We start from the raw sequence: 215,000 nt of genomic DNA on the forward strand, positions 1-215,000 counted from the left end.
GGTGCCCAACCTCTTGTGGACGGTCGGGGGATTGAACGCCGACCTGCATGAAGCGAGATTGTCGCTCTACCGTCCAGCCCAAGTGGTTGGACAGAGAGGTATACCTCGCTTCTCGTTGTATATATATTGAGAGTATACTCTAGTTCTGAAGTATGTTCATGGCTAAGGTATATTTGCTGGTTGGTTAGTGTAGGTTGTTGTGGTAGCCTTAGTAACCCTTCTAGAGAGTGGTAGAGATTAATGTCTGTCTGTCTCTCTCTCTCTCTCTCTCTCTCTCTCTCTCTCTCTCTCTCTCTCTCTCTCTCTCTCTCTCTCTCTCTCTCTCTCTCTCTCTCTCTCTCTCTCTCTCTCTCTCCCCCTCCCCGACCAGACGACAATCAGGCAGAGTTGCTGTGATACTTGGTCAGGCGAGCAACACTTCCATGATTTTTGGTCGTTAAATCACACTAAAATCACAGTGTCGACGTGAATGTTTTAATTATAGTGACTTGGTGTTGGTGGTGGTGGCTAAAGTGGTGGTTGTGATGGTGGTGGTGGTGATTATAGTGGTAATAGTGGTCGTGATGATAATGAGTGGAGACGGGAAGGGTGTGTGGGCGTGACATGGGTACCGGGTCGACCCGGGCATTGTTGGATAAGCCACCTAGTTGTGGCTAGGTGGCACCCTATGAACTGGGTGCCTACTGTACCCCAGTTTACCCTGGCTCACCTTCAAATTCTAGTCCCAAGCTCTCCAAGAATATCTCTAGGTCTTCTCCATTTCTCCAGCCCTCCAACTCTTCCCCCATCCTTCCCCAGATCTTCCCCAAGCCCTTCCCGAAGCCCTTCCTCAGCCCATATTCCAGCCCTTCACTGATCCCCCCTTTCCTCCATCAGATGCTTCACCCTAATTGTGTTCAAGTGGCCGCCCCTGCAACTTTTCTGTTAGGGAAAAGTTGCTTGTGTGGAGCGTGTTACATTGTGTGTGAGGGCGGGGGGCTGTAATTGGTGTGTGTGTGTGTGTGTGTGTGTGTGTGTGTGTGTGTGTGTGTGTGTGTGTGTGTGTGTGTGTGTGTGTGTGTGTGTGTGTGTGTTCTTCAACTGCACTAACTCCCCCTAGCGTTTATTTTCCTTTCCATTAATTCCATCTAACTCTCCATCCTCTCTCCCCCCCTACCAAAATCCCACCTACTTCCCTTAAAATAAATCCATCCCTATCTCCCTATCCCTCTCCCCTCTCCCTCCCTCCCTCCCTCCCTCCTATCCCCCAATAACTTCCCCCAACTCTCCCCCCTCAGAGGCCATCAAGCAACACGCCAAATATATCCTCTTAGGGGCGGAAAACTCCCGAGAAAACATTTATCTCTACAGAGCTTCTTTTCTTAGCCAGGACTGTCAGGTTGTTCGTCTGTTGCTTATTGCTCCTTCACACCCACCTGTTGAGTCGTCAGTCACACCCACCTGTTGAGTCGTCAGTCACACCCACCTGTTGAGTCGTCAGTCACACCCACCTGTTGAGTCGTCAGTCACACCCACCTGTTGAGTCGTCAGTCACACCCACCTGTTGAGTCGTCAGTCACACCCACCTGTTGAGTCGTCAGTCACACCCACCTGTTGAGTCGTCAGTCACACCCACCTGTTGAGTCGTCAGTCACACCCACCTGTTGAGTCGTCAGTCACACCCACCTGTTGCATCAGTCTTGCAAGGTGTATAATTATTGTCAACAAGACAGACTTCAGGACAGTGTTTGGCTTCTTCGTGAAGACCCAAAATGCAAATACAAAATATTTCTACTTTACACAATCATTATTTGAACAAAGAATTATTCAACTTATATATATATATATATATATATATATATATATATATATATATATATATATATATATATATATATATATATATATATATATATATATAAAGTTGGGTATTGAGGAGTTTTGTTTCTTCACCCACATTCTAAGAGTTAGAAAATTATTATTTTTGAAATACACACTTAAAAGATTAGATTTTGATAAGTACTTCTTTTTATTTGGATTGGCTAGGTCTTTTGTCACGTACTGGAACCGGTTACGTTAATTGATGCAATGGGTTTTTTCTAGAATACGATTTGTTATTCATGTATATTAACTTTTACGATGAATTATTAATTTTTGCGTGTTTATGTTTTCATTATATCCATATGTGTGTGTGTGTTTGTAAAGATGTGTTTGGTGTTAATGGGTGTATGCGTGCGTGTGTTTGTGTGTTGGAAAGAGTGTGTGGGTATACAGTGTTTGTTTGGAAGTCACGATGGTGAACACTCTACGGATATGTCTACCCACGTTTCACTATATATTTCGCCGTTGTTCTCATGATATGCTCCCGACGTACAAAATACAATCGTTACCAAACCAGAAACGAGCTAATGACCCCAAACTACCCACTTGGCCTAGCCAACTGACGCATAGAATCTGTGTATATCTGTGAGCCGCTGTTATTCATCGTACTTTGGACGTTGTGGACAATAATGCATTAAATGGGACCCATTACATGAATTTACCTTTGGGCCACTAACACACTAGTGGCCTCGATGGGGACAGGAAGCCGGCGATTGCTCAAAAGGTCCCTCCCATTTGTCCTGATGATTTTTTTCTCTATCTGTTTTTTTAAAATTCATCAAATTTTTGGCATTTACGGCTACAGCGGGTAGGCGGTTCCTTGGGTTTGTAACTGTGGGTGAAAAAGCCTTTTCTATTTTCTGTCCTACACTGTTGCTTGTTAAGCCTGAAGCCGTTGCTCCTTTTTTGTGTTACTTCTGACCTTTTGATGAAACTGTCTGCAATTCTTCAAATTGTTCGATATTTTGCAAAATTTCGATGAAATCCGAAATGTCTGATTTAGCAGTGTTGTTAGCTCTGAGGCCCTCGACCGCTCCTGGTACGAGAGGTGACAGTTCTGGGATGATTTTGGTTACCCGGTGTTGTCCTTTCTGCAAATTAGCTATGTCCTTCTGAAGTTGAAGTCTCTATGATTGGGTGGATATTCTGATCTTGGCCCCGTCAAGGCTGATGTTAGCTGTCTGAAGGGCGCCCAAGAGGATAGCGAGACCTTCAGAAACACAAGGGTGACTCAGGAGAGCAACGCCTCCGGTTGCTTCTGCTGTCTTAACCCAGCGTTTTCAGGTAGTCTTAATGTTTTCTCTCCTCTTATTAAGGCTAAGGAGTTATCAGGAGGGGACGCTGAGAGCTCCCGGTCTCTCCGTCCCTTCATCTTCATTCTATCCATTTGTTCAACTAGCCATTTCTTCGTCCGTCCTTCCGTCCGTTGGTGTCTCCCGTCCAACTATCCACTTCTACATCCGTCCGCTCTCTCTCTCTCTCTCTCTCTCTCTCTCTCTCTCTCTCTCTCTCTCTCTCTCTCTCTCTCTCTCTCTCTCTCTCTCTCTCTCTCTCTCTCTCTCTCTTCATTAAACATACGACAATGCTTCCTCCGAAAATTTAATTTTTAATTCAGCGTGTGTCCCTTTATGAAGGGCGACAAGAACAGAATGAGGGACGAGGGGAGGAATGAGTGAGAGAGAGGAGGAATGAGGGAGAGGGGGAGGTAGGAGGGCCAGACGAGAGGGAGAACGCAGATAACAGAGTTAGGAAAGGTGGGTATACGAATATAGTATGAGCAGAGGAAAGAGATGGGGTGAGGAAGAGGTTAGAGAATGATGGAATAGAAGAGATTTGAAGAGAAAACGGTAGGTAAAAGAGAAAAGAAAGATAGAAAGATAAAATTAATAATGAAGCTTTTGCTAGATTTATTCCATTGCTTTAATAATAATAATATATCGTGTATTCACCTAGTTGTATTCATCTAGTTATGTTTGCGGGGGTTGAGCTCTGCTCTTTCGGCCCGCCTCTCAACTGTCAATCAATCAACTGTTACTGTTATTGATGTGGTGGTTAGTGACCTCCAGTTGGCAGCTAGATCGAGGTCAAAGGGTTCTCAAACAAACGTTATGATCACCTATTTATGTGGTCACAACTATTATTGTGGAGGCTGAAGACCGTCGCTCTCACTCATAAGATGTATTATCCCACCTGTGCTCCAACTCATTAATGAGTACACAACAATTGAAGCAATACTTAGGTGTTGCACTCACACAGAGGTGAACTGGCAGCCACGTGATCGTGGAGTGATCACGCTGGCCACTCAGCTAACGACGCCACAAGCAGTTGTGATCTGAAGGTCAAGTAAGGGTTCAACCAGGGCGTGGAGAGACATCTCGGCTACTAACCATTGTTTACAAGACTTCAGGAGCTGTTAGGGCACGTCTTTAAGTGTTGGTTGTTGTGTGGTATCGCTGGCGAGCACATCTTCACCTCACAACCCTTGACCTCACAACCCTTGACCTCACAACCCTTGACCTCACAACCCTTGACCTCACAACCCTTGACCTCACAACCCTTGACCTCACAACCCTTGACCTCACAACCCTTGACCTCACAACCCTTGACCTCCACGGCCTTGACCTCACAACCCTTGACCTCACAACCATTGACCTCACAACCCTTGACCTCACGGCCTCCAGCGCACACGGGAGCTCCTTCCAACATTTATTTCACAATATTGTGCGGGTTCATTTATAATGTTGACATTTAGAGTTGACAAACTACGTCTGTTCTATAACAAAAGTAATCCCGGAAATTAGAAGAAAAATACAAATCCATAAAAAAAGGAAACAATCAGAAAACTTTTGAGTTTGTTGTTTTAGAGTAACTTTAGAGAGTAACTTTAGAGAGTAACTTTAGAGAGAGAGTAACTTTAGGTGAGTAACTACCATCTCTGAGCTTCAAGCAAGCGGAGGAGGAATCTGTGCTCAATCCCCCATTGTCCTTAGAGGATGAAGGAAATGTCGATAGGTTTTTCCTTCCAATGTCCAGCCACTTGGGCTGGACGGTAGAACAACGGTCTCGCTTCATGTAGGCCGACGTTCAATCCCCCGACCGTCCACCAAGTGATTGAGCACCATTCCTTTCCCCCCCGCCCCATCACAAATCCTTATCCTGACCCCTTTCCAAGTGCTATATATCCATAATGGCTTGGCACTTTCCCCCCTGATAGTCCCCCTTCCCCCTCCCCCCTCCCCCCGTGCTGTGAAGCCGTTTGCCCCTTTCGCAAGAGCCCCGGGCACACCTCGGCTCCTCCTTTGCATACCTATTCACTTTACTGATTTGCCAATCTAAAACTTTCCTCCTTCCCTCTCTCGGAGGTCCGTTTGTGGGACGGAAGTTCCCGCATGACCCGTCACCCAGTTGTAACTTTATAAGGCACTGGGGATGGGGCGCGGCCGACCGGTTAAACGGACGTGGCCGACCGGTTAAACGGACGGAGCCGACCGGTTAAACAGACGGGGCCGACCGGTTAAACGGACGGAGCCGACCGGTTAAACAGACGGGGCCGACCGGTTAAACGGACGGGGGCGACCGGTTAAACGGACGGTTCCGACCGGTTAAACGGACGGGGCCGGACGGACGGAATCAAACGGACGGGAACCGGACGGAGGGGAACCGGAATGACGGGCAGTACGTGAGAGATTAGAGGACGGGTCAGTGACTGGATGGAAAGGGTGTACGGTTAAGCGGACGGCCGGATGTATTCATAGAAATTCATATACATAATGAGGTATAATGACTATTCCAACGTTGAGTATGATCATTATAACGGCCAGTAGGAGTGTGGTTCTTGTACTTTTTTCATACATAACGACTAGACTTAGTTTACTTTGTTAAGGCCTCTTAAGGATCTTATATGTCGTGAGCATGTTTCCTCTTCTCCTTCACTTATTTCATTGTAGAGAGATGTAAACACCAATGTCTTAGATGGTTTTATATGCACTTTTATGTGGAGATTTTGCATTGAAGTTGCATATTGTATCAAGGTTTGCTATACATAGTTTCATGAACCTTTGCAATAGATTTAGATTTAGAACTGGGGGAAGCTAGGGGATCTGAAACCTTTGCAATAGGTGATTGGATGATGGGATACAAGAGCTGGAGCTTAACCAGCTTCAGCGTTGAGTGTACTTGGTCTTATGCACGCACTCACATACACAAGCCCGCGCACGCATTGACACACGCCCACGCACGCACTCACACTCACACACACACACACACACACACACACACACACACACACACACACACACACACACACACACACACACACACACACACACACACACACACACACACCCGCGCACGCATTGACACACGCCCACGCTCACACACACACACACACACCCGCGCACGCATTGACACACGCCCACGCACGCACTCACACACTCACACACTCACACACACGCACGCCCGCGCGCGTCAGATCACATCTGCCTGCGTGCGATAATATGGAAATACGTGATATATCTTGTATTGAAGATCCCCGCGCGCGCTGATCCACCATTTCCTCCTCTCAATAAAGAGATCATAGTCGCTAAAATATACTTCATAAATATTCTGTATGTAACATTTGGCTCCATGAGGATCGCTATACATAAACTAACGACCTCAAAAATATATATTTGTAATATTTGAATTTCTCGAATTTTGCCGGAAAAGTTTAGACCTAATATCTGCATGAATTTGCATAAATGTTTATCTAATATATTTCCGATAACTTTAAAATACTAAACTGAAAATCGTGCCATTTCTGTTTAGTATGTATATAGGTATATTTATATACCAGTATATTTGTCTGACCAGGGCCCGAGGGTAGCTTTACTTAACTTTTCAAGATGACACGTTGGTGGTATGGGACTGTCGTAGGGTTGTCGTGTATATATATATATATATATGTATATATATATATATATATATGTATATATATATATATATATATATATATATATATATATATATATATATATATATATATATATATATATATATATATATAGAGGGGGAGATCAGTGATTCTAGCGCGAATCTTCTCTCTTTTCCTGAAGTTTTTCTTCACTTGAGAAGGTAATTGAAAAATTAACTCTCCAAAGTTAATTTGTTCAGTTTTATTTGGTCTGACGCTAAGAGATGCGGTTCGTTAAGTCTTGTTAACATTGTCAAAGGCAGAGTTGAAATGATTACAGCATTTCTTGCTACATCATATGCAGCCGAGGATGAGGTGAAGGAGAGGCACATCAGTTGTTGATCTGTGTAAGATGTCGACACACCCACCGCCTGCCACAGCCACAGCCACATCCATAGCCACAGCCACATCCACAGCCACATCCACAGCCACAGCCACAGCCACATCCACAGCCACATCCACAGCCACAGCCACAGCCACATCCACAGCCACATCCACAGCCACATCCACAGCCACAGCCACAGCCACAGCCACAGCCACATCCATAGCCACAGCCACATCCACAGCCACAGCCACAGCCACAGCCACAGCCACAGCCACATCCATAGCCACAGCCACATCCACAGCCACATCCACAGCCACAGCCACAGCCACAGCCACATCCATAGCCACAGCCACATCCACAGCCACATCCACAGCCACAGCCACAGCCACATCCACAGCCACAGCCACAGCCACATCCACAGCCACATCCACAGCCACATCCACAGCCACAGCCACAGCCACAGCCACAGCCACAGCCACATCCACAGCCACATCCACAGCCACAGCCACAGCCACATCCACAGCCACATCCACAGCCACATCCACAGCCACAGCCACAGCCACAGCCACAGCCACAGCCACAGCCACATCCACAGCCACAGCCACAGCCACAGCCACATCCATAGCCACAGCCACATCCACAGCCACATCCACAGCCACAGCCACAGCCACATCCACAGCCACAGCCACAGCCACATCCACAGCCACATCCACAGCCACATCCACAGCCACAGCCACAGCCACAGCCACAGCCACAGCCACAGCCACATCCATAGCCACAGCCACATCCACAGCCACATCCACAGCCACAGCCACAGCCACATCCACAGCCACATCCACAGCCACATCCACAGCCACATCCACAGCCACATCCACAGCCACAGCCACAGCCACAGCCACAGCCACAGCCACAGCCACAGCCACAGCCACACCCATCTCCACCACCCACGGGGTCTCTCAACAACACGGTTCAGAAAATTAAGTTATACAACTGTTGGGAGCTGTAAATCTCTCCTCTCTCTCTCTCTCTCTCTCTCTCTCTCTCTCTCTCTCTCTCTCTCTCTCTCTCTCTCTCTCTCTCGACTAAATTAAGCTCAAGCATTCATTTCTTCTTCGTTTGTGAAAATATCCTCTCGTAAATCTTTCCTAATTGCACTTCAGATGAGAGATTACAGTGGCAATCCTTGACGGAATATTGATAAGGTCTCCTTTTTCCCTCTTTCCTAACTTCTTTTTCATTTTTTTATTCCTATTTTTTCATTCCTTCCTTCGCTTTTTTTTATTTGTTTGTTTTGTTGTTACATTCTCCTTTCATTCTTCCGTTCTGTTCCTTCCCTCTTTGCGAATTTAAGTTTTCCGTTAAAAAAGGGAATTTTTTCCCCTATTTTACTTCCTCAGTTCTCCTTTATTTCCTAGTTTCTCTTCCTTCACTTTCTTCCTCGTTAATGTGATGTGTTCCCTTGCCTCTCGTTCCCTCCCTTGCACTCTCTTTATGTGATACTCTCTCTCTCTTCCCTCTCTCTCTTCCCTCTTTTCTCCACATTACATCATTTATTAGTCTGACAGTTCCCTTCTCACCTCTTCCTTCTTCTTTTAATCTTTAATTTCCCCGCCACCCGCCCCAGTTTTCCCCGCCACCTCGTCCCAGTTTCCCCGCCACCTTCCTCAGTTTCCCCGCCACCTTCGTCCCAGTTTCCCGCCACCCGCCCCAGTTTTCCCGCCACCCGCCCCAGTTTCCCTGCCCTCTCCCTTAGTTTCCCCACCACCCGCCCCAGTTTCCACGCCACCCGCCCCAGTTTCCCCGTCACCCGCCCCAGTTTCCCCGCCACCCGCCCCAGTTTCCCCGCCACCCGCCTCAGTTTCCCCGCCACCCGCCCCAGTTTCCCCGCCATCTCCCTTAGTTTTCCTCACAACCAGTCCAATTCGTCCACCCTTCACCCCCTATATTTCCCTACATTTCTCTTCGTCTCTCTCCCTCCACCATTCATCAACTCTCCTGTCTCGCCCTTCTTCCCCTACATCGTATTTTTGCCACCTCTCCCAACGAAATTAAATTTCCCTGGAGTTTATCCAACCCGCGTGATACTTCCTCAGTAGCTTATCCAACCTCAGTAGTTTATCCAACTACTTCCTCAGTAGTTTATCCAACCCCGGTGGCACTTCCTCGGCAGTTTATCCAAGCCAAGAAGACTGATCCTCGGCCCAGTTCCCCCACAGCTAAGACAAGACTGTGTGAAACTTATCACACCACACATAAGTGTATTCTGGTGTACTTGGAGAAGTATTATAGTACTCCAACACATGTACTCTAAGAACCTGTACTGGAAGGTCTTTCCCCCTATATTATCTGATGATGATAATACTGCATTACTTGTTCTCAAGTCCACACTGGTCAGCATGCGGCCGGCTTCGTAGTCTCCCCTTGAGTTACCCATCCACTTTCTATCCATAAAACAGAAAATGGGTCAAAACATATAGGGACTCTACTCCACTGAAAATAACTCTTCCCAAATAAGAAAAAAAGTTGTATTCGTTCATAAGGGCCGAGAGCCCGTCGCTTTCATTCGGTATGCGCAAGTGCACCAGAGAAAATACAATTGAAAACCCGCCGCGTCTGGCTAATAAAAGTTTTAAGGCCGCGGGCCCCGCTCGAATATAAATCACGTTTTAATCACCCCGCTTAAAACTTTCATTTTCCTTTCCCAAATTCAGTGTAAAACCGGTTTAGTGCGAGCCGTGTTATGTGTCGGCAGGCTTGTTCAGGGGAGTAATTTGGGTCTTATATTGGGCGGCCGAGGCGGCGTCTTTGGGTATAAAAAGTGTGTATTTGGCGCGGTATTGGGCTCGGTCCACCAGATTACTTCACATCTGCATCGCGGGACCTCACTGACAGCTGATCGTTCCCGCAGCTGACGACTGTCTCGCTCTCCAGCTGTCATGTGCTGGTGGTTTAACTGTCAGGCGGTGCCTCGCGCTGCCTGTACGTGCCTAGTTGAACCCTTCCGGGTCTTGGCCTCCAGCTTCTGGGTCTCGCCTTTCAGATATCAGTCGACTGATATGCTTGTTTTAAGAATTCTCTCTCTCTCTCTCTCTCTCTCTCTCTCTCTCTCTCTCTCTCTCTCTCTCTCTCTCTCTCTCTCTCTCTCTCTCTCTCTCTCTCTCTCTCTCTCTCTCTCTCTCTCCTCTGGCACCCCTGAGGCTACGTTGGCACCCCTGGTGCCAGGTATTCAGGTATTCAGCCCTAAACCTAGGTTGGCAGCCCTGAGACTAAGTTGGCAATCCTGGTGCTAGATATTCGGCCCTGAGGCTAGGTTGGCAGCCCTGAGACTAAGTTGGCACCCCTGATGCTAGGCTTTCAGCCCTGAGGCTAGGTTGGCAGCCCTGACCAGAGGTGTCAACATGGCGTGCCCAGATAGAGTTGGTAGCCCTGTATAAGGTTGGTAAGCGTTACTTTAAAGTCAACCACCCTCAACCTATATTATACAAAGTGAAGGTAAGAATCCATAATTATACAACATTATTTAGTGTTGAATAAGGTCCCAATGGAATAATATTTTTATAAAGAGACTCTTAACACATTCATAATAAAAAACACCCATTAATCCAGCAGCTGAGGCTTCCTGGTGCACAATTGTATTACAATGATGCAACAGAAACATTGTGCAATATTATTTCATTCATAATAAGCACATTATCTTCGGTAATTACTTAACAAAGCATCAAAGCATTATTAACAAATGAATACATCGTATAATTGCAATCTATTGTCCATTGGTGACCCTGTGCAATTCAGGCTCCAACGACATGTTGCTAACAATCATTGAAAAGCATTAAAAAAACAAGACAGACGTTCTGTGTGGCAATGATATCTTGACAGTTAGAAATAGGGACAGGTTGCAAGCGGAAGCAATCACCCGGTCAATTGCAAGAAGGTCACGCTAGGATTGCTTATAGTCTCGAAATATCTGCCGAGTCCAGCTTGGAATATTCAGTCACGCATCCTGGAAGGATCTCTCTCTCTCCTAACACCATTCCAGACTGGGAATTGCACTGCAAGGCCGCCTTGTGTAAGTAGGAATTGTGGAAGTTGGAATGGAAGTTGAAATTATGGAAGAATGAATTCCTGAGGCGGTAGGAAGGCACCTCTGGATTACGAAAATATGTGTGTATGTGTGTGTGTGTGTGTGTGTGTGTGTGTGTGTGTGTGTGTGTGTGTGTGTGTGTGTGTGTGCGTGTATGTGTGTGTGTGTGTGTGTGGAGAGTATATCTGTTTAACTGTGGCATATTTTCCTGATTTGACATATACAAATATCAAAGTGTTTTCAGTGAGGATCCACAAGGTCTTCTCTGAGTACTCATTATTTTCTTCTCCGAGGCTATGGGTCCTTACACTTGCACCAGAGGTGGTACCCCCCTTTTAGGTAATATACCCCTATGTATAAATTGTTCAAGACCTTGGATCTAGCATATAATGAGATCCATATAGCAGCAGGTGTCTCATTGGTGTAAACTCTAATATATGAGTTATAGAAGACAATTCTAAATTTGATGGAAGAACTTGTTGTATTAAAAATTAAATCCCCGCTAAGAGAGAGTTCTAAACAGAGAGGAAGTCACTACTGAAGGCCACACAACATCAGAATCATAAATTAAATAAACTAGGAAAGTAATTTACACGATTTATACCAAAATAATGATTTCCAGAAACACTTAATTTATTTATTTAATTTATTAATTTATTAATTATTAAATTATTAATTTATTTAAATTTATTAAATATTTAAATTATAAATTATTAATTTATTTAATATTTATTTAATTTATGATCCAATAATTACCGTTGACCGGGAACTGGCTCGTTGAGGTCTTCCGGAGGTACATAGGAGGAAAGGTAGGTAACCTCAAACTACTGAAAAAAAGAGAGTAAGGATAAAGATAACATAACTGGTTATCTACTACCAGAGGCACGCATCAGCAGGATAACGAGGGCCGTATATACCATACTGGCAAACCTCTCGTTATCCTTCACCAACTTCTTGAGGTTATCTTGAGGTGATTTCGGGGCTTAGCGTCCCCGCGGCCCGGTCATCGACCAGGCCTCCTTTTTGTTACACACCCCCCCAAGAAGCAGCCCGTAGCAGCTGTCTAACTCCCAGGTACCTATTTACTGCTAGGATGAACAAAGCCATTAGAAACATTTTGCCCATTTGTCTCCGCCTCCATCGGGAATCGAACCCGGAACCTCAGGACTACGAATCCGAAGCGCTGTCCACTCAGCTGTCAGGCGCAACTTGGAGAAGGATCCCTTCCAAGCTCTCTATCCATCCTTTGTGAGACCTGTTGTTGAGTATGCTGCCCCGGCATGGAACCCCTGCCTAAACACCCACAAAGCAGGCGGGGCTTAAGAGCAGGCGCTCAACCCTGCAAGCTCAACTAGGTGAGTACACACGCACGTGCACCCGCACGCATGCACGCGCACCCGCGCGCACGCACGCATAATAACTCCCTGTCAGACGTGCTTGTGTAAGTCCAACGGGATCACTGGTCAGCACACACAGCCCCCGGCACCCGCTCCAGCGGTCACCAGGTGCTCCAGCGGTCACCAGGTGCTCCAGCGGTGACCTGGTGCTCCAGCGGTCACCTGGTGCTCCAGCGGTCACCAGGTGCTCCAGCGGTCACCAGTTGCTCCAGCGGTCACCAGGTGCTCCAGCGGTCACCAGGTGCTCCAGCGGTCACCTGGTGCTCCAGCGGTCACCTGGTGCTCCAGCGGTCACCTGGTGCTCCAGCGGTCACCTGGTGCTCCAGCGGTCACCAGGTGCTCCAGCGGTCACCAGGTGCTCCAGTGGTCACCTGGTGCTCCAGCGGTCACCAGGTGCTCCAGTGGTCACCAGGTGCTCCAGCGGTCACCAGGTGCTCCAGCGGTCACCAGGTGCTCCAGCGGTCACCTGGTGCTCCAGCGGTCACTAGGTGCTCCAGCGGTCACCTGGTGCTCCAGCGGTCACCAGGTGCTCCAGCGGTCACCAGGTGCTCCAGCGGTCACCAGGTGCTCCAGTGGTCACCTGGTGCTCCAGCGGTCACCTGGTGCTCCAGCGGCCACCTGGTGCTCCAGCGGTCACCAGGTGCTCCAGCGGTCACCAGGTGCTCCAGCGGTCACCTGGTGCTCCAGCGGTCACCTGGTGCTCCAGCGGTCACCTGGTGCTCCAGCGGTCACCTGGTGCTCCAGCGGTCACCTGGTGCTCCAGCGGTCACCAGGTGCTCCAGCGGTCACCAGGTGCTCCAGTGGTCACCTGGTGCTCCAGCGGTCACCAGGTGCTCCAGTGGTCACCAGGTGCTCCAGTGGTCACCAGGTGCTCCAGCGGTCACCTGGTGCTCCAGCGGTCACTAGGTGCTCCAGCGGTCACCTGGTGCTCCAGCGGTCACCAGGTGCTCCAGCGGTCACCAGGTGCTCCAGCGGTCACCTGGTGCTCCAGCGGTCACCAGGTGCTCCAGCGGTCACTAGGTGCTCCAGCGGTCACCAGGTGCTCCAGCGGTCACTAGGTGCTCCAGCGGTCACCAGGTGCTCCAGTGGTCACCAGGTGCTCCAGCGGTCACCAGGTGCTCCAGTGGTCACCTGGTGCTCCAGCGGTCACCTGGCGCTCCAGCGGTCACCAGGTGCTCCAGCGGTGACCATAAAACAACCATTAACCCGTACAGTTGCCGCCAACAAGAGCGGTTCCTCCCTCATTACAATTCAAGAGGTAATTTCCACAGTGTAATTGTCTAGGAAGTTCCCTACTGATTGCCGATAAGACCGCCAACAGAAACTGGAAAATATAGTTACACAGGAGAGGAGAGGTGAGAGTAAACGACGGAGGAGCTGAGAGAAGAGAGAATGGGTGAGAATAAGAGACAGAAGAGCTGAGAGAAGACAGAATGGGTGAGAATAAGAGACAGAAGAGCTGAGAGAAGACAGAATGGGTGAGAATAAGAGACAGAAAAGCCATGACAGGAGAGGACCACTCAATGCGTGATCTGAGACACATGGAAAAGGTAGTACAGAGAACATTCTCTCTCATTAGTTCTGAGACACAAACACACAGCGTCCTCAGCATAATGTGGAAGGGAGGACGGGCAGAGTGACAGCTTGACAGGGGGTGGTCATGTCAAGAGGAGGACAAAGGGCTCAACATGCAGGAGGCAAATTGCATTGTTTCAACACGCATGGGTTAGAGAGGGAGAAAAGCTACAAGACGAAGAAACTAGAGAAGAAACGTCAAAGAAAGAGAAGGAAGAGATGACTGCAAGAAACAGATACAAACACAAAGTACTTGTACTTAAGTACTTACAGAGTACTTAAGTGTGACAAGTAATTAGAGAGAAAACTTAGCTCAAGAAGTAGTATACAAGTTGACTCTCGCTTTAAGTAGTAGGACCTGAAGTACAAGCATCTGAAGTACTCACTGTAGTAGAACTCCAAAGTGTTTACAACAGTTTCTTCTAGCAAATATTATGAATGCAAATAAAAATATGAATAGGCTTCTTTCGCGGGGGAGAAGCCTCGCTGCCACCCGCACGATCACTGACCGTGTTGGGGTACCGTATGCGTGTGGGTGTGGCCAGGGTACAACAACACAGGTGTGTGTCGGGTACGATGCTGGCGGGCACGACGGAGCTCATTGGTTAACGCGGTAAAACACACACTATTGCGTCCTATGGCGGGAGAACTCCTTTCCTAATTATTATTGGCAACATGAACTTTAAAGGGAGATGCAACCCGTCCTCGACTCAAGTCCATTACATCCAGCGGTCAACCCCACAGACGCATTCATAAATTTTACAACCCATCCTCGACTCAAGTCCATTACATCCAGCGGTCGACCCCACAGACGCATTCATAAATTTTAACATGCTGTTCATTCAAAACGGGAATTTTCTCAAGTATAAATTAATATTATAACATATTAGCATATTGTGTATGTATAGGCATAGGATAGGTTAGGTTAGGTGTTTAGGTTCTGTTGGCGATTATTTGTATTTGTAGTACGTGGGTGAAGCATTTATAGCGTTGTGATTCGAACAAAATTCGTCAGTGAAGCACTTGTTCCGGATATGCTCGAACGTCAGCAGTTGTGAGGCGTGTGTAAACCGCTTTTCATTCATAAACAGGGGGTTTGGCGGGTGCGTGGAATCACTTTTGGATCTTTGTTTGGAGGACGGGCTGGGAGATGGTATTACCGTAATGTACGTGTGTGTGTGTGTGTGTGTGTAATTAGGCCTAGGGAAGGTTAGGTTAGGTTAGAGCGCTGTTTTCCTAACAGCTTATCCGAATCGTTACATTTCTGACTGAATTGAACAAGCGGGGAACAACAGCACTGCTAATCAGACTTACATTTTTAAACAAATTAAACAAAACTGAAGTTACAATTTAAGTGAGCCACCTACTATAGCAGTAATGATAAGAGCGGTAGTCAAAATATCAGCAATTGGGAGTGTTCCGGTAAAATTGGTAATTACTAGAATTTACATTACATAAATGAGACAATTAGGTTACGAATACGGGAAGAGAGGAATGCCAACTACTTCTGCTCGCATCACAGCCTAGTAAATGCTTCATAGCCTTGTGCTACAAATAAAAAAAAATCCCAATAGAGCCTAACTTAACCCTACGTCTAAATTATGCACAATATGCAGATATATACTAATTTATATGCGAGAAAATTATCATTTTGAAGGAACATGATGTTAAAATTAGTAATTGTGTGTGTGTGTGTGTGTGTGTGTGTGTGTGTGTGTGTGTGTGGGGTCGGCCGGCTGGATGGAATGGAGGCAGCTTAAGGACGGATTGTTCGAGGCCAAACTGCCCTCAAGCTCAAGCTGTACGGCAGTTACTGATTATGTAGACTTTATGTAGTAGCTACTGGGCTTGTGCTCACCTAGGTGTGCTTATGGGGGGGGTGGAGCTCTGGTTCTTTGGTCAGGCTCTTGTGAACCTGAGGCTGTGCAAGTTTTCACAACCTTCTCTCTCTTTCTTTCTCTTCTTTCAGAGCGCCGATACCAGCAAATTATTCACACTAAGTCCCTGGCCTGTCCACCCCCTGGGTCCCTGGCCAGGTCCCCCCTCTCCAAGTCCCCCCTCTCCAAGGGGGGGACTTGGAGGGGGTCTCCAAGGGGGTCCCCCCTCTCCAAGTCCACCGGACTGTTCGATAAATCTTTTTACGTGATATCGCGAATTCCCCGTTGGGCGGTCGTGATGCATTGCACGTTATTTGGTATCGCCTGGTTGCAAGAACAGGTGTGGGAAAGGTTGCAGGGCAAGATCGGGAGGGTTGCAAGATACGGGGGAGGGGTAGGGAGGGGTTGCAAGGGAAGATGTGATATTGAAATTGAAGTGAGTTTATTATGGTATAAATACACAGTAATGGATGAGGCAGGTCAAGCTATTCTTACTGTTTATATATACATATATATCACAAAGAAGCCACATATTACTGAACAGTCTGCTTGATCAACATATACATGTCTTCCTGCACACCTGCAGTATCATACCATACCTGCACACATGTACTTTGAGTACATAGCCATAAGTTGCAGTCCTATCACAGTTCTAGCATTCCCCCTCACAATTCTAACATCCCCCTCACAATTCTAACATCCCCCTCACAATTCTAACATTCCCCTCACTGCTCTAGTATTCCCTACACGGGTGTCCATCAGAGCCCGGGAGTGACAAGGGGTGCCAACCCAACCACAACTTCCCCACTCATAAAAAAACATATAATTCTGAAGAGAAAGATTGTTGACAAATTTACATTTTGTGGCATTCATGAACGGTGAGTGCCAGCTGACTGGCCCCTGACCTCTCCTATCCTTTTAGATTCACTGAATCAAGTGCCTGAACTACCCAACTATCCAGGGGAGACTATACGATGGGCCTCTGACTATCCTTGGTAATGTTTTGCAATGCCTCGATCCCCAAAAAAATGGAATATTTTCGTTTCTTGTAAAATACCGTTTTTGACAAATTGGAAAAATAAAAATACTTTGTGGGAGTCTGTTTCAGCTTTAGCCATCAAAGGTTGGCGGTAGAGGAAGGCTTCTCTCCTGGTATATATATATATATATTTTTGTTAAAAATTGAAATATTATAAAGAAAAGCTAATATAGCTATGCGCGAGCTCTCTAGCTTTATTGAAATATATTATTGTCCTATTCGGTAATTAGTAGAGTGGACTGTGTTAATTCGTATATATCACTGCAGTCACCACGACGCCCACTACGCCACGACACACGTGTCTGATATCCCTGATATCATAACATCTTAGATTACACACACTATGATAACATACAGTGATAACACGAGTCTCTCTGCCCTATCTCCTTCTCTCTCCTATCATTCTCTCTCCCTCCCTCCTCATTCTCTTGTTTAAATCCTCATTTTCTCAGTCAACATTTCTCCCTTTCTCTCCCAAATCAAAAGTTCGTCTAATCGCCTTAAATTGGAAATTAATTATTTCCAAAAATAAAATAACTCGTGTCAAATTATTGAAAAAAAACTAATGTTTATAAATCTGGTTCTCGTTTCAGGGGTAACGATTATATAATTACCGCGACGTCGCCTTCTGATGGATGGGCCGTGAGAGGAGAGTAATGTGGATAGCAGGTGTGGATAGCAGGTGCGGATAGCAGGTGTGGATAGCAGGTAGGCTTGTAGGAGAGAACACGGGATGTCCATGGACAGGTAGTAGAGGATGGAGGATAGTTGTGGACTTGAGAAGATAAGGAAAAGAGGGTGGATGATAGTGATGATAGTGTGGTGGTGGTGATAGTGTCATTACCACCACCACATCATCATCATCATCGTCATCATCACCACTATAATATGGCTTTCAAGGGAAGGGAAAATAAAGTTTGCAAATTAAGTAAGTTTCCAGTTGATAGGCTTGGCCAACTTTTGACTGGAACACTGTGATCCCTGTGGTGGACGGGCCTGCTCCTCTCTCTCTCTCTCTCTCTCTCTTTCTCTCTCTCTCTCTCTCTCTCTCTCTCTCTCTCTCTCTCTCTCTCTCTCTCTCTCTCTCTCTCTCTCTCTCTCTCTCTCTCTCTCTCTCTCTCTCTCTCTCTCCACCCATTAACATTTTGTTTTGAAAAAAAATGGTAGCTTTTTATAGAGAAAATGAGAGTAAATTAGTTATGCTAATTATTATTGACGACAAAATATTACTCATTATTTTATCATCAGCCGGCCTTAATTACCAGCTAAACAATCATTTACAGTAATATTACTAAACAAGCCAATTGTACGGACGGTTATTAATCATAAATGATTGTTTTGTGGTGAGATTGAATAGCCTTACGTTTTCTAATACACGAGAGAGAGAGAGACTACTAGTGGAAATGGAATGGAATTCTCGGCAAGTGATCAATTACACCAAATTGTGCTTCCTGTTGCTTAATTAGAGGTCGTAACCTCACATTATTGTTACTCTAGTCACGCACGCAATCACGGGGTCACGCACGCAAGCCTGAGGTCACGCACGCACGCACGGGGGTCACGCGAGCCAGGGGTCACGCGACGATAACTAGATTTTGACTTCAATGTCAAAATTTCAATGTTTTGTTGAAATTATAGGCCCACGATATTGACATTCTTGTGACTGATAACCAGTGAGTCTCGATAGCAGGGTACTGACGGGAGACTTGTGTTATCATACAATATCATACATTGTTATATGTTATCATACAATCTCATACAGTATTATACATTATCATACATCATACATTATCATACACTATCATACTGTATCATATATTATGCGTAATAGTATATGCGTAATAGTGGCTTTAGGCATTGTATGTACTAGCTCTATCTATATATCAATCCTTTAATGTAACATCACTTGAATGTATATACCTTACCTGAATAAACATCTGAATCTGAATCTGAATTATCATATATTATCATACAATATCATAAATTATCATACAGTATCATACATTTTCAAACAATATAATACAGTACCATACAGTATCATACATTATGAGAAGTATACATCGCTGTATGAAATATTTAGTAATACCTCTTCGTTTTTTTTTAACTCACAATAACTCATAAACCAGCCATTTTTATTTTTTTAACGGAATCCGTTACAAATACGGTGCTTTAACAAAAGACCTGAAACATCGTAATATGGACGTTTGCGATCCATCCTCCTCGGCAGGTTATGTCAAACAGTCGTCTTTTTAACGGAGTGGCGCGTCGAGGGGGGGGGGAGTGAGAGGTGAGTCTCAGCGAGTTACTCATCCTCAATCCTAACTCACGCCTCATGTTAACTCATTTGGCTACTCATGGTGCTGTGGCACGGTGGGTAGCGTCGTCGGCTCACAGCCCTGTGGTCATAGGTTCGATTCCCGTGGCCCGAATGAGGCGTTTTGAGTGGCTTTTGTTTTGCACCTGGTGGCGCTGTTCAGGCTATTGAAACTCTGGGGAGTTAAGCAACTGTTGTGGGAGGGGGGTTGCATACTGGGGGAGGAGTTAATCATTTGCCTGGGAGGACCTCGACAACCCCTAACAAACTCCTGGGTTAACAAGCTTACTTTAATTAGCAGTTATATTACAACTATTAACAACCCGACACGACTACAACCACCACAAACACAGCCCAACATAACTACCATATGTACCCTGACACATTGTGTGTCACACACACACACACATCAACTGAAGAGTTGATTGACGGTTGAGAGGCGGGACCAAAGAGCCAGAGCTCAACCCCCGCAAGCACAACTAGGTGAGTACATATCTCAAAGTGTTGCAAAATAACATTCAAGTTACCTCTCGGAGCTCTTCCTTCACAACCCGAACCACAATTCCGTCATAACAACTTCCTCCCTCGTAACAATTTTAAGAAAAATAGATTACATATATTAGCATGAAATGTGGTGCTTTCCTGACGTGCCCAGACAGTGCTAATTCTTGGGTTCAACAGCAGGCCAGCGCTGAGAGGGGGAGGAAAAATATCCTGAGGAACAATCTGACAAGCCGCCGGCTTCGTGTCTCTGTCGAGTGCCGCTAGAGACGGTGGGTGTCAGGTAATGTCACTCCCCAGGTCCCCCCAGTGCCTCCACAACACTCCCCCAGGTCTCTGCCAACACAATTCCTGATAGTCAAATGAGTATCACTGCGTCTATATCACAGTCTGTGAGCTCTTTCAGCTGCACATCTAGGCCACAGCGTCCTTATCCAATGAATATTCGATGCATATTCAATTTCACTCGATATATATATAGATATTCAAGATATAAGCTATATCTTTGATTCTGTAATTGGTGAGGAGTTCCCTATTCCAGAAATTGTTGATAGTAGTTTTGCATATATTAAGTAACAAAAATTCTTCGCTTGGAGCGTGTGCACAACCGCGCATGTACACACACACACACACACCTGACCAAAGAGCCAGAGCTCAACCCCCGCAAACACAACTAGGTGAGTACACACACACACACACACACACACACACACGCACACACACACACACACACACACACACGCACACACACACGCACACACACACACACACACACACACACACACACACACACACACACACACACACACACACACACACACACACACACACACACACACACACACACGCGCACACATGATCACAACCTACAAAATCCTCAGGGGAATCGACCAGGTAAACAAGGATAAACTATTCAACACTGGTGGGACGCGAACAAGGGGACACAGGTGGAAACTGAGTACCCACATGAGCCACAGGGACATTAGGAGGAACTTTTTCAGTGTCAGAGTAGTTAACGGATGGAATGCATTAGGCAGTGTTGTGGTGGAGGCTGACTCCATACACAGTTTCAAATGTAGATATGATAGAGCTCAGTAGGCTCAGGAATCTGTACACCAGTTGATTGACAGTTGAGAGGCGGGACCAAAGAGCCAAAGCTCAACCCCCCACAACCACAAATAGGTGAGTACACATCCGAGTGCCGGCGGGGAAGTGGTTCAAATAGCTTCGGCTATCACTTCCTTTTGTCCGGTCGTGATGGTCAAGCGGATCAAGGCGTCCTGTAGATACCAGTTGCGTTGCCCCTGGCAGTATGGGTTCGAGTCACTTCTGGGGTGTGAGTTTTCAGTCGCATATAGTCCTGGGGACCATTCAGGCTTGTTCGCATTTGTGTTCCTCACATGTGCCCCAAAGAATGAGGTGATTTGATAAAATGCTATGCCCAAGATTACCATCCGAGTGCCGGCGGGGAAGTGAAGTGTTAGACAGCTGCTACGGGCTGCTTCCTGGGGATGTGTTTACTAGTTGTGTTTACTAGTTGTGTTTTTGCGGGGGTTGAGCTTTGCTCTTTCGGCCCGCCTCTCAACTGTCAATCAACTGTTTACTAACTACTTTTTTTTTCCCCACACCACACACACACCCCAGGAAGCAGCCCGTGACAGCTGACTAACTCCCAGGTACCTATTTACTGCTAGGTAACAGGGGCACTTAGGGTGAAAGAAACTTTGCCCATTTGTTTCTCTGTGTGTGTGTGTTAGAGACCAATATATGTAGTAGATATAATAGAGAAAAAATAGATTGGTTAGAAAGGTGGGGTCCAAGAGCTAATAGCTTGATTCTGCAGACACAAATAGTAAATACTAGCTATAACAACTCGAATGTCGGGGCTGGCTATTAAAGACCATTGATATACACATTAAACATTAACTGTGTAACTATTTACCCGAGGATTACTAACACACTAGTGGCCTCGAGGAGGACAGGGAGACGGCGGCTTGTCCTAGGCCCTCTGTCCTGATGATTTTTTTCCCGAGTTTGATTTTAAAATTCAGGCGAGTTATGGCATTTATAGCTTTGGCGGGTAGGCGGTTCCATGGGCTTATAACCCTGTGGGTGAAAAATCATCTATTCCCTGTCCTTGTGTTCTATTTTTGTTTCAAGCTCAATCAGCCACAAGCTTGATTGAGCTCTTGATTGAGCTCTTGATTGAGCTTTATTGAACTTGAACCCGTTGCTCCTTGTCTGTCACATCTGACCTATTGAAGTTGTCTGGATCAATATCCTCCAAGTTGTTCAGTATTTTAAAAGTTTCGATGAGATCCGCCCTGTCATGTCTGGTTTGCAGGGTTGATAGCCCTGTGGCCCTCAACCGTTCCTCATATGAGAGCTGACTTAGTTTTGGAATTATTTTTGTTGACCGGTGTTGAACTTTCTCTAAAGCAGATATGTCTTTCTGAAGATGAAGTCAGTCTCCATTCTTGGGTACAATAATCCAAGTGAAAAGGATATTTATACAGCTGAATAACTACTTTCTTTTCCTTATAAAAGTCAAAAGTACGCGTAATTATTTTTAGGGTTTGGTTCGCTTTTTTTTTTTTACTGCAGATCCCACTCATGCAACTTTCAGTGAATAGTGGATTCTGAGTCCAAGGTGCTGATTTTCATTAATCTACTGTAAGGTAGTGTGGGTTAATTTGGTAGTTGACGTGGAGTGTTCTGCCCCACATGCAACGTCTTGAATTTTACGATAATATATTATTATATATTATGTATGAATTATTTATAATAATATATAATTGTATGAATTATATTAAAACGCATTTGCCATTCTTCTGATCAATTGTGGAGTCCATTAATTAAGGAACTAAATCAAAATCATTGTAATGCTGAACGTAGATTGCTCACTACATATACTGTATAACATAAAACTAATGCGAATCATTATCAGTTTATTGAAAAATATACATTGTGTTAGTGAAACAAAATTTAGGATCCACTATATATTTAGTTGCAACATATAGGGCTTATAGTACTTATAGTACTCTCATAAACCCAATGTACCTTCTTGTATATATAAATAAAAAATAGACCATAGTTGATGACAGGTACACGACCTAGACCTAGATTCAGGAAGCTCTGTGTATTTCTTCGTAAGTGGGTTTGCTACGAAGGTTCCTAAGTGCGCCCTAAGAAGATGCTTAGGTGCGATTCAATAAGGTATACTTAGGAAGAAAATTGTTGGTTCACCTGCGTGCCGATAGAGGTCACTACTGTGTTTCGTTTGGCCAATCAGAGAGCAGCAACATTCTTCATATTAAAGATTTAGCGCTGGCTTATCGGAGCTCTACTGCCTCCTATTTATGTCGAATTTTCTTATAAAATTAGTATATTTCGAAGTAAAACAATGTTTTTTCAACTTCTACAGCCAGCACCGACATTGTAGTAAACAAATGTTACATTTGTTGTTTACCTACGTAATTCTAAGAGATACTGTGTAGCTGTCCTTGTTGCTCGGAAGATGCGCTGACAATTATTGTATATATTTACTGAATTTACCCAAGGGCCACTAACTATCTAGTGACCTCGAAGAGGACAGAAAGCCGGCGGCTTGTTAAAGGGCCCGCCAATTGTCTTAATGATATTTTTTAGCTGGAATTTCACATTTACGGCTTCAGCGGGTAGGCGGTTCCATGGGTTTATAGTCCTCTTGGTGGAAAAAAAACATCTGTTTTCAGTCCTACTTGAGAGAACATACTCTCCAACACTATATCTGTGATTGTCCTGTTATCAGTGACTTCATACCAAATGGTATGAGGTATTTTGAGCTCTGTAATTACTTCATACACTCAGGAATATTGGAAGATATTCTTGTGCTGCACCCAGATTTTGCCAGTGGAGGCTAATAGATCAGCATTAAGTATTTTGTTCTCTCCTAATTCCATGTATGACTGGCCATCCTGTGAGGTGAGGATGTTGGGTGAGCTTGTAGCTGGTTTTTGATCTACACTGTGTGGTCCTTTATACAGAATAGGGAAGCAGCACATTGCTGTGTATACCTAATCTTCTTAATAAAAAAAATCAGTAATAAAGATTTTAAATTATAGTTTGTATTACAAATACAGTACTGTATTATCCTTATTAAATCATGTTGACCATGGATCATTAATTTCTCATGTTGATATGTAATACAAGTCATATTTCTTTTGAACTGCTAATCATTCATTAAATTGTGCATTATGTCTCAATTTTTCACTTCCTTGGATATACTGTACAGTACAAAAAGATAGGATAAAAATAAACCAGTAATATTTCTTTCATTATATTTTTCATTTAAATAACTGCATCAATATTTTTACAGCTGACAGGATTTGTTTTCCCATACAGGTGCATTGTTTGTTTAAAAAAATTTGGTTTATTGTTACACACAATGGTGCTACATAGCCTTCCCAGCTTGGTGCCTTCTTTTAATACTTACTGATTAAAAAATAAATAATAAATACATTTTATTCAGGAAAAGTACATACAGTTGATTTACAAACATAATGATGGATTTATAGGCAGAGCTAGTACATACAATACCTAAAGCCACTAATACTCATAGCATTTCGGGCAAGGTGTGGGGGAAAAAAAACACAGACTAAAACTTAATAGTAATCGGGATTAGGTATAAATTGTGTTGAAAGAAGGAATAAAAAATAAAAAAAGGGGGTTAACATAGCATAAATCAGCAATTGCACATGTTGGTGAACAGCGTTGTTTAAAAATAGCAAGACATGGGTTGACATTTAGGAGGTAAGTTAGGTTACATGGAGTTAATTTGGCAGTACTTGGTTTAACTCTTAAACTGGTTGAGAGGGGTACAGCCTTTGACATGGTTCGGGAGGTCATTCCACATTCTGGGTCCCTTGATTTGTAGAGCACTTCTAGTTTGGTTACACACAGCCAAATTGAGTAACAGGAAGAGGTCTTGGACACATTTGTTCCATGCTAAATGTAGAGGAATCAGCTGAGTATTCCTCAAATAAAATAAGTTGCCTCAGCTTATAAGGTAAATAAAATAAGCATTTCTCAAATAAGTAGCTGCCTCACCTCACTGCCTTACTGCTACATAGCCTTCCCGGCATGGTGCCTTCTTTTGATAATTACTTGTTCCACACCCAAATTGTAAAACTGGAAGAGGTCTTGGACCCCTACTTCCCTCTCTCTTTTTTAATAATCTATATAGTCATAATTATAGCTTTAAGTATTCAATGAATAAAGTTTTTGACATTTTTATCCTTTTCCTTACCTAACATCATTTGTGCAGCATATTTTTATTTTATGTCTCACCCAGATTTAATTTCAAAATAAAACCAAACTAAATAAATTAGAAATGGGTATGTATAGCTAAGGTACACCCTTACTACTAGGTGAACAGGCACATTTGGTGATAGTAAATGATCCCATCAGGCAGGGCTCATCACCTTCTCTCATATTTCATGTTCACCAGTGTTTATTTACTTAATAACTACTGGTATAATATCTTGCTATTATAAAACTAATTCTACTATCATCAAACACATATTTACTTCAAGTTTCAAGCAGAGAATGCATATATAACTAACACGAAGGATTCCTCTTCACTAGATTCACCAGCTATAATATTTTGGTCATGTTCCAATATCATAAATCGATCCCAGTGTTATGTAGTAGAGAAAAAATTACTTATATCCAGTTTACGTAAAGCTACGAGTGGTCGAAACCACACTTAAATCCAGGAATGAACTTACGAAGGTTTTTCCACTTAGGGTAGTTAATTGAATACGGACGTAGCCGCCACGAAGGCGCTAAGACGGAAAACGCTCTTAGCCAAGAGGAAAAACCTTCGTAAGTACCTTCCTGAATCCGGCCCCAGGTCGTGTAACTTTTTGCACATCCTAGTCCATGGGTTAAGGTGCACATCTGTGGTTATCCACAACATTGGTTCGATCGTGCTGTCCTGCTCTAAAGATTATATCATTGATTTATCACATTGTGTACAATATCTTTATACATTTAATATTTTTTATGTTCGACATACAATACTGTGATGTAAATACTTTCTAATGAAAGGATTCTAAATGGGAAATTGTAAACAACGCCACACCTTAGGGATGGCATGTGACTGAAAGCTTTATTGTACAGATTTTAATGGACAACAAGATCCACAGCATTCACCCTTTATTTGTGCACATGATAGGACATACATTTGTGCATAATTTGATGCAGAAATCCCATGGAAAAAGCACCGTTTGAATTTTTTAGTAATATTAATTTAAAATTATCAGTCTTGGAGGAATTCTGCATTATCTAGATGCCAAATTCATTGTACAGGTCACTGGCTAGATTAAAATCCCTATCTTGGACCAGGTTCCCATGTAGTACAAAATCCACTGAATTTATATTCAATATAGTATTGTATAGTGAATATTCTTTGCTTGAGCCAGTGAGCCCAACCACCTTACTGATACATCTCAGCGTAATACTGTAATGGGAAGGAGAGATACTGTATACAGTATAGTAACGGGAGGAACACGCAGTCAACAAGGTAGTACCAATAAAATCTTGATACATACCATATAATTCAACATGACAAATGCACTATTGAAAGGAGAAGATAATTATATATTATGGTAAAAGGTTTACTATGAAATACAAAAGTACATATTTAACAATAATACATATGGCCTGCATTAATATATATTTTATACACTAAGTATAGTACTGTATAAACTGTTATACATACTGTACTTACAACCTGTAACTATATTTTAGAAATTCTAAATTCTGATACAGTCAAAAAAAGAAATTAAGGAATGATATGTTTCCTTTGTAACCATAAAACAACAACTTTGCATAACTAAGCAAAATGGAAGAAGAGGCAGTCCTAAAAGAGGAATTAACAATTTACTGTAGAATCTGTCTTTATCCCCATGAACGCCCCTCTGATGGAGTAACCACAACTGAAACCTATTCAGGTAGCCCTATCTTAACATGCTCTTCTGATTTGTCCTCTTTCCTTTATGTCTAAGAATTATTAGCCAGCAGTAACTGGTTGGAGTTAACGTAATTTCATGATCAAAAAGATATTATGCAGTTGATGTCACCTCGAAGAAAACTATAAAATCAGTGCTAGTGACTGATAACTTTGCCTGTCATCCGATCAGGTGACAGCCTGGCTCTACTGAATGGACAGTACTGTACTGTATTCCAAAAGTCTCCCTTCCCCCATACTGACTGCCTACCATTCCACTCCCAATTCCCTTTCACTCTTCTATTTCTAACGTGGTGATCAAGTCTTCCTTTTATGTCTAATATGGAGGCTATCTACTGTACTAATGTGGTTGTCACTCGAGGATCAACTCGTATGGTACTTCATATTCCAGGATATTTCAAGCTTTGACCTTCATGCTATTGCCTTTTACACTGGCATGAATGACATGATAATGTTATGGGACAATACAAATTTGTCCATTTGTTAAAGAAAAAAAAAGACAAGCTGCTTACAAGAAACTTTTGGATGGGAAGTATAACACAAGAATTATATAGTGCAGGCTACACAAATTAAAAGATTAACAAACCAAGCCATTTTGTAACTCATGCACATCATCAAATGTTGGCACTGTTCCATATTGCACATCATAATACAAACCTGGCACCATTAGCTAGTTTATTAAAACTAAAATTGTCACTGTCATTCAGCAGTACAATTTTAATACAAGTATGGTGAGGCAATTATACATTTCCATTCAACCAAAAACAATCGATAATATAGAACTGTTTATATATTGGACCATGGAGGTGTCATTGGCTGTGGGTTTTGAAGGTAGGACATCACAACTGCAGAAATGGACAACCTGAAATGTTAATATAATTAGTAAATTATTTGTGACAAGCAAATAAAAGTATATTTGTTTAATTATGATAATTTACTTTGAAAATCAGAACTATTAGCCAGTAACAATGGGTTGGAATAATGTAATTTAAATTACATTCAATAACAAAAGACAATTATGCAAGTGTTGTCACCCTTAGGAAAATCATGAAGTCAATGCTATAGTGACTGACAAGTAAGCTCAGAAAACTACTGACAGGGCTCTCCCAAAAATAACAAATCAAAGCAAGAGAGATTGTTGAAACACAGGGAATACAGAGGACATACTCAGCACACAAACACAATAAAGTACATAAATTATTGGGACCATTTGAAGCTCCCAAAATGTACTCTGGAAAGGAGACAAGAGAGGTATCATGTACTGTATACATGGACTGAACTCCAGGTCCCAAATTTGCACAGTATTATAACATAGTGGAGCGAACAATATGGTAGGAAATGCAGAATAGCGCAAGTGAAGAAAAAATGTGCCACAGAAACAGTCATAGAACACTGTATGAATATCCAGGTCCAAAATTTGCACAATATTATAACAGATGCTATACCGATGATGATACTTTTCAAAACGCTTGTGCTCTCTAGAGTGGAGTACTGCTGCACAATGACAGCCCCTTTCAAAGCTGGAGAAATTGCTGACCTGGAGAGAGTGCAGAGATCCTTTACTGCTAGAATCCACTCAGTAAAACATCTAAACTATTGGGACCGACTAAAGAGCCTAAATCTGTACTCCCTTGAGCGCAGGCGGGAGAGATACATAATAATTTACACGTGGAAAATATTAGAGGGGCTGGTCCCAAACCTGCACACAGAAATAACATCACATGAGACCAGAAGACATGGAAGGATGTGCAGAATACCCCCGTTGAAAAGCGGAGGTGCAACAAGTACTCCGAGAGAGAACTATCAACAACAAGAGCAGTCTCTGTGGTGTAGTGGTAAGACACTCGCCTGGCGTTCCGCGAGCGCTATGTCATGGGTTCGTATCCTGGCCGGGGAGGATTTACTGGGCGCAATTCCTTAACTGTAGCCTCTGTTTAACGCAACAGTAAAATGTGTACTTGGATGAAAAAACGATTCTTCGCGGCAGGGGATCGTATTCCAGGGACCATAGGATTAAGGACTTGCCCGAAACGCTACACGTACTAGTGGCTGTACAAGAATGTAACAACTCTTGTATATCTCTCAAAAAACATCAGAGGCCCGAGACTGTTCAACACGCTTCCGCTACACATAAGGGGCATAACTGGCCGACCCCTCACAGTGTTCAAGAGAGAACTGGATAAGCACCTCCAAAGGATGCCTGATCAACCAGGCTGTGACTCATACGTCAGGCTGCGAGCAGCCGCGTCCAACAGCCTGGTTGATCAGTTCAGCAACCAAGAGGCCTGGTCGACGACCGGGCCGCGGGGACGCTAAGCCCCGGAAGCACCTCAAGGTAACCTCAAGGTAAGGTAAGGTAGTGGAGCGAACAATATGGTAGGAAATGCAGAATAGCGCAAGTGAAGAATAAAGGTGCCACAGGAACAATCATAGAACACTGTATGAATATCAAAGGACCACGGCTCCTTAATATCCTCACAGCAAATAAAATAAGTATGGCTGGAACAAAAGTATTTCTTCAAGAAAAAATTAGAGTTTCCTGCAAGAAGTGCTGGACTAACTAGATTGTAAGTGGGAATATGGCCCTGCAGGCCACTCCAAGCAACAGTCTACTGGACCAAGATCTTGCACGTCATGCCTGGCCCAGGCCAGGCTTGGAGAAAAGAAATCCCAGAACCCCCTTATCCAGGTACAAATCCAGATCCAGGTAATGAAATGCCCTTTTCAGGCATGTAGTCAATCGCTCACCTCCCAGTCCTGTTCTCTTCCTTATAGAATATTTGGGGGTTCCATTTGGCTCAACGAGCGGGGATGGCAGGCTAGCTGGGACTTTAGGTGACCTGACCCACCATATGATGGTGGTCAGGCACATCATGGTTCAACCTGTCCTCTTGAAAATAACGTCGCTTTTCGTTCGAATGCATGCTATATCCAAAAATGAACGTAATTTGAAATGAAATTGGCTCACGAAAGTGACACTGTCGCGTTTTCTCTAAGTCCTCTGGCTTACTTGGAAAGGTTAGGAGAGGAAACTTTCATTTAACGTTTTTCATAGCTTTTGAAACTTGAGGACAATTTCCTGCCCTCCTAACCTACGAGAGGACCCTTAACTTACTGTTTTGAAACAAAATCCAAAATTTATTTTAATTTTTTTATTTTTAAATTACGTCCATTTTCGGCCATATGGGCAAACGACCAAATTCAGACGTAATTTGTAAGAGGACAGGTTGCACAGTTAGGGTATTTACCCCGTCGCAATGTTTATTTGCCTTAGTACACCAGGTTTTGGCCTTGTGTAAAGTAAAGTATATGTTAAAATGTGACATGCTATGAGGACAGGTTGTACCTTTATGGGTTTAGTATTATACAAATTTCAGAAGAAAACAAGATAAACCTTACATGAAGCTGCTGAGCATTTGTTTCGTATCGTCATTGACTCTCGAGTTGGCAAAGCTGATGCAAGAGCAGTATAGCGCAACCCAAGCACACCACTTCAACTGCAAGTAAGAAATAATGAGTTCACTATAGAGTATCATTTATAACAACAATGTCTAAAATTTCTATAATCATAGTTTTAATAATACAGTATTTGGAGGATTAAAATTCATAAAGTGAGTAGAAATCACATTCCTCAATATAAGTATTATAAGATTAAAACCCTAAATAAGAAAATGATCCAAGATAAAGTCTGATATTATTTACTTAAAACATGTACTGTACTATATATGTGAAAATTAAGCATTGAATACTGTATAATTAAACATCTTTTTCTGGTAGGCCCTTGATTTACCCATCTTCCACCAGATGACAGCCCTGAGGTTACCTGAGGTTTCAATGAACTTGCCTAAAAGGTCAACACTTCAAAAACGAAGGGTGAACAGGAGCACTGTCCAGAGCGAACGATGCACTAGAACCCCTACCCCAGCCAGGAACCAGGAGATATGGATCTACACATGGCCCAAAGCTGGATCCGAAGAACTCAACTGAAGCAGACTGAGGCTAAAATACTGCACTGCCAGCTATCAAAGATTGATCTACCTTCCCTTCCCGCCCAACCACTTGGGCTAGACAGTAGAGCGAAGGCCCATTTTTTTGCAAGCCGGTTTTCAATCCCCGACTGTCCAAGTGGTTGGGCACAATTTCGTCCCCATGTCCCATCAAAAATCCTTATATTGATCCCTTCCAAATGCTATATAGTTATAATGATTTAGTGATTTCTCCTAATAATTCCCTTCCCTTCCCTTTCCCTCCAGAAAGTAGAAAGGGTGTAAAAAGAGAGGCAAACCACAAGGAATACAACTAAGAAGATTCCTGATGATCTAGAACTGCACGCTGGAAAGCACGACAGGCCGCATATAGTGTAAATATGCAACCACATCCCACAGCAGCAGCTCAAACAACTAGAGCAATGCTATCAAGGCAATCTTTGAAGACAACACAAATGGTGAAACCAGCTGGGAAGAACCCTGCTCTAAACATAATTACACCTGATCAACCAGGCTGTGACTCATACGTCAGGCTGCGAGCAGCCGCATCCAACAGCCTGGTTGATCAGTCCGGCAACCAGGAGGCCTGGTCGACGACCGGGCCGCGGGGACGCTAAGCCCCGGAAGCACCTCAAGGTAACACTGAGAAGAGCTCCAGAGTTGCACAAAAATGGAGACCCTATGCCAAATGGATCTAAAATTTGTGGTCCAACATGATCTATTACAGTATGTACTTATCATTTTGACAATGGCATATGATAGAGCAATCATTGGCAAACAATTCCATTTAAAAATCATAATTACAGTATATGACAATTATTGGTGGTCCCAACATAACATAATGACCAGGATTTACACAAACTCAACCATTCTTGACATAAATCCCAGTAAATTGAGGGTACGGGTAGTATAGTCGAGTTCGTTCTTGACTCGCAATCTAGAATTCTGGGTTCAAATCCCAGGTAAGATAGAAATAGCGGGTGTGTATCCTATCACCTAATGTACCTGTTCACCTAGCAGGAAATAGGTACCCAAAAGTCAGTCAGCTTATTGTGGGGTTGCATACTGGGGAGGGTCAGTAATTAGACCCTAGGGATAGGGGGGAAAGGGAGGGAAGAACCTGGATACAAACCTAACATGTACTGTATGTATAACCTGGCTGCCAGTCCTCCAACACAATGAATTATTATTATTAATAAATTATTTGCAAAAAATTCTTTTATGATGCGTCTTGATTATGGCATATGATACTGATCACGGATAATTTAGTATTAAAATTATAGATGTACACACACACACAACTTTATTGAAACCAAACATTCAAAAGGAGAGAACTTTTTCACCAAGCTTGAGAGAGGAAATGAGGAAGGGATAGTCTCACACCCTCCCTCCCTCTTCCCCCATGCCCAGCACTCAGCCGACTGCTGTTGCTTTGTCACACTTTTGGCTCACTTCACGCTCATGCCATAAATTTTCCAGTAAAGTGAAAATGTATTTTGACTTAATTACAATCTTCGGCACAATAATTACCGAATAATGGACATCCATGTTAGTCACAAGGGTTGAGTTGACTGTTCTCCAACCTCCTATCAATTAAAAAACTAGAAAGTTCAGACCTATGTGACAGGTATTGAAGTATTATTAGTGTGACTCCAACTGTACACACAGAAGATGATGCAAGGCACCAACATGGCACACGAGTCAGAATCAGACATAACACACACTAAAATACCCAGCAACAGGCCTGGCCACGTGGACCGAGTCCCAAGCAGTACTGATGTAATGGCAACTCAAAAGGAGAAGCCCTGACTAGGACAACACCCAGAATCTTGAAAAATATTACTGGTGGGAATGGGTAATACAAACTAGCTACAAGGCAGAGAGTTGAGAAACTAAATCAGAATGAATGAACAGCTAAGGGCACACAAGATGGGTGCCTTAAACTAACAAGTGAAGCATGAATATAAACAATACAAAAAGCATGGCTCCCACAGAAAATGTTCCCATGAATGCCAACATCACTTACATACAATATACAGTAGTTCATAAAATATGAGTTGAAAACAAAAAAACTGAGCAAGCTAGTGCCAGGATGAATAGGGATGATAGTGGTAGACAATAGGGATGATACCGTGGGCTTCAGAACAGACCCTATAATGCCAGAAACCCAAAACTTACTCTCATCATTAGACCACACATGCTGAAGATCATATCATGCCTATACATTCATGTAGTCAGTAGTTGGATCTTCACCAGGGGCCCCTGGAGTCCCTTGTGCTGATGGTTTGTACCTGTCAATGGTCAAATTACATTATATTGCAGTTGGTATGTATAAAAATGTAATATTAATGTATTATTATTATTACTGTATCAGTAAGGTGTTATTGATCAAATAAGTAACATTAAAGCATGAGTGAGAAGGCAAATAAAATGAATTCAATAAACACAGGTTTTATAATTCTCTTTGCAAGAAGTGATTAGTTATGGAAAATCAGGAGGGAAGATGAGAGAACATATTACAAATACAAATAACAATGAAGTTCAATAATTACTGTACACAAACCCTCACAAAAGTAACATTATTTGAAAAAAAAAAAAAAAAATACAGCACAATGTAATGAAACACCATTTTCTGGGTGAGCCCAGAGGCTCCCTGGAGCCTACAAGGCTCTCCACAGAAAAGATTTTGAAAAGTTTTTTTACTTGTATCGTACTTAAGTATGATTTCCCATTGGGACAAAGCCAGTTAGGTTTATCAAGGTCCCCTCTAGGCCAACTACTAGTCTTTCCCAAGATGCAACCAACAATAGTTGCCCAACTCCTAGGTACTTATTTACCGCTAGGTGAACACAGGCATCGGGCAAAAGCAAACGTGCCAAACGTCCCTGTCCTGCGGCAGAAATCAATCCCGAACGTTTCAATTGCGAGCTGACTGTGTTGACCACTACACTACAGTATTTTGAGGTTATCTTGAGACGATTTCGGGGCTTAGCGTCCCCGTGGCCCAATCCTCGACCAGGCCTCCTTTTTGTTACACCCCCCCAGGAAGCAGCCAGTAGCAGCTGTCTAACTCTCAGGTACTTATTTACTGCTAGGTAACAGGGGCATCAGGGTGAAAGAAACTCTGCCCATTTGTTTCCACCTCCACTGGGGATCAAACCCGGAACCTTAGGAATACAAATCCGGAGCGCTGTCCACTCAGCCGTTAGGCCCCCCTGACACTACAATATTATTCACTACAATGGGTTATTTGTACAAATGAATCGCCATTATCTGTACATTCTTGTAAAGCCACTAACATGCATAGCATTTTAGGCAAATCTTAAAGCTAATGCAAAATTTGCAGTGAATTTTAAATTATTGTACAAGGGAAACAGTTAATCTTAAGAGAACAAATCTACAAGGGGCCGTGACGAGGATTCGAACTTGCGTCCAAGAGCATCCCAGACGCTGCCTTAATCGACTGAGCTACGACATGGTATAAGAATTGCAACCAGAAATTCTTCTGAATTTACTTGGATCCTGCAGCCTCTCCAAGAGACAAACCAGGATTTTACACAACTCCCCCCATGCACTCGAGCTATGTCAATAGGCCGTTCTACCTCTTCGCCCTTACTTCATTATACACAGAAATCACAATAGCGTGACATCTAAGCTAAGCTAATTGTTAAGCGAGAGGTAAGGTAGTAATAAGGGTGATGAGAAATTATGTTGATGGAGTGCATTTGTAGATAGTACAGCACTAGATGAGTAATTAGCACAATGTGGGATACTAAAGTGAAGACATTGGGTTAGGAAATTCCACACATTTGGTCTCTCTATATAGAGACCTGCATAGAGAATCTTAGAGATATTTCAGCAGTGATGTTCATGCAGAACATCACAAACATTCTTATTTCATACAATTCGGAAGTTTAAAATCTGAGTTAGTATTAAGGAACAGAGCTTTGCAAGTGTTTATAATGTGAAGAGTACGGATTAAATGTTTAGTATGTCCAGGGGTTTGAGCAAAGAGGCTGTATGTTGTCTGAAAACAGAATTTATTATAGTTGAGGGTATCACAGTGTAATCAACTCTCATACCAGGAACAGTTGAGGGCCACAGCACTAACAACACTTCAAACCAGACATGACTTAGCAGACCTCATTGAAATTTTAAAATACTGAACAATTTGGAGGATGTTGATCCAGATAATGTCTTATAAAAGCTCAACAAACCACAACATAGGACTGAAAACAAGAGATGCCTTTTACCCCCATACAGTTATAAACCCATGGAACTGCCTACCTGCCAAACATAATTGCCCAAACTCTTACATTTTAAAATCCAACTGGAAAAAAATAATCAAGGCAAATGAGGGGACTTTGGACAAGCTTTTCTGTTCTCGTCGAGGCCACTAATACGTTAGTGGCCCTCAGGTAAAGTCAGGTAAAAATCGGTTGCCTTCCCCCTTGACTCCCAATTGGGGATCCTGGGTTCAATTCCCAGTCAGGACAGATATGGCTGGGCACATTTCCTTTCACCTAATTCTTCTGTTCACCTAGCAGTAAACAGGTACTCGGAAATTAAACAACTGTTGTGGGTAGGATGATATAAATACTGTACTTTGTAAAGAAAACCAGATACAGTACTGTAATAACAAAATATATTTAAATTAAGATTATAGTGCATTTTAAAATATGGTTATGTGGTCGCTGATGGAGAGTTTCCATAAATACGTAACTAACATGAAACTGGCCGCTAACAGTTTCATGTCAATGGCTGCTTCGGCCAGCTGCATTTAGTTCAATAAACATTTCTGTATACTGTATTACCTGTTGATGGTTTTAACAGTTCTTCACACACAGCCTGGCCTTTATACGGGTCATGAAAGGTCTACCAGAACCTAGTGAGTTACTTGAAACACCTAACATTTTTATGCAAACTTTGTACAAAATTATTAATTACTACTATACACTGATAACACAACTGTTTTCCAATAGTTGTGTTAGTCCTACATTGCTTTTTTATCACTAGTAAAACGGTCTGTAATAATGTGTCACCCTGTACACATGACTGTTCACAAATGGATTGGAAAATTTACCTAACCTTACCCAGGCTAACTCAAACCAACCAAGCCTAACACAGCCTAATCTTGGCTAATACATCCTAACGTATCAAACTTTATGGATGGTACTTTTTGGACATGAAATAATTCGACGATGCTCGTTTTCCCGTTTGTTAAAACCGTATACACTATACTGTTATGGTAGGATGTATTAGCTTAGGTTAAGCTGTACTGGACTCCATTGGTTTGGGTTAGGTTGATTCTTGGTTTGGTTAGTTTAGGTTGGGTTGAGCTAGGTTATCTTGAGATGATTTCGGGGCTTAGCGTCCCCGCGGCCCGGTCCTCGATTAGGCCTCCTTTTTTGTTACACCCCCACCAGGAAGCAGCCCGTAGCAACTGTAACTCCCAGGTACCTATTTACTGCTAGGTAACAGGGGCATCAGGATGAAAAACATTTTGCCCATTTGTCTCTGCCTTCACCGGGGATCGAACCCAGAAACCCTAGGTTAGATAGGTTTTAACATTTGTTTGCGAGTCATCGTGTATGTGGTATGACTTGTATCTGATTTAATATGGTCTTATCTGTCAAAACTAAAAATTAAGTTAAAATCTTATATACCTTCTTGTATATAAATAAATAAATGAGCTTTGTTTAACCCTCGCCATTTCTTTTCAAACTCCAAACAAAATGGGAGTAAAAAATCATTTCAACACGGCTAGTTTTCTGATAAAAATGTACTACTAAGTTAGACTTGGTTAAGTTATATGGATTAGATTGTTTTATCATTAATCATTATCGTTTTAAGTCTGCTAACTAAGCATCTTGTATACGTAATGACCTATACCCCCTACAGCAAAAATACCGAACTATAATACCCTAAATCCCACCCATATAGGTGTACAGACAAGTAATTCTTTAAACATCACACCAAAGCATTGTACAGAGACAAGAAAACCCATGCCTATATAAGAACGAATTGTCCATATGATGACCTACTAACTTCCTCCCCCACACACACAGATCCTCATCATTACACAATAACATCATCTTGCACTACAATATCCCCCCTACATTCACTTACCTAACAATCTTATCCACTCTCCGTGGGTCAGAGCTGTTGTTTGACGTCTGCATTTTGAGTGGGAATGTTGCTGGCCAGCTGCTCCTGTATGTCGTCTGCTGGTCCACAACAGTGCTGGTGAAGGCCGAGGGTTCCGTGCCACGGGGACCTCGGTTGCCAGATCCAAACTGCGGTAAGTACCGAATTTGTAATAAGAGTAACATATATATATTATATATAATGTATATATTGTTAAATATGACCGAAAAGGTAAGATTAATAATTCTACCACGAATTTTCTCAATATTTCTTATGTTTCTTTTTTACTGTGGATGGTAATTGAAAAATCAATTCTCCAAAATTCATTTTTATTTCTAGTCTGACGCGAGGCTTGAACGCGTTTCGTAATAACTTGTTACATTTTCAGAGACGTTAGTTTATACACACACAACTGTAACCTGAGAACACTAAACAGAGTTTTACTTATGCTAACATTAAACAGCTTGTCTTATATACTCGCATTTGAGTGAGGTGATGTGTTGCAACAGTTTTGGAAGAGGTGAACAAACTTTTGACCAACGCAGAACACGGAACAATGGGTATAAATTGGATAAATGAGAGGGAAGAATGGAAGTAACTGCAAAGGGCCTATATTGACCCATACTTCCTCTTGATGCTTCTATATTGGTACAGAGTCTTGAAGTGGGTAGAATATAGTTGTGCATCAATTGGCTGTTGATTGCTGGTGTTGACTTCTTGATGTGTAGTGCCTCACAGATGTCAAGCTGCCTGCTATCGCTGTATCTATCGATGATTTCTGTGTTGTTTGTTAAGACTTCTCTGGTGATGGCCTGGTTGTGGGAAGAGATATGTTTCTTAATGGAGCCCTGTTGCTTATGCATTGTTAATCGCCTGGAAAGAGATGTTGTTGTCTTGCCTATATACTGAGTTCTTTGAGGCTTACAGTCCCCAAGTGGGCATTCGAAGGTATAGATGACGTTAGTCTCCTTTAAGGCGTTCTGCTTTGTGTCAGGAGAGTTTTTCATGAGTAGGTTGGCTGTTTTTTTGGTTTTATAGTAAATTGTCAATTGTATCTTCTGATTTTTGTCTGTAGGGATAACGTTCCTATTAACAATATCTTTCAGGACCCTTTCCTCCGTTTTATGAGCTGTGGAAAAGAAGTTCCTGTAAAATAGTCTAATAGGGGGTACAGGTGTTGTGTTAGTTGACTCTTCAGAGGTTGCATGGTGTTTCACCTTCCTTTTTATGATGTCTTCAACGAAACCATTGGAGAAGCCGTTGTTGACTAGGACCTGCCTTACCCTACAGAGTTCTTCATCGACTTGCTTCCATCCTGAGCTGTGGCTTAGAGCACGGTCGACATAAGCGTAGACAACATTCCCCTTGTACTTGTCTGGGCAGCCAACCCTATGCCCTACCAAGAACCCACCCGAAGCCGGACAGACACCCATCTGGAGCCCGAACAGTCACCCACCCGGAGCCCGCCAGCTGAGTGAACCGGGGCCCGCCAGTTGAATGAACTGGAACCCATTAGTTGAGTACCTGGAGCCTGCCCTGAGCCTGCCCCGAGCCTGACCAAGAACCCACACAGAGCCCTACCGAGAACCCACCCCAAGCCCTACAGAGAACCCACCCTGAGCCCGACCAAGAACCTACCCCGAGCCCTACAGAGGTACCTCAAGCCCGAGAGCCCACCCCGAGCTTGACAACCGAGAGCCAACCCTAAGCCCTACCAAGAACCCACCCCCAAGCCCTACCAAGAACCCAGCCCCAAGACCAACCAAGAACCCAGCCCCAAGACCTACCAAGAACCCACCCCCAAGCCCTACCAAGAACCCACCCGAAGCCGGACACCCACCCACCTGGAGCCCGAACAGTCAAACACCCAGAGCCCGCCAGTTTAGTAAACCGGAGCCCGCCAGTTGAGTGAACCGGAGCCCGCCAGTTGAGTACCTGGAGCCCGCCCTGAGCCCTACCGAGAACCCATCCCGATCCCTACAGAGAACCCACCCCGAGCCCGACCAAGAACCTACCCCGAGCCCTACAAAGGTTCCCCAAGCCCGAGAGCCCATCCCAAACCCGAAAGAGCCCACCCCGAGCCTGACCGGGAGTCAACCCTAAGCACTACCAAGACCCCACCCCCAAGCCCTACCAAGACCCCACCCCAAGCCCACCCAAGACCCCACCCCAAGCCCACCCAAGACCCCACCCCCAAGCCCTACCAAGACCCCACCCCCAAGCCCTACCAAGAACCCACCCCCAAGCCCTACCAAGAACCCACTCCCAAGCCCTACCAAGACCCCACCCCCAAGCCCTACCAAGACCCCACCCCCAAGCCCTACCAAGACCCCACCCCCAAGCCCTACCAAGACCCCACCCCCAAGCCCTACCAAGAACCCACCCCCAAGCCCTACCAAGAACCCACCCCCAAGCCCTACCAAGAACCCACCCCCAAGCCCTACCAAGAACCCACCCCCAAGCCCTACCAAGAACCCACCCCCAAGCCCTACCAAGAACCCACCCCCAAGGCCTACCAAGAACCCACCCCCAAGGCCTACCAAGAACCCACCCCCAAGCCCTACCAAGAACCCACCCGAAGCCGGACAGACACCCATCTGGAGCCCGAACAGTCACCCACCCGGAGCCCGACCAGTCAAACACCCGGAGCCCGCCAGTTTAGTAAACCGGAGCCCGCCAGTTGAGTGAACCGGAGCCCGCCAGTTGAGTGAACTGGAACCCATCAGTTGAGTACCTGGAGCCCGCCCCGAGCCCTACCGAGAACCCACCCTGAGCCCGACCAAGAACCTACCCCGAGCCCTGCAGAGGTTCCCCAAGCCCGAGAGCCTATCCCGATCCCGAAAGAGCCCACCCCGAGCCCTACCGAGAACCCACCCTCCAAGCCCTACCAAGAACCCACCCCCAAGCCCTACCAAGAACCCAGCCCTAATACCTAACAAGAACCCACCCCAAGCCCTACCAATAACCCACCCGAAGCCGGACAGACGCCCACCTGGAGCCCGAACAGTCACCCACCCGGAGCCCGACCAGTCAGACACCCGGAGCCCGCCAGTTTAGTAAACCGGAGCCCGCCAGTTGAGTGAACCGGAGCCCGCCAGTTGAGTGAACTGGAACCCGTCAGTTGAGTACCTGGAGCCCGCCCCGAGCCCTACCGAGAACCCATCCCGATCCCTACAGAGAACCTGCCCTGAGCCCTACCAAGAACCCACCCCGAGCCCTACAGAGAACCCACCCTGAGCCCGACCAAGAACCTACCCCGAGCCGTACAGAGGTTCCCCAAGCCCGAGAGCCTATCCCGATCCCAAAAGAGCCCACCCCGAGCCTGACCGGGAGCCAACCCCAAACCCTACCAAGAACCCACCCCCAAGCCCTACCAAGAACCCACCCCCAAGCCCTACCAAGAACCCACCCCCAAGCCCTACCAAGAACCCACCCCCAAGCCCTACCAAGAACCCACCCCCAAGCCCTACCAAGAACCCAGCCCCAATACCTACCAAGAACCCACCCCAAGCCCTACCAAGAACCCACCCGAAGCCGGACAGACACCCACCTGGAGCCCGAACAGTCACCCACCCGGAGCCCGACCAGTCAAACACCCGGAGCCCGCCAGTTTAGTAAACCGGAGCCCGCCAGTTGAGTGAACCGGAGCCCGCCAGTTGTGTGAACTGGAACCCGTCAGTTGAGTACCTGGAGCCTGCCCCGAGCCCGACCGAGAACCCACCCAGAGCCCTAACGAGAACCTACCCTGATCCCTACAGAGAACCCACCCTGAGCCTGACCAAGAACCTACCCCGAGCCCTACAGAGGTAACCCAAGCCCGAGAGCCCATCCCGAACCCGAAAGAGCCCACCCCAAGCCTGACCGAGAGCCAACCCTAAGCCCTACCAAGAACCCACCCCCAAGCCCTACCAAGAACCCACCCCCAAGCCCTACCAAGAACCCACCCCCAAGCCCTACCAAGAACCCACCCGAAGCCGGACAGACACCCATCTGGAGCCCGAACAGTCACCCACCCGGAGCCCGACCAGTCAAACACCCGGAGCCCGCCAGTTTAGTAAACCGGAGCCCGCCAGTTGAGTGAACCGGAGCCCGCCAGTTGAGTGAACTGGAACCCATCAGTTGAGTACCTGGAGCCCGCCCCGAGCCCTACCGAGAACCCACCCTGAGCCCGACCAAGAACCTACCCCGAGCCCTGCAGAGGTTCCCCAAGCCCAAGAGCCTATCCCGATCCCGAAAGAGCCCACCCCGAGCCCTACCGAAAACCCACCCTCCAAGCCCTACCAAGAACCCACCCCGAGCCCTACCAATAACCCACCCGAAGCTGGCCAGACACCCACCTGGAGCCCGAACAGTCACCCACCCGGAGCCCGACCAGTCAAACACCCGGAGCCCGCCAGTTTAGTAAACCGGAGCCCGCCAGTTGAGTGAACCGGAGCCCGCCAGTTGAGTGAACTGGAACCCGTCAGTTGAGTACCTGGAGCCCGCCCCGAGCCCTACCGAGAACCCACCCTGAGCCCGACCAAGAACCTAACCCAAGCCCTACAGAGGTTCCTTAAGCCCTAGAGCCTATCCCGATCCCGAAAGAGCCCACCCCGACCCCTAACGAGAACCCACCCCCCAAGCCCTACCGAGAACCCACCCCCCCAAGCCCAACCGAGAACCCACCCCCCCAAGCCCTACCGAGAACCCACCCCCCCAAGCCCTACCGAGAACCCAGCCCCCCAAGCCCTACCGAGAACCCACCCCCCCAAGCCCTACCGAGAACCCACCCCCCAAGCCCTACCGAGAACCCACCCCCCCAAGCCCTACCGAGAACCCACCCCCCAAGCCCTACCGAGAACCCACCCCCCCAAGCCCTACCGAGAACCCAGCCCAAAGCCCTACCAAGAACCCAGCCCCAATACCTACCAAGAACCCACCCCAAGCCCTACCAAGAACCCACCCGAAGCCGGACAGACACCCACCTGGAGCCCGAACAGTCACTCACCCGGAGCCCGACCAGTCAAACACCCGGAGCCCGCCAGTTTAGTAAACCGGAGCCCGCCAGTTGAGTGAACCGGAGCCCGCCAGTTGAGTGAACTGGAACCCGTCAGTTGAGTACCTGGAGCCCGCCCCGAGCCCCACCGAGAACCCACCCTGAGCCCGACCAAGAACCTACCCCGAGCCCTGCAGAGGTTCCCCAAGCCCGAGAGCCTATCCCGATCCCAAAAGAGCCCGCCCCGAGCCTGACCGGGAGCCAACCCCAAACCCTACCAAGAACCCAGCCCTAATACCTACCAAGAACCCACCCCAAGCCCTACCAAGAACCCACCCGAAGCTGGACAGACACCCACCTGGAGCCCGAACAGTCACCCACCCGGAGCCCGACCAGTCAAACACCCGGAGCCCGCCAGTTTAGTAAACCGGAGCCCGCCAGTTGAGTGAACCGGAGCCCGCCAGTTGAGTGAACCGGAGCCCGTCAGTTGAGTACCTGGAGCCCGCCCCGAGCCCTACCGAGAACCCACCCTGAGCCCGACCAAGAAGCTACCCCGAGCCCTACAGAGGTTCCCCAAGCCTGAGAGCCTATCCCGATCCCGAAAGAGCCCACCCCGACCCCTACCGAGAACCCACCCCCCAAGCCCTACCGAGAACCCACCCCCCAAGCCCTACCGAGAACCCACCCCCCCAAGCCCTACCGAGAACCCACCCCCCCAAGCCCTACCGAGAACCCCCCCCCCCAAGCCCTACCGAGAACCCACCCCCCCAAGCCCTACCGAGAACCCACCCCCCCCAAGCCCTACCGAGAACCCACCCCCCCAAGTCCTACCGAGAACCCACCCCCCAAGCCCTACCAAGAACCCACTCCCCCAAGCCCTACCGAGAACCCACTTCCCCAAGCCCTACCGAGAACCCACCCCCCCAAACCCTACCGAGAACCCACCCCCCAAGCCCTACCGAGAACCCAGCCCAAAGCCCTACCGAGAACCCAGCCCAAAGCCCTACCGAGAACCCAGCCCCAATACCTACCAAGAACCCACCCCAAGCCCTACCAAGGACCCACCCGAAGCCGGACAGACACCCACCTGGAGCCCAAACAGTCACCCACCCGGAGCCCGACCAGTCAAACACCCGGAGCCCGCCAGTTTAGTAAACCGGAGCCCGCCAGTTGAGTGAACCGGAGCCCGCCAGTTGAGTGAACTGGAACCCGTCAGTTGAGTACCTGGAGCCCGCCCCGAGCCCTACCGAGAACCCACCCTGAGCCCGACCAAGAACCTACCCCGAGCCCTACAGAGGTTCCCCAAGCCCGAGAGCCTATCCCGATCCCGAAAGAGCCCACCCCGAGCCCTACCGAGAACCCACCCCCCAAGCCCTACCGAGAACCTACCCCCCAAGCCCTACCAAGAACCCACCCCCCAAGCCCTACCAAGAACCCACCCCCATGCCCTACCAAGAACCCAGCCCTAATACCTACTAAGAACCCACCCCAAGCCCTACCAAGAACCCACCCGAAGCTGGACAGACACCCACCTGGAGCCCGAACAGTCACCCACCCGGAGCCCGACCAGTCAAACACCCGGAGCCCGCCAGTTTAGTAAACCGGAGCCCGCCAGTTGAGTGAACCGGAGCCCGCCAGTTGAGTGAACTGGAACCCGTCAGTTGAGTACCTGGAGCCCGCCCCGAGCCCTACCGAGAACCCACCCTGAGCCCGACTAAGAACCTACCCCGAGCCCTACAGAGGTTCCCCAAGCCCGAGAGCCTATCCCGATCCCGAAAGAGCCCACCCCGAGCCCTACCGAGAACCCACCCCCCAAGCCCTACCGAGAACCCACCCCCAAGCCCTACCGAGAACCCACCCCCCAAGCCCTACCGAGAACCCACCCCCCAAGCCCTACCGAGAACCCACCCCCCAAGCCCTACCGAGAACCCACCCCCCCAAGCCCTACCGAGAACCCCCCCCCCCCAAGCCCTACCGAGAACCCATCCCCCCAAGCCCTACCGAGAACCCATCCCCCCAAGCCCTACCGAGAACCCACCCCCCCCCCCCAAGCCCTACCGAGAACCCACCCCCCAAGCCCTACCGAGAACCCACCCCACCAAACCCTACCGAGAACCCACCCCCCCAAGCCCTACCGAGAACCCACCCCCCCCAAGCCCTACCGAGAACCCACTCCCCCAAGCCCAACCGAGAACCCACCCCCCCAAGCCCTACCGAGAACCCACCCCCCCAAACCCTACCGAGAACCCACCCCCCAAGCCCTACCGAGAACCCAGCCCAAAGCCCTACCGAGAACCCAGCCCAAAGCCCTACCGAGAACTCAGCCCAAAGCCCTACCGAGAACCCAGCCCCAATACCTACCAAGAACCCACCCCAAGCCCTACCAAGGACCCACCCGAAGCCGGACAGACACCCACCCCAAGCCCTACCAAGGACCCACCCGAAGCCGGACAGACACCCACCTGGAGCCCGAACAGTCACCCACCCGGAGCCCGACCAGTCAAACACCCGGAGCCCGCCAGTTTAGTAAACCGGAGCCCGCCAGTTGAGTGAACCGGAGCCCGCCAGTTGAGTGAACTGGAACCCGTCAGTTGAGTACCTGGAGCCCGCCCCGAGCCCTACCGAGAACCCACCCCGAGCCCTACCAAGAACCCACCCCGAGCCCTACAGAGAACCCAACCCCCCCGAGCCCTACCAAGAACCCACCCAGAGCCCTACCGAGAACCCACCCTGATCCCTACAGAGAACCCACCCCTAGTCCTACCATGAAAACACCTTGAGCCCTACCGAGAACCCACCCTGAGCCCGACCAAGAACCTACCCCGAGCCCTACAGAGGTTCCCCAAGCCCGAGAGCCTATCCCGATCCCGAAAGAGCCCACCCCGAGCCCTACCGAGAACCCACCCCCCAAGCCCTACCGAGAACCCACCCCCCAAGCCCTACCAAAACCCACCCCCAAGCCCTACCAAGAACCCAGCCCTAATACCTACCAAGAACCCACCCCAAGCCCTACCAAGAACCCACCTGAAGCTGGACAGACACCCACCTGGAGCCCGAACAGTCACCCACCCGGAGCCCGACCAGTCAAACACCCGGAGCCCGCCAGTTTAGTAAACCGGAGCCCGCCAGTTGAGTGAACCGGAGCCCGCCAGTTGAGTGAACCGGAACCCGTCAGTTGAGTACCTGGAGCCCGCCCCGAGCCCTACCGAGAACCCACCCTGAGCCCGACCAAGAACCTACCCCGAGCCCTACAGAGGTTCCTCAAGCCCGAGAGCCTATCCCGATCCCAAAAGAGCCCACCCCGACCCCTACCGAGAACCCACCCCCCAAGCCCTACCGAGAACCCACCCCCCCAAGCCCTACCGAGAACCCACCCCCCCAAGCCCTACCGAGAACCCATCCCCCCAAGCCCTACCGAGAACCCACCCCCCCCAAGCCCTACCGAGAACCCACCCCCCCCAAGCCCTACCGAGAACCCACCCCCCCAAGCCCCACCGAGAACCCCCCCCCCCAAGCCCTACCGAGAACCCACTCCCCCAAGCCCTACCGAGAACCCACCCCCCCAAGCCCTACCGAGAACCCACCCCCAAACCCTACCGAGAACCCACCCCCCAAGCCCTACTGAGAACCCAGCCCAAAGCCCTACCGAGAACCCAGCCCAAAGCCCTACGAAGAACCCAGCCCCAATACCTACCAAGAACCCACCCCAAGCCCTACCAAGGACCCACCCGAAGCCGGACAGACACCCACCTGGAGCCCAAACAGTCACCCACCCGGAGCCCGACCAGTCAAACACCCGGAGCCCGCCAGTTTAGTAAACCGGAGCCCGCCAGATGAGTGAACCGGAGCCCGCCAGTTGAGTGAACTGGAACCCGTCAGTTGAGTACCTGGAGCCTGCCCCGAGCCCTACCGAGAACCCACCCTGAGCCCGACCAAGAACCTACCCCGAGCCCTACAGAGGTTCCCCAAGCCCAAGAGCCTATCCCGATCCGAAAGAGCCCACCCCGAGCCTGACCGGGAGCCAACCCCAAACCCTACCAAGAACCCACCCCCAAGCCCTACCAAGAACCCACCCCCAAGCCCTACCAAAAACCCACCCCCAAGCCCTACCAAGAACCCTGCCCTAATACCTACCAAGAACCCACCCCAAGCCCTACCAAGAACCCACCCGAAGCTGGACAGACACCCACCTGGAGCCCGAACAGTCACCCACCCGGAGCCCGACCAGTCAAACACCCGGAGCCCGCCAGTTTAGTAAACCGGAGCCCGCCAGTTGAGTGAACCGGAGCCCGCCAGTTGAGTGAACTGGAACCCGTCAGTTGAGTACCTGGAGCCAGCCCCGAGCCCTACCGAGAACCCACCCTGAGCCCGACCAAGAACCTACCCCGAGCCCTACAGAGGTTCCCCAAGCCCGAGAGCCTATCCCGATCCCGAAAGAGCCCACCCCGAGCCCTACCGAGAACCCACCCCCCAAGCCCTACCAAGAACCCACCCCCAAGCCCTACCGAGAACCCACCCCCCAAGCCCTACCGAGAACCCAGCCCCAAGCCCTACCGAGAACCCAGCCCCAAGCCCTACCGAGAACCCATGCAGCCCCAAGCCCTACCGAGAACTCAGCCCCAAACCCTACCGAGAACTCAGCCCCAAGCCCTACCGAGAACTCAGCCCCAAGCCCTACCGAGAACCCACCCCCAAGCCCTACCGAGAACCCACCCCAAGCCCTACCGAGAACCCACCCCCAAGCCCTACCGAGAACCCACCCGAAGCCGGACAGACACCCACCTGGAGCCCGAACAGTCACCCACCCGGAGCCCGACCAGTCAAACACCCGGAGCCCGCCAGTTTAGTAAACCGGAGCCCGCCAGTTGAGTGAACCGGAGCCCGCCAGTTGAGTGAACTGGAACCCGTCAGTTGAGTACCTGGAGCCCGCCCCGAGACCTACCGAGAACCCACCCCGAGCCCTACCAAGAACCCACCCCGAGCCCTACAGAGAACCCAACCCCCCCGAGCCCTACCAAGAACCCACCCAGAGCCCTACCAAGAACCCACCCCGAGCCCTACAGAGAACCCAACCCCCCCCCGAGCCCTACCAAGAACCCACACCCCCCCGAGCCCTACCAAGAACCCACACCCCCCCGAGCCCTACCAAGAACCCACACCCCCCCGAGCCCTACCAAGAACCCACACCCCCCCGAGCCCTACCAAGAACCCACACCCCCCGAGCCCTACCAAGAACCCACACCTCCCCGAGCCCTACCAAGGACCCACACCCCCCCCCCCCGAGCCCTACCAAGAACCCACACCCCCCCGAGCCCTACCAAGAACCCCCCCCCCCCCCCCGAGCCCTACCAAGAACCCACACCCCCCCAAGCCCTACCAAGAACCCACACTCCCCCAAGCCCTACCAAGAACCCACACCCCCCCCAAGCCCTACCAAGTACCCACACCCCCCCAAGCCCTACCAAGTACCCACACCCCCCCAAGCCCTACCAAATACCCACAGCCCCCCAAGCCCTACCAAGAACCCACAGCCCCCCAAGCCCTACCAAGAACCCACACCCCCCCAAGCCCTACCAAGAACCCCCCCCCCAAGTCCTACCAAGAACCCACACCCCCCCAAGCCCTACCAAGAACCCACACCCCCCCAAGCCCTACCAAGAACCCACACCCCCCAAGCCCTACCAAGAACCCACCCGAAGCCGGACAGACACCCACCTGGAGCCCGAACAGTCACCCACCCAGAGCCCGCCAGTTGAGTACCTAAAGCCTGCCCGGAGCCCCGTCCGACAACCCACCCCGGAGCCCCGACCGACAACCCACCCCGGAGCCCCGACCGACAACCCACCCCGGAGCCCCGACCGACAACCCACCCCGGAGCCCCGACCGACAACCCACCCCGGAGCCCCGACCGACAACCCACCCCGGAGCCCCGACCGACAACCCACCCCGGAGCCCCGACCGACAACCCACCCCGGAGCCCCGACCGACAACCCACCCCGGAGCCCCGACCGACAACCCACCCCGGAGCCCCGACCGACAACCCACCCCGGAGCCCCGACCGACAACCCACCCCGGAGCCCCGACCGACAACCCACCCCGGAGCCCCGACCGACAACCCACCCCAGAGCCCCGACCGACAACCCACCCCGGAGCCCCGACCGACAACCCACCCCGGAGCCCCGACCGACAACCCACCCCGGAGCCCCGACCGACAACCCACCCCGGAGCCCCGACCGACAACCCACCCCGGAGCCCCGACCGACAACCCACCCCGGAGCCCCGACCGACAACCCACCCCGGAGCCCCGACAGAGAACCCACTTGGGGCCCGACAGAGAACCCACTTGGGGCCCGACAGAGAACCCACTTGGGGCCCGACAGAGAACCCACTTGGGGCCCGACAGAGAACCCACTTGGGGCCCGACAGAGAACCCACTTGGGGCCCGACAGAGAACCCACTTGGGGCCCGACAGAGAACCCACTTGGGGCCCGACAGAGAACCCACTTGGGGCCCGACAGAGAACCCACTTGGGGCCCGACAGAGAACCCACTTGGGGCCCGACAGAGAACCCACTTGGGGCCCGACAGAGAACCCACTTGGGGCCCGACAGAGAACCCACTTGGGGCCCGACAGAGAACCCACTTGGGGCCCGACAGAGAACCCACTTGGGGCCCGACAGAGAACCCACTTGGGGCCCGACAGAGAACCCACTTGGGGCCCGACAGAGAACCCACTTGGAGCCCGACAGAGAACCCACTTGGAGCCCGACAGAGAACCCACTTGGAGCCCGACAGAGAACCCACTTGGAGCCCGACAGAGAACCCACTTGGAGCCCGACAGAGAACCCACTTGGAGCCCGACAGAGAACCCACCCCGCGCCCAACCTTTCATGCAGAAAATTGAACACCAGGCGACAAAAATAATTGCAGAATGAGGTCTAGTTTCATACCATGAACGGTTGAGGGTCACAGGGCTAACAACACTGCAAACTAGGCATGCCAGGATGGATCTCACCGAAACTATTAAAATATCGACTTGAATCGACTTGAGAATGGTCCAGGACGGACCGAAACTCGTCGTCCCTTCAACTTCTAGTGTGTGGTCTGGTCAACATACTTCAGCCACGTTATTGTGACTCATCGCCTGCCTATTAAAATATTGAACAGTTTCGAAGATATGGATCCAGAGAACAACTTCAAAAGGTCAGATGGAACACAAACAAGGAACAACGGTTTCAAGTCCAACAAGCCTAGTCCAACAACAAACCTAGTATAGGTTTCAAGTCCAACATAGAAGCACCTCAAGGTAGCCCACAAGATGGGTATGGGGTGCATAATAAACGAACTAAACTAACATTGATAGTCATTGTTCGAAGCAAACTCCATACGTGAAACCCCATTATATTATATAATTCTATATACTGTGTATATATAAGATATAAATATGTCAAAAAGAATTATCACTCTTACCTGGAGCAATGTTGCTGATGTCGCAAATCAGCGGTACATGTTGTCGCGTCGGCGGCACCGACGGTACTGACCAGCTGAACCTTCAACGACCAACCGCCGTTTGAACGCCATTTTGAAATTCCAGGCGTACTACCCGAAAAGTGCGTAAACTAGTATTTGCGTGCATTATAGGCCATTCCAAGAAACCTTATTGCTATGAATATCTTGTTATCTAACAAACGAATTATTTATGTTAATATTTTTAGCACATATGTTAAATTAGGTCATTTTTCATTTAGAGGGGGTATATATATATAGCTATTTACATTTTAAGTTTGAAAAATTACCGTACAAAATTGAATGCAAAGATAAGATAAGATTTATTTATACAACCCTGTTTGGAAATTAACTCCTTTTACAATCCTCCGTTTTCTTTAATAATAAGAAGAAGAGTGTAGACGGAGGGTAAGCGACCATTGGCTGGGAAACATGGCGGTAAAACTCGACTTGAAGGGAGAGGCCTTGAAGGAGACCCACAGCTCACACATCCAATATATTCCCTGTAACATTAGCTACGATGGAGACGCTCCAGTGGACAAGTTCTTCACGACCTATGTTACAGAACAAGTGGCAATTGACGAGAGTCAGAAGAAATGTAAGTTTTTTTTCCACTGGGTAATCCAGGACGGTCAACATACAGGCGTTACTACATTATAGTTTAATTATTTAAACTTTATATGTTATTAGGTTAGACTAGATGAACCTATGTTGGATTAGGTAGGTATTAAAATCTGTTGGTAAACCATCTTGTGTACGAAGTGACCTCTGTCCATTCCCAGTCAAATTAGTTTCGTTACAGTTATCAAGTTATCAGTTATCGTGAGCACAGTGACCCAGGGGCCTGTGTATTGGTCCCTGTATAGATCACTAGTGTGTGGTCACTCACTGAGTCAGGTTAAGCACTGTTTGGTGTAGCCAGTAACTGGCTGGGTGACCAGTCAACCATCCTCGCCCTTCCCTAGAGGGGCCAACGGCACGCTTCCTGGCACCAATAATGGTTTATATTACCATATATTGTAAAGATTTTCCTGGCAATATTAGACCTAAATTAATATATACATTTATATATATCTGTTGAATATTGCTTAAAGTATATTCCCTTTTTCCCAGATATTCCCTTCATAAAACATTTTACACATGTAACCTTGTATAATCTGGTTGAGTTATAGAGTACCACTACCAGAGTGGTAGGGTTATAAAGGCTTGGATCACTGATTGACCTCATTATAATGAACCTAACCTAATCTAATATTGTCATTGCCTGACCAATCTTATCCTCTTCTATTCTGTCCCAAACTAACCTAACCTAACCTAAGTTAACCTAAGAATACATGAATTCCAAAAATAAAAATGAAAGCTGTAAGGTTTAGAAATACACATAGTGGCCCTATTAAGTTTTTACATGACCAATGCAACTTTTAAAACTACAGTAAATAGTAGTGGTTCCAACTTTTTATTAACTTATTTCCAGTGGTTGCCGAGAAATGAGTTACTGACTATGGGTGTCTCTGAATTGTTCGTTTCCAAACGAAAGAGTACCGACACCCAGCCACCGTATCGTAAAACAGATCTTAACACTTGGTGATTCCAAACAATCTGTCAAATGTTGAAATATCTGGCATCCCAAATATCCATAACCAAAGCTGTTATTCTAGGAGTGTTTCCTGATACAGTACTGTAGTATGGAAATGAAGGGAGTTAAAATATAGACCGTAATATACAGTACATGGCTGGGCTTATTCTGATTAAATTCCCTTGCAAATAATTGATACTCTGTATATCTTAACACCTAAAGATTGGCACTAAGATGTCTGGAGACTTAGTTTTCCAGGATATTGGAAATGGGTGTTGTAGTTTTATCTTGCTGAACAGTGAGTGATGCTCAAGTACTTATAGACGATTTTTGGTGATCTTAGTACCAAACACTGTATAATATTTCATATTCTAAACAGTTAGGTTTAGAATAATGTTTTGTGTACTTTACTGTACTATGAAAGTGGGAGATATTAGTGATGCTGAGAGTGTGACTATGTGAGGGAGGACATTTTTGTTTATTTTTAATGTTCATAATATACAGTAGTACCTTTATTGATTGGAACAAAATAGAAAAGTACAGGTATATTTACTTTATTGGTAATGTAACTATAGGTGGTGGCAGTGTTGAGATCTAATGGTTATGTGATACTTTTCAGGATCTGGGTTAAGTACTTCATATACCATATGGTAGTTTTCACAGTCAAAGATTGTTCTGGTCTAAGGCTGTACCTCAGTGTCCATGACAACAAATGGATTAAAATGTAAACACTTTTGACAATACACATTTGTTTTGTATTAAAGGATATAACAAGTTTTGTACAGTGGGTGAATAACAACAATCATATTGGTTACAAAATAAAGTATACTGGTAAGCAAAGTAATTAGCTTTGAAGGAAGGTGTGGAAACTAAGAATTCAACGTGAATCAAAAACAAAAATAGTGTTTTTCCGCTAATGCTGTTGTAAGCATTCTATGGCATTTTTCAGGCTTAACAGGAACATTCCGAGGATATCCACTTCAAGGCTGTGTGATGGATGTCCCCGATGGATATACTGGAGTAGTACTGAAGGAAACAAGACCCAGTTTAAATTCTGATGATGACCGTACAATGAGAGCAATATGTCAGTTTGAAAAGTTCACCTTTTGGAACTGGGATCGAGAACCTTCTCGTGGGGATAGGTTCCAGCAGGCCATGGATTGGGTAGAAATTGCTAATGTGGTACGTACAGGAATTAATGTCCCAATTGTCATACTCCAAATATTTAAAAAACAAAAAATACACTAGTATAATCTTTTTTAATTAATAGTTAAATAAGAATAGGTATTATACAATATTAACTATACGTTTGCCCGAAATGCTATGCATATTAGAGGCTTTAGGTAATGTATGTACTAGCTCTATTGTTAAATCCAACATTGTTTGTAGCTCATCTTCAATATATGTACCTTTACCTGAATAAAATATCTAAATCAATCTATCTAAGAGTGAGTAGAAAGGAATTCTCAAGCAAGTTGAATAATGTGAAGGTTGTTGCTCAGGTGTTGGGCCCTGGTGTACAACACGAGGTGGATGGTGTAGTAACTTGGGTGCTTCTTGCACATGTGTTGGTGTCTGGTCTGTTTGTTATTTATGAGGTGGATGGTGTGGTGCCTTCTTGAGGTTATCTTGAGATGATTTCGGGGCTTTAGTGTCCCCGCGGCCCGGTCCTCGACCAGGCCTCCACCCCCAGGAAGCAGCCCGTGACAGCTGACTAACACCCAGGTGCCTATTTTACTGCTAGGTAACAGGGGCATAGGGTGAAAGAAACTCTGCCCATTGTTTCTCGCCGGCGCCTGGGATCGAACCCAGGACCACAGGATTACAAGTCCCGCGTGCTGTCCGCTCGGCCGACCGGCTGCCTTAGTGGTTGTTGCACCTGTACTTTCCTGTAAGTGCATATAGAGCAAGCTTCAGCTACTGGGGCCCCCCCTCATCATTAATTGCTTGTTGCCTATTACAGTGGCTCTTGCCCCCTCTTGCTGTGTATACCTAATCTTGTAACTATGTATGAAATTCACCTCCATTATTTCCCCTTTTAGCTCATTTCCCTTGAACATAAAAGTAAATTGAACTGAATAAAGTTTATTGGCCTATATAGGTACTTTCTTACATTCCCTGTTACTTCCCATGTCATCTCATCATATCATTTTTATGGAAAACTATTTTTTTATATACATAGATCAAAGCCTCTAAAATTGTTATATTATGATCATGTGGACTCGTTATACCCTTCTCTTTTTTTTCCATTGAGGTGAGGGCTAGTTTCCTTAGCCCTTAGCTAGTTTCCTTGTAGTTCATCCCTCTAAGTTCAGTGACTAGTCTCGTAGCAAACCTCTGGGTTGTCACTAATTGTGTTTTTATGCAGTTTAGGTGTGGATTCAACACTGGGGCTAAATTTAGCACTGATCTAGCATAAGTAGTATACAAATGTCCTGAAAGCTTATTTGTTCTTGAAAGTTGCATATCTGCTATGATAAACATAAGTTGTTTATCTGCATTATATATGGTTTACTAATATTGTCCTGTTAATATGTCCCCCAATAATAAACTTGAAGTTTTGTGTACTTTTAAGATCCATTTTCTTCTCCAACTCTAGTATTTGTTCTCCCATTATCTTGTGCTGACCCATGTCCTAAATCGCACCATCTTGCATTTGCTTCAGTTACAGTTGAACTGCTATTTCTTGGACTCTTTCTAAATTTCTCCAGGTCCACATGGAGCATTTTCCAATCCCTTTTTTCTGACTAGTCTCTTCAATTTTGCATCGTTAGCAAGCACTGGCACGGAAGCTCCATGTTCCAAAAATATGGTATTGACATTATCAGATACCATGCGAGTCCTAGTACCGATTTCATTGGTTCTCTGCTTCCCTCCATTCTGATCTGTCCAGTCTCGTTACTACCCTTTGCTTGCAGTTGGATCATTTATCGTGTCGCTAGGGCCAACTTGCTTGCAGTTACTCGAGCTTGTTATTCAAGTTTATGGAGGTGCCTCTTGTGTGTAAGTGTTGAAGGCTTTCTGCCAGTCAATACATGGCTTTGGACCTTAAGTGTGCAATTGAAAACAAAATCTGATTATTTTTGTGTTGAATGTATGTGTAAACAAAAACTGTACAAATCAAACTTAAAAGGTACAGTACATGGTAAAATTTAAGACAGGTTTTAGATACTGTATTTCTAAGAGTCCAAATTGTTTATAAATATTTAATGCTTCCACTACCAGTACTTTACAGCCACAAATTCAACAACTTCAGCACAAAATGACTTCCAGAGTGGTTGGGGTGTGCAGTGATACATTAATACCGTATAGCCTTTTTTTTAACAATACTGTAGTAATTCTGAAGTTTAATCTGGTCTCAATCTGCATATTTATGAAATATTCTATGTACAGTACTTTACCTTATAACATGCCCACACAAATCTTTGGCTGCCTGTGTTATTTTCTTGTAAATTTCAATACAATAACAATATTAAAGTAATTTCTAATGGAAAAAATACATTTGAGTTACTGCATACAGTAATTCTTTTAAATATTGCAAATTGACAGATGCCCATAAATACTTGAGTGCATGTGGTCAGCGGCAGCAAAATTTGAACACACCAGACCAATACTATTGTAGGAAGTGTTTTACAACTGAATGTAATGTATAGTGTCAGCATAGACCTAAGTGTTAAATACTATCTGTATTTTATCTGTGACTTTATCACCACATGACTAAAAATACTGGACTCCTGACAGTCTGCTCCTGTTAAATTCCTGTAACGTAAATCATTGACATCGCACACTTCAACTACTCTTGTATAGTCTCCAAGCTTTAGCCAGTTGTGTATAGTTTCTTTGATGGAAATGCTTTTTCAAATTTTCCTGAGAGCTGCTACCTATGACCTTGTTAACAGGTAATGTGCTCCCATATAGGGGCAGTTTGAGGTAGTGGACAGATAATCTAACTTGCATTTTAGCAAAGATGTTTTAACAATCCCTGTGAGTATTGTTTGCAGGAGTCTTGTAAGTCTGCATAGTGTAATTGAATGTACTTTCTACCTTCTAGTGGTTATTCTGAACTGGATGGAGTAATCTTGTGTCTTCCAATAGCCATCTGGTTGGGGTGCAGGCGATGAGTCACAATAACGTGGCTGAAGTATGTTGACCAGACCACACACTAGAAGTTGAAGGGACGACGACGTTTCGGTCCGTCCTGGACCATTCTCAAGTCGATTGTGACTTGAGAATGGTCCGGACTGACCGAAACATTTGAGAATGACCGGACTTTCGGTCCGTCCAATCGACTTGAGAATGGTCCAGGACGGACTGAAACGTCGTCGTCCCTTCAACTTCTAGTGTGTGGTCTGGTCAACATCTGGTTGGGGTATTTGTGAAGTTCCTCGCTGTGATAGTAAATATTTATACAGTACAGTATAGTTGCCTGGGAGTGTCTGATCCTATCTTTAGGCGGCCGAGATCTTTGCTTCAGTGAAGAACCGAGCGGCCACTTAAGAATATACTATTTCATTTCTCACTAACCTGGGTTTTCATTGGTGTAAAGTACTTGATTGTACTGTATTTCTGATTGGCATAGCTCAATAAGTTTTGGTCCAGTCACACATGACCTGGAAATTTCCTACATTTGCTGATTTAACAAACCTCGACCAGTTTTTGCTACTGAAAGTAGTTGATTCGACTGCATCCAGATTTTTTCATGAAACTGATTCCACTGGAGTTAGGCTCCACTGTATTCCATTTTTTTTTTTTGTTAAATAAATACTGAAAATATAGTATAGTATATACAGAATTTCTTACATTCTTGAACGACCAGTAGCATGCACAGCATTTTGGGCAAGTCCTTAATCCTAATTTTCACACGCGCACACACACACACACACACGTTGTGTGTTATGTTTTGTGTTATATGATAGAGTGCTGGGTAGACGGGACACCACGAGCGTAGCTCTCATCCTGTAACTACACTTAGGTAATTACACATGGAGGCCTGATAGCCAAGTAGACAGTGCTCTGGACTCGTAATCTTGGGGTCCAGATACAATCCCTGGTGATGGCAGAAACGAAATGGGCAGTTTCTTTTACCTAGCAGTAAATAGGTACCTGGGAGTTAGACAGCTGTTATGGGCTGCTTCCTGGGGGGGGGGGAGGAATTATTAGTAGTTAATAACAGTTGAGAGGCAGGTTGAAAGAGCAGAGCTCAACCCCCACAAGCACAACTAGATGAATACATCTACAGGAAGCAGCCTGTAGCAGCTGTCTAACTTCCAGGTACCTATTTACTGCTAGGTGAGCAGGGGCATCAGGGTGAAAGCAACTGCCTATTTGTTTCCGCCTCCACTGAGGATCAAACCCCAGACTCTTAGGATTACGAACCCCGAGCGCTGTCCACTCGGCTATCATCCCCCACCCCTCCAAAGATTTTTTTTTTTTTTTTTTACACCATCTATATACTGTACTTAAAAGCTATCCTAATGTCATATAAGATGATTTTATCACTATTGTACAGTATTTATATAATTTTCTGGTGATTGTCAAGTACAATCACTCGGATTCCTTTCTGTTTTTAGATTTTCTTAACAAAATTTCATAGTTTGCCTTTTTCATGTAGACTGTCTTTAGTCCCCTATTTTTATGTAGCTTTTTATCAGCAATAAATTTTACAATTCATTTGCTCACTTTGGTCAAGTCTTGAAAGTTTCATAGAATTTTTGTTTTTTTAATCCATAAATATTTTTAATATACTGCACTGTAGAATTGTTGCTTATACCTATTGGCATGTCGTTTATATAAATTTAGAACATTTTCAGGACTAGTACTGGTTCAGTGTGTGTTTTAAACACAAACTATACCATAAACTCATTGATTTGCTCCTTTTGTTGCAGATCCACAGTGGTGAAACATAGCACATACAAACGCACCGTAATTAAATTTGTAAGTTGTTCCTAATACATGCAAAATAAAAGTTGAAAGTTTGATGTGTATTACTTCAGCAAGTATGCAGTATTATTAAATTTGGTAGAGCTACACATCCTTCAGTGATAATGATGAAATTGCACGATGAAATCACAATAGCGATGTACCCGAGAAAATTACAATGCGTGGATTTGCACTTTTCTCTGGACTCCCCAGTCATGAGATTGCAAGACAATTTCTAGGTAATAAAGTTTCGGCCGTGTGAATCCTTTCTGGGGGGGAGGGGCGGGCCTCGTTGCTTCCTGAAGTCATCTCGATGAGATGGCTCCCAACTCTAGGTTGTATCAGCCGTGGAGTTCAGATTGGCCAGCCAGAACCTGGCCTTTTCCTCCACTTCACTCCTCATACTTTGGTTTTCCTTATTTACTGATAATTTTTTCTAGCTTCACTTTTACTGTATTTACTTTTTGACAGCCTTGCTAATAGCAAAACCTAAATCAACATCTGCCTCCCAGAACCCTTGGTCATGATGTTAACAGTGTAGAGGAATGGTGGCCATGTTTATCTTAGTTTAACTTGGAAATATATAAATTATCAGTACAGTGTACGCTCCCAAATCCATACACCACCTTAAATAACTGACCAAACTCACTAGTCTGAATTTCCTTAAAAAATTTGGATTTCTAAAAAAAAAAAAAAGTTAGGATTCCAGCAGGGAACACAATGAAATACAGATCAGTTGATTACAAAGTAATTTCCACAAATATTTTTCTTATTTGAAAGTTGAAGACATATGTTGCAATATGACAGCATATTGGTACATCAGATAAGGGTAAGAGGAACTTCCGCACAGTGGATGATTAGGCAGAATTATTAAACTTGGTCATGGGCGGGGAGGGAAGCCACTGGCAGAGTAGTACAGCACTAATATTAGTGCTGTTTCTGACAAAGAAAGCATATCGTATACAGTAGTTTGTGAATAAAATAAAGAGCGGAGGTTGAAAGAAGTGACAATAGATGCTACTACTGCTAACCATTCCTTACACAAATCAGCATGGAGGTTCATAAACACTTAAATTTGTATTCTTTTTGTGCTGGTGAGCAGGAGCTATTAAAATAACACAAAGTATTTTAATTTACTATTGACATTACACAAATAGCATTCTCATTAAGAAAATTATATATATAAAAAAAAGCTGTCAGAGACAGAAGATACCGCACTTTATTTGCATGCTGTACTGCAGCTCTGATACATGTACTCGGCATTAAGAAATTAAATACAGTTCATGTATCACCAACTGCTTCAAATATTTTATACTTTATTATACAGGCACAAAACCAGAAGTCTTACATAACATAGTATGTTGAACATCCTACATGCAGTATCTGACGTGGAGAAATGCAATTTCAATAATCTAATACTGTACAATGTAACTTTATGCTGTCTAATGACGGCATAACATTTGCCATGACTGGTTGTCATTTTGGACACGGCTTCTCAAAATATAATCTGAATATGGATAACTGATAAATTAATGTATATTAATATCAATGAAATTCTATCATTTTAAGCAGATCTATCACCAAAGCTCAATTACCTCTAAATACCATGCACAATTTAAGTACCGTACACCCTAAAGATGTAAAAACAAATACTGTCATTCATAAAAAAAATTACCTACATACCTACACTATTACTATAAAACCAAATAAGCATGTCTGAGATGACACAGAGAAACACACCAAATTTTCATAAAATAAAATATATATTCAAAGGTAAACAAAAATATCAAGATATCTACATTTTCTGTCAAACTCTAAAATCAAAAGACTAAAAATGTTTGTCAAACATCAAAACTAAATTCAGAATTTGCATGATTTTTATTTTAATTTGTTCTTAATTTTTGTACAAGCAGTCCACAGATCTACCAAGGTCGATTAGTAACTAATATGAACAGAGCTGTTAACCTAGAGAAACTGGAGAGACGAACACTTGTTACACCCTGGCCTCTCGGTATGGAGGCATACAAAACCATTTGTATCTTCATGTACATGCCTAACTGTCCATCCACATACAAATAGTGCCATCTGTGTTCTTTGTAGACACACAATTTTCTTTATTTTCCCTTCAAATCATCTTGCACAATTCACTCAACCAAGCTATAATAAATTAGTTTCTTATTGGTACCATCAGTGTCACTAAATTTCAAATCTTTGGTGGATAACAATCATAATTACAAATCTGGGTTTCATTCAAATTTGTCTGCCAAGAGAGAGCATGTTTTTCTTCAATACTGTACTATTAAAGATTGAATCACGTTATTCTATCTTCCTTTGGCTAAGCAAACCACATGGAAACTAAAATTCATTATCTTATCTTCCCACTAATTATTGGTTTACGGTAGAAAACATTGATTTTTTCTTAATAATAAAAATTAGATTTCTTTAACTTGTTTGCCTAATCAACTCCAAAAACACAAGATACTATTAACAGTGTTTTCCTAGCCATAATATAAAGTTCAACAATGGAATACAGACTTAGGGACTGACAATTTGTAACCCTATCTTTTTGTTTCTTCAAATTTCTTTGCATTACATTATTTACATTCGGCACAATTCAGTATAACCCCCCTAGGAACTGATACCACATAATAGATACTGCAGCAAACTCAATATGCACTCAATTAATAGAGCCAGTGTCAAGGAAGTTTTTTTTTTTTTAACTGAACTAGTTAGTGCTGCTCGATGCACAAAAAAATATTTGCCAGGAATACACCGCTAATATAATTATGTATACATATTGCAATTAATTGGCATTGCCTATATTAGAACTCCATGTCCCATAAATATAGCTGTAAATGTTGCAACTAGTTTCTAATGCCAAAAGCTGCATTATGGTAAACTCATGTCACAAAACTAAAATTAATTAAGTTATTTACACATCAGATTCTGCCAAGTCACTAATGTCACAGAATTTTAGTAGTGATTCTGAGCCAAATGGACTGGAAAAACTTAATAGACTAATGACAAATAGAACTGAAAAATTTGTGTGTGAAAACATACTATCATATGATGGGCATGTTAAACACATTTAACTTTTGCAATTAACACTTCAGTATCCACATGACAGATAGGCTATGATATTACAGTTCACAAAATTCGAGAAAGTATTGTCTTACTATAAAAATATATTAAATGAAATCAAAGACCACAGACCTATTCACATTAAAAAAATGCTGCCAACTCAAGAAAATACACCACAAAACTCAAATATTAAATATGCAATTTTATTAAAAATCAGAGAATATAGGGTAATTTTGCAGGGTCAGAGAGAGCACAGCCTAATACATAGAGAAAGCCTAGATAGGCATTGAGTTTAGCAGTCCTCTTTGGTATTGGCCCTTTGCCTACTGTTCTAAAATGCCTTTCTAGTCTGAATGCTTCAGGGATTGTAATTAGTGGAAGAAAAAGCATTGCTGAATACTTCATACCCCAAACAGCAAACATTGTATAAGGAGCAAAGAGAAAAACGGCATACAAAACTTCGGAAGCTGTCGAGCCGATAATAATAGCTAATGTGACAATCCCAGCTCGCCTGTCGGATTCTAAATCGCGAGTATTATTTGAATGAAGGATTGCTTCAGTATTTAAGGCAAGAGGTACAGCATACAAAATGGTTGCCCACTGAACATGCCCTGCTTGGACCATGTATGAAAAAAGTACAGTCATCGGACCAAAGAAGATAAGAATCATAACATCCCCCAAGGCAATGTACTTGAAGCCTATTCCACCAGTGTATAAAAATGAACTAGATAGCCCTCCAAAATACACCAGGGCCAAATGTTCCAAACGGGCACGTGTTACCATAGTCAAAATAACAAATCCGGCACACCCAATAGAATACAAAATGACACCAAGTGTTACAATTTCATCTTTGGAAAGGTGTTGGTCCACTAAGGTCCGATCATCACTCTTTTTACTGTCAATTCCTTTCACATAATCAAAATAAGTGTTCACAACATTACCAGCAGCATGTACTGACAAAGCTGTAAGTGCTGTTGTGACAAGTGCAACAATATTAAATTCTCCGGTAGCCTTATGGGCTAAAATACACCCCAACAATACTGGCATTAAGGAAGCACTGAAGGACCATGGTCGTAGAGCAAGCACATATGCCGATAACTTCATTAGAGGAGAACCGCGGCGCTTCTCCACTGGTGTCGAACTGTTACCATTCATCTTTGTCAAGTTTTACGAGCCTGTAAGTGAAATTAATGGTTTATAGGCATGGTTAAAAGACAAATTTTCATGGTACAAATTGCTCTCCATATTTTGTATTATTCTAGGTGGTAAAATATAGTGATTAAAACCATATTTGATTATCTACACTATAAACACAATACTGTGTGTTTAATACAATCACTGAAGGACTTCCATTCTGTACATTCATCTTTCCTAACTGTAAAATAACTGTGCAAGTGCTTGGTAAGGTCAGTATTGGATGCCAGCTGACCAGGGTTCGCTGAAGGTCTTCAGCTTTCTCATCTTACTAAATAAGAACACATTTTGACTTCCCTTCTTTTTCTCTTGGTATCTTATATAACCAGTACTTCAAGCCTTGCCCGACATACACGATCATGACATTAGTGGGTGCATAGCGATCATGGCTTAGCGTTTTCTCTTCAATCTTATTTGTTACAATAAAAAATTACTTCTGCATTTTTTATCCATCCATTAATTTCTGCTTTCTCATAGACCTGTGGTGTTTTCCTCATTCTATTTCTACGGCATAAAGATATTGCTTCATCATATTTATTATTAACCCTAATAAGACTCAAAAGGTGAATGAGTGAACAAGAAAAAACATTTGTAACACTTTTCAAACTTGTAAACTGCCTCCACTATGCATAAATAAAAATAAAAGTCTACATTTATACCTTTACAGTATCTTTTATATCTTGAACACAATATGCTACAATGTACAGCATAACATACTCCCTATATGCTTGCTGCTTCCTCCTGCTCACAGATGCTGCAAGAGGCGCTACAAGTTTCTTCAGCACGCTAAGGAAATTCCTGTGTGAAAGCCAACACTCAGAGCTTGACAAAAATAACAAAGAACTATATATATATAAACTTCACTTAATGAACGAATACTTCACAGGTCACGACCTCTCCGTAGAGTACAGTCACACCTCCACAGATGTCCAGTATCAGCTCTTGATACTGGTAATGGCTCCAAAGGGCCACTACTTACAGGCTATTCATGCCCGTGCCACCTTTTAGGTGGCTTAATCTTCATCAATCAATCAATGAGCGACTACTTCCCGTGTGCGTGCTGCCAAGCAAGCACAGGTCTACGGTAATGGTGTGGGGGGGGGGCAGCTTGCCACTGGATAATTCAGCCCACAGCTGTTGTCATTGTACTATACCATACACAGACCTTCTGTGCAGGTTTGTGCTTTTATGAGCCACATATGACTGGAGCCATGTGTCCCCGAGACACGTGGGGACAGGAAGACAGCACCTGTGGGACAAGGATAGGTATTTCCTGCATCACACTAGCGGGTCAACTCCGCCCACATTATACTCTCCCTCTCTCTCTCTCTCTCTCTCTCTCCCTCCCTCCCCTTCTCACCCCTTTCACAGCCTCCACTCTCACAGTATCCCTCTCACCGGCACTCTGCTCTCACCCCTCTCACCTCTAGTCATGATAGCAGCAGCTCAGACACAACTTGGTGTGATTTATGTCAGAAAATAGCAGGCGTCGTCTCCCCGGAGGCTGCCATGTAAACACAGGTTGCTGAGTGGGCTACGTTCTCTACAACCAACAAAATAAAACTCGAATCACATCTAAATATCTTTGATGGCTCTAAAATAAAATGTATATATGTATATAAATTCCTAACGGTTTGCTGGAAATTGAGCATAGGGCTAAATACGTTGTTATGCAATCATTGGAACAAAAATATAAGCCGTACCTTCAATGTCAAAATTGAATATTATATATATAAAATAAGATAAAAATGGCCTTGTTGCGGCATAATCATATTTATTAAAACATTTTGTTTTGTGGTACTTGTATGAACTCTACAGAATTGTATTATTTTTTGTATTATTTTTTATGTTATTTCCGTGCGCAGTGAACGTCATCTGGGCTCAGGTGTTGGGACTGGGATACTCTGGTCAGGGACACACCTGTGGTGGGATACCCGGGGGACAGGAAGACTGCTACAGTCAGTTGAGGCCGTCCCTTAGCCAAACCCTCCGCGCTGTGTCACCCATCCAGTGACTGGGGGGAGACCTGACCACACAGGCTTTTGTCACGTCCTCTCATTATGAATTATCTGTCTGATGTATCATATTTAATTCATTGTGCCGCGGGACAGGCAGCCAGTTTATACATACATTATGAATTATCTGTCTGATGTATCATATTTAATTCATTGTGCCGCGGGACAGGCAGCCAGTTTATACATACATTATGAATTATCTGTCTGATGTATCATATTTAATTCATTGTGCCGCGGGACAGGCAGCCAGTTTATACATACATTATGAATTATCTGTCTGATGTATCATATTTAATTCATTGTGCCGCGGGACAGGCAGCCAGTTTATACATACATTATGAATTATCTGTATGTATCATTTAATTCATTGTGCCGCGGGACAGGCAGCCAGTTTATACATACATTATGAATTATCTGTATGTATCATTTAATTCATTGTGCCGCGGGACAGGCAGCCAGTTTATACATACATTATGAATTATGTCTGATGTATCATATTTAATTCATTGTGCCGCGGGACAGGCAGCCAGTTTATACAAACATTATGAATTATCTGTATGTATCATTTAATTCATTGTGTCGCGGGACAGGCAGCCAGTTTATACATATAATGTTAGGCTTGTATTGAGGTCTACCCCCCTTCCCTCCAGGGTCGAATAATGATTATATAATTACCTTTATTATTAAATGTTACAAATGTTGACTGAAATAAAATTTATGTATGTAGCTAGAGTTTTTCTCGGTTATTTGAATCTTGTCGTTTCAGAAATTTTGAATGTAAAGACTTGTGAAAACAACATAGTATTGGGAAAATGAAGTCTTTCTTGAGCCTTGGAATTGGAAAACCAACATCTGTCCTCGAAGCTCCTAAACCAGCAAGTGGCATTCTACCCCATCAAGAGGAAGAGAGTCTGGCAAACCTCTGGGTTGAAATAACAAAGTAAGTTTCAACTATGGCACAGGCATGGGGACCCTTGGACCCTTTTGTGCATGACCTGTTTTGAATATGATCTGTGCGGTGGTGTTTTGTTTAGTACTGTACTCTATATTACACTATTACACATGCAGATGAAGGGTCACAATAACGTGGCTGATATATGTTGACTAAACCACACACTAGAAAGTGAAGGGACAACGACTTTTCGGTCCGTCCTGGACCATTCTCAAGTCGATTGTGAGAATCGAGACAATCGACTTGAGAATGGTCCAGGACAGACCAAAACGTCGTCTCTTCACTCTATATTACATATGTCATGCAGACTATAATACAGAAATATTCCAATAAACATCACACAATTTAGTTCCTAAGAACTAATATACAGTAAATTTCTTAATCCTTATAAATTGTAGAAATGCTTATTTACAAGCTAAGGGATCTGAATATATCACTATTGCTCTTCATGACTGCATAAATGTATCACTAACTTTGACTTTAGATTGCATCCTGTGAGTTATAGCTGATGCAAGAAGTTTGGTCAGTAAAGAAACAGAGTAGCTGCAATATAATGAAAAACAAGTACAGTACGTTGTGTACAGTTATCTAGAAAACAAACATTTTATTTTGATCATTTCATGATGCATTATATACTACATTTTCATATTTTTGCTTGTTCAGTGGCAATCTAGGATTTCTTTTGGGAGGTTCTAACACTAAAGGATTTAATGACATAAGAATATAACAAACTACAGGAAACATATTGGCTATTGATGCAGCTCTTACCGATATTCTACCAGACTCACTCATGTATACAACTACAGGGGTACACGGGGTTGCCCGGGTGTCTGTCTGTCTGTCTCCCATCTGTCCCATCTAGCCATCCATCAATATCTACCTATCCATCAATCCTTTCATATTCATCTATTTATCCATCTCTTTTCATCTGTCTATACATCCATCTATCTATCCTTTCATATATCCATCAAAGTATCCATCAGTCTTATCTATGTATCTATCCATCCATCTATTTTTCTGTCTGTCCATGTATCGGCTTATCTTCTCATCTATCTATCATCTATCCATCTATCTATCTGCTGTCTGTCTGTCTCTGTCTCTTTCAATGACTTACTTTGTCTCTCTTTCCCTGTCTCTCGTGTAAAAGTATTATTGCCTAATGTGTGGGTGGTCTGCAATGAGAGGAGTTTAGCAGTATGAAATAGAATGGTAACCCTGTACTCCAAGAAAGGGCGTTGCTTGAGGAACTTTGAAGGAGTTGGAGGGTTGTTAGTTTTATGCGAGTATGGGCAAATATTGACAGCAGGAAATTTCTGTTATTTTCCTCAATCAGTGAATAATGGTGTATATTACTATAAGAATTGATTTTTTTTTTAGTTTCCAAAATATTTAGCTGTTTAGTCAGTGAACAATGTTAAAAGTTGTGTGTGTGTGTGTTTGGGAGGGTCTGAATGTGACCTTGGCACGCTGTTCCTTTTTTAATTCTCGCAACCCCAACCAGTTTATGTTCATCATGTACCCTAGACCATATGCTAAGGAAGCTTTTCCTACGCCCTTGACTAGGCATAACTGGCTGACCTCTCACGGTGTTCAAGAGAGAACTTGATAAGCATCTCTAAAGGATACCTGATTAACAAGGCTGTGATTCGTATACGAGGCTGTGAGCAGCTGCGTCCAACAGCCTGCCTGGTTGACCACACGCACCAACCAGGAGGCCTGGTCAGAGCCTGAGCCATGGGAACATTGATCACTAGACCAACAAAGAGTAAAAAGGCAGGCTATTAAGAGATCCCTAGGGCTGATATGATTTACATGTGTAAGGCTATCTCAGTGCAGCTAACTACAGAGAACCAACATTTAGCCCCTCCAGAAATGTTGTGTGACAAGTTAAATAATGAGACTGAATACAAATATTTAATGTGGTTTTGCCTTTTTGTAGATCTGAAGCTGGTTGTTGCAAGATATTGAGTGAAGTCCGAAATTACAGAGAGGCTCTTAAAGACATTCAAGAAGCAGAAGAAAAACTTTTGAAAGATTTGGGATCTTCTGGCCTGACAGCAATTTCCCCACAGATGCAGCAGGCGACAGATGAATACCTATCTGTGGTTATGGAGGTTGGTAAACCTGGTCTATATTTTTTAAGAGCTACTTCCATAAATTGTGTATAAAGTGGTCAACATAATTTTTAATAAGAAATAAGTTGCTGAGAGTTTTTGAATCTGCACTAATTGTGGATTATTTATAATTTGTGAACTGGGGAATATTATTCATTCGGTATCATTACCTGAATATCCACTTGTCTTTGTGTGTGCTAAGTGATAGCCGTCATCTCCCACAAAATGTACAGTACTTAGAAATTGAAACCGACCTGGTCAATGCAGTCAGGTCACAACTGAAATGACCCGCGTTTGATTCCCACTACAAGACACAAACTTTGTTGTGTTTCCTTTTACCTTGTGCATCTGATCACTCGGTAGTAAATAGGTCCCCAGGAGTTAGGCAACTGTAGTGGTTGCAACTTGGATAGGTTAGTAGTTAGCCTAGGGAGATCTCAATAAGCCTAACAGGTTTCCTGTCCCCCAACACTGGGAAACCAAATCATGCTGTGTTCAACCAGGTTGTCTGACCTTCAGATTAGGCCCAAGGTCAAGGTAGGCCCTGAATCTTTCAAATTCTGTCAGCAGTTGGCAGTTGAGTCAAATGTCACCCCATGTGATACTGTATAAAATGAACAATTATGCTTCCATCAACCTTGCACACATACATGTGTGCATATGTATTTCTTCTATTTTTGTCTACATAATTGAGAGATTGTTGTTATAGATTCAGCTACTCGGAACAAGTACCAAGTAGCATGGGCTATGGTGAGCCCGTAATTTACCTGACACAGGAGCGGGGCAAGTAGCATGGGCTATGGTGAGCCTGTAGTGGACTTGCCTGGCACAGGAGCGGTGCTGTGTGTGTGTTCCAATTGAGAGATGATCTGGGAGCCAACATGCCCATTTTCTAGAGCTACCAAACTAATTTTCTGGGATGATCGTGGGTTGCTGGGGGACTTTTCCTGTTCTTTTGGTGAGTCTGCCCTCCCTTATTGGCCTAAGTTGCTCAAGTCATTGGTTCCACAAACTCTTCCTTATCTTTTGGGGCTTTCTCTTCTGGAAAGGTGTCTGTTGGGAGTTTGCTCTGGAGCACTTGCTCAGAAATAGGGTGTTGAGGCTGTGCAACATTCCTTTATGAGCAGCATATCGATTTCTTCTCATTCCACTCTACAAGTGGAATGTAATATCTGCCATAGCTACTATATCTGTGAGTGTTGAGAGTTAGCCTCCACTGACCTTGTAGTGGTAGTGATACTACTATTTGGTAATACCTGGAGTAGTTAGTAATTATTAAACATAAAAGAGATTTAACTGCAATTCCTTGTGTTTCTGATTGTTTCTTGGAGGTGTTAAATTATTGTTTCTGCTCTTTGGAGTCAGTGAGTGATCATTTTAGTGATAAGATTGAATTTTATTTTCATGTCTTCCCTCCCAAATAAAATGCCAAGGCCATTTGAAATGTTACTTGACATAGTGAGACTACAGATCGTAGAAAGCCTGAAGGGAATGTTAAGTCCAGTTCCGGGCTAGTGGAGAAACCAAGGGGATATTCAAAATAGTGTTTCATAAATTCACTAATTTTTTTTTCTGTTAAAGATGAAACCCAAAAGTGATGAGACAAGCTTAGCTGTACAACAAGTTATGGGTGAGCCAATAAAGCAGTACCAAGCACTGTATGAACATCTAGATGCATTACGTAGGCGGCGAGATGCTCAGCTTGTTGTGGTGCAAAAGTGTCAAGATAAACTGGATCGATTAAAATTAAAGGTAAGTACAAGTTATCATTATTAATATCTGCAGTAATAAGGGAACTGTTCATTATTTTTTTGTAATATGAGAGCTGCTATAATTAACAAAACTGCCACATCCAATCAGGAACTACCTCATTGTGCGTTAATATAGACTTTTAGTTAATATGGACTTTTTTAGTTTATTACATGTAATATTAAAATGATTTGAAAAGAAATACCTGCACTACCACACGGGGTCTGGTAGCTGAGTGGACAGCGCGCAGGACTCGTAATTCCGTAGCCCGGGTTTGATTCCCGGACCAGGCAGAAACAAATGGGCAAAGTTTCTTTCACTCTGAATGCCCCTGTTATCTAGCAGTAAATAGGTACCTGGGAGTTAGACAGCTGTTATGGAGCTGCTTCCTACGGGGGGGTGTAATTACCTAAGTGTAGTTACAGGATGAGAGCTACACTCATGGTGTCCCGTCTACCCAGCACTCTTTGTCATAGAGCGCTTTGAAACTACCAACGGTTTTGGCCTCCACCACCTTCTCACTTAACTTGTTCCAACCGTCTACCACTCTGTTTGCGAAAGTGAATTTTCTTATATTTCTTTGGCATCTTTGTTTAGTTAGTTTAAAAATATGACCTCTTGTTCTTGAAGTTCCAGGTCTCAGGAAATCTTCCCAACCAATTTTATCAATTCTTGTTACTATTTTGTACGTAGTGATCATATTACCTCTTTTTCTTCTGTCTTCTATTTTTGGCATATTGAATGCCTCGAACCTCTCCTTGTAACTCTTGCCCTTCAGTTCTGGGAGGCACTTAGTAGCATGTCTTTGCACCTTTTCCAGTTGATGTGCTTCTTAAGATATGGGCACCACACAACCACAGCGTATTCTAGCTTTGGCTTGACAAAAGTTGTGAACAATTTCTTTAGTATTTCACCATCCATGTATTTAAAAGCAATTCTGAAGTTAGAAAGCATAGCATAGGCTCCTCACACAACGTTCTTTATGTGGTCCTCAGATGATAGTTTTCTATCTAGAACCACCCCTAGATCTTTCTTTATCAAAATTCTTTAAAGATTTCTCACATAATTTATAGGTTGTGTGGGGTCTATGTTCTCCTATTCCACATTCCATAACATGGTATTTATTCACATTAAATTCCATTTACCAAGTGGTGCTCCATATACTTATTTTGTCATGGTCTTCTTGAAGGGCATGACAATCATCTAAGTTTCATGTCCTTCCTATTATCTTAGCATCATCAGCAAACATGTTCATATAATTCTGTATTCCATCTGGTAGATCATTTATGTAGACAATGAACATCACCGGTGCAAGAACTGAACCCTGTGGTACTCCACTTGTGACATTTCTCAATGTATCAGTCTGATACATTGCCTCTGATTACTGCCCTCATTTTTCTATCAGTCAGAAAAATTTTCATCCATCTTTTCATCTATCTGAAAAAAAATTTTGTGTGAAAAAAAAAATTAGTTAGTAGTTAGTAACAGTTGATTGACAGTTGAGAAGCGGGCTGAAAGAGCAAAGCTCAACCCCAGCAAGCATAACTAAGTGAATACTAGAACTTTGTTTTTAATTCTTAAATGTGTGAATGGGTAGAGGAAATAAAATTCTTTATCATATGAACATTTTTCAAATAACCTAATTACTGTACTGTCATGCATCCCACCATGTGCAAATATTATGCAAATATATTTTGCAAAAATGCATTATGTTACACTTAATTAGAATTTACTCCTTAGGGCAAGCGCACAACGGATGTGATGGTGGAGCGAGACAGTGCACAGCGTCAGCTGAAGGAAATCAACGGGCAGCTGCTTACCGAGGCCAAGAAATTTCATTCTATGCGACAGCCTTTGCTGCAACCATGCATCCAAGCATATGTGCAAACTCTGGTAATAATTTTAGATTGTTTTAAATTTAATATTAAATTAATTTAAATTAATATTGAGCATACTTTTATTTGTAAAGATTGTTATTTCCTTGAAGTAGAAGATGGAAAATTCCAATGAAAATGTTAATTACTAGGTGTGGTGAACATGTACACCATTAGCATATATGAATAAAATATTCAAGTTATTTTACACTGATAGACAGGTTAGAAAAAGGAGGAAGAGAAGAAAAATTATATGTCAAAGAAAGTTTGAAATGTAGTCTGAAATAGGGAATCACAATTGTCACACACACACGAAACCTATTTGAAGCAACTTTATGTACTCAGTCTATTTTGTTATTTATGCATGGTCTTCTCCCATGTATTTTTAACTTCATTTTGGATACAAAATATTTGCCAAATAATTTAATTGCTAACATCTTCATGCTGAAAATATCACAACATTCCAAACATATGACTGCCTATCTGATAATTGCTCTGTTTGAAATTTCTTTCACATGTGGCTTGAATTTGTGAGTTGAATAATAATTTGTTTTATTTGTCTCTCAGGTGGATTACTATGGAACAGCAAACTCCCACTTTAGTAACTTTATTCAGACCAGTCGCGGAGCTCACCAGATCAAAGACACCGAGTATGAAGCAATGATGGGGGAACATTTAAAGAATATTAAGTCTCTAAAAATTGTAGCCACATAGTTTTAAGGTAAAATAAATAGGATATTATTAATAATTAGCTACCCTTGAAGGTGTGCTTCATGTTTTCATCATGTATAACCCATTTTTTTTTTTCATTTCTTTCTGAATAATTTTTCTTCCTGTAGGTCTCTCTTCAACATCTTAAGAATGCCTTATTATAATGACCTAAAACTATTATTGAATTTAAGGAATATAGTCCAAATGGAACATTGCTCTTAATGAGAAAATCAATAGGAGCCATGAGAAGGATTCAAAACTGCGTACTGCATCCCAAACATACTGAATATCTCTTTGATACATCACGTTAATGGAATTTCTTTGTGCATTGTTTTTAATCTTCATTCTGCGATATATTTTTATTTCTCATGACATTGATTTACTTTTAAATCTTGAACACTTGTGTAGGATCATATAATTGAGATGCATATTGATTTTGGTCAGTGGAGCCTTTTCTAGGTAACCATTTTTATATAAAACAATATACCAAACTTTACCCTTTGGTTTCACTTGGAGCCAAAGGGAAAATTATTTTGCTAAGCTGAAAGAGGTGTTTATCCACTATCATGGAATTGCCTTCCTGTATACGGGAAAGGTAGATAACCCAAAACAGTGTTCCTCTCTTGCCACTGCTTCTTGGCAGCATATTTTACTAGAATTATTGTATAATATTTTGTCTACACAAGTTCATATGGTGTCCTAAAAGCATCATAACATGCTATTTAAATCTGATATAAACAAAATTATGCATATTTTTGTCAGGCTTTTGGAGACAGTGTAGTGAACATACTTATTTTTTTAAACTGTAATAATACATATTGTTATATAAATATAAAGTGAATAACTGATTTTTAGTCAACTTTTTTGCCTATCTTGCTAAACCCACCACCTATAATAGAGCACTGAGCATATTGAAATGCCTATTTCTGGACTGCTCTTCACTATCTTCAGTAGTGGTTCAATTTTCCTATCCTATTTTCCTTCCTTTCGTGTGGTGTTCTGCTCTTTCTAGGAGGGCCCACAATAGCTTCCAATCTGAAGCACGAAGTCTTCGAGACCAACCCTTACATACCAGGAGCCACGACCAATACATGGCACCCTCTCCAAGGTCAAGGAAGTTCGAAGGTCAGAAATTGATGCAATACTGTACCAAGGAAACCAAACAGAAAGGTTAGGAGCAACTAAACAAACCACTTGTCTGTAGTTTAACCGGAGTTGGTTTTGAGTTATACAAATCCAGGATAGGCCTGGGGCCAGCCTAATTTTATGATAACTTGGTTTGAAATACTGTTCCATAGAGAGGTCCTCAGACCCACATATTCATTATGACCTACTTATCTGCCACTTCCTGTAGGAACTACTCCAATTGTCTCTTGAAAACATCTACTTATGTTTTGGCAGTATTTCATATATTTGGCGAGAGGAAGTTGAAGAGCTGTGAATCTCTAATGTTCACACAATGTTTTCCGATTGTGCCTATGGAACCTCTTCTTTTCAGTGGATCAATTCTGAATTTCCTGCCATGACTTTCACTTTATTGTGTATATTTGGGACTTGGCCTTCTGGTATCTTTCATGCATGTATTGTGATCTCTTTTTCTCTCCTTTCCAGAAAGTATATTGTGAGTGCTCTGAGATTATCTTTGTAATTTAAATTATGTACTATGTTTATGCATGCCATATATGTTCTTTGAATTTATTATATTTCATAATTCTGTCCTACTCTGAAGGGGACAGAGTAACAAGCAGTCCTCAAGGTGGGAAAGCATAAGTATATTAGCTTGTACAGGATTCCCATTTAAAGCTTTTAATTTTTACAGTATCTGGAATTTATCGCCGTTAAAAATCATGTTATGTTCTGTTGCTCAATGAACATTTTTTTGTTTCTTTTAGAAAATTAGTATCTGAGATCACTAACTTTCCTTCCCTACCTCACTCTATTTTCAACTTAGTACACGTTCTTTTTATCCGTCACTTGGCCCAGGAATTTAAACTGATCAACCACTTCCAAAAATTTTCTATTCACATTCCTTCTCTCTGTACCATCATTAGTTTTGTCAGCATACCTTTATGTGGCCACTCCACTTCTCATCACTACTTGGTCCAAGCAGCCCTGCATTCCCAGCAATAATAGGGGCAGAGGAATCAGCCCATCCTCCGAATAGACATTGTTTTAATACTAAATGTAATAAATACAATACTGACTATCTGTATAGTACATAAATACACTTAATCGCCAGCATCGCACCAAAATATTGTGAATACAGTATTAGAGTTTACCTGAAAAGCTGTATAGAAAAACCACGACCTAACCTAACCTTGGAAGTGTAGGAGGACAAGCATGTACATAGTATTTATTGCTTCTTAATTACAATTAGTACTTAACCTATAGCTATATTGATATTACAATTTTATAAAACTAATAAAACAAAACTAAAGTCTTTCAATGAATTATAAAGTAACTCAGGGTATTTAAAAATTTTGTATAAAATCTCTACTGTTTAATAAAACTGAAAAAGAAATTCTTTATATTTAAAAGTTGTGTATATAGAATTGAACATGAAAACTTCATCCTAAAAATTTTGTGTATTAATACAAAATGAGACTATATGGGGAGGTAAATGTAACAGCACAATTAAGTGTATTTATGTACTATGCAGACAGTCAGGAATGTACTTATTACATTTAGTATTAAAACATACTGTCTATTCGAAGGAAGGGTTGGACGAATGGGCCCTGGACCCAACTAACTCAAATTTGTGCCACTAAAGGCAAAAGTAGCTTTGGATCTTTGAAACAAATTTTATAAAAAAGTTTTATTCACTAATAGGGTAATTAGCAGAGGAGAAATTTGTTAAAAATACATACAAACATAAGCAAAATAGGAAGCTTATTTAACAAAATACATTGAAAATAACAAGTGAAACCCTATTAATGACATATGTACAAATATATACAAAAATTATATAAAATTTCATTCTTACATGACTAACAATAACTTAATTCACTTTGTTTATATATCAAAACAAAGCTAATGCCTTGAGGAATTGTTTTTGTTGTCATTTAAGTCATAAATATTGTGAATATCAATCACAAACCCGAAATACATTTCATCACGAGAAAAACAGTCATGTCCTCAACAATAAAAGTGTCACATACCAATGACTGGGAAATAGTTACCCCTCCAGACACAAGAACAAAACAGTGTCAGTACTGTCGGGTCGACATTGCTTCATCAGCATGTGCCTGCCGAGGAACACTAGTTGACAACTAGTATACGTACTTCAAAAGGAGATCATTCTTGATTCTTAATAAATTCACACAATGTGACATTCCAACATTAAAAAAAGTCCACATTCAGTTACAAGCAAATTTCAGACACGCTGAGTAATACACGTCGCTACTGATGTTCAGGTCATACACTCGGATAATTAAGTCACTAGTTACTAGTGACTAGTTAATGGAATAGACTTAGAATTAACATGCAGATACACAGGTCAGTGGCTGCAATCACAGGCACTACAAATTAATACCAAGTATCAGATTTTGGACATCAAACTGGGTAAGAGTTTACAGAATTTTAAAAAGCTAGGAGTGACATGTAGAGCTTAAGACATTTCAATAGAGCCAAGGATACAACATAGTTTAGGAAATCTTAAGGCAGCCATTACAGATTTAAATATCATAAGAGGTATTGCCACTGTTACTTTTTAAATATATTACTTTTTATTTTTAAGAAGGCAAACAAATCTAGAAATATAAAATTCACTTACAAAACACCTATGATGTAGTACTGATGTAGTCCTCTGCAAGTGCACTGCTATGTTTTCAGTATGTACACTAGACCACCAGAGCATAAATTTGTAGTTACATGTTTCCATATCAACACACAACAGCTGACATTTTACACTACTTGCACTACACACTATTGACCTTGTAAACTCAAAACACCAAGATAAAAAAGAAACAAGAAGAATCTAACCTACCCTAGGAATAAGGTAAGCAATTGTAGGCCAAACCTAACCTCTTCAATGCCTAATCTAGAATATCTGTACTACATTAGGTCTAGGATAGAATAGGTTGTTTTTGTTTCAGTGTTTACAACAGCAATAGTGCAATATTTGGAGTGTTACATGGGTGGTAAAATGTCCAGATGGTGTGCACCAGCCTCTCTGGCCTTACATGTACGAACACTTTGGAAGATATCGTGTTTTATGTTGGAGTCGTAAACAATAATCTACAAATGGTAAAAAGAATTGTCGTAAGAAATTACCTTTATTTTGGTTCCAATCTTGATTTATTTATTATTTTAGTGATGTTTACAATCAATTCGTGAAACTCGTCATAATATTGAGGTTTTGACATTCTAAATATATTATATTTCTTATACTGTATTCTAGAAGTAATTACTAATTTATTATATAATATTTTTATGGTCTCATCGATTGAACTCAAAATCATAAACAACTTGTAACAAGTTACCTAATTGAAAATTAAACATTTTCACCCATAAAAAAGGGTCAAGCACGACAAATCAGGATACAGAAATATTAACATAATTTGTGTCAGCAAAATTTGTACAATGATTTGTGAAAGTATTTATATAAGCACATATACAAACTGTTTGTTAGGATAAAGTAACCATTTCATATAATGGTTTAATTTGAACTGGTAGAATAACTGCGGGACATGTATTGCTCAGAATCGCCTTCACTTGACACACCAGTTCACATCTTAAGCAGGAGCGTTGTGAAAAGAGCGATGACAAGAGTAATTGGACTGGTAAAGGCTCTACTGCTGCTATTGATCTTTCCAGAACTTAGAGATTCTGAGACTCGAGGTTTTACGTAGTTGTTGTTGGGGTCAAAGCCATCATTTGAACCGGCTGAGGGGGAAAGGTGGCACAAAAATCAACATTATAATGGTGTTTCTTTAAAATTATGTACTTTAACAAGCAACAATAAAACTATAAATGACCATTGTTAGTAATTGTTAGTATTATTTGGTTATAAGCCCCCAAGCAGCAGCTGAAGTTATGAATACTGTACTGTAGTTTTGAAGACCTTCTGAATTATGTCCGATTGGTTGAATAGAGCACAAAGTGCTGACAATGATGTAAAGAAATAAAAAGTAAAAAGTTGACTTTACTCAAGATGTCATTTTGCCTGTAAGGTCTTGATCACATTAAACAGATGCTTATAAAGGGAAATGAAGGCGAGATGAACATCAAAAGTTTTTTTTTTCTTTTGTGTATTTATATCTATTTTACGAGTTTCAGGTGAAACCATTAGCACCACTATGATGTTTACACTCATTTGTTTATACCACTATACCATTAGCACTGTTACTACCAAGTTGTTTATGGTGTGCGACCATCACACTACTGTATTTTTAAGGTGGGCTACAAGAAGATTATTGGCATTCTAAAGTAAAATACTAAAGTTCTGTATTATATATCACAGATAAAAAATATAGCTATTAGCCGAGATAGGACAGCCATGATTATTAAATGTTTCTTATTCAAGGTATAAAAGTAAAGTGTATTAAAAAATATTTCAAACAAATTATATAAATTTCTCAAAATAACGAGGTGACTTGCATCTTGAAGCAGGAGCAAGCATGAAATGAGTAGAACGCACAGATGGGAGACCTGCTGCTGGCAAAAATGGCATACCAATCTTGCAAGGCATGAGGGAAGGGTTGATTGCCGTAGCCATCAGGCCCACAGCAGCTGCACTATCGGGTGACGCCTGATTCTTGTTCAGAATCTGTCACACAAGATGACACAGTTACCTCACACCTGTTATTGACTCAAAGGCTAACACCAATAAGTACAGGCCATGGTATAAGCAAGATGACCAAGCATGCAAGCCACATGATTGCTGTAGCATCACTTAAGGCACTTGGTGAAACGCAGGTTCTGGTACATATGCAGGAGTCTGATCTTATCGTCTAGCCACAGTGGTTAAGCTTCCTGTAGAGGGAAGGCCCACATCACCATTCAACAGAGGCTCTCAAACAATATAACATGCAATATTCAATCATTATGTGCTAGATAAAATGATGCTATCTGTAAAGACAAAATAATCAAACTATACTCTTATCAAATTTTTGAACTATTATGAAAAATGCTAAAATGATTGCTCTAATAAATGTAAATTAATTAAAAAATATAGTGCATGACTGTCAAATTAATAAAATGCTTGAAGAATAAAAGTTCATACAATATGTACTGGAGAAGTTTCACAATTTCAATTATAAGACTCAAATACAAAATTTTGTTAGACTAAATTATATTGTGCAAATACTTAGTGAACAGGCATGTGAATACTGAGCTATGTACAAAGATTTACTACTTGCTTGAGAGAGAGATTAGTACTGTACACGCATCATGCTTCAACACAACATAAATACATTCATTGTAAGTTTGAGAGCCTCTTTATAATTATGGAAGAAATATCCAATTCAATATTTTTTTCCCCAATTGTGTTAAAGCTACAAATGATGAACATGAACAAAACTGCTTACTTTATTTCAGAGCCTTTAAAAGCAACAGCAACAAAACATTTAGCAGCAAGAAAGCATTATTTAACTAATGAAACCAAAGCTGTTAATAAATGATGTATTATGCAAGTTTGGCAGACCTGCAGTGACATAAGAGACTCCTCTTAGACAATGAGCGTCAACAAAGATGTACAAAAGGCAAAACAATGATCAAGAAATATAGAATATCAGCATTATATAAATGCAAGATGCAGTATTTCATGCTTTATTTGGTGCTATAAAGTAGCAACAAAATGGTGAGCATTGGACTGCAATACATGTATACTGTAGTTGGTCCAATTTCAGTGCAAAAACAACAGATACAGGCACAGAGAAAGAGCAACATGAAGAATCAATGTGTCAACATTTGAGAAATTTCTAATGAAGATTGCAACTAGGAGTGGAAAAGGTGCCACACACAAACTCATAAAAGGAAAGTATGCAAAATTAAGGAACAGATAATATGATGATGACCAATCCACACACTAGAAAATGAAGGAACAACGACGTTTCAGTCCGTCCTGGACCATTCTCAAGTCGATTGTGCATTAGATCATTCATTTTCTAGTGTGTGGATTGGTCATCATACTTCAGCCATGTTATTGTGACTCATCGCCTGCAGATAATAATATATTTACATGCACAAAAGTCTGCGGAAAATACTGGTATGTAACCAAGATTTCCAAGAGTGATTCATAAAATGAATCGCTATTAGTTACTGATTTTATTTCTGTAGTTGCAACTCATTTTTATGCACAGGTATTTTCAGATGATTCTATGATTCTATTTGATGTCATTGAACTGCTGCAGGATATTGCTAAGAAATATGACTTTTCACTTGATACATCTGAGTTCAGTTATAAAACTTATATATTTTTAGATTTTTGCACCTATTTTAATGATCATGCTACTACCAAGTAAGTGTCTTCAGTGCTGGTATTAAATTTCATGCTGCACTTCAAAAAACACCACTTGACAAAATCATCTTAGTTTGGATTTTTTTTTTTTAAGGTATCATAGTTATCCTAATTTCTGGGGTCATGAAACATTTCATCTTTTATTTTCGAAGGAAGTAACTAACTACAGTACTATAAGCATTTCTAAAGCATGCACTGTGCTCATAGATATCAGCAAGCATTTCTAGTAGAGTTAATTGCATCAAATGCCTTTTAGAGTAAATGATGGTCATGATCATCAATACCCCCCATTTCCCACTTTCATGGGGTTGGGATAAATACAGTATTGTGCTAGTTATGTTACAAAATTATTCAATATAATCATAAAAATATTAAAATGGAAGATATAATTTTTGAACTTTTTAAAATGATCAAATTAAATACCATGAACGGTAGTGCATGGTCATAACTTATAGACATGCTGTAAACATTTTGAGAACATTGAAGGAAAAGAATACTGTACACATATACGAGTAATGTATAAGCAAGCTTTCAAGTCACTACATAAACTTCAGAATATATATACAGTACATATAAATAGAATAAGCATAATGTTATGTTTAAAACTTATTGTGCACTCATACAAGTTAATATATATATATATATATGCAAGCTTTCAGTCTTTATAAAGGCATAATAATATATAATGAGCATATTGTAATATTTTAAAACTTACCTGCATCAAAGGTATCATCTTGACCATCCCCTCCACCTGATGGAGATGCTCCACCACGAGTGTTCACGGAATCTCCGGCGACCTGCACAAGAGCAAGTTGACCATGAGTGCATTATTACTCTCATTATTAGAAAGCAGAATGTCATGTCATAATAAGGAGCAGAATAATTGTTAACAGAATAGATGGAGCAGTAAATGAAAGGTTACCTGAGAGCCTGAAGCAGGACAGCCAAACCACCAGTAGCCTGCTGGCCGAGGGAACTCAGGGGAGGCGGTATCTGTACGGAAGGCTCGATCATTAAACCGCCAGTATTCTCCATCCTGTAAGAAAAATGGCTTGTTATGGTCTGTACTGCCGATCCTGTAAGAAAAATGCCCTGCTATGGTCTGTACCGAATATCAAAATTTTGTTCATTGTAACCCTATGTATGGAAAGGTAACAGTATAAAATTATCATATAAAAATAAAATTCTACTAAACAAAGATTTCTGCACTGTATATATTACTCAGCTGTGAATCTTTTTGTTTCAGAATTATACCTTAAAGAAGTATGTATATCCATTAGAGTACTGAAGGGCATCATCTAGATTGTTAGGAAGACCTTCCCAGTTAGATATATCCTTAGGGTAGCTCTCCTTCACAGGTGGGCGCTGAGTAGGGTCGAAACGCCAGTAATGAGTACCCTGTAGAATATAGTGCATTTTAGAATACAACATAAAATTTTCTTACGGCCATACAAAATATTTAAATACCAGATAGGTGAATAAACCATATAGCAGAGTAAGTACATTTCCATCTGTAATTCATCAGGAACTAAAGTAATAAGGAATTTTATAAGGAAATATTTAATATGGAAAAACTCCTACCTTAAAGAAATATATTTTGCCATTTCCAGACCAAACAAAGGCTGCATCAATATTATTAGGAATTCCTGCAAAACCTTTTTCAATTGACTTTGGGTAACCCGTATCTCTTACCAAGTCGGTGTAACGCCAATATTCACCTCCCTGCAAAACCGACACACATTATAAAATAGAAGAAATATGGAAAATAGGAAAGTATGTGTGTCTATAAATACATATAATAAGTGTAAAAATGTACAGCATTTAAAATCATTTAAGTCACACAACATATAAAAGTTTTAAATTATGAATAGGGGAATTATTTGGTAATAAGAGCACTTAAAATATTACCTTATCAGTAATCATAATATTGTGCTATTAATACTACTGGAATAATAATATTAGTAATACTAATAATATTACTGAAATAATAATATTAAGTACCATACTTTAATAAAGTAATTTATTAAACAATTTACAGAACTATACTGTAAATAGGAAGAAATATGAAGGTACTGTAAATGTTGAGGATGTCGCTAAGCAGTATTATTTGTCACATATGCACACTTACAGAGAATAACAGTACATAATAATATTGAAATTACATCCTAAGGTAATCTTTTCAGGAATAATTAATTAAATAGTAAATATAGTGATTACAGTAACTGCCAACCTTGAAGAAGTAAGTTTTGCCATTTGTCCATGTAAAGGCAGCATCAAGATTAGAAGGCAGACCCTGCCAGTCCGCTGAAATTGATTTTGGGTAACCCTGGGCAACTCCATCGTCAGTGAGCTTCCAATATTCAGTTCCTAAAAAATATTATAAATATTAGAAAATGGATTACAGTATACAGATGCATTCTTTCTATATAATTGGAAAATTGTTAATTAATTTATTAAAATTATCAATATTTTCACAACACATATTTACATACATGAATTCATTTGACCTACCTTTAAAGACATAAGTTTCCTTATCAGACATAGTAACAATAGCATCAATAGATGCATCCCTACAGAGAGAGCCTCCTGAAGCTCCGCCTCCTCTAGGACCACCACCTGTCTCAGGCCTCTGAGTCGCTGGTGTGGGCCGGGCAGGCTTTTGTCCATACAGTGCCTGAAATGATATATTATCTAAAATTACCAGTCCAGTATATAAATCAACAACCTTCATATTAAAATGCAGTTTCATTGCAAGTTTAAATATCTAACCATTGTTACAAAGGTGATAAAGAATGAATAAATTTGTAATTTGCATTAGAGAACAGTCCAATAACAAACCTGGATGCCTTGGATATCATCATTATCAATTATAAAATTAGGCTCATAACCCCGATAGAACGGAGCCATGAGAGCACTCTGGACATCGGAGTGGGATAGACCTAGTGAGTGACCAAACTCGTGTGCTGCTACTTGGAATAAATTCGTACCTAAAATAAAGATGGAAAATATTGTAAATACAAAATTTCTTAAAAAGTACAGTACAGTATCAGTATTTCTTACAGTACAGTATCTTGTTCCGACCACACACTAGAAATTGAAGAGACGACGACATTTCGGTCCGTCATGGACCATTATCAATTCGATTGATAATGGTCCAGGATGGACCAAAACGTCGTCGTCTCTTTAATTTCTAGTGTGTGGTTTGGTCAACATTTTTCAGCCATGTTATTGTGACTCATCATCTGCATCTTGATCAGTAAGACTCTTTTGTGGATAAAAATATTTTTGTCTTTTCTTGCACATGTATGCAAGTTATCTTGAGTGAAAGCACAAACAGTATACTGTACTGTAATTTTTATTTTATTATTGTGTTAAAAAGTTGAATAATATTGTGCATTGTTTTAACAAATTATTAGTAATTAATAAAATGCTTAATATCATTCCTTATTAACATTACTGCATTTCTTATTTTCATGGGGCGGGGCAGCATCAACAGAAATCTATTTATACATAAAGAAATTTCAAATTGTCCCCCCTCACCTCTGATATTGTTAATAGTCCACGCTTCAGTGTCATCAAAGTGAGCATCACCACCATAAATAGGGAAGTAAGCATGGGCCAATGTGCCACCCGGACCATCGAAGGGATCTCCATCTCCATGTTCTCCTTTTTCAAAACGGATCTCTATGTGAACTTTCCCAGAATTCACAGTTGAGAAAGATAAATCAGTCACATCTGCCCACACCTGTAAGTAATAGGATTAGTTTTCAATATACAGTATAGTATTCAACAGTATTACTTTAAATAATTGTTTTTATTTGCAAATACTGCACAATAATGTTTTGATAAATTAACAGATGCTTAATGTGTCAAATACCAAATAAATACCAAGTCCATATCTAGTCAAATGTCGTAGACATTTTATCAATTAGAGTGTTACTGTGGTTACTAAATCAATGTAAAGTATTCACATAACTCTACCTTAAATGCTGCTTCAATCTCTCGATCAACATCATTTTTGTGAAGTCCTTTTGGGTACTTGGTGATCCTGTAAGTAAGTTCCTTCACACGCCATCTGGAGCCTGTCAACAATAATAAACACAGTAAGGGCATGCAAATTGCAGTGAAAACTCATTCACTTTGCTCAAAGTCATTTATTATTTATTTATTTATTTATATACAAGAAGATTCAATAGGCCAGTTTATGAGAAATGTTGGTGATTATGTGGCACATTTTTATTGCAATCACAAATTCATCACATTTTTTTTTTAAATAACAGTGCCAAAAAACGTGATTTGCATACTGCATTTTGCATTTCTTAAAGAACATGTAGTATGACAAATGTACATTAGAAGTTTTCTGGTACAATACTGACCTTGAAGAGCATAGCGTTTCTTTCTTGCATCTGCACCAAAGCCAACCTTGTCTTTAACACCACAACGGGGCATGTTCATCATTTCGAGAGTCAATTTATCCAGATCACCTGTCTGGTTCAGCCCAGCAAATGCCTGTACAAAAGGAAATTATCTTAGCATGCTGGCAGAAGCATTATTAGTGAATAGGGTTAAAGGGAGCAAATTTATTTTTAAAGTGATTTTGAACACTAAAGACAGGATGAGGACATTATAGAAAATTATGACAAAAGTATGGAAATTTCATGCAAAAAAATTACACATATGCTTGGGCAAACATGCACATACACACACACACATGTATACAAACATCTTGCTTGCTCTGACCTGGAATTCCATGATGGATTTGCGAACATTGTCTCCAGAAATCAGCGCTCCAGACTGTGGATTGGTGACTGCTGGATCCATATATCCAAATTTAGTCAAATATACCTAGGGGAAAAACAAACATTGTTTAATTGCAATCCATAGGATATTATTTTGTAAAGAAATGATGTCACAAATGTGTTCAGCATATATGTATCATTCATAGTCATCTAAATAATGTGATTTTTATACAAAGCCAACCCGATTAAAATTGAAAAAAAAGCACACACATATACTTTATTTGTCCTGTCTAAAGGTGAAGGAATAACTGAGATCTGATAGATTCTCTATCTTAAAAAATTAATTGATTATGAAATTAATTAGATGGAATAGAATTATTAAAACTTAATGAATTAAATAAATGTATGTTAGTGAGTTTCAAGGATGGGAAAAAATGGAAATGAGGTATTGTCAGGATTTATATACAGTAGCTCTATTTGGAGTCTGGTTTGATTACACCAATTTAGGGCCATACTTATACAGTATTAATAATAATAATAATGTTTATTAAAAATATACATAATATGATAAAGTGGTTAAATAGTTGTTACATAAAAGTTTATTTAAGAAAGCCACTAGTATGCAAAGCATCTCGAGGAATTGTTTGGTTATACCAACTGAGGGCCAGGTTGCTTTGATACTTCATCTGAGGATTGGAGTTTTTGGTTACACAAACTGATGACTGGATTCTTTGATTATGCTAACTGAAAACTGGTCTGTTTGATTATGCTAACTGAAAACTGGACTGTTTGGTTACACCAACTGTGGGCCATATTGTTGGTTACACAACTGAGGGCTGGATTGTTTGCTTACACCAACTGAGGGCTGGGTTGATGATTATACTGTATATTATGCTATTACGGTACAGTATATGGTTTTACATTTTTATTTCAGATTTAGGAGGGAATATTTGGAGGACTTTCATCTATATTTTACAGAATATGTGACCATCATTCTCAATTCTGAAATGAAGACTAACACATAAATACTCTATAATATAAATAATGACCTGCATAGAATGGATTCTGAACACAGGTGTTGGTGTCAGTGCATGGACATAACCATGTGGAAGGTGATAGTCAGACATAACCATGTGGAAGGTGATAGTCAGACATAACCATCTGGAAGGTGATAGTCAGACATAACCATCTGGAAGGTGATAGTCAAGAGTGCATGAACCATCATGGTGATGATGGTGACATTATCACCATCTGTATGGTGACAGTGTCAGAGTGCAGGATGATAGCCATCTGGATGTTTATACTGAGCGTCATCTAGTGCTTGAGCAGCCAACGTCATAAGTAACACCTGGACTATAAAGTACTTAGTGTATTATTGATGGAGAAGGTGGGTCGATGTGCTGGCTGGGTGCCAGAAGCTCACCTAGTTGTAATAACAGACTCATATTCCTCTTTATTGAATATCAACGCTAAGTTAACAATCTCCGGCTGTACTTTAAACATATTAACATCATTATAATACACCCACAAAGACAGTAATTACTAATTTGCATAATTGCCCAGACATTTGTACAAACGAGTTATCCGTTGTCATCAGAAACTGGACAATCATTATTAGCGAAATACAGCACTAAAAGCGAGAATTTACAAATTAGAGGAGCTCAGGAACACGAGAGTGAATAAAGTAATTGCAAAGTTCCAGGTACCTCATGCCAATGGGTCTGAAAGGTCTGATAACTGGGCAATCGGTGACAGTTTTCGAGTTCATGCCCCAATTCCTGCTCACAGAGTTTGCACCTGGAGTGCTCAGGATTGGGAGACCCGTCACCTGTAACCACCTGCCACAGGTAACGGTAACCCAACCTGATCCTGGCAAGTCCATTTCGAGTCGTCCATTTCAGTCAATCACCTGCAGTGAATGGCTAAAGATTTGGGTCTTTCAGCCATAGACTTGCAGACTTATTTTTTTTTTTTGCTGTTGACTACCAAATCATATATTCATCTCTTTAAAATTTACTTTATATATGCATAGTAAACTGAACAGAAGATGAAGAAGCTGAAGTTAAGGTCACTCTGAAGGTTAGTTAATCCAAGCTTGTTGACTAGTATGAGGTCATCACTAATAATGGATGCAACACACTTTATCACATCACCAGTGAAGCCAACACGTGGTAAACATTAAACAAACTTTGAACTGTAGGACAATTTTAATTATCAACTTGATTAGTAAACACGTAATCATTTGCCATACTAAAAGCTAAAAAAAAGTTTAATATTCGTGCGTTTTTATATAAGCTTGATGTGACAAATCTATTCATGGTAGTATTGAGCCTTCTAGATATTGCTTGAGCTCTATGCATGTCCTCGGCCTGCATCACAATGTGAGGCTTTTTATTCATTATAAAAGTAAAGACAGCATGGATCTTAAAGGAACCTGCTGAGCGCTTGTGGAAACCTCTGATGAAGATCTTCACCGCCTTGGTCATGGGAAGTGTTGAATGAAGGAAGCACACGTCAGACAAGGTTGAGCCACTGGCTCCGAAGGACACAGCACCGCTCCTGCGTCAGGTAAGTCCACTACGGGCTCAACATAGCTCCTGCTACTTGCCCCGCTCCTGTGCCAGGTAAGTTACGGGCTCACTATAGCCCGTGCTACTTGGAACTTGTTCCAAGTAGCTGAATCTATAACAACAACACTGGCTCCGGGAACTTTGATGGGAATTAAGAGAAGCCACGATGCATTTATGGGTTATTACCTGAGGTGACAAAGTCTGCGAATTTCTAGTCAAAGGTGAGTTTGTCATCACTAAGGTGACCTAAGCATGTGATTGATTATTTGATACGTTTCACTCCTGTAAGCTTCGTACTTATAATTGAAGCTAAAACGGCTTTATACAACGTTAATCTACGTTATATACTGCCATTAAAATGATCACGTTAGCTGGAAGAGTCTGAATAGAGAAATATCAAAGTGTTTAGAATGCATTAGTCGTGCGTGTAACCAACCACCTGTTGTTGTTTTAGATTCAGCAACTCTGAACAAAATTTCCATGTAGCACCGGCTATAGTGAGCCCGTAATCAACCATCAACTGGTGCGACGTGTTTATAAACATTGAGCGAGGTAGTGTCACAAAATATTAGCATCTGCGAGTGTGTTCAGGTGGCCATTATGTGCTATTGTCTTCCCCCGCCCCGTAAACTGTGTACCATGCTTTACAGTCCTTATACTCTCGCACCCTCACCCAATGCCAAGCTTTTCTGTGTAGATTAGCGCATTCAAACTAGTAGGGTATGGCTTGGGTGAAGTTTGGGAGGGAGGGAATTATCAGGGGGGAAAGCACCAAGCCATTACGACTATATAGCACTTGGAAGGGGTCAGGATAAGGATTTGGGATGGGACGGAGGGGAAGGAATGGTGCCCAACCACTTGGGCGATCGAGGATTGAACGCCAGTCTTGCAAGAAGATGCCCGTTTCATCCCGGCGTCACAGTGGCATTACTTGCAAGATGCCTGGCTGCCTGATACGCGGTTCTGTATACTAATTAAAATGTTGAACATTCTAGCAATCCTAACCTGTATATTGTGCATTAACCCGCTTGAGCTAAGTGTATGCTTCGTATTTTGGTTATGAACACATTTGATTTTGTATTTATTAATTGAATTTGCATTCACAAGCTCAATGTAGCCAATTTAAAACACTGAAGTTAGGAACGATCAGTCACTCACCAAGTAACAATCTTACGACCAGTCTTTTTAGCTTACGACTAAGCTTACGACCTGTGCTTTTAAAGTTTAAATGCTTAAGGTATGGACTGGTGACTAGAGGTAGCCTGATGTAATTCTCACATTTCTTCATTCTAAGATAAATTGTAATTCTCACATTTCTTCATCCTAAGATAAAATTATATTTTCTGTTAATGTGAATATTAAATATTGTCCCCGCGTAGTTATTATTTTTTACATATAAAGCTACATAATTTAAATTAAGGTTGCCAATGCCTTTCATCATTATCACTTTAGAAAACTGTATATACCTTGTTAAAATGTCTTAATGCCCATTCATATATAAGCTTATTTATCATGTGGTATTAGTATTGTCTCACAAGAATATAAACTATTCATTCATTATATTAAAAAATATACAAATATTGTACCAACCAAGTAACCACGAATTCTATACATATTTTTTTGTATATCTTATAAAATATTATTATTATGAAGTTAATTCGTTAACCTTAAAAAATGCTGAAATGATAAAATTTACCAACTTTCGAAAACGAAATTATTTTACATAATTTCGATTGTATTTGTTATAAATATCTGCTTTACTTTGCTAGTGCATAATCAGTATATTGCAATGCATTTCTGCTTGATCCGCAGGAAGGGGGAAGCTGATGGTGCTGGGTGTATAGTGGCTACTGGATAGCATTTTTTGGCTAACTTCCTGCTTTTGTCAATAAAACCATCACCATATTTTTATGAACACAGCATCGACTAATTCCACCATACCACTCGATTCACACACACACATACACACACAAATAAAATATTAATACTGTAGATAGTTAATATGGTTGTTCATATTTTTTTACATTATTAATCATTACTTTATTTCAGTTTGTGGTGGAGTGTAGCATTTCGGCCCACTTGCGCCATAGTAACATCAATCCCACACCGGACACAGGTGAGGCATTACCCAGGTGATAAGGTTGTTTACCTTCCGTTGGCTCCAGCTGGGGTACCCAGCTGCTGCTGCTGCTGCTGCGCCTTCTGCGACCACTTCCGCCGCCTTGAAAGATCTTTCGAGTGGCCAACAGTAAGCATATTGGAGACCTTACTTTTATGTCCAGCTTTACCGGATGCCTAATTTAGCCAAGATGTGCCTTAACAAGTCGTATAATGGTGAAGGTAAGATAATTGTCAGAAGAAAGCGCTAAGCCAGTACGAGTATAGTTCAAGTATGTTTATTGAGACAAGAAAAAAAACTACATCTCATAGAGGGATAGAGTAGCGTAGGCTATTTCTACCCCCCCCCCCACCCCCTAGGTATGAGAATAGAGCACCTGGAAAGGAAATGAGGACAGAATAAGATGGGATTCTGAGGACACACTAAAGAGCTGAGATATATGACTATATAAAGACAGACTAAGGGTTGGGACTTGAAAACAAACTAGGGGTATATGGGGGATTAAGTTCAAGTTCAAGTATGTTTATTGAGACACGAAAGAAATACATCTCAAAGGGATAGAGTAGCTTAGGCTATTTCTCCCCCCCCCCCACCCTCTCCCAGATGGGGAATAGCGTGAAAGAACGATATCCAACCACTTGGACCAAAGGGGGATCGAACGCCAGTCTTGCAAGAAGAAACACAGTCTCTTCACTGGTGGAGCATGATCATTTTTAGCCTTGTAAGCTACTGTTGATCAATACGACAATATGTGCGTGTAGCGACGAGTTCAGGGTTGTATATACTAAGATGAGAGTCACGTGGTTGTGTTCTCCCTTGCATCTTTATGCTTGAAGAGCTTGTGTTTGTACCGATCTCAAGGTTAGACGCATTAGTGGTCACGTGGACTATGTTCGCTAGTAATTATTAAGGATAAATACCGATGAGCAAATTAAGTTTGACTTCCTCAAGCAAGGCACTTGTGTAACTATGCTAATCATACGTTTGATTTCCTCAAACAAGTCACTTGTGTAATTATGCTAATCATACGTTTGACTTCCTCAAACAAGTCACTTGCGCATCTATGCTAGCAACACGTTTGATCCCCATGCAAGTTACTGGTGTAACTAAGCTAGTAGTATGTTTATTTTCAACGGCCCAATAAAGAAGAGGCAGTGATGATCAGTGCAGAGTGGGTTAAGCACTTCCGGGGCGGAGCGTGGATGCACCAGTGGTTGGTATATATATAAACTAAAAAAAAATAAAGTTGGTGTATGCGTATAACGCATTTTTGCCCTATAATACGTCCTTTTCTGGCACCATGAAAAATATAAATATCAGTAATTACATTTGGTACTGCAATCATGTATTTTTAGATTATTATTATTATTATTATTATCATTATTATTATTATTATTATTATATTGTCAAGTACAAGATCGAAGCCTCATATCACCAGATCCGAGATTTCATAACTTGAAACAGAATACTATAGCTTCCTGTACTATAGTTTACATCAGAGAGAGAAACAAGAAAGACCTGAATCTTTCACCACATTGATCTTGTCTACATTGTATCAGTTATATAGTTTAGGATTATTAAACTTTTAACGCTTGCTATACAAATATTTCTGAGAGACATTGTTAGCATGTAGCGCGCCTCCATACAGTGCTCAGGGACAGGAAGTGTGTTAGACTTTAATGAGGTTTCCACCTAGTCAACGCAAGGCTGTCCCCTCTCACCCATCCATTTGCATGCATGACCCAACGGTGTATGTTTAACGTGTATAGGTTTACTTTGTAATGAGATTATGGAAATGACATTGCAGACGAAGCTGCAAAACTTGCAACTAAGAGAAGAAATGTAGACATTTACATACCACAGAGTCTATCACAGAGATACAAATTCATTCTTGTGAGGTAAAAACTTGTGTAAGTTGGGATGACGGGGTTGTAGAGGCATTAAATACTTCGTGTGAGTGTATACCGCAAGACATAACCTGTTATTGTTGACGTTCTATGGTTTACCTCATGAATAATGTGACCAGGTGGAGGAAGGAGTGGCTGTTTAACATGTTAATGTTCTTTTGTGCGTCAAATATAAACATGTTGATGTTCTTTGTGCGTCAGATATAGGAAGTGTCTTCACAATGTATTTACGTATTCCTATGAATACCCATGAATATCAGTGTTAAAATACTCATCTTTATAATAATTAGGTATATTTCCTCTTTAATACACATTCTTTTGATAATTACTCTTAATAATACCCAAGTCTTAACAAGAATGCTTAATACTGAAGTTGCTATTACCCAGTTTTTGAAAACGTGACAGTACAACAATAATTAGGACTGGCGGTCCTCAACGTCACTAAACTGGTGTACTAAATTTGCCCGAACCTAACCTAACCGACGACTCACGAATAGAAAACGGGACATCACATCAATTTTGCGTGCCGCTGCTATTTTTAGTAAATCATTTTTTTTTATCTTAAGGGATGTATACATCAAAATGCAAAGTACTATTCAAGAGAACAAATCCACAAGGGCCGTGACGAGGATTCGAACCTACGTCCGAGAGGATCCCAGACGCTACCTTATTCGACTGAGCTACGACTCATTTGATGCATCAAGTTATTGTGATTTCTGTTTGTAATGATGGGATTGTTACTTGCATCTGCCCCTTATATAGCATATAGCACACGTGTGAATTTGCTATAACCTTCAAACCTTTGCTGTCTTAAAATTGACTTGTAATTTTACATCATATTTCGTCACTAAACAAAATTTACTAACAATTTTCGCGGGAAATATCGCGAAATGGATATCGGGAAACGACGATAAATCCCTCGCGATATCGCAAGGGATATCGGGAAACGACGATAAATCCCTCGCGATATCGCAAGGGATATCGGGAAACGACGATTTAGTCATCAAGGTTGTGTCATTCATTGGTTATATTGTTGCTCAGCCGCATAGGATGTCCGGGGAGCGAATCCGGGGATTTAGTGATAGTGTGTGTGTGTGTGTGTACTCACCTATTTGTGCTTGTGGGGAGGGGGGGGGGGTGAGCCTTGTCTCTTTGGTCCCGCCTCTCAACTGTCAATCAACTGGTGTACTGATTTCCGAGCCTACTGGGCTCTATCATATCTACATTTGAAGCTGTGTATGGAGTCAGCCTCCACCACATCACTTCCTAGTGCATTCCATTTACTAACTACTCTGACACTGAAAAAAATCTTTCTAATGTGTATGTGTGTGTGTGTGTGTGTGTGTGTGTGTGTGTGTGTGTGTGTGTGTGTGTGTGTGTGTGTGTGTGTGTGTGTGTGTGTGTGTGTGTGTGTATATTCACCTAGTTGTGCTTGCGGGGGTTCAGCTCTGCTCTTTCGGCCCGCCTCTCAACTGTCAATCAATCAACTGTTACTAACTACTAACTAAATTTTTCCACACACACACCCCAGGAAGCAGCCTGTAACAGCTGTCTACCTCCCAGGTACCTATTTACTGCTAGGTAACAGGGGCATCAGGGTGAAAGGAGCTACCCATTTGTCTGCCAGCGCCAGGAATCGAACCCATGCCACAGAATTACGAATCCTGCGCGCAGTCTAATATACTTACTATAAATATATAGCTATTGAAATAGAACATTCTCTGTAACTAGCCGACATTGTAACTATAAGGTGTGAAGGATAGATGAAATTGTTTATGTAATAATCTAAGATGAGGTCTGATAAAGACCTTTTGTGCCCTCTGTAATACTTTTTGCGCTACCGCTCACAGGATGAGTATGGGGTGCGCAATAAAGTAGCCGCCTTCGGTTGCAACAATAACAAAACAATCTTGTGGTGTCCCGTCTTCCCTGCACTCTTTGTCATATAACGCTTTGAAACTACTGTGTTTCAGAGCGCTGGAAAGACTGGACTGTATTCACATATATGTGCTAGCAGGGCGAGCTTCAGATCCTGGTCCCTGGCTAGAGAGAATATCTCAATGTCATACTAATGTGCTTGGTGGGTGTTTGTTTAGCTTTTAATCAGTTTCTAAATACTGTACTCACGGGAGAACTAAAGAAAAAGTTTTATCTGCTTCGTTCATGTTATCTCGGGGTCATATAGCAGAGACGATTTGTTTTATTGACAAGTCCAATGTTTCGTATCGGCGGAAGTCCGGTTGAAGGGGCGAGGAGAAGGACGTGTTCGGGGGACTTGATTTTACCTGTTGTTCACCTGTAATCATCATTCATCACATGAATCATGAACTATCATTGAACACACAATGACTGCGATGAATATTTTATAATTTTCAGATCAAGATAACTTTGTCATTTCATAAGCAATTAAATGAGATTGATCAGGTTAAATCAACTAACATCAGATTTGACGTTCGGAGAACTAACGTAGGTGTAGATAGTTCAAATATAATAACTACGATGCGCGCATCATAAGGCGTGGACCAAGTTATGGCCAGTCCCCACATCCTCTTCCAGAAAAAATCCACAAGGGCCGTGACGAGGATTCGAACCTGCGTCCGAGAGCATCCCAGACGCTGCCTTAATCGACTCAGCTTCCAGATTCCACCTCCCCATCCCTCTACCTCCACGGGGGAGACATCTCCCGTCACGCAGGGTGCAGTCGCACCTCCACAGATCTCCAGTATCAGCTAATGATACTGGTAATGGCTCAAAAGGGCCACCACTTACGGGCTATTCATGCCCGTGCCATCTTTTGGGTGGCTTAGTCTTTATCAATCATCAATCTCTACCTCCCCCCATTCTATCCAAACCCTTTGAACATCAAAGCGAAGCCAGTCCTTATCTGCCACCAGCACAAACCACTCTCGCTTGTTCACCTGGCATTTCCCCTGCGCGAGCGCCGACACGCAGTGTTCGCTCATCATTTTATACCAGCTATAACTTGCTCGAAGCGGTTATATAAACCAAGGTATGTGTATACTACTTCATAGTGTGCAAACTTAAAATGTCACGTGCATTATTTATTTCCATAATAAAAAGGGTAATAATAATAGCATGATTGATCATAGGCTTGATCCTAGACTAGTCTGAACTCGACACAAAAAACAAAAACGCTATTAAATCTATCCTGAGTTATCCACAGAAGAAAAAAATATGAAACTAAAATTCCGAACGTTTTCGTGTTTAAATACATTTGTAACGTATTCATATCTATTACGGTGAGAGCTAACTTGAATCTGTCGTTGATAAAATGTAATTTTTATACTCGCTGATGAGATACACGTTGGCTTGCGGTGTGAGCGCGCCTGACACTGGCTAGGCTATACACGCCTGACACTGGCTAGGCTATACACGCCTGACACTGGCTAGGCTACACGCCTGACACTGGCTAGGCTATACACGCCTGACTCTGGCTAGGCTACACGCCTGACACTGGCTAGGCTATACACGCCTGACACTGGCTAGGCTATACACGCCTGACACTGGCTAGGCTACACGCCTGACACTGGCTAGGCTATACACGCCTGACGAAACACGAGGCTATGGCTCACCCGCTTTACGGCTTTTCCTTATATCTCTAGCATACATAAATCTATGTATTTACGTATGTAGCTTAGCCTAGGATTTTAAAAGCACTACAATCATATTCTGTGGTTGATTGTTCAATAAATCCCTGAACTGTATGTTTGACAAATCTCTCACCCTGTCCATGGAGGACAGAAGAAAATGTATATATGCTGCTTAGCATTGTAAATGTGTGGCCACGTCTGTGGTAGAATAATAATAATAATCTTACCATTTGATACAAAGGCTGGTAATAAAGATAACCAATTTACTCACATGTCACACACCGCAAAGAACAAATAACGCTGTATCATTTTAAATACAAAATATATTTGTTTGTTGACAAAAATCACCATACATACGCTAAAGATGATTTCAGCTAGGAGCAAGAATAGTGGTTTGTTTAAATAGGGGTGGTGAGAATAGCTGGCGTATCCCGCCAGCAGCGCTCTCTCTCTCACTAACAGGATGTTATGCTCATGGGCACTAAGTTCACTCCTCAGCACTGCTGTGTACTCCAAAATAAACGAGACTCGTAGAGTGAACCGTACAAGAAGTCAACTCTTTGTACCAACACTTCTGAATGGTTAGCGTAACGACCAAATGATGTATTATTATAATACTATAGAGACGTGTACTTAATCGAGGGCTCTAGGATGTAACATTTATATGGTTTTGTTAAACACAGCATGTGTACATACAAGCTGGCGGAAATAGGAAAAGTGATTTTTCAACTAAAATAACATTCAGAGCTCCAGCTGTCGGGTGTCATGTCAGTATATGAACACAAAGGACCAACTCTGGCATGTATAGGGCCCCACCCTTGTCGCTACCTCCGCCCACACCACTCTCGTTCCACACCCTTCCCTACCGCCCACATTCTTTCCTTCCCCCACCGCCCACAACCCATCACAACCCCCCATCCACCCACACCCATTCACATTCTCACCTCCGCCCGCACTCCTCCATCACACCCACACATCCCCACCTCCGCCCACATCATCATAACCCCCAGTCCCTGCGTACCGGTGGCTACCTTCACCCGCCCCCGCATACCACCACTACCCCACCTGACAGAACACCGCCCAGCCCACACGCCACATTAGCTTGTCAACCACGTTACCATCTCACTCATTCTTAATCACCGCCAGCAACCACGCTCTGCTTCGCTTCACTCGGGGTTCTCGAATGATTTGTATTGTTAATACTTGAAAATCTAGTTCCAATAGAGAATAGATGCAACCGGGCTGGACCCAGTTTCGTTATCCGAGACGTATGACAGAATTGACAAACGGCAACAGCGGTGACAGGGATGAGGATGAGTCAGCCCACTATTATACTTGCCTTGGTCAGTACCCGGCAACACACACGCATATATGTTACCCTCCTGGTCCTCAAGTGTGCCTCTATCCTAGCCTCAAACAAAGATATTACAAAGCTGCAACAAAAACCAAAGACCGATGCCAAGAATGTACATGGAGGTACGTACGTTAGTTGGTATGTATAGGATGCCATTTATCTGAAGGTTCATTCGCCCGATCCTCCCTCCCCCCTCCTCCTCCTTCCCACTATCTTCCAAGTCGTCTCCTGTGACTCACAATACGCCCCGGAAGAGAGTGATTCAGCGTCAGAGATGACCCTACTTGACCCGCAATTACCCTTCGGCCTTGTGGAATGGACGTGTTTCGAGGCTCAACAGGCAAGTACGTGCACGCGTACAGCTGCCACGTGTATGGTTATATAGCCAGACACACTTAGAACTTCAGTATCAATCTGTTGTTAGACCCGGGTGAGGGGTGGAACCTGATGAGAGGGTACAAAAGAAGGTTATTCAGAACGTTATCAGATGATAACGCAGGAATGCTATACATGGTAGGAGGGAAGGTTCTTCCTGGGGAAGTATCTGGAGGCCATGCACATCACACACAGAAGTGGCTTAAATATAAGCGCAAGACGGGTGGGGTAGAGCATTGGCCAAAAATGTGCACCCCGTGGCCCTCATAATTTTTTATATCCTGTCTAACTGTTCTTCCGTGACCAGTAAGACGAGGCCAGCGAGACAACGAGTCCAGTGATACAAACATGACTAGATGCGTAGTGGTGCATCACCCATGGGAGACGAACCTTGTGGAAGCGGAAGTAGTGGGTGGTGGATGCCCAGTGACTAGGCTATCACCCGGATACCTGCATTAGGTCAGCCAAGGGGGGAGGGGGTTACCAGTGATAGTAAGGGAGGGGTGTGGGGGAGGGGAAGGGGTGAAAGCAGAGCAGACTACACTTGTGGGAAGACTGTGGGTGTGGGGGAAGGCTGTACTCACCTAATTGTGCTTGCGGGGGGGGGGGGGGGGTTGAGCTCTGGCTCTTTGGTCCCTCTGGCTCTGTGGGTGTGGGGGAGGGTGTGAGAGTAAGTTAGTCGAGATGTGTGTGTGTGCGCGCGTGCGCAGGCTGTCCATATAATAATTACTGAAAACTACAAGAAATAATTAAAATGAGTGAGATTTTGTAAATAATTCGCTGCCTCTAAAGCCGTCCCTTCGTCAATAATGAGTCCCGCGGGAACGTTTGGGTGATTGTCATCTCAACTAATAGGCCACGTTGCGGGTCGGCGATCGATCCCCGATGGTCCAAGTGGTTGGGCACCGTTCCTTTCCTCCGTCCTGCTTACCCAGCTCCTATCTTGTCATATCCCTTCCAAGTACTATATAGCCATACTGTCCTATAGTGCTCTCTCCTGATAATTACCCCAGGAAATGGAAAGCTTTTAAACGATTCCCCCGATATGTCAGCGTGGCGGAGCTAATATCCAGAGGCGGAAGGATCTTGTGTTGCAAGATGATAATATGCAATGCTCTGGGAGGAGATGCTAGGGTCTTTGTGTTTCCTCTCGTATTGTGTCATGCTAGGCTCCTTCTTCGTGGTTGTCGACTCTGGCGCGCGACCCCTCGCTGACACTGGCTGTTGACATTGTCATGCAACCCCTGGCTGACACTGGCTGCTGACCTTAGTCATGCAATACTGGCTGACACTGGCTGCTGACCTTAAGTCATGCAACCTTCACTGACACTGGCAACATTCGCTGACGCAGAGAACCCCTGCCATACCAACCTTGCTACCCCCTGTCATACCCACTTTGCCACACAGTCAGCCCTGTCGTACCAACCTTGCCAGCACAGACGTGTCGCAACATTTGCCATGGCGTTCTCTTATATGTTTTCCTAAAGTGTTTATCAAAGTCTCTCCGGGACCAGCTGAGTGTTGTAGCAGGCGGCGTGGTGATGGTCAGTGTCGAGGTTCCCTCCACCAAGTCATATATAAAATAGTTCCCTTGTTGAAGCGTGCTAAATAGCTGCAAGAGTATGTCCACCCATAGTATATCCATGGTCATGCAGTGTGCATATCCGGGTCTACTTTAATGCCCCCCATGTTGTACTATAATAAATGAACTAAACTGCTTTTAGTTTGGTTCATTTATTATACGTCATATCTGCGTTCTGTGGGTGGTAGGGGACCCACATACCCATCGTGTGTGGGGTAGTGGATTCCATATGACCTTCCTGTGGGTGGTAGGGGATCCTATACCCATCCTGTGGGTGGTAGGGGATCCTATACCCATCCTGTGGGTGGTAGAGGGACCCCCCATACCCATCCTGTGGGTGGTAGTGTACCCCCATGCCCTTTCTGTGGGTGGAAGGGAGACCCACCCACCCCCCATACCCATCCTGTGGGTGGTAGTGAACCACATGCCCTTCCTGTGGGAGTTAGTCAAAAGGTCACAAGAGGCACATCTTGGGCTCAGTAACTGTCTCTAATCATTTAATTGATATATATATTTTTTAATCAAGTCATATCATGCGTTCGTTTTCCCACAATATTCCTCCAGCGTCTCTACCCTGTGTGGTAGGCCGCACGCTATTCTGTGTCTTTCCCTTGAACTTTTCAGCCGAGACCAGACTGATTAAAAATAAATCTCTGGCGTCGTAACAATGGTGGCGTATAAATGCAATGAAAACAAATTACAGGCACGGTTTAATCCCCCCCCCCACCCTAGCACGGGTGGTGGTGACACAGCTCTGTGACACATCAGGGACAAGGGATCCATCCCAAGGAGAACACAGAGAACACAGAGAAAAAGGGGGGGTGGATTGACTAGCCTAATTCACTGCCCCAGACGAACAGTTTAACGAGCCGCACCCGTTAACAATTATGAGAAGGAACGGGAATGGGAGACGTTGTCAAAGTTCACTTACACACGCAATCCTCGCACTCACACACACACAAACACACACTGGAATATATGTTCGTGTCACTCGCTTCTCATCATCATGTGGAAACTTCACGACATGACTCACGGCGTGTGAGTCAGGGTCATAAGAACCCTGTGAATGAAGGACTCTCGCAGGACATGTGTGTGTGTGTGTGTGTGTGTGTGTGTGTGGCTGGTAATTGTGTTGGTAAACAATGCGCATTTTGAGTGTAACTTGACTGAATGTATGGCTCGTTCTGGAGGGAGGTGGGGACTGAGGAGGGGAGGGGGGGGGGTGGTATAAGTTAATTATCAAGAGAAATATATAAGGTAGAAATGATATCATATGAGAAACAAGACGTATATGAGAGGCAAGACTTACAGCTGGAATATGAAGAAAAAAAGTGAAGGAACGGTGCCGAACTAATAAGAGAGAGAACAGTCTCTTTTTTTTTACCATAATGACAGACAGATCATTGTTTTATAGTCAGCATAATAGAATATGACCTTCGTATCCGGTACCTGTATTTGTGGCTGAGGCTTCCTATCCGCGTCCAACAAGTGGCAGTCTCCCATGTGTAATCCTTTCCAACACACACACACACACACACACACACACACACACACACACACACACACACACACACACACACACACACACACACACACACACACATCAACGTGAACAAAAGAGAGGGATGTATGTCTATCAGTTATATCTGGAGACAAAGGGATGAGGGTGACTGACCCTGCTGGTCGGAATAGACTTCCACTACTAATTAAAGGAGACTTCAACCATAGCAAAATTGACTGGCAGAACAGAGAACCTTCTTTGAGAACATTAACATCTAAACAATTGAAAGCATCATTTAAAAAAAATAATTTCTTGACCAACATTGCAAGAGATCACGAAAATTAAAGGTAATGATGACAAACCAACCAGACTTGACATGTTATTCGCCCTGAGTACATCAATCACTATGTACTAGTACTCAGAGTATCCTGTGGGAGAATGGGGAGTCCTTCCTCTCAATGTCTGCTGATGTAACGATTATGAAAGATGGATATGGTGGAAAACTGAAAGAAATTACAGTAAGGCCTCGACAACCTGAAAGAATGATCCAACAGGTGGCTGCTAGCACTTAACTGGAGCAAGTGCAAAGTAGTGAAGATGGGTGCTGGAAACACTAAACCGAACGTAAGGTTCCAATTGGGAAAGGAAACCCCCTCTTGGAATCAGAGGAAAAGACCTAAGGGTTGATATCATACCGAACCTGCCTAGGCTATGGAAGCCCCATCAAATGGGTATCATCAGCTGCATATGCAAGGTTGGCCAACATTAGAACTGTCTTTATAAATCTGAATTAAGTAATATGCGGTGCCAGCGTGCACATTATCTCCTTAAACACGAGGTAAAGGATATAAAGTCCAGAGATATATCACTGGAAAAAAAAGAGTAGAATCAACAGAGACATGATCACCACATAAAGAATTTTCAACAAAACATACAAAGAGCAAATTAAAAGCAATAAGAAGTGAAGTGCTGGATGCAGACGCCATACACAGATTCAAATGTACCTATGACAAGAGCCAGACTCTGAAACCCATACGATGCGATTAAAGGTTAAAAGGCGGGTGAGAGAGGGGGGCCCTAGAGCTGAAGCATAACCCCCCCGCTATCACACCTAGATGAGAACACGCACATATACACAACCAGATGACGTGAGACCTTCCGCTGTGAGTCAGTCTCACTACAGGTACGCGAGTCAACTCACTGGAACTACTGATGAAAGAGAATTGCCCCAAGGTCATAATGGAAATGGCATTGGAGCCAATGATTAACTTGTTGAAGCTCTCCATTGATTCCCTGGCCAGTGATACCATTATACGCTCTTATGGGACCACCTATACGCCCCATGGGACCTAATACGCCCTCACAAAACCTGTCACGCCTAAACAGGATCTGTTAACGCCCACACATACAAGTCGGGTGTGGGTGTATCATCTGTTTTTGTTACTTGTTCGGTTCTTTATTGTGCATTTCTTTATATTTTCGGTTACTTGCTCCCTTTCTCTTGCTTACTTTTCTTGTTTTTACTGTCTCGTCAATAATGCACACTCTCTTCCTCCCTTCTCTGTCTCTCTCTCAGCATTGCGTCTAGATCGCTTCCCTTTATCTCTCACATGCTCTGCTTTCTTTTTTTCCCCCAATTCCTCCTCCTGTCTCTCTCTCTATATATATAAACCCCGTCTTGTTCTCTCATTATTGCAAAACCCAGATTCGGGTAAAGTCAACTTTTGTGTGTGAGGGCAATGGGGGTTAAGGGAGCCCCCCCCCCCACACACACAAAAAAAAAAGTTTCGTAACTGCATCCGTGCAGCCTTGTGCTGGTCCAGCTCTGCTTGCCCTGAAGTGTCCCAAGCGACCCCGAAGACAGTGGGGCTCTTCTCCTTTGAAGTTAAATATATTAATTGACCCGTAAGTTCTAGCCCAACAAACTGGAAGTTCTGGATCAACAGACGTCAAAATATTATGAGTATTATATCATTTACATTTATATTTCACAATATCGTAAACAGAGGCATCGTTCGTGAGTTTGGCACCTGTCTTTCCAAAAATGTTAGTACTTGTAGCGATTTAATGTACAAAATATGAACTTTTGCATCCCCCTCCCCCACCCCCACAAAAAAAGTCCACGTGTGTGTGTGTACTATTAATTTTGTCGAAACCCAGAGAACGAGTATTGCCTACAAGCAAATACAACCTTTCCTAGGTTGTATTTGCTTGTTGTATTTGTATTTGTTTTTTTTTCCTAATATAGCGCCAATTTGGCCTAAGAGTTGGTCTAGGACAGGTTAGGTTAAGGTCGCGGTTATTCTTTTTCAGTTTTGTTAGACCATTAGAATTCCAAATGTACAGAACATGAAATTTTTCTGGACACAACAGACCATATTCTGTATATTCCAGCAATATTAGCTGTGGGTATTATCAATTTTTGGAGGATGGGTTACGTCTGGGCAATACTCTACTAAATAAACTTTTATTGCGCGTTTAATGTTTTGCTTAGCTAATCTCTCCTGGGTTTCGTCAGGACGCTCTATCAGACATTAAGGCGACAAAAGACCTCCGGTTTCAACAGACGTTGGCAAACTTCCTTTCATAAAGCGGTAGCTTGGGTTCAAGCTCGTCTAACCTCCCCACACCCTTGTAGCGTGCTCGTGCTGTAGGCTACAGTACTGTAGACAGTAAGTGCTGCTACAAGTAGCGCTCACCTACTTGAACCCCGACTTATGGTGTTGGAAAAGCCATACAACAACTACAGCCATTTGGAGACAACTACTGAGGGACATTAAACAGTTTTTTTATTGTGTATTGTGAGTTGGATTAGCCATTTGAAGAAGAAGACAACTACTGAGGGACATTAAACAGTTTTTTTATTGTGTATTGTGAGTTGGATTAGCCATTTGAAGAAGAAGACAACTACTGAGGGACATTAAACAGTTTTTTTATTGTGTATTGTGAGTTGGATTAGCCATTTGAAGAAGAAGCCTAAGTCAAATTAAAAAGTATATTTTGTTCAACTACAAATGAACTAACTCGAGGCCTATATCATTTAAGAAAGACAAAGTGGTGTAGGTTATTACCGTCCGAGCCCCTCTTGTTTTTCACAGTCCAGTTCTGGCGAAATCCGGTTGAGTCAACGGAAGCTGTACCTGGATAGGCTACGCTTGCTGGCCTCTCCTGCTTCGACGCCAACGCTTACAATCTATTGAGTCACTCAGCACTCGCTCGGCTTTGTCGCAATTTTTCTTGCACATTCAATAGTGACTTTCTCTTTTATTTTGTTCTATTTTTTTTGTTCTTCTTTGGTTCAATACACAGGAAGTGGCAGCAGTCCTTGTGTCCTCCGTCCAACGTAACGGTTCGCTACCCAGTTCCTCCACTCGCCTGTCTCAAGGAAACTGGGTTGCTCACCCGGAATCCATCTTGACATTTACCATGTAAATGAGCTTATTTAAGTCTATGCCTTGGAAATATTTATAAACTTGTCCTACTTATCACTGGCATTGTTTTCTACCTATGCAAATCAAAACCTGCTGTTAATATATATTTTTCAGGTTTATCATATAATTTTCATGATGGATTTTTCTGTCTCCATAAGAGGCAACAATAGTAACAAAGTTCTTATTAGACGAGTTCAAACCTTAAATGAAGTGTCACCCTTCTCCGTAAATTAATTAAGAACCCCCTGTCATAATAATAGGTTTACAAATACCTGTACCTCGTAAAATAATGTATTTACGCGCTAAGAGTCGTGATCAATGCCTCAAGGTCTTGGTGAGGTGTTCCCTGTTTACTGCCATGAGGTCACACCCGAAATCAAACGACGATGAAGTAGTTTTATAGTATTTTCTGGATTTAATTTTAGTATTTTAAAAGTGTTACTACAAAACATATTAGGTAAGCTGTTCAATGTTTAAGGTCTATCATATATCGGGGACCATTAAGTCCGTTGTCTACCTTGCAAGTATACTTTATTTCCAGTTAAGGCTTAGATAAAGCCAAGAGCATATATACACCAAGGAATAGGTTACACCTTAGTGTAACTTAGTGTATTCTTAGACCCCATAAGAATAAAACATGTAAAGATATTGTCTTCCACTCTCACCCGGTACAAAGCCACGATAGAATGTACGAGTCATTATTTATTCTATTATATGAACGTTCTAAAGCGAGTTCTTGCCTAACAGTGCGATCTAACTGATGCAGTAATGAGAATAACCTTGGTCTTGTGTGTACAAGCAACCTTGAACAGCGTCTGGTAACTCCCTTCCCCCCTCTTGTCCTCCTGACGTGGTCATCCAGCCAGCTTGTAGGGAGTACTGGCATACCATAATCAAGGACAGGAAACCTGTTACTGCTTGCTGAGGTCACCCTAACCAAGGGCAAGGCTGGCCGCGCGCGGTCATCCATCCAGTGCTATCCAGACCCCTACAGGTGCTCTACCTTACTGGCTGAATGCACATCATCAACTGCTCCCACGCCACTGGCATGTGATCAGATCTCCCTCGCTTGACTATATTAATGCCATAGACCTGTTGTTTACCTGAATTTATATTTACACTGGTATGTTAATGCTTAAATAAATATATATGTGATCCAGATGGCATGTCTGTGTTGTGTGTACAAGGGCCAGATGACTGCGGATAGCCTTACCAAACTTTGCAGGGTGATTAGTGATTGTATGTTATGGGTCATGCGGTGGTCGGGGTCGACTTGCATGTCCATTTTTAAGCTTTAAGAAGGCTCGGCAACTATTCTGAAATCCCAGCGACTCCTATGAAGTATAAAATGTTTGTGTCCATTGTGTGTTAAAGCTGATTTTATTATCGACGTTGAATCAACGTCGATAACGCTAATTCAACATCGCTAACGTAGATTCAACATCGATAACGTTGGTTGGAACCATCAGGAGAAAGCGCCAAGCCATTACGACTATATAGCACTTGGAAGGAGTTAGAATTAGGATTTTGGATGGGACCGGGGGGGGGGGGGAAAGGAGAGAGGAAGGGGGGGGGGGAGGAATGGTGCCCGATCACTTGGACGGTCGGGGATTGAACGGCCGACCTGCATGGAGCGAGACCGTTGCTCTATACCATAAGTTAGACTGCAGTCAATTATGCTGCGTTAGATGGACGGATTAGGAAGATTTTAATGCAACGAAAATCCACTGACGAACACATTTGTGTACGAAATTACCTGTATGCTCATAAACAGAATAGGTGGTCATATAACGTTAGTGATTTTGTTATAATCTATTAGGCAAACATATGTATGTCAATAAATTATGACCATAAAAGTCTCATATACAGTATATATATATATATATATATATATATATATATATATATATATATATATATATATATATATATATATATATATATATATATATATATATATATATATATATATGTCGTACCTAGTAGCCAGAACGCACTTCTCAGCCTACTATGCAAGGCCCGATTTGCCTAATAAGCCAAGTTTTCATGAAGTAATTGTTTTTCGACTACCTAACCTACCTAACCTAACCTAGCTTTTTCGGCTACCTAACCTAACCTAACCCATAAAGATAGGTTAGGTTAGGTTAGGTAGGGTTGGTTAGGTTCGGTCATATATCTACGTTAATTTTAACTCCAATAAAAAAAAATTGACCTCATACATAATGAAATGGGTAGCTTTAACATTTCATAAGAAAAAAATTTGAGAAAATATATTAATTCAGGAAAACTTGGCTTATTAGGCAAATCGGGCCCTGAATTGTAGGCTGAGAAGTGCGTTCTGGCTACTAGGTACGACATATATATATATATATATATAATATATATATATAGCAACACCCAGAGGGGCGAGTCTGGATATTTGCAACGATATGCAGCATTCTCACCGATGTCATGACATAATCAATCAAGGAAGTATTGAAGAGAATGCCAGGGTTACGCTACCTTAGTTCACACCACTCACCACAACCCTGGGGGGATCCATTATCTTGAGGTTATCTTGAGATGATCTCGGGGCTTTCAGTGTCCCCGCGGCCCGGTCCTCGACCAGGCCTCCACCCCCAGGAAGCAGCCCGTGACAGCTGACTAACTCCCAGGTACCTATTTACTGCTAATACATTACATTCCATTGAATTAACAAATATTGATCCTTAGGTGAAGAAAGCAATTTATCCCTTTGCATGAGTAAATTGAGATAAAATATTTTTTTTTAATACACTACGAATTCAAATAGAATTAGCTTTCTCATGTCTTGAAAAAAAAAAGCCACAATGAAACTCAAAATGTAATTATAGAAGAACGCTCACTACACAATGCCTTGACGCACACTAATGACAACACACAATTATCTTCATATTTCTCAACCACCCCGAGGTAAAATATAATGCTTTGTTTAGGGCTGGCAGAACATCACTTACATTTATATGATTTTATTATTTATTATTTATATGATTTTACCGTTTTATGTAGATATATAAACAGCGGAACACCCAGGCATGCCATGAAACAAGTCTCGTTCGCTTCCTGTTGACTGGAATGAAATTTGTTTTGTATACACTACTGCCACTCTGAGTTACTGCCTGCCACTCTGAGTTACTGCCTGCCACTCTGAGTTACTGCCTGCCACTCTGAGTTACTGCCTGCCACTCTGAGTTACTGCCTCAAGTTACACAAAGAGTAGGGACATTACTTTGTCCTCTGTGGGAGAGACAGAGGTCTCCTCACAATGGAGGCATTGTTCATTTGTATTTCGTCCAGCAATGATGCAGATAAATTAGTTTACAACAATACGCACTGGGTTGAGTCATTTTGGTTTAGTACGCTGAATAAGCTGTAATATCATTATTATAAATACAGAGGTAATTTAGGGATAGGGACATTCGCACAAAGCTGCTGATATGAATAGCGTTTCCAAAAAGTCTTAAACCCTAATGATAAGAGGAATACACTGAGAATTTTCAATGATTTGTAAATTAATAAGAATACAGCCAATCTTAAAATACACTTGAAACTAGTAAGATATAGTAACAGCTAACATGCATGCAGTATACTGTTGTTTGAAGTTAGATAATGCATATATAACAGTAGTAATAGTGAAAGACGAGGAAAAACATAATTCAATGAAACATTGACCTTTGGATAACAAAATAATTAAACAGGAAGTATTAGAAACCGCACACATACACACACATTGGAGAGAACTCGTTCAAAGGAGTTGTACCATAGTATTAGTTTTAGATTATAACGTCTATATTTTTTTTAAAGAACAAATTGTAATGATGGAATTCTAATCAATTCCGCTCCTGTTAGTACTTACAATGTTAGTGAACCCATTTTAACTAAGGGGAGGCTGCATACTCGTACAAAACGCTCCAAATAAAATATATACAGCTGACATGGGCAGTAAAGTTGTGATGCAGACAACATCAAATCAGCATTTGAGTCCGGCCATCCTTGCTAAACAAGTAAAGCCTAGACATTCTCCTCCCCAGCCTGGCGACACTGGTCTTATAAGACGCTGGGGCCAGCTCCTTCCCTCGTAAGATGTAGTAGTACTCTATTGCCTCGGCCCACCAGAAACCCGAGGAAATCATGTGGTGCATAAAACTAGTTAATTTGAAAACAAACTAAAAGTTTGCAAATGGGATTGAGTGGCTGTGTATGACATTAAGTTATGTAGAACTTTGCTTGAAACTTTATTATTATAATAAACGTTTTAAGGATGACACATTTTCCCGATACATTTGGGATCTAGAGAATGAAAAGTTTTACTCGTAAATATGAGTAATAGATATAGTAGTACAAGAGAATTATACTAGTGATAGGGCCTGCCCGTGGTGCTGCTGCTATGATCATCGTACCCAGGCAACACCAGACTCTCACTATCCCGTACTGCAAGTTATGACGTCACAACCTCACAACCCACTCTCCCTTCAACCAAAAAACACCGGTGTGTGTGTGTGTGTGTGTGTGTGTGTGTGTGTGTGTGTGTGTGTGTGTGTGTGTGTGTGTGTGACGACAGTGCATTTTTTACCAATTTATATTTTGTTATGCTTTGTTTTAACGCGTGCATAGCTTCAAGGTAAATTATGTAGTACCTAGAAAATGTCAAAATAGTTGGCATGGTGGACTCAAGAAGCCAGCGGAGTAATATTGAGCACGATCTCTCAACATGCCGTAGAGGATTTAACTGGCCAGCATGGGCGGAGTGACTGGCAGCAACCCAAGCCACTACACAATAGCCAGCAATGTCAGAAATTGCCTGGCGGATTTATTCTAATCATCGCTAAATTTGGCAAAAATTATTGTACTATCAAAGTAGTTACACACACATTATATATATATATATATATATATATATATATATATATATATATATATATATATATATATATATATATACTATATATATATATATATATATATATATATATATATATATATATATATATATATATATATATATATATATTGGTAGCAGTCTTTCTTGTAAACATATGTTGTTAAATATGACCGAAAAAGTGAGATTAATAATTCTAACACGAATTTTCTCAATATTTCTTATGTTTCTTTTTACTGTCGATGGTAATTGACAGTAAATTGACAGACGTGTTAGAATTATTAATCTCACTTTTTCGGTCATATTTAACAACATATGTTTACAAGAAAGACTGCTACCAAAAAAAAAAATAATATATATATATATATATATATATATATATATATATATATATATATATATATATATATATATACAGCATATATGTGTGTGTGTACGTATATAACAAAACGAAAAACATGTAACACTCTAGAGTATGGTTTAGCTCGCAAGAATAATGCAGGGTGAAAAAATACATACAGTATATGTAATAATCTCTCCCGATGAAGCAAAATGAACACAGCTGTAAGTTTACCTGGTGTTATAGGACTAAAGGAACACACAAAAATTTGATTAAATTATTTCTTGCATAGGGCCTGTATTGAATCACTTTGCAAGGTGCGTTATTTAATACTCAGTATAACGTACTTAATATAACAACTGGGTACACTAAATTAGCCTGCATGTCCTCAAAAACATGGCAAAAGAAAATAACCTGATGAGATTTGTATACTCTGAGAGGTGTATACACAGCTTCTCGGTGTATATGTACTTCAAATATTAGGAAAAAAAAGTGCAAAGATAACGTGGAAATAATTACCACAATTTTGTATCTAGGAGCAGTAGCAAAAGGCAAAGGACTCAACATCACCCTAAACTGGATCCCATCCCATGTTGGAATCCCCATTAAATAAGAATGGCGATGAAACTGTTAAATTGTCAACTCGTCATCCACAAAAGAATCCAACCCCGCCTAGAGTACATCAAAAACACCATCACCAAAAAACTCTCACACACCTCAACAAAGCCCATCTACACCAGAGAGTAGCAGAAGGTTCGCCCTCTGCAACATGGCATCTTCAGGGCACCAAGGTAGACAGGTTAAATATCCCGAAAGGAATCCACAGGAAAATAGCAGTTCGGTTATATAGACTTCGTCCAGGTTACAGATGCAACTGGCAAATTAGTGAACCCAGAGAGTGGGAATGCATCTTCTACAAACAATCACAGAAAAGCCACTACTTCATTATATCCTGGAATGTGAAGTAATCAAGGGCCTTAGAAGATCATTAAGAGTCCCTGAAGCTATCAACACTGCCACTCTTCTGGTCAAAAAAGGTGTCCAGCAGCTGGACACCCTCATAAATACTGTCAATCAGTATCCTTCCCCGCGATAGCAGCCACATAGTAAGGACTGACGATTTAAATGCGAGCATAACACGCAGTACTGTATATCCTTTCACGACCAAAGATCATATTCACTCAAACAAAAATCTACCACTTACGGGCTATTCATGCCCGTGCCACTTCTTGGGTGGCTTAATCTTCATCAATCAATCGGTGTATATACACTAAGATTTTCATTCAGTCTTGTACTGTGTACAGAACTAAAGTAAACTTGCTCGATGGTCAGTCAGCTATTGTGATGTCTTCAATAACCCCTCCAGACGTTGATATGTCTTAAGAACAACATCAATCCAAAACCGTATACACCGAGGTTAGTACATACACAACAAGAAATTTTAGTCGTAAATTCGCTCAAGGCGAAAGTATGTTTTTGAAGTTGGTTAGGGAAGGTAGCGGTGGCTTTGTTTATCACCTTGTTACGAATCTCACTTGGATTCTGCCATTACTCTTGATTCTCATATTTCTTTATTGTCTTGTTCTTTAATATAGCATCCAGTTGTATGATATAAGATTTTGTATGTTATATATATATATATATATATATATATATATATATATATATATATATATATATATATATATATATATATATATATATATATATTATAGAATGCTGTAGTGTGCCTGAGTTACATTATATTGTATGAGGCTTTTGGGTGTAATTTCTCATGTAGTTTCTCCGTGTGGGCGGTTGACCATATTTGGATATGGTCAGTGTGGGAACATTGTTGTCAATCGAGTGTTTATAGTTTTACATTGATTTATTCCCATATTTGGTTGCCGTATTATTGTATGGAATGTTGTACCAGTGTTTACTATTCTTTAGTTTGATAATGTTTTGAATATTAGTGCTGCATTTTGTTGTTAGAATTTCCACAATGTTTATGTGGACGTTTAGTTGACTTTTTGGTAGACGTTTGGCCTGCGGACCAAGGCGTGGCGGCTGAAGTCGAGAGGAGTTGTGTTTTAAGTTAAGTCATTGGTCACTGTTATTTTAGCCCATATAAATGTTAATTATCTGGTTAGATGATATTGTATATATCTCTCTAATTAATCCATGTTGTGGTGATAGTGCTCATGTCTCAATAAGGAGGTTATTCTATGATTTGCATGCTGAAGAATATTTCTGGGTATTTATTTATACATTTAAATATTGTTATGTTTGTCCCCCTTAGCATAAATATATTGTTCTCCATTTTATGCAGTGATGTATTTATAACCCTAGACAAAGTTGGCAAGGCCGAGTTATCATTTTCTTTACACTGCGAGGGGAAGAACCTTATTTAGTCTCAAGGGTGGTAACACACCTCTAAGTCTTCTTTCTTCTAAATGAACAAATTCTAGTTGTTCTTTCTTCTAGTTATCAGTACGAGATCATACGTGTGTGTGAGCGTCTGCCAGATGTATGGATATTTTTAAGCTCATAAGTATATTTGCCCAATTGTGAATTAATTTTGCCGAGATGCGTATCCTACACTTAAGCATAGAAAGATGAAAGGAAGTATTTTTCAGTATGAGGATAGTTATCAAGCAGATTGCGCTGGGGAATGTGGTAATTGAGTCTGACTACATTCAAAGGTTTAAAATTGTGTAAGATGAATCATAACAGAGTTTAAGAGTCCTTGCAATAGACTGCCGCAAACATAGATACAATCTGTAGCTGTAACATCTGTAAGCTGTAAAATCACAGCTGTAACAACATGCATTTTGTGAAGTTCAGAGATTTGCAACGATGTGGGGTTCCCGAATTAAGGTAACTAAAGTCACGAGGACAGTTGACATGATGAAATATAATAATGAATTATAATAATTATCTCAACGAGTAGCAAAAGAAGAGAAGGGACAAAGTTACAACAAATTCCTTCAGGTATCACTATGGAAAAAGACATTTGAAAAGGATAAGACCAGGACGAGGGAAGACATGGTAAGACCAGAATAAGGAGACAAGTGGTAGAAATAGGATAAAGATAAACAAGTGCTATGAATAGGATAAGGGTAAACAAATGGTAGGAATAGGATAAAGGTAAGCAAATGGTAGGAATAGGATAAAGGTAAGCAAATGGTAGGAATAGGATAAAGGTAAGCAAATGGTAAGAATAGGATAAAGGTAAACAAATGGTAGGAATAGGATAAAGGTAAACAAATGGTAGGAATAGGATAAAGGTAAACAAATGGTAAGAATAGGATAAAGGTAAACAAATGGTAGGAATAGGATAAAGGTAAACAAATGGTAAGAATAGGATAAATGTAAACATGGTAGTAATAGGATAAAGGTAAACAAATGGTAGGATGAGACCAAGACGAGAGAAGACAAATAGAAGCTTGATTTTATATAGCAAAACTATATAAAGAAGTCTTTAGCGAAGGGTTAGTAAAAGTGATGATAGCAAATGCTTACCTGACACTGATTTCAGGGGGACGTGAGGTTTAGTAGCTCTTTAATGCCCCGCCTACCACCCTTGCTCTACCTGTTTTAAAGTTTGTTAAACTTCCCTGATGCTCAAAATTTTATCACATCAACTCTTGACATTGTAAATTGGAGATGTCGTGAACATTTTATCTAGCTGATACCCAATGGGTGAGAGTTTACGGGCTCACTATAGCCCGTGCTACATTCATTTCTGAGTAGTTAAATCTAAAACAACAATGGATGGGGTATGGTTGAAGAATAGCTTGAGGAGTCAATGTAGGAGCTTTTGTCAAGAGTATTCAACCTGTTACCCGACCCGTATAGAATACGAGTATGTCTATCTTCTATCGATTTGTTTTTGTGATTCCATCGTTCAGAAAATCCGTACATGATTTTCACTGTAAATATACGACACATCGCGCGAAGTTTGGGAGTCACATTGGTTAATAGTGGCTAAGAACGTACGGCTCAAGAGCTGGAGTCTGATCTTTGCTAAAACCGTTGAGTGCGCACGCACACGCACTGCTCCATACGTAGTTTTTAAAAGTAGCAACGATTAAAATAACTAAATGACTGCAGAGAATCATTCTAGGAACTGAGGCTGTCAGATGACTAGTAACAAAGGCGGGGGTTCAGAAGATACATATCTTGCGGTCACCTCAAGGTGTTCACAGTTTCTTCATACCTTAATACATGGCTACTGAAGGTTATAATCTTAAACATGTATATGCAATCGACTTGAGAATGGTCCAGGACGGACCGAAACGTCGTCGTCCCTTCACTTTCTAGTGTGTGGTCTGGTCAACTTAAACATGTTTATTATATAGCTACAAAATATATTTAAGTTTGATTTTGTACCAGAAACAATATATACATCATTTCATAACATTTCGTAATAATAATATACCGGACCTACAATTAATACAGTCTTGGGAAATAGAAGTATATATATATATATATATATATATATATATATATATATATATATATATATATATATATATATATATATATATATATATATATATATATACATATTTTGTTAGCTAGTGTATGAATAGTTTGTGTCCAGTCATAATTCTTTTTACTAGTACTAGTAAGAAACGTACCCCCCCCCCTCCTGCCAAATCCTCGACCAGGCCTCCTTAAGGACTCATTAAGGACTTAAGGGATTAACGACTATCAACCGCGAAGGGGTCACAAAGGTCACCGTAATTGCTTACTGACCACCCCGCTAGTATATACTCTAGTCGTAAACATATAGTTTATTACTAAAGTGTGTGTACAAGCACATAGAGATGCGAGGAGCCACCTCTAAGGTTAATAACGCCACTACCATGCATAAGTGTACGTAGTATTTCATCACAGTAGCGAGTCTAGCGTGTCAATGCACAATTTAAAGTCACGTAGCTCATTTTCAAAGTATTTTAAGTCTTATCACCTGTGAATTGGCAACCTCTTATGGCAACTTTCTCACGGTTGTGCTGGAATTTAAAATGTTTAGCGTCGGAGACCTTTAAAAAGAGAGAGTTAGTTATCGCTCCTCGTGCGCCTTTGTTTAAACTTCCCCCCCGTATATAGTCGTGTTTGTTGGTGAGTGAAGACTTTCCTCACTACTAGGGAGGCACCTCCCCTGGTGTTTACTAGTACAGTATTGTGCAGGAACACTTACCAGCGCTGATGTGGTCCCACTGATTTGGTATTTGACGGGAACACCCGATACCACGGCCGCTAGCACCACTGTTCCAAACAGTAGCGTCAAAGTCGCCATTATTCTTCTCCAGTTGCTACCAAAATAAACCAACAACTTCCACACAGTCCCGCTGCGATAGTGTCACTTAATTAATCCAAAATAAACGGGAAATGATATATAAGTTGAGGGCGTCGAGTGTCCGTCGAGAGTCAAGGAGGACGAGGAGGAGGAAGGAGCTCCGGTCGCCCTGACACCCAACGCTCACCTGACCCGCCGCCATGCTGGCCGCTGCTATATATACGTTGCCCCGGCCGGCTGCCAGGATCCGGTCCCCCAAGATGCCACACGCTCCCACAAACAATTTCTGTTCCATATGAATTCTTTATGTACAATAACTTGATATATATATGCTGAACACGCTTAAGTAAGCGTGTATTTATGTCAATATATGCATTATAATTTAATACCGGTAAGCTATGGTTTTTATCCCCTGTTCTTCCACTTTCTATATATATGTAAATGTATATATATTTATATATTTTTTGCTTTCTAGACCTCATGAAACACTTAAACATTACTAAAGTATTATTTTATCATTCTTCTAAGCTGGTTAGGTGAGAAGGACTTAGTTCACGGTCCCTTAGTGCGAGAATTTTTGTACATAAGGTTTCCATATCCATAAGTTTTGCCCAATAAAGAATACCACGTGATTTAAACATGTGTTTACATAAGAATGATGGCCAGAGTGAAGGGTTCAGGAGAATGTGGTATTAGAACGCTTTAATACACATGTAAATACTAAGGTTCTTGAAGACTGCATTAATGCCTATACTCTCGAACAGACTGCACGCGAATGTAAGGAGGATTCCACTTAAACATCTGCAGCGCGTGTATAAATATTTTGAGTAATTGAGTACCTTATAATAATGATTAGCTAAGGATGGGACTGGAAGACTCATTAAATTATTTGTTGTTGGAAACGGATTGAAATGGAAATGTGGCTGATGAGTCAGGAGAGTGGTGAGTCAGTCTCCTTGAGTGTGAGGCTCCTTCCTCACCCCTTCTCAGAACATCAACTCCGAGCACAGGGTGTACTCCCGCTTCCCCTTTCATCATTATTTATTAATTTTTCAGCGTTGCATGATTTGTTTCTTTCATAAGTCTTGGTGTATGTACACGTTTCCTTCATTGCTTTATACGTGGCGTGAAACTGGGTGGAAGTTTCCTCTGGAAGGGTACTCGTTGCTTTATTATAGTGAATGTAAGAGGATATCTGGTAACCTGTGGCCCACACTCTCTAGGGAAAGCATGGCTGGGGGCTTATGAATGGGATCGGAAAGCTGAATGAATCGACTTCAACCGGAAGGAAGAGTATCCTGAGACCAAGTTAGGTTAGTTGCATAACTGTAGATACTCAGGAACTAGAGTGGTGTTGTTTATTGTCATGTAGGATTCAATCCTGTAGAGTGTAGGCTATAGCATCCCTTCAAAGGGCTTTGTCCAAGACTTTTTGCCTCTTTTTTTTTTCTTTTATTAATCTTACTCCGAGGGGCGAGTTTATTGGGCATAGTCGCTCATCTTGTGAGTGAATAAATGGACGTACTAATGTGCATAACACTTCCCCAAAACAGAATAAAACTCCGTTTATATTTCATTCTGAAATGGAGTTTTTGGCAAGTATTTTTCTTGGATGAGGACACAGACAGGTCAGACAAGATTCCAGCAGCCTCGCGTACGCATATATATATATATTTTTTTTTAATATGAAAGCCTCGCTCTGATCTGAAACACGAGCAAGCAGGTGAAATTTATCCCACAAAGACTGTCTTGTTTGCGCTAAATTACACTCTAGAGCCAAGGTTTAATTACACCAAAAGTTGATCTCTTGACCAAGGCTGCACTCTTTTGAATCTTCAACCTCAGATTCTTGACCACGAGACAGCTTCATGATTTCCGCTACAAACACATATGAAGTGTCCTCCCCTACTTAACTTCCACTTGAAACCTCCTTGACATCTGATAGCACATATATATATATATATATATATATATATATATATATATATATATATATATATATATATATATATATATATATATATATATTTTATCTTTTTATATATCCAGACGTTAGCTGAGTCTCTCAATGACTTGGACGAGTCTTGCTTCGTTATCTTTGTTACGTTACGAAGCTTCATTCCCCCCAGTGATTTCCTGGGGGTTGTTGTAACAGGGCAAGTCAAGGAGACGCCCCGGAAAATATCCGAGGCGTCGTAGACTTGGACACTGCTCTTGTTAGGCAACAAAGGGAGTGATGGTAACACCCTTTAACACCCCCATAGACTCGTTAACCAACGTGTCTATGGGGGCACAGCGGGGGTAGAGTGGATTTAAGGTGCTTTGCTTCAGTCTTCAGTTGGGGTTTTATAATTACTGACGTAGAAGCCAACGTCAGTACTGACGATGAAGCCAATGTCAACACACTGACGTTGAAGCCAACGTCAACAGTGACGTAGAAGCCTACGTCAACACCGACGTAGAAGCAAACGTCACCAACTTATTATGATGCTGGGATCTTATCTTCATCCCGTGTTGTTGGATTATCCTGTGATGCATGTTTCTTTATCTTGTGATGCTGAGTTATCCTAGGATGATGTGTTCTCATCTTTATCTTGTGATGCTGAGTTATCCTGGGATGATGTGTTCTCATCTTCATCCTGGGATGCTGAGCTGTCTGTCTGTGATGCTGGGTTCTCGGTACCACAGATAGTTCTCAACTATATTTAGTTTAAGATAGCATTTCGCACTGGAGACCCCTATCCTAGTACTAGTCTTAGTGAACAACGTGCTGAAGGCTTCTTTGTTCAAGTTTATAAAGTCTACACAAATGTTGGGAAGGTGTACACACACACGCCGCTGATGTTACCTTGTTAATGTGTGCCTCTGTTGAAAGGCTTTGAGGTTAGGTTTAATGCCAGATTTCTTTCCCTGAATCTGTATTTTCAGGAAATTTTCCTGTATTTGCTTTAATAAAAGTGTTTCAGATGTTTATCGGACCAAATTGTTTAGTTCCGCATATGTTATATATATATATATATATATATATATATATATATATATATATATATATATATATATATATATATGTCTACTACGCTTAACGTATGTTGTGAGGTACGCTTCGAAAATGTGAAGTTGTGAGTCACATCCCATCTCATTGTCCTCATTTTCTTGTCTATATGTTTTTTCCAAGTGTTGTATAATCATGCTGGCTTAGCGCTTTCACCTAATCTTAGCTTCAGTGTATGATTGCGGACCGCATGGTTGAAGCCCCATAGTTGAGGACCGCATGGATGGATTTAAAACATTGTCTAAGTACTTAGTTAACATTTATTATAGTTTAACCCCCCTGTAGGAAGTTAGTTTATATTTGGTTTTATCATTTTTATTCTATTGTACAGTATGAGGTTGTTGGGTTGGATTACATTCTGTGCGAATTAGCGGGCATGCGACTTGCGTGAGACCAAGTATTTAGTGGATCTTATCATTATAACAATTGGTCGTCTGGTCACGGCCAAACGCAACCGTCTGACAATGCAGGAGTCTTGTTCAACGGGAGGACTGGCGTTATACAATGACAGATGTTGTTGTTGTGGCAGATGTGTGCGTTGTGCAGTCAGGTTAAACTGGTGGGGTTCTGGCCAGAATCTCGGTAACCTCAACCATTTTCAAGTCACTATTGCTTATCGACGAAAATTTGTTATATTAAGTCATTTCGTTTCTTGGATGGGGCGACACAATTTTATTAGTGTCGTTAGTTTATTCATTAGGTGGGTTTACTCACGAGAGTTGTAGCTAGAGTAGCTACAGCTTGTTTTTATCTGGTGAGTTGTGCGGTGGTGCTATTACAAAAGCCAGACGTGTCATTCCTTCAGGGAAAGTTCAATGCTAGGCTGCAACAGCACCAGGCTTGGTATAAATAGGAGCCGCCTCATATGGGCCAATAGGATTTTAAAGTTACCTTCACGCTTATGTTCCTGTGTAAATTTATTACAGATGCTCTAGTGTAACCAATAATCGTCTTACAGGTCACGAGGAACTAAAGAACGCAATACGGTAAGAGACAGCTGAGAAAATTTCTTCAGGGGAGGAGGAGGCAGTAGAGGATGTCCCTTCCGATATTCTGTATCAACAAATAAAAGTTGATGCTTCGTGATTGTGTGACGAGACAGTGTGGGTAACCGGCTTCCTTCACATTTCGTAGGTGAGTCAAGGGATGATTCACTTTACTCAACACCAGGAGACCGACCGGAGACTGTAGTCATGTTTCCTGGGCAGGGACAGTCCTGCTCATTGCGGTTTCATCCACCCATCAAAATAAATAATTTCCGACCCCTGATAAGTAAAGTAGACTGGGTCAGTACACACAGGGATACTGAGCAGAAATGCAGTCAGGGGAAGTACCACATCCCAGGAAAAGTACCATAGAACCCTGGGCTGCCGTGGAAAGTACTCAGCAGCACCCATTTCTTCCATCCTACAACGGAAATGCAGTCTGTTGCATCTCCCTCCCCCTCCTCTCTTTCTTCACTCCTTCGTACACAGATGCGAAGAAATTAAGAACTATCATGTCTTCTCTGAATGTTACTTCATATTGACCTCTGCCATATCCTGGCAACATCACGAAGCATGATCTGTTGCTCTCTTGTAATCCTGACCCCCCTCCCCTCTTATATGCATGCAATTAGGTTTGTTTTGAATAATCAAATTTATCATGCAATCGTTGTCATTTTAACGCCGATTCTCTCTAATACTTCATGTGAGGGACTAAAGTTAGTTAAGACCTGTGTCATATGTATGAAATTATAACCTCTCTCTCTCTCTCTCTCTCTCTCTCTCTCTCTCTCTCTCTCTCTCTCTCTCTCTCTCTCTCTCTCTCTCTCTCTCTCTCTCTCTCTCTCTCTCTCTCTCTCTCTCTCTCTCTCTCTCTCTCTCTCTCTCTCTCTCTCTCTCTCTCTCTCTCTCTCTCTGTAACATTGAAGAAAAGACACAACACTATAGAGAACATTGTTCTTCATACAAAAAAACAACATTTATGTCCATAAAATGCTTATAGCTATAGATGAGGATTTTAGGATATGTTCTAATTGAAGGCAAGCACAGTACCACTGTATCAGACAACTCAGCCTCCTAAAATGAAAGTACTATTTGCTCGAACTATGTGGTGGAAAGCACTTGTATGTAGTGATGGACCTCCAGAAAGGTGATTTTTGTATTGTTGAATTTAGACAAACTGGACACTTTTTTTTCAGCCGTTTCGTAAATTTAAGTCATAACCTAACCTCTCCTAGGTATTCTAGGGCCTAATACACGCTTTTTAGGCCTATTATAGTATATATATATATATATATATATATATATATATATATATATATATATATATATATATATATATATATATATATATATATATATATGAATGAAAACTCACACCCCAGAAGTGACTCGAACCCATACTCCCAGAAGCAACGCAACTGGTAACTACAGGGCGCCTTAATCCGCTTGACCATCACGGCCGTCAAAAGGAAGTGATAGCCGAGGCTATTTGAGCCACTTCCCCGACGGCAACTCGGATGGTAATCTTGGGCATAGCATTTCACCAAATCACCTCATTCTTTGGGGCACACGTGAGGAACACAAATGCGAACAAGCCTGAATGGTCCCCAGGACTATATGCGAATGAAAACTCACACCCCAGAAGTGACTCGAACCCATACTCCCAGAAGCAACGCAACTGGTAACTACAGGGCGCCTTAATCCGCTTGACCATCACGGCCGTCAAAAGGAAGTGATAGCCGAGGCTATTTGAGCCACTTCCCCGACGGCAACTCGGATGGTAATCTTGGGCATAGCATTTCACCAAATCACCTCATTCTTTGGGGCACACGTGAGGAACACAAATGCGAACAAGCCTGAATGGTCCCCAGGACTATATGCGAATGAAAACTCACACCCCAGAAGTGACTCGAACCCATACTCCCAGAAGCAACGCAACTGGTAACTACAGGGCGCCTTAATCCGCTTGACCATCACGGCCGTCAAAAGGAAGTGATAGCCGAGGCTATTTGAGCCACTTCCCCGACGGCAACTCGGATGGTAATCTTGGGCATAGCATTTCACCAAATCACCTCATTCTTTGGGGCACACGTGAGGAACACAAATGCGAACAAGCCTGAATGGTCCCCAGGACTATATGCGAATGAAAACTCACACCCCAGAAGTGACTCGAACCCATACTCCCAGAAGCAACGCAACTGGTAACTACAGGGCGCCTTAATCCGCTTGACCATCACGGCCGTCAAAAGGAAGTGATAGCCGAGGCTATTTGAGCCACTTCCCCGACGGCAACTCGGATGGTAATCTTGGGCATAGCATTTCACCAAATCACCTCATTCTTTGGGGCACACGTGAGGAACACAAATGCGAACAAGCCTGAATGGTCCCCAGGACTATATGCGAATGAAAACTCACACCCCAGAAGTGACTCGAACCCATACTCCCAGAAGCAACGCAACTGGTAACTACAGGGCGCCTTAATCCGCTTGACCATCACGGCCGTCAAAAGGAAGTGATAGCCGAGGCTATTTGAGCCACTTCCCCGACGGCAACTCGGATGGTAATCTTGGGCATAGCATTTCACCAAATCACCTCATTCTTTGGGGCACACGTGAGGAACACAAATGCGAACAAGCCTGAATGGTCCCCAGGACTATATGCGAATGAAAACTCACACCCCAGAAGTGACTCGAACCCATACTCCCAGAAGCAACGCAACTGGTAACTACAGGGCGCCTTAATCCGCTTGACCATCACGGCCGTCAAAAGGAAGTGATAGCCGAGGCTATTTGAGCCACTTCCCCGACGGCAACTCGGATGGTAATCTTGGGCATAGCATTTCACCAAATCACCTCATTCTTTGGGGCACACGTGAGGAACACAAATGCGAACAAGCCTGAATGGTCCCCAGGACTATATGCGAATGAAAACTCACACCCCAGAAGTGACTCGAACCCATACTCCCAGAAGCAACGCAACTGGTAACTACAGGGCGCCTTAATCCGCTTGACCATCACGGCCGTCAAAAGGAAGTGATAGCCGAGGCTATTTGAGCCACTTCCCCGACGGCAACTCGGATGGTAATCTTGGGCATAGCATTTCACCAAATCACCTCATTCTTGAAGTGGCGTGGAAGTGGCTCAAATAGCCTCGGCTATCACTTCCTTTTGACGGCCGTGATGGTCAAGCGGATTAAGGCGCCCTGTAGTTACCAGTTGCGTTGCTTCTGGGAGTATGGGTTCGAGTCACTTCTGGGGTGTGAGTTTTCATTCGCATATAGTCCTGGGGACCATTCAGGCTTGTTCGCATTTGTGTTCCTCACGTGTGCCCCAAAGAATGAGGTGATTTGGTGAAATGCTATGCCCAAGATTACCATCCGAGTTGCCGTCGGGGAAGTGGCTCAAATAGCCTCGGCTATCACTTCCTTTTGACGGCCGTGATGGTCAAGCGGATTAAGGCGCCCTGTAGTTACCAGTTGCGTTGCTTCTGGGAGTATGGGTTCGAGTCACTTCTGGGGTGTGAGTTTTCATTCGCATATAGTCCTGGGGACCATTCAGGCTTGTTCGCATTTGTGTTCCTCACGTGTGCCCCAAAGAATGAGGTGATTTGGTGAAATGCTATGCCCAAGATTACCATCCGAGTTGCCGTCGGGGAAGTGGCTCAAATAGCCTCGGCTATCACTTCCTTTTGACGGCCGTGATGGTCAAGCGGATTAAGGCGCCCTGTAGTTACCAGTTGCGTTGCTTCTGGGAGTATGGGTTCGAGTCACTTCTGGGGTGTGAGTTTTCATTCGCATATAGTCCTGGGGACCATTCAGGCTTGTTCGCATTTGTGTTCCTCACGTGTGCCCCAAAGAATGAGGTGATTTGGTGAAATGCTATGCCCAAGATTACCATCCGAGTTGCCGTCGGGGAAGTGGCTCAAATAGCCTCGGCTATCACTTCCTTTTGACGGCCGTGATGGTCAAGCGGATTAAGGCGCCCTGTAGTTACCAGTTGCGTTGCTTCTGGGAGTATGGGTTCGAGTCACTTCTGGGGTGTGAGTTTTCATTCGCATATAGTCCTGGGGACCATTCAGGCTTGTTCGCATTTGTGTTCCTCACGTGTGCCCCAAAGAATGAGGTGATTTGGTGAAATGCTATGCCCAAGATTACCATCCGAGTTGCCGTCGGGGAAGTGGCTCAAATAGCCTCGGCTATCACTTCCTTTTGACGGCCGTGATGGTCAAGCGGATTAAGGCGCCCTGTAGTTACCAGTTGCGTTGCTTCTGGGAGTATGGGTTCGAGTCACTTCTGGGGTGTGAGTTTTCATTCGCATATAGTCCTGGGGACCATTCAGGCTTGTTCGCATTTGTGTTCCTCACGTGTGCCCCAAAGAATGAGGTGATTTGGTGAAATGCTATGCCCAAGATTACCATCCGAGTTGCCGTCGGGGAAGTGGCTCAAATAGCCTCGGCTATCACTTCCTTTTGACGGCCGTGATGGTCAAGCGGATTAAGGCGCCCTGTAGTTACCAGTTGCGTTGCTTCTGGGAGTATGGGTTCGAGTCACTTCTGGGGTGTGAGTTTTCATTCGCATATAGTCCTGGGGACCATTCAGGCTTGTTCGCATTTGTGTTCCTCACGTGTGCCCCAAAGAATGAGGTGATTTGGTGAAATGCTATGCCCAAGATTACCATCCGAGTTGCCGTCGGGGAAGTGGCTCAAATAGCCTCGGCTATCACTTCCTTTTGACGGCCGTGATGGTCAAGCGGATTAAGGCGCCCTGTAGTTACCAGTTGCGTTGCTTCTGGGAGTATGGGTTCGAGTCACTTCTGGGGTGTGAGTTTTCATTCGCATATAGTCCTGGGGACCATTCAGGCTTGTTCGCATATATATATATATATATATATATGTGTGCTATGCTAGGCCCAGGAATATTTAAGTTTGTTTCTTTAGCATTATTTTTTTCCGGACTGTAAAACAAAAAGTACAAAAAGTGGTTTATTAATTGGTCCATCACTACATAGTGGTACTTTAGACTGAACAGTTACTGTTATTGCAGGAGGATAGAGTTGGGATCAGAAAACTGTCGTAACACACAATCCAACACCATAAATGAAATCCACGACGTTTCGAGTTGTCTTGTAACGACACGTCGTCTCCTTCATTTCAAGTTATATGCGAATGTTATGTTGTATGTTTCAACCTCGTTGTAGTTATTCTCTGAAGCGATCGAAATGTTACGGTCAGACCGCTACAAAGGCATTCAACTGCAGCCAGTGATATCAATGTGAACTCTCCAACATCATCCACCACACCGCTGAAGCCTATTACTGATGTTCTGCGTAATGCAGAACACAAATATATATATATATATATATATATATATATATATATATATATATATATATATATATATATATATATTTCATTGTGTATATATATATATATATATATATATATATATATATATATATATATATATATATATATATATATATTTCATTGTGTATATATATATATATATATATATATATATATATATATATATATATATATATATATATATATATATATATATATATATATATATATATATATATATATATATATATATATATATACAATGCTAAACATATATCAAGAGTCAATGTTTGGATGAGAGACTGCTAGCAGTAACAGCTCTGTGGCAGCCTAGCAAGAGCTTGTACTGGAAAGTTTGCTAACGCCAGCAGTTGAGGAGTGGCCAGTCAGCAACTCAAGCAACACATGTTACTTGAGTTCATCATCTGTTGCACTGCTAGTGTCATGGTGGCTCTGAGTGTCACAGAAAAGTAGTAATACTACTAATTAAATTATTGACATTTGTAAGAGAGAGAATGGCAGTTTTGGCTGGCTTTATACACGACTTTCACACATAAAGCTTGTGGGGTATGGGCATGTCATAGGCCAGTCAGGGTCGGCTCCAGTGCCACATTTAAGAAATATTGGAATTTCCCCCTGCCCCTGTCCTAACCCTTTGTGTGTTTTTCATGGGATGAAATATTAGTTATGTTATCTATAGACTTAACAGTTTCAGTGCTTAGTTATATATTTTTTAAAAGAGAAAGAGAGGATATTTGAAGAGGGAGAGGAGGGGGATGTTGGGGGAGAGAGTGGGAAGAGGAGACTGAGAAAGGGAATGAGGAGACTGAGCAAGGGGAAGAGGAGAAATGGGAACATGAAGTGTAACCATACCACCCAACTCGGGACCTCCTGGAGAAAGGGGAGGAGAGGGGGAATAGATGGGGGTAAAGGGGAAAGAGGGAAGAGACCCGGGCCGAGCCGAGTACTCCTCTATAGTTTCCCATCAAGGTAGATTGTATATGTCAGTGTACCGTCATCACAACCCTACAAGCGCCAGCATAACATCATAACACCCGTCCATGAGTCAACCTCCATCCTGCCGCACATGCGCCTGCACATAAGCGTGCCTCCTGATTCACACACCGACCGCTCGTGCTACTGGTACTTTGCTGAAGGTGTTTATGAACATGGAAGTACCGGAGTTAGGACCCGGGGTCGAGTGCGTGAGAGCGTTTCGTCAATTTCATCGTCAGAGTCTACTGTGTTTGTGTTATTAGTTGTGTGTTGACGAGTCTGGTATGTTGGGGTAGGAAGAAGGGGAATGTGGGGATAGGAGGGAGATATGAGGGTATGGATTAGGTTGCATTGTGTGAGGTGATTTGGAGAGGGATGGAGATTGGGGGTTATCTTCTTGAGGTTATCTTGAGATGATTTCGGGGTTTAGTGTGCCCGCGGCTCGGTCCTGGACCAGGCCTCCATCCCCAGGAAGCATCCCGTAGCAGCTGTCTAACTCCCAGGTACCTATTTACTGCTAGGTAACAGGGGAATCAGGGTGAAAGAAACATTTTGCCCCTTTATCTCCGCCTCCACCGGGGATCGAACCCGGAACCTCGGGATTACGAATCCGAAGCGCTGTCCACCCAGCTGTCAGGCGCAGTTAACTTGGGTATGTGGGGATCGAGCGTTCATTGGGCATCCCGTCCTCCTAAGATTTCCCCAACGTCAAGAAACTGTCGTACTAACGTGCCCCTTATCCTAACCTACCAGAGGACCCAAAACAGAAAACGGTCAATTTCGCGAGCCGCTGCCATTTTCTAGTACGACAATTTTTGGTCTTAGGTAGAGTATACGTCAAAATGCGACGTGCTATTACTAGGTGAACAGAGGTATAACGCGAAAGAAAACGATGCCCAAACGTTTCTGTCATGCCTCAGGGATTAAACCCGCGACTTTGAGTTGTGACCCGATGCCATAGACCACTAGACCACGGGACTCAGTGCGTGCGCGCCTAACTTTTTATAGAAATTGCGAAGAAATTCTTTCATAATTTTAAACGTACTTTTCTCCAGAAAAATAACGCTGAACGTATGGTTAAGTAATTTTAAACATACTATTATCTTGCAAGTTCTTGGGCACTAAGCGGCCCTGTAATCTCTTGTGTTTGTACAATGGTTCATGTTCTTGTTGACGCAACACACGCACAATGGTTCATGTTCTTGTTGACGCAACACACGCACAATGGTTCATGTTCTTGTTGACGCAACACACGCACAATGGTTCATGTTCTTGTTGACGCAACACACACAATGGTTCATGTTCTTGTTGACGCAACACACGCACAATGGTTCATGTTCTTGTTGACGCAACACACGCACAATGGTTCATGTTCTTGTTGACGCAACACACGCACAATGGTTCATGTTCTTGTTGACGCAACACACACAATGGTTCATGTTCTTATTGACGCAACACACACAATGGTTCATGTTCTTGTTGACGCAACACACGCACAATGGTTCATGTTCTTGTTGACGCAACACACACAATGGTTCATGTTCTTGTTGACGCAACACACGCACAATGGTTCATGTTCTTATTGACGCAACACACACAATGGTTCATGTTCTTGTTGACGCAACACACACAATGGTTCATGTTCTTGTTGACGCAACATACGCACAATGGTTCATGTTCTTATTGACGCAACACACACAATGGTTCATGTTCTTATTGACGCAACACACACAATGGTTCATGTTCTTATTGACGCAACACACGCACAATGGTTCATGTTCTTGTTGACGCAACACACACACAATGGTTCATGTTCTTGTTGACGCAACATACGCACAATGGTTCATGTTCTTATTGACGCAACACACACAATGGTTCATGTTCTTATTGACGCAACACACACAATGGTTCATGTTCTTATTGACGCAACACACGCACAATGGTTCATGTTCTTGTTGACGCAACACACGCACAATGGTTCATGCTTTTATTGAGACATCACAGAGTACACATTTGCTCCAGAGTACACACGTGCCCAGAGTACACACACACACTTAATACATCAACCAGAAAATATCTTTCACATGTCAACCAGAGAAGGAAAGGCACCGAGACAGCCAACCAACCGCCAGAACTAAGTCCCAACATGGTAACCACCAGCTGTACTTGAGTCTATAATCCTTCCCCTGTTAGACAGCCCATATTTACCAATTAACAACCAGGGTGGGAACTCGTTCTGGGGACCCCTGACGCTGTATCCAAGTTGGCGGGACTGTTGTAGTTAGCAGATGGCAGACTGCTGGCTCTGTTAGGCAATGTCTCCCAAGGTTATCTCTCTTCTACATGATGTGGCGTCAATCCTGATAAACCCATACGCTGAGGAGTGCTTGCATGCACTTGGATAAGATACTATGGCCAAGTTGAAGGGTTTTCACTCTATGTAAGGAGACATTCTACACTAGGGGACACTAGAGCATTTAAGTCTTTTCCACGATATTTCAAGGTTTTGTCAACAACGTGATGCCTTCAGGAATATGCCCACTGTACGGGGAGGACACGATAATGCGAAACTAACGCGATTGATTGACTGATGAAGCCATCCAAGAGATGGCACGGGCATGAATACCCCGTTAGGTCAGAGGACCCAAAACAGAAAACGGGACAGTACGTCACTTTCGCGACCCGCTTCCATTTCCAAGTACGACCATTCTTAGCCTCATGAAACTCATACGAGCGAAAAGCGACGTTCTTTGTAGGGGGAGAGGTTGACTGAATACCATAAAAATGATTACAAATTACGCACAGCGCCGCTAATACGAATATCAGAAGCTCATTGCAATATTTGGCTGCATATAATTCTAAGTAAAATATTTACTTGCACCTATTTACTCCAATATTTACAAAATATTTACTCGAACTCTGACGAGATTCAGAGTTCGTAACTGTATTCGTACTTTTAATCAAACTGATACTTATAAGTTTTATAAGTGTACTTTGATTTAAGATATGGAGCACTTTATTCGATTAGAGGTTTAAGGATGACCAATAATTTGATCTTTTTGAATGGTTACATTTTTGGATATAAGTATCTCTATTGCTGTAACAATGAGGATATAAGTATCTCTACTGCTGTAGCTACGTGGATATAAGTATCTACTGCTGTAGCTACGTGGATATAAGTATCTCTACTGCTGTAGCTACGAAGATATAAGTATCTCTACTACTGTAGCTACAAGGATATAAGTATCTGTACTGCTGTAGCTACGAAGATATAAGTATCTCTACTGCTGTATCTACGTGGATATAAGTATCTGTACTACTGTAGCTACGTGGATATAAGTATCTACTGCTGTAGCTACGAAGATATAAGTATCTCTACTGCTGTAGCTACGTGGATATAAGTATCTGTACTACTGTAGCTACGTGGATATAAGTATCTACTGCTGTAGCTACGAAGATATAAGTATCTCTGCTGCTGTAGCAACGAGGATACAGGCATCTCTGCTGCTGTAGCTAAAAATAGGCCTAGAGAATCCTATATATAAATCCTGCCTCGACAGCTGCCACCTGATACAACATAACGACAGGATAGACTAGACGATAATAAGACCACTTGTGTAGCTTATGCATAATTTAGTTGTGTTGTTGACACAGGGAGAGACGGCGTCTTTGTTTACATCTCTTAGTACCGAACGCCGCCGTAAGAGGTCACTAGGAGACAAGTTCTCCTGGTTCTCTCTCTCTCTCTCTCTCTCTCTCTCTCTCTCTCTCTCTCTCTCTCTCTCTCTCTCTCTCTCTCTCTCTCTCTCTCTCTCTCTCTCTCTCTCTCTCATATATATATATATATATATATATATATATATATATATATATATATATATATTCTTGTATAGAGCTGTTTTCTTGCAAGAGCTGTTATCCTACCTCAGCTCATCTGAAGCCTGCTTCTAGAGACGCATTTATGTTATGAGAATGTACTTTGAAACTAACTACCACATAGGGAACTATCATAGATGAACCATCATATAAGGAACTCTGGTGAAACTGCAAGCAAGAGCTGTGATTCTACCTCAGTTGAAACCCATTTATTAGGGTTTCTGAGACCTAGAGACCCATTTATTTCATGAGCCTATTATATGTATTAATAGGAATCACCTTTATTCATTAACAACATAAAAGTAACAATCATATAAGGAACAGGATGACCCTGTAGCCAACTGTGTATCAGAGCCTTCATGTGATCAGTTGACCTGATCAACTCACTCTCTGTTTCTACACTTATACTGTATGTAATCAAATATATATGAACTATGGAGTGTAGTGCCTAGGGGGGGGGGGGATGAATGATAGACCATCATATATAAAAATACAATATATTAACAACACAACAGACCAGCACCTCACCACAACACAATGGCACATCGAACACTTTTTTCCAGAATAGGGAACTCTTCCCATATAATCACTTTCTATGGCATTTTTATTTTTGTATTTTTTTTACCGTGAAGGGCGAGTTTATTGGGCAGCGTCACTCATCTTGTGTATGACTGGACTCTGACTGCTGAATATACACCCCATTGTGTGTATGTGTATTCTACCTACAAAGCACAGTGGAGTTACTTTAAAAGTCAAATTTAGACACTTCACTAATATCTCACTGAAGCCTAAATTTGATTCTGAAGTACGTGCACTGTATCCAGGCCTGTGGGGGAAAATTGGCGGGAAATGATCGTGTATGAAGCAGTCGGCGTCCACTCTTGTTTACTCAGACAAAACAAAAAAACATCGAGAAGCAACTTGCTACAATCAGCTGACATTGTGCTTACAAGTGGCATCCTTCACAAGAGTTGCAATAACTATCCACAGGGATGGATAAGCAGTAACAATCCACAGGGATGGATAAGCAGTCACAATCCACAGGGATGGATAAGCAGTCACAATCCACAGGGATGGATAAGCAGTCACAATCCACAGGGATGGATAAGCAGTAACAATCCACAGGGATGGATAAGCAGTCACAATCCACAGGGATGGATAAGCAGTAACAATCCACAGGGATGGATAAGCAGTCACAATCCACAGGGATGGATAAGCAGTAACAATCCACAGGGATGGATAAGCAGTAACAATCCACAGGGATGGATAATCAGTAAAACAGCAAAAATAGTTGTTGATAATGAGGTTGCCTAGTAAACTCTTCCCCACATTGCTATGCATTGTGGTCAAAACTTTAATAATACAATTTGCCATTTTCAACATTATACCAACATTCACCAAATGACACTTGTTTAACTAAGTGATGCAGAATACGACAACCAAATCACGAAAGCTTCGTGCTTATATTCTCAGAGTGGCCATGATATTATTAGGGTCTAACCTAACCTAACCCTACGGACAGAGGCGTTTGGGCAACCCTCAGTTGTCCCTGCACCTAGGGCGTGAGTGACCTCCGGACTGGCAAGGCGTGAGGCTGCAGTAGCTATTTCCTTTCTGAATCACATTGTTGAGGACTTAGAACATAAGGCTGCTCTTGAGTCTTTGGTCTCCCTAACTCCTCTTTAACCCCAGCACCCAAAAGCTTTTAAGGTTGGGTTAGGTTCAGGTTTTAAGTTTAGGTTATATTAAGTTTAGGTTGTATAGCTGGGTTAGGTTAGGCTTGGCAACGTGCAAAGGATTCAAGTTTAAATAATTATGCAGCTTTACTTGACAAAATAGATGAGTAAGCAGCGTGTAGTTCACTCACAACTGTCAAACTGGTTTATTGTTAAATACAGAATTGTATAAATAGAACACAAAGATTGTATTACTACATTTATGCAATGTAGCGTCTTTTTCCTACATTAATGTATATTACGGAGCACCTTTATCCTGCAATTAATACAACACCTATTTTTTATTGGTAATACAATATACTCACATTACAATAAATACTTTATCCTTAAGATTAATGCAGTATATCTTGCTACTAATACAATACGCCAGGGATTTAGCCAAATACCTAGAACAATACATCGACCACCTTATTATATAATTTGGCTCGTGTACAGTAGCCTACGTCCTCGACTCACACTTGAGGATCCCAGGTTCGATTCCCAGGACAGGGACGGTTGGGCACGTTTCCCCTAATCTCTGCTCACCTAGCGGTAAATAGGTATACATGGGAGTTAGGCAACTATTGTGGTTGGCATCCTGAAGAAGGTCGGTGGATGATCTAGGAGGATCCGAAGAAGCCTGAGTGCAGGCTCTCTGTTCAAGTCAATGGGAATTATATACAATATATATAGGCCTATGCATTGTATATGGCCTATTCATGTATTATTTGAAGTTCCAACACATTTAACATTCCTAGCAAACACTCTGGGTAAGAGCAGAATGGTGTTGTGCTCCCTGCAACCCATCCGCAGACCTAGTCCATTCCATCCAGCGATCGACCCCACAGGCGCATTCATCAATTTTAACATCCTGTTCATTCAAAGCAGGAGTTTCCTCAAATATAAATTAAAACGCATATTGTGCATATTTAGGCATTGGTTTAGTTAGGTGTTTAGGCTCTGTTGGTGATTATTTGTATTTGTAGTACGTTGGTGAAGCATTTATAGCGTTGTGGTTCGAACATAAGTCGTCAGTGAAGCACTTTTTCCGGAAGTGTTCGAACGTCATCAGTTGTGAGTCATGTGTAAACCGTTTTTCATTCATAAACAGGGGGTTTGGCGGGTGCATGGAATGGACTTTGGTCTTTATGAGGACGGGCTGCTCCCTGTGAAAGCTTGACCAGGCACACGAGCCAATTTCAATTCACCTGGTGGGGCCTGGCTCGTGTGTACATTCACCTGTAGCCGGCCAGGTGGTGGGAGAATGGGAGCTACTCTGAACAAAAAGTTCCAAAGTTCCAAAAGTTCCAGTTCCAAAAAGTTCCATCCGAGTCATCAGGAGCCGGTCGGCCGAGCGGACAGCACGCGGGATTTGTGATCCTGTGGTCCTGGGTTCGATCCCAGGCGCCGGCGAGAAACAATGGGCAGAGTTTCTTTCACCCTATGCCCCTGTTATCTAGCAGTAAAATAGGTACCTGGGTGTTAGTCAGCTGTCACGGGCTGCTTCCTGGGGATGGAGGCCTGGTCGAGGACCGGGCCGCGGGGACACTAAAAAAGCCCCGAAATCATCTCAAGATAACCTCAAGATAGCACGGGCTATGGTGAGCCCGTAGTGGACTTACCTGGTACAGATGTGCTCTTTGCATTTTGGCTTCCACTCTACCTAAGGCCAAAAATTGTCGTACTAGAAAATGGGAGCGGCTCGTGAAATTGACATACTGTCCCGTTCTCTGTTTTGGGTCCTCTGGTAGGTTAGGATGAGGGCACTTCAGTACAACAGTTTCTTGACGTTGGTGGATCTGAGCAACACTGTTGGTCTGGGGCAAGTGTAGTGTTGCTTCTTCAAGTGTTGCTGCTGTTTTGAATTACCTTTTTTGTGCTCTTGTCAACTTCTGCTCTTGCTGGTGTGAGTGATTAAAGGTAGAAGAGGCATTAAGGATGTCAGACAGGCAGGTAATTGACGGCGAGATGACGAATAGTGGATAGCTTGAGTTGACATGCAGACATCAGGCAGACGAAAAAATAAGAGGCTAAGCAGGAGAGAAGCAGACGGCGAGTACCCCCTGGCTGACAGCAGCAGGAAGCTCTGCGTGAGACAGCAGAGACGACCAGCAGACGATGAAGGCATCAGCAGATTGGAAGATTTCTCTTCCACCTCTTAAACTTCCAAGGACCACAATGAGGCTTCACTGGGAGTGGTTGAGGCTTCAATGGGAGTGGTTGAGACTTCACTGGTAGTGGTCGAGGATTCACTAGTAGTCGTCCGAGTCATCTGCCACGCAAGAAAGTACTAATTAACGAAGGAAGCCGCTACCGATGCCCGACATCTTTATACAAACCGGATTCACGAAAGCACTTACGCAAGCACTTACGAACCTGTACATCTTTTCTCAATCTTTGGCGGCTTTGTTTACAATTATTAAACAGTTAATGAGCTCCGAAGCACCAGGAGGCTGTTTATAACAATAACAACAGTTGATTGAGAAGTTTTCATGCTTGTAAACTGTTTAATAAATGTAACCAAAGCCGTCAAAGATCGAGGAAAGATGTACACGGTCGTAAGTGCTTGCGTAAGTGCTTTCGTGAATCTGGCCCCACAGCAACAAGTGGAACTCATTAGAGCAAGAAGCATTTTGTGCAACCTAGACCCTCCAAGCCCACGTAGCTATGCAATATAAGGTGGTGGAGTTAGCTACGGGTCAGCAAGTGCGTGCACCGAGCAAGGCAGGGTACATTGCACAGGATAAACATTGCAGTTCTCACTATCAAAGCGGGAGGGTGTACATTGCATCACACACTGCGAAAGGTGTGACTATTGCATCTCACAGACTAGTTAGTGGCAAAGGAAAAGGAATCCCTGAATGGGGCCAGGATGTGTTTACTGATAACTGGACAGCCCAAGAAACATGCGGAGTCCAGGAGCTGAAACTCTACCTAAAGGCACATTTACTTGAATTAACACACACACTAACGAGTCTCTACAACTATTACTACCATACTTACCAAGATTCACTGAAGCATGCAATGGGAAATAATTTTTTTAAGTATTTTAAATAACGCGCCAATATAAATTAAACGTATCTCTCAAATCATAGGAACTTTCTTCAAATTGGTATTCATATGAAAATTCGACATATTCCAGTATTCTGCCTGCTAGGGAGAACACAATATATATGTTGCATATATGCAAGGAATGAATGAACTATGAGGGGAAAGCGTCAAGCCATTACGACTATATAACACTTGGAAGGGATGAGGATAAGGATTTGGGATGGGACGGGGGGAAAGAATGCTGCCCAACCACTTAGACGATCGGGGATTGAACGCCGACCTGCATGACGCGAGGCCGTCGCTCTACCGTCCAGCCCAAGTGGTTCGGTATATATGCAAGGAAGCCCACAGTAAAATTTAAAACAAAAAGTTTTACAATTTCATTACACACAGAACTCACAATAACGTGATGTATCAAATGAACAAATCCACAAGGGCCGTGACTAGGATTCGAACCTACGTCCGAGAGCATCCCAGACGCTGCCTTAATCCAACCCACTAAACGCCTCGTGAGAAATCGTTAAACTAACAAAGAACAAGGCCCTTGTCAGTCCTAACTTCCCCCCCCCTACAAAGTTTCTGAAAAGCCTAAGCCTATTTTCCAATTTCACTGTGATTTTCCTTGCATTATGGGGTCAAAGGTTTGTATAATTACTGTGATTAAATTATGTATACTGTAATTGTTCAATACATATGAACATTATACATTCAGAATTTCCGTCGAGAATACAAGGTAATGAACACGGGGAAATTGAACATGAACATGAGGCTCATATTTATGAACACCCTGACTAGTTAAGATGAACACAAGTACTACTACCACGAAATTTGGTAGTTGGGAAGATGACCATGAGCCAGATTCACGAAGCAGTTACAAAAGCACTTACGAACCTGGCCATCTTTTCTCAATCTTTGACGGTTTTGTTTACAATTATTAACTCGTTAATGACCTCCGAAGCACCAGGAGGCTGTTTATAACAATAACAACAGTTGATTGGCAAGTTTTCATGCTTGTAAACTGTATAATAAATATAACCAAAGCCGTCAAAGATTGAGGAAAGATGTACACGTTCGTAAGTGCTTGCGTAACTGCTTCGTGAATCTGGCTCTATGAGAGTAGAGAGTACTGACTGTTACGTACCCATATAAGATACGTAAGTAAATATATTAATATGTACATTTATAATTGTATGTAAATTACAAGCATGTATATTGTTATACTTATGTTCTATGCAAATGCACATTCATGTTACAGTGTTGGCGTTAGGCCCAGCGTATCGTGGGAATGATTGTTTATTTCTTTGTGTGATCAGTTTTCCCACGGGAACTAATGATTTATATGTGATCATAAGTGGGTAACAGAGTGAAATAATAATTGAGTGAACTGTATCTGGCAAATTGTCGTGGGATCGTCCGTTGCTGGGGTGTGCATGCCATTATTTCCTTCTGTATGCATATTTTAATTACTATGTAAAGAATAATTACTTTTGTTTGTCTATATCAATATGTACTAATTATTCATTAAGTTAGTTTAAGATTACTCTTGTCACAATGTAGTGCTCCATTGTTGAAATAATAAATATTGTAACTTTGGCAATTTATTCGCGGGGCAAGGCAATGTGTTTTTTGACTCGCATATTGTAGTTCAGTAGCTGAGCAGAAACCAGGGAGATAACACTTGTTGAAGTTAAGTTCATTTGTTCTGTCATAGCCATAATTATTCTTAGTATTGATTTAATGTCTGGAAGTTACAGTGATATTTTTAATGTGATATATATTGTGACCATATAATCATCTGTTTGCTTTTGAGATTTATTTAATATAATATTATATATCTATACTTAGTGTCTTTATTCTTCAGTCCTATGAAGATTCTATTTTGTGCTCATTACTTAGGGGTTATACTGGTGATTCGCTATTGAGAACAGCAGTTGTGTCGTATCCCTAGACTTATTAAAGTTTGGCTGCTGTAGGATCACGAGCCGTAACGTACGATAGGTAACACTGACCAAGATCAACACGAGAGTACTGACCTGCATCATACTTGTCACAGGAGTGTAGACCTTCCTGGGAGACGGTGTCCACCTGGTGGCCGCCCTGGAGACCCGAAGTCTTCTGTACCTTCAACAAACGCACCAAGTCTTAATTAACAACAACGCTGAGGATCTAAAGTTATCTCAATATCAATAAATTAATACATGTTATACAATTTGATAAAAGGTTTTTCCCTTGGTTCAGCTCCTAAAATAATCCGCCTCTATGCTGGGGGTCTCCAGGTTCGCGCAACTGGTTCTCAAGACTGCGCAAGTTCAGGCTGCGGCCGACCCCAAAACGAAGTCTATTTTAAGATGCGGTGTGTTCAAAATAGGAATTTTCGCAATTATAAATTAATATTATATATTTGCATATTTAAGCGTAGGTTAGGTTAGGTGTTTAGGTTCTGTTGGCGATTATTTGTCTTTGTAATACGTGGGTGAAGCATTTATAGCGAACAAAATTCCTCAGTGAAGCACTTGTTCCGGAAGTGTTCGGACGTCATCAGTTGTGAGTCGTGTGTAAACCGTTTTTCATTCATACTTGCGAAGCAGTTTCGCAAGTACTTACGAACGTGTACATCTTTCCACAATCTTTGACGGCTTTGGTTACATATATTAAACAGTTTACAAGCATGAAAACTTCCCAATCAACTGTTGTTATTGTTATAAACAGCCTCCTGGTGCTTCGGAGCTCATTAACTGTATAATAATTGTAAACAAAGCCGCCAAAGATTGAGAAAAGATGTACAGGTTCGAAAGTACTTGCATAACTGCTTCGTGAATCAGGCCCCTGAAAGACAAGTTCTAGAGGTCAGAAAGAGCCTGAACCAGCCTGTACGCGACTCGCGAGTCACCCTGATGGCCGGGGACGTCTCTCACGTTCAAGTATGTTTTTTGAGACAAGATAGAAATACATTTCAAAGGATAGAGTAGCTTAGGCTATTTCTATCCCCCCCCCCCCCGTGGGACGTGTCTCCAGGTAAGTCTATGGTGTTTTCTTTGGGGAGAAGTGTGAGAGAGTTTTCATTAAGTAGAGTTTAAGTGAAGTAGTGTGTCTGGTGCACCGATCTCCGATTCCGGCGTCGTTCCCACCTGTCTATCCTAACTAACCTCGAGAATTGACCCGTCATATTTGGCCGACTCCCTCACCCACACCAACTCCAATGCAGACGAGGAGTCACAATACCGTGGCTGAAATATATTGACCAAACCACACACTAGACAGTGAAGGGACGACGACGTTTCGGTCCGTCCTGAACCATTCTCGACTTGAGCCGACCACAATCGACTTGAGAATGGTCCAGGACGGACCGAAACGTCGTCGTCCCTTCAGTTTCTAGTGTGTGGTTTTAGTCAACCATCTCCAACCCTCCGTCCCAGAGCCTCACCGGGGACTGACAGCCGAACCACCAGTAGCCAACGTCGCGTGGGAAGGCTGGGTTGTCTGTATCCATCCAGGACTCTGCTTTGTGCGTCCTCCAGTACTTTCCGTCCTGAGGAAGACAAACTCAACATTATATCCATCGCGTCCATCTGGGAAGGGTTTGGATAAACTGTACAACTACGTAATCATAGCCTTCGAACACATAAGGAGTCGAACCCGTTGTATGTACACATGAGAGATTATGGTTAACGAAATGACTAAATGTTGATAAGAAAATAGCCTCGTGCAAATATTTCCCGGACACAAACATAATTGAACCATGTTTAATCCAAAATAATTACAATGTTCTAAGCATTAGGTACATATTGTATACGTCAGATCCATTTATTTTCAACAAAGTTGCAGGTAAGGTTGAAAGGATGAATTAGTTAACTTGGTGTGGGACGTATGCCAGTATTTTCGCCTTACCATCCCTTGCAAATATGCTTGATGCAATATATATTCGTTTAAGGAATGCTGTGTCAGCGGTTATGCTAGTAAGCTGGCAATGTGCAGTTATTTTCACGACGTAATTCAAATTTAAAACTTTACCCGTGAATGTTTTTCGCACATTTATAACAGATTTCATTTACAAAATGTTTGTTATTCATTTACACAAGAAAGACATAATAATGGCATGGCATGTCATCAGTAAACTTTCATACTGCATAATCAAAATGACAGAATACAAAAATACAGAACTACTCATTACACGAGGGCAACAGTACAGAGAATGACTTCCACAGCCTAAATCTGGCGGTGTGATCAAGGCGGACGATGCGGCTGGCTGTCCCTCCAGTTCCTCCTCTGAAAACTATAAACACAACTTCAGATTTCTCTTCTTGCACTCACTCACCTTGAAGAAGTAATAGGCGTTTTGATTGTAGAGAATGACGGCATCCAGATTGCTCGGAAGACCCTTCCATTTGGATAAGCTCCTCTGCTCGACTGTGTTCTTATTTTTGCGTTTGGAGTTCCTTCTCGCGTTGCTATTTCTGTTTCGAAGTGAATTTGAACTTTTTGTTGGGAATCGCCAATACTGATCGCCCTGAAATAAGAGATCTCCATTTGTAGTCCATCTTCCCTGTACTTCAATAGAATATGCTTGCTTATATGCCTTAACCAAGAAAATGGTTAACTTTTTTCGGAAATATATAACGTAACTAAGAATATATTCGGAATTTTATGTTCGATAAGAAAAAAATATGTGATGTGCATACTAAAGACTTCTTTTACGAGCATGCGATTTTGAACTAAGCAATGAATAGTGTTTACATCCCAGAAGCATAACTGCGTCTTGAGGGAATCACTATGATGAGCCTAGCAAAAGACGGTGTATCGCCTGTCAAAAATTCTAGCCTAGTGCATCTGTTTGATTCAGGCAATCAATTCTAACAGATTCACTAAAGAAGATAAAATAAATCCCTTACAGGCGTTACGTCATCTATCAAGAGTCACGTAGAGTTGCGTGGTGACCACCGGCCAGGTCGGACGCTCCTGAGGTCTCTCCGCACTGGCTAGTGTTTACGTTGGGTGACTGCTGGTTTGCCCTGCTGGTGGTGGTTTGCCACTGACAGGGTGACGTTTGCCTTAGCCATGGGGTCGTCTCGCCTTCCAGTGCAGAGGACATTGTCGGCTGGTCTGGCATTTACGGTGCCGGTGGACCATCCATTGGTTGGTGTCGCCCTGGTGGACGTGCTTCATGTGCAGCTGTCGGACCTGGTGGGCATCCAGCTGCTTCACGGCCACCGTGCTGTGGTCAAGTTCCGCCTCCGGGCTGCCTTTCAAGCGTTTCTCGAGCGTTGTGAGGGGCGTGTTTACCCTCTCCCTGATTCAGCTGGCTCAGTTAAGGTGGTGAATCTTAGTGTCACCTTGACGTCTGTGGCGGTGCATGGTGCCCCCTTCGAATTTCAGGACGACTTTTTAACCTCTTGTTTTGAGCGATTTGGGACAGTGTTAAGTGTTCGTTGGAACAAGGTCGTTGCCGGGCACTGTGTTGGTATGCTTGACGGCTCTCGCACCCTGACAATGTCGCTGAAGTGTAGTGTACCGTCGTCGATGTCCGTGTTGGGATACACGCTCCGCTGCCAGTATCGGGGTCAACCGCGCACCTGTTATCGGTGTGGTCACGAGGGTCATCTGGCTGCGGCGTGCGACGTGGGAGCAACTGGTCGGGTGCATGTTTTTCGTGCGGAGGATTTCCCGCCCTTGTTACGTTCGGACGGTTCTGAGGACGGAGTAGGTGCTGTGCCTGAGGCGCCTGATTGCCTGTCTGCTGCTCCGCCTGTTGAGGCGAATTCTACGGCCTGTGCGACACGTCTGATGACTGCTGTGGCCACTGGGGTTGTTGAGCCGGTGTGTGTGGGTGTCGGGCCGTCGCCTGAGCTGCGAGTAGTGCAGGATGTCCCGGTGGAGGTCCATGTCCCGCCCCCGCCTGTGGATGTGATACCGGCTCCCGGGAACGCGGGTTCTGCTGTTTTAGAGGGGGTGCTTCGGCAGGGGGAGGTGCCTGCCGTGCCTGTGTGTGTTGGTGACTGTAGTTCTGCTCTTTCCATCCCTTTGCAGAAGCGCGCGCGTCGGTGTTCTGAGGCTGTTTCCCTGGATGATGTGGACAGTGTGGGTGATGTGGCCTCTGTGGACTCTTCGGACGGTGCGGGTGTGGCCTGTGTGGATGTGAAGATGGTGGCCGTGCCTGCGGCGGGGCCTGCTGGGCGTGGTGTGGTGCGGCCTGTCTCGAAGCGTTCACGGCGGGCTCGGAGTGTCTCTCCCCTTCGTGGTGTGCCTTGGGAGGAGGTGGGGGAGTATGGTGATCTGGCGCCTCCCGCCGAGGATGATGGTGCTGTGAGGGGCTCCGAAGTTGCTACCTGTGCCTCACCTCCTGCGTCTCCTGCTGTTGGATCTCCGCAGTGGGGGGTTGTGCCTGATGATCGTGACCTTGTCGTGCTGTTGCGGAAAGATGTGCGCCAGGGGGCCTCGGCTTCTGTGCCCGGTGGTGGGGTCGGTGCCGCGCCTGCCTCCCCTGCTGTATCCCCTCCTTCCTTGCTCCGGTCTGGGGATTGCCTAGTCCCGTCTGCTGGGGTCGTGCCCTGTGAGGGTCCGGAGTTGGGCCCTTATCGAGATGCCCGGGTGCTTCCGATCCCGTGGTGCTCGTCCACTGTCTGGGTGTCGCGGGTGAAGGAGTTTGTGTATAGGGTGCCAGATAGGATGTCTCAGCCGAGGGCGCCGCCTGGTGGCCGGCTGCCTGCTGACCTGCGGGTGATTTGGGAAGCGTACTGCTTGCGCTTTCCGATACACAAGTTTCCGGAGAAGTATTAGTTCCCGTCTTGCGCACACTGCTAAGCCGTGCGTGGGTCAGCTGCCACCGTGACCACGACTCCCCGCCCCCCCGGTGCGGGGTGTCTCCCTCTAACGTTCGCCTCTGTTTTCGTCGCCTCTCCTCTCTCTACGGCCCCTCACATCTACCGCTTTTGACTTTCTTCTCCTCCTAACCGTCAACGCGTCTCCTTACGTCTGTCCTGGTGCAGTCATCGGGAGGGTTAACCCTTCATGCAAACTGCACCTATTCTCAAGAAGAAGAAGAAGAGTCACGTAGATGCTCTGCAACTCATCTCCTACCTTGAAGAAATAGATGACGTCGTTAGCGTAGGAGGGAGTGACAGCATCCAAGGAATCTGGAATCCCTGGGAAACCACTGCTGATCGGCTTCGGGTATCCCTGGTCGGGCGTCAGGCCGCTGTAGCGCCAGTAACTGTCTCCCTGCAGGATACATCAATGTTGAATAGTTAATAATAAAAGAAAATGCAACTCCCTCCCAAGTGGAATACTTGGCTGTGGTTCAGTACAGTATAGGCTTTTGATGAGAGCTAAGAACCATGTAGGTCCAGGAGTTGAAATGTTGGATGTTTTAAGAATATCATGTGTCCCTTAATAACTTAAGGGATATAATATGATACGTGCAACCCACACTGAATTTTACCTTGAAGAAATAGGTCTTGCCGTTGCTCCCGGTGAAGGCAGCTTCTATGTTAGTGGGAAGTTGTGGCCAGTTGTCGGTAATCTTTCGTGGGTAGCCGTCTGCAACCCCAGAGGTGGTCAGGCGCCAGTACTCGTCTCCTGAGGGGTGAAGGATGAGTTGGTGAGGAGCCTCATTCACCGCCTCATACTGCACTGTACGGTATATCTCATAACTCGTAAACTAAGACTTATGTTTAGTATATTGGGTCTTAATTTATTGGAAGGCACAAGAGTAAAGACATGGGAGGACTTACCCTTTAAGACATACACCTCGCCATCTACTGAAGTGAAAATTGTGTCAACACTTGCGTCGTTACACAGCACACCACCTGAGGCTGAGCCTGAGCCTCCCTGCTGGCCTGGGTCATCAAACCCTCCGTTACCGGACTCGCTGCCAGCGTCCCCGGTAACACTGGTACTCTCACTTGCTGCTCCTGCTACTGGCTTTCCGTACAGGGACTGAAACGACGTCACACTTTTAGATTTTCTTCGTTACATAACACTGTTATTCGTAAATTACATTGTTGTTGTTGTTGTTAAAGATTCGCTACCTGGAACAAAAAGTTCCAAGTAACACGGGCTATGGTGAGCCCGTAGATAGTAGTGAATCGTATATGTAATATAATCATAAAGAAAATAATTTGTAATTAAGATTGCATGACAGTTGCATAATGCAAGTTGTATAGACTCAGGTGTTGAAGTTAGTTCACGGAGCTTGACCGCTCACCTGGATGCCTTGGATGTCGTCTGTATTGAGAGTGATCTCGGGTTCGAAGCCCTTGTAGAAGGGAGCCATGAGTGATTCTTTTACCGGAGAGTGCCCTAGGCCCAGCGAGTGGCCGAACTCATGCGCCGCCACCTGCATCAAGTTGGTTCCTGTGGGAGGGAGTACACTTCTCGGGTAAAACATTGGGTGATACTCTTGAGACCTGTCTCTAAAAGTAGGAAATAACTTCGGGCACTACTAATAAAGTGTTGGAAATATCCAGTTTTATTACAAAAGTTGATTAGTGTATTCTAGAACCTAGAGGAACCTTAGAAGACTGTGCTAACCGCTGTAGGAGTTGGTAGTCCAGGCCTCGTCCGTGTCGAAGTGAGCGTCTCCGCCGTACAAGGGGTAGTAGGCGTGGGCCAGGACGCCCCCGATGCCGTCGAAGGGATCAGAGTCTCCGTGCCGAAGTCTTGCGAAGCGGATATCGATGTTCACCTTGCCGGAGGTCTGCTGCTGGAAGGTCAGTGGTGACACGTCAGACCACGCCTGTGAGGGGGAACAAAGGGCATGTCTCCTTATGGGTCTCGTAACTGATTTTGTGGGTTCACGCGTAGTCTAGACGGTCGACGTACACTGAATTTAGAATGGATTTCAGCGAAAATTCCTTGTCACAACATATAGACACATATACCCCACTTTTTGGTATATATATATATATATATATATATATATATATATATATATATATATATATATATATATATATATATATATATATATATATATATATATATATACATTTGAGAGTTTAGTTATAGCTTTATAGTTTTAGTTTTACGGGCTCACTATAGCCTGTGCTACATGGACATTTCGTTCTGAGCAGCTAAATCTAAAACATAGTTTAAAGACCCCCATCCATCCACAGATCTACAACTACTGGTAATGGCTTCAAACAGCCTCCACTCGTAGGTTATTCATGCCTCTGCCACCTCTTGGGTGGCTTAATCTCTATCAATCATCAATCAGTTATAGTTGAAGACTAGAGGAAAGCCATCTTTGCTGGTCTGTTAGTGAGCTGCTGTTTTGGTCCCAGTAGTAGATATGCCCGAAGCCTAGCTAAGGCTTCGCTAGGCTTAGCCTAGCTAAAAAAAAATGCCTAGTGATATTTATCTGTGGAAAGAAGATGCTGAAAATATAATAAGATCAAAATGGTGATAATTATTTACCGTATAAGAGTCAAGAAAGATGATTTTTGCCATCTCGTGAAGATGGTAAATCTATGGATTACAAGATGGTAAATATATAGGATAAATATCCTATAGCCTGATCATCTACGTTATAAATATAGTAGGATTAGACTGCCCTACATTACCTACTTATTTTAAGGTGTAGTCATACATGAACGTGGTCTTGCCCTTTGCATTTCCTTACCTTGAAAGCTTTGAAGATATCCCTGTCGACGTCCGCCGCGGGCAGGTTGGGTGGGTACTTAGATATCTTATAGCTGAGGCTCTGCATCTTCCATTTGGAACCTACAACAGGAAACGGAAGAGTGAAGTACGCGGTAATCTTCCCCTCTTCTAACGTCTCTCTTTTTTAAAGTTGCTGAGACTAAGTTGTGTTACTTAAACTTCCTTTTGAGGCTTGTGATGCGTAGTATTAGAGTACACAGTCACAACTTCTACACATACAGTACACACACACACAAACCTTTTTTCTAATTCAACTTAATCTAACCAATTGTTAAGATGGTTTGGATTAGATTGGAATACTAATCCCAAACTAATACAATTTTGTATTGAAATTTAAATAGGTTAGGCTACATTGTATCTGATTAGTCTCGGTTTTTATGTAGGTTTCAAATAATAAATTAAATCAGTGAACTGGGTATTCTCTTCCCATGCCTTGCTTATTGGTTCTCTGTCCTCTCTACCCCTGGTCCAAGCTTCATTACCTGACTGGAACTCGTCTGGGTGTACTCCTGCTGGGTGTACTCGTCTGGGCGTACTCTTAGGGGTGTACACCACTGGGTGTACTTACAAGACCAACATTTCACTTCAGCCATCCACAGGTTCAATATGTTGACGATTTTCACTCGATTATCTCATGTTTACATTTGTAGCTGCGAATTGAATGCTCATAGCCAACTTGCTCACCTAATCCATGCCAACCTTGCACCGCTCCTAGGCTGATAAATATATATTTTTGACATCTCTGTAACTCATTTCTGCCCCCTAGACCTGTTGTTTCTCATTTTAAAACAATGTCTCGGTACATCGTGTGTGTATGGTGTATGATTATGTATGATTGTGTATGGTGTGAATGTGTACTCGCCTAGTTGTGCTTGCGGGGGTTGAGCTCTGGCTCTTTGGTCCCGCCTCTCAACTGTCAATCAACAGGTGTACAGGTTCGTGAGCCTACTGGGCTCTATCATATCTACACTTGAAACTGTGTATGGAGTCAGCCTCCACCACAACACTGCCTAATGCATTCCATCTACTAACTACTCTGACACTGAAAATGTTCTTTCTAACGTCCCTGTGGCTCATGTGGGTACTCGGTTTCCACCTGTGTCCCCTTGTTCGCGTACCGCCCGTGTTAAACAGTTTATCTTTATCTACCCTATCGATTCCTCTTAGAATTTTGTAGGTAGTGATCATGTCTCCCCCGAGCTCTCCTGTCTTCCAGCGACGTGGGTGGGGGGGGGAAGCATATGGCTAACCTTCATGAACGTAGCGTTTGCTCCTGTCATGCCCCTGGGTGATGTTGGGGTCGAAGTTGTCCTTGATGCCACAGCGAGGAGCGAACATTTGTTTCAGCGTTTCCTCCGTCACCTTACCCGTCGGCTCCAGCCCCGCCACACTCTGCCCAGGGAGGAATAATGGAACGAATAAATGAGGTTCTAAATAGGGGGAAAAAATAGAGAGAATAAGAGAAAGATCAACGTATTTTTCGCATTGGCAGCACGATGTACGAGAACTACATTGAAGACTACCAATAGGAGACACTGAATCCGACGCTTGAAAATCCTACTCGGAGTCGGATTGAGAGACTGAATCCGACTCTGAATCCAGAGGTGGAAAATATTTTCACCTTTTGAAATTATTCAAAGGTGAATCTAAGAGTATTTATGGAGACTGAGTACATTCATAAGGATGAAACGTGATGTAAGCGTTCACTGATTATCCACCGTCGTGCCCAAATGGTCCAGTAACCGATAACGTTCACTATCACTTCCCTCCGCCAATCAACGCTCATCATTTTTGTAATTCCTCACACTATCAACATTATCAACGTGACTAAGACGTGTACCCTGTAACTCCGAGATCAAACCCACCAATCAGCGTCCACCATCTTGCCTACGACATCCTGATCAACCAATCAACGTCCAGCATCTCATCAGTAACTCCAAGATATACAAGCCCAACCGCTTGGGCTGGGACGGTAAAGCGACGGTCACGCTTCCTGCAGGTCAGGATTCAATCCCCGATCGTCCATAAGTGATTGGGTACCATTCCTTCCCCCCCCCCCCCCCCCGTCGCATCCCAAATCCTTATCCTGACTCCATCTAAGTGCTATATAGTCGTAATGGCTTAGTGCTTCTCCTGATAATTCCCTTCGTCCTCTCTAGGATACATATTAGAGCGTGTTATGTATCCTGCATGTATTAAGCCAGGAAGGGGCCCACAGACACTAGAACTCCATTAACTTTTAACAGCGTAAAGACAGAAATCGCAATGGCGTGATATAGCAAATGAACAAGTCTAATGGGTGCTTCGACTCCCCTCGCGCTGAGTGAACCTTTAACCAAAACAAACTCTTATCCCTTTGTGGCTGAATGATCGAGTGGTGAGTTAACAACCGGCTTCCATTGTCTTACTCGCAGCCTCATGGTCTTCTAATCTGTGTCCGTGATGTCTATACAACATTATGATTCGCTAGTCAGCGTTTGAAATCATGCCATGACACAAAACTCATTCATTGTTTCATTTCTGTTCAAAGTAAATTAAAGGATTCCTAGTTCACCTGCAGTTCCATGATTGGCCAATCAACATGGGTTCTGTTATCCGTGACTGAATAAACAATGGCTCCCTCCTTACCCATTAGCCTATCACCATTGGCCTTTCACAAACAAACCTCGCGAACTACCAATAAGACTTCACCTACCTGGAAAGTCTTGACGGCTTGCTGGAAGAGGTCCTCGGAGGAAGGCTGGGATGGTGAGGAGGAGGAAGAGGAAGAGGAGGAAGAGGAAGAGGAGGAGAAGGAGTGAAGGGGGGAGGTGCGTGGTTCTTTAGGGATCAGGTATCCGTAGGCGGCCAGGTATATCTGTTGGAGAGAGATATGATAATTTAGACTTACGGGGCTATTCATGCCCGTGCCTGCCGCCTCTTGTGGTGCCTTAATGCTTATCAATCATATAATTAAGGTTAGGAGGGTTGGAGAAGTGTGAATCTTTTGTGGCAACTGACCTCTATACGTGGTTATGTATCGTCCCTGTGTCTCTCTCTGTCTCTCTGTCTCTGTCTCTCTCTCTCTCTCTCTCTCTCTCTCTCTCTCTCTCTCTCTCTCTCTCTCTCTCTCTCTCTCTCTCTCTCTCTCTCTCTCTCTCTCTCTCTCTCTCTCTCTCTCTCTCTCTCTCTCTCTGTCTCTGTCTCTCTCTCTCTCGGGACATAATTCCCAGATTATATCAGCTGCATATGCAAGGTGGCCAACATCAGAAAGGATATCTGAACAGATAAGACATTCAGCACACTATATGTCACGTATGTCAGACTAATTCTGAACAATGCAGCACCAGCACGTGGTCCTGGCCTAATCAAATGAAAATGAAGAGAGGTTAAGAAAGCTTACTTTACATTCTCTTGAAAGGTTAAGTACGAGAGACGTTAACCTTGTGTCCGTGTTGCTAATAGCTCGAGCTGTTCTCACCCCCCGTTCAGTACAACGTGTTCATACATATATACACACACACATCACAAACAATACACATATTACCGAACATTTTGAATGATAAACCATACACATTTCTTCCTTTATACGAGGTGGAGAGTGCTTCAGAGGTACGGCGGTACCTCTGAAGCAGCAGCGCCGCAGCAGCAGCACTTAAGCAGCAGCGCCGCAGCAGCAGCACTTAAGCAGCAGCGCCGCAGCAGCAGCACTTAAGCAGCAGCAGCACTTAAGCAGCAGCGCCGCAGCAGCAGCACTTAAGCAGCAGCGCCGCAGCAGCAGCACTTAAGCAGCAGCGGCGGGATGAAGCAGTTATCAGCAGACGCTGAAGTCCTTTGTTAGGGCGTCCTGAAGTCTCTCCTGAAGTCCGTGTGTTTGGTTCAAGTTGCACTTCTAGTTGCTTTGTTGAGGGGTTCCCCTGGCAACACCTTTGGTGCTCTGTATAGTCTCTTTCCTGCCACTACCTTTGGGAGGTGCCACCTGCGGTTTAGATTCGGCTACTGGGAACCAAAAGTTGCAAGTAGCACGGTCTATGGTGAGCCCGTAGTGGACTTACCTGGCACAGGAGCGGGGCTGCAACTGGTGGTTCATTTCAGCCAGTACGGTCTCTGGGGGAGGCTTCTCTCCGCCTCACCAGTCCTCATTATTGTGTATCTTTACGGGCTATTCATGCCCGTGCCACCTCTTGGGTGGCTTAATCTTTATCAATCAATCAATCAATCAGCAACCCTCTCTCTTAAGTTTCAGCCCCGCTCCTGTGCCAGGTAAGTCCATCACGGGTTCACCATAGCCCGTGCTACTTGCAACTTTTAGTTCCCAGTAGCTGAATTTTAAACAACAACAAGCAACCATCTATCCGAGCACCGTTGAAGCACATCAACATCTCCCCGGAAGTCTTCAGCAGTTTGCAGTTCTCTCCGTCAATGTTGCATCAGCCTCGAAGAAGGATAAAGTTGCAGGCGATGAGTCACAATAACGTGGCTGAAGTATGTTGACCAGACCACACACTAGAAGGTGAAGGGACGACGACGACGTTTCGGTCCGTCCTGGACCATTCTCAAGTCGATTGAGAATTCTCAAGTCGTCATCGACTTGAGAATGGTCCAGGACGGACCGAAACGTCGTCGTCGTCCCTTCACCTTCTAGTGTGTGGTTTGGTCAAGGATAAAGATGTCTCTATTTCCTCTGTCTGGTCGTTAGAGTATTTTATGTATAGAACAGTCTTCAGTACTATTTCACGTTTCCTTCTAGAGAGATCTTGAGATGATATCTTGAGATGATTTCGGGGATTTTTTTAGTGTCCCCGCGGCCCGGTCCTCGACCAGGCCTCCACCCCCAGGAAGCAGCCCGTGACAGCTGTCTAACACCCAGGTACCTGTTTTACTGCTAGGTAACAGGGGCATAGGGTGAAAAAAACTCTGCCCATTGTTTCTCGCCGGCGCCTGGGATCGAACCCAGGACCACGGGATCACAAGTCCAGCGTGCTGTCCGCTCGGCCGACAGGCTCCCTAATGGAGATGCTAGCATCCATTCCACCACATCTCCCAGGTGTTAGCCTGGGTGTTCCAGGTGGTGGTAGGGGAAACAGTTCATGCTGGACTGAGTCAACCTCTTCCTGATAGTCAACGAAAACACAGCCAACCTTTCTCTCATTTGCTTAGTAATTTGATCTTGATATACCACCTGTCTTTGTACTCGCCTAGCTGTGCTAAATGTGGAGGGAGCTTCGGTTCTTGGGACCTGCCTTTCAATCTCCAATCGACCGGTGTTGATGAACCATTTATTTGCTTTAACGGTGGGGGGGGGGCTGTCAGGCATAGCACTTGAGCGACTGGTTAAGTGACTCTTGACAGCTTATAGGCGGATGTGTGAGTGACTGAGGGGTTGACAACACGCATCTACAACCTGTTGTTTGTGATGGTGGGGGGGGGGAGGATTGGGGGGGGGTGGTGGATTGGGATGGATGGAGGTAGGGGGTAGGGAGGGAGGGGGAATCCCACGGAACAATTGCACCATTGTTGTTTCCAAGATTTAGAGGGAGTGCTGTTCCTGTTCCCTGGGGTGTGATGGTGCATTATCCTCTCTATTGTTGCTGGTCTGGAGCTCCAGCGGGATCACGGTGACCTGCTACCCTCAACCAGGTGTCTCGTAGTGACCTTCCTTCAGAGCAACACATTCCTCGTGGCTGTGTAAAGCATGCACAGTTTATCTCGTGGGGGGCAGATGAACCTAGGTGTCCCGTCCAAGGGCTTGGGCACCATTCTTTTCCCTCGTCCCATCCCAAATCCTTATCCTGACCCCTTCCCAGTGGTATATAGTCTAATGGCTTGACTCTTTTTCCCTGAAATTTCCCTCTCTTACCATTATTTGCGCCTGGCCGGGATATTTCCCCCTGCCACAAGCACCCAGTGACACACTTGGATACACACACACACACACTCATTACTGCCTCTGGATACACTCACACTCACACACTCGTCACTACCCTTGTCTACACGCGGGTCCAGGCCGTCACAGTGCCACGTGTCGTCACGTCATGTCGACGTCACAACCATGTCTTACACCAGTTCGTAGATTTGGTAGCAACAACACGATACATCACGCTGTAGTGATTATGGGAAATAGAGTTCCAGTATCACGTTATGGTCAGTACAAGACCTTGTCAGTGCTAGTTCAACTATAACCTACACTGACAAACACACACACACTACAGTGAACGCTTCGTTATACGACTTAGTAAACTGTATTCAGTCATTGTAAACTGAATTGTTGAGTAGCCATTTCTGCCTTCGTAAATATTTGATTAAATGCTTAATAAGTGCATTTACTTTAATTTGCCTGTGGAATTCTGTCCACGTGGAGGTACGTGACCTTGGTAGTGACCTTGAAAACTGCAGGGCGGCACGAGGGAGGTATGGGGGGAGGGAGGACACACTGAGGTCCCTAGTGTGTGCTACACCCACCGGTATCACTGGTGGGTGTAGCACACACTATACATACACCCAACATCACACACTGACGTCCCTACGCTCACTCTCTGTTAAGAGGCGGGAGCAAGGAGCTGTAGGTCTTAAGCCAGCACAGGTAGAGGTGTACAGACCGATGTAGGAGCTTGATGGATCGCCACATGCCCCAACCGACGCTGACAACCGTGACTCAGCGGTGAGAGGATGAGTGAGAGATGATGAATTATTGAGTGAACATTGATGAGTGTGAGGTCCGTGGGGAGGTGTCGAGGCTAGGATGAGCACACGTTGCTGTGGGTGTGGTTCCGTAGGTGTGGCCTGGCTGTGGGGGGGCTGTGGGTATGGCCTGGCTGTGGAGGGGGGCGCTGTGACTTGGGGGTGTGGGGCCTATTCCATCTTAAGGGGCCTTGACTGGAACAGGAAGCCGGTGGCTTGTCAAATGTCCCCTTATCCAACCCCTGAGAATTTTTTTCTTCTGCTTAATTTTGACCTGTAGTCTTGGCATTTACGGCTTTGGCGGGTAGGCGGTTCCACTTGATGAACTGTTATGGGGTGAACAAATATCTATTTCCTGTCGTATATTGTGTCTTGTTGAGCTGGAAGCTGCTGCCTCCTTGGGTATGTTACATTTGGCATTTTAAAGATGTGGTCTGGATTGATATCCTGTAAGTTAGTGCAAGATATCCACCTCACTGCTGTCTGTTATCAACCACGATCAAGTTAAGTGTTCAGACCCACGATAGCGTGCTTAGTATGAATGAGTGAACTTACTCACGGGTGCTGGAGTGTTTTTTGGTTTAATGTTTTGCTAATGTTTCTAATACTGCTGAGGGCACTCTCTCTCCATTTTCGTCGTCAATACGTCACAATTCTCTCCACTTTCGTCGTCAATACGTCACAATTCTCTCCACTTTCGTCGTCAATACGTCACAATTCTCCCCACTTTCGTCGTCAATACGTCACAATTCTCTCCACTTTCGTCGTCAATACGTCACAATTCTCTCCACTTTCGTCGTCAATACGTCACAATTCTCTCCACTTTCGTCGTCAATACGTCACAATTCTCTCCACTTTCGTCGTCAATACGTCACAATTCTCTCCACTTTCGTCGTCAATACAACACTACACTAACCACATACGTTGCCACAGCAAACAACTTGCACTGCAAACCAACACTTACAGTGACTGCAGGGAGAGAATGGAGCAATTCCGAGCGCTTAAATATAAAGAATTACGGCTAATGAATTTGACCATTAAAACCCATTGTCCCATTGACCTACTTTGTGAATCATTGATTGGTGTGGAGCGCAAACTGCACTGCTGACAGGACGAACAAGCTGTTCTTACCTACACGCGACGGTTCGCTGGTAATTAGCATTTGTTGGTAATTAAAAAAAAGTCTAGGCTAACCTAATCCAGAGTCTAACCTAGCCTAACCTAACCTAATCCAGAGTCTAGTCTAGCCTAACCTAACCTAATCCAGAGTCTAGTCTAGCCTAACCTAACCTTATTCAGAGTCTAGCCTAACCTAACCTAATCCAGAGTCTAGTCTAGCCTAACCTAACCTTATTCAGAGTCTAGCCTAACCTAACCTAATCCAGAGTCTAGTCTAGCCTAACCTAACCTAATCCAGAGTCTAGCCTAACCCCGAGCCTAATCCAGAGTATAGTCTAACCTAACCAAATCCAGCCATACTTAGCGCAACCCTTCCTGAAACAGGAACCGTCGCGCACTCGACAGCTTAACCAACCCAAGATCAGTGACCGGGTATGTTCAGGCAATAGCAAATAGAATATTAATATTCGCTGCATATGGTATTTATATCAATATTCACGTTGAAGCATTGCAAAACCTGCTGCCTGCCTCCTTGTCGCTTCTGGTGCGGCCATGTGGCCTTCCATGTGGTAGTGGACACGAGGCTAGCAATGTGTTTGCCTGCATGTGGCAGCCATGTTGCTTGAAACATAAGGTTATGTTGCTTCAGTTAATATAGTCTCTACTATGGATGGTTCTTACGACATTGGTGCTTGGTGTTAATTAAAAATATAATTTATAACTGACAAATCACGATTAGGGGGTTTGTGATTGGTTAGCACAAGGTGATAGACACTGGTCTATCTATCCTGATAGACGACAGTGTTTATAGAGAATCTTTAGCTTCAACTGGGCGGGATTTGTTTTGGGTGTGGGTGGGTGTGGGGGTGTGGGTGGGTGTGGGGGTGTGGGTGGGTGTGGGGGTGTGGGTGGGGGTGTGGGTGGGTGTGGGGGTGTGGGTGGGTGTGTGGTGCATGTGAAGGAGAATTATATGAATACAGAATATGGTGATAAGATGGCAGGCGGACTGTCCGCCTCGCTGACACGGAAGTGTATATGGTTCTTCATTGGTTTTCCCCCAGTGTGTATGTGCATATGCATGTATGCCTGGTGTATAACGTGTGTGTGTATGTATATATGTATGCTCTGGTGCTTATGCATTGATGCGCATGTTTTTATTGTCATATTTTGAATAGATTGTTTTGTCAAGTATTGTAGCATGGAAGATTGTTTCTTGGAAAGGTCCTCTTCCTCCTTTCCACTAACCCTCCCTCCCCCTCTCCCTTCATCTCTCCCTCCCCTCCCTCCCTACCATCCTTCCCCCTCCCCCCTCCCTCCCTCCCCTCCTTCCCCCTCCTCCCTCCCTCCCTCCCCCTCCCCCTCCAAGGTTTTAATCTTCTCTTGCACAAGACAACATTTTTTCGCTTCCTGCTTCATTCTCACTCCTCAATTTTAGTGGTTTGTGTCGGATGGTGGCGTGGGGGGGGGGGGGGTATGCGCCTGCGCCTGCGCTCCGTGCGTTACTCCTGCTCTGTCGTCTTGGAGACGTTCTTATGTCTTCCAGTGTTTGGTAATGCCTTCCCTGCCCACCCGCTTTAGTCATATGTGGACGCCGGTGGCTGTGTGGACAGCACGCTTGACACGTAATCCTGTGGCCCGGGTTCGATTCCCCGGCCCCAGCGAGAAACAAAAATGGGTAGATTGACAGTTGAGAGGCGGGCCGAAAGAGCAGAGCTCAACCCCCGCAAGCACAACTAGGTGAATACAACTAGGTGAATACAACTAGATGAATACATCCGCCTCGTCCTTCACCGTGAAATGCGGCTCTTTTTGTTGATGAGTTTGTGGAAACACGTGTGTGTGTGTGTGTGTGTGTATGTGTGTGTGTGTGTGTGTGTGTGTGTGTGTGTGTGTGTGTGTGTGTGTGTGTGTGTGCGCGTGTGTGTGTGTGTGTGCTCACCTAGTTGTGCTTGCAAGGGGTTGAGATTTGGCTCTTGGGTATGTATTTACTATTTGTATCTGCAGAATCGAGCAATTAGCTCTTGGACCCCGCCTTTCTAATAAATTTATATTTCCTTTATTATGCTTAATACGCATATCTCTCTTACACACACATACATTCCCAGGAAGCAACCCGTGACAGCTGACTAACACCCAGGTACCTATTTTACTGCTAGGTAACAGGGGCATAGGGTGAAAGAAACTCTGCCCACTGTTTCTCGCCGGCGCCTGGGATCGAACCCAGGACCACAGGATCACAAGTCCAGCGTGCTGTCCGCTCGGCCGACCGGCTCCCCAGGATCGTCATTAGGGTGGTAGTGGCTCGGTTTACAAGTTTAAAGTGTTTTTGCCGCTTACGGCCAAAGTAATAAGGGGAAAATGTCTGGTAAATTTTCCCAAGATCACTGCATAATGTTTTAAAATACTGAAATATTTTTTGTTTTTAATATTTTCAAAGTATTTAGCAAAACAAGAGCCAGCACAAGAGGGAAATTCGTGTGGGTGAGTATATGACCGTGGCATGCTATTCCTCTCTTGAATTTGAGCAACGTCTATGCGACCATGTTGGACACATACCCACACAGAATCAACGTGCAAAGTTGGGTGAGACTCGCCCCATCAAGCATCTAGTCGCTACAATCTCGGACGGACATGAGATTGCATTTATAATTTGTAGAAGTACATTAGTTAGCAGAAGTACACTGGTAGAATTACACTTAGACATTAGACAGCAGAATTACATTAATTAAACATTAATTAGACATCATTAATTAGATGTTTCGACGAGACGAGGAGCTGCTGCTGCTGCTGCTACTGCTGCTGCTGCTGCTACTGCTGCTGCTGCTGCTGCTGCTACTGCTGCTACTGCTGCTGCTGCTGCTGCTGCTGCTGCTGCTGCTACTGCTACTGCTGCTGCTGCTGCTGCTGCTGCTGCTACTGCTGCTGCTACTGCTGCTGCTGCTGCTGCTGCTGCTACTGCTACTGCTGCTGCTGCTGCTGCTGCTGCTACTGCTACTGCTGCTACTGCTGCTACTGCTACTGCTGCTACTGCTGCTGCTGCTGCTGCCAGCAACACGAATTTAAATCCGTGTTACATAACATTAAAAACTGCTGTTAATTTCCTCCAACATAACTTTATAAATCAAGAAAAAAACATCGTAAGAGGTCCACTTACCTTCGCAGCGTCGTTATTCTCCTCTGTAGTGTTGGTACTACTGGTAGTGTTGGTACTGTTGGAAGTGTTGGTACTACTGGTACTGTTGGTACTATCGGTAGGCCTACTCTTGAAGGGAAGTGCCCAAGCCGGCGACAATTGCACAGCCACAATCACCAACACTACAATCATCAATTTCCACATGTTGACACAAACTGGGTTCGTAATTTGAAGAGAATTGATGTCAATGTTGGTTGGGATAACTTTGGCCAAAATGGTGTTGAAACAAGTTGGAGTTTGTGAAATATTTGAGGTTTTCCTTTCAGAAGGAGTTGATGTTGTATTTAGTTCTTGCAGGATCTTAGGAGATTTGCTTAAGTTGACGAGTTAGCTGCAAGAAAGGGAGAGAATTGCACGCTGTGATGAGTCTACGAGTCAGGTGTAGACAAGATGATCCTCCATTAACGGCAGCCACACACCTGCCTGGCAGCGCCCCGCTCTTCACTTTATATATGTGTGTGTGTGTGTGTGTGTGTGTGTGTGTGTGTGTGTGTGTGTGTGTGTGTGTGTGTGTGTGTGTGTGTGTGTGACGAGACTGCTGCTACCTTGCCTCCAGCAAACACATCGATCACCCTCGAGAATCGATCTCGGTTTAACCTGAGCGTCCGGAGCCCTGGACGGTGGAGGTAGAACTACCATACTATGGCTCACGGCGCCTCGAACTCCGGCCTCGAAAGTGGCATTAAAGGGGGGGTTCAATCTTGTCTGTACCGTCCTTTGGGGGACGTTATAGGTCTTGATACACACTAACACAGTTCAAGAAATGAGGGAAAACAGGCAACAACACAAACTGAGAATCTGCTCAGACCCACAAAAGGAAGAAAGCTCCAAACACATGAGAAAATCAGTAGAAGAAGGAGGAGAAGAATTCATGGGGGAAGGAAAATCATGAAAAGGATTCGAACCTATGTGCTGGATACTCCCTGACCACGTTCTACCAACACACGACTCAACAGACAATTTTAATATAAGATAAACAAATCAGGAGTATACAAGAGAAGATAACAAAGCGAATATAACTATCAAGCAAGGAATGAATACATTAACATTTACCAAAAAGAGTTTTGCAACTTTAATGAAAAAGACCTTGAATTCAAGGCCAAACAGCTCAATATCCATATTTAACTGGCATTAGAAAATGGGAAGAGCATAAGCATTAAATAAAGAGGAACTCTGAGGGGGAACTCCATATAATCTTCCAGGTGTGTTTACGACTGAACTTGAAACCTCCCACAGGAAAGAGAGAAGCCGATTCTGAATTACCTTCCCTCATTGAGTGTGGATAAGGAGCTGGGCTGTGTGGATAAGGAGCTGGGCTGTGTGGATAAGGAGCTGGGCTGTGTGGATAAGCTGCTTGAGGCATGACGACGAAGTCCAAGAGCGGTGCCCAACCCTTAAAACCACCGGGGCTCGAACTCTGGCCCTTACAGTAGGCGTGGCCGTCACTATACCGACCAGTCTAATTGCATGGACTCATTCCAAGAGGAGAAATTGACACGTATTGAGTTAGCAGGAGAGGAGGAAGAAGAGACGGGACAGGAGAATAGTTCATCTAGCAGCAAGAGCCCTCAGATGAACCGGAGGCTGCTCCTAGATGAACCGGAGGCTGCTCCTAGATGAACCGGAGGCTGCTCCTAGATGAACCGGAGGCTGCTCCTAGATGAACCGGAGGCTGCTCCTAGATGAACCGTAAGCTGCTCCTAGATGAACCGGAGGCTGCTCCTAGATGAACCGGAGGCTGCTCCTAGATAATGGTCACCTTGGTTCCCGAAGGCAGCTGCTGGGGCCCTCAGCGTTTAGCCTCACTATTGCCCAACATCCGGAAGACGGCTAATATGGTATTCCGTTCACCCTGGGGTCTTGAAGACTCGAATCCTGGACCCTACACGGCTCAACCCGAAGCTTTTATTATTTTATTAATATATAATAAGGAAGATGTACAAAAGACACTGAAAATACAAACCAGTGACGATAGTAAAGCATATCCCACTGAACAAATCCACAAGGGCCGTGACGAGGATTCGAACCTGCGACCGGGAGCATCCCAGACGATGCCTTAATCGACTGAGCTACGACATGGTCATACATGGTCATACAAACATACATACATACATAATCATACAGTTGATACATCACGCTATTGTGATTTCTGTGTGTAATATCCCATTGAATGAGAGACAGAATCATTCTAAAAAGAATAGCAATTCTGTTAAATGATAAAAGCCATAATCTATAAAATAGATTAAAATTGTCTGTCTGAGGTTGGAGACCAAATGCTTGGGGCCTAGCCTGGCCCAACTGTGCATGATGAATCATGTTGGGTGAGGGCGTGTCATAGGGAATCGGTCAATTTCGGTCCAAGTGAAATGTTTTAAAAAATATCAGTCTTCCCTTTCCCCAGGCGATTATCATGAAATAAAATCTGAAATATTTGTTGTGTTTCCCATCAGTTACAGTGCTTTGTAACAATAAATTTCCTGATGGAGGGAGGGAAGAGACCCGGGTACTACCGGGTGATCCTTCTAGTGTATAATAAGTGTAGTTGCAGAAAATATAACCGGCAACCTACATACACTCAGGAACCTGGGGCCAGATTCACGAAGCAGTTACGCAAGCACTTACGAACGTGTACATCTTTCCTCAATCTTTGACGGCTTGGGTTACATTTATTAAACAGTTTACAAGCATGAAAACTTGCCAATCAACTGTTGTTATTGTTATAAACAGCCTCCTGGTGCTTCGGAGCTCATTAACTGTTTAATAATTGTAAACAAAGCTGCCAAAGATTGAGAAAAGATGTACAGGTTCGTAAGTACTTGCGTAACTGTTTTTTTTTTTGAGATATATACAAGAGTTGTTACATTCTTGTACAGCCACTAGTACGCGTAGCGTTTCGGGCAGGTCCTTAATCCTATGGTCCCTGGAATACGATCCCCTGCCGCGAAGAATCGTTTTTTCATCCAAGTACACATTTTACTGTTGCGTTAAACAGAGGCTACAGTTAAGGAATTGCGCCCAGTAAATCCTCCCCGGCCAGGATACGAACCCATGACATAGCGCTCGCGGAACGCCAGGCGAGTGTCTTACCACTACACCACGGAGACTGTATCTTACCACTACACCACGGAGACTGTAACTGCTTCGCGTGAATCTGGCCCCAGTACACCAGTTGATTGAGAGTTGAGAGGCGGGACCAGAGAGCCAGAGCCTAACCCCCGCAAGCACTACTAGACGAGTCCATAGCCCAGTGACCCACACAAAGCTTATACATTTCATGTATAATTCGTGAGCTATTATTAATTGAAAGCGTTTGAGAATATTTTCACGGAACGAGGGAGAGGAGGGAGAGGGAGGGCGGAGGAAGGGGGAAAGGGGTAATTGAGGAAAGGGGGAAGTGGGAGGGGGACCGTTAGGTTGAAGGATGACCTTGATAGGGGGTACGTCTAGATCAAGGGGAATGTTGGCGGCACTGTCAGGTCAGGGGTGGGAGGGGGAGGGGGGAGTTTGACAGGGCACTTCCAGGTGTCAATATTGACCGTTGCATCATAGTAGGAACTAACCATTAGTGCTGGTTATCCGGCCCCTGGTAGTGTGCTAGCGTTCGTGCCGGCTATCCGGCTCCTAGTACTGTACCACCGTTCGTGCCTGCTATCCGGCCCCCTAGTACTGTACCACCGTTCGTGCCGGCTATCCGGCCCCCTAGTACTGTACCACCGTTCGTGCCGGCTATCCGGCCCCCTAGTACTGTACCACCGGTCGTGCCGGCTATCCGGCTCCTGGTACTGTACCACCACTCAAACAACAGGTTCATAATTATTTTATAGGTCAGGTGATGAATGAGTTTGCTTGTCTCTCTCTTATGGATTACTATTGGAGGCGTCCTCAGCGCTGCCGTGTTGGAGCGGGAAGCGCTCGCTGGCTAGTAGTATTCTGCTAGTATTTAATGCCCTTAATCCTATCTACGTCGCCTTGTACTGCTAGTTGTGACTAGACGTTGTGTTGTGGACTTGTAATGGTTGGTCCAGAGTGTCGGACTTGACGCCTGTACGGCCTCCAGAGGAATAGAGAGAGATAGAGAGGGTGAGAGAGAGAGGGTAGAGGAGGAAGTCATGCTGCAATAGAGTGGTGACAATGACTGATGGACCGTCTCCCTCCCCTTCCACTCCACCCCTTCCCCAAACCTCTCACCCCCTCCCCTTTCTCCGGGTAAAGCGTGAATGAAATAGAAATCAATAAGCGATATTTGAGGGCACTGGCCTCCAGCGACCCCCCCCCTCCCTCTAAATGTGGCACGCGACCCTCTCTTCCCACCACCTGTGTCACGGCTTCCGCCACCTGTGTCACGGCTTCCCGCCACCTGTGTCACGGCTTCCCGCCACCTGTGTCACGGCTTCCCGCCACCTGTGTCACGGCTTCCCGCCACCTGTGTCACGGCTTCCCGCCACCTGTGTCACGGCTTCCCGCCACCTGTGTCACGGCTTCCCGCCACCTGTGTCACGGCTTCCCGCCACCTGTGTCACGGCTTCCCGCCACCTGTGTCACGGCTTCCCGCCACCTGTGTCACGGCTTCCCGCCACCTGTGTCACGGCTTCCCGCCACCTGTGTCACGGCTTCCCGCCACCTGTGTCACGGCTTCCCGCCACCTGTGTCACGGCTTCCCGCCACCTGTGTCACGGCTTCCCGCCACCTGTGTCACGGCTTCCCGCCACCTGTGTCACGGCTTCCCGCCACCTGTGTCACGGCTTCCCGCCACCTGTGTCACGGCTTCCCGCCACCTGTGTCACGGCTTCCCGCCACCTGTGTCACGGCTCCCGCCACCTGTGTCACGGCTCCCGCCACCTGTGTCACGGCTCCCGCCACCTGTGTCACGGCTTCCCGCCACCTGTGTCACGGCTCCCGCCACCTGTGTCACGGCTCCCGCCACCTGTGTCACGGCTTCCCGTCACCTGTGTCACGGCTTCCCGCCACCTGTGTCACGGCTCCCGCCACCTGTGTCACGGCTCCCGCCACCTGTGTCACGGCTCCCGCCACCTGTGTCACGGCTTCCCGCCACCTGTGTCACGGCTCCCGCCACCTGTGTCACGGCTTCCCGCCACCTGTGTCACGGCTCCCGCCACCTGTGTCACGGCTTCCCGCCACCTGTGTCACGGCTTCCCGCCACCTGTGTCACGGCTTCCCGCCACCTGTGTCACGGCTTCCCGCCACCTGTGTCACGGCTTCCCGCCACCTGTGTCACGGCTTCCCGTCACCTGTGTCACGGCTTCCCGCCACCTGTGTCACGGCTTCCCGCCACCTGTGTCACGGCTCCCGCCACCTGTGTCACGGCTCCCGCCACCTGTGTCACGGCTCCCGCCACCTGTGTCACGGCTTCCCGCCACCTGTGTCACGGCTTCCCGCCACCTGTGTCACGGCTTCCCGCCACCTGTGTCACGGCTTCCCGCCACCTGTGTCACGGCTTCCCGCCACCTGTGTCGCGGCTTCCCGCCACCTGTGTCACGGTTCCCCCCCCCCACCTGTGTCACGGCTCCCGCCACCTGTGTCACGGCTCACCTGTGTCACGGCTTCAGCAGCCATGGACACTCCGTGACACCCCCTTCGTCCCCTCTACACCTTCTCAGGAACGCGCCATATTAACACAAATATTCACACAGTCTTCATGAGTTATGCCAGTGTCGATTTGACAGCTGTCAGGGGGACGGAGAGGATGGAAGGGGCAGGAGGTGCGGTGGAAGAGACGGGAGAGAGGGAAGAGGAAGATACAGGGGATAGAAAAGGAGGGGGGGGAGATAAAAGGCATGACATATAAACAAAGGAATAGAGAAAGCTTCAGTAGGCCTGTCAACCCAACCTGTCAACTCAGTCTTAACTATCTCCAAAACTGGCATATGTCAGGTGGAGGTCATATGTGTAGGTCATATGTGGGATCGTGTGAACTGCATATGGTCCCATATGCAGTTCTTCCCGCACGAGGCAGAAACAAATGGGCAAAGTTTCTTTCACCCTAAATGCCCCTGTTACCTAGCAGTAAAATAGGTACCTGGGTGTTAGTCAGCTGTCACGGGCTGCTTCCTGGGGGTGGAGGCCTGGTCGAGGACCGGGCCGCGGGGACACTAAAAAAAAAAAAGCCCCGAAATCATCTCAAGATAACCTCAAGATATGTGATCGAGCCCACAATGATGAGCCTAAATGATCATGTAGGTCATGTTCATCTCAACAGGGTTGGGTAACTTAGTCTCTTTCTGCTCTCGAGTGAGTCGCGTATGAGTCGAATACGACTCAGGTGTGTGATGGGGTATGCGTTGGGTCACATGCGAGTCAGGTGTGAGGGGGGAGGGAAGCACTTGAGGCCAGGTGAGGAAGCCAGGTGAGGGGGGAGGGGAGTTAAGGGCTTAAGCAGGTGTGTGGAGGTCACCTGTGTTCCCCAGGCGACAGTCTCCAAGGAAAACAGAGGTAAAGATCCCGTCTCGCACGCTCTTAATAACACCAAAGTAGTGTACCACATCAATCTGTTTGTGTGATAACATGATAGAATACTTAGCTTCTTTAGGTTATCTTGAGATGATTTCGGGACTTAGTGTCCCCGCGGCCCGGTCCTCGACCAGGCCTCCAACCCCCAGGAAGCAGCCCGTAGCAGCTGTCTAACTCCCAGGTACCTATTTACTGCTCGGTAACTAGGTAACATCAGGGTGTGAAAGAAACATTTTGCCCATTTGTCTCCGCCTCCACCGGGGATCGAACCCGGAACCTCAGGGACTATGAATCCGAAGCGCTGTTCACCCAGCTGTCAGGCGCCCTAGTTACAAGCACTTTGTCCTCCAAGAGTGTAACACTTATATGATGTGTTCACTATACTTACCTACACTGTCAAATATGATTCTTGTACTGTAATTTGCGGATATCTACTCACTAGACTTGTGAGCTCCTTGAGAGGACTTGAAGTAGAGGAAGGTAGAAGTAGCCTAATCTACTCTATCCCTTTGAGATGTATTTTATCGTCCAATAACGATCTTGAACGTGGATAACACCAGCAACTCTAAGATTGAAGTTTATAGTTAACAAGACGCGCTTAGATGAGCGTTACAGCCTGCTGCATGCAAGGTTAGAGAGGGGTACAGGTCATCTGTAATTATGAGGTGATGTGAGGTAAATTATGAAGTGATGTGAGGTAATTATGAGGTGATGTGAGGTAATTATGAGGTGATGTGAGGTAAATTATGAGGTGATGTGAGGTAAATTATGAGGTGATGTGAGGTAAATTATGAGGTGATGTGAGGTAAATTATGAGGTGATGTGAGGTAATTATGAGGTGATGTGAGGTAATTATCAGGAGAAACCGCTAAACCAGCTCTACTGCACATCTCATAGAAGGGATGTGAGGGATTAGGGGCTGGGATGTGAGGGATTAGGGGCTGGGATGTGATGGTTGTGTGTGTGTGTGTGTGTGTGTGTGTGTGTTATGGTAACGGGTAAGGCAGTATGGTTGGTAACGAGGGTTTGATAGCTAATGACGTGATTACGGATGACCAAACCCATCGCCGCACGAGCTATCAAGATCTTTCGACACACTTTCTTACACCTGAAGCGCCTGTTCACCCTTGCAGTAAAATGGGTACCTGGGAGTAAGCCATCTGTTGTGGGTTGTATCTTGGTGGGGGGGGGGTAAGGTCAGACGGTAGTCTACGGGGAAGCTCGATAGATACCCGGCGATTCCCGGGACGACTCAAATTCTTTCCTACAGGTATGAAAATACGACACATTTCTTAAAACGCTTTACGGGTTATTCATGCCCGTGCCACCTCTTGGGTGGCTTTATAATCTTCATCAATCTTGGAGCACTGGACACCTGCCAGGTCAGGAGTCATCAAACACTCGTCAAGTGTTCCCTTACGAAACCGGTACATCTTTCCTCAATCATTTCGGCTTAGTTTAAGCTTAAAGAAGTTTTAAGACATCGGAAGGTTGTCTACAACAATAACTTTGGGTTCGAGAATGACCTCTCAGGGTTTCCTAGTTCGTAAACTACTGAAATAAACACAGCCTATACGCCGCTATGACTGAGGCAAGATAAACCGGTTTCGTAAATCTTTGCTGGTGTGAAAGACTGCAGGACGCTATACATTGGTTGGCTAACAAAGGCTAAGAGGCGGGACCCAAGAGCCGTAGCTCATCCACCGCAAGCACAACTAGGCAAGTGTGGCAATGATGGTTTATGCCAAATTCAATATATATTGTGAATTATATAATGAAAGGACGAGTGGTACCTGGAATTATGTGTTATTTAATATTTGGGACGTTTTTACAGCGAAGAAAATCATTAGGAGCTATGAGCAGGGTTCGAACCTGTACTCTGGGGACTCCCAAGCACACGCCTTAGCCCACTACACCACGACATGGTCAGAAAGCAATGAGGATTCAAGTGAATCCTCTGAGGGGGGGATTCTGAAGCCTAACTTAGGTTTCACACATTGCCTCATGCCCTCTAAGTCGTAGTCCGGGAGTCCTACCTCTAAAACTTTCATTCAAATGCACATCACATTAACGTGATGTATTAGTGTTGTATCCATAGTCAATACTGTATCAGTGATGTATTGATGTATCGGTGGGAAAATTCTCAATGCTTTGTGCATTTGAATAGAAACATTAGAGGTGTGACTCTTAATAGTGGGTCGAAGCTTAGTTAGTAGCCTCAGAACTTGAGATACGATCTGATATATTTCAGTGTAAAGCCTTGAATTCCGTAGTGATGAAGTTAAAGATTGAAGTTCTGGATTTATCAAAGGCTTTTCTCAGGACAATGAAGAGGCCAGTTGGGAGGAAAAAAAAATTATCGTCATTTTGTCATTATTGATAATTGTAATCTGAGGCCAAACTGACTATATTTTACTGTGTTGAACTTTATAAGGTCGGAGTACAGATGTTTGTATATAATCTTTTCAAATTTGTTTGAAAAATGTGACAATTGGTCTGTTAATTGTTCAGGTCAACTGTGTTACCCTTATTATGTGCTGGGATTATTATTCTTGTTTTTATTATATCAAGAAAACTTGACAGAAAACTTGAAAGCAAACTTGATTCCAGGTGGTGGTAGATCTGTTTTTGTAGTTGGAATGGTTGTGTGTGTGTGTGTGTGTGTGTGTGTGTGTGTGTGTGTGTGTGTGTGTGTGTGTGTGTGTGTGTACTCACCTATTTGTGCTTGCGGGGGTTGAGCTTTGGCTCTTTGGTCCCGCCTCTCAATTGTCAATCAACTGGTGTACAGGTTCCTGAGCCTACTGGGCTCTATCATATCTACATTTGAAACTGTGTATGGAGTCAGCCTCCACCACATCACTGCCACTGTGTGTGTGTGTGTGTGTGTATGTATGTGAGTGTGTGTGTGTGTGTGTGAGAAGGGGGGGGGGGTGCATGAAGAGAGGACACTAGCAGTGTTTCAATACTAAGGGGGGGGGGGAGGTAGAATAGCGTGTGGGTGTTGCGGATGTAAACACAATCATTCAGTGAGTGATTGTAAGCCATGACGACAGTGAATGGGGTGTAAACACAGCTGGGCCAGGTCTGTAGGCATGGTGGCCATTGTCGTATTTAAAGAAGCAATGTTGTTGACGCAACCCGTCCTACAAATAGCACGTCGCATTTTGACGTATAGTCTACCTAAGGCCAAAAAATTGTCATACTAGCAAATGGTTCGAGAAATTGACATACTGTCCCGTTTTCTGTTTTGGGTCCTCTGGTAGGTTAGGATAAGTGCACTTTTTAGTACGACAGTTTCTTGACGTTGGGGAAACTTAGGAGAACAGGCTGGTTGATCAGGCAGCTCTTTATCTTGTTGGGGGGGGGGGTGCTCATTTGCTTGTGCTTTTTGGAGATGAGCTTCGGCTCTTTGGTCCCGCCTCTCAACTGTCAGTCAACGGGTGTACAGGTTGCAGAACCTATTGGGCTCTATGATACCTACATTTGAAATTATGTATGGAATCTGACTCCACCACAGGTACTCAGTTTCCACCTGTGTCCCCTTGTGAGAGTACCACGTGTGTGTATGTGGGTGTGTGTGTAATTACCTAAGTGTAGTTACAGGATGAGAGCTACGCTCGTGGTATCACGTCTTCCCAGCACTCTTTGTCATATAACGCTTTGAAACTACTGACGGTCTTGTTGAGTGTGTGTGTGTGTGTGTGTGTGTGTGTGTGTGTGTGTGTGTGTGTGTTAAATGCGCTCACCTAGATATACTCACCTAGATGTGCTTGCAGGGTCCAAAGTGTACTCATAATTCTAATCATATTCGTATCTGGCTTGGGAGCATTGGAGTACATTATGCCAGGTTGGTCTTTGGCCTTGCGTGCTATGTATGTCATTCACACGCAGCTAAATTCCTGTGTCGTCACTTCAAATTTCATATTGTGACATTATTTGCAATTTATTGAATAGTTTCTATTCTCCTTTTAGTTCATTCCAGTTTTACTAACAAAAAATTTTTTTTTCTTACTTAAATGTTATGAATTCTACTGATAAATAAAGAATGTTGTTTATTAGCCAACTTAACAGGTGTGTAAAGCCTGTGGTTTCTACAGTAGATGTTGGTTACAAGGTCTTAATATTCATACACTACGTTATGTTGACTTCTTTCTGTGTTGACTGTATTTTTTTTCTTTTATATTAAAGTTTCTCTATTTAGAACATTCAGTTGCTGTAGTGTGGTGCTGAAGACATATAGGATTAAGAAGCCTTATATCAATATATAATAAGGGGTAGACTAGGCTGCTTCAGGTGTTTATATATAGATCTATACACCCTTGTTATTATCGTCCACAGTACATCCACGTCTGTTTGATCTAACCCCCAATTTTCCACACACCCCCTCCCCCTTCCTCCTACAAGCCCCCCCCAACCCCCTCCCCATCAAGTTTTGCAGCATTAAAGGGGTGCAGAGGGGGTGGAGTTGGGGGGTAAAGTAATCAATACAATGGTCAGAGGATATTTGGCGTCTGGTGGGTGGTGGGGGTGTGGGGGAAGGATGGGGGGAGGTGTGTGGAGGGGTCAGGCGTCAGTAGGTCGTGGTAGGAGCTTCAGCACCCCCACCCTTTCTCCCCCTCTCTCTCTCACGACCGCCCCCCTATCTCCCCCCTCACACATCCCCCTCTCTCCTCACCGCGCCTAGCGGACTGTCAAGCTGGTCACAGAAGTACACGGAAGTAGCAGACATTTAGCATTGTTTAAATGTCTAACAACAAAAGGTGTTCTTTTGTTGTGACCAGACCTGTCAGGGCTATGACCTTACAGCACACGAGACCTGCAGTGTTGTAACCTTCCAGGTGTAGGATGGGGAAGATATTCTCAGATGTGGCGGCAAGTCAGTTGTCAGCCGGGAAAGGGACAGAGAGGCGAGAGAGATCAAGTGTAAACACACATTTATCGCATCATCCGCTGCACGAGATAGTTTTTATCACGTAGACTCTACTGATGCTGTATTACGATTGACATTTCGTCATACAGCGATTATTTTTTTTATAATAATGATAGTGACAGCAGCTGCTTTTAGAGTTTAACTGTCTCTCGATCTGGATGTGGTACTCTGTCCCTCTCTGTCCGTTTCTCTCTCTCTCTCTCCCTCTCTCTCTCTCTCTCTCTCTCTCTCTCTCTCTCTCTCTCTCTCTCTCTCTCTCTCTCTCTCTCTCTCTCTCTCTCTCTCTCTCTCTCTCTCTCTCTCTCAGTGAGAGTGTGAGCGTGGCGTGCGGGTCCTCGCTGACGTGCTGTCCTCTCCTTATCGCCCGGCCTTCCCTACATCACGTGAACTACTTGCTGGCTTCTTAATCGTCTTTGTCTGTCACGTCTTGCTGGGGTCTTCACAGTGGTGTTCAGGGGGAATGTTTATCCAGATTTAGTATCCAGGGTTGGGTTACTATCCAGGTTTAAATCGTGTATCGCCTTAGATGTCGTCCTGACCGCGTGTACTGTGCGAACTGTAGAGTGACACTGTAGCCCCAGGGGGACACTGTAGCCCCAGGGGGACACTGTAGCCCCAGGGGGACACTGTAGCCCCAGGGGGACACTGTAGCCCCAGGGGGACACTGTAGCCCCAGGGGGACACTGTAGCCCCAGGGGGACACTGTAGCCCCAGGGGGACACTGTAGCCCCAGGGGGACACTGTAGCCCCAGGGACACTGTACAATGTGTTCGTCGAGTATTAAAGACTCTTCACCAACTCCTCCGACACTGAAATTTCGAGAGAGGGAAATTTCTTGAGAACGGGGTCAAGACGGGCCGAGAGCCTCCGACCTCCTGCCTGACTCACACTGCCCACTTCCGGACGATATCTCTGTGTGCTTTTGTTTTCCCAAACGGTTGAAAGTTTGTTGCATAAGCTGACTGCATTTTGTAAATGAAATGGGGAAAAACAAGATGGCCTACAGGACGTGTGTGGCTCCACTATTGTTGTCATCTATGGGGGTTTATAGTTCTTATGCTACCTTGGGTCCTTGTCTCTCTACTTGCTACTGGGTGAACAGAGGCATGAGGTGTGTGAGGAAGGTGATCACACGCCTGGTGCTGTCTTGAGAAGGGGACATTACTCTACTTCACATAACTCCAGCAGTCACGAGAACAAGAGAATTCTCTTTAGAAATGTATAAGAATCACTTATAACCTTGTATGCCACATATATCAGACCAGTTTTGGAGTATGCAGCTCCAGCGTGGAATTCATATCTAGTCAAGCACAAGAAGAGAAAGTTTGAGAATATCATATCTTATAGGCATATATCTTGAGGCATATCTTTGAGAAGGTTCAAAGATATGCCACTAGACTGGTACCCGAGCTGAGGGGTATGAGCTACGAAGAAAGACAACTGGAACTAAACCTCACGTCGCTGAGAGAAGAGTTAGGAAAGACATGATCACTACCTACAAAATTCTCAGGGGAATTCATAGGGTAGACAAACACAGATTATTTAACACGGGTGGTACACGTACAAGGGACACAGGTGGAAGATGAGTACCCAAATGAGCCACAGAAACATTAGAAAGAACTTTTTCAGTGTCAGAGTAGTTAGTAAATGGAATGCATTAGGCAGTGATGTGGTGGACTCTATATAATCTATCAAACTCCATACTGTATCATGCCATGCGATGGAGACACGATAGAGCCCAATAGGTTCAGGAATCTGTATACCAGTTGATTAACGGTTAAGAGGCGAGACCAAAGAGCCGAAGCTATATCCCAGCGAGCACAATTAGGTGAGTACAAACCAAGCCACAATAACATAAAACCATAAAACTTCAATAGCAAAAGCGTCTGATATAAAAAAAGAAGGAAAGAGCTGCAAGAGACAATTAAGAAACTCCACTAACTTGAAGGGGATCTCAGACAGTGAAGAGTTCCGCTAACTTGAAGGGGATCTGAGACAGTGAAGAGTTCCACTAACATGAAGGGGATCTGAGACAGTGAAGAGTTCCGCTAACATGAAGGGGATCTCAGACAGTGAAGAGTTCCGCTAACTTGAAGGGGATCTCAGACAGTGAAGAGTTCCACTAACATGAAGGGGATCTGAGACAGTGAAGAGTTCCGCTAACTTGAAGGGGATCTCAGACAGTGAAGAGTTCCGCTAACTTGAAGGGGATCTCAGACAGTGAAGAGTTCCGCTAACTTGAAGGGGATCTCAGACAGTGAAGAGTTCCGCTAACTTGAAGGGGATCTGAGACAGTGAAGAGTTCCGCTAACTTGAAGGGGATCTCAGACAGTGAAGAGTTCCGCTAACTTGAAGGGGATCTCAGACAGTGAAGAGTTCCGCTAACTTGAAGGGGATCTCAGTCAGTGAAGAGTTCCGCTAACTTGAAGGGGATCTCAGTCAGTGAAGAGTTCCGCTAACTTGAAGGGGATCTGAGACAGTGAAGAGTTCCGCTAACTTGAAGGGGATCTCAGTCAGTGAAGAGTTCCGCTAACTTGAAGGGGATCTCAGACAGTGAAGAGTTCCACTAACTTGAAGGGGATCTGAGACAGTGAAGAGTTCCGCTAACTTGAAGGGGATCTCAGACAGTGAAGAGTTCCGCTAACTTGAAGGGGATCTCAGACAGTGAAGAGTTCCGCTAACTTGAAGGGGATCTCAGACAGTGAAGAGTTCCACTAACTTGAAGGGGATCTCAGACAGTGAAGAGTTCCGCTAACTTGAAGGGGATCTCAGACAGTGAAGAGTTCCGCTAACTTGAAGGGGATCTCAGACAGTGAAGAGTTCCACTAACTTGAAGGGGATCTCAGACAGTGAAGAGCCCCACTAGAAGGGGATCTCAGACAGTGAAGAACTTAATAAAGTCCCCTAAAAAGAGATCTATAATATATACCGAACTCAAGAAAGCCACTTCGAGAGCTCGAGGAATTACAGTAAGTGAATCAACCACCACATTTCCTGCAAATGCGAAAGCACAAAGAAATAAAGAGATGTGATAAGAAACCCTACGGCCAAGCGTTGCAAAACCTGTGCTCGCAATAACTCAAGAACTCAAGGGTCACAATACGAGGACATCTCGCGATCTCCGAGACGCTACAGTGGCCAAATAACCAGAAAATAGTGTCTGAAGAATCGCCGTCTACAGTGCTGTGGCACGCGAAGTCAGTGACTCGTGTATGGACAGGTGCAGTGACAATACAGTGAGTCACCCCCACACACGACCCGTGACTGTCTCTCGTCACGTAGAGGGAATACCACGCTGGAGTAAGCGCTGGTCAACAACCTTTCCTAGAAACAATGTAAAGTTTTTCTGTCTTCGAGTTGCGCGCCACAATGCCCCAGAGGGCAGGCGTACGAGGCCTCCTTTCTCTCCTTCCATTGTCGTAGTCCTGCTACGAGCCATTAAGCCCCTGTACTGAGCCTTCCATCACTCTCGTAGACCAACGGGTAGTCCACATATTGCCTTTGGGTTACAAACTTCCTGGTTCAGTTTCTCCTTCTCCTCCTCCCAGCCCGTTATTAAGAGGCTGGTCCCGCTAACCAGGAGCACTTCCGAGGGGTCGTTACGCTTCGTTTCCGACGGGACCCTTCGCCAGTGTCTCTCCTTTGTGGTGGTCGCGCGGCCAAGGTTCTCTGCTGATTCAGTGAGCTGTTGTCCTTCCCAAATGGGTTGTTGTTGTGGTTGCTAACGGGTCAACAAACCGTTACCATTAAATGTCACGAATTGAACGCAAACTGTACCAAAACCACTAACGATCGCGTAATTGCTCAACGTCCAAATTAGGTCTCCTCTTGGGGCCGCTCCCCACAGCGGCGTCCGGATGCTGACTAACAAAGTGCATCCCAAGACACACTTTTACGCTATTGACACACACTCTCGGGGCCTCCTGACGCACTCGGAAACATCTCGAGTCTCTCGGAAACCTCTTGACACACTTTGAAGCATCTTGAGTTGACGCGCTAACTTTTCTGAATTGTAAACTTAAGTGCTTCTTCCAGTCAGTAAACCTTTATCGTGTTCCCTGAATATCTATGTCAAGGTTTATAACACACACACACACACACACACACACACACACACACATAAGAACATAAGAACATAAGAACAAAGGTAACTGCAGAAGGCCTATTGGCCCATACGAGGCAGCTCCTATTCTATAACCACCCAATCCCACTCATATACTTGTCCAACCCGTGCTTGAAACAATCGAGGGACCCCACCTCCACAATGTTACGCGGCAATTGGTTCCACAAATCAACAACCCTGTTACTGAACCAGTATTTACCCAAGTCTTTCCTAAATCTAAACTTATCCAATTTATATCCATTGTTTCGTGTTCTGTTCTGTGTTGATACTTTTAATACCCTATTAATATCCCCCCGGTTATGTCCATTCATCCACTTGTAAACCTCTATCATGTCACCCCTAACTCTTCGCCTTTCCAGTGAATGCAACTTAAGCTTTGTTAATCTTTCTTCATATGAAAGATTTCTAATTTGGGGAATTAACTTAGTCATCCTACGCTGGACACGTTCAAGTGAATTTATATCCATTCTATAATATGGCGACCAAAACTGAACTGCATAATCTAAATGGGGCCTAACTAGAGCAAGATATAGCTTGAGAACCACACCAGGTGTCTTGTTACTAACGCTGCGATTAATAAATCCAAGTGTTCGATTTGCCTTATTACGAACATTTATGCATTGATCCTTTTGTTTTAAATTCTTACTAATCATAACTCCCAGATCCCTTTCGCAATCCGACTTCGCAATCACAACACCATCTAGCTCGTATCTTGTAACTCTATCATCATTACCTAACCTCAGAACTTTACATTTATCAGCATTAAACTGCATCTGCCAATCCTTTGACCATTTCAAAACCCTATCTAGATCAACTTGAAGTGATAGTGAGTCCTCCTCCGAATTAATTTCCCTACCGATTTTCGTATCATCGGCAAATTTGCAAATGTTGCTACTCAAACCTGAATCTAAATCATTTATATATATTATAAACAACAGAGGTCCCAGGACAGAGCCTTGAGGCACTCCACTTACAACATTTTCCCACTCTGACTTGATTCCATTTATACTAACTCTCTGTTTCCTTTGGTATAGCCATGCCCTAATCCAGCTTAATATAGCACCCCCAATACCATGAGACTCTATTTTTTTAATCAGTCTTTCATGTGGCACTGTATCAAAAGCTTTGCTAAAGTCAAGGTATACAACATCGCAATCCTTACCACTATCAACTGCCTCAACAATGCTAGAATAAAAAGATAACAAATTTGTTAAACATGAACGGCCATTTATAAAACCATGTTGCGACTCAATTATTAATTTATGTTTTTCAAGATGAAGACGAATTTTATTTGCTATTATAGATTCGAGTAACTTTCCCACAATAGACGTTAGGCTAATTGGTCGATAGTTAGACGCAAGTGATCTATCTCCTTTCTTAAAAACTGGTATCACATTAGCAACTTTCCAAAACTCTGGCACTCTGCCTGACTCTATTGATTTATTAAATATGGTTGACAGTGGGTCACAAAGCTCCTCTTTGCATTCTTTAAGCACCCTAGCAAACACTTCATCCGGCCCTGGGGATTTGTTTGGTTTGAGTTTTACTATTTGTTTAAGAACATCCTCCCTGGTAACTGCTAAACTCGTCAACCTGTCCTCGTCCCCACCCACATAGACTTGTTCGGCTGAAGGCATATTGTTAAGTTCCTCTTTAGTAAATACAGATACAAAATATTTATTAAAAATACTACTCATCTCTTCATCACTATCTGTTATTTGACCTGTCTCAGTTTTTAATGGACCTATCCTTTCCCTAGTCTTAGTACGATATAACTGAAAAAACCCTTTAGGATTTGTCTTTGCTTGCCCTGCTATGCGAACTTCATAGTTTCTTTTTGCTTTCCTTATCTCTTTTTTAACATTGCTAACCAGTTGTACGAATTCCTGTTCTAAAGTGACCTCCCCATTTTTAATCCTTTTGTACCAAGCTCTCTTTTTACCTATAAGGTTCTTCAAATTCTTTGTTATCCACTTTGGGTCATTAGTATACGATCTATTCAATTTGTATGGTATACTACGTTCCTGTGCTTTGTTTAGAATATTCTTAAATAAGTTATATATTGAATCCACATCGAAATCCCCATTTAAGTCACCTATCGCTGGGTTCATGTCTCGCTCCAAGACCGGCCCACACCCCATACCCAAGCCTTTCCAATCAATTTGACCCAAAAAATTTCTTAGGCTATTAAAATCAGCTTTTCGAAAATCTGGCACTTTAACAGAATTTTCTCCTACTGGTCTATTCCATTCTATGCTAAATCTGATTTCTTTGTGATCACTGCTCCCTAGCTCACTCCCTATTTCGATGTCATTAATTTGCGTTTCCCTGTTAGTTAACACTAAATCTAAAATATTATTTTCCCGTGTTGGTTCCTTAATGTGTTGCGTAAGAAAGCAATCGTCAATTAATTCTAGAAAATCTTCTGCTTCACTATTCCCTGTTTTGTTCAACCAGTTTATTCCGCTAAAATTAAAGTCACCCATGACATAAATACTGTTAGATCTAGATGCTCTAGATATTTCATCCCATAGATGCTTTGCTTCCATTCTGTCTAAATTTGGTGGCCTATATATTACTCCTATTATAATATTATTAGCTTTTTCGTTTAATTCAATCCAAATAGTTTCTGTGTGTGGCTCTGTTTTGATTCCCTCTTTGAGACTACATTTCAAATTGTCCCTAACATATATGGCTACTCCACCTCCTCGTCTAATATATCTATCTGTGTGAAATAGTTTAAATCCATATATTTGATATTCAGCTAATAGTTCTCTATTTTCTACATTCATCCACGTTTCGGTAAGTGCAATAATATCTATTTTTTCTGTGCAGACAAGAGCATTTAATTCGTTAATTTTATTTCTTAGACTTCTACTGTTAGTGTAATATACCCTAAGTGAATTGTTATTTTGCGGACCTTCTCTTTCCCTGATCGTTTTGCCAATTCCTTTCTCCCACAAACACATACTTTTATTACCTCCTTCCTCCAAATCAATTCCCATACCTCTATCTACTAACAGTTTAAACCCAAACAAACACCTCTAACCACTTCTTCTAGCGAGTTCGCAACAGCAACAACCCCAGCTCTCGATAGATGCACCCCATCACGAGCATACATTTCATTTCTTCCATAGAAGTGTTCCCAGTTGTCTATGAAAGATATTGCATTTGATTTGCAATATCTTTCCAGCCGGCAATTGACACCAAGTGCCCTCGATATCCATTCATTTCCCACTCCCTTTCTTGGAAGAATGCCACATATGATCGGGATTCCTCCCTTGCTCCTAACTAACTCTATGGCTGTTTTATACCTCTGAATCAGTTCCTCACTCCTGACTCGACCAACATCATTTCCTCCCACGCTAATGCAAATAATGGGATTGTTCCCATTACCAGCCATAATATCATTCATGTTGTTTATAATATCACCAATGCCAGCTCCGGGATAGCAAACCCTTAACCTGTTCCCCCTATCTCTAGCACAAAACGTTCTATCCAAATACCTTATCTGGGAATCTCCCACAACTAATGTTTGCTTAGGTACTTCCTTTACTTTCTGTACTTCACACACACACACACACACACACACACACACACACACACACACACACACACACACACACACACACACACACACACACACACATATATATATGACAATGTCAGACCACGGAGGAAAAATGAAACAGGAAATTTCCTTAAGTACTTTCGTATATTAAATACATCTTCAGAAGATTACGCCTCCCTGTCTCCGCCCCCCCCCCATCGCCGTCTCCGCCCCCCCCCCCATCCCCGTCTCCGCCCCGTCTTGTAAACCACAAGACAGTAACTGTAGACGGGTGAGCAGTTAGCCCCGTCACGCCATGACTAGCATTGGAAGATGAACTAAAGGACATGAGAGCAATTGTCACTCTCGTTAGAAAACAAGAAAACTCGTTAGAAAGATCAGGTTTTCAGAGACCGCGACCCCGTTCTCTGACACAATTACCCCCCCCCCCCAGTAAACACCCCCACTTGTTCCTCCCCCTTTGTGATATACGCCTCTCTCTCTCTCTCTCTCTCTCTCTCTCTCTCTCTCTCTCTCTCTCTCTCTCTCTCTCTCTCTCTCTCTCTCTCTCTCACCCCATCATCACATTCGTACAAGGCCACTCACCCCTTCAATCAGGGAGGTCGGAATCATGTCCCACCATCGTGCCCATGCAGACTCGTTCACCCCTTACTCCCAGGGTGTGAACACAGCAACACACACACACAGCACAAGTGCGTAACGGTGTCAAGGGGGCCCCTTCCCTCTCCCCGGAGGACGCAGGCGATGCCGGAAATCGGTCAAGGTGGTATATCCACCTTCGCGTTCCCGTTTCTCCTATCCAGGCGTATCCCTGCACTGTGATAGTCATGATTATACCGCTTTCTATGATTTTTTTCACCCTTTCCTGTCCGTTGAGGCCGCCAAAAATAGCGGTAGGAATAAGCGGGAGTTGACGTTGGGAGGGTGGCGAGGGGGGCGGTTCCGGACGTCGTTCAGGACACCGTTGTAATCGTTTTGTTTACCTAATGAACTGTTCTTTGTTGCCAGCTATGTTGAGTCTCTGTCTCTGTCTCTCTCTCTGTTTCTGTCTCTCTCTCTCTCTCTGTCTCTCTCTCTCTCTCTCTCTCTCTCTCTCTCTCTCTCTCTCTCTCTCTCTCTCTCTCTCTCTCTCTCTCTCTCTCTCTCTCTCTCTCTCTCTCTCTCTGTGGTGTTCACAGGCTACCAACACCTTTAGTATTTCACACACTTCCTAACATCGACGATAATTTCAGCCAAAACAATGCAACAATAGCCAAGGCTCGGCCGGTTGTTGGCACGTGAGGTGCACAGCCAAGGTTTGGCCGGCAACAGACCGGCCTAACCTTGTCCTTTAGCGCACACCTGAAGCTGGAAGAAGCTGTCAGTCATGGCCACCAGGCTAAGGACCCCACCAGGTACCCCCAGAGCGGTCCACAAGACGGACGGGGCGGGACCAAGTACCAGACCTAGCTCTCAGCCACAACCCCATCAAAATATATATATATATATATATATTCAATCAATCAATCATCGGCTATCCAGAGAATCTATCGAAACATGCTTCTACAGGAGAGGACATTCACAGAAATCTGTGCCATGTCTTCGCAACCGTTGCGACAGGCTTCGTAAAAAAATGAAACACAAATGGAGCCGAAAATGTAAGGAAATGGCAGTACCCGGTACGGGCGAGCAACAAGTGAAATGTACTGAAAGAAGTAGTTGTGGAAGCCACCTCCAGCCACACCATCAAAAGCTAAGATTCGACAAAGAATTTAATCGTCAAATTTAGCTCAGTTATAACGCGACGAGGAGAACAAGGTTAGTAGACGGGGGGCATAAAGAGCTCTAGGGGCCTCACATACCCGTAGTCTCTGATGGGTACTTACCCGTCAGTAATTAACTTTGTGTGGCCACTGCCCCCCCCCCCCCCCTGTTGTTGGGGTTCCAACAGTTGCAACAGTGTATTAGCAACTGTTGGGGGGAGGGGGGGGGCTAACAGTTGCTAGGACAGTCGCGAGCTACACGTAAACACAACTTCTGATACTTGCTATTGGGCACATATTCCAGGTGACTGATGACGCGTTTGTGACGTCACATGACGTCACTCCGGCTCGCTAGTATTGGTGACGTCATGTCATTCGCTGTGGCGGAGTGAATGTGCGCGTGCGTTGTTCGATCAGTCAGGTTAAGCGCAGTTGGATCTGGACAGTAACGTAATAGGTGATTACAAATTCACAGGAGACTCGCTCATGGGAAGTGTGTGGGACCTCCATAAGGCCTTTCCTGCCGACGCCATTTTGGGGGGATGAGTGACGTCATCAATGCGTTCTCTTAGAGATGCTCACCAGTCTGGTGACGTCACAGCTGCTGATTTTTTTATTGGCTGACTCCCCGAAAGGTTAGCTTTGTGACTGGCCAAAAATCTAGTTACGTCATCGGTACTTGTTTATTGGCCTTGAGGACTTGTTTATTGGCCGATTCCGCGATAGGAGAGCTTTGTGACTGGCCAAAAGCCTAGTGACGTCACGGGTAGCAGTTTTGTGACTGGCCAAAAGCCTAGTGACGTCACGGATAGCAGTTTTGTGACTGGCCAAAAGCCTAGTGACGTCACGGGTAGCAGTTTTGTGACTGGCCAAAAGCCTAGTGACGTCACGGGTACAAAGAGGCTCAGATATACATAGACCAGACATAAATACGAGACCCAAGAATGATAAATAATACCTTGAATATACCTGAAGTGGGTTCTACAGGTACCTACTGTAGGACTTTTTTTGTACACAGGTGTATCTACTGCCCAAGCCCGGCCTGGGGCCACGACTAACGTGATCACTTGGTCCAACAGACTGTTGTTTGCAACATCCCGCAGGCCCCATAGCCATTACCACCGGGGTTTGTCCGGCACTTATTGTAGGTGACATGTCAGGTGAGGACAGGTAGGTAAGACAGGTGTGGGATGTCCATCCGGGCCACCATCTTCCACCAGCGGGTCCCCGCCGTCTTAGACTAGTGGGCTAAGTGGTTAGACCACTTAACTGGCACCTCATTGAAGATCCTTCCTGAACTCCTCTTAACCTCTCACTTAACACGCTCGGACGGACCTCTTAACCCCCCCCTCCTCCCCCTACCATCATCTCTTTACGACTCTTGCTCCCCCCTCTCCCCTCCCCCCTCCCCCTCTCCTTCCCCCCTCTCCCTCTCCCTCTCCCTCTTCCCACTCCTGTTATCAGGCTCGAAGCCTCTTGCTCTCCACTTATTAAATTTGACGGCTCCAGTCATGTAGGTTATAATTTCCACTTATTTATATGAGTGCAAGTGTGTATTCACCTAGTTATATTCACCTAGTTGTGCTTGCGGGGGTTGAGCTTTGCTCTTTCGACCCGCCTCTCAACTGTCAATCAACTGTTTTTTTCCACACACACACACACACCCAGGAAGCAGCTCTGTAGCAGCTGTCTAACTCCCAGGTACCTATTTACTGCTAGGTAATCACAGACACAAAGAGAAAGAAACTCTGCCCATTTCTTTCTCCCTCGGCCGGGAATCGAACCGGGGTTCGTAAAATGGGACTCTGACAATGAGCAAATTCCACTTGATGGTGTGGTTTGTGTCACGGGGGAGGCCAGTTGCTGACGTGAAGCAGTCCGTGTTGTTTGTGTGTGTGGGAGTCACTGTTTGTAATGAGGGCTTGCAGGACTCTTGCTTTTTTAAACACGCGTGTCAATGCCAGAGACTCTCTCTGTCTCCTCTCTCTCTCTCTCTCTCTGTGCATTTCCTGTCATGAAGGCGCGGGAAACGCTTCTCGCAGCCTGGGGGCGGATACTTTGTTTTATCCCAATTTCCTCCCTTAGGATGGGCGCATTTTATATCAGGGCGAGGCACCGTTCATGGCGAGGAGGGCGGGGTATATATGATATGACCTGATGTGTATGACCAACGACCTCGCCAGGGAGGGAATACCCTGTACCACGGCCTCGCCTCACACTTTATCCCCTCCTCCAGACACCAACCAAGGTGGAGCTCAATATGGGGGGGGGGACACACTAATCAACTCAAGCCTCTGAGATTTCCCTCTGTCCCTTCAAGTCAGCTCTTCCCACCCCCATAACCACTCCTCTTCCTGTCCTACTAAAGTGTGTATATCGTTGTCCTTCAAACTTTGGAATCTAGGGACGTTGGTAATGTCAGATTCATGCACAACTCTCTTTAGCGGCTTTGAGATGACCCCGCGGCGCCGTCCGCTCACAATAGAAGTTGTGGGTTGCATCGTGGGGAATGATCGGCCTAAGAACGTGTTCCGGACTAGCAGTGTCTCGGCTCTGTAATTTCCGTAATTGGTCTATACGTTCCCTAATACCGTGTTTGGTCGTAAGGGTGTGACAGGAACCTGAGAGTATTGGCGCTGGTCTTCGAGGATCTGTTGGCCCAACGGACGACGTAGCAACGTATCGGAGAGTGAAAGAAACGACGACGTTTCGGTCCGTCGTGGACCATTATGAGGTCGTGTAATCTCCAAGTGATGAAGGTCGTGATGGTTTGGTCATCATATCTTCTGCCACGTTATTGTGACTCATCGTCTGCATCCCAACTGCCCTCAGCAAGCTTCCGATCACTGCCTCCAGGAAGTTTAATCTCACTGGGAACTTCTTCCTGTCGTGAGAAACCTTCCGATCACTCCGCCACCTTTCGTCCAATCATCGGGGTCAGGGGGCAAAGTGAATTAGGTCGTCTTTGTAAGGTATTTTCTGTAACAGTCAAATTGTGTGGTTGGATAATTACATACGCGAGCTAAGACGCTGGGGTCAGCTCAAGAAGAGTACCGTAGCGGGAATGTGAAAGAAATACTCTAATATATGGTTAAATATATCTATATCAACATTCATTCAAATTCAAATACTTTTTTCATAATGGTTTGTTGATTTATAGTTAAATTTTGGTACATAACTTCCTGTAATTTTGTGTATCATAGTCCTATTAACCCCATGAAAGGTGATTATAATAATTTTATTCTATATAATTTAGATTTAGAAGATGTATTTAATTTAAACCATAAACATTCACTTTTCACCCCCAAGAACATTTCAGATTTAGATGCAAAGTTTAAGGTCAGCTGTAAGGGTGTTGTCTCCAGGTTACTGTGGCCTCTGATTGGTTGACCTTCCTGCTGGTATACTGTAACCTAGGCCAAAGGTCAAGACTATAAACAAATCAAGGTCAAAGGTCAAGACTATAGTTTTAATGCGTATCCACCCAGCAGGTTTCCAATTCCCTTAAAGGTGTTCAGTGGAGGCGCTTCTTATATTTCACCTGAGTGATGTCAAGTAGGTGAAGTGAGCGTGCGCACACGCTCTCTTAATTTGGTTAAGCGTCTAATCCTTAGCTAATTGGCGTGCTTGTCTGGGTCTCAAGCCTGTGTGGAGGTCACCAGCATCCACAGCCTCACGAGCAAGAATGGTTATCTTGAGGTTATCTTGAGATGATTTCGGGGCTTTTTAGTGTCCCCGCGGCCCGGTCCTCGACCAGGCCTCCACCCTCAGGAAGCAGCCCGTGACAGCTGACTAACACCCAGGTACCTATTTTACTGCTAGGTAACAGGGGCATAGGGTGGAAAGAAACTCTGCCCCTTGTTTCTCGCCGGCGCCTGGGATCGAACCCAGGACCACAGGATCACAAGTCCAGCGTACTGTGCGCTCGGCCGACCGGCTCCCGTTGGTTTCCACTTTTCGAGGACATTAAGCCTGTTAGACTTATCGAGGTCTAATTACTCCAATTACTGACCATCCTCAGGAAGCAACAAAGAACCAGCTACCTAACTGCCAGGTTCCCTAACTTGCTGCTAGGTGAGCATGAGTTATAAGGAAAAGTGGCCCAACCTCCCCCTGTCCTGCTTCAGGAAGCGAACATCGATAGTTAAAAATACCTCTAGTAAACACAGGGACGATGAGCTTATCTTCACATCAGCGATAAAACGTTGTGACCGCCCGGCAGAAGTCCTGTAGGACAAGGAAGGCTGAGCATACCTTGAGTCACACACAGAGATCACACTAACGTGATGCATCAAATGAACAAATCCACAAGGGCTGACTGGAGAGGCTACGGGATCCAGTAAGTTCAGTAGAACTTCGGTTTCAACTCCTTTTAACCCTGTCGTAGCTCAGTCGATTAAGGCAGTGTCTGGGATGCTCCCGGACGCAGGTTCGAATCCTCGTCACGGCCTTTGTGGATTTGTTCATACCTTGAGTATCGGAAGGTTCTCAAGCCTCCCCCCCCCCCATAGATGGAGAGGGACTAGTGCATACGCTGGAGAAACAGGCAGGAGGAACAAGAATGGTGCCCCGGTGGACCTGGGAGTACCTAAGCGACGGGAAAGTGAGGGTCGTATACACCTTGCCAGCGGGAGTCTGTATTCAGCCGTATCTTGCCCATCATTTGTATAAGAACACAAGAATAATAAACAAATCCACAAGGGCCGTGACGAGGATTCGAACCTGCGTCCGGGAGCATCCCAGACACGGCCTTAATCGACTGAGCTATAGTTTTAATGATGTAACAATAATAAATTGCAACAGGCCTATTGGTCCTTACGTGGAAGCACTTATTTAAGTCCGCCCGTAACCGTCTATATATGTCTAACCTGCGCTTGAAAGCACGCTGTGAATGATCTCCCAGAGAGGTTATAGACTCCCTCGCAATTTTTGAACCATCAGAAACAATAAAGTGCAATTTTGGAGACTGAAAGCATCTTGTGAATACTAAGAGTTGAAGTGAGACAAGTGGAGGTGGGTGGTGGGGTTATCTTGAGATGTTTTCGGGGCTTTAGTGTCCCCGCGGCCCAGTCCTCGACCAGGCCTCCACCCTCAGGAAACAGCCCGTGACAGCTGACTAACACCCAGGTACCTATTTTACTGCTAGGTAACAGGGGCATAGGGTGAAAGAAACTCTGCCCATTGTTTCTCTCCGGCGCCCGGGATCGAACCCGGGACCACAGGATCACAAGTCCAGTGTGCTGTCCGCTCGGCCGACCGGCTCCCCCGGGGTGAGAAGGCCGGCCACGAGATACCATGTACGGAAGCATGACAGATAACCGCACCTGAAGGAAGATATCACACCGAATATCTCTATCGATATCCACATCATCTGATACAATTTATAGTATATGCAAGGTTGGCCAACATGAGAACTGTCTTTAGGTATCCGAATAACAAGTCGTTCAGAGTCCTGTATATCAACGTATGTCAGAAAGTTATGGAACATGCAGCACCAGCTGGGAGCCCATATCCCACTAAACGCAAAAAAAGAAGATGGAGAAAGTTCAGAGTGATTCCACCAGACTAGTCTGTGAACTGAGAGGTACGAGTTACGGGAAAAGACTAAAGAAGTCACTGGAATAGAAAAGACACAGAGGTGACATGATTACCACATACAAAATTCTCAAAGAAATTGAAAGGACAAACTAGACCAAACTAATTATAATGAGTGGTACGCGAACATTCATTCAGGTGGAAACAGAAGTTTGCAAACGAGAGACCGAGACATTAGAAAGGATTTGTTAAGTACAAAAGCAGTGAATAAATTAAATGTAGTAAGAAATAGTGAAAAGGATTCTCAAGTCATCGACTTGAGAATGGTCCAGGATGGACCGAAACGTCGTCGTCCCTTCACCTTCTAGTGTGTGGTCTGGTCAACAGTGAAAAGAACTCAAAACACACATTCAAGCGGAGATATGACAGAACACCCTTTCCCCTCCTCCCCAAAAAAGGTTTCAAAACCTGTAACACAGTATATTGACCATTGAGAAGCTAGATCAAAATGCTAAATCTCACGTAACTGAAGCAAGCATTCACAGTATTACCAACAGTTCCTGAGAGAGAGTTGCTTCATCAACAAGGGCACGATTCAGAAGTTTTCCGTGTATAGACCCTCTCCTGTTACTGAAGCAGCCTCCCTGTTCCTTCTCTTCGGTGACCTCTGGAGCTCACAGACCCTCTCTTCTACCTGCCGGAGACTACAGGAGGAAGGGCTTAGGAGAGAAGCGAAGCCGAAAAAGAATTCAGCACACACCTTGTCCTTGTCTGACGCATGTCCTAACATATACCCTGTTGGAGGAGGACTTGGAGGGCGGGTCATAAATGGTGGCTTCAGAGTCATCGCTAGATGGAAGATGACCTTTAAGAGCTGTGTGGAGAAGTGTATCATTTAGTATTTAGGAGAGGCTTGTAGCAGAACACGTAGGAGAGGCTTGTAGTAGAACACGCAAATTACCGGTGAATAAAGACACCTTCAAGAGGTCCTGAGGTGACCTATGTTAATGGTGCTAAAGTGTAACATGTGTGGGCTGGCTGGTGGCTATGAAGTGGAGGGTGAGGGGGACATCCTGTACCCCTTTGACGTAGCCTAAAGCCAGTCGTCTGTAAATAAATTTGACATCCTATAGGCATCCGGCCGCCGTAGGAAGGAGGCTGAATCAGTAGTCCAAGGCTGATTATACATAAAAACAAACCTCTGCTCTCCTAACTGGTTTATTTTCCCGCCAGACAGCTTGGCGAAACATTCTTAAGTCCTTCTACGTTTCCTGCGCTTTATTAAAAAAAATGAGTGAAATTATTTATTTACATCCATCCGATTTCTTGGGAAAATAACTCGCATCGTTTCTTAACCTACATTATTGTTCCTTTCATTTTCGGTACATTTGTGCAAGACTCAGAGACATCGGGTTTAAATTGTACAATCTAGCAAGCCTCATATCACGCACACAGGCGTTTGACAGAGAGCTCGTTTTTAAAAGAATTAAAACTGCATTGTACGGTTGAGCTATGCTTGCTTTGATGTGGCTGAATTACGTAATGCAAGATTAGGTGTACGTTTTCAAGCAAGAAATCCATTGCAGAGTCATTTTTTGACGGAAGTATCCCGTGTATTCGTCAGTTGGTACACACTCCCACGGGACGTGCCGGTCGCGGACGTTTCGTCACTCGGCAAGATGGCCGACAAATTTATATCTATCTTGTTTGCATTTTATATATTATTTTTGCAATAACCTAACTAATATTTGATCATATTTACTTATACAAATTATCCAAATGATTGCATGCAAGATTTAAGGCTTATTGACTGAACCATTTCTGCACATAATTGAACTTTGACTACTTAACTATATTACCTCTAAAATTACTATTCATACTAGTACTATACTGCTACTACAGTTACTAGCCCATGCTAGTATTACGCCTACTGCCCTTTCAACAACCACAACTACCACACCATCAGGAAAACAATCATTACAGCCTTATCAATACACTAGTGGCACTTTAGTATGCAGCGTGTGGTCTGAGTAATGTAGTCTCTCTCTCTCTCTCTCTCTCTCTCTCTCTCTCTCTCTCTCTCTCTCTCTCTCTCTCTCTCTCTCTCTCTCTCTCTCTCTCTCTCTCTCTCTCTCTCTCTCTCTCTCTCTAGCATTTATGCATTATTAATTCGTTGAGAACATTTTTAGTCGTCATTCTATTTTTAAGTTGCATTATTGATGAGTGTTCCTTCAGTGTGTGGCATTTGTGTGCTATGGTCTGTCTCCATGTTTACTGGTGTGTGCTCACACAGTGTAGGCTTCACTGGGAGACGTGCACAGTTCAGCCTAGGCTTTAGACAAAAAATTATTAACACAATTTCTGAAAAAAATTACGTTTAAGTGTATCTATGGAAAACGTTTTGGTACGAAGTATGAGGATAAAGTGACTATTGTATTGTGGCAGACTCCCAAAGGTTACAATCATACACATGTACCTGGAATACATCATACACATGTACCTGGAATACATCATACACATGTACCTGGAATACATCATACACATGTACCTGGAATACATCATACACTTCAATACACATCATCAACGCATCACTCGTACGACTGTGCAGATAAATCTCGCCATAGAGAAATACCGTAAACTATTATGTGATTCAACATGAGAACCTAAGATAATCTAGGCACACATATCGCTGTAGACTCTACATATCCGTCTGAGTAACCCACATATGTCCGTCTGGGCAGGCCACCTCCGTCTGCAGTACTGATGGGAGCGGTTTCCTGCAGAGGACCAAAAGAGCGCCACTCCCAGACCCGAGGAAATGATCCACACCACCTGCTCATCGGGTCAATCTTCGACACACACCCTTAGCCTGTTAAACCCAGGCGGGGACCGGAGAAGACCACTCCTGTTAGCACCCCGAGGGCTCTCCCTTCCCTTAGCTCATGGTAAGCCTCACCCACGCGTTCTCCCCTGGAACACAAGCCACCAATCTGTTTACAACCAGGTTCTCAATTACTGTTGGGTGAACTCGGGTGAACAGTCAAGGAATGGCTTCTTCCTGTCCATATCTCGAACCCAGACAACATCGTTGGGAGCTTATGTTGCGACATTGGGTAGAGGAGGGCGGGCGGGCGAGATGACAATTCCCTTTGTCTAGGACGGGAAGGCATCGAGGTCCCACCTCGAAGTCAAACCTTTCCTAGAATGCAACCCACAACAGTGACGTCAAGTGAAGGGATATGTACTCAACCATTTCTGTTCAATCTGGGAGATCGAGTCTGGGATCCTCAATTGTGATTCGGTAATGTAGACCACTGTACTATAGGAACCATTAGCTAGGTAGGGTTTAAGGCTCCTGGTAAGCTGGGAGATCCCCATGGGTGTTCACAGAGCAGATATGTGTATGTTTACAGCCGAGAACTATATCATTATTGACATTGTAATTGTCAGAGTGGGATATTGCTCTCTATGGCAGGTGGCTGCAGGTAATGAATCCCACTATGGTGAACATTCCAATTGTAAACTATGTGAACAAGAGCTGGGACATATTCTTCCAACACTATACCCTGTGGTGGCCCTGTTATCAAAGATTTCAGACCAAATGGAATGAGGTACTTTAAGCTCTGTAACTCCTTCATATACTCACGAATATTGGAAGATATTCTTGTGCTGTACCCAAGGTTTGCTAGTGGAGGCTAATGGATCAGCCTCGCATATCATGTTTTCTTGATTCCATGTATGACTAACCTCCCCATTTCTACCCACACCCATTTCCACCCACACACACCCTCCCCATCTCCCACAATCACTGTATTTTTACTACACACTACCTCCATCACTGAGACCAAAAGGTTGCAACCAGAATGCAAATCTGTTATCTGAACATATACTTTTTTCTCATTAGAATCTGCATACACTAATATTTGAATAAATGCTGAACTCTACAGCCTTGAGACAGAACATTGTATATCTGATGACTTCGTGCAGGCCTTGAGGGAGTGGACATCCCCTTTAAGAGCCGACCCTCTTCCCCTTCCCCTCAGACCTCCTATAACACTCGCCATCCAATCACCAGTCATTGTACAAAGTTTAACGAGGCTAGGTTCAAATGTCTAGCCTCGAACCTTTTATAGATACAGATAATGGGTTTGAACAATTAGTCCGAAATTTGCTCGGTTTACGCATTGTCCAACACTGGGCCCTTGTAGCAAAATCCCAAGGTCAATAAGTTGACCTCCCTTCCCCCCAGAGATGGGACCAGTGGGTGTAGTTGACCCCAATACTTGATAACCTGCTATTAATGGCAAATTTTATCATGGCGGAGGCTGCTAAGGGTTGAAGTGGCGCCTCTCTTGCGCCTCTTCTCGAGTTGTGTTTATTTGTAGCCGCCATTTTGTGTCGTGTGTGTTTAGTTCTAAACCATCATGCTTGTGTCCGGCCTTGTAGGTTCTCGAGCGTAGCTGTGGTGTAGTTTAGGGTCAGTCGAGGCACGCCATGAGGCCGGCTGTTTGATCTACTGGGAAGTAGTCGTGTATTATACTTGAGTTGTTCTTCACAGGACCATAAGCACCGTCAGGACACGGTGTTGCCAAGAGCGTACGTGCGTGAGTGCATGCGTGCGTGCGGGTACGTGTGTGTGGGTGTGATTTTTTTCGTAAACGAGCTGATACCAAATGGTATCATTTATCTTCTAAGCCTGGCAGTCACTCGAGAATGATAAGTTGTCAAGAGTATTCCTGTGATTACGCAGCGTTGACTGTCACCCACCAAATTACTATCTGACGCACAAGACCATACTCTGTTAACTCCAACACGGAACCAGCACATCACCTAAACGTCTCTGAAACTCAATACACACAAAATCTGAAATGTGAAAGGCTCGCATCATTAAGCAACTTCTCTGAACTAGAGTCAGCGGGGAGAACTAACTTTTTAAGATCGACGTCGGACAAGGACGGCTTTCATACACGGGGTTATTAGGCAAAACTGGCCGAGATTGGCTTTAATTTTACCCGTATAATCTAGTACATTTAGTGCCAGGGATAGATTAGGGTGTTCCAAGGACAGAATGTGGGTCGAGTGATTATGGGGTTAGTTGCCATGGAATTCAAGAGGTAACCTTGAAGAAATAAGGACTTTATGGATCATATATGGCATGGGTGCTTGTATTACATTAGTGTGTGTGTGTGTACTAGTTGTGCTTGCGGAGGGTTGAGCTCTGGCTCTTTGGACCCGTCTTTCAAGCGTCAATCAACTGGTGTACAGATTCCTGAGCCTACTGGGCTCTATCATATCTACATGTGAAACTGTGTATGGAGTCAGCCTCCACCACTATTACTGTGCTTGCTTGTATTCTTGTCTGTTTGTGCTTACTTTTTTTGCGAGGACTTAGTTTCAGCAATTAGCTCCCATCTATCATTATTTAATCAACACATGTACGGATTTCCAAACCCTTTTAGAGTCTGGTATATGTAAACATATATTATGCGTGTGGTGATCATGTCTCCGTTTGACATCTTACGAAATACGTTTTCCACTTTGGTGCTGTGTATTCCAAAACTGACCTGACGCGCGAGGTATACAAAGGTCCTGAATGACACTAACTTTAGAGTCCTGAAGGAAGTGATGACAAATTTTGCATATGGCACTGAAGACATCCGGTTAATCCGAGTGCATCCGGTTAATCCGAGTTCATCCGGTTAATCCGAGTGCATCCGGTTGACCCGTTCTTGAAGGCGAACCCGCTCCGTGACGGATGAGCGGGCGCTTTCAAAGCCTCACGTTTACTCACTTAAATATGTACATTCATACATAAGCCAGTGCCGCCGTGGCATGCTGTGCCCCGTGCTTCACTTGCTTGTCCGCATGCGTCATCCATGCGGTATGAGCATTGCCTGAGTCAGACAACTCCGACTTGTTTTCATGGAAAGTATGTTATGCGCGTGGCGTGCCGTTTTTGTTTTGTACTGCCACGCGCCACCTGAGCGTCAAGTGTTTGCTCCATGCGACGCGTTTATATTGCGTCTTCAGTTCATATTTCACGTTACGTGCATAATTTGCCCTTAAAACGTATTTTTTTTCAACGCGAAATACTGGCTTTATATAACGTGAAGTGTATGACTTGTATGGTCTTTCAGTGCGCAATGCGTTATTGGTGCGCGACATGTACTGCGCAGTCGGCGCATGGGCCAATCTTTCGTTCTCCATGATGAATAGAGAGTTCTTTAGTATGAAATGTGGATGTTTACAATAATTTGTAGTGACAAAAATTGGCCACATTCCTCCTGACAGGGCTGGGATATGGCCCAATACCATATGCCACACCATGGTATAATATATATATAAAATTTCGGAAAATCGGACAATTTCTTCAAAAAGAACAGGTGTAACACAAACAAGGAGCAACGGTTTCAAGTTCAACAAGCCACAATGTAGGACTGAGAACAGGCGATGCTTTTTCACCCATAGGTTTATAAACCCATGGAACCGCCTACCCGCCGAAGCCCTAACTGCCAAAGCTTCTCCAAGGCAAAATGGGGGGATCTTCAACAAGCCGCCGGCGTCCTGTCTCGTGGAGGCCACTAGTCTTGACAAATTTAATACGCAGCATAGACTAAAGTAAGGTGTATATACACACACAAGCAAGGAACACCTCGCTGTATATATATATCCCTTATTTGACCGACTACAAGATTGGTAAGAGTGGATAAAAGATTGGAAAAGGATGGGAGGTTGGTTAGAGATAGAGGATAGGAAAGAAAGGAGCTTGACCACTAGTGGTTTGTGTGTGAAATGTGTGGTATTGAGTGTGCTGTGGGTTGGTTAGTCATTCCGGCCTCATCGTAACATCTGACAAACTTTGTTTTCTCGGTAGGCGATATGGTCACGGAGGGAGGAGGCTGAATATTTTATTTGACTGGAATTAACACCATTAGAGTAGTGCTTAGGTGGATTATTTATGCTTTATTACTTTATGGGTTTTTGTTGTTAGCTGGTGTAATACTGATAGGCTATGAATCAATAGGCTGGTGTGATATCCATAGGCTATGAATTAATAGGCTGGTGTGATATCCATAGGCTATGAATTAATAGGCTGGTGTGAATGATTTTTCTTAACGAATTATGCTGCTTTAACTGATTTCTAGATTTTATTCACGTGAATTGTATGTAAAATACAGCTTTTTATATTTGAAAATTGTATGGGATCACTACTCATTGATTAATTGATTTTACGTGACATTAATGATAAATTTAAATCCGGTCAAAGAAACTAGGCTACAACATCGGGTTAAGTAGTGAGCATTCCCGACTTGGGAACATCTGAGGTGCTTGATGATTGATTGATGAAGATTAAGCCACCCAAGAGGTGGCACGGGCATGAATAGCCCGTAAGTGGTGGCCCTTTCGAGCCATTACCAGTATCAAAAATTGATACTGGAGATCTGTGGAGGCGCAACTGCACCCTGCGTGACGGGAGATGTCTCCCGGACCAAATGGTGACCAAATGGTGTGAGGTGCTTGGTGGACTAGGCTTTATATAGAGCATTAAGTGCACAGGCTTCCCTTTATGGGCTATTCATGCCCGTGCCATCTCTTGGGTAGCTTAATCTTCATCAATCAATCGTTCACAGGCTTCAGCACTCGGCCAAGTATTAATTACGTGGACTTGATTATGGAATATTGGAATACAAGTAGGCTGTGCCGATTAATAACAAAAAAATATTATGTAGAATTGCAAGGAAAATGTGGTGTGGAAAATAATTTCTCATAGTTGACATGTGTTTGTGACTATAAATTTTAAATTTGGTGTTATAAATTTTAGATTTTGTGTTATTATACAATTCATTTGTTTAAGCTTGACATAAAAACGCAGTTTTTTTCCTCTATAATGGATGAGGGACCTATTTAATAGAAGTGAATGTGATCGTCGGAATGAATGTGATAGATTATAGGAAGTTTTGGGAAAAACTTGAAAAGCTTGAGGGAGTTTGTTAAAACATTGACTACAGGCTATGATAGGATGTCCTATACTTGGCAGAGATCCTTCATTCCAACTCGTGACGGGTCAGTTGGCCTTGTGGATGGCGTGACTAACTGACGGGCAAGGCACTATAGTTAGTCACTTAAGAGGTCCACCAAGGACTCCACCCAATGGCTTCCTAAAAGCTAACATAAATTAACAAATCCCGACTTGGGATCATCTGAGGTGTTTGGTGGACTAGGCTTTAAATAGAGCAAGTTGTAGACGTAGGTTCGAATCCTCGTCACGGCCCTTGTGGATTTGTTCATTTGATACATCACGCTATTGTGATTTCTGTGTGTAATAAAGCTAACATAACTTTCTTCCACATTATCCCCAACTACTGAGAGTTTTCATGGAATAAATTAAACGTGATTTCACCATCTTTTCTATCTTAATCATCCGTGAGCTTATATCGCATAACAAATCAAGTCCAACTCCTAGTTCAGACGTATATCTACAGTCAGTTGCCTCAGTGTAGAGTAGCAACCTCGCGGTTGTATATAAGCTCCTGGGATCAATCCCGATTACGTTACAGCACTGCTCCTGTGCCAGGTAAGTCCACTGCGGGCTCACCATAGCCCGTGCTACCTGGCACTTTTTGTTCCCGGTAGCTGAATGTTAAACAACAACAACAACAATCCCGATTAGGTTATTAATTGAACTCTACTGCTTACCACCAGTTACGGGAGACATCTCCCGTCACGCAGGGTGCAGTCGCACCTCCACAGATCTCCACTATCAGCTCTTGATACTGGTAATAGTTCAAAAGGGCCACCACTTACGGGCTATTCATGCCCGTGCCACCTTTTGGGTGGCATAATCTTCATCAATTACCACCAGTCGAGTGGTACCTGCTTTGAGTTAGCCTGATCTTCGGTTTCCTTGCCAGATATCGTGACCAGGAAAATATCATTCGGGAAATGGTGTCATAACTCGGTGCCCTACACAGAACAGCGATACTAACGTCCTAAGAATACGTTAATACCTAAGTATTATTGCAAGTGAATGATTCATAAGGCGGCACTTATCATGTGTTGCGATGTTACTAATGTGTATCGCTCATTCCACCTCCAGCCCCGCTCATGGTAGCGGGGTTAAACCAGCACCATGATGCTAACGGCGATGATAAACCTCCTCACCCAACTGTTATCAAGGATGCCTTATCACCTCCGCATTGTTATCGGGGATGCCAAGCTGCCTCCACGCTGTTATCGGGGATGCCAAACCTTCTCCTCCCACGTTATCGACTATGCCAATCCTCTCCGCTGTTATCGGCGATGCCAATACCACTTTCACGCTGTTATCGGCGATGCGAAGCCTCCTCCACGCTGTAATCAATTATGCCAAATCTCCACGCTGTTACCGGCAGTGCCAAACCACCTCAGCCACTTATCGGCGACGCCAGACCTCCTACTCCACTGTTATTAGCATCTTGAGGCTATCTTGAGATGGATTTCGGGGCTTAGCGTCCCCGCGGCCCGGTTCTCGACCAGGCTTCCTTTTTGTTACACACCCCCAGGAAGCAGTCCGTAGCAGCTGTCTAACCACCCGGGTATTTATTTACTGCTAGGTGAACAGGCGTATTAGGGTGAACGAAACTCTGCCCATTTGTCTCCGCCTCCACCGGGGATCAAACCCGGAACCTCAGGACTACGAATCCCGAGCGCTGTCCACTCAGCTGTCAGGCCCCTGCTAATAACAGTCCTGCGCCTTGTTTGAGTGGGAGCTCTGCACTTTCCTCAGATGCCCTTCGTAGTCCTGAGGTTCCGGGTTCGATCCCCGGTGGAGGCGGAGACAAATGGGCAAAAAGGTTTTTTTTTACTCTAATGCCCCTGTTACCTATCAGTAAATAGGTACCTGGGAGTTAGACAGCTGCTACGGGCTGATTCCCAGGGGGGGGTGTACCAAAAAGGAGGCCTGGTCGAGGACCGGGCCACGGGGACGCTAAAGCCCCGAGATCATCTCAAGATAACCTCAAGATAACCACCTTCCTGCCTGACTGCTGGTCTGGATAGCCAAAATCCTATGTCCTTATAGTTTTTGGGATGTTGTGTTTGGATTAGAAAATGAAATGAACACTCGGATGAAACCTAGTTTCAGAATTTTGTCATTTTCTTCTACCCAATTTGTTGTTAAATGAGTTGAATATTGCAATGATTACATGACAATTTACATGAGTGACCTACGCCGACTGCATTGACCATTGCACTACATAAGTAGAAGGTCCTTGATTCAATTACCGGGTGGAATGAGAGGCTCTTGCAGATTTCCTCAATTCCAATGGCTCTGTTCAACTAGCAATACATAAGTACCTGGTTAGGTACTTGTGCATAATATGCTACTATCTACAGGTGGTAGTGGACCCATACCCATCCTAGGGGTGGTAGTGGACCCATACCCATCCTAGGCGTGGTAGTGGACCCCATACCCATCCTAGGGGTGGTAGTGAACCCAATACCCATCCTAGGCGTGGTAGTGGACCCCATACCCATCCTAGGGGTGGTAGTGGACCCATACCCATCCTAGGGGTGGTAGTGGACCCCATACCCATCCTAGGGGTGGTAGTGGACCCCATACCCATCCTAGGGGTGGTAGTGGACCCCATACCAATCCTAGGGGTGGTAGTGGACCCCATACCAATCGTAGGGGTGGTAGTGGACCCCATCTTAGGGGTGGTAGTGGACCCCATCTTAGGGGTGGTAGTGGACCCCATACCCATCCTAGGGGTGGTAGTGGACCTCATACCCATCCTAGGGGTGGTAGTGGACCCCATACCCATCCTAGGGGTGGTAGTGGACCCCATACCAATCCTAGGGGTGGTAGTGGACCTCATACCCATCCTAGGGGTGGTAGTGGACCCCATACCCATCCTAGGGGTGGTAGTGGACCCCATACCAATCCTAGGGGTGGTAGTGGACCCCATACCAATCCTAGGGGTGGTAGTGGACCCCATACCCATCCTAGGGGTGGTAGTGGACCTCATACCCATCCTAGGGGTGTAGTGGACCCCATACCAATCGTAGAAGTGGTAGTGGACCCCCATACCCATCCTAGGGGTGGTAGTGGACCCCCATACCCATCCTAGGGGTGGTAGTGGACCCCATACCCATCCTAGGCGTGGTAGTGGACCCCATACCCATCCTAGGCGTGGTAGTGGACCCCATACCCATCCTAGGCGTGGTAGTGGACCCCATACCCATCCTAGGGGTGGTAGTGGACCCCATACCCATCCTAGGCGTGGTAGTGGACCCCATACCCATCCTAGGGGTGGTAGTGGACCCCATACCCATCCTAGGGGTGGTAGTGGACCCCATACCCATCCTAGGGGTGGTAGTGGACCCCATACCCATCCTAGGCGTGGTAGTGGACCCCATACCCATCCTAGGGGTGGTAGTGGACCCCATACCCATCCTAGGGGTGGTAGTGGACCCCATACCCATCCTAGGGGTGGTAGTGGACCCCATACCCATCCTAGGCGTGGTAGTGGACCCCATACCCATCCTAGGGGTGGTAGTGGACCCCATACCCATCCTACGGGTGGTAGTGGACCCCATACCCATCCTAGGCGTGGTAGTGGACCCCATACCCATCCTAGGGGTGGTAGTGGACCCCATACCCATCCTAGGGGTGGTAGTGGACCCCATACCCATCCTAGGGGTGTAGTGGACCCCATACCAATCGTAGGGGTGGTAGTGGACCCCATACCCATCCTAGGGGTGGTAGTGGACCCCATACCCATCCTAGGGGTGGTAGTGGACCCCATACCCATCCTAGGGGTGGTAGTGGACCCCATACCCATCCTAGGGGTGGTAGTGGACCCCATACCAATCGTAGGGGTGGTAGTGGACCCCATACCCATCCTAGGGGTGGTAGTGGACCCCATACCCATCCTAGGGGTGGTAGTGGACCCCATACCAATCGTAGGGGTGGTAGTGGACCCCATACCCATCCTAGGGGTGGTAGTTGGCCTTATATTCATCCTAGGGGTGGTAGTGGACCCCATACACATCCTAGGGGTGGTAATGGACCCCATACCCATCCTAGGGGTGGTAGTGAACCCCATACCCATCCTAGGGGTGGTAATGGACCCCATACCCATCCTAGGGGTGGTAGTGAACCCCATACCCATCGAGTGCCTAGTTGTGGACCCTATATTATCCATCCTGAGGATACACTGGCAGTGTTGAAGGCAGCAATGTTCAGTGTACAGGTTCCCAAGTAGGAAGACTTGAGAGACAAGACCGACGAGAGGCATCAACATCAGAGGCTCTAGTGTCACGTGACAGACTTGACATGGTGAGAGGCAATGTTGTGTTGTGTTATCCCGTCGTTGTAGAGGTTCATTAGTACCCCGAGACGGTCTTCGTTGCCTTCCTTACTGTCTGGCTGTGATCGTCTGAGGTGGAGGTCACGATAAGACAGTTATAAGCTTATAAATCTCAAGATAAACATACAGCTCTAACAGGCAGAACTGAAGAGGTTTGAGCTGTAGAGGGCGTGGAGGAAGGAGCTGGGAACCGCCTGACATCCTATAAGACTCGTCTTGGGACTCATACTCCAGGCGCTCGAGGAGTACCTTGGGGAGACGGAGACAGTAAGAGCGAGGAAGGTGACGGGAAGTCTTGTTCTGAAGACGAGAGGAGCGCCGAGGACCCGTCCAGCCTCACCTGGTGATCGTCGAGGACGCCACTTGTGCAGAATAATATTCTGAACAATGTCATCCTGGAGCTACGAGGAGAGGTTGCTAAACCTAAACCTCACGAAACTGGAAGACCGAAGAGTTAGGGGAAGACATGATCACTACCTATAAAATTTTCAGAGGAATTGACAGGGTAGATAAAGATAAACTGTTTAGCACAGGTGAAATATCTAGTACCAAATGAGCCACAGAGACATTAGAAAACTTTTTCAATGTCAGTAGTTAACAGATGGAATGCATTAGGCAGTGATGTGGTGGAAGCTGACTCCATACAGTTTCAAATGGAGGTATGATAGACCTCAGTAGGCTCAGGAACCTGTAAACCAGTTGATCGACAGTTGAGAGGTGGGACCAAAGAACCAGAGCTCAACCCCCGCAAGCATAGCTAGGCGAGTACACCAGAAGTGGGAATGAAAAATTATCATTAAAATTTGAGCAGACTATTCTGGTGTCCACGGCAGTGGCACGGGTACTATGGTACGTGAGGAAGGGTTGGTGCCTGGTGATGGCTAATAACTGTAAATCTACCACAGAGAAACTGTGAACATTAGCATCATAGGAATTATAAGCATTATGTGACAAGCACTATAGTATCCTGATGACAGGTAGCTTCACTGATGGAACCAGATACTGGTCAGCAAGTGGGTCGCAGACCTGATGTAATTTTTTCTAAAGCACGACTTAACCAGTGGTTTGCTTTGGGGACAGTCATAGGGCTTTTTCTTCCAGAAAATGCACCAACTCATTAACTTGAAAAAGGCAAAATTAATATTTGTATGCAGTGTAATTTATTTAATATCAAGATCAGTGGATAAATATAGCCTAAATGTCAGGAAAATTTGTGCCTTATGGATACATTTTAAATTTCCTTTACTTTCAAGTGAACCTCGGGATAATGCTGTCCCTTAACACTTACGAGCATTGTAGCTTAGAAGGAAAGATTATAATGATGGCCATCAACAGTTTCAATTAAAATTATGCATATTACCCAGCATATGTGTACTGTAAGAGAATGTCTGTCTGCCTGTGTCCAAAGTTGGAGGCACAATGCTTGAAGCTAACCTTGCCCAAATTTGTAAATTGTCTGGGGACTGGCCTACCCTGACCAGCCTAAGTTAAATGATTTAAGAATGATTATAAATTATTCACTATCCCCACCTCCCACCCCATCCGGTTCTCACGTATTCAATTCTGGTCAAATGTAAAATATTGGCGATAACTGAAGACTTTCACCAGAAAAAATGATTTCCTTAAATACACAAAGCAGTTTTATTAGTCCTCATTATATTTTATGAAAAGAAGGGCAAAGCCTATGGGGAAAAAGGACGAGGGGAAGAGAGGGAGATGATGGGGGAAGAATATCTGTATTGTGTGTGTGGTGGGGGGGGGGGGGAATTATTATTTTAGATTTAGCTTCTCATAAAAGGGGAGAGGGAGAAGGATGATGTGTAGGGCTGAGGGGAGGAGGATGGACAATGGGAAGGGCCAAGGGGAGGAGGGAGTACAGTATATGGATAGATAGGAAGATGGATTGATAGATGAATAGGTGTATAAATAGGACAAAGATAGAGGGATAGATTAATGGATGGATGAAAGTAAGTAATTATTTATCAAAAGAAGGCACCAAACCGGGAAGGCTATGTAGCACCATCAAATGCGCAGAATAATCAGAGGGCGCTAAATATCACCAAGGATGCCAATACGAGAACAAAAACGCATAAGGCGAACGATATCAAAAGTATCCGAGTCACCAAGAATTTATTGAGGGACAGGTGACCGCAAGGGGCGGTCGGAAAGCAAGAGACACACTCGTCCTGGAAGTCAGGACATTCAAGAAGGACATGCACGACCGTAAGAGGGCAACCCGTTCTCACAGAAGACAGCACATATATGACTTAATGCTTAAAGTCAATATGTTGAATGTGATTTAGTACATATGTGATATATTACCAGTTACCTTTTTTATCAAGGCCCAAACTCTTCCTCACGTACCAATTTACGTCTCACAGTACCCGTCCATCAACGTAGACAGCAGAATAGTCGTAATTGGTTCAATTATAATGAAAATTGTAGTTTTCAGGTCCCACATGGGTTGTGAAATTTACCTACTATTGTCCATGCTCTTATAATATTACAGATCAGCTACATCCTATTGAAGGTTCGTAGTTTTGTTTTGAGAAATATCAGTTGTTCTTAGTAAATTATAATAAGCACTATAAATTATTACATAGAATAACAGTGCTTCACCAATCAATATTATATACCATAGTTTGCGCTTTAAAAATCTTTAAAGAATGTTTTGTAGGAACGCTAACAGAAAACGATATTGTTGGAATGTTTATGGGGTAAACTACTGCAAACTTGGGGATCACTTTCCACCCACAGGAAGGGTATGGGGTCTGTAGCGAGTAGATTATCCAATAATATACTCGCTCCAAATGCATTGTTAATATTCCTGTCAACCTTTGGAGATGAATGAGGTGAGGCGTTGCCCGGGCAATACGGTGAGGAGTTGCCCGGGCATATAAGCAGCAGGATAGCAAACATTAAACGGACCATTTGGTCCGGGAGACATCTCCCGTCACGCAGGGTGCAGTTGCGCCTCCACAGATCTCCAGTATCATCTTTTGATACTGGTAATGGCTCAAAAGGGCCACCACTTACGGGCTATTCATGCCCGTGCCACCTCTTGGGTGGCTTAATCTTAATCAATCAATCAATCAAACATTAAACCAGAGTCTACTTTCAAGTGTGGTCTAGAGCAGACACTTGCGAGATACTGTACCGACGCTCAGTGCGCTCAACTCACACCAAAGTATCACCTGTGTACTTCTGTATCTTCGACCAAATATATATATAGTATCTTAGTGTCTGTGTTTATTTGTCACCATACTTTACGTAACAATAGAAACGTTACAAATACAATCCTATCGCCGGTGTCCGGACACATGAAAGCTACTTAGGTATCAGTGGCCAGCCAGGTGGAGATCACAGGCTGTACAATACTGATAAATTATGTAATTCACAGAGATACGTTGATAAATATTAATGTTTTATATTTTATTAAAAATACAGATATATACTTTGTTTCATACGTTAAATGTAACAATATTTCAGTATATATTATATAAGCATAGTATATATAATTCAGTATATACAATATATAATAAGAGTGTCAGACCACGGAGGAAGAATTGAAACAGGAATTTCCTTTAGTACTTTCTTATATTAATACATCTTCAGAGCGAACCATTCCTTCTGAAGATGTATTAATATACGAAAGTACTTAGAGCATTCTATTGTGGTTTTAATATTGAACAATTATACATATACGAAACAGACAAATCTGGTATCCGAAATAGTAAAAATATTAGTGTGCGATGTGATCAATGTATGGGGGATATTGGGTGTGCCTCGTATCCCCTACAACAACAAGAAGTTCGAGAGCGATGAGGCCGCCACCTACTAGCTTCAGGATGTCGTCGAATCTAAATCAACAATATACTACCGCCGCTACTTTCTCGGAAACGTAAGTACCTGCCGCTTTACTTCTCTCACCCTGCCTGGCCTGGCCCTGACCTGGCCCAGCCAGACCTGGCCCAGCCAGACCTGACCAGACCTGACCTGGCCTAGCCTAGTCTGACCTAGCCTAGTCTGACCTGGCCTAGTCTGACCTGGCCTAGGCTGACCTGACCTGGCCTAGCCTTACCCAACACTAATCACCACACGTGACAGCCCAAACGAATCGCAAATAAGTACACGTAACAAGTCATATGCCCGGACACTCTTTCACCTTGGGGACTGAGTGGTAACTATTGTATAGAAGAGCCGGCTCCCTGAGAGTGGTAAGAGGCTAACGTGTGGTCTTGAAGGAAGTCGAGAAAGCAGACAATTTTCAAAAGGAAGGGCAGCATAACGAGCAGACAGGAATGGACAGACAGTCGGTTATCCCATAATGTGTAATACGCCCCGCACAGCATGGGTGGAGTGGGGGGGGGGATGGTTGTAGCAGGGCACAGTATGGTGATGGTGCGGGTGAAGTACACACCCACTGAATTCCTGCCATCAATAATTGTTTTCATAACCATTAGAACAATGGCATCCCTCCAGCCACCATCCTTCCACTGACCCCCTCCTCTGGTCCTCCACCTCAGACAATAACCCCCACACCCCCTCTCCCTTCCAGACATCAGCATGTCAAAATCAGTACCATAATGTGTTTAAACTATTTAAACTAAGTCATTGTGTATCTCAAGGTATCTTAATTCATTTGAAAGTGTACATGTGCATTCGTTCATATACTCGCCTAATTGTGCTTGCTGGGGTTGAGCTCTGGCTCTTTATTTATTTATTTATTTATTTATATATATACAAGAAGGTACATTGGGTTTGTGAGAATACATTGGATAGTACAGTATTTACATTCTTGTAAAGCCACTAGTACGCACAGCGTTTCGGGCAGGTCCTTAATCTAGCAAATAATTTTAAGTAGGTAATTTCAATCAGAATTGATAAATGATAAAGATACATTACAGGAGAAAATGAGATGAGAGAGATAAGTAGGTGTAATAAAGCATATTGTTATATTAAAGCTCTGATTGATTACATTGACAGCTTGATTAGTAATTTAAACAAGGTTAGTAGACACCATACAGCAGATTGACAGCACATATAAGACAGCAATGATCACAATGGTAAAGATGTTCAGATTGGGTACATAAAGATGTTCAGATTGGGTACATAAAGATTGGGAGACTGGGTAGCAAAAGATACAGATAAACAAGATTTATAAACACCATACAACAGATTGGCAGCACATATAAGAAAACAGCAATGATCACAATGGTAAAGATGTTCAAATTGGGAACATAAAAGTTGGGAGATTGGGTAGCAATTGATACAGTGCAATTTTAAGGCAAAAAGTGAAAAACTATGAAGATGAAATTAGGTACTTTTTAGTATTGATTTTGAATGATGTAAAAGTTGGACAGCTTTTCAATTCAGTAGGGAGTGAGTTCCATAAACTGGGTCCCTTTATTTGCATAGAGTGTTTACACAGATTAAGTTTAACTCTGGGGATATCAAAGAGATATTTATTTCTGGTGTGGTGATAATGGGTCCTATTACATGTGTCCAAGAAGAGTTTCAGACAAGGATTTGCATTTAAGAACAGGGTTTTGTAAATGTAGTTGACACAGGAGAATTTGTGGAGTGAGATTATGTTTAGCATGTTTAGGGAGAAAAAGAAGGGGGCTGTGTGTTGTCTGAAAGCAGAATTTGATATTATTCTGATAGCAGATTTTTGCTGGGTGATGATGGACTTGAGGTGGTTTGCAGTGGTTGAACCCCATGCACAGATACAATAGTTGAGATAGGGATAGATTAGTGCATAATATAGAGAGATGAGAGCAGAGTTAGGAACATAATATCTGATTTTGGAGAGTATAACAACTGTTTTAGAGACTTTCTTAGTTATGTGTTGTATGTGGGTACTGAAGTTGAGTCTCTTGTCTAGGAATATGCCAAGAAACTTTCCATCATTTTTATTGCTAATGTTTACATTGTCAATCTGAAGTTGAATTGCATTTGTAGATTTGCTTCCGAATAGGATGTAGTAGGTCTTTTCTATGTTAAGTGTTAGTTTGTTGGTTGACATCCATAAGTGGACTTTTTTTAGTTCATTATTAACAACACCATTTAGTGTATGTGGGTTGGGGTTGGAGTAGATGAGGGTAGTATCATCAGCAAACAAAATAGGTTTCAGAATGTTAGAGACATTAGGCAGATCATTAATGTATATAAGAAAAAGAAGAGGTCCCAAGATGCTGCCCTGTGGCACTCCAACAGTTATTGGTAGAATGGGAGAGATTATATTATTGATGGCTACACATTGGTGTCTATCACTAAGATAGGATTGGATATAGTCCAGTGCATGGCCTCGGATTCCATAATGATGGAGTTTATTTAAGAGGTAATCGTGTTTAACAGTATCAAAGGCCTTTCTCAGGTCAATGAAGAGTCCAATTGGAAACTCATTTTTGTCAAGAGCTGAGTAAATTATATCAAGGAGACTAATAATTGCATCGTTGGTACTCTTTTGAGAGCGGAAGCCAAACTGACAGGGGCTAAGAATGTCGAATTTTACAAGATAGGAGTAGAGCTGTTTATAGATAATTTTTTCAAATATTTTTGATAGTATGGGTAGGTTCGATATTGGTCTATAGTTGTTTATGTCTGACGGATTACCTCCTTTATGAACTGGCGTTACTCTTGCTTTTTTAAGGATATCAGGGAAGGTATGACACTCAAGGGATTTGTTGAACAGCAGAGCTATAGGTGGCGCAAGGGCATGGGAGGCGCTCTTGTATACAATGGATGGGATTTCACTGATGTTCCCAGCTTTGGTTTTTAGTGAGTGTATGATGGACACATCTGACGGGCTGACTGGTGAGAGGAGAAGAGAGTTTGGATAGCTGCCTGAGAGATATGTGTTGATATGTGTCTGAGTCTGTGGGATTTTACTTGCAAGGTTAGCACCAATCGATGAAAAGAAGCTATTAAATTCATTCACCATTTCTAAGTCAGATGACAGTGTAAGGCCATCCTTAGAGAGTGTTATCTGGTTGTGGGAGTGTTGTTTAGTTCCCAGGATGTTAGAGATGGTATTCCATGTGCTTTTCATGTTGCCTTTTGCTTCTTTGAATCTAGTCTCATAATATGAAAGTTTTGCTTTTCTTATGATACTGGTAAGCACTGACGAGTACCTTTTAACTACTTCCACTGAAACTAGGCCACTCCTAAATTTCTTTTCGTATTCATGTTTTTTGTTGATTGATTTAATTATGCCACTTGTGAGCCACGGGTTATTTTTTCTTTTATCAGTTACTTGTTTGGTAAGGAGGGGACAGTGAGTGTTGTAGAGGCTTAGAGTTTTGGAGAGAAAGAGGTTAGTTGATGAGTTTATATCCTGTGAATTATTAAATTCAGATTCCCAGTTAATATTGTGGAGTGCATTAGAGAGATTGCCTAAAGCTGATTCACTATGTAGCCTGAATGAAAGTTTTTTTGGTTTCTGGTGGTGATGTGTCAATGTTTGCTATGAGGAAAGTAGGATAGTGGTCAGTTGTTCTGTCATAAATTACCCCAGATGTAAGGGGAGCTGTTATATTAGTCCATAGGTAATCCAGGGTAGTGGCAGATGTTTGAGTGACTCGGGTGAGCTTGGTGATTGTGGGTATTAACATACAGGAGTGCATGCTGTTACGGAAATAGTCTTTAGTTCCACCTCCCAACCGTCAATCAACAGGTGTACAGGTTTCTGAGCCTATTGGGCTCTATCATATCTACACTTGAACCTGTGTATGGAGTCAGCCTCCACCACATCACTTACTAATGCATTCCATTAGATATAATCATATATGATTACACATAATCATAATCATTCCATACACATAATCATATATGTGTACGTCAACGTATACATACATGCGTATATATACCTCATATTAAAATACTGATAAACGAATGACCATGAACAAATTAATTTATAATTGTAGCATTATATATAATTTTAATAGACTAATTACATTTTTATACATTTGAATGGTCCAGACAGGTGGCCAGCCTTGGACATATACACTTCTGGTAGGCACATTGACCTCATGTTAGACCCTTGATAGATTATGTGAGAGAGAGAGAGAGCTGGGGCAGGGAGGTGCGTGCCCCAGGGAGATAATCCATGCCCATGGCCCGCCTCGAGGTCAGTTCTCGAGTCACACCAAGAATAACAATCGAGCAAGTTGTCCTGACCAGGATGTGGCATATTAGGGAGGGTTGAGGAATAGGAAGCCTGTCTGATAGGGCTCTTGGCAAGCAGCTCTCCCTCAGTCTACCTATCTATATGGAAGAAATGTATCTAGGCCCTCCTCCCCCCCCTGCCTATTCTCTCTCCCCCACCTTTCTTCCTTCATTTCCTCCCTCCTTCCCTCCCCCTCACTGGTGAGAGAGTAGGAGTGTGAGAGTGGTTAGAGAACTCGTAGTTCTCACGCTCGTGAAATTGTCTGCGACCCTGGAGAAGTAGAGCGGAGGGGGGGGTGAAAGTAGGAGACGATGGAGGAGTAGTGGGGAGCATTATATGCAGTGAACGTAGGTGTCTATGGAAGAGTACATCATAGAGGAGGGTGAAAGGAAGGTGACGATGGAGGAAGAGAAGGGAGGGGGTGTGAAGGTAGGTGATGATGGAGGAGTAGAGGGGAGGAGGGGGGCAAAGGTAGGTGTCTATGGAAGAGTACATCATAGAGGGGGGTGAAGGTAGGTGGCGATGGAGTAGAGCAAAAGGGGTGGGGGTTGAAAGTAATCCTGAGTTTAATTTTTTAGTTATATATAGTGACACCTCAGCTTACGAATGAATATTTATGAACTTTTCGGGTTGCGAGCCTAATTTCTTCGAAAAATTTGAATCGGGTTACAAACTTTGCCTCGGGAAAGGAGTTTGCTGATATACGTATGGGCTGACCTAGCGCGTGGTGGCATGGTGATCGCGCCTCAGTTTACCAGTGTCTCCTGCCTAGTAAGTATCGCGCCTGAATTCTTTGTAAAGCATTACATTTGTTTTGGGATTTTTGGCTATTTGAACATAAAATTTGTTATGATATATCTTGCCATGAGTCCCAAGAAAGCCAGTGGTAAGGTTCAAGCCAAGAAAACACATGTGAGAATGACCATAGAGGAAAAACAAGAGAGCATTCATAAACATCAAAATGGTGCACAGGTTGTTGAACTAGCTAGGCAGTACAACAAATCTATGTCAACAATATGCACTGTACTTGCTAAGAAAAAGGACATTATGAGCATTAAAGTGGCAAAAGGCATATCAACAATCCCGAAACAAAGAACACAAACACTTGAGGATGTTAAAAAATTGTTATTAATTTGGATACACAACAAGGAGTTAGCAGGTGATAGCATTTCAGAGGCCATCATTTGTGAGAAACCAAGGCATTTGCATGAAGACCTTTTAAAGAAAACCCCTGGAACGAGGGGGGGGGGGGGAAGATGAATCAAGTTTGAAAATGTGAAAAGTTTGTGTGACAATAGAGCCTCGTGGAAAACTTTTGCTGTGGTCATTACCTGGTGGAATGCACCCAGGATGGAGTATTAGGGCTATACATCTTTTAAATCATAAAAGTAATAAACATTTTCCATCAACCTTACAAACAATATTAACCTATTTTCATGTATTTCCCCCATGTGCATTTTAACAAAGTTGCTAAATTGCCTTTATCATTCTGTAAAATTTCAATTACAGTACTGTATGTATAATTTTGTTAGTATAAATGGACTGAATATTCTGAAATTGCTATTAATTTTACAATTTCAGATTCAAAGGGGGTCTGGACACCCAATTTGGTCAGACAGGTGAAGAGAGCATTTAGGATAGTTCGAAGAGATGAAGATGGTCGCAATTGTGTTCGAAGAGGCAAACGCCCCCATTTGCTCCTGACATTATGTTCAACCATTGACCTCTGCACACCTAACACAAGGTAGGTTGAAAACTCCTCTTTCATGTCATTGGTACATTAGCCAGAAACTCAGGGCTCATGTAGGAATATCCCTAAAAAAAAAAACAGTGGCCCCAACAATGCATCCTCCAAGTCTGGAGGATGAGCAGGAGCATTGTCGAGAAGCAGGACCTTGAGTGTCAAACTTTTCTCTTGCAGATATTTTTTGATGGCAGGGCAAACCACTCCACATCACAGTTTTTCTGCACGTTATATATTTGTTAAAACTCTTGGATTTTCGGAATGATACACGAGCAAGGGTTTAATTTTCAAATCGCCACACAGCACAAGAGTTAGCCTATCCTGACACAAGTTAGCCCAAGTTAGCTTGTGTCCGGGCAGTGACGTCTCCTCTTGGGTAATGTATGTCCTCTTCGGCAATTTTTTCCAGAATAGCTATGTCTCCTCACAATTAAACACTTGTTGTGGAATGTATCCATCAATACAGCACAGTGTATCTACAAAATTTTAATTTTTTACTTATATATAGTGTCACCTCGGCTTACGAATGAATATTTATGAACTTTTCGGGTTACGAGCCTAATTTCTTCGAAAAATTTGAATCGGATTACAAACTTTGCCTTGGGAAATGAGTTTGTTGATATGCGTATGGGCTGACCTAGCGCGTGGTGGCATGGTGATCGCACCTCAGTTTACCAGTGTCTCCTGCCTAGTAACTATCGCACCTGAATTCTTTATAAAGCATTACATTTGTTTTGGGATTTTTGGCTATTTGAACATAAAATTTGTTATTATATATCTTGCCATGAGTCCCAAGAAAGCCAGTGGTAAGGTTCAAGCCAAGAAAACACATGTGAGAATGACCATCTTGAGGTTATCATGAGATGATTTCGGGGCTTTTTTTTAGTGTCCCCGCGGCCCGGTCCTTGACCAGGCCTCCACCCCCAGGAAGCAGCCCGTGACAGCTGACTAACACCCCGGTACCTATTTTACTGCTAGGTAACAGATGCATAGGGTGAAAGAAACTCTGCCCAATGTTTCTCGCCGGCGCCTGGGATCGAACCCAGGACCACAGGATCACAAGTCCAGCATGCTGTCCGCTCGGCCGACAGCATAGAGGAAAAATAAGAGAGCATTCATAAACGTCAAAACGGTGCACAGGTTGTTGAACTAGCTAGGCAGTACAACAAATCTATGTCAACAATATGCACTATACTTGCTAAGAAAAAGGACATTATGAGCGTTAAAGTGGCAAAAGGCATATCAACAATCCTGAAACAAAGAACACAAACACTTGAGGATGTTGAAAAGTTTTTATTAATTTGGATACACAACAAAGAGTTAGCAGGTGATAGCATTTCAGAGGCCATCATTTGTGAGAAACCAAGGCATTTGCATGAAGACCTTTTAAAGAAAACCCCTGGAACGAGGGGGAAAAAGATGAATCAAGTTTGAAAATGTGAAAAGTTTGTGTGACAATAGAGCCTCGTAGAAAACTTTTGCTGTGGTCATTACCTGGTGGAATGCACCCAGGATGGAGTATCAGGGCTATACATCTTTTAAATCATAAAAGTAATAAACATTTCCCATCAACCTTACAAACTATATTAACCTATTTTCATGTATTTCCCCCATGTGCATTTTAACAAAGTTACTAAATTGCCTTTATCATTCTGTAAAATTTCAATTACAGTATACTGTATATAATTTTGTTAGTATAAATGGACTGAATATTCTGAAATCACTATTAATTTTACAATTTCAGATTCAAAGGTGGTCTGGACACCCAATTTGGTCAGACAGGTGAAGAGAGCATTTAGGATAGTTCGAAGAGATGAAGATGGTCACAATTGTGTTTGAAGAGGCAAACGCCCCCCTTTGCTCCTGACATTATGTTCAGCCTATTGACCCCTGCACACCTAACACAAGGTAGGTTGAAAACTCCTCCTTCATGTCATTGGTTCATTAGCCAGAAACTTAGGGCCCATGCAGGAATATCCCTAAAAAAAAAAAGTGGCCCCAACAATGCATCCTCCAAGTCTGGAGGATGAGCAGGAGCATTGTCGAGAAGCAGGCCCTTTAGTGTCAAACTTTTCTCTTGCAGATATTTTTTGATGGCAGGGCAAACCACTCTACATCACAGTTTTTCTGCACGTTATATATTTTTTAAAACTCTTGGATTTTCGGAATGATACACGAGCAAGGGTTTAATTTTCAAATCGCCACACAGCACAAGAGTTAGCCTATCCTGACACAAGTTAGCCCAAGTTAGCTTGTGTCCGGGCAGTGACGTCTCCTCTTGGGTAATGTATGTCCTCTTCGGCAATTTTTTCCAGAATAGCCATGTCTCCTCACAATTAAACACTTGTTGTGGAATATATCCATCAATACAGTATCTACAAAATCTTTAAAACCACGAACAAATCTTTCAGCCCCTACTTTGTCTGAGCTGGCACCCTCACCATGCCTCACAACACTATGAATACCACGTCTTTTTTTCAAAATTTCTCAAACCATCCCCTACTCACCTTAAACTCTTTCGTATCTGCAAAACTCGTTCTAGGGGTTTCTTTATAAGATCTTGCATGAAGATTTCATTGTTGACCAAACCACACACTGGAAATTGAATAGACGACGACATTTCGATCCGTCCTGGACCATTATAAAGTCGATTGTGATGAGATGAGGGAAGCAAGAGCATTAAGTAGGCAAGAGAGAGAGGTGAGGAGATGGCAAGTATGTACATGAATAAAACATGTACATACTTATACATAACGTGTGTAAATAGTGTAATAAACACAATAACAGTATTTTGGGAGGAGGAATGTTGGCGAGTAATGTGTTGGAGGAGGGAGGGAGGACTGGCAGGGTGTGGCAGCTCACTCATGTTTTTTGGGCTCACCATACCAACATAGTGGATCGTTATGGTGAATACATACGTAGATGGGTATATACAATGTGTGTATATAGTGTAATAACAGCAAAAACACTGTTTGATTGTAGAATATGTCGCATATATGAGGCCCATAATTTTGAGCATAGCGATGTTCTATACTTTGAATTATATAAATTCCACAAATTACACACTTTTAAATAATATTACAGCAAAAAAAAAGAAGAAATTAATGAGAAACTTCAAAATAATTGCGCAGCATTTTATTCGCAGCAACTGCCGTCGCACGGGGTGGCGGGACCGACAGACCCCCATCGCTCCAATGCTCAGCGCCCATAATTTGCTCAACTTCCCAGCTCCATCGCAGCTAAAGTAAGTCACATGCAATATTTTTTGTTTAGTTTCCCCGTGATCAGACTCTGCATTTTAACAATATAAGAAGAGAAAAAAAAATTTTGGAAAGAATTTATTTCTTGTGCACCAGGGTGTTATTTGGAGACAGAGCAGTTCAGTGGTTGACTACTAAATTTTTTTTTCTCCCACACACGCACCCCCCTAGGAAGCAGCCTGTAACAGCTAACTCCCAGATACCTATTTACTGTTAGGTAACAGGGGTCATCCCCTTTTGTACAAAGAATCTGCTAAAGCTTTTAGGGCTAATCTTTGACACTCGTTTGTCTTTGTCGCCCCATATTTTTTACGTCCGAGTTGAATGCTCTAAGGCCCTTAACTAACTTTAGGTCATGTCCCATACTTCTTGGGGAGCTAATCGACACTGCTGCTCCTCTTTACATTCCTCTCTCGTTCTGTCTAAACTCGATTATGGCCCTGTTTACTCGTCTGCTTCTCCTTCTACCCTTCACCATCTGGACACACTGCATCATACTGGGTTACGGCTCAGCTCTGGTACCTTTCCTTTGACACCTACCCTAAGCCTGTATGTTGAAACTGGCGTCCTGTTTCTACAGGATCGCCATGATCGCTACTGTCTTCTCCACCTTGCACGGTCCTTACAGCACCCTCACTCTTGCTTATGTCATGCTTTGACCTTTACCCATCCTGTGGTTCCTGTTCCCCTTCACCACCTATCTCTTTCTGTACGGTTGTCTCTCTTACAAAATGCTCTTTCAGTTTGTGTTACCAATATTTCCCCTCGTGTCATTCCGTCTTTGCCCCTATGGAGGGGTCCCCGTTCCTAAATTCTGTAAGCCTTCACCCACATGACTAAAACTTTTACCCCTCCTACAGTTCTAAATCACCTTTTCCTTGAACACTTTTCTTCACACTTCCACTCTATTTCCGTCTTCACCAATGGGTCTTAAGTCTGCAGACGGTGTAGGCTACTCTGTTGTTTTTCCTGACTGCACCTTTGTGTCTCCTGCCTCCGGAGACTAGCATCTTCATGGCAGAACTTTATGCTATTCTCTATGCTCTTCATCAAGTCTTTTCTCGCTGTCAATCCTCCTCTGTGTTTGTAGTTGACACTTGCAGTGCCCTCATGGCTCTAGAATCCTTTAATCCAGTCCATCCTTTGGTAGTTGAAATTCAACATTGGCTGTTTCTTATCTCCAGTAGATTTAAGACAGTGGAATTTCGCTGGATTCCCACCCATATTGGTGCGTTCTTAAATGAGCGTGCGGACACTGCCGCTAAGGAAGCTATCCGTACCTGTCCCATCTCCCGTAAAGGTATTCCTTATTATGACTTTTACCCAGTTATTCATTTCCCCATTCTTGCCCGTTGTCAGGGTTGTTGGTCTTCTGTTACTGGTAACAAATTGCGTGCTCTTAAGAGTAGTGTGTTCCCGTGGCCTTCCTCCTACCACCGTAACCGGTGGTGGGAAACGGCTCTGGCGAGGTTGTATATTGGTCATACACGTTTAACTCACGGGCACTTAATGGAGCGCTGCCCTGCTTCTTATTGTCCAAACCGTTGTCTCTACATGTCGTGACTTCCAGGACTTACGTGTCTTGCTTCCCGACCATCCCTCACTGTCAATTGTCCCTCGATAAAATTCTTGGTAAATTCAATACCTTTGATATTGTTCGCCGTATGCGTTTTTGTTCTTGTATTGGCGACGTTAGTGATATTTAGCGCACTATGATTATCCCACACATTTGATGGTTTGATAATTACTGTACTGTACAGTACTTTGGTTTGGAATGTATCAAATAAAGTTGTTTCATGTATTCAAATGTGTGAGAAAATCCACTGGGGCTGTGAGATGAAGCGAACCTGTAACAAAGGCATTGCCAGTTGCATACTCTACCACCACTGATGGTAAAAGTCTTGCAACTGGATATCTTGTGTGACGGGTTATGGTATCACAGCTATACTGAACCAAGATGGTATGGCTCTCCCTCACATAAATGAAAGAAATGCTGCTATTGGCCTTGCAGTGTGTAAGTTGCAGGTGGAAACAAATGAAAATTATCAAATAAATAATTAAACAATTTACTGAAATAGTAATGAACAAAAATAACACATGACAATACTTGACTATCATGTAATGCAAAGGTGAACAAGTTAGTATGACCTTAAATGCAAAAAATAAACTGTAAGCAATGAATAAAAGTATGAAGATATACTGGTGTTCTGAAGATAGCTACCATACCACCATGGCATCAGTCACATAACGTTGGCTGGAAGTGGACGACGGGTTAGAGACACCAAGGTGATCCTAGAGCACTAAGGGAGAGATTGCCTCTCCAGGGAGGCAGCGCTCTTTATATAGTCCGGCGGTGATGACTCATCCAGTGTCAACACGAGGTGGACATCTGGTCAACTAGGAAACTGCTCGTTGTGGCTGGCGGTGCCTTTGTGTTGAGCTGTACCACTGTCAGTTGAAGGCGGCTAACTGCTTGTTTGTAGGGACAAACTGCCAGTTAGCAGTGGCGCCCGGCTTGCCTCGGAGTCGTACCAGGCCGTGCCAGGCCCTGGGGGGTATGGAGAGGTGGCAGGACTGATGACTCTTCTGGGCTGGTGTAGATGTATACTTCCAGTGCAGAGGCATTGAAGGTGAAGGGAAAAGGCAGTTCCACTGCTATGCAGGGGATTCACGTGACACTTGTGAAGCCACAGAAAGTCTGGAGGCCCTACTGAAGCCAGTCCAAGTATTAAATAAAACCCCTGAAGTACGCCGGTGAAGGGTAAAGTGAAGGGTGAAGCAAGACCGTATGCCCCAACTTCAGGCACACACAGAAAATCACGTTTTGGTCCCGCCTCTCAACTGTGTATTTGAAGTTGGGGCGTATGGTGTTGAACTGCTTCAGCCTTCACCTGAGTGCTTGTAGGTCTTACGTAAGACGTTGACTCAAGGAGTGGCCTCAAAACTTGCTGTGATTTATGGGGAAATCCGGTTGTAAGACTTTTACAAAGTCAGTAATATACTGTGGTAGAGTATGCAGCTGCCAGTGCCTTGGGCAAGGGTTTACGTCGCCTCACAGCTCCAGTGGATTTTCTGCTTGGTGTATATCAGGTTGTGATTTTGTGTGTGTACCGTATTGTTATGATCGCCGTCTGATAAGTCCTTTCTGGCCTCAAGAGTCATTTTTACCCACCTAGAAAGATTGCAGATGGCCAAAGCATATATTTAAGTTAAGAAGGGACAAGTCTTAAACAGAATTTTGCATAATATTTGACTGTACAGGGGTAAATTGAGGTAGATTGAAAAACAAAATGGTGAACCGGGCAGCCGGTACTCACAATTAGGCGAGTACACTCGGGAACTTTTAAAGTGCAACCAAACATGCTTTAGGCTCTCACAACAAGAGGTGAGTGGTGGTGGCTCAGGTGCTCAGCCAATCAGAGCACCTAAGGAGGGAGGGCAGGAGTGAGAGGGGGGTGGTATGTGGAAGTTTGGTGACAGTTGTGTGTAGTTTGTTCATCTTCATTGTAAGTTTCATGGCTTGGTGTGCATTTCCCTAGTAAATTTAATTAGGGAAAAATTCAGGTGTTTGATTTTTTAAATCAACTTTTTAAATGTTGAGTTGTTAAAGCCTCAAAGTGCACGGAGTTGGTTTGGGAGTATGGCATCCTCATGCTGTTGCGTGCTCGCGTGAGGTAGCAAAGGTGATGTAAAGTTGTGGGGTGTACATGCTTGGGACGTCCTCTCTCGGGATGGCTGGTGTTAGACCTGCGTGTTTGTCGGTTGTTGAAAAGCCGTCATCCTTTGCTGTTGTAGTATTGATTTTACATTGTTCATCTTGTAATTAATACTGTAGTGCGATATCTAGGGCTACCATTTGTAGGTTTAAAATGTCTAATACAAACAGTTGTCCAATGAGTTTTAATAGGAAATATCATCCACCAAGCACCATTGTACAATTATATTAATTGATAGTATATGGATTGTGCAGAAGTGCTTAGAATGATCTTTAACACTTGGCTATATTGGTCATGTCAAATACCTGCACGGTGAATGCTCAAAGACCCTTTCTTTATTCAGTGTTGTCACATACCTCATGGGGGTATGGATAGGCAAACACTCATTCGGTTAAACTTGCCTTGTAGTACTTTCAGAGCTGAGTAATTTGGAATCTGGTTAGCACTTTGCAAATAAATTGACCTTTAAAGTGAATTCCTATTTAGGTTTAAAACATTATACCGAATGAGAAAGTCGGATTATATAGCCGAACACCAGAAATGTTGTTATTCAATTTGGTTGCCTAAAGCACATTCAAGGACTACACATTACATGGCATTCCAGGATTCCTCTATACCTTGCCTTATGCTGTAAACATTGCCACAACCCTGTGTTTTATTGATTTAAATGGCCACAGGGAGGCATACAACACTGCAGATTATGATGTCATTAGTTATCCACTGTGCTGACAAGTGGGCTGACTGATGTTCGTTGACACCTGTATCGTGCTTCAATTTAATCGCCAGGAGATCACCCTCTCATTAGACTCGTCTGTAGGAAGTACAGTATAGTATCTCAAATTACCTTGGATCATAAATAGCATAAGACTTGGGGGTAGGAGAGGGTTGCAGTGTTTGTCATGGCTCTCAGTTGTTCCTGGTATTAGGCAATTTAGTTCTGGAATCATTTTTGTTGGCCAATGTTAAACTTTTTCGAAAGTAGATGTTTTTCTGAAAGGGATGGGGGGGGAGAACCTCTATGCTTGGATACAGTTATCTAAGTGAATACTTAGATTTATACAGTAGAATAACTACCTTCTTTTCCTTAGTCAAAAAGGTTGCTTGTTTATTTCTAGGGACTTGTATTTTCTTTTATTTTTAACTGCAGCAACTTTCAGTGATTGATAGATTCTTAGTGAAAGGACCTTTACTTCATTGTTGTTGCTTTATGGTCATCTCATTGTGTACAGGGATTCCGCGAAGCTTTTGGGGTTAGTCTTTGACACTCGTTTGTCTTGGTCAGCCCATATCTCTTGCCTCCGAGTTGAATGCTCTAAGGCCCTTAACCTCCTTAAGGTTTTGTCCCATACTTCTTGGGGAGTGGATAGTAGCACGCTCCTCTATTTGCACTCCTCTCTCGTCCTGTCTAAACTCGATTATGGTTGCCCTGCATACTCTTCTGCTTCTCCTTCTACTCTTCGCCGTCTTGATGCTTTGCACCATACTGGGTTGCGTCTCGGCTCTGGTGCCTTTCGTTCGACTCCCGCCCTTAGTTTGTATGTTGACACTGGCTTTCTCTCTCTTCAGGACTGCCGTGATCGCTACTGTCTTCGCTATCTTGCGCGGTCCTTCCAACATCCTTCCTCTCTCCTCTGTCGAGCATTGACTTTTCCTCCTCCTGTGGTTCCTGTTCCTCTTCCTCTTCATTGTCTCCCACTTTCTGTCCAGTTATCTCGCTTACAGGATTCTCTTTCTGTTCATATTTCTAATGTTTCTCCTCGTATTGTTCCTTCATTACCTCCGTGGAGAGTCCCCCTTCCCAAGTTTTGTACGTCCTTGACTTGTATTACTAAAGCCTTTACCCCTCCTGCAATTCTGAAAAGCCTCTTCCTTGAGCACTTTTCTTCGCACTCCCACTCTATTTCCATCTTCCCTGATGGGTCTAAGTCTGCGGATGGTGTGGGCTACTCTGTTGTTTTTCCTGACCGTACTTACATGTGTCGCCTCCCTTCGGAGGCTAGCGTCTTTACGGCAGAACTTTATGCTATTCTCTATGCTCTTTGTCTCTTGCTTTCTCATTCTCATTCCTCCTTTGTGGTTGTAGTTGATTCTCGTAGTGCCCTCATGGCTCTAGGGTCCTTTAATCCTGTCCATCCGGTGGTCATTGAGATTCAACATTGGCTTTTTCTTATTTCTAGTAAATTTAAATCAGTAGAGTTTTGCTGGGTTCCCAGCCATATTGGTGTTTCAATGAGTGTGCGGATGCTGCCGCTAAGGAAGCTATCCGTTCTTGTCCCATCTCCCGTAAAGGTAATCCTTATTCCGACTTTTATCCTGTTATTCATTCTTCCCCGTTGGCCCTCTGTGGTTGGTAACAAGCTGCGTACTCTCAAACTTAGTGTGTCCCCGTGGCCTTCCTCCTACCACAGTAACCGGCGGTGGGAGACTGCTTTGGCACGGCTGTGGGTTGGTCATACCCGCTTAATCCACGGTCACTTAATGGAGCGCCGCCCTGCTCCTTATTGTCCAAATTGCGTTGTCCCTCTTACAGTTGTGCATATCCTTGTTGAATGTCCAGGACGAGCGTGTGTCTTGCTTTCCGACCGTCCCTCGCAGTCACTTGTCCCTCGATAGAATTCTAGGTGAATCGGATACTTTTGATATCGTTCGCCTTATGCGTTTTTGTTCTCGTATTGGCATTCTTGGTGATATTTAGCGCCCTCTGATTATTTCGCACTTTGATGGTGCTACATGGCCTTCCCGGTTTGGTGCCTTCTTTTGGTAATTACCTTACCTTCATTGTTTCATTTTAATGTGGTAGTTGTGATATGGATTGTTCTGGCTCACGTGCAAGGTCTTGTATTTTTTTGTTTTATATTAAGAAATTGCCAGTCTTGTTACTATTTGTAGAGTTAGAGATCTGCATTAAGGCCTCAATATTATATTCTTATAAAAAAAATAAACATGTTATCAGCAATTTTTGTGGTTGGTAATATTTAGATTAATGTCAGTGATGTATATGACAAGGGTTAAGACCCCTTGTGGTATGACAGCATTTTTCCCAGTCATTTCTTTAACAAATGAAAGGGTCCTTTCTACCATGTACCTGTTTGTTGCTTCTTGGTCTTTCATTTGGTACTTTGGCTATTAAAACAATGGCCTTTGGTAATGTTGCAAATACCATTTCTAAAAAAAGAGCTGGTTCATTAGGCAGGGTTTGTTTTTAGCAAACAGTTTTACAAAAAAAATTCCATTCCTTCAGGACCTTGCAGATGTTAGGTCAAACTAATTGACAGTAGTCTGTTTTGCCCTTTTAAACAATGATGGTTTTAATCTAGGTAAAATATTTCAGAATATCTGAAGTTTGGCAGACAAATCATTTAAGAGCTTTGATTAAATTTAAGTTACCAGAGACTTTGTGAAAACCATGTTGTATAGATGCTTCAGTGTCACTTTTCTAATGTTTTGTAAATTTAACAATGATTAATTTAACTAAATTAATCATAATTTGTACAAAGCTTAGGTGTTTCATGGCTTTAAATTTACTTTCAAATATGAAAACTAAAATATTGACCAAAGTGTCTTCCACTTTAATATTTCAGACTAATTTGCAATTTGTTAGTTTATGTAAATTGAATAGGTAGTCCACTTTTACATCTTTTCAATGCACCTATGTAACAAGTTACAAATAGGTGTAAATTTTACAAAGTATTTATTTTCAAAGTAAAAAAATTTCAGATGTTTAAACATTGCATCAATAGTAGTAAACAATAATTTCCAGCATAATTTCAGGATAAGGTATATAAAGTAGTTTCATTAAAATTGTTTTATTTAATAAGTTTTACATATAGTATTTATAATACATCTAATATTTATTAGTTTCAGGTTGTGAGACAGATGCTCCTAGATGAACAGAAGATCCAAAAGGCCAAGACAACTCCAGAGACAATCACCTGTAAAAGAAAAATAAACATTAAGCAGGGACACTACTTTTATTATCACCAATGCCTAATAACAAGCCCAAAAAATCCTAACATCCTATCTTTTAAGATAGGCTCAGCAAGGCCTATCCCTTACTCTGGTTTTATTGCAGAGCTTGTTCCCTGAATGGGTGCATTACATCCACCACTTTAGTGCCATCAACACATTGTACATATGCTTTACCAAAAGCACTGTACAATGCATGCCAGGCACTAAAGTTTCAGATGCATCCACCCATTCAGCAAACAAGCCCTGTGAGAATTAACAATGTAACCATTGTTAAGGGTCCCTAAACCTATGCAAATCTAGTCCATCTATTAGATGGGTAGTAGAGCAAAGCTCTGAAAAAGCCAAGCCAGGGAAGCCTGCAGGACTGCCTGGTCCCCTTTTATGACATGGGGTAGGATCAGTACAAACTGCATCATCCCCTGTGGGTTGTAACAGTAGGACATGGTTACACACCTATAAATGGACTAGATAAGAGAAGTAAGATTAGGTCATTGATATAGCTAAAACATCAAATTCAAACTCACCCACATTTGTAGATTTCCTTTCACAGAGTAAAGGAGCCTCACTCCAAGCCAGTCCATGCATCATAATCACTTTCACCTGAAATATTTCAACAAATTAATTTCAGATTTAAAGCCAATCTTGCTTTACTTTTCAAATTAGCATTCAGTACTTTACAAATTCAGATGGAAAAAATTTCTTTAAGGAATTTACTTTTCCTACATATTCTAGTAGCAGTAGTAAAGATCTAATTTAGCAATATAAATATATATATGTCATTTGAGAAACTATCCACAACTGCACTTCAATGGCAATTTACATTTATCTTTAGCCAATGCTATAGTTTAAGTTATTACTATTTTTTACTTTTATGCAAATCTATTCAGATTAACCTTTACTACAACTCACCTGATTCTGTTTAAGCAATTTACTCTTGGAAAGTCCAGAAGTCCCTGTCAGTTGGAAACCACATTCTGGAAAACTATATAAACTTAAAACCAAGCTAAAGTAAACATTTAATATTTTTTTATACTTTCAAGGGAAAAATACCATCACTTAGAACAAAACTTTTCCTGCCATTAACTTTGACTCATGATTACCCTTAACAGTGTTATACATTTATAGATTAAAGCTTATTTAACATTTAATGTTAACTAAACAAGATTTATATTTCATTAAAATTATTAATAAAACACCCTCAACTACGCTGTTTAAGATCTAATGCCCCACATTACAATTTTCACAATTTCAACACATTCCTGAAAGGACTAAACTTGCAGATATGGTACCCACTAGCCTAAGCCTAGACTTCCATACCCTAATATTTAATAGGTTTTTAGCAATTAACTTCTACTCTCTAATTCCAATGTACACAACACTACTTACTGTAGATCTGCAAGTAATTTCCTGCAGCCCTTTGTTGCCAGGACCTTCCACTATTCTGATGTTAGCTGGAACATTTGTGCCAGCTGCTGGTTTGAAAGGGAGGCATACCATGTGCCAATTCAGGAAGCTTTCCACGTTCCTCACTGCATGTCAGCTCAGGACCTCACTACCATGTTGGGAGGCAGTTGAAGACTAACCAATCAACATCCCAGGCTGGAGAGCAGTGCCAGCTCTGGGAGAATTTACCACCTGCAAAAAATTTAATACTCTTAACAATCTACACCATCTATCTCATCTTTACCTAGCCCCCAAACCTTACATTTTTCAGCATTAAACTGCATCTGGTAGTCTTAACCATTTCAAAACTATATAGGGCATCGGTATTTTTTATTTGCCAATTCTGCAACTATTGCAGTCTAAACCATAATCTCCCGAATAACCGAGGTCCAAGGAGAGCTTTTAGGCACTACTTACACCACTTCTCCCAACTTAACCCCATTTATACTAATTTCCTTTGGTATAGCCATGACCTAATCAACTTCAGTCAGCATTCCCAATGATCCGAGCCCCTATCAATTTTGCGCCACTATCAAAATCTCTGCTGAAGTCAAGGTACACAAAATCACAAACCTTATCACTATTTCCTCAACTATGCAACCTAATCCATGAACATTTAGTAATAAAACTATGCGACTCTTGTATCTAGTCATGAGTATCAAAAAGAGAAAAGAATTGGCACTTGCAATGGTAGATTCTAGTAACTTTCCTCACAATAGACTAAGCTAATTGGTCACTAACTTAAGCGTTAAAGTTAACTCAAAATTTTACTTTAAAACTTGCTATATTAGGAACTTTCCACGACCGGCCTTTACCCGACATAATTAAATAGGGTAAAAACGGTATATTAAATGCAGTAAAACTACGGTAAATTCAATATGATAAACTTGCATTCTTTAAGCATGGGCTGCATAGTAAGTGAACTAAACTAAATGTTAAGCACCCTGGCAAACCACTTCGTTCTATTCAATTTATTTATTTCATCACTTTGTCCGGCTACAATTTTTAGATTAGATTAAAGGAACACCCTCCCTGGTAACGGCTGAACTAGTTAACCAAATACAAATATTTAGGTAAAATACTTTCATAAAACCCGTCTACTTCCCCCACCAGTAGACTTGTTCAGCTAAAGGCATAATGTAATGTTCCACTTTAGTAAATAAAGACTTAAAAAAACACTACCCCATCTGTGTAGTTACCGGTTACCTGACATTCTACGCTTAAAATAACCCATCTATTCCCCATAATTGTTCGATATAACTTACCTCTCACCCGCTGGTCGAGTACACAGCAGTATATATCCTCCTCCATCACTCACCGCGTGGATACTATTTCACTCTGGCCGCAAATTGCCTCAAATCACCTACGTTGTCCATAAACATATATAGAAGAGCAACTGACCGTAACAACCGTATAGCGATCATCACATAACGTGGGAACATTAGTAGTACTGCTGTCAAAACATAGATGGCGCCAGGACAAACGGTAATTCCTATGGACTCGCCTAGTTATGCGTAGGGAATTGAGCTTCAGCTGTTTGGTCCCGCCCCTCAGCTGTATTCACCTAGTTGTACTCACCTAATTTGTGCTTGCAGGGGTTGAGCTTTGGTTCTTTGGTCCCGACTCTCAACCGTCAATCAACAGGTGTACAGGTTCCTGAGCCTATTGGGCACGTATCTTCGCTTTAAATACAAATATGCCCATGGTAAGGCATTTAAAATGAAGATTATGTTTCTATCTTTCTTGAGACGTATAAAAATCTTACGTTTATTAACGATTCTGCGTGAAATAAGCATTGTTCTGAGATAAATATTGCGCATTTCCGGCTCTACGACCGATGAAAAATGCAACTTTTATACAACTACAAGTATCTTTAGTTTTACTTTAAATTTTGTCCTGAAAGAGTTTTCATATATAGATCCAGTTTCTGCCGTTCTTCTGACATAAAAAGACCTTTGGTTTAATAAGTTATTAAGATGTTTTCAACAATATTACTAGGGCGTTCACCGATTCTAACATGGGCGACCCTTTTGGAAACGCAACACATGGGTTGACCTGATTGATATATGGGTCACATTCCATTAAGGTTCGGAACATAAACATTAGCAATAAAAATGATGGAAAGTTTCTTGGCCTATTCCTAGACAAGAGACTCAACTTCAGCACCCACATACAACACATAACTAAGAAAGTCTCTAAAACAGTTGGGATACTCTCCAAAATCAGATATTATGTACCTAACTCTGCTCTCATCTCTACATATTGTGCACTAATCTATCCCTATCTTAATTATGGTATCTGTGCATGGGGTTCAACCACTGCAAACCACCTCAAGTCCATCATCATCGAGCAAAAATCTGCTATCAGAATAGTAACAAATTCTACTTTCAGACAACACTCAGCCCCCTTGTTTAACTCCCTTAACATGC

The 215,000-nt window shown here is 43.5% G+C and overlaps 5 protein-coding genes and 5 long non-coding RNA genes across 20 annotated transcripts in view; 5 read left to right on the top strand and 5 right to left on the bottom strand.

Annotated features, from left to right (window-relative positions):
- LOC138356177 (uncharacterized) overlaps nucleotides 1–17,808 on the top strand; it is a 78,763-nt gene extending 60,955 nt beyond the window's left edge. The window contains exon 3 of the long non-coding RNA XR_011224244.1: nucleotides 17,699–17,808. This is a non-coding gene — a long non-coding RNA (uncharacterized lncRNA). The remainder of the gene's footprint in view (nucleotides 1–17,698) is intronic.
- Nucleotides 17,809–26,041: 8,233 nt separating this feature from the next.
- LOC123744867 (uncharacterized) lies at nucleotides 26,042–49,612 on the bottom strand. The gene is made up of 5 exons (XR_011224182.1): nucleotides 49,510–49,612; nucleotides 37,048–37,214; nucleotides 33,097–33,209; nucleotides 30,332–30,429; nucleotides 26,042–27,794 (listed from the first exon to the last, which is right to left on the bottom strand). It is a non-coding gene; the product is annotated as an uncharacterized lncRNA (long non-coding RNA).
- A 321-nt stretch (nucleotides 49,613–49,933) lies between these two features.
- Nucleotides 49,934–57,096, top strand: LOC123744866 (ribonuclease H2 subunit C). Its single transcript, XM_045725063.2, has 3 exons — nucleotides 49,934–50,143; nucleotides 52,071–52,303; nucleotides 57,007–57,096. The coding sequence occupies exons 1-3, from the start codon at nucleotides 49,978–49,980 to the stop codon at nucleotides 57,025–57,027; spliced, it is 420 nt and encodes a 139-aa protein (XP_045581019.1). The 5' UTR covers nucleotides 49,934–49,977; the 3' UTR covers nucleotides 57,028–57,096.
- Nucleotides 57,097–58,161: 1,065 nt separating this feature from the next.
- On the bottom strand, nucleotides 58,162–62,895 carry heix (UbiA prenyltransferase domain-containing heix). 2 transcript variants are annotated; one of them, XM_045725056.2, is made up of 2 exons: nucleotides 62,740–62,895; nucleotides 58,162–61,296 (listed from the first exon to the last, which is right to left on the bottom strand). In XM_045725056.2, exon 2 carries the CDS (start codon nucleotides 61,274–61,276, stop codon nucleotides 60,335–60,337), a length of 942 nt encoding a protein of 313 aa, XP_045581012.1. In that variant the 5' UTR covers nucleotides 61,277–61,296; nucleotides 62,740–62,895; the 3' UTR covers nucleotides 58,162–60,334. The 2 variants fall into 2 exon arrangements, with proteins under 2 accessions (XP_045581012.1, XP_045581013.1); XM_045725057.2 differs by lacking the exon at nucleotides 62,740–62,895 and adding an exon at nucleotides 62,033–62,146.
- Nucleotides 62,896–63,155: 260 nt separating this feature from the next.
- On the top strand, nucleotides 63,156–71,579 carry LOC123744865 (dynamin-binding protein). Of its 4 annotated transcripts, none has more exons than XM_045725059.2 (6): nucleotides 63,156–63,273; nucleotides 64,097–64,270; nucleotides 66,222–66,396; nucleotides 67,978–68,148; nucleotides 69,886–70,038; nucleotides 70,587–71,579. In XM_045725059.2, the coding sequence occupies exons 2-6, from the start codon at nucleotides 64,143–64,145 to the stop codon at nucleotides 70,731–70,733; spliced, it is 774 nt and encodes a 257-aa protein (XP_045581015.1). In that variant the 5' UTR covers nucleotides 63,156–63,273; nucleotides 64,097–64,142; the 3' UTR covers nucleotides 70,734–71,579. The 4 variants fall into 4 exon arrangements, with proteins under 4 accessions (XP_045581015.1, XP_045581016.1, XP_045581017.1 ...); XM_045725060.2 differs by having other exon boundaries at nucleotides 63,159–63,222; XM_045725061.2 differs by having other exon boundaries at nucleotides 63,163–63,200.
- Nucleotides 71,580–73,530: 1,951 nt separating this feature from the next.
- Nucleotides 73,531–112,103, bottom strand: Mmp1 (Matrix metalloproteinase 1). 4 transcript variants are annotated; one of them, XM_045725052.2, is made up of 13 exons: nucleotides 111,804–112,103; nucleotides 82,930–83,034; nucleotides 82,566–82,698; nucleotides 82,171–82,271; nucleotides 81,730–81,934; nucleotides 81,028–81,176; nucleotides 80,701–80,863; nucleotides 80,420–80,556; nucleotides 79,771–79,911; nucleotides 79,444–79,587; nucleotides 79,112–79,225; nucleotides 78,905–78,986; nucleotides 73,531–75,614 (listed from the first exon to the last, which is right to left on the bottom strand). In XM_045725052.2, exons 1-13 carry the CDS (start codon nucleotides 111,900–111,902, stop codon nucleotides 75,457–75,459), a joined length of 1,731 nt encoding a protein of 576 aa, XP_045581008.1. In that variant the 5' UTR covers nucleotides 111,903–112,103; the 3' UTR covers nucleotides 73,531–75,456. The 4 variants fall into 4 exon arrangements, with proteins under 4 accessions (XP_045581008.1, XP_045581009.1, XP_045581010.1 ...); XM_045725053.1 differs by lacking the exon at nucleotides 111,804–112,103 and adding an exon at nucleotides 94,620–94,676; XM_045725054.2 differs by lacking the exon at nucleotides 73,531–75,614 and adding an exon at nucleotides 75,902–76,497.
- Nucleotides 92,418–181,808, top strand: LOC123744863 (uncharacterized). Its single transcript, XR_006771259.2, has 3 exons — nucleotides 92,418–92,534; nucleotides 115,913–116,088; nucleotides 180,661–181,808. It is a non-coding gene; the product is annotated as an uncharacterized lncRNA (long non-coding RNA).
- Nucleotides 126,645–151,974, bottom strand: LOC123744861 (stromelysin-3). 2 transcript variants are annotated; one of them, XM_069311716.1, is made up of 13 exons: nucleotides 151,512–151,974; nucleotides 143,274–143,435; nucleotides 141,829–141,970; nucleotides 140,538–140,638; nucleotides 139,448–139,652; nucleotides 139,122–139,270; nucleotides 138,649–138,853; nucleotides 138,357–138,493; nucleotides 137,996–138,136; nucleotides 135,237–135,428; nucleotides 134,346–134,450; nucleotides 132,955–133,036; nucleotides 126,645–130,142 (listed from the first exon to the last, which is right to left on the bottom strand). In XM_069311716.1, the coding sequence occupies exons 1-13, from the start codon at nucleotides 151,692–151,694 to the stop codon at nucleotides 130,123–130,125; spliced, it is 1,824 nt and encodes a 607-aa protein (XP_069167817.1). In that variant the 5' UTR covers nucleotides 151,695–151,974; the 3' UTR covers nucleotides 126,645–130,122. The 2 variants fall into 2 exon arrangements, with proteins under 2 accessions (XP_069167817.1, XP_069167816.1); XM_069311715.1 differs by having other exon boundaries at nucleotides 132,955–133,042.
- A 12,022-nt stretch (nucleotides 181,809–193,830) lies between the features above and the next one.
- On the top strand, nucleotides 193,831–211,122 carry LOC138356080 (uncharacterized). Of its 2 annotated transcripts, none has more exons than XR_011224184.1 (5): nucleotides 193,831–194,170; nucleotides 200,021–200,183; nucleotides 201,928–202,091; nucleotides 203,329–203,427; nucleotides 211,024–211,122. It is a non-coding gene; the product is annotated as an uncharacterized lncRNA (long non-coding RNA). The 2 variants fall into 2 exon arrangements; XR_011224183.1 differs by having other exon boundaries at nucleotides 193,833–194,170; nucleotides 211,018–211,122.
- Nucleotides 210,950–214,423, bottom strand: LOC138356081 (uncharacterized). 2 transcript variants are annotated; one of them, XR_011224186.1, is made up of 5 exons: nucleotides 213,837–214,423; nucleotides 212,515–212,763; nucleotides 212,038–212,110; nucleotides 211,653–211,728; nucleotides 210,950–211,091 (listed from the first exon to the last, which is right to left on the bottom strand). It is a non-coding gene; the product is annotated as an uncharacterized lncRNA (long non-coding RNA). The 2 variants fall into 2 exon arrangements; XR_011224185.1 differs by having other exon boundaries at nucleotides 212,038–212,102; nucleotides 213,837–214,416.
- Between the last annotated feature and the right edge of the window lie 577 nt (nucleotides 214,424–215,000).

The sequence above is a fragment of the Procambarus clarkii genome, chromosome 70 (assembly GCF_040958095.1).
Source record: "Procambarus clarkii isolate CNS0578487 chromosome 70, FALCON_Pclarkii_2.0, whole genome shotgun sequence".
NCBI classification, from domain to species: Eukaryota; Metazoa; Arthropoda; class Malacostraca; order Decapoda; family Cambaridae; genus Procambarus; species Procambarus clarkii.

Coding starts and splice junctions, on each gene's coding strand:
- LOC123744866 (XM_045725063.2), top strand. CDS start 49,978: ATGGCGGTAAAACTCGACTTGAAGGGAGAGGCCTTGAAGGAGACCCAC. Junction 50,144..52,070: donor TGACGAGAGTCAGAAGAAAT/GTAAGTTTTTTT, acceptor GGCATTTTTCAG/GCTTAACAGGAACATTCCGA. Junction 52,304..57,006: donor GGGTAGAAATTGCTAATGTG/GTACGTACAGGA, acceptor CTTTTGTTGCAG/ATCCACAGTGGTGAAACATA.
- heix (XM_045725056.2), bottom strand. CDS start 61,276: ATGAATGGTAACAGTTCGACACCAGTGGAGAAGCGCCGCGGTTCTCCT.
- LOC123744865 (XM_045725059.2), top strand. CDS start 64,143: ATGAAGTCTTTCTTGAGCCTTGGAATTGGAAAACCAACATCTGTCCTC. Junction 66,397..67,977: donor ACCTATCTGTGGTTATGGAG/GTTGGTAAACCT, acceptor TTTCTGTTAAAG/ATGAAACCCAAAAGTGATGA. Junction 68,149..69,885: donor TGGATCGATTAAAATTAAAG/GTAAGTACAAGT, acceptor TTTACTCCTTAG/GGCAAGCGCACAACGGATGT.
- Mmp1 (XM_045725052.2), bottom strand. CDS start 111,902: ATGGCGACTTTGACGCTACTGTTTGGAACAGTGGTGCTAGCGGCCGTG. Junction 79,226..79,443: donor GATATACATACTTCTTTAAG/GTATAATTCTGA, acceptor TTTTTCTTACAG/GATGGAGAATACTGGCGGTT. Junction 78,987..79,111: donor GTCCTGCTTCAGGCTCTCAG/GTAACCTTTCAT, acceptor GCTCTTGTGCAG/GTCGCCGGAGATTCCGTGAA.
- LOC123744861 (XM_069311715.1), bottom strand. CDS start 151,694: ATGTGGAAATTGATGATTGTAGTGTTGGTGATTGTGGCTGTGCAATTG. Junction 139,271..139,447: donor GACTACCAACTCCTACAGCG/GTTAGCACAGTC, acceptor TCCCTCCCACAG/GAACCAACTTGATGCAGGTG. Junction 130,143..132,954: donor CTGTGACAAGTATGATGCAG/GTCAGTACTCTC, acceptor CTTGCGTGGCAG/ATGACTCGGACGACTACTAG.